At 39.2% G+C, this 242,430-nt stretch overlaps 3 protein-coding genes and 3 non-coding genes across 6 annotated transcripts in view; 4 read left to right on the top strand and 2 right to left on the bottom strand.

Annotated features, from left to right (window-relative positions):
• Positions 1-42,936: 42,936 nt before the first annotated feature.
• On the bottom strand, positions 42,937-43,007 carry trnag-gcc. Its single transcript has one exon. It is a non-coding gene; the product is annotated as a tRNA-Gly (tRNA).
• Positions 43,008-43,143: 136 nt separating this feature from the next.
• trnag-gcc lies at positions 43,144-43,214 on the top strand. Its single transcript has one exon. It is a non-coding gene; the product is annotated as a tRNA-Gly (tRNA).
• A 1,948-nt stretch (positions 43,215-45,162) lies between these two features.
• On the top strand, positions 45,163-45,233 carry trnag-gcc. Its single transcript has one exon. It is a non-coding gene; the product is annotated as a tRNA-Gly (tRNA).
• Positions 45,234-53,116: 7,883 nt separating this feature from the next.
• On the bottom strand, positions 53,117-170,353 carry hydin.S (HYDIN, axonemal central pair apparatus protein S homeolog). The gene is made up of 85 exons (XM_018260632.1): positions 169,962-170,353; positions 160,608-160,764; positions 159,758-159,883; positions 159,211-159,330; positions 156,139-156,273; positions 152,095-152,294; positions 150,104-150,228; positions 149,096-149,297; positions 147,239-147,422; positions 143,323-143,422; positions 141,025-141,143; positions 136,715-136,938; positions 135,599-135,666; positions 134,234-134,466; positions 132,583-132,683; positions 132,220-132,355; positions 129,773-129,937; positions 129,267-129,419; positions 128,367-128,605; positions 126,227-126,467; positions 125,598-125,741; positions 124,693-124,833; positions 123,551-123,864; positions 122,307-122,421; positions 121,984-122,103; positions 120,636-120,845; positions 120,148-120,285; positions 119,638-119,815; positions 119,201-119,325; positions 119,008-119,114; positions 118,010-118,146; positions 117,657-117,784; positions 117,197-117,388; positions 114,490-114,639; positions 113,777-114,016; positions 113,244-113,406; positions 110,644-110,811; positions 109,703-109,870; positions 108,511-108,684; positions 107,574-107,797; positions 107,232-107,369; positions 106,190-106,373; positions 105,654-105,795; positions 104,041-104,197; positions 100,420-101,088; positions 99,011-99,235; positions 98,109-98,323; positions 97,844-98,026; positions 96,486-96,605; positions 95,715-95,874; positions 93,920-94,092; positions 92,981-93,179; positions 91,465-91,564; positions 90,506-90,605; positions 89,499-89,667; positions 86,729-86,970; positions 86,259-86,379; positions 84,326-84,530; positions 83,295-83,530; positions 81,905-82,056; positions 79,767-79,956; positions 79,557-79,671; positions 78,532-78,783; positions 77,277-77,419; positions 76,007-76,225; positions 75,116-75,276; positions 74,930-75,039; positions 74,100-74,310; positions 73,022-73,246; positions 72,771-72,909; positions 72,096-72,261; positions 71,820-71,967; positions 69,730-69,937; positions 68,315-68,536; positions 65,698-65,867; positions 63,939-64,137; positions 63,333-63,491; positions 60,892-61,172; positions 60,422-60,641; positions 58,606-58,815; positions 57,696-57,859; positions 56,049-56,199; positions 55,279-55,509; positions 54,346-54,570; positions 53,117-53,786 (listed from the first exon to the last, which is right to left on the bottom strand). Exons 2-85 carry the CDS (start codon positions 160,740-160,742, stop codon positions 53,298-53,300), a joined length of 15,240 nt encoding a protein of 5,079 aa, XP_018116121.1. The 5' UTR covers positions 160,743-160,764; positions 169,962-170,353; the 3' UTR covers positions 53,117-53,297.
• A 14,729-nt stretch (positions 170,354-185,082) lies between these two features.
• calb2.S (calbindin 2 S homeolog) lies at positions 185,083-208,074 on the top strand. Its single transcript, XM_018260631.2, has 11 exons — positions 185,083-185,254; positions 192,602-192,678; positions 194,992-195,081; positions 195,176-195,256; positions 196,237-196,293; positions 198,866-198,943; positions 200,149-200,204; positions 201,681-201,720; positions 201,830-201,883; positions 205,203-205,274; positions 206,959-208,074. The coding sequence occupies exons 1-11, from the start codon at positions 185,164-185,166 to the stop codon at positions 207,079-207,081; spliced, it is 819 nt and encodes a 272-aa protein (XP_018116120.1). The 5' UTR covers positions 185,083-185,163; the 3' UTR covers positions 207,082-208,074.
• A 17,735-nt stretch (positions 208,075-225,809) lies between these two features.
• Positions 225,810-242,430, top strand: part of got2.S (glutamic-oxaloacetic transaminase 2 S homeolog) — a 19,762-nt gene continuing 3,141 nt past the window's right edge. Inside the window, exons 1-8 of the mRNA XM_018260630.2 lie at positions 225,810-225,962; positions 230,113-230,269; positions 233,303-233,431; positions 234,716-234,775; positions 235,566-235,727; positions 238,361-238,465; positions 239,708-239,858; positions 241,932-242,097. Of these exons, the coding sequence (XP_018116119.1) occupies positions 225,883-225,962; positions 230,113-230,269; positions 233,303-233,431; positions 234,716-234,775; positions 235,566-235,727; positions 238,361-238,465; positions 239,708-239,858; positions 241,932-242,097 (1,010 nt within the window). The 5' untranslated portion in view covers positions 225,810-225,882. The remainder of the gene's footprint in view (positions 225,963-230,112; positions 230,270-233,302; positions 233,432-234,715; positions 234,776-235,565; positions 235,728-238,360; positions 238,466-239,707; positions 239,859-241,931; positions 242,098-242,430) is intronic.

Raw genomic sequence — 242,430 nt, 5'->3', positions numbered from 1 at the left:
GGCGGAGAGGTCTTGGGCAAAAATAGACTGCAAGACCCTCCCATTAGTTATCCTATAACAGTGTCAAACACATGGCTCTTTATTTGTTGTTGAACTACAACTCCTACACCAGTGGCCTGTTGAGGGGGAGCTGTACTTTCAACAACGGAATGTTTGTAGTTTGAACAACAGTTATAAAGTGCTGCCATATTGTTATTCCACATCTGCATTCACCAGTACTGCTACTATAAGCACCATCACACCCTACTGCATCTGCAATCCTACAGCCAAAGATTCTTCCTAGAAGCTATTATCCCCACTGATATTAATCAAACCATCTCATCCTATTATACTTGCAATCCCACAGTCAGAAGTTATTTTAACTGCTTCTCTAAATACCCTGCCATCATGTTATATCACAGGCATAATGCCTCCAGAAAGGTTATTAAGGCTACTGCTTATAAAGGCTCCCTGTTAACCTATACCTGACTGGATTACCCTGCTCTGGCCAGGCCTAGTTTCTAGATAACTATAAATATGAATGTCATGTATATTTCATTGTTCTAGGCATCTCAATGCAAATCCCCTGAGCAAAAAAGTAAATTTCTCAGCTTGTAACCTGCCATTCATTCTGTTGGTTTCCTGTGCTCACTAGCGGGAAGTCTCTCTGTCTGACAGCAGGGGGTTTTCTTGCTTTTGAACAAAGTTAGAGGCCATAATAAGTGGAAAGTTGCATTTGGCAGTTGTAACAATACAGAACTTTCCAGATTTGTACTCCGAGAAAATGCGGGGCCCATTTCCTTTAGTTCCATCACAAAGTTGTGTATATTCAATTGCGGGGCAGTGTGAGACAACTTTTATCAGTTGTACCGCTGCAGTTACTGCATCCAGCAATAAAGCTTGTCTGACTGTGTACTTCCCATACTTCCCTGCACTGCAGGCTACAAAATACCTGTACAGGTACCCATATCATATTATCTGTCTGCTTTCAATGTAACAACAAATTCAGCTAGTAGTTGTTGCACTATTGTGCAACTGTTAGAGAGAAAGTGAACATGTAAATCTGAAAATGTGGCTGTAACAAGGCATCTTTTCCACCTGTTTTCTAACCCTATACCCCAAGGATGGAAAAAGTTTGAATCCAAAAATCCAGCATCTCAGACCTGCCGAGGTTGCATACAAGTCAATGGGAGAAGTTCTAAAGAAATCTTGATCTATGCTGGTTTGTTGCAATAATTGAAGATTTTGTGGTTTTCGGGCAAAAATTAGAAAAAAAAATCAGAATTTTTGGGTGGAAAATCCGAAAAATTTGCAAGATTTGTTTTTTTTGCTGCAAAGAATATTTTCGGGAAAGTATATTAATAAATAAGAAGAAAAAACCTGTGCTTATATGGTCGGAACTGTTTTCAGAAAATATTGAGATACATTCAGACTTTGATAAATGGGCCTCATAGAATCCCTCATAAACCAAACTAAGGTAGCGCCAATCTCAGTCTTGTAGCCTCTACTAACAGTGCATGTTAATTCCACAATCAGGGAAGCATCATGTCTGAAACAATTCAAGGTCCTGCATATGCAATGTTTCAAACCATGCATTTATATTGTGTAGGATTTCATAGTATCATTGTTCAACATAATTCTTAAAGTTGTTGTGTAGTTGCTGTAGCCTGCAGACTGGAGCTTCCTGTTACAGACATCCTGGCTGAAAGCTTGTGCTGAGGGTTAGGGAAGATTAAGGAGTGTGGGTTTAATTATGGAGACCTTTAGCATCGAGGGCCAAGTCAATAAGCTTCTGTGCCATTAGGAGCCAGTGAGGGTTCTTCAGCTGTGTCTCTCATCATCATCATCATCATCATCATCGTTTATTTATATAGCTCACTGCACAATCCTTCGTTCTAGTAACTATGAATGCTGGTGCCGTATTTCTAAGTGTTTGTTCTGAACCTTGTTCTGTTGTAGCAGTTCGACATAATCTTTTCTTGCGGGATCTTCCTTGGGCACCCTTGAGGATTCCGCTTGTTTGAGCCTGTTAGGGAGATTAAGAAGATATGTGACTTGTCTGGAAGACTGGCTTATGTATTGCTTTGGAGTAGATATGCTAAATGAATTTAAGATACAGATCTGTTTTCTATAATAAATAGGGATGCACCGAATCCACTATTTTGAATTCAGCCGAACCCACGAACCCTTTGCGAAAGATTCGACCGAATACCGAAACGAATCCTAATTTGCACACGCAAATTAGAGGTGGGAAGGGGAAAACTTTTTACTTTCTTGTTTTGTGACAAAAAGTCACGCGATTTCCCTCCACGCCCCTAATTTGCATATGCTAATTAGTATCCAGATTCAGTTCGGTCGGGCAGAAGGATTCGACTGAATCCGAATCCTGCTGATAAAGGCCGAATCCTGGCTGAATTCATTGCATCCCTAATAATAAAGTAATTACAGGTTAAACATGTATGTTTTATCATCTACACAAGCAACAAGGTTTCAGTTTGGTGTTTAAGACTCTAGGTACCACAATTCATCTGGGGTATCAGGGTCACCATAAGAAATTTTAGGACCCATATCAAGGGCATATCTACAGAGGAAGAAGGCCCTGCGGCTGCAAGGGGTGCCCAAGCGTATAGGGGTCCCTTGAGGCCCTAATTCATATACAATTTCAATAAATATTGGTAAAACATGTCAACCTCTAGATCTAGACACTTTAGGAGCCTGAAAAATAATTTGCTGTGGGGCCAGTAATATCTAGTTACACCACTGGCCCATATAACAATATGTTCATGCCCATGCCCTATAACCATTATAGCAGGCCCTTTCTAAGTCACACCAGGGCCCAGATATTGTGACTCCACACTCCCGGATATTTACAAAACATTGCTGTCTCAGTCCTAAGATGGGCCAAACATTCCATCAGTCCCATTTGTTCCCCCCACCCTGCCAACAAGGCCCTGTGTAGTTATGTACTTGATACCTGAACCCAAACAGTGCAGTGTTTTGTTGGATGGGCATATTACAAAATGGGATCTCTTACCCAGAAACCTGTTATCTAGAAAGATCTGAATTAGAGAAAGGCTATTTTCCATAAACTCCATTTTAACTGTGCTGAAACATACCATTAGAACATGGCATGACAGTCGATGGAAATTCCAACCAGCCGGATCTCATAGTACTCTCACTCCATTACATAATAACCCGCTTTTTCTTCCTAGCTACGCTACTCCGGCGTTTCACTGGTGGAAAGCAAATAGCATTAATAGAATACAAGATATGTTATTGTCTATAGGAATTAAATCAATTCAGTATTTACGTTTGTAAAATCTTTGCCAAGAACGAAACCTATAGATTCCTTCCTTCAAGTCTAGACATCCAACTCTGTTAGAAACTTGTTCTCAACGGGCTGGGAAACAAAAAGGTACTATTTCCTTACTATATAAATATTTAGTCTCGGCAGATGTTGGAGAGCCCCTCAAATATATGCTAGATTTGGAGATGGATTTGGGGCGTTCTATATCTCATCAAGAATGTACCCTGATCTAGAACTCTATCTCTAAAATATCTCCTAATACTGCCATTAAAGAGTCTACATATAAAGTATTAATGCGTTGGCACCTTACACCAGCCAGGAAACATCGCTTTGATCCCTCCACTCCTAATTCTTGCTTCAGGGGATGTACAGAAGTGGGGGATTATATGCATATATGGTGGAAATGTCCTGTAGCAAAGCTATATGGGGCGGAAGTTTATCACTTACTTGAAAAAGTATTTAATACACATATGGTCCCTGAGGCATCTACAACTCTTTTAGCCCGCCCGTCCAAAGACCTCACGAAACTCCAGAATACCTTAATGGGGCAAATCTTAGCTGCTGCAAGAACCAATTTAGCGAAACCCTGGTTGCAGAATACTATTGATGTTCAAGCTGTAATTGCAAAAATTACCCAGACAATATTATCTGTTGTATTTAACAGCTTTATTAGCAGACAGGGTAGATAAACATATTCAAATCTGGGCCCCATGGAATGTATTTCTACAATCATAAGTGAACAAATACATTGATATATGTCATACTGAACAAAGTAGTACTGATGAGAACCACTTGAAGAATTTTGTACTGAAAATGATGTTTGCATTATTATCTGTCTATGCATATGTTTTTGAAAAATAAAAGAGATTTAAAAAAAACCCTCAATTTTAAGCAAAAAACTTCAAAAAAATTATTTGCATTTTCTCTGTAACAGTAAAACAGTAACTTGTGCTGCATGAATCCATATTGGTATCAATATATTCTTATTGGGTTTATTTAATTTTAACATGATTTTTTTTTAGTAGATATACGGTATGGTGATCCAAATTATAGAAATACCCCTCATCTGGCAAAACACTAATGGGGGAAAATTATATGTTTTGTTAGAGCAAAAAACATTCGCAGAGACCATTGCGAATGTTAGCGACCATGTTTGCTTCCTTTTTGACCAATTACAGAACTCGACTTCTTTGCAAAGTTTGCAACCAAATGGCTATTGCCAACATTCGCAGTGTATGCAATAACATTTGGCAATTGCAAAGTGTATTTTGCGACTAAATATTTAACAAAACTCCAGTAACCTATTGACAGTAACCTTTGCTTAGTGATCTAATATTTTCGCCAGCAAATGATTTTACATTGCGAGCAGCGCCTTCACATTTGCAAAAACACCATTCATTTTCGCTTGCGATTTTTAATTACATTCCCCCTTATGTCCCAAACATTCTGGATAAAGGGTTCCATAACTGTACCAGAATTAAGGAGGATGCAACAAGTTAACACTGACGAAGAGGGGGGGATACTCACTGTTGGGGTGACTGTGAATATATAAAAGCAGAGTAAATTTAATGCACATACAGAAAAAGATACAAGAATTAATGGCCCACTGTCCAATTCAGGAGCCATATGAGTACATGGTCTGGAACACATTGATGGATCCCATAGTTTCAGATGAGGGGCCATTATAAGCCCAGTGCACAAATTTAAAACACAGGTGGGATGAAAACAAAAGAAAGAAAACAAACGAAGAGGCAGAACTTGCTGCTAAGTGCTCTTTATTGCACACAACATGTTTCGGGCCCAAAGCCCTTTATCAAGTGGCTTTGGGCCCGAAACATGTTGTGTGCAATAAAGAGCACTTAGCAGCAAGTTCTGCCTCTTCGTTTGCTTTCTCTCAGCTCTCTTGTTGATTTGCATATATCCTACACCTGGAGCGGGGGTGCCTTGCTGAGATTGAGAGCATAGCTGCCAGTTCCCCAGTCATCCTGTTATATTGTCCAAAAGAAAGAAAACAGCTGATCTTAGGGAGAAAGAAATTTACTACATGTACAAAATGGCAAATGAGAATCTGAAATCATTCACGTGTGTATCTACAGCCGACACTTCTCTTATTTATCATCAACAAATTAACAGCATGGTATAATCAGCTCATGTCTTGCACCCGGGATAGTGCTACAGGCCTGTGTCTAGCACGTGGGCGATGTGAAACGCTGCAATGTGTATAAAACAACATATGGCACGGAGTGAAATGTGTTTCAGATGTTCAGTAGATTCCTTTCTTTTTTGGAAGCAGCATAACAACATCAAAGGAAAGATCAACATCCCTTTCTGAGCACAGCTACAAACACACACAAAATGCTTGGGATGTCACGACATTAAATCTGTCACCTTATGTTTTTATATATATATATATATATATATATATATATATATATATATATATATACACAGTATATCTATTTATCAAAAACATGATGTAGGCAGTGATGTAGGCTCTTCGTGATTTCAAAGATGCATAGAAACAACTTAGCGAAAAAATACTGAAGTCATAATCCAGCCTGTGTGCACAACATGATCCAAACCTAGGTTTCCCAGTTATTTTAATCTTGTATTTCTACAGTAGGGTTCACATTAGACCCTATTTCCAATTTCAGAACCTTGGACCCAGGGCAAAACTCCCCCTGTACAGAGTCCCTATCTGCAGCAATTGGCTCAAGAATGTCCATGTTGTTTGGCTTACCCACCCCACGATTCTGCTGTAGCGGGTTGCCTCTGTATTGTCAGCACGTGCAAAGTTTATTTTCTGTTTTTCATTAAATGCAACAGTCTGGACTTTTGTAGGTAACCCCAAATTTTACACTAGAAACTGAGTAACCTTGCACTTTGTACTTTATAAAGGTAAGCATTTATCAATGGTACCTTGTATGTACAAAGGTGGCAATAAACTAACCAATCCTAATGTTGCTGTTACACCTCTGTGACTGTGAGGTTTGATAAAGTATCTTGCCATTTTTAGCTATGTACCTGGTTACATGGTTAATAATACATTTTTCTGGTACCCAAGTCTATGGGACATGACTCTTGCTGCCTTTTCTATGGTTGATGTTTTGGTGCTTTACATCCTGCTGTGCTTGGAAATGAAACCCTGTTTATCCTTACGCAGCCCCTGTGTGTATTGGGCTCTGACCCTACATAGCCTGCTGCTACTCCTGCTGTGTGTATGTTGCTCTAAATAACTTAGCAAGGCAGTGTAAGCCAACTCTCATCACTTCTGCTCTATTTCCCACCAGCATTGCTGGAGGGAATGGGTAATGAGGACACGTGTATATATACACACTCGTATAAAAAAAGTGTGCACATGCACTCACAGACACAGGAGCATGAGGCTTATTCAGGGGACAGTGCACAAAAACACACCATATTAGCTTCAGCAAGTATTATGCAAGAACAAATGTACACATTAGAATTAGGTTCCTACAATTTATACATCAATATAACATATACTGTACTATCTTATCATAAACCCTGAAGAAGTTTTCTTGCAATAGTTAAACAGCAGTGTAAAAACAGCAGCATTATAGAAAGGGTAGCAATAAAGCAATTAGATGCTGAGGCATAGTGGGTACAGAGAAGCTCTTGCTAGAAGGATGTTCTGCAAGGAAGCATCATTGATTATGGTTGAAGAAAAGTCACAGTGCTTCTATACAGAAGAGAAGAGCAAGGATCAATTGTGGGCCCTGCAGCCATCAGCTGAGGGTAACACAAACCTGCTGCATGAAGTAGAGAGACAAGGTACAGAAATCAGGTTATAAAGCCATGATGCTGATAAGGATCATGAACAAGACCTCAACACATTTCTCTTCATCTAAATTGACTTTCTGAAATTCATTGTAAAGACAGACACCCTGTGCCCTCTTAGTGAACTGGACTTAAAACAGCAATGCAGAAGATGTATCTACTAAGTGTAAGCAGGTACCCACTACTTTTATAGTAACTGTTCCAAAAGAATAATTCATGCAGACAATACTAACGTGTGCAGGTAAGGATACAACTCTTGGATGAGGTGATACGCATGCTGATAGTTCTGTGTAAGAAAACAAAGAGACACTGTGGCCACCGGATTGTGATACCAAGGGGCACATTTACTAAGGGTCGAATATCGAGGGTTAATAAACCCTCGAATTCGACCCTCGAAGTAAAATCCTACGAATTCAAATATCGAATTAGAATTATTTACCGCAAATCCCACGATCAAAGGAAAAATCGTTCGAATTGAACGATTCGAAGGATTTTAATCGATCGAAGGATTTTAATCGATAGCAAAAAAGATTGCAACTCTCCTGGAATAAAGACAAATAGAATGTTACAGAGAATGATCACTGTATACACTGTATGTGTGTGTATATATATATATATATATATATATATATATATATATATATATATATCCAATATAAATCTGCTGTAACACAATTATATATAAATAATAAACAGAAAACAAAGATCTGTATATTCCCTTTTGAAGATGTAATTGCCTATAGGAAGCTACATTATGCATATGTGGGGAATTTTTGCAATGTAGAAATCCTCCACACATAATAATAGAGCCCACACTCTAGTTGGGGGACACAATACTATTTTTTTTTCTTATAAACAAGGCTGAGCTGTGTGTTCTGACATTGCCCTCTACACCTAGCACCAGATTTCTGATCCAGTGCTCAGTGCTTGGTGCAGAGACCACTGCCACTTGTCCACTGTCCTTTCTAGTCAGACACCTGCCGTGCATATACCTACTTCCTAATAGCTTCTTAATAACATGTGACCTACGCTAGGCTAATCATCAGACAATGGTTTGATTCCAAGTGAGAAACTAGGACAAGTAAAGATCACAAAAACCCTTGTGGAAATGTCACTGAACAAGTTTTAAACAAATTGTTGTTGCCACCCGGTGAAGGCTCAGTGAAGTATAACATCCAGGCCTGGATTTGGGGAGAGGCCACCAAGATCCGGGTCTAGGGATGGCAGGATTGGCCACCAAGTCCCGGGCCTAGGGCGGCAGGATTTTAGGGGGTGGCATGCTGCCCAACCACACCCAAATTGGTTCAGAAACACTGGCGATGCGCAGGAGATACAATAGTTTTTAAAATTTCCCGTGTGCCAATCCCCATTGCTCTGGACCCGATGAGGAAAATTTGAGCTGATAAAAGAGAGGGGATGGGGGCAACTAACAACAGCAGGCCTAGGGGCAGATAGATACAGAACTCAGCAATACAGTCCGGCAATTCCAGTTACACAAACCTGGTGCAATAGCGCATTAACCAGCAGTTGAATGTTATTGGTGTGAAGCAATTCAAATGATCTATTTTCTGCACAACCCTGAACCAGTTTGGCGATGATGAAAACACACACACAGATGTGCCCCAAACTGAACCTGAACGCTACAAAGCACCACTACCACTGTCAAGATTTATACTACTAGGCACACAACCAAATCTGCAACAGGGTACAATATTTATTAAAGTCACCAGCAAGGGCAGGCAGGTGGCACTTCTCTACCGAAGGCAGAAAGGCTTTCTATAGGTTTTTGTTTTCTACCAGATAGCTACTGAAGTAATGGAAACACCAGATATTATTAATAACCAAGCACTGATAAAATTACAGCATATACTACTATTACACTATAAAATAAAAGTGTGTAAAAGGATTTCATACAAACATCTCTCCTACTGTGTCTCTTACCACATAGCACTTAAGCTCTGTGTCCTCATTTGTGCTTTGTGTACTGTGTATATTTATTGTCTGACTTATTCTCCTTGTCTGTATTTTTATACATTCTATTTTTATTCATATTGTACTTTTATGTACCAGTGTTTTATGAACCAGCGATGCGGTTCCTTTACAGCACTTTACAAAAAAAGTTATACATACATACATAATGAAGGCCCTACACAATGTAAATGTATACATATCACTCACTCAGGACCCACACTACAATCAGGGTGTGATGTTATGCACATGGGACCCAGACTTTAAAGGAGAAGGAAAGGTTAAAACTAAGTAAGCCTTAACAGAAAGGTCCATCTAAATATACCAGTAAACCCCCAAAGTAATGTTGCTCTGAGTCCCCTGTCAAAAGAAACACTGCATTTCTTACCTTCTATTGTGTACACATGGGCTTCTGTATCAGACTTCCTGCCTTCAGCTTAACCTCATTGCCCTGGGCAAGAGCATGCTCAGTTTGCTCCTCTCCCCCCCGCCCCCTCCCTTCTCTGCTGTAATCTGAGCCCAGAGGAGGGAGAGACTCAGGCAGGAAGTGATGTCACACCATGTTAATACTGCAGCTCCTATCCTAAACAAACAGAGAGTTTCTAGAGCTTTTTACTCAGGTATGGTAAAGCATTCTACAGAATAAATATAGCATTCTAGCTTGCACTATTGCAGCTAATCTATTGGCAATAAAATGCCTCTGTAGCTTTCCTTCTCCTTTAACTGGCAAACCAAAATGCATGAGAGCTGGGATTCCCAACCTTTTCTAGCCATGTAAAGAGAGTTGGAGAGCAATACAAGCATGCAAAACCTTCCTGGAGTGCCAAGTATGGCCTGTGGTTGGCTATTAGTCTCTCCTATGTGGACTGGCAGCATACAAGAGGCTCTATTTGGCAGTACAAATAGTTTTGTATGCAGCTCAAGTTTGCCTTCAAGCCAAGAATTCAAAAATAAGCACCTGCTTTGAGACCACTGGAGACAACATCCAAGGGGTTGGTGATCAACATGGTAATCACGAGCCACTGGTTGGGGAACACTGAACTAGAGCATGCATCAACAGCAGCCAACAATGTACTGTAAATGTGCCAGTGAGAAGTCTTTGGTAGATAAAGGGCATCTTCAGGGTTCTGCAAATGAAGGTAGTGGATCCTGGGCAGATTATATGTTCTAAGGGCAAACAGCAGATCTGTTCCCAGCAACATTATACCTGGCCACCATAAAATTATGAATAAGGAAAGTATCTTTTAATTAATTTTTAATTTTCATAACAATGATGCAAGCAAATGCTAAAGCCTGAATATATTACCCCCTCCCCCAAATTCAGTGTAGTAGTTCAGCCCAAGACAATGATGTTTAAACAGTGTCTATAGTTTGTTTGGATGACACACAAGTCCAGATATAGCTGTTCTTCTTCACCAACAATGAACTCTTTGTAGACTCCTCCGTAGGGTTCAAGTGACTGACCATATCAAGCCAGCCTCTTCAAACTGACCCTTATGCATAAACCAAAGGCACAAAAAGCCAAGGCAATGAGGGAGAGGTCATGTGTTGTCATGGTAACTGGGGGACACACTAAGTGAAAATAGGACACAAGAACCTGGAAGATACGTAATATGCTTGGTACTTTAGGGTTTGCATTGTGTCAGGGATCTGGAGACTGGAATATCTATGACAACCAATGAATGCTGTGGAACTCACAGGAGAATGAGGGTCTGATGAGGGAAGCACTAGAGCTGGGAATCAGATTACAATGAGAAATTACTATAGAACAAAAGCAGAAGGAAAGTGACAGAATCTGAGAGGAAATGCAAAAATATATAAAGAGACAAAAACAGTGAATTGCAGTAGAGAAAATCAGGGAAAATAATCTGTAAAAATACAATTAAAGAAGCAGAGGCATCAAGGAGTACATGGAGTGCATACAAGTACATACAATTCAGGAGGATTCATAACAATGAAGAATATGTGGTGAAAAGGGTGACAGTGGGACAGAGACGGAAGTGGTGTGTTCATCTGTAACTTACTGAATGAAAGTTAATGGGGAACTATTGCGAAAATGAAAATTATTAATGAAATAAGAAACATTGTAAATACAATCAATTAAATATTCTGCATTGTTTCTGAAATAATTTCAGTCAATCAAGGTTATATTCACTATCCCTCTCTCAGCATATGTTTCTCTTCATTCTCTCTTCATGCAGCAGTTGGGTGTCAGATATTCATTGACAGATCCAATATATAACTGATTCCAGTACAAACAAAATCTAACAAAATAACAGCTTTTTGCACAAATTCTGCATGTAGAGAGACAGGATTTCTGGTGATTCTAATAGAGTGAGCTCTAATACATCTTCTAGGTAAAAGGAGCCCCCCTATAAGATATATTAGATCTAACTGTCATGATAATCTGACACCCAACTCCTGCTTGAAGAGAGAATGAAGAGAAACAGATGCTGAGAGAGGAATAGTGAAGATAAACTTGATTATTTTAGAAACTGTATAGAATTTTTTTTGTGTTTAGAAAGTTTTGTATTTCAGTATGGTAAAGCTTGTATTCAATTTTCATTTTTGCGATAGTTCCCAATAAAAGGAGCAGGGACTGGACACCCTACATGCCATGCCAAAGTAACCATAACAAAACCAACACAAGTTTAGATTTAGAAAGCTTTGTGCAGACAAAAGAGAGTATACGTGTGCTGGGGGCAGGTTGGGTAATGTGTACATTTCAGGAAATTCAGGCGATTTATATGCCCTGAACCTTGCTCTCATTTCTTCTATTAAAGCCGTGCAGAGACCCCACCATAATCAGCTGTTACACTGCAGTGTCTGAACTGTGTGTATCCCGCTAATCCAAACAAATCCGTCATACTGCTTAAGGGCTGAGCTGCAACGGAGTCACAATACATCCTGTTGTTTTTTTCTCAAGGGAACAAAAGTGGTTGTTGGAAACAGCATCTTGGACCTTTCATTGTGCAGTAAACCTTTGGGTTCAGTTAGATTTGGCAGCACAAGTAAATATTATTGCAAGCAGCAATGATGGGGGTATCGACCAGCCCAAAAAGCCAAGAATCAGCTGTATTCATTCAAAGCTAGCAACCAGCATCATTTTAACAAATACAATTTAATGGAATTGTTCAGTATAAAAAAAACAGGGTAAATAGATAGGCTGTGCAAAATAAAAAATGTTTCTAATATAGTTAGTTAGCCAAAAACCTAAAAAGGCTGGAGTGACTGGATGCCTAACATAATAGCCAGAATTCAACTTCCTGCTTTGCAGCTCTCTTGGTTTCCACAGACAGTAACCAATCAGTGACTTGAGGGGGGAGGGCCACATGGGTCATATCTGCTGCTTTTGAATTTGAGCTGAATGCTGAGGATCAATTGCAAACTCACTGAACAGATATGTACCATGTGGCCCCCTTAAAGGAGAATTCAACCATTTAAAAAAAAAACCCTACCCCCCACCCCATGTAGACCCCACTTCTCCCCCCCATCATAGCTGCCCCCCGGGGAAATGCCCCTAACTTTATACTTACCCCTCGGCGCAGATTCAGGCAACGGAGTTCCACGCAGCCATCTCCTGGGTCTTCCGTAAGCTGAGTGGGAGACCGGCGAAGTGGCGCATGTGCAGTTGGAGCAATTTGCCAGTTTGCAACAGTGGTTGAATTCTCATTTAAAGTTGCTGACTAGCTCAGAGTTAGAGAGCTGAAAAGCAGGAAGTTGGGTTCAGAATATTATGTTAGACATTTGCTCACTCCAGCCTTTATATAATAACCAGGTATGGGATATATTATCTGGAATGCTTGGGACCTTGGGTTTTCCAAAGTGTTTTATGTAATTAGGATAACCATACCTGAAGTCTACTAATATATATTTAAACGTTAAATAAAGACAAATACAGTATGGGTATGGGATCTGTTATCCAGAATGCTTGGGACCTGGGGTTTTTCCGAATAATGGATCTTTTCATAATAGGCTGGTTCTACTTCCAATAAGGACTAATTATATCTCAGTTTGAATCAAGTACAATGGTACAATTTTATTATTACAGAGAAAAAGGAAATCATTTTTAAAAATTTGGATGATTTGGATAAAATGGATTCTAGGGAAGACAGCCATTCTGTAATTCAGAGCTTTCTGCATAACCAATATGGATGTATGCAGTACTCCCATTTTAATCAAATAATTCAAATTTTTTTAAATAATTTCCACTCTGTAATAATAATAATAAAAAAAACTCATTGGAAGCAAAACCAGCCTATTGGGTTTATTCAATGTTTACATGATTTTGTAATAGAAAGGAATGACGATCCAAATTACAGAAAGATCCTTTATCCAGAAGAACATTCTGGTTAACAGGTCCCATACCTATACTAAGAAAGGAAATTTTTTACAAATTTTAATGATTTGCTTCAAATGAACTCTAGGGGATATGCCCTTCCCATAAGCCCAAACGTTCTCAATCTTGTCTTCCTGGATAAGAGATCTCATACATACATAATGTAATACAGCAGAACCCCGGTTTAGGTGCCCACAGTATTCCCGGATATGAGACCCTTAAAATCACATACATCTTCGGGAATGATACACTGCTAATATTGCATCACTATTAATAATTCTCCCATAATATGACTTTAATAATTTCTAATGGCGTACACATTATAATATTTAGATCTCTGCTAGAAGATGAGATGCAATTACACGTCACACATATATAGAAGCGCCTAGCTGGTTGCCGCAGAGGCATTTTAACACTCCCAGACCATCCAGCATGATATACTGTATAATAATACACAAAGCCAGTAAACTGCAGAAGCACAATGAGCATCTGTGAGGCTGAATTGCATGCAGCTTCCTTAAAAAACACGAACTCCAGTTGCTGCTTCATCTATTGGTTGCTGCCTGCCTGTATTAAAAGTATTAAAGGTAATGGAGTTTATGGTAGTAATTGGTATTTGCGTGCACAAAAACATTTAAAAAGCTACACAGAATTTGCATTTACTTTAAGGCTAAGGCCACACTAGGCGATAGCGCCGCGATTTGACTCGCGGCGACTTTTCCCGCAACTTTTAAGCCGCAATCGCTGGGGAAACTTTTGCGCTGGCGTCTATGGGGAATCGCGAAAAATCGCCAGCGTAAAAACACACGCGGCGATCTTTTCTCTACTGTCGCTCGAAATTGCCTTTCTAGGCGATTTCGAGCGACAATAGAAAAAAGATCGCCGCGTGTGTTTTTACGCTGGCGATTCCCCATAGACGCCAGCGCAAAAGTTTCCCCAGCGATTGCGGCTTAAAAGTCGCGGCGCTATCGCCTAGTATGGCCTTAGCCTAAGACACTGTAAAGTGTTACTTGACTTATAATTATCAAACACATTAATTATAGCCTGATCTACTTTACTCAAATCTAGAGCATAAACTGCACATTGTGGAAAGGAATACAGTAAAGTCTTCTGTTAAATTGGTTAGATTATCACATGGGAATGCAGGTTTTGCATGTGATGTTGATGGAGGCAAGAAGTATGTGCTATATCATATCATGAGCTTTTCAGGCAAATTTCATGACCTACAATCACATATAGGGAAGCAGTTTTATTGAGCACCTTGTGATCATTACAAAATAAAGAAGTTAAACAAAGGAGGACATAAAAATGGTGGAGCTTGTGATGAGGATGTTCTAGTGGGCGGTCTAAGCACTGAAGGCTCAATTCTGAAACCTCCTTGCAGAGCAATTAAAGATAATTCAGTATAGCATGTATGGTCACCTTTAAACTGGAGTCCTTTTCAGCCCATTAGCGACACTATCAGAACTATCAGAAGAGGCAATTTGGGTGCTTTTGAGCCAGCTAAACCCACTATAAGCACCTTTGACCTAATGGGATACAAAGGGATGATAAAAGTGATACCAGGTAACAATAATGCAAAGCTCGGAAGGCTGAACTATAATAAAATGCAACTTAAGGTGGCCATACACGGGCAGATAAAGCTGCCGATATCGGTCGTTTGGACCCATTTGACAGCTTATCTGCCCGTGTATGGGGGCTTCCGACGGGTTTTCCCGATCGATATCTGGCCACGATATCGATCAGGAAGGTTTGATTTTTAACCGACCGACCCGTTGGAGCCCCTTGGCGCATCGTAATTCGATCGTTCGGCCCCCGATATAGCCATGCCGTTAGTGGCATATCGGGGAAAGATCCGCTCTTTTGGCGACATCTTTGAGTCTATGGCCACCTTTAATTACAATACAATAAAACTGGCAGCTCTAAACAATGGGAGGACAGTTTGAGAGTCAGATGATTATATTTTTGTTATGATGTAAGGGGACCCAAACAATAATTTAGACTGCAACAAGGTGCTACAAGAAAACACATATAAACATATACAAGGGATGTTAAGAGAAGGTACAGAAATTGATAAAGCATGAACATAAATCTTGGGGAAAAAGTCAGAAAAAAACTGGCAATATGCCACTGTAGGAAGCAGGTGTCCTCTGGTCTGAGATTGGCCAGTTATAGCCAGGATGCAGGCTGTACAAATAATGAACTATGATACATAACTCAGATTCATCCTCTGCGTCTGGGACATCCCTGCAGCAGAATATGGAGTGTGGGACAATCGTCCACATTTAATGCAATACTCACATATTCTCTGCGGTCTATTGAATTTTAACTGAAAGATTTTATTTGTGGTGTGATGATCTTGCTTAAATCAAATTGACTTTAGAATCCCTTTCTCATTTTAATGCAGTCTTTTGTTTCTGTATTTCATATTCCATGACTGGTCTAGGGAAGTTAAAATGTATATTGATTCCACCCTACTTTTTTGCTTTGCTACCATTTAGACAAGGTATTGCTTAAAGTTAAAGGGGCAGTATACCACTTAGGGCTTGTGCTGAACATACTTTATGCCTGTTCTTTAATCACAAAAACAGTCTCTGTAATTTAAACAGGACATACAGGTAACCTAATGTTTGGGCTTTGCAAGATAGAGATAGACAGATAGACAGACAGACAGACAGACAGACAGATGATAGACCAGTACATGTTTATGACTGTTTGTCTTATAGATAAGAAATCCAAAATATTCTTTAAAGACCCCCCTTTTTCATAAAACAGTACCCCAATTCATTGGCCTCATGGTGAATAAGGGGGTATACTGTATAATGCAGTTTTTGTTAAAAAAAAATGTCCTAAAGTATAATAATGTATACAGTGTTTTTTCTGCTTTATCTTTCCTACACTTGAACAAAGAGGAATTAAATCATGTGACTTTATTACTTACCGGTGTTGCAAAATCAAGCACAATAAAATTTTGTGTCCTGTGTCTGAAAAGCCACACAAGGAAATGGCAGCTGAAATGCCTACTTTAGAATGCAGCTGAGATCATTCCCTTATTATGAACTGCCAGCCATATCCTCACACGGAGTAAAATTACCTCTTCTAATTCCCCTGTTATACTATGAGAATATGGTGAATATGTGCTGCAATGAATAGTCACACGTCAGGAATCCTGGCACAGTGCATAATATTTATGTGTCTAACAGAGAAGGAGCCAATGGTCCTGTTCAAACTATTTGGTTTCTCTCTCATAAATCAGTTATTTATTTACAGTTTCATTTATTTACAGTTGTAGAAAAAGAAATATCATATTGCAGGTGGTTATTTGACAGTGAAAGAAATTGTAATGTCAATGTGCATGAGCTAGCTGGTGTTTACTTCAAATCCTTATTTGTTTGTCAATACCTATAACTCCGTCCTGACCTCGACTAGTGGCTACACAGCCCTTACACATTCCAGCTATTGTATATGGGTAATCATGCAAGGTCACTACCTCCTGAAGCCACTGTAAGCTAAAGCTTCACAACAACATGGTGCAGTCTTGCAGCTGCACTTGGGTGGGTGAGTGACATGGCAGAGAGGTGGGATGAGTTTATAAAATGCCTGGGGAGAACACTGCTTATGTAGAGTTGCAATGATCTCGAAATTGCCACAGCCAAAAACAACATTTATCTGTAAAGGTGGCCATACCCTGGCAGATTTTAGCTGCCTATTTGTGCCCTTCAGATGTGTATTAGGCCCTCTGACAGGCCTACCCAACCAATACAACCAATATCTGGCAGGTTTGATTTTTGTGTTGGATCGAGGTTGATCCAATCATTGGGCCAAGGTCCCAATCAGATCAGTCCTATATTTCTTACTTCAAGGGAGGCATATCAGCATAAAATCCACTTGTTTGGCAACCTCATTAAACAATATGTTCAGTTTTATAGTCATGGATTTAACCTATGGTTTTTGTACTGCTGTAAAATTCATTTTAATGCAGATACTTGCTTCCCCTTGACACAGACAATCAAGATGCATCCTGGTCCTTTTATAACTTATTCTTTTGAAGGAGAGGGAAAGGCTTGGTGCATTTGGGGGTGCCAAATGTTAGACACCCCCAAGTGATTTTATTGACGTACATGAAACCCCGGGCCGGTGCTCCTATCAGCAGGAAACTGCACTGGCCCAGGGTTATTCCAGTGAGCCCCACGGAGTGATCCCACGTTCTGCTGTGGATGCACAGCCACTCGAAGAAAGAGGAAGCTAGAAGAGGATCGTTCAGTGGTGCTCACTGGTATAACCTGGGCCAGTACAGTCTTCTGCTGATAGGAGCACCGGCCCGGGGTTTCAAGTAAGTCAATACAATCACTTGGGGATGCCAAATGTTAGGCACGTGCACAAAGCTTTTCCTTCTCCTTTAAGCCAATCAGTCTCTGTTTTTTAAGCTAACAACTCCTCTGCTCCAGTTCAATTCAGTGTGGGTTGCATTAAAGGGGTGGTTCACCAATTCAAAGTAAATTATCTGACTCTGCCCAGCTTTCAAATTTTCACCAAAAAAACAAATGCTCTGTAAGGCTACAAATGTATAGTTATTGCTACTTTTTATTACTGATCTTTATATTCAGGCCTCTCCTATTCCTGTTGTAATCTCTAATTCAAGCCAGTGCATCGTTGCTAGGGTAATTTGGATCCTAGCAACCAGTTGCAATCTGGAGAGCTGCTGAACTAAACGCTAAATAACTCAAAAACTACAAATAATAAATAATGAAAACCAATTGTAAATTGCCTCAGAATATCAGTCTCTAAAATTAACTCAAAATTGAACAACCCCCTTAATGTTTCATTTACGCCACTTTGTTGTTCACCGCATACACTTTACCATTGGGAGTTCCCATCCATACATTTTGTTTTACATACTGTTCATATACAGATGATATCCCAGGTATATATTTAAACACATAGCTTTTGAAGAGTAAATAAATTCCCTCCTTCAAATGGAAATCAAACAAAGAGATACACAATTCCTCAGAATGTTTCACATCCAATAGCAGTGCTCCATTCATACATGGTAAAAAGCAACTCACTATTTATTGGGCTAGTGGAGGGCTGTTTGGTCCTTTGTGTACTCAAAATTGCCAGGGCCTAGTGGGAATCACACTGGCTGACTGTTTATTTAGCTCTTTATATTTCTCATTCCCCAAGCTTACCTAATGATGAAGGCCCCTCTGGTTTCCAGTAGCTTCCTCTCACTGCTGAATCGTTTTAGCAAGTGAACCATAAAGTGGTGGAAATAAGAATTCATAGTAGGTCCAGACCACGGATCACTGTAAAAAAAAATTGCAATGTTAAACCTACATCTTTTTTTAAATATCTTTTGCTGATTTTGGGTAGAACTCAAACATGCAAAAAATTATGGAGAAAATTCAAAAGCAACAATAAAAAGTCTGTTAGTTGACTACAAGATATGTTTGGCGGGTGCTATTGTAAATTATTATGAAAAACTTCTTTGTGCCTTAAAAGGAAAAAATAGTAAGCTAAGGCTGGTCTGTCAAGTCCTGGAACTGCTTTAAAGGGGATGTTAAAGGAAATCAATATAAATATCAATCAATATAAATATGAATTCATACAAAGTCATTTCTGTACATACAGTATTTTGCTTTATAGAAAGGTGCAGACGAGGAAAGAACATCCACTGATACTGGAGGGAATGATTTTTTAACCATCAGCAAAGGGCAGGTTTGGTCACTGCATGTCAGTTTAAGAGCCAAATGTTACAGATGGGTATCTGTATCTAAATTAAATGGTCATCAAAGCACAACATCAGCATTTTTTCAGAAAAGTTAATTGAAAAAATAAAAACATCAGCTTAATGGCACAATTTATAACTGTAACTTTCATTGATTATTATATAATTATATTATGTAATATAACAGCAGAGAAAAATGAACACCCTAAGTTATGATAGTACAAAGCATAGATCTAAATAATAAGCAGATTTGGAGACTTGGTCTAAGTACTACTTGGTGGGTTACATAAAATCTATTCACCACTTGGTGACTAATCACACAATAGGCTCTACACTAACAGGAGATTTAATGGTGAAGTATGTCCTAGACACTAATCATGCCATAAAAAAAACACAGACAGTGGTAAATGTAGGAAAGCACGGAACCTCATTGCCCTCAATTGTAGAGACAGGGACTCCTCTGGTGTGATCAACGGGCCAAAATAACTTCAAGCCCCTGAGGGCAGAGCAGAGGAGAGATGGGAGGTTGTGTTTTATTATTCCTGCAGAGCTCAGCAATTCAGGCCTAATCAGGCAGTAATATCCACGTAATGCAGAGAATATCAGGCCCCTGCATTGTTATGGCTTAATACACAAACTAGAATTCACTTTGTGTTGGCTCTGCACATTGTCCATTCTCTTATCAAACAGATCCTGTAAGAGCAATGTCACCAAATAAGCAGATCTTTCCCTGATATGACCACCTTGAGGTGGGAGATATCGGGATAAGATTGTGGGTCCTATGGCCCAACAATCAGATCATAATGAAAGTTATGGGCAGTCGAATTGTGGGACCGCCTCATGAACATATGAGGTCTGCAATTCAATTCAATATTAACCTCTGCTTTATAGACATCTGGCTGACTCTCGGCCAGATATCGATCAGAGAAGCCCGCCGGAGGGCCCCATACATGGACCAATGAGCTGCCGACTTGTCTGTCTGCAGCTTTTATCAGCCAGTGTAAGGCCACCTTTAGGCTAGGTGTAAAGGTGCACTGAACAAGGGATACAAGTAGCCATAAAAAAGCTTGCTTAGGGTCAAATATCAGAAAGAGGGTCAAGTCAGTTTTAAAAGAAGTTCACATTGCTCATACACAGTATCTAACCCATTTGGCATGAGCTGGCATGCAATGCAAAGGTAAAGGTCAAATGAAATTAATTAAATTGATAGAAAAGATTAAGCAAAACACATGGCCATATACATAAGCTCACATAGAGACCTAAGGGGCACTTTTTAAATTTAGGGTAAGGAAAGCTTTTTCTGTTATAGTAGAACAAAGCTCACGTTGCTTTTCATGTGTTTCTCATCAAATCAGCCACATAGTGACAACTGTGGCCAACTGGTCTGCCAGTATTGTAGAAATGTACAATATATAGATGACTACTTGCATCATGTGAGAATTATAAGAGATAATATCATTTGCTATTGGATCAAAATTTGATATTGTAAAACAATGTTGCAGGGACGGCACACATGGCCAAACAGTCTGGCAGCTTGGTAGAAATGTATAGAATGTATATGGATGACTACTTGCATCATGTTGGTCAAGTTTAGAAATCCATTTCTAGAGCCGACATATACGCAGACAATTTTCCAAGACAAAGACCCCCTTGCCAGTATGTGCTTCATGAAGAGTGACCACAAGCTCATACACACACACAAACACACATGGAAATCTACTTATAATATCAAATACTACTTATAAGACAACAGTGACATGGAGATTATTACATTCCCCTTGATTATGTCGCACCAGAACTGTGTGCCTGGGCCACTTTGGTAGGGACTGGTACATGAAGCGCTGACATTCCAGTTGGGAGGTCAATACAGTCAGTCACTATGTCTGTCTGTCCAGCAGGAGAAGAGGCTATTTCTGCCAAAATCTCCAAATCTTTTAAGATGACCTGAGTGAAGTAAACAAAATAAAGTGTTATACAGGGACCGTAGATTGTTAGCTCCACTGGAGCAGGGACTAACATGAATCTATCAATATACATTGTATGAAGGAGGCCACAAAGCATCCGCAGTACTGTGCTGCAAAACTGTCACGACCAGCATCCAATACCAGAACAAGTGCCAAGCACCCTGGTCTCGGCTCGGCTTCACCAGTAGTGTGACCACCGTTGGGCTTCGGGAGGAGCCCTCAGCTTACTTGGGTGCCACCTGGACTTAACAAGGGGTACAAGGTGAGATGTTCTGGCTGGCAAAGGGGCATGGCTGTTAGCAAAGTCTTTTGGGCCGAAGGTCACGGTACAAATGGAGCAGGCAAGAGAATCATCAGATAGGCTGGGTCGAGGCAGGCAGATATCAAATATCGTCAGGCAGGCAAGGGTCAAAACCGGGTAATCAAACAGATGGGATCAGGCAAGCGAGTGGTCAAAGTTCAGGCTGGGTCAGGATACAGAGTTCAGAGTAGTCAGGATACAGGCAGGGTCAAACACGGATAATCAAGATAATCAGAATAACAGGATCAGACGCACTAGGCTCAGAAACCACTAGAAACAGAGTTCTATCACGGGCACTGGCTGGGGTCAGAATGGGCCTTAAATACAGTCAGAAAACGTGCGTCAATGCGCGTTTACCTTTACCTGTACCTGTACCTTTAAGAGGCGCGCATGCGCGCCACGCATGCACGCCACGCATGCCCTAGGAAACAAGATTGCGCCTAAGAACCACGCGGCGGGCGTCCCTGCCAATGGCGCAGTGGGCGACCCTGCCGCACAGGTAACTTCATTACAAAAACTTTTATTCCAAAATACAAATGTATTTTGGAATAAAAGTTTTGCAGCATAGTACTGCGGATGCTTTGTGGCCTCCTTCATACAACGTGTATTGATGAATCTTTTGGTCTTTGACCCAATTAAGAAGGTGAGCCCACTTACAAAAAGTTAAGGGAAGCGCTGGGAAAATTGCATAGGATTGATATAATGTGAATCTATGTAAAGCAAGTAGAATATGTCAGGACACAATTTATATAAGTTGTACTTCATGACACTGTGTTCAGTATTTTACTGTCAAACATATCTATATATAGTGAATATAGTACTCACTATTGTAAACTCGCCATGGGCCGAGTGCTTTTATACAGGTCATGGAACTCCGAGGTTACTTCTAATATCCTCATATTTTCAATATTCTCATATTGACAAAAATAACATCACTAAGCTCCATTTATAACTGATGACATCACTAAGAGCTGTTTATAAGGATATAATTTATTCATGGCTTTTGTGTATTACATCACTATAACTGTACAATGATATTGCTTGGGCAGACACAAATTGTTCATTGATAATGGCTCGATTCCAAAAATGTGCATTACATTGTTTGACCTCATACAAGACAGAGCAGAGTGGGAAGATGTTTGTGGGATAAAACAGCTGTAAATCAGCACAAGAGTTTAGGCAGACAGGACACGTGCAAAGCAGACACAATGTTTGTAAGCGATGCTGTATTATGTACAGACTCAAATACGTTGTCACCCGAGCCTGTAACAGTGCTAGTCCTAGTTTCTCAAAAGGCCCAGGCCCCAAGCCTTAAATCAGGAGCATGCATTTACAAACTGGATCTACACACTGCAGGCTGCCAACAGTGGAATATCACCAGCCCATGGAAAAATAGAAATTTTAGTTCCAAAAGGTTAATTCTGGAGCAATAGGCAGGAGATATATTGGCACATCTGTGGACTTCAAAGGAGAACTAAAGCTTAACTAAATATGTAGGACAGAAATGTTTTACATTATGTTTTGGCCTTCTGTACATAAACATCCATGAACAAAACATCCATTAATCAGTCAGTGTCCCAGGGGGCTAAGAACACACACCACATAAAATAACTGCTCACACCACAAACAGCATTTCACCCATTTCACACTCACCTAAGCTGGACACTACACACTTATTGCCTAGATAGAAATCGGGAAGCACTTGACGATCTGGAACAGTAAACCCAAAAATGTATTTTTAACTCTTTTAAAGCCATGACTATAAAATCAAAACAGATACTTTTTTACTGACAGGACACAGCAGGTTTTAGAGAAATTAGCTCAGAAGACATATTTGTAGCATTATACTTCTGTCGCTCCATGAATTATACAGACTGTGTTGTGCGTACAAAAAAAAAAAAAGAAAGCACAAATATTTTTTTCCGTCAAGGATATAATCGTTGTTTTTCCTCAAACACTGCTCTTTTTATGTTTTGCAGAATTATAGGTTGACTGGGAGAATGACCTGCTGGTAGAATCCAGTTCAGATTTAGTGAAAAGCAAAATGAACAGTCAGAAAAACACTTACATGACTGAAAAATAAGCAGACTTCTTCATTGCTCTCCACCTTTTTTTCAACAATAGTGCCCAATTATCCAGTACATTGGTTCACAGGCTGATAATGACTCCATTGATATTTTATTACACAGACATTTCCATTTGGGTCTGCCCTGAGGCCTCCAGCTGGACTGGCCTGATATATTTTTCATAAACTCAGCTATTAACATGGTACTTCTCAGCCAGAGCTGTTCGCCTCCACAAGCCTTGGGCTAAAACGAAAGCTTAACCTTTTCTGTGTGCTTTTTCCATGTGCCATTCTGGATAAGCAAGGGTTAATCAGGCACATGGGCACTTTATAAATACACACAAACACACACATATACATAGGTACTTTATAAGTAAACAAATATTGGTAAACTTAATAACAGAGGTTAGTTGGCAGTTTTTTTCTATAAATAACTATGCTCAAGCTAGCCCCCTGTGCTTTACATTCATACAAAGATATTCAGAGCCTGTACGACACACAGTTTTTGTTGCAAGAAAAAGTTTGACATATTTTTGTTGCCTGTAAAAGGCAGATGGAACAATAGCTGCACATTAGCATGCAAGAAGAAGCATCCTGCACAGTGTATTGCTCTGCAGCATATGCCCGGTCTTTCCTGTCACCATGGAAACAAGACCTGCAATCCCACAGCTTGGGTATGGATATGCTGGCAACTGAGAGGGGGGGGTATGGCTAAACTACAGCAAATTAACACTTTCGATCCTGGAAAAAACAGTTACTGCCCAAGAGTGTTGGCTTTCTGGCAAAAATGTATCTTCATTTTTACCAGGACGATGTTGCCTCCATATAATTAAAGATCCTAATGATTACATTTCGTATTGTACCTGTTGTTTTTATGTAGATAGTGAACCTTGCAGCTAAAATTCCTCTTTAGCTGAACTGGGCGAATTGAATGTAAAAAATCTAATATAGATCATCTGAAAATATTACACCTACAGATTTGTAAGGGGAAAAAAGGTTAAATAAACTTCTCTGGGAAATAGCTATTTAAGTCAGATGCACAGATCTAATGAATTCTACAGGCAACATCCCAAAGGCTGCACAAATGTCCCTACACAGTGTAAGTACAGAAGGATTAAAGTTCTACATCAGGTCTGGTACCCATGGGTTGGGAGTCTGGTAGGCCAATCGCAATGAGTTGTAGATTAAACACCCAAAAAGCAAAACAAAATTCTAGAAATGTTCTAAATATATTAATTACTAGGGATGCAACAAATCCACTATTTTGGATTCGTCCGTAATACCCAGAATTCGTCCGAATACGGATCCTAATTTGCATATGGGGGAATGGGAAAACATTTTGTACTTCCTTGTTTTGTGACAAAAAGTCATGAGATGTCCCTCCCCACCACTAATTTGCATATGCAAATTAGGATTAGAATTTGGGTTCAGCCGGGCAGAAGGATTCAGCCGAATCCTGCTGAAAAAGGCAGAATCCCGAATCGAATCCTGGATTTGGTGCATCCCTATTTACTACACATATGAAACGTATTTATTACATGATTGCAGATTGAGGGAGCTACTCTGCATTGCCACTGCACAGAAACTGTATTAAAAAAAGAAGTGTGTTTGGGCATCCATTATGTTACCCAAAGTGAAAGGGGCCAATACAAAGCTCATAGGGGTTAAATAATGATAGCAAACTGCAGCAGATAGTCGTGTTGCCCTCTGGGGATGATATCAATTGTGTTGTACAAATATAAAGTTACAGTATGTGCATTCCTTCACAGCCTCCACAGGACCTTCAGCTATTTGCTGGTAAGCAATCTTTTGTATGCATTTCACTGGTGGTAATGTCATTTAATCAAATACTGCATGATATTGTTGGTTCTAGTTAAATTAAACTTAAAATTTGTCAGGAGGAGATTTGTAATGTAACGTTGTGTGTATAGTTATATTAATGGGTGTACAGAAGCTGTGGTAATAAAAGCAAAAGTGCATACCCCCCCCCCGCCTGCCATCATAGTTCCACCATATCAGAGACAAGTCATACAGTGCTGCTACTTTGCTGACTATCGTGACCACTGTGCCCTGCTGGCTGCTTGCTCTTTTTACAAAGGTGAATCATTATTACTAGTTAACTGGATATGAATAATAAAACAGTAATAAACATTTTCTGGAATGCAACTTCCCCTAGTTTGAACCCTAGGCATGCTCAGTGTTCCATTTTTGACAGTGTGCAAAAATGATCATTTCTTTACCCTTTTTAAAATGGTGTGCGCAAAGAAGCAGGTGGGTACAAATAAATGCAAACAAATGTAAATCTTCTTGTGTGCACCACAATTTGTTGTGACTCAAAATAATGTGCATGCCGACACGCATAGTTTGAGAACATTGCCTATACCGGTATATTACATAACAGATGATGCTTGATTACATGTGTAGTGATAAGTAATAATAACATCGCACTAGTACATGTAACTAGCCCCAGAATAGAATGTATTCATGACTTCACACACGGGGAGGCACATTTATCCAATCTCTCATTTCTAATTCATGTGATTCACATGAATTCGATTTTACATGAAATTCAAATATTGGACCATTTATGATAAAAATCAAATATCTTAAACTTGGACAAATTTTACTGAGTCGAAAAAAACTCGAATGTCAGGAAGGCTGCAAACAACTCCAAATTGCTCACTGGGCCGCTCCCAATGACTAGTACAGCAATTCGGGAGGTTTTAGGTGGTGAATAGTCAAATTCGAATTATTAAAGGGGCCAGAGTATGATACATTTCAAAAATCTAAAAAAAATGAGAATTTTCTAAAAAATTAGAATTTTTTAAAAAAACTCAAATCGAGTTTGGATAATTCCCTAGTCGTACATTTTCAACCATAAAAAAAATGTTCAAATCAACCCTTGATAAATCTGTCCCTAAGCCAGTGCAAAGATAATCAGCTGAATGCAGAATGAAACTGCGCTGCACTCCACACACATATTCCCATGTGTATTTGTTTATGGACCTGCAGGGCCATATATACTACTATATACTATATATATAATCTGCTAAATTTGTAATACACTGAAAGACAGGAAGAGCAGAAAGGGGCAGAATCTTCAACTCACTGGAACAGGAACAGCAAAGATAATAGGGTCTGACAGGTCTAGTTTGCATTGTGTCTGTCATTTATAGATGGATGAAATGCTACAAGATCAAAATCACAGCCCTACTGTCATCTCTCTCTATTGCCTGATGGTAGCCATAACAGATGTTCACAACTAAATGCTCTCCATTTGGGGCAATCGTTACTAACGTGTGCAATTCGTGATTTTCAGTGACAGCCACTTGTTATACCAGTAGAAGACAAATAATTATTTTCATATGCCTTAAATAGGCAACAAGCCAAGTAACCACTAAACGTGAGACAATTTGGCACAGTAAACTTGTTTCAACACAATAATCAGTTAAAGCGATTAGAAAAACAAAAGATAGGTTTTAAGGATGTCTGCAGTTTCCTGTTGTAAACAGAAAAAACTTTCCCAATATTTACTCAGATGGCTTCACTGGTTCACACTCAGCTGTGTTATTAATTAAACACTCATATTTAAAGACATTATTCCATTGTGATTCATATATTTTAAAGCTACCTTTTTTTGAACTAAGATAATTATGCTGTACATAATAGAGATGGATCTGTTGAAAACTCCCACTACCTACTGTGGGTCACTATTCTTTAATAAGAATGGAAAGCACCAAGGGTCTCCCTGCACAGGCGATTAGCCGACAGAAACGCAATAGTAACTTCTCTTTCATATCCACGCAACTATAGTAAAAGTGATCCACAGTGAGTACAGACTACAAGTAAGCGCCATCAAAACACACCATTTACTACAACTTGCTTGTTGTTAAGACTGCTTATCTATGCTAAGTCTTGCGTGCCTCACGAGGAAACTTCAAGCAACTTAGGAAAACGAAGCGCCGCGTGTGTCATAATGCAGGCGACTCTCATTACAGCCGGCGCAGGAGAAGAGAAAGCAGTTCGGGGAGATTAGTCGCCTCAAAGAAGAGGCAATTAGTCGCCAGGTGCTAAATCTCCCCGAATCACCTGGTGTGGACTAAGCCTAAGGCTTGGTGGGGAAGTCATAACCTGCAAGAAAACTCTGACTATTCAGACAAGCAGTCTGTGATATTGATCTAAATAAAGTGCAGCAACAGAAAAGAACCAGCTAAAACGAGTCTGTGGTCAAGTAGGGCTTATTCCAAGTCCATATGTATAAATTGCAAATAAATAGAATCACCATCTGCCCTGTGGGTTAATGCTTGTGGGGCGCTTCCATATTAATTGTTGTGCCACTTGACATAGGCCTTAAGTTATCCCAAAAATGCTGTACACTAGCTGTGTTAGTGGGACTTATATAAAGAAGGTGTATTGCTTATTGTAGCAACCACAGTAAAAAAGAACTTCTGCTAAAACCAAAGCATGACTTGAATAAATGTATCAGTAAGAGCACTGTTATCAGGGAAATGCTCCACCTTCTGGGGGGCTGGGAAGAATACAGTTCTGTAGATAAGACAAAAAACATAAGCAAGAAAAGAACACAGTTGCAAAAATACCACAGAAATAAAAGTCTGTCCAGAAAATACATTTGTACATTACAATGATAATGAGACTTGTAGTAAATTGCTTTGTAACAAATACTATTCCATACCTCCCAACTGTCCCTTTTTCGGAGGGACAGTCCCTCTTTTGACAGCTCAACCCGCAGTCCCTCATTTGTACTGGAAAGTCCCTCTTTTCTCTGCACTGAACAGCCAGAAAAAGAAACAAACTTTCTCACTTAATTGGCTTTTAGCAGAGAGCCCAGAACAGCTAACAGGTGCAAATAAGATACTTTGTAACAATTTTGAGACACAAAAACACAGTTTAGATAAGGAGAAATATTTTCAAACTTTCATAACCTGCCAAATTTTGTAAAACAAACATGGTAATTAGGGGGTGTGGCCACAGAAAGGGGTGTGGTCAAAAAATTGCTGCGCTAAAAATTGTTGTCCCTCTTTTTACTTCCAAAATGTTGGGAGGTATGCTATTCCATTCATTGTACAGTTAGAAAGAAACAGTAGGTACTAAGCAGAGCCCTTAAATATGTTCAATGAACAATAAATGGAAATAATCTACAGTGTTTAGCCATTTTCCTGTTCCTTTTAGAGCAGGCACTCTTCTGGCTGTTGCACTTTGTTGCTAAGATTAAGCTGCTGCTGCTTTATACACAGTGCTGTATATACAATAATTCCTGTGATTAAGATGGGTGTCCAGCTATAAATGTAGAATATGCAGTGCTGAGGTTTAGATAAGTGGTGGTAGGGGAACAGGCTGTCTGTGTGGTGGAACATCTAGAACAGAGGGTATACAGACATCAATCAGAGGTGTGCACAGGGCATGTAACAGTCAATGAAGATAAAAATACCCCTTACAGATTTAGTAAATAAATTGCATAAACAAATAAAAGGCAAACAAGCAACATAGACCTGCATTCATTTCTAAAGTATGGGAACAGGATGGCATAAAATAACTGGCTACAAGCAAATATGATGATGATATTACAGAAATAATGAGTGGGCTTACCAGACACACAAACACATAACTATATAGCATAGCTTTCAATTTTAGGGCAATGACACACAGAGCTACAAGTAGCACCTATTTGTCGCAGCTACAAAATAGGCAATAGTGATAATTGCCTTTGTTAAGACACTACATGTGTTTTATGAGAGGCTATTCTCAGTATTGTCTATGGCAGGGTATTTTTCTGGCAGTTTGTAGCACACACAGGTATGTTATGGGATCATTTTTCAATAAATACATGAACAAATATAATATTTTTTGTTTCGTTTGTTATTAACTAGCTTTTCTTCATGTACTTGTATGACTTGTTTATCATACAACTATCTTCTATAACTCAATGCTTTTCTTACGATTGTGGCTCCAGTTCTCAGGGCTCCCCTTAGCACAAAACAAGGATCACTAAACAATGGAAATCAGCCATTAAGTCATAATAATAAGTATATCTAGAACATCTAATAAGTGCTAACCCCCAACCTCACTCTATTCCATTCTAAATAATCTGCAGGCTGAGCAAAGACTCTAGGCTCCCATAGAACAGCCAGGCTCACAGTTCAGAATCACTGCTATAAGCAAAGGCATTATCCTACTAGAAGCAATTCCCAGAAGATTTTTGGCCACACTTTTTTTGGCCTCATAACACCCTGACCATGCCCATCACTCTAATCAAGCCCAGGAGACTCCTGGAACAATTAGGACAGTTTACCCCTTTGTAGAAGCACTTGGATTCTGAGCTGTATAGACACCAAATACTGCCAAAACTGTGCTAAGGAAGCTTTACTTCTCATCAGATCAGACTCAGATCAGGTAGTGTCCCACCAGAAAACGTAGGGCTGTGACTTAGGGGATATTTATAACATTGCGACTAACTAGTGCTAATGGAATCACACTGACTATAAAAGCACCACAAATACACCTAAACAGACTGAAAACGCTGAAGCCAATGTCATGTTACATGAGTGCCTATCTACTTATTTCCAGTGATGAGATTCAATTTCTGTCAAAAACAAATGTGTAAGCAAGGTCATTGATTCAATGAAGATGAATTCAGTGATGTATTGGGGGTTTCAATTGCCGTATTTTTTTCAGTGGCGCTCACACAGAAGAAAACACTTCAAATGCCTCTGCCTGTGACACATAGTAGTACCACTCGGGAACACAAAATTCAGTATCACCTTAGGATACTCTGTGTGTCTCTCTTTCATCAACTTAAAAAGCACTGAGAATTTAAGTCCATTTTGATCACTATAGTTCTCCCTCAAAGAAGCACGTCATTCAGTCTCCCCTGTGCCACTGATCCCAAACCAATGATGCCTGATCTTGAGTAACTCTGAATAATTCTTGTTTGATACAGAGCCTTCATTTAAAAGAAAAAGACAGGTGGCTGTATTAAATACCATATAGTAAATACTATATTAGTACTATCCTAACTCAACCTAAGAGTAAAACTATATTATTTGTTTATACTAATTTATCCTTTATTTAAATAGCAATACCATGTTCACGAAGTGCTTTACAGAGATTATAGATGATTTTCATTAGACCCAAAACTGGTGGAGCTTACAAGACCCCATGATATTCTCACACTCTAGTCAATTCCATCAAGAAGTGGTATAAAACAGGAGTACCCAGGGGAAACCCACATACAGAAATCAATAGGTCCTTGCCAGGTCACAACTGCACTTGGAGGCCCAGCACTGCAAGACACTATCCTATTTATGTGCCATCTATGGAAAATACAGTTGTGCCATATTTTTAGATTTGTCACCAATCAAGGTAAAGGATCCCTTAAAGGAAAACTATACCCCCAATTTGAATACTTAAGCAAACAAGACTTCATCAAAATACTTACGTTTACGTCAATATAAATATGGCGATAATACAGACCTTATGTATGTCTTTATTAGTGACTGTGAAATTGCTGGAAGTGGCCACTTACCAATAAAAATGTCCAAGGAAGCAAAATAAAGACAAAAGAGAGCCTCTATTGTCCTAAACATGAGCCTACCCTAAAACAAATGTGGTATGGGCTTCAAATGGTTAAAAAAAGTGTAAATAATATATATTAACAGTTACAACTTTTAAACATAATCCCCATGTCTTTTTTGAATATAGGATATGATGCCACGTACATAGTAATGTTGAGGATGTAACTTCATCTTAATAGTTCGCCAGGTGAACCAGGCAAAGTAAACAAAGTAGATAAAACGTATTGGAAAATTTACACTAATGATCATTCGTCTGGTAAAACTGTGTGCAAGTTCTCTAGTGCTGAGCATTTTCACTAGCAAATTATCTTCATCGCTTTTTAGTAAATTGGCGAATTTGCTGCAAACTGTCATTTTGGTGAATTTGGTGAATTTTCCCAAAAAACACAATTCTCCCTTTAGTAAATGTGTCCCATTGGGTGATATCACAAGTGTTACTACAAAGCCACTGCAATTGGAATGGAAACAGAATGTCACAAAGTGATTAGTACTTATGGCTTGTAGGTGGAGCTTCCTGCCAGTATGCATCATTAAAGAAGTCAAAACTTGACCCAATGTTCTGTAACTAATAAGCTAAAAGCCCAAATCATCTATAGTCAGATATAGTCAGACAGCTTTTTCTCCTTTGGTTACACTACTGTTTTTTGATTTAGGAAAATTTATATTACCGGCCAGTTTTACACTTCTCTCCCTGGAAGGTATTGGCCAATGTTCCTTTATTTCAAGAAATTTGATTTCAGCAATGCTCCATCTTCAAATGTATGGCACTTCATGAAGATGTCGATCTAACACGTGAACTATTCCATTAAGATTAAGGGAGACAGGGCCAGTGTGCATGCTACATAAAGATATAGAATATAATAGAATATGAATAGAAGGAGTGAGAATATGACATGGGATAAATTACTTCGTAAATAGAAGAAAAAAACTTTTGGTACTTGTATAGTGAACTTACTTCACCTATTTTACTTTATTTTAACATTCTTCATTATTTTTTCTATTTCATACCAATAAATTTTCCTAAATCAAAAAGCAGCACATTCTCCTTAACTATACTGTAAAAATATCCTACCTGGGTCTCAGTTAGACATGCGCATTATAGGACAGGCAGATATTGCTGGTCCCCATTTTTTAGGGGTAGATACTTGGCCTAGCATCCAGTGCAATTTTGGAAGGGCCCTCTATATTTGTAAAATGACCAATGCAATGCAGGCTTTATATTAACATGTTAACTGGAACTGAAAATATTCCACTCACAGGCCCCATAAGAATTAAATTCCTCCATTTGTCCTCATAAAGTTCCAAAGGGACTTCTGGGTGTTGGAGTCCTCCCCCTAACAACCTTATGAACTACCTCCCTTAGGGAAGGTGGTGGGCACCGCCATTAGTAATTACTGCTGCTATGGGAGAGAGGAGGTGTATACTCTTCCAAATCTGCTGGACCGCTGTCCTCATTGACTGGTTTGATTTTTATTTCTTAAAGGGAAGCTGACACCAAAAAAACTTCTTTTAAAAAAATGGTTTTTCATTTGAAGTTACCTATATGTCATGCTGACTGTTTTCTCCTTAAAGCTTTCTTTCACTTAATAAACCCAGTTCTGCATCCGACTGTGGCCGACTGTGGCAGCCAGACTCCTGCTTCCTGTCAGAATGTGAGCTCGATGATGTCACAAAGGGGGCGGAGCTTCCTCCTCCTCTCCGCTATATCTCTCTGGCGTCTGTGAACCATGTGTGCTTTAGTAACTGATTTGCTAAGTACTGTAACTTGGTCATCATTTATATAGTTTCTTTATTATTATATAATGAAGTATAAATGCATATTCATTCTCTTTCTCACAGTGTCACACTGTTTCGGTGACTTGCGGCTGCCGCTGCGGAACTGTTATGTCCTCCTCCTCCTGGGGCTTCTCCGATCCAGCCGGCAAGACTGTGGCAGCAGCTGAGGCCAAACACAGGCCCCTGTCCTGGAGTTGGAAGGGCTCTCCTCCTGACGGGCGAGTTTTGGCGCAGAGAAGATGCGCACGGAACTAGCACGTCTCTTAGCGCGCAAATGACGTCACCAAATCCATCCGCCCTCCACCCAGTGCACCGCGTGATGTCCTTGATACATCACGCGGTGCACTGGGTGGAGGGCGGATGGATTTGGTGACGTCATTTGCGCGCTAAGAGACGTGCTAGTTCCGTGCGCATCTTCTCTGCGCCAACACTCGCCCGTCAGGAGGAGAGCCCTTCCGACTCCAGGATAGGGGCCTGTGTTTGGCCTCAGCTGCTGCCACAGTCTTGCCGGCTGGATCGGAGAAGCCCCAGGAGGAGGAGAACATAACAGTTCCGCAGCGGCAGCCGCAAGTCACCGAAACAGTGTGACACTGTGAGAAAGAGAATGAATATGCATTTATACTTCATTATATAATAATAAAGAAACTATATAACTGATGACCAAGTTACAGTACTTAGCAAATCAGTTACTAAAGCACACGTGGTTCACAGACGCCAGAGAGATATAGCGGAGAGGAGGGGGAAGCTCCGCCCCCTTTGTGACATCATCAAGCTCACATTCTGACAGGAAGCAGGAGTCTGGCTGCCACAGTCGGCCACAGTCGGATGCAGAACTGGGTTTATTAAGTGAAAGAAAGCTTTAAGGAGAAAACAGTCAGCATGACATATAGGTAACTTCAAATGAAGAATCATTTTTTTAAAAGAAGTTTTTTTGGTGTCAGCTTCTCTTTAAGGCCCCCATACACGGGCCGATAAAAGCTGAAGACAGGCCGAGTCTGCAGTTTATTGGCCCGTGTGTGGGGCCATCCAACGGGCGTCCCCAATCTATATCTGGCCAAAGTCGGCCAGATCTCAATCGGGCAGGTTAAAAAATCCAGTCGGATCGCGGCCACATCTATCCGTGTATGCCCGTATCGTATCCATTATGATCCGATCATTGGCCCATAGGGCCCACAATCGAATCAGCCTGATATCGCCAACTTCAATGTGGGCATATCGGGGAGCGATCCGCTCGTTTGGCAACATTGCCAAAGGAATGGATCTCTACGTCTGTGGCCACATTTAGTTTCCCTTGTCACTATTACATAACTAATGTGGGTGCTAACCTGCTTTTTTTTTTTTTTTTTTTTTTTTTCTAACTGATCTACAACTTTGTTTCCACCTTATCTGTTGGGTCCTGCCTCATATCAATGGTGATAAAGTAATAGAAACACAAATCAAATTGCTAAAAAAGTATATTTATTAAGGGCAGAGACACATGCTCAGATTCGTTTGCTCACGAGGAAATTTCGGGCGAATTCAGGGAGATTAGTCGCCCCGAAGAAGATGCGAGTTATCGCCGGGCAACTAAATCTCCCAGAATGTGAGCGTGTGTCTCTGCGCTAAAAGAAACATTATTTTATAGTTTAACACCTGGTATATACCAGAAGATTAGCATTGCTAATAGGACCCTGGTCAGTTAATAATGTAAGGTAATGTACTTTGCACATTTTTGATGGTAATGAAGATATATATATATATATATATATATATATATATATATATATATATATATATATATATATATATATCATTCATTTAACTATAGAAATATCAGATACATGATATAGAAGGGTTACTGTGCCTAATTAATCATTTCTTAACCAGAAGAGACAAGAACAGGGCAGCTTTTAATGGGTGCATTATCATGCTAAGCGGGCATTTGTTATGTAAATGCAGGTCTCATGACATGCTGATGTTAGTGGGTAGCTAAACAGTTCAGAAAGGCTTCCAGGACTGGATATGTGAGAAGCATGCATGGACAGGTTTTGTGCTATTCCAGGTGAACTGTGCACTTTGCTCACTAATTTATCAGTAATTGATGGCACTGCTGCATAAAATGTGTCATTCCTCTTCTGAAATCAAAACGGAGGATAAGACTTTGCCTGAAAAAAACAATTGGGTTGCAAACGAGAATTGCTCCAGTGCTGCCACACAAAGAATTAATAATTACAGCTTCATAGTTAGTGCACAAATATTCAGAATTAGGATTTTAAAATGATGTTATTAAATTATATGCATGAATAAGGAACCTAATTAACATGGTACCAAAGCAAAATGCTTTTATGATACTGCTTAATATGCTGTGCGGCAGTTGTCCCTGTGCTCACAATCTGAACAGGGTAAATAACTAATTAACAAGCGTGCCGCAACCTCACATCATGCCAAGAGCAGGCAGCATGGGCTCTATTGTTATGGATTATGTAAGGAAATGCACTTCAAAACAACCCAGTTTCTATAAACGGTTCATTCTAAGGAAGCAGCAAAACCTACTGGATTTGCTAGTGCCTATATGCACTTATATGTAACAATAAGCTGATGATATACTGTTGCACGACATTTAGTACACAGCACCCAGAATAGATAGGAAAGCATGTGAATATTAACACCTATGCAGCTACACCTTAACACGTGTCCTAGCTATGACCTGGTTCCATTGCTGTAGGAGTAAAAGCAGAAGAACAACTTGCACTGATATACTTACAAAAAGCTTGGTGATAGCAGATGCAGTGGGTGCAAGAAGAACTTTTGAACACTGTGTGTCAGTGAAGATAAATTTGTGGCACCTGTGTAGGGTCCCATGCATATAATACATAGCTGTACAGCTCTAGCTGTAATTGTGCACATTACTAGTAAGCAAACCCCAATATTCCTATGTTCCTGTCCCATCGGGTCACCTGTATGCTGGAGTTTGAGTTTAGTATGGGTAGAGTTTTTGGGTTGTGCATTTATACACAGAAAATAACACAAGTTTGTTTTTCCAGTCTTCTACCACTATGTGTACTGTTAGTATGAATGCATTTTGTTCCAAAAGAGTCACCTGCTGGTCAGTTTTTAGCCAAGAAGTAGTCAAGGAAGTTGTCAAAAGAAACAAAGAAGCCTGGTTTTCTTATTAAGTGGCTTGTTACTTTGGACTGGTCTATACAACGAGGGGCCTATTTATCATGCTGGGCAGCATCACCGGTGATGTTGCAAATGTAGTAAACAAGGAAAAGAAAGTTGGGCTGTTTTATCTGGGCACTCGCATGATGACTCTTTACAAATACTTTGCAAATAATTTACAAGGCATGTTCCCAATATTGTCAAGACTGCCCCATAATACTTACCTGCCGCAAAAAATCAACTTATATTGAAACCCATTGAAATAACACACATCATATGTGACTTTGAATCAAAGGATGTCACAGCTTTTATTAAGTTAACATGTTACTATACACACCGATTCATTTATCTAACTAACACTGAACTTACTGATCATCGATGTATTAATTCCCTCCCTTGGCAGATGGCCCAAACAGACCAGAGAGAACGTCACCAGCTCCCACACACCAGCTGAACAAGCTCTTTCACATCACATGCCCTGGACCAATGTCCAGGAAAGCCCCATTACAAAATGAGTTTAAAAAACAATGGAAACATCTCAAATGATCTGTTTTCATGAGCCTCATGCCTACTACCTATGACCCACCCATTATCTGCCACTCCTATCCTTTCGCCTATATCCAGCACCAATTTCCCATGCAGATCAGATTCTTTGTGCGCAGCACAATTTGTTGTGTGCTCTTGGCTCAAAATCAAGCGCACACTTTAGCAGGAACATTGTCTTCAATATTTTGAAAACAAAATTCATTTATTGGGATTCACACAGGCTGAATTTGAGTGCTGGCAATATCTTGTCTCTTTTGTGTGTGCAAATAATGGCTGTTTATCATTTGTAGCTGCTGGTCAACCCTAGAGCTAGTCCAAGAGCTCTAAAAATAGTAGCTGGTCAAGAATGAAGAAGAAGGGTAAGAATGAGAACTCACAATTTCTCTTTGTGTAAAAATTCTGTGTAGCAATTAGGTAATATTATTAAAGGACCAGTAACATCAAAAAAATTTTTATAAAAAAAGTTTGTTAGTATACCACGAAAAAAAACACCAAGACTAATTAAACTTTAAAATCGCGCAGCCTTTATTAAGAAATAACTCACCAAAACTCTGCTTGCACTTCGCTTCAGAAAAGGCGACGCTGCGATGATCCATCATGCTGTGCTCGATTTCTCCTCCCTGGCTATCTCCTATAAGGAAGGCAGGGAGGAGAAATCGAGCACCAGATCGCCTTTTCTGAAAAGGAGCGCAAGCGGAATTTCGGTAAGTTATTTCTTAATAAAGGCTGTGGTGCTTTTTTGCTGTGTACTAACAAATTTTGATGCTATTGGTCCTTTAATATTAGTGATGTGTGGGTCGGGTACCCGACCCTAACCTGGCCTCCCTCCACCAGCGCCCGTCCGAGCCAGGCTTTCGGCTTCCATTTATAGGCCTGCACCGTCAATGACATCACAAAAGGATGGGACAAGCAGTCACTCAGCTATAAAAAAGGAAGCCGGAAGTCAAAAGCCGGCAGTGTAATGCAGTGTAAAGCTGGAAGAAGAGCTTGGGCCGGCCCGCACATCACTAATCAATATGTATTTATAGAGTGCCAACATATTGAGCAGAGCTGAAGTAGTTGAGGTTGGGTAACATGCCACCCCCAAAATTGTGCTGCCCTAGGCCTTAGCCTTTGTGGCCTTCAGTCCAGGCCTGTATATATGTGTGAGTGTGAGAAAGAGATGTATCTTTTTTTCCTCCCTTAATGTGGGTCAGTGGTGCAGGAGGGCTACAAAGAAGGTTTATTTCCCCCAGTTTACTATGTACTATGCTTCTGGCAAAAATACTAATACCACCCAGACTTTCATCAGTGACATCATTGCACACCTCCCTTTAGGGTTTTTTTTTTAATGTAGCATAAGATTTCATCAGAAACACTGCAGGAACAGACCTGCACATGGACAATAAAAAAGGTCACAATGCTGCCATCTGGTGAAATAATGCAACATTTTGAAATGCAGTACCTTGTACTTGTAGTTGTAGATATCAAACATTTTTTATTTTATATAACATTTGAAAAAAGTAAATATTTATAAATTGAATTAATAAATATATTGTTTCCTCATTGATTAAGGTGATCTACCATTTTAGTAGTTTTCTAGATGGCTTTTTTGGATGGGAGATGGATACCAGGCTAAACAACATAGTCCTCAAATATGTTTCTAAAATATCTGAAAAACTTAGAATCACATGCAAATAATGTGATCTATGCTGTCCACTGAAAGTGAATAGTACTTGGAATCTATACATCAGGGAGACGATTATGTGATTGGCCCAACACAGGAGGGCTAACTCCTCAGGACAAGACTATCTACATCTTGAGGAAAAAAAAACACTCCATTGAGGATAACAATTCACACTTCCACTCATGTACATTGAGCAATTAACACCTGTCTTGATGGTAATCATGGTATCACTGTGACTGTATCACAAATTCATATCTCTGTGAGTTTCAGTTGACCCCTATCTGAATAATTTAATGGAGCCATTGTGATGGGATGTTGAAGACTGTTATTTCCTTAATAAGCGGCTCAATTTTAAGTCAACAAAATCAATTAGGACCTCTCCAAACTCACCACCCTTTGGCTGCTCCCCTAGGTATCCCGGGTGCTTAGTCCGCAGCGTCCCCACTGCCAACATATGCTAAACGAACAGGAGGATGGCACTCCGGGTAAAAGCAGGTTTTTATTGCAAGGTTCTGCAGAGATACATGGCCTTACGCGTTTCGGGAACACACTCCCTTAGTCATAGGCTTACAAAATGAATCGTACATGTGCATTATATACAATTAGTCTATGGCGACTCCTGTTGGTCATCATCATTACTACTGCTAAAAACATTGTTTATTTGTTTCAATAAAATTAAAAATGCACTGCTGAAATTAAAAACATAAAAACAATGGATTTTATTTCTTCCCTTAGCAGCCGATGCCTTCTCCTTAGAGTCAGTGAGTGGGCAAATACTATTTCTCTTAGGCAGTCTTCCTGCTTTATCATATAATGCCCTTATGTTCTCCTTGGAGTAACCCCGCCTACGTAGTCTATCGCCCAACGATCTCGATTGTTCCTTAAAGGTGGCATCCTGACTACAGTTCCTTCTATATCTAACGAACTGGCTATAAGGGATGCTCCGTAGGGTATGCTTAGGATGGCAACTACTGGCTTTTAGTATGGTGTTACCTGCTGTCGGTTTCCTAAAAATGTTAGAGTCAATGCTCCCCATTTGGCAACGGATTATAGTGAAGAATATAGTAGGATCTGTGGTATTATTAGGAAACACCTTCCAGTCTTATATAATGACGTCAGGCTAGACACTGAAGCTAACACACATCAGATGTGTCTCAAAAAAGGCCCCCACGTTAGGAAAGATTCTAGCACCCAGCCTAGTGACTAAAGGCATAAGTAATTCTATCGGCACCTGGCTTTCGGTCAAAGGAATTTACAGATGTGGGACAATACACAGGGCCTGATTTTAAATTCAATGCCACGCCGGGCGACTAATCTCCCTGAATCTGCCTGTCTGCCCTGAGCCTAAAAGTATAGAGGGATACCAGGAAGGCATTGTAAAGTATTAAAGGGCTACCATAGAGGACCAGATTTTCAACACAAGGTCTTATATCTGAAAATATTTGCATAGTAATTCTTTTCTAGAAGGCAGTCTGCAGACAGAAGTTGCTGCATTTCACCTTAATCAGTTAAGTACTGTTGCTGAGCTTTTAATGAGATCTTTTTATCAACAAACTGACAGGTTGTTCAACTGATCGTTAAAATAAATTCAATTTCTACTCTCATGAAAATGTGTAATTCTATTTTAGCGCTCCTGCTCATTGAGCCAATATTTTATCATAACATCCATTTGGTACTGATATTGCTCACAGCTGTTTAACATGCTGGAAGGTAAAGACAGGTTTGTTGCTTTTACTCATGTTTTCTGTTATTTGGCAACTATTCAACTAGCTACTCCCATCACCTCTTCACCACCTTATATTCGAATGCATGTGCAGTTTGTGGAACTAAAGACTCTTATTTGCCATACTAATTAAGCTGATCATGCTCAGGAAAAGCAAGCAGTTTGGGAGCTCATGAGCTATCCGTGCAACTGTAAAAAATGGTTTTATTCTGTAATGGTCAATGACATAGATGCTACATTTCTGCCAAAAATTTAAAAAAGTTAGAGAAAGTCAGCAGTGAGTGTACAGTCTACACTTGGAATTTACACTTCCAAATTCCTTTCATGTAGGGATACTGCTTCTGACGGCATTTACAAACAGAGCAACCGGAAAGGGTTTCAAGTTTCTTGAAGGAGCAGTGCACCCCCTTGTTCAACATGAGTTCAAGGAACAGGGCTTGTGCTAGACATACCTTTTTTTGTAAATGATAAAAAGCTCTGGTTTTTACTACTTCTTGAGCTAAATGGGACAAACGACTCCATGTTTCATCCCTGCTACATAGATTATTAATATTTTTATGTATCATTTACCTATATATGTATGACATATATACCGCCAACATATTACCAGTGTCGGACTGGCCCGGCGGGACACCGGGAAAAAACCCGGTGGGCCCCGACCCTCGTGGGCCCCCGCCGGGCCAGACCCCCTCTAATAGTATAAAAAAATTTTAAAAAGTTTTCGGCGATGTGCATCGCATCACCGCTTGCGCATGCGCATCGGCGCTTGCGCATGCGTATCGGCGCTTGCGCGTCGAGAAGTGCGCTCGCACATGCGCGCAGTAGGGGGGCGGGGGCCCTGGACCAGCAGTCCCGGTGGGCCCCGGTCCCCCCAGTCCGACCCTGCATATTACACTTTACAGAGATTAAACAGTAAAACCTCAATGTTACCTCCCCTGGTTTTAAGATTTCTCTTATTTTACACCATTTTTGTGGTCCCACCAACTTATAATGCAAACTGTATTTCCCTGATTTTACATCTTCCATTATTTCCATATTTTTTTTCCTTGTTTCCTGAAAAATGTAGAGTGTAGGGGTTCATGTGCATGTGTATGTGATTGGGCTGGGGCATAAAAAGCTCCCTGCTTTCTCACTAGAGTTTCTGAGTTAAAGGTAAGTGCATTGTTGGTCTTGATTGATTTTAAATGCACTACAAACTTATAATGCTAATGGATAGTGTAGGACTCACGTATAATGAGGGGCCTCGACATTTTTGCCAAAGTCCTAGCTGCTAGGTTCGAGTTGATAGCTAGAGGGGTAGTTCACCCCTATCAGACAGGGTTTATGCCAAATAATGCAATTTACATAAAAAGGAGGCTGTTTAACAACCTTGAGCTTAACCATGAAAACAAGGGAAATAGAATAGTGGTGTCTTTGGAAACCACCAAAGCATTCAGCGTTGTCTCCTGGAATTGGCTATGGGACTCCACTGCTTTGGGTTCAACAAATGCTTTATATCCTGAGTAAACTTTAATCCCCAAACTAGGGTGCTAGTCACCTGCATGCTTTCTAAAGTCATTCAGCTTTTTCCCCTTTCTTCTCTCTTTTCTTTCACTACTGCTGTTAAAGTTTAAAATGCAAAAATAAAATTCAAACTGGGCTGTAGGGTACATGACGGATCACAATCAAGTTCTGTAGAATGTAAAGGTTTAGGGTGACAATCTTTGCTATGGCAGGCAACACATCTTCAGAAGAAGACTTTCCATAGGATAACATGGTGTTTTCCCCAGAAAAAAAGGGTGAAAAAAATTTAGCTGGAGGGGGAGAATAAATAAATGTGCCCCCCACCTCACCCTCTTTTTAAAAAAAGCGTTTACGGAGGGCAATAGGACTGTGCACTTCAGCAAGCACAGCACACAGTCCTACAAGCTTTTGTTTTAAGTTTTCGGTGTGGGGGCAGAGTGGGAACGGAGCAGAACCAGGAGTGGAAAGCAATGTGCCAGGCTAAAACAGCTCCACTGTACATAGAGATCACCATTAGTAAAACCTTGGAGTTATCCGGCTACTAAGTTAGTGATGATGTGTGGGCCAAGAACATAAATCTTCAAGAAGCCACATGAAGAAATCCAAGATGGTGACTACAAATATTAATGCACTCTTAGTATGCAAAGGAAAGATCTGCAGCAGGTCAGTTTATAAGAAAACCTGCAAAATGGTTGTGTTTTGGGTAGGAGGTTCCCGATTCGCCACTCAGGTGGGCAGTCAATGGGTTCGCTGCTTGGGTATCAGGCTAAACTGAAGTTCTTATCCCTCCCAAGCAATATTTTTCACTTTATCTGGTTCACTTTGTCTGAAATGACATCACTGCCTACCCATGAGACATCACTTCAGGTTTTGTGGATCCCCAGGTCGGAGGTGTAAACACTTTGCAGGTAGGATCGGGTAGTGGGTCTGAGTAGGTGGGTGCTGGAAGTGGGTTGAGCTGCGGGTCATCGAGTGTGGGTCAGGTAGTGGGTGTGCTCGATAGGACCATGCAAGACTCTAATGCAAAGCCCACTTACAAATAGGGTTGCGTAATAAAGCACATGATAGAAGACAAGAGGTGTCAGGAAATTTGTTTTAGTGGTTCATGTGCCTGGGGCAAGCTACCCAATGTAAAGCCCCAATTAAACAAACCCATTAGCTCTATTCCTAGTTGCCATAAAAACAGCCCCCTTTCTTCTCAAGTTTGGGGCACAGGACAGCTGCACCCACTTACTGCCCCCTAAATATGTCTCTGAACTGAAGAGACAAGCACAGAATACATTAACATAGGAATGTTAGGCAAAGCAGATGTCAGAAGACATCCAGACCTCTATTAAATCCCAATGTAAAAGAAAAAGGGGTTGAAACTAAGATTGCTCCTTTATGTACAGAGTAGGGTTTATGGTGATATTTTCATCTCACTTAAAATGTATTGTTTATCTACTTTTTCATCCAACCCATTGGTGTTTTTATGTTTTATTTAAGTGTAATAAATGTGCACATTTTAGTTAAAAAATTTTCTTTTTTGCAAAAACAGCTTTGCATTGGCCGGGAATCGAACCCGGGCCTCCCGCGTGGCAGGCGAGAATTCTACCACTGAACCACCAATGCATTTGCATTTTCAATTTAGTGAACATCTGTCTGGATGATGTGCACAGATGTTTTAAACCTAAACTGCCACATCATCAGGAATTTGAATCCAAAGTTATATTTGTCAAGAAAAGTTTTTGTATCATTCTGCAAAGAAGCATTGGTGGTTCAGTGGTAGAATTCTCGCCTGCCACGCGGGAGGCCCAGGTTCGATTCCCGGCCAATGCAAGCCATCTTTTCCTATATTAAAATTAATTTCATTAGTATTCAATTCATTTTTATTTTTAACCATGACATACTTACAGCAGAACACTGTCTAAATATAGGCATCATCATTTATTTACAAGACGAGTTACCTAAACCTCAAAAATGTTAAGTTTTATGTCATAACCTTTAAGATGCAGTTCTAAAAAAGAAAAAAACTCTGAAAATATTGTAAACATATAGTAAGGTATGTAGTAAAGTATTAGTAATAAAGCACTATAGTAAGTAGTATTGTAAGGTATAGAAGAGCATAAGTATGCATGTATTTATTTACACAGAACCGCGCATGTATGCAGTGTTTTTCAAGGAGAAAACACAAATGAGGTATAGTTTTTATAAGTTATACAGTTAGACTACTACTGTACCAGGCCAGGGCCTAAAGGGGGTCCCAGCTTTGCTGCACTTTTCGAAGAGTGAAAAGACCGGAAGTCACAAAAGGAGCCAAATTGAAGTCCTAAAGCCGTGAAAGGGCCCAAATCCACGAGTTCAATTCTTTTTAACTTGTGAAGGGGGGCCCTGGCACCAATGGTTTTTAAAAAACTTTTATGGGGGGGTCCTGGCGTTAAAATTTTTTGTTTTACATATAGGTGGCCCTGAACACCTACGATTTTTAAATGGGGAGCCCTGGCGCCAATGTTTTTTAAAAACCAGTGTTTTTTTTTTAACTTATAGGGGGACCCTATAATATATATAATAGGTCACCAATTATTTGTTTTAATTTGTAGAGGGGCCCTGCCCACCAATTTTTTTTTAAAAAAAACCTTTTATGGGGGCCCCTGGCACCACAGTTTTTTTTAACTTACAAGGGGGCCCTGACCATCAATGGCTTTTTATAACTTGTGTGGGGGGGTTTTTAAAGTTTTTTAGCTCTGATGTCTGTGGGGTCTTTTAACTGTGGTGTGGAGTGGGTGGGATCTTAGTGGGGCTTGGGGACTGGGGTGGGCGGGGCCCCAGAAAATGTTGTTGTACGAGGGCCCTGTGATTTGTAATGAAGGCCCTGCTTGGACATGTTAAGTTCAAGGTGGCTATTTATTTCACTGTCACTTCATTTAATATGGTTATTTTGTATACTGTACTGCACCGCTGTGCTGTTTTTTTATATATATATTTACATTTTATACGATCTTCACTCACTGTCACTTATGTAAATAACATGGTGCAATACATCTGCTCTGCTGCTATATTTAATTTAAACATTTTCTTATAACTTTGGTAATTTTTTTGTACTTAGTTTTAGTATTTAACTAGTATGTTTCATTTTGCACAGTCTAAAAAAGTGGATGAGGATGCATTTCACTGCATGTTGTACTTGTAGAACTATGAATGTGACACTACACTGAAGGTGCACATAGAAAGAGAGGCTAACCATGATAAAATGGAACTGATGATACAAAGCATTTGAAGATGTTTTAAAGTAACTGTTCAGTGTAAAAAGGAAGCTGGGTAAATAGGCTGTGCAAAATAAAAAAAATGACAGTTAACAGTTAGCAAATTGAAAGGTGGAGGCACATGGGACATAACTGGTCAGCCAATTTGCTTTAGAATCTGACCTGTGTTCTGAGGATGAAAGCAAACCAACTGAACAGTTAAAGCTGCTGCAAAACAGGAGTTGGTTTCTGTTATGGGTTCAATGAGTCAATGTCTTTTAAAATTTCTAAATTTTGTTGCATTGGCCAGGAATCGAACCCAAGCCTCCCGCATGGCAGGCAAGAATTCTACAATTGAACCACCAATGCTTTTATAAACAAGCAGTAAAACTTTCTAAAACTAAAACTTTCCCTTCACAAGCTGTACAGCATTGGTTTCAAATTTCTGATACGAACATCTGATGATGTGGCAAAGTAATAGTTTAGATTTGGAACAGCTGTTCACATCATCCAGACAGTTATTCATAGAAAGCACATACAGAAATGCATTGGTGGTTCAGTGGTAGAATTCTCGCCTGCCACGCGGGAGGCCCGGGTTTGATTCCCGGCCAATGCAACTTTCCTTTATGTTACCACTAACATTTTGTTTTCTTTCTAAAGGTGTAAACAAAAGGCGATGGATATCAAGTTGTCCTAATCGTAGAACACTTGAAATTAGAAATTGTGATTATAGCTGGTGTTTGCTGAGGCTGCCAAACCAGCATATCTGTTCCAACTTTGGCCCGTCACACATTGTACCAAATCAGGCTTATCAGATTGTTGACCCAACATACAGCGGGCCCCAGAAAATCCATTGGAAGAAGAATGATTCAATGTTGAAAGATTCAACTTCACCTGAAAAACATCCGTCTGATTTTCAGCCACATATTGATTGGGCAGGCCATCCCAAGGACCCCACACAGGGACCAGTACACTGTCGGCTTCTGGAGAGGCCAAGTCAATAGCTTTTATTGGCCTGTGTACAACCAGTCTAAAGGTAACTACACCCCCAAAGCATAGCAGGTCTCTACTATATCTAGTAGAATGTGCCATTTAATAATCCCAAACAGAAAAACTGTCATTATAAGTACTGTTTATGTTCACACACAAACCAAGGGAACACATACAGTACATGCTAGGTTACATCAGTCAATGGATGGACACAGCTCTATCTTTTACTTCTTCTTCCTGTTATGGTTAGACCTGCAGTATTTCCTGTCAGGTGATCTCTGAGGAAGCGCATACAATGGCTACACTGTACTCCAGATCAATGTCTTAAAATCTCTTAAAAATCATGCATTGGCCCAGGCATCCCACGTGTAGGGTTGCTACCTTTTCTGAAAAAGATTAGCGGCTGGTGGGGGGGAGGGCACAAAAGGGGTCTGTGATGCAAAAGGAGGCGGGGCCACACACCATGCCGCAAAAGGGAGTGAAGCAACATTGCACACAGCGGATTTCGATGTGCGGCGCCCCTAGGCCGCGTGGTCCGACCAGGCGGCCGCATGGTCCGACCAGGCGGCCGCGCGGTCCTAGCGCCCACCTCACCTCCCCTTCCCAGCGTGCCGGCGTTTTTTCGCCGGCGCAGCTGCTGTAATTGAATGGGGACGCACGCGTCCCCATAGTGCGGCTGGTCGGCATGCCGCCCCTATTTTTTTGCCGCCCTAGGCCTTGCCGCAAATCCAGGCCTGATCGCACAATGTCCAGAAGACTGAAAAAAAAGTTCTGAGCGAAATTGGGAGCAGGCCAAGGGCTTTTTTTTAAGGGTATTACAAATAACCGGCAACTACACTGCTTGTAAATTTGTAATACCGCCCCCGGCCTTGGCAGGTGTTTTATCAGCTCAGCTGGTAAAATACAGGCCAGGTGGCAACCCTACCCGCGTGCCAGGTGAGAATTCTACCACTGAACCACCAATGCCACGCATAGCACTATCATAACACTATAATATTTACATATTCAAAAATAATAATCCAAATTAGTAGGTCATTTAGGATGTTAATTCCTAAACGGTGTGGCTGACCATCCCCCCTCCAGGGCACCTGCAGCAATATCTGAGATTACCCAATCTTAATCTAAATAAATATGAAAGGGAACCATGTGAAAGGTGTTGCAGTTCTGCTTTTCCCAGGCTCATGCATTTTTTACTAAAAGGAGTACAGGCCTGGGAAAAAAACAATGATTGAATTAACAAAAGATGCCCAGCAGATTAAACCCCCCTTACATTGCTTTCATATACATCTGAGCTATGCAGTTATTGGACTTGCTGGGGGCCAATGAACTCTTAAAGGGATACTGTTGCGGGAAAACAGGGTTTTAAAAAAAAAAAAATGCATCAGTTAATAGTGCTGCTTCAACAGAATTCTGCACTGAAATCCATTTTTACAAGACCAAACAGACTTTTTTATATTTCATTTTGAAATTTGACATGTGGCTAGACATATTTCCCAGGTGCCCTCAGGTCATGTGACTTGTGCTCTGATAAACTTCAGTCACTCTTTACTGCTGCACTGCAAGTTGGCGTGATAGGCCATCAAGTTCATAGCCCCTAGTTCACTGTTTTTCTGCTGGGTAGAACATAAAGAACTGGAGCTCCCCATCCACCAATGACTAAGGACAGTCCTGCCTCTGTTTCCCAATGCTTAATCATAAATATATAAATATAAATCATAAATATATATATATATATATATGAATCTGAGATTTGAGAAATAGTGACAGCAAGTCCTTGGCAGTCATGTATTACAAAATGTATTTGCCTGGGAATCCTTGGCACAATAAAGCATTGTTATTGGGGCTGTTCTACAGCTCTTTGGGGCTCATTTATAAACTTCACGCAGGGCAGATTGGTTTGCACAGTGAATATATTTGCCCTGCACACAGGGCTGGATTTACATAGTGGGTGCCCCTAGGCTCACTGCCGTTTGTCGCCCCTGTCCCCTCCCCTTTATTCAGGCAAATTTTCAACATCTGGACCGGAGCAATGAAAAATGATTGTATCTCCAGCGCATCGCCAGTGTGTTTGAACAAATGTGGGTGTGGTTGGGCAGCATGCCGCCCCCAAAAAACCTTCCGCCCTAGGCCCGGGCCTAGGTGGCCTTTCCACATATCCAGGCCTGCCTGCACATGGTTATATTAATAAACCTGGATAAGAATGGTCAGTGGTGTAACTAGTTGTTACTGGGCCCAGTAGCAAATTCAATTTAGGGCCCCAAAATATTTATAAGTTGGCCTATTTTACCAAGATATATTAAAATTGCTAATTAATTAGGGTCTCACTGGGCCCCCTACACTCCTGGGCCCCCCTGCAACCGCAGGGTCTGCTTCCTCTATAGTTACGCCCCTGAGAATGGTGTATTTAATGTTTAATTTTTTAGATATTGCAATAATTTATGGATATTGATGCACACACTCTGTGTTTGAATTACGCCATGACTTCGGTGGCAAAGAAAATATTTGCAAAACAGTTTCACAAACTGCAAATGTAAGTTATAGTCAATACTATGTTTGCGCCCAACCAGGGCCCCATACGAAAAAATTTCCTCGGCTGCGCCCAAGACAAGCCCCTCCTACAGGTCCGCCCTCCCCACCCTACAGGTCCACCCCCACCACACACTAAAAAAACAAAACAAAACATTGGTGGTTATGGTTCCCACATGTTAATAAAAAAATATTGGTGGTCAGTGCCCCCCCATTTAAAAAAAAACATTTATGGTCAGGGCCTCCCATTAAAAAATATTGGTTGATAGGACACCACATGGGAAAAAAAAAATTGGTGGCCCTTAAACGTCCATGGAAAAAACTTGCCCCCCCCAGAAGTTTAAAAAAAAGTTGGTGCCCAGGGCCCCACCACACAACAGGGACCACAAAGGGTTACCTTTAGGGCGGCCCTGCCATGTTACACTTACTTCATTAGTGTGGCCCACCTGCTGTCAGTGAGCTGCCAACTACAGAAGGGAGGAGGGGAGCACAGGTGGCTGCATCTTCTTCCAGTGACAGTATATTCTTCCCTTATTGGTCACAGAATTTCAAGTCCTGGTAAAGCTGCATGGTGATTGGATGAGCTGGAGGAGAAGTTCAAACCTCAACTATCCAATCCCTGAGCAGCTCAACCGGGACTTAAACTCTGTGACCAATAAGGGAAAGTAATGGACAGAAGATACCTCCCCTTGTGCTCCCGCCCTGCCTTCCTGAAGTCAGCAGCACTCAGAAGGATGGGGGGCCCGGCTAATCAATAAAGTGCAGTGTGGCAGGGCCCCCCTTACCCTCGGGGCCCCCTACAACTCTCCCCCCTGTCCCCCCCTGATGGCTGCCCTGCGCACAACAACCTCGCACAGTTGCCGCACTCACGCAAACACCCATCTCATTTTTGAAAATGTATGCTCAATGCAAATTTGCAAAAACCAGAAAGACGGCAACAGCAGTGAAATGTTTTAGCATTCAGGAAATGCATATATGCGACGCAGATTTTATAAATGACCCCCACTGTCACCCATGATAACCCAGCAGCACCAGTTTAGCAGCAGCAGCAGACACTCCATGCAGGCCTGGATCTGTGGGAAGTCAATGAAGGGCCGAGTGTAGGGTGTCAAGATTTTAGGGAAGGAATGCTGACAATGTGCTTCATTGATAGGAAGCTGCACTGGGGAATTCTGGCAGATGGGCTGGGGATGTACACATCATTTTTAGCCAATTATTTATTTATATTTTTACCCCTATAAAGTCAATCTGCCCTTTTTTCACTCTTTAGCACTTTTTGGACGAGGTGCAATAACCTCACTGATATATGGGGAGATATGTGACCATTGGGATCCTTATAGAATCAGTTGAAGTGTGCTACACAGTACAAAAACGGCTCTTTGCAGTCCCTTCTCCCCCTTAACCAAGCCCACTGAGGGCAAAATATATTTTGGACCTTTTTTGAAGGTCCACTTCTTTCTCCTGACCACTTATCTGCCTTCAGGCAGCAGGGGGATGAACAAAGGCATACCTCCCAACTGTTCCGTTTTTAGAGGGACATTCTCTCTTTTGACAGTTCAACCCACAGTCCCTCATTTGTACATGAAAAGTCCTGTTTTTCTCTGCACTGAACAGCCAGAAAAAGAAACAATGTTTGTAACTTAATTGGCTTTTGGCAGAGAGCCCAGAACAGCCACCAGGTGCAACTAAGATACTTTGTAACAATTTCAGATAAGCAAATAAGTAATTGTAACAATATAAGATAACAGGTCCTTGGGAGAAGTTAGACTCACAGCTTAAAAGGCAATTCACCTTCATTAGCAAAACTGTAATAACTTGTTGGGAGATATGGCAAATGCTCACTTCCAACTACCAGCTAATTGTGAAAATATATTGGGGGAATTGCTTAAGCTGGCCATAGACGCAAAGATTTGATCATACGAATCTCTGTGTGGAGTGTCCCGACATTTTTCGTGAGATGGTGATCAGTCGTTCAGTTGATCGGACAGGTTAGAAAATTTCTGTCGGCTGCCGATAATATCTCTGTGTGTATTGTCGATCTGACGACATCAGTGGGAGACACCAGCTTTGTCGGACATAACTTTCATACGATTCAGGGGCAGAACATTGGCTGATCTGTTTTTTCCTACTTTATTTGATCTGAATGGTTAGTGACAGGTCGGGAGATGGCACCAAACAATTGTTTGTCCGATATGAAGGTAAATCTACATGTCTATGGCCAACTTTAGATTGACGGGGGTAAAAAACTGGGTAACTCCAGGACATTCAAGGGGATGTTGACAGGTCTGGATGGATACTTCTATAATATATCTGCATGGATATGGTTATTGCAAAATTCTAGGCAGCATTGCTTTACTACCACTAGAGGGAAGCATTAGGCTTCTATCACTTGTCATCAACAAGCTCAAAGTAACATGTGATGGCTGTTTTATGCTTTTCTATATTGTATGTGTCACACACATTATTTCATCATTTCTCTTCTTGTGACTGAAAGACTGAATGCTGGTACTGGTAAGGGATTTCTTTCATGTTTAGTGTAACAAACATATCTTCATTTAAAAAGTCTGTTCAGCACATGCCCTATTCATTCATCTCATGTCCACATTCTGGTAAGTTAGTCATTAGAAAATATTCTTGTTTCTGTCTTTGGGGGGAAAAAAATCAGCATTCAGTATTTTAGACTGTAAGCTCTTTTTGGCAGGACCCGCTTCACCTTTTGTATTAGTTACTGGTCACTATGTATGTAATTCTGTATGTTATTTGTACAAACACATATATTTGACAGCCCTGTGCAATATGTAAGCGCTCTAAAAATACATGTTAATAATAATATTAATAAGATTATTTTATATCAGCATTTTTTGACTTTTTGCAAGTTCAAGCCATCATTGTAGTCAAACATTTTTCAGATCCTTATGGATAACATGGTTACAGTGATATCAAAATACTGATATACAGGTATGAAATCTCCTATCTGGAAACCCATTATCCAGAATGCTCTGAATTACAGAAAGGACTTCTCCCAAGAAAGGTTCCTTAACTGAAAACCCCCAGGTCCATTCCAGATAATAGACCCTATAGCTGTACTAGTACAAATTTAGTACTGTTGCAATTCTACATTTCAAGAATGATCCAAGGCAGCAAACAAGTAATTACACACAAACTTCATATGGCAGGCCCCAATTTCCTTCATGTTGTCCCTAGGCTGCATGGTAAGGAGCTGAGCTTCCCCATTGCTCTTTAGAATGCGACTAGGTAGCACGCAGCCCCTAAATGCTGCCCTACAGCCTGGCCTTTGTGATTTTATCAATAAATTTAGAATTTATGGGAGTTCAGGCGAGTTTTTAAAAACTCACATGAATCCGAAATTTGACCTTAAATGTGCCTCTGTATGTAGCAAATTGGAACAGTTCAGATGCTCCTGGATCACTGAGCTGCCAGACTGAAACACTAGAGACAGGGACATTCAACTTTATACTTAAATTTTGGGAAAACGTTAAGGAATAAAAGATAGAAAGCAACTGAAAAAAGTCTTTGTTTATGGCGAATAATCTGAAAACAACTGAACTGAAAAAAGTGTTTGGATGGTGAATAACCCCATAAATGTACAAGATAGGGAATATCGGGGCGGAATATACAAAACAAAACCTACAAGGAAAGGTGGAAGAATTGCTGCTCTCTGGAGAGCGACAAGAAATAGAAAACTTTCATGGAGAGGGTATAAGTAATTGCAACCCTCCCTAGAGGGGAGAGTATTCTGTATTGCAGTAGATCATACTGCTGAGTACCTGTGTCTCCACAAAGAACTGTTACCTGGAAAAGAAAGGTTAAAAATAAATGAAACTGAAAGAGAAATGTCTGTCTTCCTTCTTAGGGAAACAAAACAACACAGATGAGAAAGGAATACATGGGGGAAATAAGGCTCAGAGAAGGAGAAGTCAATTTTAACTCTTTAGTATCGTTCTAGAAGAAATTATCACCTAGGATCAGGATTTGGTAGGGCAGGTGCCAATGTTTTACTTGCTCTGTGCCAGTTAGCAACTTAATATTATTCAAGTAAAAGTAAAGAAATTCATTAAGGCCCAAGGAAAGGAAAATCACCTTTTCTGTAATCAGGGTCGGACTGGGACACCAGGGGCCCACTTAAAAACCTCAGACCAGGGGCCCAACAAAAGTTTTTAGACCAGGGGCCCACCCTCAGTACTATTTTCTTCCTCTCCTCACTCAACCTCTATTCTCCTAGTCTCTTTTCTTTACATACTATAATCTATTATTCCATCTATTTAGCCACTTTGTTCTCATAGAAATAGGGAATGGCCATGAAATAGGCCAAATGTTTAGCAGCATGAGGGGTCACTGGGAGTTTTCCTGGTATCCTGGTGGGCCAGTCCGAAACTGTAGGGCAGATTTACATAGGGTTCAATATCGAGGGTTAATTAACCCTTGATATTGGACTGCCGAATGTAAATCCTTCGACTTCGAATATCGAAAAATCGTTAGATCGAACGATTAAATCCTTTTAATCGTTCGATTCAAAGGATTTTAATCCATCGATCGAACAATTTTTCTTTGACCTAAAAAATATTAGAAAGCCTATGGGGACCTTCCCCATAGGCTAACATTGCACTTCGGTAGGTTTTAGGTGGCGAAGTAGGGGGTCAAAGTTTTTTTTAAAGAGACAGTACTTCGACTATCGAATGGTCGAATAGTCGAAAAATTTTTAGTTCGAATCGTTTGATTCGAAGTCGTAGTCGAAGATCGAAGTAGCCAATTCGATGGTCGAAGTAGCCAAAAAAATCATTCGAAATTCGAAGTTTTTTTTATTCTATTCCTTCACTCGAGCTAAGTAAATGGGCCCCTGTCTGTAATAACACATTAGAACTTTAATGCCTAATAATATTTACAGAGACCGGAGGACATCCCTCTAATAACATTGTGCATAGTTTAGTATGTATGTGGAAAAAAATCTGACAAATACGAATGTGCCTTTGAACAACATATTGTAATATACAAGAGATTGTCACCAAATTATTCTACATATTCATATACTATGAAGTAATTTACTTTACAGAAAAGCAAACATTAAAATGTAAAGTGAATATTTTTGAGGAGGTAACATGAAAACTGTGCAGAAAGTGCAAATAATAATAGTGTGGGGGCAAAGTCACTTTTCAGATACGACACCCTTTAGGTAATACACCCAGTAAATTCCTTGTGCGATGCCAGTGGCACGAGGACAAGAGATGACAAGTTTTCCAGTCACTGGAACCTTGCTCCCAGGATGGGCCGCATCATATGACACAGAAATATAATGGGTCTTTTTAGGTCGAACAGGCTCGCAGGGCTTCACTGTGAAAGCTGGAGGGTCTGTCTGGAAGGTGAAAGCTGTAGTCTGCTGAAAGACATTCTTGAATGGGATGGTGATGGAGGCGCCAGAGCGGATTTGGATAGGTCCCTGAGGTTTGGGGGATAAGGAAGAGCCAAAGAGTGGAATGGTGTATTCTCCTCCTAGTGGGGAAGAAATGAGCAGAACAGCACGTGACTCCCCTAGCTGTACAGGTTCATAGGTAACCTCAACACTCACTTCTGATCCGCCTTGTGAACCAGGGGCAGCTGTCACTAACTTCTCAACATGGAAATCAGAATTATCAACCTGAATGAAAAAAAACATACAGATGAGATATATCTGCCGTAGGACGTGCAATCACAGAAGTATGTCAGTTACCATTTGATTGATGAACTACATAACCATGGTCAAGCTTTTTCACACACAAGATTTATTAAAAGGGCCTTTCCTATTCCTATTCCAGTCTCTTATTCAAATCAATGCATGGTTGCTAAGGTAATTTAGACACTAGTAACCAGATTGCTGAAACTGGTTACTAGTGTCTAAAACTGCAGAGCTGCTGAATAAAAAAGCTAAATAACTCCAAAACCACAAATAATAAAAAATGAAAACCAATTGCAAATTGCCTCAGAATATAGTTCTCTACATCATACTAAAAGTAAAAAAGAGGTGAACAACCCCTTTAATAAACCGTTTACAAATTATTTTTTCCCTTCCTTTTGGTAAACAAAAGATGGGACAAAATAAATGATTGCATTTAGTCTAAACTTTACAACTGTAATTCTAGGGAGAGATGAAAAAAAAACTGATTAAAGTTAAGGACAATTTTCCTGTAGTAAAATGTGTCATTAACAGCAGCTCTTACCTTACAGGTATACTCAGTCTTCTGGCGGGTATAGTTGGTGAATTTGGCACTTAGAGTCTGGCTAGAGCCAAGGGTTGTGCGGAAGTAAAGGGGTTTCTCAGACAGGGCAGGTGTGGCTTTTAGAAGGAGCTCATATTGAAATAAACCCAAGTCGGAGCTCTGGAGGGTTAAACGACCTGTTGACTCCCCAGATTTCAGTGGCTGGTACTCAAACATCAGACTACCCTTGAGAAGTGAAAAAAAAGAGAGGAGCACTATGTAAGAATGAAAAGATGAACATAAACATGACAAATCTGTAGTTTTGACAATAATATATATCCAGTCTATAAAAGGATAATGCACTGAAATATATAAAATATAAAGTGCATGATAATATTGTACATTTCTGCATTTTAGTCTATTGAAAAGTGACCCAATTTATTAATTTTGTAGTGCTCATACTGTGGTGTCTGTGCAATAGCAATAATGGAAATTAATGAAGTCACATAATATGTATTGGACCTGTATCCAGAATGCCTGGGACCTAGGGTTTTCCAGGTAATGGATCTTTCCTTAATTTGGATCTTCATACCTTAAGCCTACTAAAAAATAATCTAAACATTAAATAAACTTAATAGACTTGTTTTGCTTTCAATAAAGATTAATTATATCTTGGGATGAAGTAAAATATACTGTTTTAGTATTACAGAGAAAAAGGAAATCCTTTTAAAAAAATAATTATTTGGATAAAATGGAAATGACCTTCCCCTAGTTCAAAGCTTTCTGGATAATGGATTTCCTAATAATGGATCTCCCATACCTGTACTGATAATGCTACATATTTAGTAAATGTAATTAAGTGTGTTAGGCAGAATGTTATAGAGAGCAGTAAGTGCACAGGTTTTAAAGACAGTGCTTGTACACAAGGCATGCTTCAGTGACATATCAAGTTACCTCAGACTGTGCAGGTACAGTAAGTTGTGGTGGCAAATTAATCTCTGCCACTTTACAATCAGTCATGAAAGTGACCGGGACAGACAGGGGATTCTCCATCTTCACAGTGGCTACTGTGCTTTGCCGTACAGGTGTCACCATTTCAATAGTGGTAATGATGCCTGGAGGTGTTGCTTTGAAAGTAACAAAGTAGAAGAGGTATTCCTGTGTTGCCTCATTACGGAACGTCACCTGCATCAAATAAAAGAAAAATATAAGTAATTCAATCTTAAAGGAGAATTCAACCTGTAATAAAAAAACCCGAGTCTCACTCATAACTCTGTGCTCAGATTACAGCAGAGAGGGGGGGAAAGGTGAGCAAACTGAGCATGCTCAAGCCCTAGCACTGGAGGTTTATGCTGAAAACAGGAAGTCTGATACAGAAGCCCATGTGTACACAATAGAAGGAAAGAAATACAGTGTTTCAGAGGACTCAGAGAAACATTACTTTGAGGGTTTACTCGTGTATTTATATAGACCTTTCTGATAAAACTTACTTAATTTTAGCCTTTCTTCTACTTTAACATAATGTAGTCATATTAAAGACTTAAATAAGGCATGACACTGGAGCTTGCTGAAGCTTAGCAAAACTTCAAATCCCTGGCATTCTTTAAATTTGTCTAATGAAAGCAATACAGCTGGTAATGTAATGATGGGTGGTTACAACATATTATCTTTCTTCTTTAGCAGATAAAACCAAAAGCAGTGTCACTGGTCCAATATCCCCTCACCTTTATGGAGAAAGTGCCCTCTTTGTAAGAATGAAATGAAAGTTTGTAGTCCCTCTTTGAAGCTGCAGGAACTTCAATATATTCAAGTCCCTTTATAGTGGTAGTGCTGTCCAGGCGATCTGGCTTAACCACCTCAACTATTGCATGAAACCTGAGGCAAAACATGACAGGGGAGGTAAGAAATTGTCATTTTGTAAAACCTGACAGTACAGGAGATACTTAAGATGTTTTTTTAACTGACCAAGCAGTGAAAGATTTGGCACCTTAAAATGCTAAAGCCCCAAATCTGTGCTGCCTTACCATTGGTGACTTAACATCAAAGACAAGACACATCCAAATCTTGTATTTTGGATAGTAGGAGTGTCAAGCCTATGATCCACAAAATGCGGTTAAATACAGCTACCAGCAACCTCAACCAGCCATGGTCACATTTTAATTAGATATTTTTGTTTCCCAGAGACTCACCATTTGTATGAGGAGGCCCGGGTGCTCTGCCCAGAGCCTTCAGCTTGAGGGAGCGGAAATCACCATATTTGTTTGTAGAGAAGGCACTCAAAGGACAATGATCCCGGCAGACTTGTAAAAGGAGGAGTTTGTTGAAGTACAAAAAGCAGTAACAGCCTTACACGTTTCATGTTCTCGCAACACATAGTCATATGCTACAGGTGAATGCTCCTCATAAGGTATTTATACCATTATCCATCAATCAGTCTTGTACACAATACAGCCAATAACAAAGGTGCTTAAGATTTCAATCTAAATAGTTCAAAAAGGTTCATCACAGGAGCCACACCCATGGTAACTATGGGTGTCACAAAGACACACCCAAGGCAGCCATAGCCTATGACTAAGTTTTGTGAGAACAAGGCTGTTACTGCTTTTTGTACTTTTTGTTCGTCTGCCTGGAGGATTGTCCTTTAAGTACCCGCTCTGCAAATAAATAAGGTTATAGTTTAGTCTGGACTAAATGCCAGCAACGGCTGGTTCTCGTTTTACTCAGGTGTGAGAGCTCCAGCATATTTATTATGAGATATGAATAATGTATGTGTTAGCAGAGAGCTGATCTGAACTGCATGTGCAGCTTCTCTGTAAGTGAGGACAGACACACCAACTTCTGTGTGAACAGTAACTTGGCTGCTTTATAAAAATCAGCATAACATGTGTGCAACAGGAACTTTTCATAGAGAACATGCACAGGAAGAGGAAGAAGAAAATCACACAGGGTTACACATTGCTAAGCAACAATAGACCCTCCCTGCATTAAGCAACATGCACTGGAACAATCTCTGTTGTTTTTCAACAGTATGTTGATAAACAAGGACACAATCTACATCTGCATGATTTTGAACATCTTTTTTACCTCTTAAGCACCTGTGCCAAATGACAGGTTAACATTATTAAACAAATATCAGGTAGGGTATTTAGCCTCTTTCAGACATAAACAGACAAGATATGCAGGTACAGATATCACTGAAGAGAGAGATATAGAACAGAAGAAATAAAGTTAGCCTGGTCATTACAAATATTAACAGGTAGTTTCAGGGCGCTCCAACAGTAAAACAAAGACAGACCATAAGCTAAACAATAAACAGGGAGGATGATAGCACCATTGGTTGGTCCTATTACTCAGTTATCCTTTCATTTTACCTTTGTGTCTTATTTAGCCAATTGGCCACGGATAGCAGTTCAGTGTAGGGTGTCTTGCAAGGCACTTCTCGAATTATATTACCAGAAGACTTTGGAGGATCAGCGATGCCATGCAGAAGGTACAATAACCCCGCTCCATCCGGCAAGGGGAAAAATATTGACCCCTAAATGCCACAAAAACACACATGCTAAATAATAAAAAATGTATTGTATAAAGCAGGACATTCAGTCAAGTATCAGAGCCATGTAGTTACCCCACTGACTAGATATAAGAACTCTGAATATTATACAGTGGACTTTGTAGAACTTTTTAAAGGCCATACAATACCAATTTATTCTAGTAATAAATATGCTAGTAAGCAATTGGTAGGGGATCACTGCTCTATAGTATGGTTATCAGATTCCTTGAATATTCAGGGGCATGTCTAATAAATGCATTTGAGTGCATTTTAATTAAATTGCAATCAGTGCATCTTTTCTGGCTGTACTTTCTTGACTATTTGTTAATAGTCACCAAAGCCCTCAAATGACAAGTAACAGTACTAAGCACCAAAAATAACACAAATAATATTTAATACTAATAAACATTAATACAACAGGAAAGTGATCCACATTGATTTAGGTTTATAGGCTCATCTGCACTCAACCAATCTCTCTGGGTGTCCAGACAACTGAACAAGGATCAAGTAGGACTAGTGGATCAGTAAGTATAACTTATCCATCACGCACTCTTAGTATGTCTTACTGTTAAACCACTGTTTATACTATAATTTAGTCTTGAATTACATTCCTTTCATTAGTGACAATACATATTAGAATTATTTCAAATGACACTTCTCGGAAATAGTATACTATTTAACAGGAACTGAGGCATGTTATGTTGAAAAACATTCAAAATCATTTGGGTTACCTGATGTTTTTTTCCCTCACTGGTCATGGTAATAGGTCGATATGTGATCTCGTAGGGCTTGTTCTGCTGAGCTTCCACAGTGATGAAATCCAGTCCTGACCACTGTTCACCATCAATGATAGGATGCAGATTCCAAGCCTGGTTAGTTTTATTGACAAGCAGGATTGTTTGAGTCTGTTTACTCCTCACATGGCACTGGAAGCTTACAACCTGCAGTGCAATACAAATGGAATGTGATATCACTGGAAACCAACTTCCACATCAGAAACAGCCTAACTTTTATGGGCCCACTCATGGGGCATGTAATATAGAAATTAAAGTGAAGATATGGAAGGGGAGATTGTAGAATCATTTTCACTCCTCCTTCTAGACGAGCCTTAATGACAAGTACAAGAAAGGACTAGGAAATAAAACTATAGGAAGCTGCCAAAAACTGGGCCTTGCAATTTCCCAAGCATTATTGTGGAAAAACATAGATAGCATGTGGGAGACCTTTAACGTTTAAGTGTGGGAACCAATTGGAATGTTAGAGGGAGGGAGGGATAAAGCGCCCCCAGAAGTAGATTCAGTTGGGCACGTGGATTTTCATCCAGCTTCACAGTTAGCAGTGCTGTTTGGGTTGTACAATTATAGGGTTATTATTGTACAAGTACTGGATCCGTTATATGGAAACCCATTATCCAGAAATGTCATCTACCAAAGACTCCATTTTATCCTAATAATCCACATTTTTACAAATGATTTCCTTTTTATCTGTAATTATAAAACAAAACTTGATCCAAACTAAGATATCATTAATCCTTATTGGAAGAAAAAGACAACCTATTGGGTTTATTAAATGTTTACACGTTTTTCTAGTAGACATAAGGTATGAAGAGCCGAATTATGGAAAGATCTGTTATCCAGAAAACCCAAGGTCTTGGTCATTCAGGACAACAGGTCCCAAACCTGTACATGGTGTCACTCTTGGTTTCCAAAAACCCAGAACAAGGGCCAAGGTTCCGCTAGGTCTTAATGTGAGAGAACCAGGGCACAGGTTCTGGTCAGGCAAAGAAACCAGAGCCTAAACAGCATGAAGGGGATGAAGCAGTGTGTAGTCAGAGGACAGGCCAAGGTCAAAAACCAAGAGAGCAATGAGGTACCAAATCAGAATTCAAAAACAGGCAACAGGGTCAAGACAGGCAGCAATCATCAAAGTCAGGATCAGGCAGAGGTCAGACAAGAGAATCACTACAGGTAAAGTTTTTCGTACTGTGTTAGCCAGTTGAAAAAGTTATAAGGTAAAACTTTTGATATGAAGCATAACTAAAGTGGTGTAAAGGTGATGCCTTAATTGGCTAACTAAGATGATAATCACAGTAAGCTTTCAGAACATTTCAGTTCCTTCTTCAAGGCTGATTACCAATCAATTGGAAGAAGGAACTGAAATGTTCTGAAAGCTTGCTGTGATCATCTTAGTTAGCCAATAAAGAAAATCAATACAGGCATCACACCCAGGAACTTGTAAAGCAGAACCTATGTTGGGCAGTGAAAATAATAATTAGGATTAAAATAATTGATCTGTTAATTGCTATTGTGCTGAAATCTCACAATCAATAGTTATTTAGTAGCTTTTGCTTGTTTTTAAAGCAGTTTTCCATCTCCTAATAATAATATGAGGGCTTATTAACATAAGGGGGCAAAATGGAAGATGGAAAAAATTTAAAAAGTCCTATGATGTGCTAGGGTATATTTTATTTCAGTTTATCTAATGTGTTTTGGTGTTTTTAGCAAAGATACATGGAATACAGCAAGCACAATTTCAGCTTACAATTACCTCTTTGGTAGAGGGAAGCCCTACACAGGATCCAGAGAGGGTCAACTTTAAGGCTTTGCTCCCTTCAATGAAGCAAGAAAGATTTTCATAGTGAATATCAGCAGCAATCTCACGAGGGTGAAAGACTATTTCAAACGTGACATCAGTGCCAGCAGTTATATAACCGAAGGCTGGTGATATGGAAAAGTCTGGCTGAAACTTCTCACTGTCCCACTTAAACCTGTCAGAACAGAAAAGTGTTGAAAAGAGAGAATTACAAATTCACATGTGGAAAGAATATAATTTCAGTGCCCAAAACACATGATACTGGATTGTATGAAAAAAAAAACTAGCTAATGAGTATTTCACTGCTTATCAGACCATTCAGAACATTTGCAAGCTATAGAAGATACTTAATTTATAGTTGCAGAATCTGTGTAAAGCTATAGCTGATACTGGAAATACAAGTTAACATTTTTACACCAATTTACCTGGCTCCTAGCTCGCCGGTGTTGCTGAGGATTATCCTTCTAGTAGCCTGGCACTGTATAACAACCGCTCCAAATGAGATGTATTCCTGATCCAAGCTCAGTTCTAGACCCTGGCTGCACCCACGCAGGACAAGAAGCGATCGTGTCACTCCATAAGCCTCGAGCATAACTTCTTCTGCAAACTGTGCAATACGTTCCTTTGGGTTGAACTGCAACTCCAATTTACAGATGCCGCCACGTGGGGGGATTGTTATTTCGGAACTAGGTGACAAACTGAGGACCTGCAGGGGAGACACACAGTGATACAAAAACTGCACAGAATGTGGGAATTTAACTTTACACACTTATGCCATGATGTGTGACATCCTTAGAGGCATGTTATGATACATCATATTTTATATAACTAATTAATTAACATTCAGGATCCTTTTTGAAATATTAAGAAATTTAAATTTTTTAAGGCATGTTCCTTCTATTTTAGTGGTGTATAATGAAATGCTTAACAATTAGGGGCTAAATCATTAATAAGGTGTGTCTTCAGTGTAGATTAAACATTAGAGTTTTCTATCAGTCCTGTTATATTTTGATCTGCACAAGTACAAACGACTTGTATAATGCATATGCTCATCCAACGCCATCCTACAAAATCTCCCATTTAGTTCTTAACGTTGATCACATTTTCTTGAATCGATTATTTTTTCCGCCACTGTCCATGGCTTTTTTTAAAAAAAAGTTTTTAAAAAAAACCTGTTTGCAGAAAAAAAATTATTTGAAGAATAAAATAATTGTGGGGAAAAAGCATTCTCAAGAGAGATTAAGATGCCTTGCCTGCATGATGCCATGCCTGAACCCAAGCTATGATGGTAAAAAGAAGTCCCTACTTGTCCCATTTAAAGGGGATCTGTCACTTAAAGAAATAATTCCAATTTTTTTTCTATTGAGTTTGTTAAGCAAAATAAACTTTACTTACACTATATGCATTATTTAAATATATGTTTCTTCACAATCACAACAAGCAGGCAGCAGCCATTTGTGTTATTAAGGGAAGCTTTGTATCACCCCTAAATCTTGTTTAAGTACCAGAAAAGGGGACCTGATGCCCATACCTATGTCCAGGCTGTACAATTAAATGATGAAGAGGGAGGGCAAATGAGAGGAGTGCAGTAGCATCTAGGAAATGTGGAATGGAAAGTTAGGCATAGAGGTGGGCCAGGCAATATATGATTGACAGCTGAGATTTTTAAATATCTTTATAACAGGTGTGGATGTTTTTTTAAAAAAAAAGAATTTGGTCCTGCCAGACCATTCATAAATGGATTTAAAGGAACATTAAAGCTGGCCATAGATGTTGAGATTTTTAAAAGATCAGATCCTCATCGAGAGACCACGATTTTCTCGGAACGATCGTACGATCGTACGAATTGACCATCAACTAAAAAGAACAATTTGCCAGGAAAACAAAGGGGAGCTGCCTGCTTGGCCCTGCAAACATAGATAGATTGCACTGGGACCGACAAAGATTTTTTGACCTGGCTGATCAATTTCCTGACAGATGTCGGCCGAAAAATCCTACGATGTACGATCGTACGAATCCCACTAACAATAATTTCAAAGGATTGGTCGGACTTCCCTAAAATCGGTCGTTCGGCAAAAAGAATCGTCGCGTCTATGGGGAGCTTAACACCAAAAATAAAAGCGGTTTAAAGTAATTCAATTACAATGTACTGTTGGTATGCGATGATAAAAGTTATGTGTAAGCTTTAGAAAGACTACTATAGTTTATGTAATTAGGCTGTTGTGTAGCCATGAGGACAGCCATTTAAGCTGGAAAAGGATAAATGGCACAGGCTACTTAACAGACAACAGGCAAGCTCTGTAATAGAATACAATAGGATTCTACAGAGTGCATCTGGTATCTACTATGAATGGCTGCCCCCATGGCTACACAGCAGCTTGTTTATATAAACTATAGTAGTGTTTCTGAACCAAACACACCAGTTCGACCACAGCAGGGAACGGTACAATATATGTTAATTCGTTTAAAACACTTAAAATTTTTGGTGTTACTGTTCCTTCAGCAATGACTACTCTGGTTTGTCTTGCCGTGTGTTTTGCTTCATATGTATAGATATACTGTATATATGCTGCTTTTGCCTTGACAAGCTGTGGTTCTGCGAGACCAACTAGTGTGCAATTGGACTTAGCAATGCCTATTTTATTTTGTTTTTTGTTTCAAATGCAAAAATAAAAACCATAAAAAAAAAGAATTTGGGTTTCATGTTTAATTTGAAAAGGACTTTTTATAATCGAGATTTTTATGTCTGGGCGACAGGTCCCCTTTTAAATTTGTATATTTGGTATAGAAAATCCTTTAAACTGAGCATATTAAGAGTTTTTTTCAGAAAAATTCTCAATGCTTTATTTTTACTGTTGTGGTTTACCTTTGGATCCTGGAGTGCAGGAATACTTGGACTTAGTATTATTTTGCAAGTAACGGGGCACAGGCTATTATTTACAATTGGGATACTTTTCTTCACAACTTGTCCAATGCTCACAGCTCCACAATTTGTCACCTTATATTTGGGATCAGCAACTTCAACCTGGCCAGAATAAAGAATAAGTATTTGCAAGTGCGAAAATAATAAGAATACATACAGTATTTTAAGCAAAGAAAAGCAATGACAGCTTCTAGCCCTTAAATATCATTTGTACATACATACAGTTTCAGACTTCCTTGGAGTATTCTTACTCATATAAATACATAAAACAGAGCTTTGTATAATGGTGCACATACACAGGTAGATTTCAGCATCCAGCATCTTAATGGCCATATAAGGACCCAATCACCTTACAGACTGGTATCTGTTGAAATATCAGTCCATGCCTCTGATATTTTCATCACTATCTGACCCAGAGACTGAATGCTTGATTCAGCCTGATTTGGTTCATCATTCGGGTCGCTAGTTCAAGCCAAGGTGTTGTATTCAACTGTATATGGGCATGTTTACTTGATGACACAGCTCTGGATTTTGCAGTAGACACTTTACCTTCATCTCAATGCCCTGGCCTTGAAGATTGACTGCCTGCTTGGAATGCCCATTCATCTGAAAGATCACAGTTTCTTGGTATGCGATGGCTGCACGTGGGTAGAAAGTGATAGGGATTTCCATCTGTCCTCCTGGAATCAACACATCTGCATGGAAGTCAACCTCAATATGGGCCGTGTTACTGTACAGACAATCCATGCTGCAAATAATACAGACGTTTGGTCAAGCAAAGTAGAGACTGCATTTGTTTACACCTGTAACACCTCTATTGTCCTCCCCTAAAGCCCTGTACTGTTACACTTTAGACCCAGACTGAAAGTGCCCACATTGTTCACCTTTCACACGTCATACAAACTGCTGGAGGGTCACAGCTTTGTATCACTGTATGTAGCACAGTATGAACTGTCCATCTTAGAGTTCTGATAGGTTTCCTTGTTTCCTGCTCTATTCTGCATTTCCTAAGCTGATTGTGTGTTCCATATTCTGGCTGACCTATGCTCAATGTGTGTGCAATACTCTGCCTTCCCTATGCTTTGTGTGTGTGTGCCAACTCTGCCTGCCCCTGCTAAATGTGTACCATACTCTGCCTACCCTATGATGCCTGTGTGTGCCATACTCTTCTTGCCCTATGCTCCCTGTGTGCCATATTCTGCCTGCCCTATGCTTAAATTGATGTAAACAAGGCTCCAGGGCCTGATGGCATACACCCCCGGGTTCTAAGAGAGCTTAGTTCAGTTTTAGACCAGCCCCTATTTCTGAATAGGGATTATGATCTCAGTTAAAGGAAAACTATACCCCCCAAACAATGTAGGTCTCTATTAAAAGATACTGAGTAAAACAGCTCATGTGTATAACCCTGCTTCATGTAAATGAACCATTATCATAATAATATACTTTTTTAGTAGTATGTGCCATTGGGTAATCATAAATAGAAAATTGCCATTTTAAAAAATAAGGGCCGCCCCCTGAGATCGTAAGATTCACTGTGCACACATACAAACCACATGTAAGGTCACATGAGCCAATTAACAGACAGAGTTCTGCCTTTTGCTTCCTCACTTCTTCCTGTTACAGTTAGTGTTGTAGTATTTCTGGTCAGGTGATCTCTGAGACAGCACAGATAGAGTCACGAAATGGTGGTTCAAGGCAAGAGATGTAAAAGGGCAATATTTATGTAAATATAATACACAAAAGCCATGAATATCTTGTAAATTATATCCTTATAAACGGTGAGTAGTGATGTCATCAGTTATAAACGGTGAGTAGTGATGTAATTTCTGTCACATGACTCACTAAAATTTGTGTATTATAATTAATAAAGTACCCCTAGTTGTAAAATATGAGGATATTATAAGTTACCTCGGAGTTCCATGACCTGTATAAAAACACTCGGCCTTTGGCCTCGTGTTTTTATATGGCCATGAAACTCCTCGGTAACTTATAATATCCTTATATTTTACAACTGGGGGTACTTTATTCACTATATATATTCCAGTTTGGTAAGATTCTCTAATATGTCATTCAATTTGATATAAACTATCTGTTGCTTAAGTATTCATTTTGGGGGTATAGTTTTCCTTTAAGTTAAGTCCACAACATCAACGAACACAATATTTTTACAGAGATGCTTTACAGTTATTTGTTCTTTAATCATTTGTATCTGCCTTTCAGAAATTTAGCCACAAATTATTAGAATACCATTCTTACTGCTTCCTGGCAGCCCCTAAAATGCATAAAACAAAATCCCTTACACACTTACCTAACCTCCCTCTCATCTTTGTTGGTGATGATTAGAGTCTTCCGAATAGGCTGCATCCCAGCATGGTAAATAAAGCAATTCCCAAAGTTATACTGTGTAAAAGAGAAATGGATTCCGGGCCTGACAGCTTTGCCATTAAGAAAACATCTTAATTCTGGTCCATTTTCGATCTGCACAATCAAAGCATACTGTCACTTTATATGATCAGCTCTAAATCACAAAACTGAATACAGGTCACTTGAATCCTTCTGAATCTACACAAATGAAATCTATACACACTTTTGGATGATTTATTTTCAATACTGCTCTTGGTGCTCTTCAAAAAGAAAGCACTGGTCTGGCATACTCTCTAAAGGAGAGCAAAGTGACCATATTCACAGTCTCTCCCAGGCATTGCTATCTTGTAGGCATGCACCAAATCAACTATTTTGGGATTCGGCGTGAATCCTTCATGAAAGATCAATCAGTCAAATCCAGAATCAAATCCAAAACCTAATTTGCTTATGCAAATTAGTGGTAGCAAGGGTTAAAGAGAACCAGTTTAAAAATTTTAACTTCCTTGTTTATGTGACGAAAAGTCACATGAATTTAAGGATTTGGTTGGTCCAGGCACTTGGATTCAACCAAATCTGAATCCTGCTGAAAAAGTCAGAATTACTAACTGAATCCTGGATTCAGTGCATCCTTACTCTCTAGACATTCTGCATGTGCAATTCTAATTTCTCATAAGGGGGAGGCCTGTAAATTGCAAACCCTTGCTGGCAGGGCCCTCATTACTGTGTTTGTTTGCTTGACAGTTATTATGTACCATTATGTACATCGCTATGGAACAAAATGTAATAATAATAGTTCGCTGTAAAATTATGTTTTAGTATGATGTATACAGTCACCTTCTTACACAAACAAGAAGAAAAACCCACGTCTCTATCCAAATATTAAATATTTAACCATTTCTAATAATCCATTATCCAAACTGGTTGTGCCACAGGAGTGCGTGCTCATTTTAGAATTTCCAGTCACCTTCTTAGACAAAATGTTCTTCATTTCTAATTTTTATTTATTTTTTTACTATTTTATTACTATGTTATAAAATGTATTTACACTTTTATGTTGCAGTCTGGTTATTCAGGCATATTTACTGGAGCAACCAGGACGGAATGAGGCAGAACATGAAAACAACAAACAGAAAACTTGCTTTAAATAGGTCTGTCTATAACAGGGCCACCATACTGTTTAGGAGGGCTCAATAATCCTCTTATAATTGTTAAATGTCTTCTGACCATAGAAAATAAAAATAATCAGTCCCAAACCAGTTTTTGGCTGACAGAGATGATTCACAACTTAATTTGGATCCCCAGGCAAAAAAGAAACACTGATCTACAGTGTGCTAAGATTATATTTATGGCAAACTTCCCCTTTAACATCACTTGTCAAGATTAAGCAATGCTATTTAATGAAATTGTGAACTTCTATATTTCTATGTTAGATAAGTTATGCACTAATACAATGACTAGATTCTCTTCTAAGGTATAGGCAGTTTCAAGTTGCTTTCATAATTGACCTTCTGGTTGCAGGCAGTATAGAGCTTGCAAGGTGTGTTTTCTTGATAAATACTTTTGTTTCCCCCAACTGAAGTGCCAGCTCTGTTAGTGCCAGGGTTTCATTGGTTATTTAAAAAAAATCCTCCCAAAGCGTTTTAATAATAGGGCAGCTCTACCACATATGTAATTTATCTGAAAGTTCAGCACAATCCCCAGCCGGAGCTATGCAATCACAGCCTGAACAGAATGTTGGATTTGTCCCTCACTAACCCAATAAACAGGTTGTTTGATTACTGCAAGTCAATGCCACACACTGGCCTTATTGTTTAGGATCTGGCAAGAGATGAGATGGCCAGATCTGCCAACATGTGCAAATCGTAGTTGAAATATATATGCTAAGGGACTGAATATAGTCTTAAGTAAATTATCGAGGAACTAAGTGCAGAGTAACTGACCAGTTTAATATGTGCTAATACAGAGCTTTAAAATGTTGTTATTTCCCTTGATTGTGGAAAAAGACTGAAATACCTAGCAGGGAAAATTGAATTAACCTCATAGACTCTAACCTTACCTATTAAAGAGTCACAGCAATAAACGCTAAACAGCTAGCAAAGGAAACTACCACCCACCAAAAACGGCAAAAGTGGAAAACCGCATACTACAATAACCATTAACACAACAGCAAGGATCAAGTACAACGGATATAAAGTAAAGAACTCCAAAACTGAGAATAATTAAGGAACATTAGCCCCCCTCTCCCCCTCTCTTCTATGACTCTTCTCCTACTTACTCATCTATCCTTCCCTCATAACAAAAAAAATAAAAAGTTGTTATTTGCACAGTAAATTAAAGTTTTGGTAGTTCAGGTAGTATTGATACATTCAGTTTGTTAACTTCAAATCTACCTATATAATGAATTTGCTTGCTTGTTTAGTAAGTGTACAATGCAGTATGTTTGATGTACCACTCATTCACAGATGATTCTAGGATCCTACAACAATGTTTTGACTCAACTGTGTTTAATTACCTTATAAAAAGTGTGTTTAAACATACAAAAAAGATGAATTATAACAGACCTTTATAATCAGCTGTATGTCCTTCAGTGTACATTTCTTGGTGGGATGAAAGACAAGTGAGCAGTGTGCAACCTGCCCAGGTCCCACATAGCCATTGTCTGGATGGATGGTTATACAGTCCTTTACACTCTCATTAGTGGACAGTGCACATGAAAAACTGAATGGAAACCGTCCATTGTTCATAATATTAAACTGAAGAGAAGCGCTGTCATGAACATCCACCTACCACAAATACACCAAGAGACATAAGAGAGGGAACAATAGAAGGACAGATAAAGGCCATTTGTAATACAAAATATTTTTGCATAACTGGAAGCTGGTTATGGGACAGTAGGTATGATGCTGTATAAAAGGTGAAGAAATATTTTATTGATTTAGCCAATGGTTGTCTGACTTGTTTTGGTTTAAGCCCATCTTATTGGATTAACCTCTGGTTAATGCCCCCCTTGACTTTTAACAAGATTGCATATATAAGATAAAACTACTGTGTACGTCACTCATCCTCAGTTTTAAGAATATCTATGACTCCAACCTCCAACTTGCTTCTTCTTTCTTTCTTGTGCATGCGCATTGGTCATGTGCATTGGTCATGTGAGAATCCTTGAAATGTACCAGTACTTTAAAATGCCTGATGTAGCATGCTACTCCAAAGTGACTGTCCAAATACAAACATTCTATTATGCACTACAAGGAAAAATTACTAAGTACAAGATTACCTATATTGCTTTCACCCTCTATATTGCACTTATCCAAAAGAACAACAGCTTTTGGTGCATTTAGTACTTTTACTTCTAGCAGCTGGTCAACTAAGTCTAACCCATGTTTAAGCTAACCTACCAATGCAGAGGATGCTCTACTAAATTTAATAAAAGCTGGGACTCATGGACTATCTGGCAAAAATCCACTAACAAACAGGATATTGCCTGCAAGTAATATATATATATATATATACACACACACACACACACACTAACTGGGAACTACGTTTTATATAACCTTTTTCTAATAGAAGCCCTCCACCCTTATTATTTGCCTTCTTCTTTACTTTCCCTTACTGATATATGTTTGTTCTTGTATATTAAAATCAAAACTATAAACAAAATCAGGCCTTGCCAAGTATTGATGCCATGCCCCTAACCCATCCCTGAATTTCCCAGGTAACCACACCCTGTCTACTAAATCCCAGGCCATTAAATTCATCCAAAGTATCTAAAAGACAGCAAAATATGCAACCCTTTAAACATACTAGTATGTACGTCACACATGTAATTAACATGTATAGCTACACATAATCAATCCACTGTTTCGTATACCCAATTAATGAATTATGGCTATGGGAGGTTTAGTGTTGATCCTGAGAGATGGCACTAAGAAAAAGTACAAGACACAAAATCACTACACTTTATGAATCGTACCTGTCCAAAGTCAATTTCATTGGTTTCCTGAGAAGCCAGAGTGGTTAGTGCACCCGTGTTGTCTTGACACTGAACACATACATCTGTGGTGTGTCCTTCCGCCTTTACATTCAGGCAAAGTGGTTTTGTTTTTGTATGAATGTCACAGATCAGGTTAAAGTTTAATTCCCCTACTTGGGTTGGCTTTATTGAAATACAGATGGGCAACCTAAAAATTACAGAAATCAGACACTAAGAATGACCAAGAATGATCAATAACGACATTCAAGATACATTTAACAATCCCCACCCACAAAAATACAAGAAAACACTTCCCATAAATGTGCGCTTACACAATTTTCTTAAATTGGAGTATCAGTTGCCAAAAACTATTGTACATTTGTTAGCCAACTGCTCATCCGTATTGTATTATTTATTATTTAGATTATTTATTTAGAGCCCTCAGATTTTATTGTTTCTGTATTGTTTTACTCATTTATAAATATGTGAACCCTCCCTATATGGGAGGGGGTGTGTGCAAGTGCACACCTTATTTCTTCCTTTACACAGCACTTGCACCACAGGCTTGCTACTCTGTGCGCCTCCTGCTGCAGCTAACGCAGTTCCAACTCATGAATGGAAATAAGCACATTAATCATAGGCTGTGTACACACTAGAGATATTGGATACAGTGTGATTTTGAGGGTTTGGTCACAGAATGCTTTAAAGGAACAGTTCAGTGTAAAAATAAAAACTGGGTAAATAGATAGGCTGTGCAAAAAGTTTCTAATATAGTTTGTAGCCAGAATTTTAATCTATGAAGGCTGGAGTGACTATATGTCACAGAATCCAACTTCCTGCTTTTCTAACTCTGAGTGAGTCAGCGACTTAAAGGGGGGCACATGGGACTTAACTGTTTAGTGAGTTTGCAATTGATCCTTAGCATTCAGCTCAGATTCAAAAGCAAACAGTTATGACCCATGTGCCCCCCTCAAGTCTCTGCCTGGTAACCAATCAGTGGAAACCAAGAGAGCTGCAAAGCAGGAAGTACTGTTCTTGCTATTATGTTAGACATCCAGTCTCTTTATAAAAGTAGGGAGGGTGTGTGTATGGATGCTGGGTTTTCATTTGGAGGGGTTGAACTTGATGGACTTTGTCTTTTTTCAACCCAATTTAACTATGTAACTATGTAACTATGGATGTCTGGAAGCCTTTTTTTTAATTTTGCACAGCCTATTTACCCAGTTTTTATTTTTAAACTGAATAATTCCTTTAAATCATTTCCATTAACTCTGAATGATAATCATTCACAAGCCTGTAGTAATGTAAAGTACAGGTGCTTAGTGATCGAAAATGCACAGAGCCAAACACTTCTCAGGTGACAAAAAGCACTCCAGGGGAACCTTTAACATAAATGTCACAATTTAGCATTTTGACCAGCAACAAGACCTATGAGGGAATTGAAGTAGTCAAAATGCCCTTCACCACCTGTAATCGCTTTTTAATAATGGGCAGTCCTCATTTGTTACTGACAGGATCAGTATGAACAGTACGAAGGCGGTGACGATTGTTCCTAGGTGATAATCACATATGCTACATAGTTACATAGTTACATAGTTACATAGTTAAATTGGGTTGAAAAAAGACAAAGTCCATCAAGTTCAACCCCTCCAAATGAAAACCCATCATCCATACACACACCCCTCCCTACTTTTAATTAAAATTCTATATACCCATACCTATACTAACTATAGAGTTTGGTATCACAATAGCCTTGGATATTATGATACTAAACTCTATAGTTAGTATAGGTATGGGTATATACATGACCCATGAATGGAAAATTATCTACAATGGAAAGCTGCTACAAAAATGCTATGTGGCCATAACTCTTTATCATATTTACTTTGCAAGGTCTAATTGAAATTTTCATATACATCCCACCCTAGGCTCTGTTAGAAACAACTACTGATGTAAAGTGTATACCAAGAATTCTGGGTATTTTAATTGCTGCAGTTTCCTGATAGGTGCATGTATATTTTTTTAGGTAAACATTTAAGTAAGTTCTAAGCTTTATGGCTTTATATGAGCTTGTATTACTTCTACAATACCTGGATAATGGTGAGATGGTTCCTTCCATAGGTTTTACCAACAAACTTTGGCTAAATCCTTCAGAAAATCTAGAGTTTTCTCGAAAAGTATATGAGAATGGCTTATTTTCATTATTTATTAGGTATACTATCTCCTCTAGTTCATGACCTGTCAAAGGAGAGCATAACCATTGAATATTAAGGCAGTAACATAAGCATATAAATCATATAAAGAGAGCTGTTTTAGTATACATATATCCATATGCAAGTGTGTTTTATATTCCTGGGAATACATACCAACAAAAATGGAATAGAAGTTATGATGTGATCTATCCAAGGACACGGATGGTTCACTGGCCTTACCAACAAGCAAGAAAGGAACAGAAATGTTCTGTTCAGGGATGGTAAATGACCAGAAGGACTCTGTGATATCCAGAACTTGAGAGACATATTCAAATGTAACCTAAAAATATTTCACACACAACATTAGTTTCCTATAAATAATGTAAAGCATATAATGTAAAACATCTCATATAACCGCCTACTGTTATCAGCCTTTAACCTAAACATCCAAAGAAGAAAAGAAACAATTATTTAGTTGTACTGTGGATAACCATGGGGGCTTAAATACAACACAATTTATTAGCCTTTTTAAAATGAAATGTATGCTTTAATCAGCACTAATAAGATCTTGTCACTGAGATCATTTTGTCTCTACATATGCTTGTTCTAAATGTATTCTATATTCCAAAATATATTAATTATTCAAAACTTATGATGATCTTAGTCATCATAGGGATTAAAGCCTTGCTTACTGGAGGCAAGGCATTTGAAATTAAAAATGTTGCCTCCTCCATGTTATGAATAAAGAATGCCCTGTTGAAATAAAATGTATCATTAGCTAGCATACAATTATTTATTGTTTCATCGGTATCTAAGAGGAAAACTATGAAACATTCTTTCCGAACAGACCTCCATTTTCTTTCCTGGCTGAATAATTCCATGTTCATTTAGGCAGTGAAAGGCAGGAGAGGTTTGAAAATCTTGAAGGTCCTCACAGTTCCACAGGATGGAGTAGGGGCTACTGGTGGGATTAAGGATACTGAAGCTCCTATAGAAGGAGAAAGGTAGACATTCTAAATCCCTATGACTTTTGTTCTACTGAAGATTTCTGAAACTATTGTTGAATGAAAGAATGGTATACCCATTCTTGGTATACCCACCTAGTGTTTTTGGTTTTGATGCCTACAGAGGTGAATTCAATGACACGAGTTTTGGGATCTAGAGTGGTTCCAGAAGGGGCTCCATGAGGCCCTTGTAGTTCTGGATTACGTCTTCCTTTGCTGATGTAGTCAGAATCCTCTAGCTGAAAGTGACAAAATGGCAGGATGCTGCGTCCTTTAACAATAAGAACAGGAGCTTGCTGATTCATTCCTAGGTTGGGAATGCTGTAGGCAAAAAAATGGAAATTCTGGTAACACGTCATTCTGTAATGACTAATGATATTTATAATTTAATCTATATGAATGCTTACACCTGCTTCACCTGCTTCACTTTCATACTCAATATATAAAAATAAAATTTAGGGGTATATTTATCAAATTGTAAGATTTCATCCACTTTCTTTTCATTCCTGTTGGTGTATTTAGAAGTGTTATGGGTGAAGAGCAAGTCCGGACTGAGAATTAAAATAGGCCCTGGCATTTCAGGTACACAGAGGCCCAAACAGTCCCCACCAGCCCACTAAATACTGACTTTCTATGGCACCTTATAGCAGCCCCTCTGGCATTTGCCAGAACCCACAGATTGCCAGTCAGGGCCTGGTGAAGAGTCCACCATTTGATAAATAAACTTCTAAAGATCCCATAGGAATGAATAGAAAGTGAGATTATTTGTGATGAGCTCTAATCTTACATTTTGATAAATCTGCCCCTTAGCCTATTATGCACTGCAATGCCCCTCTTCCGTATACTGTGTCTATTGATTGATAACTTAAGCCTAAAACATATGAATTCATTCCTTAAGTCTTTATAATATTTGCCTTATACACTTCTACACATAAAGCACATTTAGGTTTAAAAAATTACTTTAGTGCACTGATATAAAGTCTGGTTTGATTAACACATTTTCAGTATTACAGAAGTGATGTTAGACTTGTTGAATCTCTTATCATTTCTGGCAAATACTATAGGCATTTAAGCATCAGTTTTGGAATATCTAAAACTACAAAACGATATATTATATTAATTATAACAGGATTATAGGTTCTATCCCAGGTACAAAAATATTTGCAAACCTCACCTGCAAGTCAGGCGTGCATCAAATTCTCCAACCTCTAAAGGAGAAAACTTGATAAGAAACTCTTGACTTCCACCAGCTGGGATGGTCCCACTGCTGGGCTGAACTAAGAATGGTGGCATTTCCACACCCATGATCATCAATGAAGACACACTCTCAAGAACACTGGCTGGCCTACTTTGGGCAGAGGAAGACCGTGCACTACTTAGGGGCTCTGTGGGTGGCAGAACACATTTGTTTACACACACAACAATGTCAATATCAATGCATATGTATATCACATAGTATAAATTGCATTGCAAATATGTAAGAAAACACATTCTCATGTCATAAAAAGCTAATTACCCACTGCAAAATTATGGAAAATGATGTTCAACTTAAAAAATCTGATTAAAAGCATATACATACGCTCTGAAAAGGGTCAAAAAAGGATCATGAAATGGTTCACTGGAAACAGAAGAATCCTGTGTATGACACTACTAATATTGATGATTTTTGTGAATCTAAATAAAAATTTACAGTAATAGAATGATATAAAAATATTCCCTTTTAACATATTTCATTCTAAGTGGGTTTATACATTTAGCACCATGATCTAATGTTCTGGTGACCCCTGGTGCTAGAAAGTTGTTTTTTTTTTTTTTTGTTTCTTCTGTGCAAACTTGCTAAATCCATCACTCTTCCTTGAGCTAATGTCACATGTGGCACTTCATAATTATGGCTTATGTCTAATTACTTTCTGACCCTAGATTTGACATGTTTTTTTAAGCAGGCAATATAATAAAATGCATTGCATTTGTTTAAAAAAGACTCTTTTCTCTTTCTCAACTTACCATCTATGCTTGGACATCTAGGAGAGAAGCTGGCAGATTTTTCCTGAATGTTCATAAGAATCTGCCAGGAGAACTGTAGCTGAACAGAGCCAATATTCTTCATCAGGTACCTGCATTATATTTATATGGTTAACTTCCAAACAATCCAGATCTCCAGTTCCATCTTAATTATAAGCTTTTTCTTACTTGTAAACACGTGTCTGATAGAGCAGAGTGTCTTTGAACTGCACTTGATCACAGTCAGCCATAAACTGTGCATGGTCCACTTTGGCAGTAACTAAAAGTTCAAGCTCACGGGAGCCCTCATCAAGCTCAACATGGGCAGGCTCTGGGTCTGTCTCAATTACCTGCAGACAGATGAAAGTATTTCTAATACATAAGTAAACAACAATAGTAATATTTTTTTTATTATCGGGCCAGTAACATTAAAAGTGAAACTGTATTATATACAATACAGTTATTGTCAATTGTTTTATTAATATTATACATTGTCATTTCAAGTTGGCATTATATGTCAGTACAGCAACTGCAAATAGCACACCCTGAAATAAGACTAAAGCTCTATGGCCCCTGTTATTCCCAGCAAGCAGTGTTCTGGGAAGCGAATATTCGTAAGAGTGAGCTTCTCATTAATGTACTGAAGAATCTCACTTCAAAATCTTTGAGTAACCAGGCAGGAACATAACACACAGAACAGGGAGCCTGTATCATCCCTGCATTTAGGACATTGATCAAACATGTTATCTTATATTTTTACTTACAGATACATATTAGGCAATCAATAAGAAAACATTTTGATAATCTGGGGCAGACATTCTAGATCAGCCAGTAGAATTCCCCAGGGGGGAAAAGTGCTCCCCCAATTCCCTATCAACCGTAAAAGGGAAATAGAACAAAATTATAGTATATGGCTAGCACAGATGGAAGTGTTCCTGTACTGTATTTTACCTGTACTGATCCTTGTAAACTAAGGCAAAAGATACCTGAACCTCTGGGACATAGGCAAGCAAACAAAGGACAAGCTTAGGGTTACAATTTGTAAGTAATCTATGTTGTTAAGGTTTAGTATAACATTACCTTTTTTTTGGTAGATTGTTGCCCAACAGGACTTTTGCCAGAATCCACCCATTTCACCGTCCTCATTCGGTCATCCCAGTCTGCCACTTGATCAAGGTGAAGTGGAAATGAAATGCGTGACACTTTGCATTTTATAGGTGTCTTGCTAAGGGTCAGAACAACATCTGATTTCAAGGTCAATGTAACATCCTTGGAACAACCGGTGTGGATGTGTCCAACCTTTACACAATGTTAAAAAAAGCTTTAGGTCCATAAAACAATGTATCAATCACAGTAAAATTTGTTAATATTTCTGTACGTTATCTGACAAGTAATTTTCTTTTAGGATACTTAAAATCTGTTAATTATGAAGCCTTAAACCGCAGCTGTTACCCTAAAATAGTTTCTTCACACACTTGTTATAGAGCCTGGTTGGTTTTCTATAAAAAATTGTCCCCATCAGCGCTAGAACACCTACACTAGAAAGGAGTTGTCTAGCACATAATGTGTTAGTTGCAGCACCCATTCTGCGCATGTGTGTGTCCCAGAAACGTAACCAGAAGTGGGCGGGCCCTGGCGCAGGACGCGCAGCCGGGCCCCCCACCCCCCTCCGTACACCCGGAACTGGCCAGGAATAAGCGGCGCGCGAACATGGGGGGGTCCTGAAGGGGTGCGGGCCCTGGCCCGCTCGAATTCCCTGCTCCCCCGGTAGTTCCGCCACTGGTGTTTCCCAAAATGGCTGCTCGCACCGGGAACTTCCTACCGGTGTCCTAGCACTGGAGGAGGCAATTTTTAAAAAAACTACAGATTCCCCCAACCATAGTATGTGATCTATTAGCCTGAACCTTTGGTGGGGGAAACTATTTTAGATGCCTTAGTCTAAATGTCTGAATGATTAAATGAGTGGGAACAAGTTATCTTTCCATTGAGTTGTGAAAAGCCTTAGCTAATAAAGTATTAAGTAATTTAAAACTAATCACAAGAGTCTTCTTGGTTCTTCCTTTCATACCCTCTGAAAGTAGGCTCAACATGTAAATCGCACAATATAATTTCCTGATACAGGTACCATACATTTTATGTTTAAGCAATTACAGTAATAATCAGCTTTTTTAATATTTAATATGTCAAATGCATATAATCGTTTTACCTTTTGCATTGACACATAATCGTATTTTTGCATTGACACATTATCATATATTTTTGCTAAACATTTGGTTTGCTAATAAAAATAAACTATGAAACAAACACATTGAAAGCAAATAATTATATATTATACCACATTATATCATACCTGAGGAGAGAAATGCAGAGGCCCCTCAGAGGGCCACTGAAACCTCATTGCATCTATCTTACTATGATTGGTCATGGTGAAGGTCACTTGATAAGGCTGAGCAATATGACAGTCTCCAAAAATGATGTGATCAGTACGAGTAGCTGAAAGGTAACACCCAGATAACAAAGATATATCATTTTACATTATTGTAAAAATGAGAAATATACTATGATTTATTTGTCGGAATCCGAATTATACAGTTGTCTGAGTACTTTCAAACAAAAAGGCTTTAGCAAAGGTTGATTATGGTGCCTAATAGGCAGATGGGTCAAAATACATCAGCAATTACATTTCAACAGTTAGAAATCAAAAGCAAAAGTCTGATTGGTTAGCTATAAACATCATCAGTAATGTTTTCACTTTTTACACCGCATTATAAATTGACGCCCTAGGGTGCATGTGCGGAATCTGAATGGAAGGACCAAAAAAAAGGAAGAAAGGGAGGAAGTAAATAATGAAGCAATAGTGAAAAAGAAAGAGATGGAAGAAGAAGCATGAGGTGTACAGAACAAACTAAAAATCAAAAGAGGGTATTCCACGAAGATTAAAATGTTTCCTTACCAGGTTTCTTTTGCTTTGCATGCAAATTAGAAGAGGTTACTTGAACTGGTATTTTTATCCATCTACTTCCCTGGCTCTACATATACTGACCAGAAAACCCAGCACTGATGAACCCCATTAAAGGCGTGGTTAACCTTTATGTTAGCTTTTAGTATGTTATAGAATGGCTAATTCTAAGCAACTTTTCAACTGGCATTCATTTTTCTTTTATAGTTTTTAAATCATTTGCCTTCTTCTGACTGTTTATAGCTTTCAAATGGGGGTCACTGACACCATCTTAAACAAATGATCAGTAAGGCTACACATACTTGTATATACTGTAGTTATTGCTACTTCTGATTACTCTTTCTATTGAGGGCCTCCACTATTCATACTCCAGTCTTTTATTCCTGTTAATGCATAGTTGCTAGGGTAATTCGGACCCTCACAATCGAATTGTCGAAATTGCAAAATTGAGAGCTGCTGAATAAAAATCTATAATAACCATAAATAAAAAATGAAAACCTATGGCAAATTGTCAGAATATCACTCTTTACATCATACTAAAATTTAATTTAAAGGTGAACAATCCATTTAAAGGCAAGACGACTGTACAGCTATAAATACAATAAATTAGTAAAACAAAGAGGGGTTCATTTCAATAATAAATTACCTTCTATAATATCATCTTCAATCAATTCCTCTGGGACTATAACTTCTCCAGGACTATGGATATTATCAAGTGTCAGATCATCCTGATAGCCCTCACCAACCAACTGTACATAGCTCTGTTCATATTGATTGTCGACCACAGAAATGGGTAAAATGGCCTCATAACGTTGAGGACTAATAGGACTGAAGGTTATATCAAACTCTGCTACATCCCCAGGATGCAGGATGAGGGAAGCTGCATGAGGTCTGTGTCCTTAATAATAATAAAAAAAAAGGTAGAATTAACAACAGATAAAATACACTTCTCAGTAGTCTAGTTCTAAAAGTTAAAAAAGATATTGACTAATGAAAAGCATTGACTAAATCCTATATAATAATAATGGGCAAGCTACAGACATAAACTCAGTTTTACCCCTGTAATCACAGTTTATGCCTTTAATTCTCATTTATGCATACAAAACATTTAAAGAATGTGTTTTGTATGAGTGTTTTGGTGTTCTGTCAGTTGCCCCAAGCAACCAAGCTGGCCGTGAGCAACTTTGGTCCCCCCCCACAGCTGTGCGCAACAGCGCGCAACCTAGGACTTACGTGCGTAACCGAGGACGCGCGTGCGTAATTGTGCGTAACCGTGTGCAACCGAGGACGCGCGTGCGTAATTGTGCGTAACCGTGCGCAACCGAGGACGCGCATGCGTAATCGTGCGCAACCGAGGACGCGCGTGCGTGGTCGTGCGCAAAGCACTTCGACTTCACAGAGCGCGCCCACTTTTCAATAAGGTAACACTTGCCGGACTAGGGGTAGGCTGCATATAAGGTAAGTGCCTGGCGCCCCCAAACTTTGCGCCCTAGTCACGTGCCTCTTGTCCCTACCCCTAGTTCCGGCCCTGCTAATAATATGCAGACAGAAGAAAAGCTCTTGGAGCCTCTATTTAGTGGCTAATCTCACACTAGGCTTTTTGATTGCTGTTCTGCTATTCAGAATTAGAAATCATTGTATAAAGAAAAAATGTGGTATTGCTGATATTACCTGTACAGGGTAACTCCAGCTCCCCACCCAAACCCCATGCTGGGTAGATGCAGTGAGTATTGGATTTTGGCTTTAAACTGAAGACACCTGACTCTCCAGGTACATCAATGTATATCTAAGAAGAGAATAATAACATAAAAGTTTTATGTTATAATGTGTCTTATAAATAATAAAGGTTTAATAAAGAATGCAAAGTTTCCATTGTCTCACCCGTGTGGGGATAGACCCATCATTCTTAAGAATAAGAGGAAGTTGCTGGAACTGGCCTGTTAGGAGCCTTTGGAAAAGTAGAAGTGGGTTGCCATGTTTGTTGCGAAGCACAGGCCGTAAAATGGTGATACGTGGTAGATTTCCCTCTCCACTAATATCAAAAGACAAATTCCTGTTCTTAGAGAGCGCGCTAAAAAAAATAAAATTAGAGTATCAGCACACACAGCTATAAAACAAGAACAGTCAATGAACAATTCAAGACTGAGCATTATTCTAGAACGTAGCTTGTAGGGCCATATGGTATGGACTGCAAAGATAAAACATAGTTGGGCAGTCCTTCTATTAATTAATTGCCATAATTTGCATCTGCACCTCTAAGCTGCTTTAACAAAGATTCATGGTAATTACTACTACATAAAATTGGTAATCTTACCATTCTTTAGTAAAACATTGTAAAGGAAACCCTTATGTCCTGAGCAAAAAAAAACATTGAGGGCTTATCTAGAATCTTTAGATTTTATGATGTGAGGCCAGTTTGTCAATGGCACGTATTTTAATTGGTTTGGAACTGCCTAGGGCACAACTTAAGGGGGATGTGGTTGAAAAAATTGCACTGCTGTTACTGCTTCCGTGGGACCAGCAGGACTGGTGATGGAAGCGGGAGTGGCAAAGGACAAAGCAGGGAAGGGGGCAGGGTTTGTATAATGGAAGGAAGAGGCAAAGGGCCCAACGAGGAAGGGAAGTGAGCTTGGGTCTGGCCTTGGTAAGTGGAGTTTTGGAGGCTTATGTATTAAAGGTCAAATTTTAGTGGTTTTAGAGGTTTTTGAATCCACGACTAAACTCTAAAACCCCAATTGTCACTGATAGTGATAAGTGAATCTGTCCTGTATCACCTCGCCGAAAATTTGTGAAAATGGCCAAATGCAGTGAAGTCTATGGGCAACAATTTTTGAAAGCACAATGTTTTTTTATCAGCCATTGGAGTCTATGGGCATCTTTTTCACTGCGAAACCTGGGGGGAAAATTGCTCATCACTAGACATTAAATTAAATAAAAGAACCAAATATAAAAACTGTGAACGAAAAAAAGAGCTGAACAATGCTTTTAAGAGTACAAATACCTTGGAAATTGTTAATTTTTCAGACAATTTCTAGCTAAAAAAAAATGTGATGACCTCTAAAATCTGATTTGATTTAAAGCAGTCCAATAAGATCCCCCGTTGACTTCTAAAGCACCTCGACAGATTTACTTGGCGAAGTTTGGTATTAAAGGTTTTTGTGTTTTTTTCACATAGTAAATTTCAAATTTTTAGAGCTTTTTAGAAATACGGGAAAACTACAAATTTTTTGAGATTTGTGGAAAAAAATCATAACTGCTATGAATATTCAGTAATGATAGCGTGGTATTATGTGCTACTGCATATGACAGGCACACACTCATTGACTTGCACAACAATGATCTTATTGGCTCTTGACAGTGATGTAGGGACCAGATGCATGCAGTAATGCTCAAAGCCATGTTGTCCTTCTTGTAGAATCTTGCCTGCTGTCAAGCTCTGAGGTTACATGGTGGAGTAGGGGGTTGGCAGCCCCTTCTCAAGAGGCAGAAACTATAAAGATGAATGCTTATTCATAAAATTAAAAGGATTTTTGCTACATATATTTGGAAAGTGCTTCTTTTTCAAAGTTCTAATATTAAAGGAACACCTCAAGGTCAGCTAATTAGAAAGCGCATAGGTATGCACATGGAATTAAAAAAACTAGACACCAAACCAGTGCTGCTATTATTTCTGTCTTTGTTTGGCTCTAATTTACAGTGTCCCTTGAATTTCTTGTAAGGAAAGTTAAATCTAGTGATGAGCGAATCTGTACTGTTTTGCTTGCCGAAACATTTGTGAAACTTTTTTTTCTCACTCTAAATGCATTAAAGTCAGTGGGCATTTTTGGTGACGACTTATTTGTCATGGCAACTTTTTGTCTTTGTCAATGGGTGTTTTTTCTTATGGCAACTTTTTTGTTCCTGCGACAATTTCAACTTGTGGACTTTTTTGTCACTGCAAACCTATGCCTGGTGAAAAAATTTGCTCATCCCAATTGATTGTAGTTCTGCTTTTTAAGATAACACTGTCTTCATTTTACCTTCCAGTGCCTTCCAAAGAAGCCTCAAAGATACACTGATATGTCTGCATGCTTTGTGGTGTAAATGTCATAATAGCATAGCAGTGGCTATGGCTTGGGATGTTCATGCGTGGTGGGTTCACTTCGAAGATATCATTAATCCGAGCTGCTGTCTGTAGAAGATGGAATAAACCAGTTCATTTAAATCAGGTTAATTTATATACGTTAGGAGAAAAAAGTAAAATTATTTAATCTACATATGGATACATTCCAAAGCAGAAAACAAATCAGAGGAGATAGATCAATATCATTGATTAAAACACCAATATAATGCAATAAATTGTTCAAATTAGGGTTTACTGTACTTTTAAAGGGACAACACCACATAGCATTTTTCAACATGCGTTGACCATTTAGAGCTTGTGCAGAAAAATCTTTTTTAAATAAAACCATAGGAAAAAAGTATGTCGGTTTTTTTCTATTTCTTGCACTGAACAAGAAAACAAAACCAAATTCACTTTATAACTTCCTGCTACAAAATAAACCACTTCCTGTTTCTTCCCAGTGGAGGAGAAGCTGACGAAAGAAATTTCCAGTGGACATATAGGGGCAGATTTACAAAGCTCGAGTGAAGGATTCGAATTAAAAAAACTTTGAATTTCGAAGTGTTTTTTTTGGCTACTTCGACCATCGAATGGGCTACTTCGACCTTCGACTACTACTTCGACTTCGAATCGAACGATTCGAACTAAAAATCGTTCGACTATTCGACCATTCGACCATTCGATAGTCGAAGTACTGTCTCTTTAAGAAAAACTTCGACCCCCTACTTCGGCAGCTAAAAGCTACCGAAGTCAATGTTAGCCTATGGGGAAGGTCCCCATAGGCTTGCCTGTGATTTTTTGATCGAAGGATATTCGTTCGATCGTTGTATTAAAATCCTTCGAATCGTTCGATTCGAAGGATTTAATCGTTCGATCGAACGAATAATCCTTCGATCGCAGGATTTGCGCTAAATCGTTCGACTTCGATATTCGAAGTCGAACGATTTTAGTTCCTAGTCGAATATCGAGGGTTAATTAACCCTCGATATTCGACCCATAGTAAATCTGCCCCATAATGTATAATAAGAGCTCCTTATCTCAAAGCCTAACAAAGGCTGAAGCTTAGGGACTGTTCATAGAGAGCTAATTATCTCTCTTCATTATTACCATGTTTATAGGAGGCGCTCAGGGAAAAAAACAAAACCATTTTCTAATTGGTGATTTATAATAGCTAAATTATAAACACATGGATTTATATTAAATGAATGTGAAGAATTCATGAGCTGATAACGAAGTTGCATAATCTGGTGCTTATAAATCTGGTAATGTACCAACAGGGGGAGAAACACAGTTTCGTACTACGATACCTTAGAAGAAATGGGCTTCACAGACAACACCACATCACATGGAACCTTGCCAGTATTCTGGATCTTGAAACGAGCAGTAGATGTCTGTCCAACAAGAACATTCCAAAACAAAAAGCGGTTTTCTTCCTGCAAGTAAATGCCACCAGCCTGTAAAGCAGGGAGGTACTGTAGAGTCCTTGCATCCCCCAAAATGCGGTGTTCTTCAAAGATACTGGCAAAGTCATCTGTCATAAAGCCTGAATTGACATAACCATTGAAATATGCATTACTTCACTGCACTCTGAACATGAGTTATATAAAAAAAAGCACACTGTATACATATTTTCTTTTGAAAAATGGATCAGTATTATGCAACATCTGACAGTTTAATAGCATGCATATTTACAGACCAGGCATAAGTATTTGTAGAGAAATGCACCAAATTATTTGAATAGAGGATTTAAAGATTTGGCAGTTGTTTAATTAATATAAAGAAACCCCTTTGTATATGCATAACAGTCAGCACTAGACTTTTTAAGCCAAGGGCTCTTTGAAGATGGACGCTCTGGACAGAAGTATGATTATAAATACTCAAAAAAATATTATACAAAATGTGAAACACAAAAAGAAAATTATGGGGCAGTGTATTATTATAAGTATGAATACTAAAATGCCTGGAGATTTATCATAGATTTCTAAATAATGGGTTTCTGGATAAGGGATTCCATACCTATACCTGGAAGTGATAAGTAACATGCTTAGGCACAGCAAGCAGAACCAGGACCCCAAACGTTTTGCATTTAAAGCAATGAGATTCCCGTCACTTCATACATCTTGTTATAATTGTAACTCTATGTATCATGTAATATCACTGTAGCTATTAGAAGTAATGAGGCATTTTACAGAAAGCTTTCAACTATGTGTTTGCATGTTAAGTAATATTCTGGAGAGATCTGTGAACCTGCCTTACGGAAGAGATAATCCAGTTGTTCAAAAGGAAACATATAAAGCACTCTACTATTTTTTTGTTGTTGGATAGAAATCAGGATTACCAGGGGTGCAAGATTCAGTCACAAGTCGGAATGGTATTCCATTAGAATGATCTTCAGGGTGTCTATCAGAAATATCAATTGCCAGGAACTCTTCACTTTTGCCTAGCTGGTCAGCAAAGCATTCAATATTGACTGTCACATGGCCTCCTGGTTGAACTGTTCCGAAGCCAGGAGATACCGTGAACATGCCCAATGACAAGCGTGCCTAAGGGATAGCAGGGATAGAAAATCATATATCATATACTATCACCACTTTAACACTTACCATTTCACAGTAAAATATTAGAAGCAGCAAATAGCAGGTGTGTGTGTATGTATAACAGTTATACCATACAGCAGACCCCATGTTCCAGTCTCTTTCATGTGGTCACAGGATCAGCTATATGGTAGTCCCCCCTTACCAGTCCCTTTTGCTATGTTAACTTTGCTGCTTGCTGCTATCTATTAAATAGTGATGAGCTAATTTTTTCGGCAGACATGGATTTGCATGGAATTTCTGCATTTCGACAAATTTGCTCGGAAAATGGATGAAGAGGGACTGTATGGGCTGGGCCTCTCAAAGCTTTCAGTTCACACTAGGGAAGTAAAAAATCTAGTATCTGACTTAGGATTCAACTGAATCACAGCACTCTATGTAGGAATCATATTTAAACAAATAATTAGGGGCCCATTCACTAAGTTCGAGTGAAGGAATAGAGGAAAAAAAACTTTGAATTTCGACTAAAAAATCATTCGAATTTTACTAAAAATAGTTCGACTATTCGACCATTCGATAGTCGAAGTACTGTCTCTTTAAGAAAAAACCTCGACCCCCTAGTTCGCCACCTAAAAGCTACTTAAGTCCATGTTAGCCTATGGGGAAGGTCCCCATAGGCTTTCCAAGTTTTTTCTGATCGAAGGATAATCCTTCGATCGATGGATTAAAATCCTTCGAATCATTCGTTTCATAGGATTTAATCGTTCGATTGAACGATTATTCCTTCAATCGTTCGATCGAACAAATTGCGCGATTTTAATTCGCCAGTCGAATATCAAGGGTTAATTAACCCTCGATATTCAACCCTTAATACATCTGCAACTAAGTCTTCTGCCTAACAAATTCCAGATCTATGCTATCATGCAACTTTAAAGCACTGAGCATTATAAATAGATGCATTTTTATTGACAAATTATGGAATGTTATTTTATTTTACTCAAATTTGCTGAATCCAAGTATTTGGTTCATTGCGTCCTTAATTCACACGAAGTAGGACGTGAAGGAATCTATTGTTACATTTTTTATGGAATAATAATATTTCAAAAGATATTATGAACCTTCCCTTTTATATAGGGCACAGGAAAAACAGTATAAACAGTATGAAAACAATAGCTTCAAGTTATCAATTGTTCTTCTTTGCATTCATTGTAAATTGTAATCTATTACAATGTCATGCATATTAAGGGGCTGATTCACTAAGGGTCGAATATCCAGGGTTAATTAACCCTCGATATTCGACTGGGAATTGAAATCCTTCGACTTCGAATATCGAAGGCGAAGGATTTAGGGCAGATAGTACGATCAAAGGATTATTCCTTCGATCGAACGATTAAATCCTTCGAATCGAACGATTCGAAGGATTTAAATCCAACGATCGAAGGAATATCCTTCGATCAAAAAAAGTTAGGCAAGCTTATGGGGACCTTCCCCATAGGCTAACATTGACTTCGGTAGCTTTTAGATGGCTAACTAGGGGGTCGAAGTTTTTTTTAAAGAGACAGTACTTCGACTATCGAATAGTCGAACGATTTTTACTTCGAATCCTTCGATTCGAAGTCGTAGTCGAAGGTCGAAGTAGCCCAAAAAAACCTTCGAAATTCAAAGTTTTTTTACTTTGAATCCTTCACGCGAAGTTAGTGAATCTGCCCCTAAATCTAGCACTATAAAGGAACATGCCTGGCCAGCAAAATTGACTTCCTTCGTCTGTGAATCAGCACGTTTGCTTTTGTTCAGAGCAAGAGATCTGCTGGATCCAGAACCCTCCCGGGATCGAACTCTCTTCGTACTTGGGCCTGGTCTAGAAGGAAGACAGCAACAGGAAAACAAAATGATCAAAAATACTAACTAGACTGGAGACAGTTTACTAGAGCAGTACCTAACAATACGAGACCTTATTTATGTGTTTTTTTAAATGTACTTGAGGTTACACAATATGTGAAACAGAAATAAGCAAATAGTTTATGCATCTGCGTGTTCAAGTAGAAAAAAAACTGTCACCAGTGGTGAAGGCAGTATCGATTCATATGAACAAAAGGTACAGACGTACTGGACATTTTCCTGTCAGCAGAAAAAGCAGTGAAATAATTGTGAATTTAGCAAGTAAACCACTCATTATATAGGCACAGATACTTGTGAGATTTCCTCACCCTCTCTTTAGTGGTTGGATTATCACTTCCCTAATCATCTTGCTGATCATGTAGCGAAATTCCAAACTGCCGCAGTTCTCCAATGTAAAAGAACTTTGCTTGCGAGTTCCTAATACCATAGCACCAAAATTAATATCCGAAGATGGAGAAAGCCGGTACTTTGCAAAAACTGATTGCACAGACAAACGTATCGGAATACTTGCTATTGTCTCACCGCCCTCTCCCAGACTTGGTTCAATAATCTACAAGAATGCAGGAAAGATATTGTTACCCAAAAAGTACAGTAAAATGGCTTCTTTGATATTAACTGCATCATATTAATCTTTACATTCTGCAAAGGAGGAGATCTCTATGTTTCATAACTGACAGAACTATACAATATAAGCAGGGTGGTACTGTAAAACAATCCAGAGTGGTGGGTCAATTAAAAAGCTAAAAACATTTTTTTGTTCATTATGTGACCTAAGTGCTAAAGCAGAAGAACATCTGTATCGCTTATATATTCTAAGGGAAATAAAATAAAACACTGTAATGGATTGAGTGTTTTACACCGTCAACTGTGGAAACAGCATTAAGTAGACAAGGTCTAGACAAGGTATCCCCCAATGAGATACATTTAAATCTATGTGGAGTGCAAGCCCCCGTAAATAAAACACTGTAATGGATTGAGTGTTTTACACCGTCAACTGTGGAAACAGCATTAAGTAGACAAGGTCTTGACAAGGTATCCCCCAATGAGATACATTCAAATCCATGTGGAGTGCAAACCCCCGGGAAGCTGGCATTTACAACTGCAGTCACAAACAAATGAACACACCTATTAGGGGTGGTTCACCTTTAAGTAAATTTGTAGTATATTATAGAATGGCTAATTCTAAGCAATTTTAAAATTGTTTTTAAATGATTTGCCTTCTTCCTCTTTCCAGCTTTCAAATGGGGGTCTAAGACCCCATCTAAAAAATAAATGCTCTATAAGGGTACACATTTAGATAGTTATTGCTACATTTTATTGTTCATCTTTCTATTCAGACATTCTCCTATTGGTATTCCAGTCTCTCATTCAAATCAATGCGTGGTTGCTAGGGTATTTTGGACCCTTGCAACCAGATTGCTGAAACTGCAATCTGGAGAGCTATAAAAAATAAAAAGCTAGATAACTCAAAAAACAAATCATAAAAAAATCAAATCCAGTTCCAAATTGTCTCAGAATAGCACTCTCTAAATCATATTAAAAGTTGATTCAAAGGTGAACAACCCCTTTAAAAGTATGTCTCCATGCCAGTAGTTTAAAAATAAGCACCTTCTTTGTGGCTGCTGGGAACAACATCAAAAGTGACAGTGACCCGAGACCCTTCTGAGCATTTTACTGGAGCACAATCAAGGCCAAAGCGAAACATTGGGGTAATTTATATACATTGCAAATTTTCATGGGAAATAACTGGTAAACTGTATGAATAGATCTGTCACCCATCTATTTTATGCTAAATCCTTCACCTTAAAAGGACATTTTTGGTAAAAAAAATAATAAAAAAAATCACTCTCTGCAGTTGAAGCTTCTAGTTCTTTATGTGTGGTTGTAAATGCAAATGTTGTATTAAATTGTGTCCCATAAATGCACAGATTTCCAGTAGAAAAGAAATTTAAAAGGTTTACCAAGAGTCCCTGAAGCCAGAACAAGTACTGTTGGGATGTAGCACAGGGTAATTATTCAGTTGCAGAAAAAGGAGCAAAAGTTGCCTGAAACTGGGGCATGTCACTGAGTCTTTGTCAGCCATGGGAACAGTTTATTGCTACTTCCAACATAACATTTTAGGCAGGAAGGCTAGAAACCAGCATTTTTGTTGCTTTGCAAACAGCAGAAGATAATATCAAAGTTGCAGGTGGAATCTTTCTATTACCAAGCTCGTGCTCCCCATTCCGTCTGAGAAACTTACCCTGCCTGCTACATAACAGCCTCCCTGGATTCTCTTAAAGACACATATAAATGTGTCTTTAATCTTTCTAAGACATTTAGGGCATGTAATGGACTTCACTAATTTATAGCCCTCAAATCAAGCAACTGGGGGCAGACTGCATGTCTGTGAGCAAGTCTAATTGGTGCTTAAATGCCCTAAGTGGGCAGGCAGATTTTTAAATTTTCAAGTTCAACAGAAAAAAAAAGTTAAAAATCGTGACAAAACTCATTTTCACTGCCAGTTTCTTTTTATTTTCAGGCATTAGCAAATTAGAAAAAAAAAATCAACAGAAAAGTCAGTTGCATTTTGTTGCAGAATAAAGTCAAACACAAATAAAACCTCAGCAGCTTTCACTTGCAGAGTCTTTTTATACAAATTGTCACTTTACTTCCTTTAATAAAGTATTCAAGTTTTTAAAAATATTCTTAAGTATATTGCCCACTTTTTTCTCGACTTTTGGAAAAATGCAAACTCAAAGATTGACAAATATGCCTCTAAGATTATGCAAATGTGTGCAGATTTGTTTCTAAAAGTAATGGGAGTACAGTTTTTATGTTTTATCACGATAATATTTGTTCAAAATGTAATTCGTTTTACTTCCAAGTGTGTAAAGTGCCCTAGTGTTTCAACTATACAGAGGCCCAAACAGCCCCCGCAGGTCCAATAAATAGTGGCTGTCTATGGCAACTTACAGGAACCCCTCATGCATCTGACAGATTCCACAATCCTGAGCCCAGCCCACAGGTTAGTCCCTAATGCATTTTTAGTAAAGGACTGATTACCAGTATATTGGTATTATTATAGATAAACCTCACCTGGCAACGTAAAATAGGTTTATCAGCAATTTGCACCTCCTTCTTGGATTGGAAGAGAATCTGAACCTGAGTGGCCCGGTCACTGGAGCTAAGAGTGCCTTTCTGGGGCAGGATAGTAAAGAATGAGTTGAGATCTGACATTCCAGGTCCCATGACATCCAAGGAGAAACTGCAGATACGGAAATTGTAATATCACATTATGAAGACAATGACAAGAAATAGAATTTTGTTTTTAAATAGAACCAAAACTGATATGAGTGACAAGTTTTATAATTTCATTTCTGTTATATTGAACTGTATTATGTTATATACAATTTCTACAATTTATACTTAAATGTAATTCAGAAAATGGTAATAATAACAAAAAAAAAAAATATTTTTAGCACTATATAAATCTGAATGATGTGCAAGCTAGGTGGCATTCAATGGGATACCGATGTGCTGCAAATCACACTCTGATTTTAGTGTTGGCATAGCAGCATTTAAAGCTGCAGTCTTTTGCGTTCCAACATGCAATAGGCAAAAAAACAGGCCCTCATCGTCTATTTATAACACATAGGGACAGATTTATCATAAGTGTGAATTTAGAACTCACTATAATAAAACTGTGTTCTATTCAATTCCATAGGATTTTTAGAATCATATTTACCAGTGGTGTTCAACATTTGATGAATATGCTTTTAAAAATCGGAATGATTTTGCTTTTATGCTTTTAAAAATAGGAATGAATAGTTTTATTGTGGTGAGTTCTAAATTTAAACTTTGATAAAAATGCCCCTTAGAATGTTGCTGTATAATGAGCCCTGTGTCCTTTTAGGTGGAACTCCTTGTAATTTTGAGAAATTTGGCTATTCTAGTACATAATGCTCTATGCAGTAGTGATGTGGCCCCCACTGGAGCACCTCCAGGAGCATTGCAGTGTGCAGAATCGTCACTTCTCACATGGATGTCTTAATGACACATCTATAACTAATGCTCAAAATCAAATGGGTACTAAATGAGTTTACCTGAAGGAAATCTCATATTTGCCTTTGTTCTTTAATGATAGAGTGTGCTTAGCTTCATCATTCACTTTCACCACCCCAAAATCTAATCCACCATCTCTTCCTGCAGGGACAAGGAATGCAATGTTTATATTAATTTGCATCAGTAAAAGTCATTGTTACCTCTGTTGCTGATGGCATTACCAGTGAAATGTAATAAAAGTCAGTAATGGCAAAAATATTAGCACTCTAAAAATGTAAGCCTCTGCTCAACAAATATTATTTTGCATGGATGTAATACAGCTGGAACTTTGATATAGTGACCACTTTCGACAGTGGAAAAAAGATAACAAATTTTTTTAGTCAGCGCCAGTGTGCAGTGTTTGTAAAAGATTATGCCACCTTCAAACATGTCTTAAAAGAGTGCAATACACAATTAAAATTCACAGTGCAATAACAGTGCAATAAAGACGATTACATTCTGATATAAAAAGTTATGTTTTATTTGTGCACAGTTTTTTCTCTTGGTGACTTCATTACATCTCCCCTACACATCATATCAAAGTACACTGACATTATTTGTCTGGCTTGAAATTACTGTAAATACTGTATATTTTGGGGGTGCTTCATCGCTCAACAGGAAATCTCCTCTCCCGCAGGCAATGAATTGCCCCACAATGACCCTAAACATTAGTTGGAAATGCCATATGTAGCTATAGTAACCTACAGCAACTAACAAGATGTTTTCTTACAAACAGATCAAATAAGTACTACCTGGTAGTTGGTAGTTGAGTATCCAGATCTAAAGTAAATGTTTTGCTTGCCATTACTTAAATCCTGTAACAATTTTAATATTTTCTGGAGTGCATTCACAAATATAGACTCCTCTCTGTATCAAGGTATATATTTTTCATCCTTTTTGTGTTAACAGTATGTGAAATTCATACTTTTCCTTTAATATATATTCAAGCACAAGCCCTTACCCTTTGGAAAGCTAATATCCAGAGCGACATCATAGGATTCTGCCCAAACTTGAATATTTTCCAACTGAACAATACCTAGGATATTTTCAACATCAGAAACCTGAGGAAAACGGAAACATTCTTCAGATTAATATAAAATACCTTGTAGAAACTTACATAAAACTGTACCTTATATATAAGCAAGGCAAACAGCTAAATAATAAAGGCTAGTAAGAAAATAATTCCACCCTTTATGCATTTACAGCTAATGATCTCTTAGGAGCATATTTATCAAAATGTAAAAAAAAACACCCACTTTCTATTCATTCCTGTTGGATTTTAATATGTGTACTCATCAGTGGGCGAAATTTAGAGATCACCATTTGATAAATTCTAAAAATCCCATAGAAAAAAACAGAAAGTTGGTGAATATTTTGGCGAGCTCTAATCTCACATTTTAATATTTCTGACTCCAAGCAGTAGATATATCAAAATCAGATTAGAGTTTACAGCTGAGAAATTCACACACTTTCTATTCATTACTAGGGGATTTTTAGAAATGTATCTTGTAAATACAATTCTAGAAATACCATAGGAATTTATAGAAAGTGGGTGAGATTTTCTGCAGCAAACTCTAATCTCACATTTGCCTCTGGAAATTGCCTCTGGAGGAAACTTCGGGTGACTTAGTGATGTGTTGGTCATAGCACCAGCAATTTCGATTATTTCAAATGGAGAGACATTTTCAGATTTGCCATCAGCAGTCGCTCATAAATAGTCACAGACAACAAATCTCCCTGTCTGCCACTGCCCCAAGTCTTCATTATTTAATCTTTACATTCATGTTGTTATGCTTTCTGCCACAAGACTTGAATCTTCAATATGCCATTGAATGGGGATTTGATAAAGTATTAGATTAACAAATGCGTTGATAGCAAACAGAAGGCAAGAAAAACATTTCCTACTTTAGAAAACAGCACACAAAGCATAGAAAAGAACTTTGTGTTAATACTAATGGGAATGTATAGGTATTACTGATCCTTTATATGAACCACATGTTTGGTTTGACAGACTATATTCTATTTGTATTTGTTAAGTGGAAATGGTAATAGGTAAATATATAATTATTTATATCTCCTAGCTTCAAGGAAAAAGACTTGCCTAAGCTTCCATTCTCTCAAGGTGCCTGACTAAACCTTCTTTATCAAATTCCATACCCATAATGTCTTCAACAGTAGGTGCAAAGCAGCCCCTTAGAAAGTAGATACAGGGAATATAGAAATAGAAAAGTTTTGTATAGAAAAGTTTATTTAATGTATTTGTTTGTATATTGTGCCAAATATTCCACATTACTGTACATACAGTTATCCAACATAGCAAAATGAAAAAGTATTGAGGACCAGACTCCAAGCTGTCATTCTAAGTGATAAAGGTATATATGGCACATTCACCAAGCAGGTGAATACAGGCGAATAAAAATGTGAATGGAAATTCTTGGCACTCTCAAGGATTTCATTCTTGAATACAGAGATAGTACCTCCAGACGAATTAATTTCTTCACGTTAGTGGCCCTGGCTGCCTTAAAATGAAGCTGTAAGGCATACTCAGATCGAGGACCAACTATTCCTTGATCCTGTGAGACTGAGAAATCATCTCCTAGATTTTCCAGGCCAGTCAGACGCCAAGCTGCAGGCAATAGAGTGCTGTTTCTAAGAAAGACTGTTCTGGTGTCCTTCCTGCAGGGAGAAAATATTTTGAGGCAATGAAAACAAAATTATGATAAGTATTTAGTTAACTTGACAGTACCAGAAGGACTTCAGAGTATTCAATAATCAAATTAAAACAACACTACGTATTTTATCCAGCTGGCTAACTGAAGTGGGACATTACAGCACCATCTTTTATGGACACGCCATTTCACTTCCATATAATGTTGCGGAGCCTCAAAATCTAACATGAATTACAACCTTCCAATGCAGGCCCGGACTGGAAATCTGTGGGTTCTGGCATATGCCAGAGGGGCTGATATAAGGTCCCATAGAAAGTCAGTATTTAGTGGGCTGGTGGGGGCTGTTTGGGCCTCTATGTGGGCTGATTGGGCCTCTGTGTACCTGAAATGCCAGGGCTTATTTTAAATCTCAGTCCGGACCTGTTCCAATGTGACTAGATTATTATACAGTATTTTCATACAGGGAACTATATTATTATATTTTCAATACAATATATAAATGTTCCTGCTTTTTAAATGTGGGGCAAAGTTTTATGTTTCTAAATATATATTTGAGTTTTTCTTTCTTAAATGTTTATGTATTATTTAAATTATTTAATAAATTATCCATTGTTCATTCTAAAGCATTTAGAAATGTAGAATTCAGAATTGTAATGAAAATGTCATCACTATTTCCTCTTACTTTTATTGCAGGTGCAAGGAGTTTCAATACACACAATATAATATTGTTTTTCATTCATAGTTTACCGTTGCAGCAGAATTTTGTCAAAATGAATTTGCTTGCGGTCTAATTCAAGTTCTGGACGGACTCCTCTGCAGCAAATATGGAATATGGCAGGCTCAGGATTATCCTTAATGCAGCATACTATGTTATCCTCAAACAAACCTGGAGAAGTAGGGTAAGCCCAAATGGAGAGTTCCTAAGGTGGAACACAGATATGTTTTACAAAGCATCATATATTTTAAAATAAAATCAACTCAAGAGACAGTCACAATTAATCCATGAACTATAATGCAGAATATTATTTATATGGATTTATACATTGTTACAGAATTTTTTTTTATGTAAGTGGATTTTTCCAGTTACAGAAACCAATTTTTCTTTAGTCTGCTGTAGAAAACAAGAACATTTTTTTAAGTGACTGGACCCACAACAAAATCTTTAGGCTGCCTTTTTCTTGTTATACTCTTGAACATTAGGGCCAAGTTTTCTCCAGTAGGAAGAAAGGAATTTTCAGGAACAATACTCTTATCGTTTTAGCCCCAGTGTAACTATACTGTATATAACCTTTTGTTTCCTTAAATAAAATAAATTGCAAGAATACAAAAGTTGTAAGAAAAGTAGTTATCCTAATACTCAGGGGGCATTTTCCCCAGGAAGTTCAAGTATGTGACCCTCACTTGAACTTGTGATCATAAATGAGCTCTAATATTCTACCCTATATTACGGTATATGTGTTTTGGGTAGGATTGCCACCTGGCCGGTATCATACTGGCCTGGCCGGTAAAATGATGGTTGAGCCCAATGTTATTAATAGGGAAAAATATATAGGAAGGCCGGTATTTTTTTCCGGAAAAGGTGGCAACCCTAGTTTTGGGTATGTGTCAGACTATCCAGTCATGTATACTGTCAGTTACCCATTAAAGGAATTTGTGCCCCTTAACTTTTCTGTGCACTTGCCAAAAATGTACTACATTAATTCATCATCCATCATCCGGACATTATGGACATTATAGACATTATAGACAAATAGCAGGGGACCTTTTTACCCATAAAGTGGATCACCGTACCAGAGGCCACCCCTTTAGACTAGAAGAAAAGAACTTTCATTTGAAGCAACGTAGGGGGTTCTTCACAGTCAGGACAGTGAGGTTGTGGAATGCACTGCCGGGTGATGTTGTGATGGCTGATTCAGTTAATGCCTTTAAGAATGGCTTGGATGATTTTTTGGACAGACATAATATCAAAGGCTATTGTGATACTAAACTCTATAGTTAGCATAGGTATGGGTGTATAGAATTTATGTGAAAGTAGGGAGGGGTGTGTGTATGGCTGCTGGGTTTTCATTTGGAAGGGTTGAAGTTGATGGACTTTGTCTTTTTTCAACCCAATTTAACTATGTAACTATGTAACTATCCATCTGTCTTCATAAATAAACTCAGCAGAGCAGGTGCCTCTACCTGCAAAGCTCCAATCATGCTAATACAATCAACACCTAACTTCATGACATCCTTACGGATTATGATAAACATATTATGCTGATTAAAGCAACATTCCAGAGGATATATACCCCAAAAAGATCTTATTTACAAGTTATTTTGAATTGAGAAAGCCAGTTGGATGACTGGTGAAACGTCTTCAAGGAAAAAACACAGCAAGTCCAACCTGTGACAGGATTCCTTTAATGTTTTCACTTTCCTTCTATTAGTTCTCTTTCTTTTTTACTTTGTAATATTGCTTTTGCTAGAGATTGAATGCATCTATACAGGAATCTGTCTGCATCTGCAATAATATATATAACAATGAAACAGATTATTGTACCTGTTGCTGATTTGGCTTCAGGTGCATGGTTGGTGGATCGAGGATGAAGGTTACAGCTTTGACATCATGCTGGAAGCAGAATGTGATCTCTGAGTCTACAGGAGACTTGTTGCAGATAAATAGTTTCTCCATGTTCTCTGGGAACTGACCTGCTTTATACCTGAAGCAGATACATTAATACCATTACAAATAGCCACCATTCAATAATAAGAATATTACATCTATTCTAACTACAGAGTGATCACTACATAGAAAGAAACGTTATACATGTATATAAAATTATATTTTTCTTTTTAGAAACCTATACTCTTGATTTAATACTAACAGCAATAAGTACAAGTAAACTAATGGGATTTTAATTTATCTTAGTGGTCACAGATAAGATTAGTTTGAAGCAGATTTGAGAGGGGGTTTGAGTGATTTTAAAGGGGACCTCCACCTAAAATCTGTGGGGGGAATATATATATATATATATATATATATATATATATATATATATATATCTTTGCAGAATAGCGGCACTCACAGGGTCATATATACAAATTAATGTATATTGTAAAGATGCTTGGAATTAAATGTTTTCTCACAATTAAAAAAAACTTTTTAAAAGACAAGGAAAGACAAGAAAAGCAAGATTCCCCAACTGGCAAACAATTTTTGCACTTCTCTGTGCACATTCACAGCTGAATTAGTTCAGATTTGGTCAAGACTTATTAGGTGTGTAAGTTGATAGATATGTAAGTCAATCTATAATGCTGATCAAATACTTACTTCTCTCTAGTTTTGCCACAAAGAAGTGGCCCAAAATCATAGGTTCCATTGTTCAAAATAAACTTCTTGTGAATAATTTCATCAGGCCTTGCCTCCTTCTTACGGTTTGGAAACACTACCCTGAAAGCAAATAAATGAAGCGCCTTTATGAATATTCTTATGACACAGGGAAAAAAAAGCTTAATAACAAATCACACAGACACAACCTGAGCTTCACTGCAAAATTTTTCTTTTGCAGTTAACTTTAGACCTTCTTTGATCTTCTTGGAGCTGATCATGGGCTGAGCATTTGCCATTTTGGCTATTCTTCTATCCATTTTGTAGTTTTCTGTTTTCTTCCACATATTTCAGGTTTTGGTTGCCATTTGATATTATTTTAGCTGAGCAGTCTATCATTCCTTTATATGTTTTCCCCTCTCCTATCAACTTTTTAATCAAAGTACGCTGTTCTTCTGAACAATGTTGGGAATGACCCATATTATTCAGATTTCAGAGAGAAATGCACTATAACCAGCCTGCACAACATTTGCTGTCTTCCTTAAATAAGGGCAACAATTGACACCTGTTTTTTCACAGAATGAATTACCCCACAAATCGAACTCCACACTGCTATTATTTGGAACAAGCCTCAGTGATTCAGTTACACAGAATCAGTAGCATGCATGTTATAACTCTTAGGTCTGTTAGTTTTCTATTACTCTACGACACCTACTAGTAAATTATTTGCCATGTAAAAAATATAATTTCTACCAAAAACAGTGATTGATCAGGTTAGCGATGTTGGGCTGCTATTATTCTGAAACTGCATGCTAGATTTAGTCACAGCAAAATGAGGTACTTATGACCCTTTAACCAAGGGTTATGTCTCTTTTCTTTCAATTTAAAATGGTTACCTCATGAGAAAACTTGCAACCCATTTTTTTTGCAATGTTTTTTAAATATTACTTTTCCCTTAAACTACTCTCTGTCCTCAACAGAGCAAAATTTGAGAAATGTTGTCAGCCAGAAGGTAAATTAAGCATTCATGTAGCTTATGCGTATGGAACACTGCCCACCATGTATTTCACCCGCACAACAATTTCCCATCTTGTTTAGCACTATATCAGAAATGCATCATTGAAATGACACTTTCAATTACATGTACTGGATCCCTACCATGCCCTGATATTAGGTGGCTAGCTAAGCTGAGCGCTGTGCTAGTTTGAAGGGAAGATGTTGTGTCTCTTTATGGTTCTGCTCCCTGTTCTTCCTGTATTGTGGACCGAGCTGTTCTCTTCTTGCAGTTTACCACAAGCAATGTTACTTGTATTATTGGAATTAACAATTCAATGTATCAGACCAGTTTGTAGCATATTTACCTAGGATCAGTGCAGATACTTGGAAATGCGCAGACTCCCCTGCAGTACAATTGATATCTACGGCGAGTTCCTAAAAGTTCAAAGTTCAGGGTCTGATCAAAGTTACCAATGCTACTGGAGGCAAAGTGAATTTTCAGTGACACTTCTCCACCTGCCGGAACAATCCAGCGGAAAGTGCTTAACCTGAAAAAGATCAAGATAATGAGACTAAGAAAGGTACATACCCTAAAATCTAGATTTACATTAGAAAATCCACTTATTTCACCTTAGTAGTTTTTCTTGCATGGCTTCTCCTATAATACTGGTTTGGTCCACATCTGAGAGAGGAGTTCTGGGAGCAGGAGGTGGTGAATGGCTTTCTTGGCTCTGCTTGCTCTTTTGTACAGAAGCTGAGCGACGCTTGTCTTTCTGGCTCTCGCGTCCAGCATCTGTAGCTTTTTCTTTCTTGGTTCGACTTTTAGTAGGTGTCAACTGCTCCTCCTTGTATCAGACAAAATTGTATAAGGGAAATTGATGCCCATGTATGCTGTAAATGGTGCTTGGTGAGGTCACAAGCTACAATTAGTGCTAAGGGATGTCATTTCTGTCATCACTCACACTTGTGTATTATAAAAACTATTGTACCCCCTGTTCCAAAATACCAGGATATTAGAAATCACCTTGGAGTTCACCTTGGATATATTTTGTGTGTGTGTTTTTTTTCCCTAAGGAAAATCAAGAGGATGTGACCAAAATGTTGGAATTTATTTTGTTTTATTAAAGTCAGTTACTCTAACTGAGCCTGTTGATTACTCAGCAAAAATGTAGCAGTATTTAGGTCCCATTAGTATCTTTCTCAAGACAAGGAACAATTAAAGGGGGGCAGGTGCAGTCAGTAAATTGTAGTAAATGTTTTAAAATCTGTTTTTCTCCACAGGGCTCATTTGGGTGCAAGACCGGCAGGAGTTAAGGACAGAGCTGAGAGATGCAAGTTCTCAGCAAATGATCACTGTGAACACTTGCACTTGTCAACCCCCCCCCAGGGGGATCTTAAATTACACCTCATAGGCCTAATTCATAGGTTAACCCTTTCTTCAATAACTAGCTTAGAATCTTTAATATCTATTTAACTCTGTGCCAAAAATGCAAACTCAGGAAAGACAGAAAGATTGTGGCTCAGTATCTTACCTTAAGCACAGGTACAGGAAACACAGGATCTGCTTCAGGCTCATTTTCTTTCTTTTCGTCAACAAAAACATTGGGATCATCAGGTGAGGTGGCAATAAAGGTGAAATGTCCCAGGGTTTCTTGAACAGAAGGTAAAGTCCTTATTTCTGGGAAGAGTACAACTGAGAACGAACATGGTGGGGGCATTGGAGGACCAGAAGGCCCTAATCCTAGGCCATCAAGAATCTAAAAGTAAAATAAAAAAATAAAAATAAAAAAAACACAGCACATAAACCTATTTCTTTTATCTATCCATATTTTAATTCAGTAGTTTGTTGGATAAAAATGTCTGTACAAAATTAAGCCCAAACAAGTAAAAAACAGTTTTTAGTATATGCGTGTAAATTTCTTTTAGGCCCATTTAAAAATGTAAAAAAAAAAAAAAAATATATATATATATATATATATATATATATATATATATATATATATAATCCTTGATAAAGGCCCCAATGCGGGCCGAAACGTTGGATGCACGATGTGAATAAAAGCACCATTATTTATTGAAACTGGAGTGCTGGTCCATCCTTTAACGATTATACAATACTACTTTGACCAAGCACCCGTGAAAAAATCTAAGTGGTTGGAGTGCAGGTACCTTGGACATATTATATATATATATATATATATATATATATATATATATATATATATATAAGTATTAATATAGTTAAGTATTGTTTTATCACGCCTCATCTCGAAGAGTTCCAGTATGCTCTATATATCCATCATCATCTAACTTGTTTGTAACATCATTCCCTCCTCATCATTCAAATAAGAACAATTTTCTTGAAAGCATATTACTGTAATGGTAAAATCGGGGGGGGGGGGATAACAAGAAATCCATCCTTGAGATTCAGTAGAGTTGGACTAGCCACCAGGATACCAGGAAACCTCCTAGTGGGCCCAGGTGTTAGGGGCCTTGCTATTCTTTACCACTTGGGACTATTTTATGGTCATTCATTATTTCTATATGGGAACAAAAAGGAGAAATAGATGGAAGGATAGATTATAGTATGCAAGCAAAAGAGTTAGGGCAGGATAAGCAGGATGAATTGAAGATTGGGCCTGTGGTCCAAGGTTTTGTGGTGGGACCCTGGCATCAAAATCCAAAACTCAGAGTCAGAACAAGTGAACAGCAATGAATAAATAAATACTAATTTAAAAAATAACTTTAAAATTGAAAATGTTTTATGTTTATCAGATCAGAAAGTTGATTGAAATTAATTACACAAAAACATGTTTTTTAAACTATCTGTTGTCTTTTACATAACGGCAACATTATTCAGTCTTTTTAATTCTAGTATAATATGCCTCTCTTGTATTAGAAAATTTTGCTTTAAGACTTTATCCATCTCCCCATATATTACCTTGTCTACTGTTGGTAACTTGCTACTCTGTAATATCTTCATTCCACTTCGATCCTCAGGGCAAGACACTTGAAAGTTGAAGTAGGGTACCCCCAAATCTAACCTCATCTCCTCTTTAGTTTCCTCACTGTCCACTTTTTGTAAGTTTGATTCAGCATCATCCTCTCTGCTTTTCAGCTTGGTCAGTCTTTCCTTTTCCAATCTCTCTTTCTCCACACGTTCTTTCTCTGCCTTTTCCCTCTCTAACTTTTCGTGGCGGTCACGCTCACGGTCCTTACGATTTCTCTTTCCAGATGGCAGTTGGCGTTCCGGAATAAGCTCTTCCCCTTCATGTTGACTTCCTTCCACTGTAGGAGATACCATGATACCCTGCACACGATCCCAGAGAGTACAGATTTGTAGAATTTCCTTTTGACAAGATTCATAGTTTTTGAACCTCTGAATTAGCTTTTTCTCACTTTCACTCACTACTTCCTTCTCAGAATCATCAGGAACTGAAACTTGTTGTATGATGTCTCCAATACCTCCCTTAAAGTCTTTACTTTTCCTCCTTTTAAATGCTTCATCCAAATCATTAGCCACAGACTCTGGCCGATCCTTTACAGATACTTTTCTTTCTAACCCCGAATCAATTCTCACTTCAGACTTTCCAGCATGTAAATTCATCATCTGAAAGGCAAATGAGGTAAAAACACAATTGTAAACAATACATTTGAAAAAAATATCTCAGAATAAAAAAACACATACAAATTGCTTTTAAAGGGATTCTGTCATGGGAATTTTTTTTTCAAAATGCATCAGTTAATAGTGTTGCTCTAGCAGACTTCTGCACTGAAATCTGTTTCTTAAAAGAGAAAGCTGACATTGGGCTAGACATATTGTCAGTTTCCCAGCTGCCCCCAGTCATGAGACTTGTGCTCTGATAAACTTTAGTCACTCTTTACTGCTGTACTGCAAGTCGGAGTGATATCACCCCCCTCCCTTTTCCCCCCAGCCGCCTAACAACAGAACAATGGGAAGGTAACCAGATAGTAACTCCCTAACACAAGATAACAGCTCCCTGGTAGATATAAGAACAGCACTCAATAGTAAAATCCAGGTCCCACTGCGACTCCTTCAGTTACATTGAGTAGCAGAAACAACAGCCTGTCAGAAAGCAGTTCCATCCTAAAGTGTTACCTCTTTCTGGAAGCACATGACCAGGCAAAATGACCTGAGATGGCTGCCTACACACCAATATTACAAATAAAGATATACACTTGCTGGTTTAGGAATGACATTTTATATTGTAGAGTGAATTATTTGCAGTGTGAACAGTGTAATTTACAAATAAAAATGACATCATAAAAATCATGACAGAATCCCTTTAATATTGCAAAGTAATGCATTTAATAGTGGAACACATGCAGCTTAATTGCACAACATGTTCACTAACCGGAACGTCAACAATATGTTAAGGAGAACTTTTTGATTAACTTTGCCTATTATAACTTGTGTCCTGTTATGTTCTCAATAGTTACTCACATTACTTATTATCTAAGCACATCAGTTTCATTAAGTCCAGTCCCTATGTACAAAAGAACACACATACTTGTTTTCACCAAGCAACAAACCCACACCGTCTGTTTTCTATATTCAATACTCTTCTCCAACCCTCATCACCACATCATCGGTCAACCTGACACACTCCCCTCAGAACAATTTGCCGATTTCTTTAAAGACAAATTAGAGTCCATCTGCAATCAGATTCTTACCTCTACTAACAATAACCAGCTCCACCTTTCTAAGCCCCTTCTGTATGTCCCATTTCCTTCCTTCCTTGTTTCAATGTCTGAAGTTTCCAAGCTTCTCTTGTCCTCCACATGCACAATTTTCTCTCCTGACCCTATGCCTTTTTCTCTGCTGAAACACTGTGATGCTGAGCTTAGTCCAGCACTTATCTTCAATTATTTTCTTGCTTCTGGAACCTTCCCCTCTCCTTTCAAACAGGCCTGTGTAAAGCCTAGTCTTAAAAAGTCTACACTTGACCTGTACTGTCTGTCGAATTACTGTCCTGTCTCACTTCTACCACTTGCCTCTAAACTCCTAGAACACATAGTGTTGTTACTTACTTTCTCTACTGAGACTGCATTGTGCAGAGTTACAAATGATCTTCAGGTTGCCAAAGTCAAAGGTCACTTCTCTATCCTTATCCTCCTTGACCTATCATCTGCATTTGATAAGGTTGACCACTCTTTCCTGATGCAAATTCTGTATTAGCTTGGAATCCGTAACCAGACTGCATCTTGGCTCTCTTCTTACCTCCCTAACTGTTCGTTCACTGCCTCTTATGCTAACGAAACCTCATCTCCAGTTCCACTTAATGTAGGGGTGCCGCAAGTCTCTGGCCTGTTGTTGTTTTCACCATACACTCTGTCTTTGGGAGATCTCATCCACTAATTTGCCTTTAATTATCATCTGTATGCTGATGATATCCAAATATATTTATCCACCCCCTCATTAACAGCTAAAACCAAGGCTTAAATCTCTAACTGCCTCCTAGCAATCTCCAACTGAATGAACTAGCACCACCTCAAACTCAACCTAACAAAAATGGACCTAATCATCCTGGTTTTACTCCCCGATTTACTATCTCTATTGATGGCATGCTCATTAACCCTGTCAACTCAGCTCGCTGTCTGGGGATAATCTTTGACTCCTTTCTCTCTTTCTGGAATCACATTAACACCACTGTCAAAATGTGTCACTTTTTCTTACGCAATATTGACAAAATCCACCCCTTACTTTCACATGCTACGGCCAAGACGCTCATGCATGCTCTCATCCTATCTACAATCTGTATTAAACACTGCTGCCAGAATTCTCCTCCTCGCATCCAAAAGGGTACAAGCCCATAAAACAAATAATAACTCCTCCTCATAACCTTCAAAGCCCTTCGCTCCTCTGCACCTATCTACATCTCACCTTAAACTTAAAGGCTACCCCTTGGAGCAAATGCAAAACACCTGAACTTATCTGGCAGGGTCACCCACTGTAACCTACAGCACTTAATATACCTCCAATTTGTGTCTGTATGTAACCCTCCCATTTAGACTCCTTGACAATAAGCACTTAATATGTATTGTAACTATTCTTTATAATTATATGTATTGCATTTTTATACTTATTTGTACTTATTGTAATGACCCCCTGTTTCTTATACTAATTTATTGTCTCAAAAAGAAGAAGAAAAATTGCCAGTACACAGTTTGTCTTTAAAAATAATTATTACAAAAAAAAATAGGTGTTAGTACCACACTTTAGCCAAAATATGTAATAAACATACAAACATACATACATATAAATGAAATTAAATGAAAGTACTGATGGAACATCTAGTGGGTTGCTGTAAAATGTCTTCTCAGACTTCCTCAGATTGTGGGTTACCCCACGCCCTATGCCAACCGTTAACACATTTCAGCTGTAGGATGGGGTCTATGGAGGTAAGGTGAAGAGACATTTTTGGGGCCTAATGTCCTATAAATACATATAAATTCAAACTGAGCCTGAGTCTCAGCTATTTCAAATAATAATAAAGCATCCATGAATACTGAAATCACAATGATGGATGGTGATGTGTACCTGCTTGCTTCCTATCTGGCTTTTCTTTCCACTTGTGTCCTCCCTGCTTTTTCCTCTTCTGGTCTTTTTCTTCAACTCATCCTCTTCTCGTTGCCTTAATAACTCTTCCTGCAGTTTTCTTTGTTGCTCTTCCCGAGCCAGGCGATCTTCCTGCTCCCTGCATCCCAAAATAATATGCATTACAAGCTGTGCATTTATCACTAGTGGATAGGTCCTGGCACAGTTATTTGCAAATACTTGATCTACTAAAACTAAATCAGTTCAGTATGTCACACAAACAGGTCCCTGTCACCATAAAAATGATCTTGCCACTATGTGCATCTCAAATGTGAGTGAGTTTCTAACCAGTGTGCAGATGTGTTCTATTTTCCTGAACTGTAGAAGCAAAGGTAAATCCACTGGTTGTACTAACCAGGCTGTTCTGTTTTTTCCCTACCTAGGCAATCTTTTCTTAAATCCAAAAAGATACATGGAGAATAAGCCCTTTCTTCATTATTTTTTCCAGCAATTGGCTGTAATGGCTATTAGAGGATTGAATTCACACTTCTGAGTCTGCAGGCCTTTCTTAAATCATTCTTTTGTCACCAGTACTATATTTACTTGGTAGAGTGACCAGGAAAAGGAGGAAAAAAAGGAGGAAAAGGTCACTCTAGCCTTTAATTTTTCCCCAGGGACTGAGATATGCTCCAGGAAGGGAGTTGTTAAACAGATAATCCATTCTCTGTTTAAAGACCTTAGTAGCCAGGCAGCCCCGTTTCTGATGAAGGAGTTGTCTGTCGGGGGGGGAGGCAGGAACATTTGTGTGGAGAGCGCAATTGTGGTCGCACTAATAAAGCAGAATTTCCAGTTTAAAAACCAGAAATTTGGCTCTTAAACATACAAGGAGAGGCTTTTTGCCACCCCTGGAAACCTATCTGGTGCTGCTGCCTGAGTTTTTCAAATTGCCTCATTGGCGGAGCGCCCCTATAGCCAGATTTAGCTTTAGTAGGCTTAGATCCTTAGGCTGTGTTAGCAACTCCCAGAGGAGCTGGGAGTGATGCCTGCGTCCGCACGAAGCAGAAGGTGACTGGGACCGTGAGTTGGTCGAGCTTGTGAGTCTGGCTACGAGAGTAAGGGAAGCCAAAAAGCTGAACTCTAACAGGAAAGAGTCCTGTGAGTACAGAGGTGAGCCAAACTTATACTGTTTTGTTGCGCTAGTCATCCACAAGGGGGTCAGTCTAGTCAAACGTGTGCAGGTAATGCCCAGCGGGCAAGGTTTTTGTTTTATGATTTATGTTTGTTTGCTACAATCTTCACACCTGTGTCTGTTTAAGAGACTGTTTTTGTTTAAAAGTGGCAAAATAAACTGGTGTGTTTCTCTGAAGAAGTTTCTCTGCTCCTTTGTCCTTTGCTGCCTGCCTATCATTTACTAATTACCCCAAAAGTTACTTGTGCAAGCCACCAGTTTGTCACATTACATAGCTAACACATTAGTCACTCCAACACTACTAGCCCATCTAAACAGTTTCTCTGATTTCATTTATTAGGATTCTCCACCAAATAAGCAGCACTGTCACTGCTTCTCCCCTCCACTCTAATTGCTTTTTCAGAACAAAAAATAAGAGAGTACTAACCTTTTCTTTCTCTCCCGTATAGCTATGAGACGCAAACGGTCAATATGTGCACGCTCATCATCAGGCAGGTTATCGTATTCTTCTTCATCCATTTCTTCTATACGAGCTCTGTTTTTGGCCTCTGCACATAGTCTATCACCCTCTGTTAAGACAATAAATTAGAGCAGCACTCTGTTTACTGTCTGTTTACTCTCTGTTTCCTTACTGCAAAAGACTTTCAATCAAAAATGAGTTATAATATAAAATACCTCTGTTTACTTAGAAATGCCTTTATTTGCAGGTAATGCACAGAATATTTTTTTTAACACTAGTGAGCTCCTTATCAAAATGTTCCTTTTTTATAGATACCAATAAGAGATTGAGAAGAATAATATGCATTTAGTACACTTTAATCTACACCTTCTTAAGGACACTTTGGTCATAATATTATTTCATCTTTACCATGATATGTAAAAAAACATTAATTTGGTGAACTACATAACTGAGTGTCCTTTCCTCATGAAACATAACTTAAAGCTTTTGTTCCATTTTATTACCTTCTTTTTGTCTCTGGACTTTCTCACGCTCTTTCATAATGGCATAATCCTGGTGCAAGTTAATTATGTATATGTGCTGGCGGTTGTTCAATGATTTCAGCAGAGAGAGAAGAGCAGAGGGAGCATTGCGAGCAAACAAAGTATCCAAGCCATCAAAGATGACACCCCGGAAACAGTCATTCAGCTGATTCAAGAGGCCACAAAATAAGAAAGTTGAAAAAATACATTATTATTTAGTTGCGCCTTATAAGCAATGATACAAGACAGGGCAATAGGTGTTCTAAACTAAGAAGTAACGCTAATCTCAAGCTATAAAAGAAATATTTTTTAAAAAAGTAATAGGAAAAAGCTGGCAATATTATCATAAGAATTATGTTAGTTAAATGGTCTACTTTATGCTAACATGATCTGGTCATACTGCTTGCCACGTTTTTAACTTGATAAAAAAAATATAAAAGCAATACCCAAATCACCACCCATTACACACTATGGGGCAAATTTATCAAGAATCAAATTTGTGAGTTGTGGGATGTTTTTCTACCTCGGATAAATTTGAATTTCGAATGTTTGGGTATTTATGAAAAAAATACATATGTCAAAAACTGGAATGAAAAATGACAGGGAAAAAAACTCTAATGATCAGGTTTATCTCCCGAAAACTCAAATTGATAGATTTTTCAAATAAAAACCCTCAAATCAACAAAAAACTTGAGCTTTGCCTAGGACAACTTCCATTGACTTCTACATGACCTCGTCAGCTTTTAACTTTTAACTTGTGTGAGTTTAGGTGCAAAAAAAATGAGAATCGTGAAAAAAAATCTAATTCGATTTTTGATTAATCTGCCCCTAAGTGAATTGCCTTCAATTGTGTATTATGTGAATAAAGTAAGGCTGTAGGTTATTTTGGGCATTTTAAGCAGCAGTTCATGCAGACTAGGAGTAATGCTTTTTAATAAAATATGATGCATACAAGCAATCTACTGTATAAATTTCATTATTTAATCCAAGTTAATATCCTGAGGGGAGACAACAGTGTCTGTACCTGCAATCTCTCACTTATGATTTCTTCTAATAAGTCATCTGGAAGGACACAACTCATCAAACCAAGCTCCCCGCCCACACTGGCACTAACACTTAATCGTTTTTGGGTGGGACCAGCTGGAAACGGAGAACTTTCTGTCTGTTGGACATAAAAATATTCTGAGAACATATCCACAAAAGCAATGACTTACTTAGAATGAAACAGCAGGTAAGAAACAGTAATAATATTTTTTGCAAACAGAACCCAAATTATACTTTGTTTTAATCACTACATTTAATTATAAGAAAATATTTTACAGTTTTTGTTTTGAAGATGAACATTATGACAACCTGTTGGTACTACCTGTGATCCTGCAGGTTCAGAAAGATGTTGTTGTTTGGCTCCTTGCATCTGATGACTCTCTGACTTGCCTTTTCCAGCCACTATGCTACCTCTATTGGCTCGGGAAATGACTGAATAAGGACCAGTTTTAGTATCAGTTCCTTGTCCTCCTTCAGCTGTGTGTTTGGCCAAAGCTTCCATACTAAGTCCAGGTTGGCCACTTATGGCTTCTGTGGCCTGTAAACCTATAACAATCAGTGCAGCATTTCACAATATTAATATCTGTTTGCAAAATACAGATATGCATACATTTCTGAGATGTGAAAATAAAGAACTGACAAGGATGACCACTAGATACTCTTAACACTTTAGTTAAGTCAAAGTTAGCTAATGTCAAACAGATTATATCTATCATACTATGCTTAACTCTAGAACTTTTTGTGGACTCCTCCAGCGGCAAAGCAACTGTGGTCTCATATAGAAAATATGTGGCGTATTTCATAAAGTGTATTTCCAAACTTGCGGATCCCATAGAGTTCAATAATATGGCATTTCCCTGGTGTATTAGCATTTTGGTTGAAAAACGAGAATACTGACGTCATGTGGCGGATATTGGCTTGCAGCTGGCCAGTAAGAATTGGTATAGTGAGTATTCCATTATTTTCAGCATCATTTTGTTTGTATTTATGCTTGAATATGCATTTTAAAAAATGCAACGAACCCCCCCCCCCCCCCCGTGTGACATTAACCATAAGTTCAAACCAGCTTTTTAAAAATGCTGGGAAAAATATGGTAAGTAATTAACAGTGTTCTGTGTAGTACAGCATAGGACTAATGTAACAAAAATAAATATATGAAACAGGTACAAAATACAACAAGTTATAGTTAAAAGATGTAAAACTAACAGCAATATTCAATACAGTATAAAATAGTGGATCTTCCATTGGAACAAACTCACCTGTTTCTTCAGATTGCCGTAAGACCATATCAAAGGCAGCCTTGGAACAGAGTTGCCTTGCTCTCATACCAGTGGGGCTATTACCATCAGAAATGGCATCTAGAACCACTGAATCAATGCTTAGACATGGGATATTATAATGCTGAGCCAATGTCACTGCAGTTGAAGACTTTCCTACAGCACACAAAAAAAAATCAAGTTCATGTTTCAAGAATTAGACCATAATGTTTGAACCACCTTAACACATTAATGAAAGTGGTTGTTCAAGTAAACTTGTGGAATGTTATAGAATGTCCTATTTTCAGCAAAATTTCAATTAGCCTTCATTTTTTGTTTTTTATAGGTTTTAAATCATTTATCTTATCTTATTTATCTTCTTTTTGAATCATTTTTTGTCCCTTTTTCCAGCTTTCAAATGGGAGCTACTGACTCCAGCAACCAAGAAACTATTGCCCTATGTGGTTACAATGTTATTGTTAAAGGGGAACACCACAAAAACATAACTTAAGTTTTTGAAAAGTAAACGTAATTTCAAGCAACTTTGCAATATACATAAATTAAAAAATATGCAGACTTTTCATGATTTTTAATGGATTCTGACAGTTCCATAAGCATAACCCCCTGCTCTTCTGCTGATCTTTCTGACTACTTTGCTGAGCTGGCTGACTACTATTACTTTGTATCAACAGCCAGCTGACCTTTGACTGCATCCTCCAAACCCCACAATTCCCTGCACATGTGATTTCAATAAGGAACATAACATCATCAGTGTATAGTCCCTCCTTCCCTGCCAGGATTTCAAATGATGCAGAAAGAGAAGAACCAGCTGGACTGCAGCATATAAAATGGCATTTATTCATTCTTTTCGAAGAAACAGGTAACTGTGATGGGAATATTAGGGGTTTCTGTGTTATGTGGGCCTCTTTATCAAATTTTGGTTCAGAAGCTGGAGTTCCGCTTTTATGTTACTTTTGATTACTTATATTTCTATTCTGGACCTCTCCTATTCATCTTCAAGTCTCTCATTTCTACCACTACCTAGTTGCTAGGGTAAACTGGACCCTAGCATCAGATAGCTAATGAAATTTTGGAAAATAAGTTGGGAAATTGCAGGGTTAAATCCTTTTCTTTCCATTCAAATAAATGACAATAAACTGTCTGCAGAACACTTGCACTTGTGACATATACTTACCAGTGACAGGAGCTCCATGAGCTATAATGGCAATGCCTCTGCGATTACTTGATGCCCGGCCCTCACTGCTGATGTCAATTCCCATATACCTGGCAATTGCTAAGGAAACAGGGTTTTGGTCCAATTCCCCCACTTCCTTGGTGATGTCAGACTTCATCATTTTTTCTCCTGTGAAAAAAATAGAAGTTCTTATTTTCTATGACTGTAACAGTCAGTTTGTAAGAAATGCATAACAAATTTAACATAAGGAACACTGTACTCTAAAAAGGTTTCTTGCACTTAGCAATGGGAAATATGCTAACATACAGTACCTCTGGGTACAGACAATGCTTCAATGCTCAATCAGAAAAGTAAGCTATGTGAAAAAAAACTATTACAAACCTAATTATTATTTCCATCATACAGGTATGGGACCTATTATCCAGAATGCTCGGGATCTGGGGTATTCTGGATAATGGATCATCATACCTCAAGTCTACTAGAAAATCATATAAACATTAAATAAACCCAAATGGGCTGGTTTTGCTTCAAATAAGGATTCATTATATCTTAGTTTGGATCAAGTACAAGGTACTGTTTTATTATTGGCAGTGCACATGGTTTTTGTTCTTGTCTCCAATCCAGTAAAAAATGAGCTCCTGCTTTGAAGCCCCTAGGAGCAACATAAAATGGGTCATGAGCAACATGTTACTCACAAGCCACTGGTTGGGGATCACTGCTCTAAGGGTTCCATTAGCATAATCCCAGGAGTACACAAACACCCATATAACATTTGCAGTCACTCTAAGGCACAGTAGTGTGATCATGTGATCATGATATTTTTCAACAGTTATCTATGCCTTCTAGTTATCAAAAATCTAGAAAACATTGATACAGTAATCATATCAATTCAACATATAGTAAGTAGGAACTGAGAACTTGGGACTTGCTACACTTGTCACCTGAACCTGCTCGCTTCTCTGGCTCTTCAGCTTCTTCTGTGTTTCGTTCAGCCAGGGAGGAATGACTTTCAGCACAACTTGCATTGGAGGGAATATGCTGGGTTCCAAGCAACTCTTGTTTCTCTGACAGTTCAAAGACCTGTTCTTCTTCAGTCTCCTCTACAGCCCCTTGAAATTATGACATTACATTTCATAGAATTGCACTCACTGGCTTTCAAATAAAGACAGATCCACCCCATAAAATGATAAAGAAATATAAGACAACTATTTACATTAATACATACAAACAGAACAGTTTAGGGTACATCTACATTTACTAATATCATTGCATTAAAAATGTCTTTGTGTTCAGATAATTGCACATTTAATGGATAGGTGAAGTGTGCAAACAACAGCCATGTTTTGAACTACAATGTAGCATTTTCCCTAAATTGCAGCATCATTGCATCTGCAAGGGGGTGGTGTGAAGCAATTACAGCTGACATTGCAGTGAAAATTCCACCAATTCTGCATGCTTTTCCACATGAATCAGATTCAGTTTCACTGATGAATTTCATCACTTCTGGCACTTGCCCTCCAAATAAAGCACATACCCCACCCTTTAGAAACAAGTTTTCTGCGTTAATTAACAGTTGCCACTAGGGGGTATGGGAACTACTGCCACCTTGACTCCACAATTCCACTGATCAATGGACACACTTACACAAAATCTGTAACCAGAGGTGAAATGAAGGCAGCAGCTCCAATCACAACTATACAGAAGTAGACAACTTGCAATTGGTTTTAATTTTTTATTTGTGATTTTTTGCGTTCTTTAGCAGCTCTCCAGTTTGCAATTTCAGAAAATGATTGGGTCAAATTTACCTTAGCAACCATTAATTGATTTGAATTAGAGACTGGAATATAAATAGGAGAGGACCTGAAAGGAAAGATGTGCAATACAAAGTAGCAATAAGAATAAATATGTAGCATTACAGAGCTTTTGTTTTTTTTTTAGATGGGGTCATTGTCCCCATTTGAAGCTGGAAAGATTTAGAAGAAGGCAAATAATTAAAAAAATATATAAAAATAATGAGAGCCAATGTAAAAGTTGCTTAGAATTGTTCATTCTATAACATACTAAAAGTTAACCTAAAGGTGAAAGGTGACAATCATTGTACAGCCTGATAGTATGTAAATTACCTCCACAATTTTTGTTGTTGTTCCTGAGCATGTAAATGCTTTCCAGCAACATGGGTGTCTGATTTTCTTTTGTTTTTCTATGCAAAAAGGCAGCACACAGCTGTGTGTGCTTATAAATAAGCACATACTAGGTCCTGCTGGGCTATGGAGTGGGAAGGATAAGAATTGTGTTCCTGCTTGTGCAGACTTGGCAGACTGCTTAGAAATTCTAGTGGCTTGCTGAAGTCCCCCCACTACAACAGCTGTCACCACAGACAGAGAATGCCGATAAGATTCGGAACACCTACTCAGCTTTATTACTCTTAACTTGGTGTTTATTCACTCAATCTGTCTGCATTCCCACCTCTTCAATCTTACAGGAATTTGTCTTTCTCCTCTATTTATCCTACAGGGACACCATTAACAATTTCCTTGCTTTAATTAGCCATTTTGCATTTTAATTTTAATATTACACATGAGATTATCACTGTATCATCCTACTGTGAGTTCTAGGGGTATTTATACATATAAATGCCACTGTGCCATTTACTATGAGTTCTGGGGGTATTATACATGAAATTGCCTTTGTGCCATCCTGCTGTGTGTTCTGAGGGTTCCATAAGTGCATAAAATACATAAAGAATGTGTTAATGAGAAATAGGGAAACAGGAACTGACACTGGTGTGACATGTAAAAAGACAAGGAAAGATGAATTCAGTGGGGGTGCCAGTATGTTTTTTCTTTTTCCAGGTATCTCTGGGTGGACCTAGGCTTGCCTATGTACAGTAAAGGAAAATCTTTGGAACTGACAATACTGGTGCATTTTTTACCTAAAAGGATCACTGACCTGATGAAAAAGGGCTAACAGGGCTACTCCCAGTGAATTTACCTTGTCCTTGTCTTTTACATACTATGATTATCTGTTTAGACGAAGTATCTTTTTTAGATAAAGAAATTAAGAAATATGGATGTGTGAAATCAGGGTTTCTTTTTCTATAATGTAGCTTAAATCAGTATGAGGTAAAGAGAAAGGTATTACCAATTATGGGTTACTTTGGAGTTGCTGGCAAGTGGTACTCCAGCAATGCTAAATTAGTTTGGACCTAAAAGACCTGGTTTAAAATAGCGTAATAGTGTAAAGTATTGTTTATTTCTGCACTGCCCTGACCAATCCCCAGTTTCTGCTCCCAAACTCAGCATCAGTGTAGCGGGGGATATCTTAAACCAGGTGATAGGGTAAAGGATTTTAATGTTTATTAATATAATCTAAAGGAGTGCTCTCAGGTAATGAATTAGATATTTTTACTACATTGGTGGACATCCACTTTAAAATGATATAGATAAAAATAGCAGTTGTGCCAGTCTCAAAACAAGTTTTATAAATGAACAGTGCCTTTGGTAACAAGATCTAAGACACATTACCACCCATGGATGCTCACCTCTCTCCTGATACTCAGTCAAATGGGATTGTACAGTTTCCTCTTGTACTCGTTTTTGTTCATTGTAATACTCAAGAATTTCAGACGGCAATTTTTCTCCAGGAAACCGAGGTGGAAGCAGCAAAGTGTTCTGTGAGTCATAGCCTTTAAGCATCCGAAGAATCTTAATCCAAAAATATTACCATAAAGTTAAAAACAACCCTCCAAATCTTAAAAATACACTGACACGAGTTGCAGGTTATCCACACTACAGAGCAGCATGACATTCAGCTGGATATTTATTAGGGATGCATTTTTTCTTTTTCTTTCACTTTTTCAAACCACACCTGGCCCTAAGCCATCTTGAATCAACCCCCTGTCCAGACCAGCATGCCGCTCTGATTTAAATACCCCAGCTGGCAGTGATGGGGCATGCTGAAGTATAAAAACACTAATGGGCAAAGATATTAGGGAGTTGCCAGTGAATTTGGCCCACCACCTGCCTCTTGGGCAACTGGTCAGCCTGAACCCACCCGAACATTACTTCTACTTACCTTTTCTTCCTCCAAGTATTGCTTGTCCATCTCCAAGCAGTAGAACTCTATGGGAAAGCTGCAAGGATTCTTCACAAGAACTTCAACATCATCCCCAGAGCTGAATGGAAGAATAGGGCCTAGCTCAAGCACAGAAGGGGTGAATTCCAAATGGGGCTCCATTCCCCTCCCCTCCACTAGGATCATCACACGCTGACTACTCTGAGCCACCTGCAGCACCAAGCGCTGGCTATATAGTTTCTGTGAAACAAAAGGAAAGGAATAGGCCGTCTCAAAAACAGGACACAATACATACAGTAGGGGTAAAAGTGAATGAAAATGCAATAAGCAAGATAAACTTTATGTAGTCTTCCTCAATTAATCAATGCAGTTTTGATCTTTCATCGGTTATATATAAAAAAATTTGTTGACTTCGCCCAGTTAAATATAACAATTCTAAGTACTACCAAGTATATTTTTGTGCTTTGTTTTTAATTATACCATTCCTAATATCAGGTTTCAGCTCTACAGAATGTTATTGTGCCAATGAGGCTTTTGGTGTTCGGCTTATGCACCAAAAGCCTCATATTGCCAGTCTAAAACTACTAAAAAAAAGATTATGCAAACAGAAAAAGTTCTCAGAAGATAAATCATTCAAATACATTTATTTTCTGTGTTCAGTTCCTCTTCAAGTGGCTTCTCTTACCCTCTCTATCAAATTATACTTATTTTACCTCTTCCTGGGGAATGAACCGAATTTCTACATTTTTCTTCTGTGAAGGAAGCAGAATTCCAGCTGCAGGCATCAACTCAAAGATAGGTGGCTTGGGTTTTAGGTCCTGGCGCAATTTCTTACGTAGATGAAGAGGTGTGTGTTTGTCTATCTGCAAAAAAGGACAGACGTTTTATACTCTTTCAACATTCCACTGACCCAATAAGTTTTTAATTTCATATATTAAATGCTTAGGACCAAGGCTCTGTTAATTTTTTTTGGTCTGAGTTTTCATGGGAAAAATAAACAAAATTTTCTTGTGTTTTATTAAACCCCAAGTATGCTAAAAGTCCAAATAAAAAAGTATTCCATCTCAAACCTGCTAAGATCACGTAGAAGTCAATAGCAGGTGTCCGGTTTACAATTGGAAGATATTGTGATCTGTACTGGGTTTCATTCAATAATCCGAATAATTTGTGTTTTTTGGGCGATAATCCGAAAAAAATTGGAGTGTTTGAGTGTCAAATCCAAAAAAATTATACAATTCGGATTTTTTAATGATTTTTTCCTGTACCAGATCTTTTCGAGTTAATTTATTGTTAAATACGGTACAAATGTGAATAGGAGTTTGGTCTAAGTGGTTTTAAGAAAATAATGAGAAATTTTGGGATTTTAGTAAATAACCCCCCTAAAGTTGTGGTATAAAATATTGGCACTTTTGCACATTTTAAAAATAACTACCAAATTATGCTAAAATAAATTGATCTATTGCAAAATAGCTTTAAAATTGGCCCAATCAAGTTCTCTGAAGTCTTTATTTCTTTAGTAAGATGACAGAACATTGTTCTTACATTCAGAACTTTACATTTCCTTTCAAATCTGAAAAAAATGATAAATGGCACACTGTTCAGATTCTTCCAGATCCGCCTTCTCCCAACTGTAGTTTTCATATTTCTCCACGGGTGATTTATGGGATTTAGATCTGGACTCATTGCTGGAAATTTTAGAACAATGCAGTGGATTGTTTCTAACCATTCCTCTGTGCTTTTTCAAGAGTACCTTGTGTCACTGTCCTGTTGGACCCCTGACCAGTGAGAGAGACCCAGCTTTCTGGTACTGGGTTTAATATTGAGTTAAAAATGTCTTGGTAATCTCCTGATTTCATGATGTACTGTACAGTCTCAAGGCACCCAGATTCAGGAGCAGAAAAACAACCACATAATATCATCCCCATATTTAATTACTCATAGGAATTAAAATACTCATTATAATGTAACTGAAGCATGATTACAATCACATTGAAATAAGTGCCAGATAAATAATAAAAAACAACCTCATAGCATCCTATGATAGTGTCATATGTTCCCAAAATATTGCCTTCCACTGGTGATCCTAATACAGTAGTGGCTCATTGCTTCCTAGTGCATCAAGGATGCACAAAAGGACAGAAATTATATTATGACTATTAAAAGGTACTAGAATTACCCCAAAAGTGCCCATGAAGTGAAACAGTGTCCCCAATAGGGCAAAATATCTTGGGATAATCTCACATGTCACAATGTTCTCTCTTATATCACGTGTGTTCTTATAAACTGACAACTAAGTGCAGCGCCGATTCTGACTAAGGAGCCGCCTGAGGCAGCTCCTGCAATGCCGCCCCGCTCACCAGCTTACGTGTCGGGAGGGGAGGCAGAAACACTATTGCAGAGAGCGCAATTGCGCTCTCTCGCAATAGTACAGCCGAATTTCCGGTTTAAAAACCGGAAATTCGGCTCTTAAGGGTGCAGGAGCGGCTTTTTGCCGCCCCTGGAATCCTTTCAGGCGCTGCCGCCTGAGGCGAGCTGTTCAGCTCGCCTCATTGGCGGAGCGCCCCTGACAAAGTGAATCGATTAAGTGAAAAAAAGTTGTGGTCCCAGAAAGAAAAATAAGTTAGAGATTCACATGAAGTTCATTATACCCAACTAGTGAAAAATAGTGGAGAGACAGAATTAAAAATAAGACACACGTTTATAAGAAAACACGTGGTATAAGAGAGAACACAGTTTCTCTGACACACACGGTTACATTTTTAACTGGCACACTAAGGGTGTTAATATTGAATTTGAAAAAATACTACATTATATTATCATTCTGGTTTTTTTTTCCCTCATCAATCTGTGATTTTTGAGGCATACAGCAATTTATGCTGGACATTATATTTTAACGGGCGGAGGAGGGCCCAACTAATTGCTGGACTGGGAACCATACCGTCTTCTGGGGACACCAACGTGTAACTAGATTTCCAATTTTATTAGTGACTGCCAGGATCTGCCAGATGATCACACCCTTAGTGCTAAAAGGCCAATGTCCTGTACTCTTCAAAACACAGCCATGTCATTTATTAAAAAGGAATTGTCAAATTGATTGAAAAAATGTGGATAATGAAGTCGACATGTTAGATAAGGCAGCTTTCCTCTTTTGTATTAGACAAATAAAAAAAATTCTTTGCATATACAAATTATGATTCGGATTTGGTTTGGCCGGATAGAAGGATTCGGTGCATCCCTAAAAAAGTACTATTATGATCTAATTTGTTGTGTTATTATGGAAACCAACAAATATTTATACATTGTGTTAATAGATGAAAGACAAATAGTTCACAAACAATAAACAACGATCTCAATTTTTGAGAATAAACATCCAAATAAGGTTAGCGATGTCAAAAAGCATAAAATAAATATATACGGTACCTTGATTTCATTATCCTGGCTCATTACAGTCCATTCACACATCACAGGTAGTGGGTTGTAAAGCTGTATAGACCTGATTTCACATTGCCCACACTGTACAGGACTAAATTCCACCCTGTCACTTGATGTGCACAGAGAAGGCATTGTCACTGTTGCCCTTAGTCGTACAGGAAATTTTGATCCTCCAGATACCTAAATAAATATATATATTTTATACTAATAAACATCTGTAGAATATTTGTATATAAATAATGCTTTTATTATTGGTATGTGGTATTTGGCAATCTACAAATGTGGCAATAAACACAGTCTGTTGCTTTAAGGTTAGGTTCTACATTTGAAGAGACTGACATTCTCATTGATTTTAATTAGGAACACAGTTTATGTCCATCATTTTAGAATTTAGTGTCCATGAAACGTTTTGCTACTATGTTTGTACACAACACAGCGTGTTTTTTACCTGGATAATCATTATAGCCTCCACAGGTCCAAGATTAAGGTTGGCACCTCGAGGATCAAACTTAACTTGAAAAGTCTCTGTTTGACAGCAAGGAAGGTTCTTTACTCGGTCCAACTCTACGCTGAATCCTGTGTAATAAGAGAGGGAATTGCTGGGGCTCAAATTCCATTAAAGACAGATAATAAGATAAGATAATTATATGAATCTACCATAACCATATTCTCAGTTATTCTCAGTAATGAAGCAAATTTATGATAACAAAGCATGGTATCTCTGTACCAAGGCTATGAGTGAACTTTGAGGTGCATTATTGGTAGTGCTAGGTCATGGTTCTCTTGAAGACAACAATTTACCTGAATCGACTAGCCCACGTCGGTCTGCCCGAAAGGAAACCGGAAAGTGACTGGTGTTGGTAATTTTGACAATATGTGTGCGAACATCACCCAGAATGACAAAGCCAAAATCCAAAACATAATCAGGGAGAAGGACCCTGGAAAAAAAATCACACATAAAAACCTTTCTACTTGTGAAATAATTCCATATATATTAGAAAATTGTATAAGACATTAAACAAGAGTATTTGTTGTAGAACACTGTGTAATATGTTAGCACTTTATAAATGTGTTAACGATTATTATTAATAACAATGATAATAATAATAATATTAATAATAATAATATAAGGAAAACTCAGCTTTCGATTTTAAGTTAACTTTAAAAAAATTTCCAGGCCCTCGCTTTTTACTGTCAGCAATCCAATTTTGTTCTACCCCCACCCTGAGGGTTTGCGTTCACGAGGAGAAAGGCAGCAATGGATGGAGCAGCAACAACAACCTCCCAAACCCCTGTGCTGTTGCAGGGTCTGCTGTATAGTAGTGTACCACAGCACTGCCTGTATCCAGCAACCCTGTATTCATAAGATATTCATAAGATGCCATTTATGAGTCCCCTAACTACCCTAACATACAAGGCATTTTGAAATTAAGTACAGTTTTTAAGTACAGTGCTGCATCTGCATTGCTGCACCTTAAACTGCAATCTTTAGTATAATCTCATGGCAAAAGTGTACTGTAAAGGCAGCATGGCCATACAGATCACTGCCACCCGTCATATGCTCACACACACACCCTCCCCACCACTGGTCGCTTAATTACCTTTCTTAATTACCTTTTCAGAAGAGCATGTTTATGTTTTATAAAGTAGCAGTTGAAGACAATAATGTAGAAAGAGAACATGACATGACATTTGCTGTACATATATGAACAGTTCATTCTCTTAAAGAATATATTGTCAATATCCTTTAAGGAATATTTTGTCAATATCCTTTCCCCACACCGTTATAAAGAACTTACTTGAGAAGTTTTTGTTGAACTGTGGGGACACCCTCAGACATTAGCTGCTCTGTTGCATGCTCCTTTATAAATAAGCGTTCCATCTCCATCATTAACAAACTGTCCATCTGTTCAAAGAGAGAGGAAGTGAATTGCCACAACAAATAAATAAATAAAATAAAAAAAGCTTAAATTCAGTCATCTGTGCTCTTACATCAGTAGCAGATGGTTCAAAAGAAGATTCCATATTTGCAGGTGGCACTAAACTGTTTACAATGTGTTTTTTTTCCATCATATTCCCCTCTGCCTCTCTTAAATAGGCTTGCAACTTCTCATTTTCTACACAAAAAAAAAGTAGAACAAGCAAAAAAAAATATTTCAGCAACTGAAAATGGTAGGATAGGCAGAGCTAACATGATACTAAAGCAAGAGACATTCATAAAGGTACAGTCTATAGAGTAAGGGAAAATAACCATCAATATTATATTCGGTAAAGTCAGAGGCTGCAGAGAACAAAGGCTATATTAATAACAGACAGCAGGGGGATATATTGAGATAATAAAACGTTTAAGGAGACTGTAAGATAAGATTCTAAAGGAAGGAAAGTCAACTAAGAAAATTAAATATGGGGGTTCTCAAGTGGAGTTTTACCTTTAATGTTACGAGGAAGATCCAAACAGATTCTAGGGAACACAGCTTCCCCTTGTAGAGTAATGCTTTCAGGTTCAAAATGACCCACTTGTAGCTGAATAACTCTCTGGAAAGATTCTGGAATCCCAGAAAAATAGGATACCTTAAGGACTCCTTCCTCACCAGCAGCAATGTGACCCTGAAACCAGATGACAAGACACCATAAGAGCTACGCTCAAATCTTGTACCTATGGTACTTGGTGAAAGTTTTTCAATTTGAAATGCAATGTGTTAAGGCTAGAACAGCATCGTGCAATTTTTTCCACTACAGAATAAGCCAGAGGTATTGAAACCTTTTAGATTATAATTTCCCTAAAGTCTAATGTACATTGGCCAGACTCAGCCACAGCTACCTCATAACATTTTTCAGGTACAATATAATGTGATTGAAAGACTTCTCCTGCTATTGTTCCAGATGTATGTAAAATACCAAATATTATCATTTAAAATTCTGGCAAAACAGGCACTTACGCTGACTGGCTGTATCAGGGGCTCCCCAGGCCTGGGTACCATGGTTCCCTCACAGTTCTGGTTAAGCACAGTGAAGGGAAAGTCGACCTTCCCAGTGTTCTTGAGTATAACATTTGCCTCAGCAACCTGATCAAACCGCTGTGTAGAAATTAAAAAGATTCAATTATATACAGATGAAAAAAATTCACATGCCAGATGTATTTAACAGAAAAGATCAAGTGGTGGAGTGACATGAATACAGACTTTCCACCGCAGAAGTATGCAAAACAAACTATGTATATTTAATTATAAAGTGGTTAAAATCAATAGCTGTTCTCCAATATGGGTTTACTGCTGCTGTCAAGTTCATTCAAGTTTTTATGGCTTATAAATGCTCTCAAATAAACCAAGAATTAAAATAAATTTCCTTATATTTTTAAGCTTTTTCACTCTTTCAAGAATGTTCCAGAGCAAGACTCAACTTAATATTTTTAAGTTGCATAAGTTACCTGTATTCCGTAGTTGATGTCTTTTGTACTCAGAGTATAACTGACAAGTGAAGCCTCTCCTTCAAGACTAATTTCATAGGTTGGCCCACCAATCACATCACAAAGTGCCTTTGCTTGGGCACTGATGCCAGTATGCCCATAAAAAGTGAAGCATATTATTTGACTGTCTCCAGGCTGCAATGTCCCAAAGAGAGGCATTATATCAAATACCTGGGGGGTGAAACACAGAAAAATGTAATTTAGTTTTAGTAAGTATGAGGTATATCCCCATATAAACCTAATCTCACACCTGACATTGATTATTACTCTTGATTGACATGATTGACATTGATATAGTGGATGGTAGACAGATAGTCCCAGATATCCCTATCTCCAAGAATTCTTTAATTATTATGCATTATTTATGTTTGTTTTTCTGTTGTCAAGATATTTTATAAAACATTGTTATATAGTAGCTAAAAGTGTCTACACATAAAGGAATTATCTGGTATGTCTTGCATTTACACACAACAAGAGCAATGTAGGTCAACCAGTAGGTGGCATGCATAGAGAGGACATACAATACTGCTACAAAAGGCTAAGAAGCTTGCTGTTCTTGTTGCTAAATTATGAAATAAAAATGCCTATAAATGACACACTCACACCATGTCATCCATTTTCATCTAGAACCTGTTGCAATTAAAACAATAAGAATTAACATTTATCTTGAACACTATCTGGGCTTTATTTGCTGGCTTTCAGGTGCCGTTTTGTCATGAAATCTTTTTATTACAAAGGCTTTCAATGATGCATACTGTATGTTCCCACAGAAATAACTCAATAAAAAAGTAGCTACTAAGGTCAAAACTTTCAGCAACAAGAAAAACACAAACACAATATACGCATGAATGGAAAATGGAGATGTAAAATCTGAGATTTCTTTACCTATACATCACATACTATACATGAATATTCCTCTACTGCTTTCCTCAATGTCCCTATGCCATTAGCCTTGAAGAAGAAATAAATCATAACTTCAGGAAAGATCCCTGCAGTAACACAGAGAAAACTTTGATACACTGCTATATCTTATTTAATTTTAACATATTACTCTCTTGAGCACTGAAAACAATAACAACCATTGATATTTTATGGGAAATCAAGTCAACTTTGGGCAGTGCAAACATATCAATAGTAAAAGCTGATGTGCCGTCTCTCAAATGGAGCCAAGCCACAAGAGTCCTGTCTCTTCAAGTGATTGGTATAGTACTGCAGGCACAATCATCCTATATGATAGGTACATAAAAAAATCTAAGAAAAGTTGGAAGTAAATGTGCTTAGGAGCTATAAAGCTTATTATAATGCTTACCTCCTCCACTCCAGTTATTACATGATCCTCCTCTGACATAGTTGCTTTATCTAAGATGGGCAAAACAGGTAAATGATGATCCTGGTTTAACTCATCTTGTTCACTTTCAGACATCAAATCCTGTCCAGAATAGAAAATTATATGACATAGGTACATCAATAATCAAGGGGAGGAGATAGGAGAAACTTTAGCAAAGCAAGAAAGTTCAGATAAGACAGGAATGAAACAATAAAATAAGATATTAACTTGCTAGGACAAGAAAGTAATTTGAGTTTGAGATGAACACAGTAAGGAAAAACACACTGGAAGATAATACTGTTCACCTTTTCATCATAGTTTTCAATAAGATTTTGGAAGTGCAGCTCAGAGTTAGGTATTATCCCATTCTCTTCTATATAGCTTGTCTGACTAGTTTCTTGCTTCTTAAGATAAGCGTCTCTGAGGAACCAAAGAGGAACATACAAGAATAATGGATCATTACTTAGTTTGCCTTATTTTGGATGTAAAAAAGAATGAATGACCCCCGAGTATTTGGCTTTACTCCCCCACTTTGTCAATGTATAATCTTATGTTATAGCTCTAAAAACTCAAATTGAAAAAAAAAAATCACTTACATTTTGCCTAGGACAAGTCCCATTGACCTCTACATGAAATTTTGATACTCACTTTTCAAGTTTTTTGCACTTAATGAATCTCAGAAATTTAAGATTTGGTAAATCTAATTAGAATTTGTGAGTTTTAGCACATAAAACCTTGAATCATGGTAAAGGCTCAAAATAGAATGTTGATGTGCCCCTTAATGTGAATTTATATATGAATTGATTAACTTTGAATTGATTATCCAGTTTGGATTTTGAAATCTGGATTCTAAAAATAAATATTTATTTGTAGATAGGTTTATAAAATGCTTTAATTGTGAATAAATATATCTATTTTGTTAATATGGGGTGTGCTCCAGGTGTTTAGTTCTCTTCACCTATCAATTTGAGTTTTACATTACAGCAGAAGAGTTTTACCTCTGACATATCTACTGAATTTTATACAATACTGTCGAACCAGCATACACAGAATTTTGTTCTCTCTCAGGTTTTTAAAGAATAACATTAATCGTCATCCTTTATTACTTCACTGCACCATTGAGACTCCAAGTGGGCCTTCAAAAATGAATTTATACTGTTTCCACTGCAATCTTCGAACCCTGCTGTATTTTTATTCCATACTGCTGTACTCCCTGTCACCTACTTTACCAGGTTATATACCAGGTTATATAATGAAAAATAATAATATACGGTATTGGCATTTTAACATATACATATATATCTATATATCTATCTATATATATATATATATATATATATATATATATATATAGATATATATAGATATATATATATATACACTCACAATTTGGAATAAAGCATTCCCAGGCCAGCACTTCCCTTAGTAAATCAAGTGATTTTATTTTTCAAACATCACAGTGCTCCAACGTTTCGGTCCCTCTTGGGACCTTTTAGATATATATATATATATATATATATATATATACACACCTGATTCCTTCAATTACCTAATTTGACTGTCCAATTTCTCAGTGAGGTATGACCAGCGATAGTGAACTGGCAGAGGGCTGTTGTTTGTAACAGTAAGCTCTTGGACACTCTCAGTGTCATTTAAAATGCAACCAAAGTGGATCTGTGTTGTGGGGAAGTGTAGGTTTGGAAAGTGAACCTCAGCCTGAATGGATATGTGGTCAGTATGTGGATGCTCAGCATATCGGATTGTCAGAACTTCATCTATTACTCGACTCCTTAGATCATGGATATAAGTTGGGTCAAATCTTACAGTTATTTCCTTCTCTTCTCCAGCTTCCAGAATATGAGGCTGCAAAGAGGTAAAAGCATAACTTAACATACAAAAACAAAAGATACAGGATAGACTCCAGTGCGTGCACACATCAATTAGAGTATAAATTCATTCAATTAGAGTATAAATTCATCCATAAGTTAATTAAATTATTAAATACAAATCAAGTATTGGTATTAAAAAGTTCTTTGTATAAATTATTAAATAGCTAGCAGTTCATGAATTAAAAAGTTTGAAAGTGAAAATAGAGTAGAGGTGGAGCTGTCCGATTCATACAAAGAAGTTTTTAATAACAATACTTGATTTGTATTTAAAAATTTAATTAACTTGTGGATGAATTTATACTCTAATTGATGTGTGCACGCACTGGCACTTTAATGAATGAATTGATATATAATTGGTTATTAATTGGAATATAAGTACTAATTTATTTGAATGAATTTATGGACTGATTGAAATTACTAAAGAGAAATTAACTGAGCATATAATCGTTGCACTTATAATCAGCACTAAGCACTTTACACATTCACTTTTATTATTTATTATAGTAATCGCGACAAATAAAGTAAAACAGATAGTGTGGGGTTACTACTTTCTCTTCTTTTGACTTATTGGTGTATTAGTAATCACACCTCACATACTCTGGTGTAATAAGTGATATAGAAGTTAACTACAAGAACAAATTTTTGTTTTTATTGGCAAATATAAATAGAAAAGTATATTCTTAAGAAAATGGTTTATTTAGATGTAAAAATATTAAGAAACTCTGGCTTAGTATCTAATAGCTATGAAAATATGAATTGCCTAATGAATATGCTATCTCCTATCTTAACCATGTCCGATTACCTTTGTTTCTCTATCTCCAGGGTTATCATTATTGCATAAAGAGAATGGCTCATTCAGCGTCAGAAATATTGTCAGTGGAAGAGAAGAAATGTTTTTCATTCTCAATGATTCATACATAGGAACAAGACAGTCATCTGGTTGCTGGAAAAAAAGAACCATACACAAAACTGTCAAAATATAAATCATGGTAAATAAGGAATACAATTATTCAAATTATAAGAAAGCAAAATAAAAACCCTATTTAATAAACCAAATATAGACAATAATTGAAAGATGCAGGTTGGTGAACTATGATAATCATATGTGTCTGTAGCCATACTGTCTGTATTCATAATTTGAATTTATGGAAATTTAGCAACTAAATTTGTAAAGCTTCTGTACACATTAAAGAAATAAAGTACTTTTTATTTTATGGTAATAATTAGTATTTGGTAAAGCTGTAGGATTACAGTATACCATAGACTGTTTTGTTGCAGGGGATTTGTAGTTCTTCCAAACATTAGTTCCGAAAGCCCTTGTTACACCTATAGAGGGCAATTCTGTGAAATAATTTACAAGAATTTATGATCCCCAGGGTTCTAAATTCTGAGATAACTATACTGCACAATTTATTACTAGGGTAGTATATTATATTTTAAATTGGGGCATCTAGAGGGATTCCCTGCAGTTCAGTCTATAATATGATATATCAAACCTTTCCTTACTGGTGGGATTTTTTCTGATAGAACTTTTCACAAATTGACATAGTTAACAAAACTGGTACCTCTGTCAGTTTAGCGGAATGCGCTCCTCCGCTTTGAGCATTTGAACACCATTCTTATTCAAATTACTGTTTGGTAAGATTTATCAACAAGTAAAAATGACAGAGTAATGTTTGCCATTCACTTTATAATCTAGAGTGTTACCTTCTCGGTGTAGAAGTGAAGGTTCTCAGAAGAGAGGTTTAAAACAGGAGCAATAAATTCACATATTACATCCACCATCATGATTGTTTCCTTTCCTGTCTGATTTCCGATAATGGCCTGACCCACAAGCTTCTCCTTCACTACCTAAGAAATGCAGATATACAATAGGATCTATGTTCATAAAGAATGCTATTTTATATTATCATAATAGAAATGTTAAAAAGAATTAGTCAAAGAAGATCACATGCACAAGCTTGGAGCAAAGAAACTAGTATCACTTTTGACCTTTTTGCATTGTTCGATTAACAATTTATTTGGTTAAGAATCAGTGGCACCAAAGTACAGAGATTTAAAGTTTAGCTTTCAAAGCACTTTCCTCCACTAATTTGAAAGCCCACCTAAGAGGGAAGGTCAAAATGTAACGTTGTTCTGTCTGCAGAGCAGCTCGAAAAATGTATTATTGCAAAGAAAAGGGGTTATATTTTTAAAAGGAGTTTAATTTATAAAATTATAACATTAACATTAGTTCTCAAACAAATGGAGATCTTTATTTATTTGCTAAAAACAAATGGATCTACAAAGTATAATCAACGAGAAAGTTGTTTCTCCCTTTGTTACTTGATTCTTACCAAAGGAAGGTCAGAGAATCCCTCAAGGAGTACATCTACACTTTGACCTGGAGTAAGCTCCATGCGTGATGGACGCAGTTTGAAAACTGGGCTTGTAATCTTGGAGTTAGTGGCCCCTGTTTTTATGTTAGCGGGCTGTGATCGTTTTCGTTGCAGGGAGAATCCGTCTGTCATCCAGTACAGCTGTTGGGTACGACGTCCTCGATTGGTCATAGTAAAGTGGTACTGACAGGGGCCAGCACTAGTAAAAAAAAGAAACATTTTACTAAACATTGACTAGAGAAAGAAACATAAATAGTGGAAGACATGATTTTGATAAAGACATAAAGAATCTGCACAGTGAGAAATATTCTGGTCATATCAAGTATACACTAATATTATATTGACTACTGTTTATATGAGTCAATACATGGATCATTGACCCCACTTATGAAATGGTTTTATTTACCCTTTAACATTTTAGAGTTTTGTATAATGCTTATTTAAACCTTAAAGTGTTGTAGACAGGAAGATACCAACAAAAAAACTTTGTTGAGGAGATACAGTAAATGATCTGTGGGAGGCTCCAGAGAAGTAGCATGGGTCATATCACACACAGATTGCTCTCCATTCCACCTCTTGTATTACTACAGGAGCTCAGATGAAGTTGTGGTGGTGTTATCTTCCACTGAAGTCTATTATACTGTGTAAGATGCTAAACAAAAGGCGCTGACAGTAATGAGACCTGGCACAAAGCATCAGCAGGGGATAAAAACTGATACACTAACACAAGGGCCAAAGAAAGCTCACAGATAAAGCATTTCTCCTTTAACTATCCATCTCTTATTTAGCTCCCCAGCAGCATGAAGGTGCCCCCAGAGGGACAGTGGTTAAAAGGGTTAGTAGCAATTTATAAAGGCATTATGTTGCAAACTGCTGTTGTGCTCTGTATGAAACTTTGATCATACACACAAAGGATCTGGTGTTAGATGTAGCCCTAAACAAAAGAGCAAGAAGAGGAGAGCTGGAAATGAAACCATCTCTTCCTTTATAAAGTAGCAATACCTTGTTCCCCTCCTCTGCAGACTTATTTATTTTCCAATTTTCCACTGACACTCTAGACATTCATAATTCCAGTACACATGAAGTATTCAAATGTTACCACTCTATTTATAGCTGGTTTTGAGGTTTCTCTAATTGAAAACAACTCCCTGTAATTACATTTTCCAGTGGTCTAGACTAATATACCTAATGGGTTGTGCTTTCATCTATCTTCAGTTTATCTGACAAATACAAAGAACTGTAATGCACAGACATGTACAGTCTAAAGACAGCAGCTAAGGGTGACAGGAAGAGGATTGCACTTTTCTGTTGATGTCTATAGAGAATGATAAGAAAGTCCCCCACCACTGATAACATATGAATAAAGAAATAATAGCATGCGTTTACTAGTGCAAATACCTATAGCAATCAATTAATCTTACCTTTCATTTACCCTGAACAAAGCTAAACTCTGATTAGTTGCTGTAGGTTACTATCCAGGTGAAGTATTGTCTAGTTTAGTAAAGCCTGACAGAAAGTAATTGTCCTGCATCCATAAAACACTCTATAAATTGTAAACACTGACACACTTCAAACTAAGCGATCTTGTCAAAATAATCTAACAGCCAGCATCACATGGCAGTCTCTGTGTTTGTTCTCTCACTACTCCATTCATGCTTTGCTGTTTATATATTTACTCCAGCCTATAAAGCTTTGTATCTGCCCATTTACAGCATGCAGACAGAAAAGGACTGTAAGACTGAAAAAAAGTGCATCAGCCATGAGGCAAAGTGAGTTGTGCCCACAGCAGTAGTTACATATGCTCCCATAAAGCACGATTAACTGAAAAAAGCAAAGCTTTAAAATCAAGAAACCCTTGCTGAAGGACTCATTTACTATAATATATAGTATATATAATTAATATACTGTATATAGTATATTTTGTATACAATCGGTATGTTCCATTTATACACCCATTTACTGTACAGTACTGCTGTATATGGTGGTGTTTTATAAATAATAATAATTACAAACTCTAAAGGTTTTAAAGTACATGGACCGGACAACATTGTTTCTTTCCTGAATGTTACAGGCTCTTTGGAACCTGTAACATACCTACCTGAAATGTGCTCCCAGGTTTAAGACCGGAGCAAAGGGTTTATCAGTCACAATGGTAGTCCCAATGCCCTTGGCATGTAAGGGTATGAAGTAGGTGTTACTGTTTTCAATCATCAGCTGGATTCTGTCTTGGAAACTAACAGTGTCATCCAAATGAGCAAAAACTGTTAGTTGTATTTCTCCATGAGGAGGGACCTCACCATGGCTTGGCTCAATGCGCCACAGAGAACGCTTCCGTGTCTGTCAAATGGTAAGAGAAGAAAAAAATGATGAAGTATTTAAAATTGCAAAAAGTTTCTGACAGAAATTTCAGAAAAATTCAAGATAAAAAATAACTAAAAGATAGAAGCTTGGATTTCTTGAATTGAAGCTTCTGTTTCAAATCTAACTTTGGCCAGGGCCCACATATTCCAAATAAATTTGAATAAATGTAAAAGCTTCAGCTCAATAATTATTCAGAGCACAAAATAAGTGATGATAACATAGCTTCCAGTTGAATCAAAGTAATGAAAGAGGTATACAGCATGCAATGTGGTAGGTGGGAAGAAAAGAAAGGCAATTAGCATTTATTAGAATAAGCAAAACATGATTCAGCTGATAGAACTATGCAGAAAGCATAGATATGTGAGTATGAGAGTAAGTCAAAGGTTTGCTATCAAAGGTGCTTGGATAGGGAGGGCAAAAGAAGATAGACAGGTTGAGTTTGGCAGGTAGGACATTTTTTTTTTATTTAGTGAATGTGAGAACAGGGATGGAGATGATAATATTTAAATATGTTGCAGAGCATTTACTTATATGACCAATGCATTAAACATTACTTTTGCAACAAAGCCATTCTAATCTCTGAAACTGCTTCATCCCTAAATAGTGACTCTATTTATATCTATTAATAATTGCTTACCATATGTGCCATGAATCGAGCTGGTATCAATGATTGATTGCTCAGATGAAGGATCCTTGGTATATCAGTCAGAACCTTGATATTCCCAAAGTCCATCTCAGTGGGATATACATGAACAACAGGACCTTCTCCTGTGCACAGAAGCAGCACCTCCTTACAACACAAGCAAAATACAGTGTTAAAATGGTTTTTGACCACAATAGGAAGGAATGTAACTAAAAAGAATGAGGGGTAAAAGAGGGCTTGGAATAGTTATTGTGATTAAGCCTGCTAACATGATCATACAATGATCTACTGTATACATTAACTGGTCAGTTACATTGGGCATTTGATGGATGCAAGATAACAAATCTCCTATGGTGGCATTAAATGAAATCCTGAGCATTCTCCATTTTAAATTACAACTGCATTGCTACCTACAGTATAACATATTTTCAAAACAAAATCCCCTTCTCTCAATTAAGCAAATGTTTCTTCAAGGAAGATTATACATTATAGCTACTAACCAGTGGAGACTCATTGCATCCAAAAAGTGCAATTTTGGCCTTGATTCCCTGGTCCCCAGTCACTTGAGCATTCAAAATGATGGGCACATCCACACTTTTCTGTGGCTCTATGATACCACAGGGTTTGGGACTGTAATACAGCACTGTAGAAGTTGCATCTGGTTCCTAGAGATCAAGTCATTATTAGAACTAAGCAAGGCAAGAAAGATAGTACAATACATGTAACGGCTACAATAACATTTCATTATTGATTGAGGTAGTTGAAATAAAGGAAGAAATAGAAAAGTAAACCAATGATCAGGTTATTTCAACATATTTTCTTTCCAAATTCTTCTTATAGATAAATATTTAATCCATTTTATGGACTTAAGAAATAAATCTAACAGCAATCAGTTTCTGGGTAGCTGCTGGGAGTGGTTATCCTGCAACTGTAAAAAGTCACAAATGAAACCAATTCATGTGCATTTAAAGTAACTACAAAAATGTTTGCGTTGTGTTTGTAAACTATGTTTATTGCCACATATTGTTTACAACAATGTTGGTGATATTCAAGGATAAGTAAACCTTTAAAATAAGTGAATGTAAAATTGATGACAGCGGTATTGTAAGCACTTTTGTAACTTACATTCATTAGTTTTTTAATGCCAAGATATTAACTCTTTAAGTGCCACAGACAGAAGAATCTATGAGCTGTGGATAAAAGGACTTAAGTGGCACAGATCTTCGATCTGCTGCACTTCTGCATTGGGGAGCAGAGGAGTGGCTTGTAAAGCCACTCGCTCCATCCCCGCCGTTCCCCAGAGCGAGTGGAAAGGGTGGCCCCTGGGGCACAATTATCCAGGGGCCCCAAGGCAGCAGCAGGCATGTGAAAACCAATCGTCCAGCTGCTGCGTTCACTTCCTGGACCTCCCTGCACCGACCCCCACCAGATCCTGCAAACACAGAGGTCTCTTCCAGTTCCTGAGATCCCTCCAGCCAGATTTGCACCTCCTACTCCAGTTAGTGTTATGAAATTTTCAGAAATTTCATAAAAATCACTATGTTCAGCATAGTTTTGCAGTTAGTAAATATTTGTTTTTAGGGGGTCAGTATATCTTTTTGTGTCCTTACCCTGCAAAAAATGCAATAAATGTGTTAATTATTCAGTAGCAGAATTGACTTCCCGGAAAATTTGTTTGCGCTAACTTCATTTTGGGGTCTCTATGACGCCAGATACTTTGGAGTAGAAAGACATGGTTACCCATTTTGGATTTGGCTGCATGTGCACTTTGCAAAAAAAAATATATATAGATGTATCAAACTGTTCAGTGGACCCCTGGAATTCAAATTAATGCAATGAGGGAGATAAGATGCTATAAATTGGAAGCTTTGATGCGATTTTCAGGTATTTCATCAAAACTGACAATTTTGGTAAAGTATTGGCGACACAGTAGTTTGGAGGAAAAAGACATGGTTACCTGTTTTGGATTCATTGAATGCGTGCATTGCAAAATATATGGTTTTGAGGGGTCAATTTATCTTTTTGTGTTTTTACCCTTCAAAAAATGCATAAATGTGTTGAACTTTCAGTAGCTGAAGTGACTACCAGGACAATTTTGTGGTCTCCAAACACCAATTTTTGCGAGTAAAATAAAATAGTTTTGTGGTATAAATCCGTATATTGTGAAAAATTGCAAAATTTCAATTAGTTTGGTATTTAGAGCTCTAAATCTTGTCTGTCCCCCCTCCCAAGGAAATGTCCCTAAAATGAGAGAGCACAAAATGTTCAAAAACCATCTGGCGCTGAGTACAAATGAAATGTGAAATCCTGTAGTCAGTTTCCGACTATTCTGACTACCAAGTAGTCAAGGAAGTTGTCAGTGGAAAGGAAAAAAGGCTGCTCTTTAAATTAAAAAAATAAATGAATGCACATTGCAAAAGTTCTTAGAATAGCACTATAATCAATATTACATTCACTTATTTTAAAGATTTACTTATACTTTAAAACCAGAAACATCTTTTTACAAAATAAATATTCAAAATAATTGACCTGTATAAACATTTTATTACTTATACACTGCCTGTTTTCTCTGTACTGCTAATTTGCAAAGCTGTAGAGATTGGCATTATTTATGTTTTTTACATTTGACCTTGTTAATATAAAATTACCTCTTAATATAGGACAACCACAATGAAGACAGGTTGATTCACTTCACAAACAATGATAATATTAATTTCAGTTGCACTTTGGTGAAAAATACAAATTACATTTCTTCCATTGTTGTATTGTGCTTAGTATATATGCTATGCATCAATTTGTACTAACAAATCTGACAATAGGCTGATCTTGTCTAGTGCATCACAGGAATTGCTGGAAAAGTAGTTTTTAGAGCTGTTCCTTCACACTTCTAAAGTCATAGCAATTCATATCCTGCAGAGAAAGACTCCTCCTGGATATGCAATGTTACCTGTGGCTCTAATCCATAGCAAGCAGGAAGGTTACTCAGATTTTTAAGAGTCATTGTCTTCTCATAAGGGTAATGTAGGAAGCAACGACTGAATTTTAGTGTAGAGTCCTCTAGACAAACAGTTGGAACAACGCACCTAAAATATAAAGTTTACACAACTTTTTAATAGTCTATTATTAATAAAGCAAATGGTAAAACTAAACAATACAGGTAATTGTGGCAATAACATTTCTCTTGATATTTCAAAGCAAATGTGCATTCTTTAAATAATTCTAAATTATATTTTGGCACACAAAAATGCATCTAATTCTGTTTATACTGTCAGAACTTCCGAAAAATCAGTTGCATGATTTGTGCAATTACCTGGCAGTAATAGGCAAAGCCAGAACTTCATCTCCGATACCATCCACATCCACCACTAGGGCCATTTCATATCTTTTCACTTGATTGGAACAAATAGTGACCTACAGCCAAAAGAAGGAGGTAACTATCAATAGTCTATCAATGATCAACATATTAAAATTTACAAAGCTATGATAAATCACCCTTTAGTGTTCAGGTTAACGAACTAGAAACCCATAAAGTAACACAAATTCCATTTATTAATAATAATAATAACTTATAAAAATAAGTAATAATAGGCATGCACCAAATCCATAAATTCATGGATTTGGATAAATACTGAACAAAATCGGAATCCTAGGAAAACCTGCATCATCTTTCAGTTTTCCAGTGATTTAGAATCCCATGACATTAGCGAGGTTCACATTCAGTTTGGCCAAGCATACAGAATTAGGGTTAGGAAAGCATAACGGGAACCTTCCAACTGTGTCGGTTGGGGAAGAGAAACTCTAACAAAATTTGCATTTGGCCCAGAATGCTCTATTTAAGCCACTATGGACAAGCTCCCAGAATTCCAAAATATAATTGATCTCTGAAGTGCTTCAGAAAAAAATCTAATGTGGCTTATTTATTGGACATAAATAATTAGTTTTGGCAAATATAAAATATATAAAAAGTTGCTCTTTCAAAGAAATGCTCTCAAATTTTAAATGTGTAAAAGTCATATTATACCAGTGGTGATACAAGAAACAATAAAGATTCCAGTTTAAATGCATATGGCATGCAGTGATGTTTTTGTGTAATGCTAAAACACGAATTATTACTGAACAAGTTCAAAACAATTACAATGTAATACTGACTAATATTATTATATGAATTGTAACGCAAAAAATGTTATGGTTTACACACAAACAAATAAGGGGTCATGTGATTTCATAATAAAATCTTGCACTGGAGTGTACATATGATTGAAAAGCCATTTAATGGGAGTAATAGTCTGAAGAGTCATGTAAATTTGATGGGTAGCTAAAAAGGTGGAAGGCCCCAAGCAAACAGCTGTCTCAACCTATAAGTTTGTGAACTGGAAACTGTGGTCCTGACAGATGCTAATAATTTAAACCTGCATGCCTGTAATGCTATATATGGAAAAAATACAACGCAGGGCAACAAAATTCTGTGTGGTTCACTTGACCTGGATTGCTCCTGTTGCTCATTTGTAATTTATTTTATTGCTGTCATTCTATAATTTCTTTCACTCTTGGGATTTACACAATGGCTTCTGGGGTCACGTACAAGTAGTACAAAACAGTTCTGTCTGCAATTACCTATGCAATTCAATCTGTAATATGATATGAGAATCACTGATAAACAGGTAGCATTATATTCATTCATGCTAGAAACTTTAATAATGTCTTTTTTCCTGTTGCTTGACCTTGCAACCTTAGATACATGATAGACCTTGTTTGTGTGCATTTATTATTTAGAAGGCTCTATTGGATTTTGTACTAGTAAATAAGTCATGCAGCATTCAAACTGATTGAGTATTCTAAAACAATATTAATGTGAAAACAAGTTAGGTGGTCCATAAGAAAAGTTGGGGTTCCTATTTTTTATTCAAATAATTATCTTTATCTTGATGAAGAGGATGGAATTTACCTATGGGTAATTTTACCTGTATATCTAATTGTCCCTGAGATCGAATAGTGCCTCTGGAGGGAATGATAGAGAACTCCTTTGGGCTGGCAAGTTTAACTCTTCTTCTCCATGATGAACTCCTGTCATTCAAAATCTGATTGGAACTTGTGATGCTTGGCTCCCCAGTGCCGTCTCCAGGGATGCGCAACTCAAAGGTCATTGGTACCAACGATGTGTTATTAAGGGAGAAAGTTAAAGTGGACGGAAACCCTAAAATGTAATTTATTAAATGGCATCAGCATTTAATATGCATTAGGGAAATACAAATATCTATTAAAGGGGTGTTTCACCTTTAAGTTAACTTTTAGCATGCTATAGAATGCTCAACTCTAAGCAACTTCAATTGGTCTTCATAATTTTTTTATTATAGTTTTTCAATTATTTGCCTTCTTCTTCTGACTCTTTCAAGCTTTCATATGGGGGGTCACTGACTCCATCTAAAAACAAAATGCTAAATGTATTGTTATTGCTACTTTTTATTACTTATCTTTCTATTCAGACCACTCATATTCTATTCTTATTCCAGTCTCTTATTCAAATCAGTTCATGGTTGCTAAGGTATTTGGGACCCTAGCAACCAGATTGCTGAAACTGGAGAGCTGCTGAATAAAACGCTAACTCAAAAACCACAAGTCATAAAAAATTAAAACAAATTGAAAATTGTCTCAGAATATCTCTACATCAAATTAAAAGTTAATTGAAAGGTGACCAATCCCTTTAAACTATTAAATTTCACAAGACAATGATGCAGAAATCAAGGCCTCTAAGGGGAATTAAACATATGTCTGGTCAAAGTAGATCTATATTTTCTACTGCAAATCATCCCTCCCAAACTTAACAACAACTACAGGAAAAACTAAATCTAAATCCAGAAGGAAATATATTTAACATCATTTGTTAGCTTAAAGATCACTTTAGCATTTCTTTGCTCTAGGCCAGCCCAAGTTTAAATAATGACAAGCAACATTTTTGTACATATTATACTTATTTTTGTGTGTGGGTGTGTATGTGTATGTGATTAAATTACATAGTTACATAGTTACACTGGTTTGTTAAGTTGGGTTGAAATAAAGATCAAAGTCCATCAAGTTCAACCCCTCCAAAAGAAACCCAGCGCACATACACATTGTATGACAAAAAGTATATAATACTATGATATGATAATACATTTTAGTGCTCATTTAGGAACAAAAATGGAAATGGATAGGTTTAAAACGGAGTATACTTAAACACAAAGGTAATTGGCTCCTATAAATGCTTCTTGTGCCAGGCTACAATCTGTATCTGCTGTATCTGCAAAAAAATTTACTTTGCACACTGTATCTCCATATAAACTACTCACCGAATGAAATATCTCCAAACTGAAGGGATGGTACACTAAAGTGAAATGTCGGCCCAATGATACATCCACTGCAGAAAAGACAAGTCCCTCAAAATGTTTGTATTACAAATAAAGTCTAGAAAAGCTGCCAAGTCATCATTTCTAGTATGTGTATGACTGAGTTGTTGGACATGTTTACATGCATAGAAATATTGCTAGAAAATAAGTCACTGAATATACATCCAAAACTGGATAAGCTAACTACATGTTGTTTTATATGTTTGGACATTCATGGTTCTGGGTATTAAATTGCCTGGGAGGCAAAAAACTCATAAACAATCTCTATTGATTCACATGGCAAATAAATATAAAGCAATCAATGTACATCATTAGGTGAACAAGCACAAAAATACTTTATATAAACTGCATAAACACCATATACAGTACAGCTTGGACTCGCTTAAGGAATAGTTTAAACTAAATTGCTTTAGCAGCATTTCCAAGCTCTTACAAGTATCCACAATTTATATCATGTCTCCAATCTTAGAGCATGACTATATTCCGGGAGATTAGTATCTTATACAGCAACAGAAACACATCTAAACATCAGACCAGATCTGGAACAAACAGTCTGAAGTTGCACAGTGGCTACAATATTAGAAACACAAACATACAGTAGCTAGAAGTGTGTACTCAAAAGCTGGGGAGCAGCTATGTGAAGATAACATACGTATATGGAAAAATGTATTCTTCATACATTTATTCTGAGCTTATTCCAGGAGTCTGGTTTTATACTGAGTCTGTAGTTTATAGACTGTTTTGCATTAAGGCCAAAGTTGCTTGCATTTCATTCTTAAATCCAAATTTATACTAGAGTTCACACTACTGAGAATTCTAGTTTATACCAAGATTCTTGTTAATACAGCTTGGATTCCACCAAGAACCATGTTTTATACCATGATTACTATTATAAATAAGAAATATGTGTGTGCACATCCTATGGTCATATATTTATATGAACCATGGTGCAATCAGCAAATAAACTTTACATCTGTTGAACTGTATAAACCTTATTTAGTAATGAAAGAGAACCTAAAGGTACATATAATAGCACACACCTCTGCACAGTTAATGTACCTGATAGTTAGTTTTACTGCCTCACAAGCTCCATCTACACTGAAGTGGAACTCCTCTTTGAACTCTCCGAGAACACTGGAGCACACTGTTATTTGGATGGCTTGGTGTCCTGCAGGCAAGATGATGCCTTCATTGGGACTGAAAGTGAAGCAAGAACCCACAGCAGAGGAGGGAGGTATTAGAGTAAATATTCCATCAACAGCTCCTCGGTTTGTCAGGATAGCCTTGCAAAAATAAAGAAAAAGAGAGTGATAAGCTGCCAAGTAAAACTGTGAATATTAAGAAGATTATGGCTACCAGAGACTATTGGAACATGTTTAATAGTGGTTCAAAAGGAAGGGAAATTAAACATTCAGCAAAAGTTATATCCTTCTGGAAATAAAAACTGCAGCACAGTAATGTTCCCTTTAATTCCTTATCGACTATGTGTGCAAAAAATCTTTTGTGTGCACTTTTTAAACTTTTATGGGTAGTTTTTAAAAAGTGTGCACTCAGGTCAGAATTAATGCAACATTGTATGTTTTCACACAAAATTCTTTGTGCGCACCACAATTCATTGTGTGCGATGGCCTCATAATTTATGTATGTGCCACAAGCGCACATCTTAGAGGGAACATTCCAGTACAGCTCTAAATATTATATTCCAAAATATAATGAATAAATTGCCCAACACAGCCATCAAGCTATACAGATAAGTGGGCTAACCCTTGGACCTAAAACACAATATTATACTTATTCAACCCGGCAGTTGTACCCTAGTCAGGCAAGAGACACCATTTTGGAAACTATAATCCATGGTAAAAATAAATTTTTTTTTTTGTTAAAGTGCACTGTGATCTTTTTCTGCAAGGCTGACATTTATGGTGTTTGACTGAAAATATATTTCAACCTAGGTTATTAGTTGCAATAATAATGTCTACACATGCACTGATAAAATATTATAAATACCTATTTAAAATTATAAACTTACTAAAGCCCCACTGTATATAACAGAATGTCATGATTGTTGACCTTAAATCCTAAAAAAACTAAAGACCACAAGAATCATCTGGATAAAATTAGTCAACCATGATAAAATCTCTTATTTTTACTCTGTAGTAAGTAGTAAGTACAGCCTTGCTGTCATAGTCAAACTGGACAACAGGATACTGGGAAATTTCCCAATGGGCCCCCAATCTTGCTGTGCCCTACTGTCTGCCCTTAAGCTAGCCCAATTCAGGAACTTTACAACTAAATTCCACTGTGAAATGCACAGCCATCTTTCATCTGATGTGGCCTGACTGATACTGCGAGTGTAAGTAGCTGTGTGGTGCAGAGTAGTGAGGTGGAAAGGGAGCATGCAATGCTGCAGCGGATGATGGGCCCTTGACTCAGGTACCCAGTAGGTTTTGGTTACTTCAGTTCAAAACTGTTTGCTGTACTATGTATAAGACACTGCACATCATGCATTTTACCATTTTCACAAATAGATTCTGAATTAAAGCACTTTATATCTTGTTGGCGCTATAAAAATAAATGATGATGATAATTACTTCAGATTTGAAACTGGCTTAAGAATTTTTCACATTTACAAATAGAAAATATGCACGCATACATTTTCTGCAATATATTTTGCCCAGATTGATTTGTGGAGTATTATACTTAGCACCGGGCAGTCGAGGACACAATAGAGTTGCGCAATAAAGGACACATGTGCACAACCGTGTGCAACCGAGGACGCACATTTGACCAGAGTGGCACCCACTTAACATGTCTATTCATATATTCTAAGTCTATACATAACTAAGACCACACAAAGGGGCAAATTCACTAACATGCGAAGTTGCGCCAGGCGCAACTTCGCCGCACTTCGCCAGGTGTAGTTTCGCCACGGCTCCGCAAATTCACTAAAATCCGAAGTTGCGCACAGGGGTAGCGTAAGGTTGCGAAGTTGCGCTAGCGTTGATTCGCTATATAAAGCGAAGTTATGCTAGCGAAGGCTAATTTGCATACGGCGAGAAATTCAAATTTCAATGGAGGAACAACGTATCTGCACTACAAATGGCTAGAAAACCTTCAAATCAGCAAATAAAAGTTTTATTTTGCCCTACACATGTGCTGTCTAGGTAAGTTGCCATGAGTCAGGAAATGTAGGGGGGAGGAAGGGGAGCCCCAAAAAATTTTTGATCTTTTTTAGCCTATCAGCCATCATGTAGAAAACACGCCAGCGTTTTTTTGGGACTTAGAAAAAAAATTGACTTTTTTTTAAACAATCCCTATCAACTCTATTGCGCTTCGCCAGGTTTGAGGTGGCGAAGGAAGTCTAGCGTAAAAGGTAGCGTTCAGTACACTGCGCAAGTTAGTGAATTTGCGTAGTTTCGTCACTAGCGAAGATTCGCCTGGCGTAAGGTTGCGAAGTAACACTAGCGAAACTACGCCAGCGTTCGTTAGTGAATTTGGGCAGTAGCGAAAATGCCAAACGCTAGCGAATTAACGCTAGCGTTCGGCGCTTCGCGGCTTAGTGAATTTGCCCCAAAGTTAGAAGAAACTATTTTCTGTGTCTGAGAACTATGGCCATCAGTCTGTGAACCTCATAAATTTAACCTGATAAATCTAACATGATAAATCTATGCGCATGGAAAATAAAGGTAACATTAGTGAGATATAATTACAGGATAGGTCTAAATATCATCTCTTTTTTTAAAAAAATCTCTGTATTTCATTTTATGCCCAAAAAAGGCTACAATTTTATTAAACTGCAGTATTTAATCTAATGCCCAGCCCAAATGCTCTAGGTGCACTATTTATAAAAAATATATATGCCAGAGTCTGCTGGATTTTACTGCAAATGTTTACACTTGAATTGACTTAAAGTTAATTGAACTGTATATTTAAGTGTGGTGGCATCTCTGCCTGCTCTTTCTAACCTCTTAAATGTAATCATAAAATGTAATCTTAATGCATGCCTCAGTAAAGTAATTCAGAATATATTGGTATTCAGTTAACCCCCACATTTGGGTCCTATTACAAATACTCAGTATAGTCAGTATACTCAATATACTCAATTCAGTATGTGCCATTAAAATGAGATGGTTAGCCAAACTACTACTCTTTCATAACTTTCCCACATATGTTCCCCCATAATCTGATTAGATTTGCAGAAAGAAATATTGACCTTAACTGGAGTCAAAAAAGATAACAATGGAAAAATGGCCACAACCCAATTCATGGCGGTATCACAATCCCAGTTCTTCCCAAAACCTTGCTCTAGTTAAATATCATGTTTCCAAAGTAACAATGGGATCTTGATGAGATTAAGTACATACTGTGTGTGCCCCCTTTAAGAAGTGGTGTAAAAATACCGTGCCGGGCCCCCTCGATTGTTTTTGAGTATGTAAGGAGGAGATTTTATTAACTGTGGAGGAGGAAACCCCATGGTCCCTTTCCCCTGTTCCCCATGCCCCCCCTATAAGAAAGAAGTTCTACATCCACAAAAAAGAGATCCTGCGTTTACAAGGAATAGGAAAACTGCAAAGGTTAATATAATATCCAGACAAGCACATTTACGATCTTTTTAATTAAAATGTAGTTAATAAATCAGTCTTCACATAAGCATTGATTCATGTGCTTTGTGGAAAGAAAATGACTTACTGAAGCATTCTCTTCACTTGGACCTCATCAACTATTTACTATTGCACTATACATACAATTTGCCTCAAGCAGAGCTATTATAGTATCAAACATTTATCCAAACACTGATACACAGGGAAGCAGTGTAGCTTCAGACCTGGGGTTTTCAGGATAACGGATCTTTCTATGATTTGGATCTTCATACCTTAAGTCTACTAGAAAATCATGTAAACATGAAATAAAACCAATATGTTTTACTTCAATAATGATTAATTATAACTTAGTTGGATCGAGTACAAAGTAGTATATTATTACAGAGAAAAAGGAAATCATTTTTTAAAATTTGGATTATTTGGATAAAATGAAGTGGGAAATGGCCTTTCCATAATTTGGAGCTTTCTGGATAATGGGATATACCTGTACCTTCAAGGTCAGGTTTGAAATGTGAGTGGACTGGATAAATAAAAACAAGTCTCATTTTCTGGAATCACTCTTTTGGGACCAACATATACATTGACTGTTTAGAGATGTCTTAGCCACATAAGGCTCCTCCTTACAATTACATGAAAATGCCACAAGCAAAAAACATAACGAGACTTAAGGAAAATTTGTAAATTAAATTAATGTAGATAAACCAAAAAATCACTGTGTGTTTCCTGAACAAAAGAAAAGAGACCAGCATAGTCTGTCTTGAGGGTCACCTCATAGCTGTGGATAGAACCAACAAAGATCTTGCCAATATCCAGCTGATCAAAGTTAAAATGAAGCTTTGGCCCAAGGCCTTCACCTCGTATTCGTAACGGAAGTCTTGTTTCTCTGCCTAAGATACAAAAAAAATAACAATACAAGTTTCAGTTATACATTCTTTATTGGATTGGTCTAAAGCTGCAAGATAACATTTGCAAAGAACTGGAGCCACAATAAAAAAGAAAACAATAATCAGAAATGCATTTTATATTAAATGAAAGGCTTTTTAACATTTACTATTATGAAAATGAGTAAATAAAATGATTTTGTATAAATAGATACCCTGACAGGAAAAAAAAACGCTATAAAAATTAAGAACAGGGGTTATGATGTGATAACTGGTTTTCTATCCAAACAGATATTGACACAAATTGACATTCTAGTAAAACATATATTGAACACAGGGGCAAGTTTATATACACAAGTGTATATTTGCAGGGCCGCCATTAGAAATCACGGGGCCCCGTACAACAAAATTTTTGGGGGCCCCTGGGCCCCGCCCACACTGACGACCAAGCTCCACCCCATATCCCACCCACTCCACATCGCAGTTAAAAGACCACACAGACATCAGCGCTAAAAAAGTAACCCCCCCCCACACAAGTTGTAAAAAGCTATTGATGGTCAGGGCCCCCTTATAAAAAATTGGTGGCAGGGGCCCCCTTATAAGTTAAAAAAACTTGGGGCCCCAACAAAAAAAATGTAAAAAAAAAACTAAAAAAAAACAACAAACATTGGTGGCAGGGGCCCCCTTATAAGTTAAAAACAAATTGGGGCCCCAAAAAAAATTTGAAAAAAAACTAATTTTTTTTTGAAAAAAAAAAACATTGGCGGCAGGGGCCCCCTTATAAGTTAAAAACAAATTGGGATCCCACAAAAAAAATGTAAAAAAACATTTTTTTTGAAAAAAAACTGGTGGCAGGGGCCCCCTTATAAGTTAAAAACAAATTGGGGCCCCAAAAAAAATTTGAAAAAAAAAACATTGGCGGCAGGGGCCCCCTTATAAGTTAGAAACAAATTGGGACCCCAAAAAAATGTAAAAAAAAAATTTTTTTTGAAAAAAATAAAACTGGTGGCAGGGGCCCCCTTACAAGTTAAAAAAAATTGGGGCCGCCAAAAAAAAAAAATTCGTCCTTCGTGACTTCGGGTCTTTTCGGTGCTTCGGGACTTCGGCTTTTTCCGTGACTTCGGGTCTTTTTGGCGCATCGGCTTCGGCTTTTCGGCACTTCCGCATTCGGCAACGCAAGAGGCAAGACGTACGGCTCGGGCGCTCGTAAGGGGGGCCCGGATCTTCAAAAAATGCAGCACTGCCGGGCCCCCCTTCATGCCCGGGCTCGGTACGCTTGTCCCCCCTGTCCCCCCCTGATGGCGGCCCTGTATATTTGACCACGTATATGAAAAGGGAACTATCATATATATCAAAATGCAATTGCCTGTAATTGCAAAAAATAACGCACATGCAAATTACAGGCCTTATTGGTAAATCCTTCACAAGTTGCATTCTTGTTTTACTTCAGTGTGAATAGTGTTACTGTGTTATTGATTATGTAATCAAGTTGTGTGTACAGGCATAACATGCAAAGGAAGGCCTAAAAGTAACATCTCCTCAAAGCATGAATTTTACCTCTTAAGTTGTGTGCTTGAGTGTACACATATTCATTTTGAGGGCAGCACACGGTAAATTGTGGCATTCATAAAGAATTACATGTGGAAACCAGGCCGGGACTGCCCATCTGGCCATTCAGACAAATGGACCGGTGGACCACTCTATTTATAGGCCTGGGGAGCCAAAGCCGCCAAAAAGAACCAAAGCCACCAAGAACAAAGTAGCTCTTACTTAAATGGGGGAACATGGCCACTAATGTTTTTTTTTAACTTGGAGGGGCTGGCCACCAATGTTTTTTTTTTGCTTGGGGGGCTGGCTACCAATTTGTTTTACTTTAATGTTTTAAAGGTGGACCCTTGGCACTAATGTTCTTTTTTTAACTTGTGGGGGGTTGCTCGCCAAAGCCGCACATTAATATGTGGGTTGCTTTGATTTTTTTTGCCAGGGCTGCTTTTTTACTCTCTGTCCAGCCCTGATGGAAACATATCTTTTAATGCTTAGGTACAACCAGGGTTTTGTATAGAAAGTGTGTACAGACACAAATACCTTTGTGAATATTGTTTTAATGTGTGCAATTTTGTACCTTATACTTGTGCTTATATTAGTAATTAATTACTTCTGTAACACTCTTGATATTACACAGTACCTGTTATGTCACAGTAGATAGTCCGTTGGTAGATCTTCGGTGCTTGAGGTTTGAAAAGCACAGTTACTTCTACAGATGAATTTGGCCAGACGTCACCTTCCTGTCAACACATACATTTTCATGGAAATGAAGGTGCTGAATATAAAGTAGCACATATTTCTACATTATAATTAAAAGCAAACATTCATATGAACAATGACCTATCTGTAAAATAAACCATTATGATATTTTTATGGAGATACAACCTTAAGCATGAAAAACACAATATTTGGAGATTACTATACTATTATTACTACTACTATTTGGGGATTGGGGAGTACTACACAAATGTTAAAATACCCCAATAGGAGAGAATTGACTGGAGTAACATGGAAGGATTGGTTTCAAATGCAAAGACTGCAGTTTTCAGTACCCTTTTTATGGACAATGCAGCAGCTTGGAAAACAACCAGGGCAACATCAGTAATCATGTGGCCCCAATTATTAACCCACTGGTCACCTAGGCTGCCAGGGTGGTGGGAGTTGCTAACTAGTGAAAACCCCTCACATACTGAATGGTTGAAAAAAATGCATAATGTATAAAACAGTGAAACAAAATCACCAGCACTCAGTCTGATGCTAGAAACACTCTTGTGCCAGTGCTCAGTCTAACCTGTATTCTGGAGTTGGCCAGCAGATAGAAATAAGCCATTATTTGTATGCAAAAAGCAAAATGATTTCCATAGCACAATTTCAGCCTGTACAAATTATAGGTTCAGCTCCCTAGCCACATAGAGCACATAACTGCCGCTGACATCTAACACACCTTCTAATAAATTTTATGCAATGATGAGAGGAGTCAATATTTTTATTAATATGTCAATGTGTTAAATGACCTTCAGGAAGTGTTAGCATCTGTGATAAAATTCGAACTAAAGAGAATCCCAGTTCCAATAACAACAATAATAATAATTAATATGCCCCTTAACAGTTTACTATTTCCAGAGAATGGTTGCATTTTTATTTTTGTTCTTTATCCATATAGTGCCAACATATTCTGTAGCACTTTCCAGAGATTGTACATCATTGAGTCCCTGCTTCAGTGGAGCTTGCAATCTATACTCCCTATCTCAAACACACACTTAGGGGCACATTTACAAAGCTCGAGTGAAGGATTCGAATTAAAAAAACTTCGAATTTCGAAGTGTTTTTTTGGCTACTTCGACCATCGAATGGGCTACTTCGACCTTCGACTACTACTTCGACTTCGAATCGAACGATTCGAACTAAAAATCGTTCGACTATTCGACCATTCGATAATCGAAGTACTGTCTCTTTAAGAAAAACTTCGACCCCCTACTTCGGCAGCTAAAAGCTACCGAAGTCAATGTTAGCCTATGGGGAAGGTCCCCATAGGCTTGCCTGCGTTTTTTTGATCGAAGGATATTCCTTCGATCGTTGTATTAAAATCCTTCGAATCGTTCGATTCGAAGGATTTAATCGTTCGATCGAAGGAATAATCCTTCGATCGTTCGATCGTAGGATTAGCGCTAAATCGTTCGACTTCGATATTCGAAGTCGAACGATTTTAGTTCCTAGTCGAATATCGAGGGTTAATTAACCCTCTATATTCGACCCTTAGTAAATCTGCCCCATACTGTAACGACGGTCAACTTCATCAAGAACCAATTAACTTGCTTGTATGTTTGTGGTAGGAATTTGGAGAACATGAAGGAAACCCATAAAAGTACAGGGAGAACATACAAACTCTTTGCACATGTAATCAAAATTTATAAAATAGGATCAACCTGCAAAGTGTTTTTTTTTTTTTTTTACAAATGTCCAACAAACAACTCCAAATGTATTTTAGGAGATCCCCCATAGGCTAAAACACCAATTCAGCAGGTTTTATATGGCAAATTCAAATGGGACAGTACATGATAAATTTCAAAATTCGAATTTCGATTTTTTTTTTTTTTTTAAACTCAAATCAAATTTGGACTATTCCCTAGTCGAATCACACTAAAATAAACTCAAAATTCGAATTTAAAAATTACAATTTTCAATTTGACCCTTGATAAATCTGCCCCTTACTGCATAAAATGACTATATAGAAGATTTGTTTCGTACTGAATGTGTGTTTCAATTTTGAATGAATGAATAAAACAGCATTTTTGAAAAGAATGTTAAAAGAATGTTTTCTAGGCTGCTGCTACTGAATTAACTGGTTGAGTGTACTGCTTTATTCTCTATAGAAGGTGTAGAATATAAGACAAATGTGTTTGCTGGGCTGCAGCTGCAGGTACAGTATTATTATGGAATTTTATACGGAGGGAAAATTAATGTGTAATTAGCACAAACATGCGATTACCATCTGCTCTCTGTGCTTCACTTCCGTGGAATAGATGGGAACATAAGACGAGCAAATGATATGGAACTCAATAACACAATGAAGCTAAAAGTTAAGCCCATTTAATGGGGGTTGCTTTGTGTCTGCCAGACAGTGTTAAAAAGCATGTCAAAAGGAACCTGAGTTGCCTTCTTTGTTAGAATACTGTTACAGTAATGTGGAACACAGGAATAATTCCATTGCATTACACAATTTAGAAATAAAGGAGATCATAAAATCCAAGGTCCCAAACATTCTGGAAAATCCCATACCTGCTGTTGCTAAAGATTGAACAACTAAAATGCTATGTTTTCATCACTCCATTGTATCTCCAGCATAATTTCAAAAGAGACCATGTTATAATCACTATTACTACTACTAGTGCAAGTTAAAAGAGAGAAGTAATGGCTCAGTGGCCAATTCAATGGACACAACCCCAGATGGGGCCTGTGTTGTCTTCGTCACTCCATTGTCTCTCAAACATAATCTCAAAAGACACCATATTATAATCATTATTACTACTAGTAGTGCAAGTTAGAAGAGAGAAGTAATGGCTCAGTGGCTAAATCATTGGACCCCAACCCAGGAGGGGGTTGTGTTTGATCAATCTTTTGGGACATTACTTTATTCCCTGCTGGTGTCTTAGACAGTAAGCTGTATAATAAAGGAATGTGGCTGTGTCTAAATAACTGTACACAGTACTACATGTACTACATGTAATCACACAACAAGGTCTTAATGATTTGTAAGAGAGACCTGTCATTCAAATGTATTTGTTTGTCATATATTTTCTACCTGATACAAAAATACTATATGCACATACTGGAAGTTAATTTGTATATAACTAAAGTGCAGGATTTGTGGAAAGTCCACCTAGGCCCGGGCCTAGGGTGTCAGGATTTTAGGGGGTGGCGTGCTGCCCAACCACATCCACATTGGTTCAGAAACACTGGGGATGTGCAGAAAATACAATCATTTTGTGAATTTCCCGTGCCCAATCCACATTGCTCCGGTCCCGATTATGAAAATATGCATGAATAAAGGGGGGGCATGAGCGACGAACGGCAATGGGCCTAGGGGCGTCCGCTATATAAATCCGACCCTGCTAAAGTGCCATAAATCTGAAATATGTTAATTCAGCATTGTAGAATTAAAGATATTCTTTTTGTGTCATGCATAAATGTGTAATTGTTTCTAAACCTTTTTGTCGTAGGAACCAAATTAATTGCAGAATCAAATTTGTTATCACAAAACTGATTTATATCATTTGTAATGTGCCTTGTTTCTATTGCTTATGCTTCACATAATAACATGGATTATGTAGATCCACCCTAGGCAGCATATGGACCTAGTCTTGGTTTTAACCCATAAATTAAGAATTCCTGATTTATGGAAAAGCCATTACCTCGCACTGTGCTCCTTTACATATATATTAACTTTTTCTGCATAATTGTAATGTACATAACACATGCATGTGTCAGTGATTACAAATCATTTACATACTTTCTGCAATATTTTTTCTTGAATTTTAATCCCATATGAAACTTACCACTGGTTCAATGTGAAAGATATCATCTGAAAACAGCATATTGTCACCCTCTACCATCTTGCGGCGGTTTTGAAATGTGCGACTTAGAAGTGAAAGGCGTTCTCGAATTGAATGATCTGCACTGCACTCTTCTAGAAAACGATCTGTTTCTGCCTCTTCCTCTGACTTCAAATCAGAACAGAATCTGGAAATAAACATGGTTTTCTTCATTTTCTACAATAAATCAGCTGTATTTTCTTGTTTTTCTTTTTCCTAAAGGCTATTTTTTAAGTTCATCGAGACCCGAACTGCCCCCATTAGCTCAATAAATAGTGACTGTCTATGGCACTTTATAGTAGTCTCCCTGGCATTAGCCAAGAATCCACAGATTGCCAGTCCAGGCCTAGACAAGTTTGACAGAGCTAAACATAACTCACAGGTCATGTAGTTGTGTATCCCAAAGAATGTTTGACCAACAGGTGAGCGTCAATAAGATGCAGCAAAATAAAAACAACTAAAGAAGTGTGCAATTGTTGCAAGAATTGTACATTTCTGGGTGATAAACATATTAGTGTACCATACCTGTGGCCATTATCAGTAACCTAATAAGAACAATTTGTACAGAGATAGGACCTGTTATCCAGAATGCTAGGGACGTAGGATTGTTTTGCCTATAATAAGTAACTTTATTCATAATAAGTAACTTTATTCATTTTCTCACTGGCATTACTGTTGCCTCAGCAAGTAGAAATAGTTGCTCTATGGCACCAGTGATTATTACCTGCCAAGCATCTCCTATATGTAAAACAAACACAGACACAGTAATAATACACTTGGCCATTGACGCTGCTTTGAAACTGATCTGCTTTGTTGTTACCCTCAGTATGATACGTATGTTCTGAGCTCCCCAATGATCACAGAGAAAGATTATCAAGTGTGCAAAAATGGACCACCACTAGCTATGATGAGATATTAGGAGCATCATAATCTGCATCAGAAATCATATTTATCATCTTTTTTTAATCCAGGGAACCCTTTACTTCGTATATTACCTTTTTTTAAGCCTTAACATTTACTACACTTTTGAATTAATTACTCAAAATTTAAACATGCTTATACTCTAGTGAAAACTATTTTTTTTGAAGCCAAGAACAGTAGGAACATAAAGCATACAAGACCTGTTTCCATGTAAAAATCTAAGTCATCCCAACAAAGAGAAAAAGGACACATAAGGCATGGATGGATTTCACCCTGAATAAAAGTTGTTCTTGTAAAGTGCTTTTTTCAGCACAAGACTGTTCATCTTTGGCTAATGTCATTAAAAATTGAGGGAGTGGAGAATTCTTAACTGTGTCCCTTAGAGGCAAACATTGTTCCAGTTATAAGATTCTTCTTTCTCCTCTCACCTTAACTACTGTGAAAATAAATATATATAACATGTTTTCATACTGTAGTTCAAAAAAAATGTAAAAGCCATTTTATATACTGCCTGTTTCTTGTAAATATTTAGGACCTGTTCTTGCAGTTTGTTTAATGCATTTCTCTTCTACAGTATTTTCTTTACTACTTAGAAAATAGTACATTTTAATTTAAATTTTAAATATTAAACAAGGCAGAAAGAGCATTCAGAATTGCTGCCTCAGATTAACTGGAATAAACAAGGAGGAAGGAAAGCAAAATGTCACCACAGGCAATCTGGGCCAAGTTTTACTTCTCTTGCAGCACATACTCTGGAATATTCAGAGGTAGCTGACCAATGGAAAAATAAACCTCATCGTATTATTTAAAGTGACTAGAATTCACCTTGCATTTGATAGAATGTTTATGGAGATAATGCACTACTTTTTTTTCAAGTAAAGAATGCCTCTATCCTCTTACCTTAGCTTTTGATGTTCCTCCTCCTGCTGACTTGAGAATGTTTTCCACTGGAAGTGAGCTATAATGTCACTGCGATTGCTAATGGTTACTGTCCTCTGACTAGTTAGTGACAAGTATGTTTTCTCTATGATTAGGGAATTTTTGTCCAGACGGACATTGATATCAGTGGCAGCTCCATACAAACTGACATGAACATCTTCTCCTAGAAAAAAAACAATATTCATACACAGACTCCAGCCAATTACTCTTTACCAGCCTTACAATAGGTGTATTGTATACATGTCACATTTTAAGGATTGATATGTTAATCAAATTTGACAGAACATAATTATGATTAACTAAAGGTGAAAAAACACTGAGCTACTGGGAAATATAAATAATCAGGCAATTTACTTTTGTAAATGTAATGTAGAGTCAGATCAGATGGCAATATGAGGTTTATTTGGTTGTCCTTTTTTTTTACACACCATTAAAAATAGGTTCCCTAGGGTACTGCAGGGATGGACCAGTAGCTAATGTACAAATTAATGAAATGTTATTTATCATGACCCTTATTTCATCAAGGTAAATAATAAGAATGCTATACAGCAAGCATTGCCATTCTATTGTTTAGCATTAGTAGTGTTTAGTGCATCCATGACTTAGCACCAGTGATCAGGCTTAAGATGCAGTTCACAATATTATAAGTGCAATTACAGTAAAATGATAATTTTAAATACCCTGATTTCTCTCATGCCATTTCCCTCATTTCTGTGGTCCCACTAATATATAATGCACAACACATTTCCATGATTTTATATTTCCTGGATTTTTTCTTGTCAACTGAAAAATGTAAAATTGGGGTTCTACTGTAGAACACTTGCCTTTAAATGCTGAACAGCATGCAAAAGAAGGGCACAGATTGATGTACTGTATAGCCTGCGCTTAGTACATGCTCTAAATTCTGCAACAAAGATGGAATTCTCCGATAAAAACTATGCATTTTGTATCTTGCTAGCAAGCAATTACCTGTGTCATAATGAATTATCATATCCTGTGCATGGTCACCAACCTCCAGGGGCAAAAACTCGACTATAACTTGCGTACTTTCACCAACTGCCAAAGTCCCAGACAAAGGACTAACAATGAAGGGACTAAAAGAAAAATGGTCAATAAAACATGATGAAAAACATATCCTACTCACTTCATCCAATCCTGTTATTCTAAACACACACAAATGCTTGATTGGCTGGCACCAGGAAGTCCAAGTCTTGTGAAATTCTTGAGAAATGGTTCTCAGGCCAAAAAAATAACAAAAAGGTGGTATAAAGGTAATACCTTTATTGGCTGACTAAGATAATCGTAGCAAACTTTCAGAACATTGTAGTTCCTTTTTCAAACTGGATACATTCAGCCTGAAAAAGGAACTAAAATATTCTGGAAGCTTGCTATGATTACCTTAGTTAGATAATAAAGGTATCACCTTTATACCACCTTTTTACTATTTTTTGCCCTTAAATCCCTTTACCTGGGTTACTAGTTCTCACTGACACTATTTAGGTACTTTAATTACATGTATGCAACCTATTTGTTTACATTTCTCAATTAATTTTAAATTGAATCTGTGCTCAACGTACTTTAACAGCTCCAGCCTAAGGCCGACTGGACCTGTGGGGGCTCCTCCCCAGCGCAGCATGGAGGAAAATTCTCTCAAAGATTAGCCATTCAAGAATATAATAGGGTGTGTGGTGAACGTTAAACCTTCCTACAGTCATAAATGAGAACTGAAAAGTTCTCACTATTTTCTGAAAACTACTCTGACTAAATCTGAAGTTTTCCCTCATTTTTCAATACATTTTTCTGAAAATGTGTTGTGCGGGAAAAAAAATCTATAATATTATGAAAAAAATCTGAATTGTGGGACTTTTTCGGATCTGACACATAAAAACCATGAAATCTTTGGATTATTGAATGAAACCCAGTGCAGATTAGGATATAAACGGTAGGGATGCATCAATCCAGTATTCGGTTCGGGATTCGGCAAAGATTCTGTCTTTTTCAGCAGGATTCGTATTCGGCCAAATCCTTCTGCTGGGCCGAACTGAATCCAAATCCTAAATGCATGTGCAAATTAGTGGCAGGGAGGGAAATCTCATGACTTTTTGACACAAAACAAGGAAGTAAAAAATGTTTTCCTCTTCCCACCCCTAATTTGCATATGCAAACTAGGTTTTTGGATTGGGTTCAGTATTCGGCCGAATCTTTCATGAAGGATTTGGTGGTTCGGCTGAATCCAAAATAGTGGATTTGTGCATCCCTAATAAACGGGACATCTGCCATTGACTTCTACATGAACTCCACAGGTCTGAGTTGAAGTATATAAAGGGGAAAATGATCATAAAAGAAGGAAAAGCACAGTTAAATTGTAAAGCAAGGCTGACGGTACACAAAGGGATTCAACGCCAAGTTAAATGTTTGCTACCATTGGCAATAAATGTTTAAAAAAAGACTTTCAAACAATCACCTCCAAATGCTTTCCCGCTGCCGATAATGGTGGTAAAATATATGTGGTGCTTTGTTTTAAAGTCACCCGAAGCTGCTTCAAGAAAAAACTTTGGGTGACTTGATGGCCCGAGACAGGTCAATCGAGTTTGAGCAATTGGAACACTTTTTTAGAAGGCTGCAGGCTGGACGCTACCCACAGCCCTCCCTGCCCGCAAAGTTATCATGCCCCTTTTCCTTCTCCAGCAGTCTATCATTACTCAATTATATAGTTGTGCCTGCCCCTTCCCAGTGGTGTCAGATATCACTTGCAAGGTTGTTTTTGGTCCAAGTCCAGATTTTTTTTCTTGATCCATTCTGATCACTAGTAATGCAAAATTTATAACTCCACGTTTTTTGTTACAAAATCAACAGCAATTAAATTATTTGTGCTTTTTTTTCTTCAAAGTGTACATAAGTAAACATGCTGACTAAGAAATAACTGTAATCTTTCCTCCTTGTTATCCCCACTACTGTACCATTGAGTGAAGAGCTGAAATCTTGCCTCACGATTTCCAATGTTCCGAACCAAAAGTGTTTTCTGGGAGTTGTACTTGACTGGACAAAGCAGAAAATTTAGTTGGTCTGGAAAGTCCAGCAATGCACGTGCTCCAACAGCGCGAACAGGAACAACAAATTTCTCTCGTTCTGTGACACAAACAAGTTCATGGAAATAGTCCTAAGGAATAATAAAAATATGTAGGTTAGAAAACAGAAATGATGCTTATGATACAATCAGTCCTAAATATTATATTATACATTTAAAGGAATTGTTCAATGTAAAAATGGTAATCCAAGGTAAGGTAAATGAAATTGATAGGCTGTGCAAAATAAAAAAATGCTTTCAATATAGTGCCAAAAATATAATCTATAAAAGCGAGTAAATGGATGTCTAAAATAATAGCTAGAACACTACTTCCTCCTTTGCACTCATAACACTTAAAAGAAAGCCATATGGGAATCTGACCTGCATGCTATCTGCTCACTCCAGACTTTAGAGAGATTTTTTCATTTCACACAGCCATCTATTTTTACACTAAACTGTTTCTTTAAGGGAACACAAACTCCACATAGTATCTAAAAGAAAGATGCGGTAAGTTCTTTTGTTTATTTATTACGGCTGTATACTGATTTTATAGTGGTATCTACCATCCAAGCTCATGGAGCTATGCAATGTTTCTGGCCCAGTGACTCCTTATTTTCTTTAAGGAGTCCTCTTTTTAATTGTGACTGTTCCCCAGCTCAGTTCTGCAGGACTGGGCTATATATTTGAAATTAAATATACATATATATCCTGATGTATATATATTAACTGTGCAAGCTTGTTATTGAGAGATTAATAAAATAACATTGAATGTAAGAAAGACATGTTGCTTATTGTAGAAGAATTTAATAATACAAGGTAACCAACCAAATGTGATTTAGGGCACAAAACAGACTGCAAAGATAAGTACATAGTAGAACCCAATGATATAGAACAGGACATGCACCACTTGCTGAGCTAGTCTATAATAAGCCTGCATACTCTCTGAATTTAGCAAGTTATGGCCACCTCCTTTGGCTTCTCTTGCCAAATAAAGCACAGTTCTACCTATGCCCCTAGAAAGCTGTTTCATGAATACTTGGCCAGAGTGAGCACTAATGTGATATTCTGATTTCCTTTAAAGGAGAAGGAAAGACATGTTATACTTGGGGGTGCCAACAGTTAGGCACTCCCAAGTGATTGTATTTACTTACCTCAAACCTGGGGCCGTGCTCCTATCGGAAGAAAACTGCACTGGCCCGGGGTTATTCCAGCGAGCACCACAGATCGATCATCTTCCTGCTTCTTCTTTCTTCAAATTTCCAAGGGCAGAAGCATGTGCAGTAGAACTAAATAGCCTAACTTTTGGCACCCCAAGTAAAAAATTCCTTTCCTTTTCCTCTAAGGAGTAAGCAACATAACAGCTTCCATGCAAAATACCATACTCCTGAAAGCTTTATCTGACCATACTTGTAAAAATAGTATACAGGTATGGCATCCAGAAAGTTCCTAATTATAGAAGACCATCTTCCACAGAGTCCATTTTCATGAACAACGCTTTTTAAACTGATCACACTGGCACACAGAGAACGAGTCCCCTTCGTTTTTTCACAGAAAGCAATAGGGCAGCAAGCTTATATAATTTATGCATTTTAATGTACGTGTCAAGTATAATATTAGTATATAGTAAGAGTATATTGTAAAAGTGGCTTCCTAGTTCCATCACCTTCTCTGTTTTTCAGTATACACCAACTGCATCACCTTAATGGTTAATAGTTTCTATTCCAGTTTATGACAGTTTATATTCGAGCCTGTGTATGACTGCTTTAGAAACAGAGAAATACAGGAGGGACCTAGAAGCACATGGGAATACCTGTTTTGCTCCCACTTCAGAGTTTTAAGCTGATGCAATGTGAGATCAGTGCTGCCCAATAAAAGCATTACAAACACAATAGGGACTTATTCCCCTAAAACAGGTAAACAGTCTGGGGGCATATACTCGCCTATGTACTTTGTGCCTCAATATATTAATATCAAAATATTGTGTCAGAAAAAGACCCTGGATTCTCACAGCTGGCTGTTTCTACAGGTCTACTATCTTATATGAGACGTATATAATAAACTTCAGTGGAGTCCAACTCCAAAGTTAAAATGCACTGGCTGATAGACAGAGCTACCTGCACCAGATATCTATTTTTATTAAAGGACACCTGGCATTCCAGTTGGGGGAAAAAAAATTTTAAACTACTCCATGTGAGCACTAGGCCCCCCCCCCGCACCAGGAGAGAGCTTCCATGCTTAGTGATGCGCATAATAAGCTCTTCATCCAGCGCACTCATTATGCACATGGGTATGATGTTTTAACGAATGAAAGCAATGGCACTATTCACTATTCTCTGGTGGAAGGAAAGAACTTTGGGGTGACGGGCACACTTTAAGCAAAAATAGGAAATGCCTAGCCCTATACTGTGCACTGTAGCATACACATCTAAAACAAAGGGGTGGTATTTCAGAACACAGCAGCAGAGAATTCAATTAAAATGTTATCATTAAGTTGATGATTTAAAATTCTATAGTAGTAGTAGAAAACTATATTAGTAAAAACTATAGTCATCTTTCTGGAGTAAAAACACAAGTTGTACCAGTGTAGGGCAACAGTCCATTATATTTTATTTACTTTTAAACAATTTCATTTATTTGTTGTTGCTGTTCTGTTACTGTTTAATCCAGGGGTCCCCAACCTTTTATACCTGTGAGCCACATTCTAATGTAAAAATAGTTGGGGAGCAATACAGACATGAAGTAAGTTCCCGGGGGTACCAAATAAGGGTTGTGATTGGATATTTGGTAGCCCCTATGTGGACTGGCAGCATATAGGATGCTCTGTTCAGCAGTACACCTGGTTTTTATGCAACCAAAACTTGCCTCCAAGCCAGGAATTAAAAAATAAGCACCTGCTTTAAGGCCACTGGGAGCAACACCCAAGGGGTTGGTGAGCAACATGTTGCTCACGAGCCATTGGTTGGGGATCACTGCTTTAATCCATACTGGCCCAGTAACAACCCACCCCATGGGTTTGCCAGAATCAGAAATATATCCACATTGGCCTGCTTACTTCTAAGGTGCATAAAGAAACAAAAAGGTTATGGGCACTCAAGGAATCCACAAGGGTGATAAAGTGAAAAAAAAATTCAAATATTTAAGAACACTAAAAATGCAGCAGCAAAGACCAGGCAATGTTTCGCCCCGTTTTGCAATTTCTCAAACCCTGATGAAAAGCAAAAGAAAGCCTGAAGTGTTGCCTGGTCTTTGACCTCAATAAACACATTTTTTTACCTAGCAAAAAAAAAGTGCAGCAGCGCATTTATTAGTATTATATAAATTCTTACCCTTAGCAAGTCTTTCAGCTACTGGAGAACCCACCCCAAAAGGATATCATATATTGGTTTGCCCTCTTAATAACTGAAAGACTTATTCACCTTTTTTAAAAAAAAATTAATGACATTGTGCATATGCTTTTTTTTTTTGTTACATAAGAATATCATAATTAGAAAGGTGTCGTCTATTTTGGACCACTAGATGGAAATCTTCAGCTAAAGGCAATGCCACAACAGAGTTAAGTAATAAGACACCTCACACTCATTTGAATAAATAATGTTTTTTGCACACAATAAGCTATAACTCATACTCTAATGGAAGATAAACAATCTTAAAACCTTAAAACAACAATGAACAAAATGTATATTATTCACATGAAACTAAAGAATCCTCCCTGAATATACTAACCTTCATTAATAAATATATTAATTGTAAAAGAAAAAAGGCTAATCATTTTTATTATGTGTTGAAAACAATATACTCATTCTTACTACATTGTAGTAAGGTATTTATAGTTCTATTTTATTAGACATGAATAAGTTGTGATATTAGAATTCATCTCCTATAACAGCACAGCAAACCATAAGGGACTTCTGGTCATCTAGCAAGAATGTTACATTACCTTGTTCTCCTCAGGAGTGAAAAGAATACGAAATATAGATGGCATGCCTGGAGCAACTTTGTTACACACATCATTGGGACTGATGATCTGAAAGTAGGGTGAATTCTCTTGAATGACTTTCACCAGCCGAGGCACCTAGAAAAACACAGGTGAAACTGAAACTCAAAAAAAAAACTCATAATAAAATACAAGAAGAAAAATTTTAATAAGGCAATTAATATATGACATTATGAAAATATATACTGAACATTACAACAGTAGCTATGGGAAGTAATTGGAAACAGCTTTATTTATGGAAAAATATGTACAGGCATACAAGAAAATGCATAGGCTGGTTTTACTTCCAATAAGGATTAATTACATCTTTATTTGGATCAAGTATAAGATACTGTTTTTATTATTTTATTATTACAGAGAAAAATGTAATAATTTTTAAAAATGGTTGGTTATTTTGATAAAACGGAGTCTATGGGAGATGGCCTTTCTATAATTCAGAGGTTTCCAGATAATGGATCCTATACCTGTATATATAACGTAATTGTTGAGAAATAGTTGCCGGCTTTTTTGGGCTGACCTAATCATTTGACAAACTGGAGATTGCATTTGTAATTATTATTCCCCTCTTTAATAACAGCTTAAAAGAGTCACTATAACATCCACATAAGATCATACTGAAGATTTCACCATAAATTCTAGGGGGCCCGTTTACTAACTATAATTTTTTTCCCACAAACCTAGAGCTCTAAATTTTTTAAATTTATTAAGTGAAACAACCACTTAACCTTTAATACCAAACATTGCAAGTAAAAGTTGTCAAGGTGCTATAGAAGTCAGTGGAAACTGTGCTGATCTTATTGGACTGCTTTTAATCAAACTGGACTTTTAGAGGTTTTCCTATTTTTTTCTCTAGGAATTGTCCAAAAAAACAAATTTTTAGATGTTTTTGAGGTAATCGTATTTTTTAGCACATCGCTCAGCACTTTTTATATTCTGGTCTTTTAATAAATTCAATGACATTTGTGGTTTTAGAATTTGTGACTTTATTCCTGGTTTCCAAAACCTCTAAAACCACTCAAATGTGACCTTTAATAAATAAGTATCAAAATCTAGTTATGCAAGAGCAAGTGTTTAATTTGCCAGCAATATATAAGAGCATAAAAATTTCACACATAGCAATATTTTTACCATTTATTAAAACAATTTCTGAGATTTAGGAAGTTTAGGAACAAACTGACAAATGTATTAAACCCATTACCTACTGTATATCACTTTGTAAGAAAGGATAGAACTGATTCAAATAGTTGAATGAAATTGTATTCTATGAAGTGAATGTGGTCAGTGTTGCTCAGTAGTATCACCTATCCTTGCTGCCCAGTGCATATCCCATGCAGGATGGGAAAAGTTTTACTCTCAAAGCCTGATATTCTGTCTATATTATATCTGCCCTTAATCACAAAAGCAAATAAACAAAACAATTGTTGAGATTAACTTGCCCAACAACTAGTTTCCCAGCTCTACTGATCTGCATTGAAAAGTGCACTTTTCACTTGTGTGCAAGCACACATTGCAGAGCGGAGGTTGGCCCAAAAAAACGCCTGATTTTGTGTTTTCGGGTCACTCCACTCTGTGTGCCTACGCACAAAATAAAATTAATCTGTAAACAAAAAAAATATTGCATTCAGTTGGCCATAACTTTGAAGGTTTGGGTTCAATTCAGCAAAGTCTAAAGTACATTTCTATTCTGAAGTTAGAACATTTAGGTGGAGGCATAGCGTATTACAGGATCGTGTCTTGTATTTTGTACATGGGCATGTGGTGCTATAGTTTCGCCACCAACTTTCTCAGACTTAAGCTCAGTTTAGTGACTACATGCTGCTCTCTTCGTGTCTGACCTATGGTTATATCTTCCCATGAGAACTACTCATATTGTAACCTCTTAATTCTTAACTCCAGTGGAAGTGGAAAGCTAAGTCTGTTCCAGTGGAAAAGTAAATGCATGTATAACTACTAAGGCACCCTTATATGTAATTGGCTAGTATGATGCCCCTTTATTAATAAGTATTCAATGCAGGAATGTAGGTTGGACATCTTCTGTGTAAAATGTTAGAAACAGAGGCTGCAGCTGTATATTGCTGGCTTCCATGCAGAGGTGCTAATCTCATTATGTTCTTGACTTCTCAAGATAATAATGTCATAATAGGATTTGAAGGATCATTCCCTCGCTGGGTTCTTTACAAACAGGCAATTCAGAACAAGATTCCTATTGAATTGTTTGTAAGACATGTGGCCAAAAACAATCTGACAAAACTCCTAATACAAAGGGGCAGATTTATCATAGTGTAAATTTCTCACCAAAGAAAAACTCACTCATTTTCTATTCATCCCTATGGGATTTTTTAAAGCCTATTTATCAAATGGTAAACTCCATGGATAAATACGATTCTAAAAATCCCAAAGTAATAAATAGAACATGGGTGTGTTTTTCTGTGGTGAGCTCACACATTTTGATGTGCCCCAAAGTCTTGAATTTAAGAGATGCTGCAGACTAATCAGTGTGGAAGTCATCATGCAATTTTATTAGTTATTCAGACAGGGGGAGGGTATCTCTAGGTTTCAGTAATGGAAATATAACACAGCCCCCTTTTTACATGAGTTGGGCTAATGTATAAAATGTGCATAAAGAAAACACTGTTTTGTGCCATTTTCAGTATCTTCAGATCTTCTTTTCCTTTGGCAATCTTTGGAGCTTTCCAGCGCATGTGCAGTAGGCACAAATACTAGACTAGCCCCAACTGCGCATGTGCAAAAAACTCTAAGTTGCCACTCACTTCCGCAAGGAAAACTCAATAAATGTGAGTTTTTTGAGTAGCAATTCACAGAATTGGAAGTGAAACTCAATTCTTTCGAGTTTTTTGTTTTAATCTGATTTTTTAGACCTGAAATATTAGTAAATAAGGCAAAATTGTGGATGGGAGTTGAGTTTGTTTCTTGTAAAATATGAGAAAAATCGGCTTTAATAAATAATCCCACTAGTGTTCTGGCCTACTTCAGAAATAAGCAAATGTGCCTCACCTTATCATTGTTCCTTAGAATCAGTGGCACCTCATATGTCTCACAGGCTGTATAGTTTTGGAAGACAATCTCTGAAGGAAAAGGCTGAAAAAGAGCTTGGTCCAAGTCCACTGTGGAAAACTAAAAAGATTTTGAAAATTATAAAAATGTAGTTAGCATACAAGTGTTTATCTGAGCTAATTTCTGTGTAAAACAGCATAAACACTTTTTAAAAAAATTGCACCAGAATGTGAATAGACGCAAGTTTTAGAAGAACCATTATTGACAAAATTAATAAATGATCATCCTTAAAATTATGTTAAATGGGTAGTTTGCCCTTAAATAAACTATTAGTATTTTAGTATTTATACTTTAATATCGTTTTCTTTTTTCATTTTATTTAGCAGCTGAAAATCTCAGCAGCTATCTGGTTGCTAGTTACAATTTACCCTAGAAATAAGACAAGGTTGTTTGAAATATAAGTAGAAATATAAGTAGGAGAGGGCCTGACAATAAATAATAGTAAAAAATACAAAGTAAAAATAAAATTGTGTGTAAACTAAGTCACCTTTTGGTAAGTGGTTTCACTCATGTCAAGCAACTGAATGATCTTTGGAGGGTGCATTTCCCGAGTGTTGGCCAGCCTTTCCTCTGTAGACAGTGACATTTCCTTGAGAAATGCTGAGGGAGTCAGCTGTAATAGGAATAGATCCGTTTATCAGTTTTTGACAACCATTTGCAATACATCTGTTTTCTTGCTAATATGAGCAGTACGTACTTAAGATTAATTAACATTTCATTATTATTATGAATGCAATGATAAAGAGGTATTTACCAGTTAACTTCTGCAACACATCTGTAAAGGGTAAGAGTCCATTTTGCAAAAACATCTGTCTGAATTTTTTTCGTTCTTTATAATTCTAGTTAGTAGCTGCATATCTAACCTTCCCTTATCAAACTCGTCCTTTTTTCATTTGCATATATTAATTATTTAGACATTATCTCTTATTTATATTGTAGCAACATGTTTAGTGAGCATTTTACAGACATCAGTGTTCATTCATATTATTTCTTGCACCAGTGGAGCTTACAACATAAGTCCCTTTCATATTCACACAACTGACACACACACTAGGGCCAGTTTTATCAGGCACTCACTAACCTTCCCATAAGGTTTTGGATTGTGTCCTGTAAGAAAACCTATGCAGGCAAAGGGAGAGGAAACAAACTCCTAACAGATAGTGCCCAAGTTAAAATCAAATGTAGGACACTTGCTCTGTAAGGTAGAAGTGCCTATAAACTCATTTAATAGGCACAGCTGATTTCTGTTAGCACATCACTTGGTTTACATAACTCAGGCTCTAGGCATCTCTAATATATCTAAAGAAAAATGCCTTGAGTTATTTTACAACAATTACCGTTAGGGAAGGTTGTTCATCTCTGATGAGTTTGGGGTTACGTGGAGCCACCACTTTGCTTTGGAATCTGCTGGACATTTTAAAAGGCAACTCCTGAACTGATTTTGGGGTCCCTTGAAGTTTGCTGGTTGGCATGACTGCTTCTTTTGGTAAACATCTGCAATTAAAAAAAAATACTTTAAAACAGGAACACAAAGATGCTTATTTACTAATCCCATAGATGCAATTCAAGGATCACTTGGGCAAAGTTTCACCCATTAGGATTAGGGTCAATCCTCCTATACAATTCTTGGCCCAAAGAATTTTGTGGTGCAGGCTGCATTCTTCTAACACTCAATATATGAACACCCCGTTACCAAGCATTTAGGATCCAACCTGCTAACCCTTTTTGTGACATATACCCTATGACTTCAGGCTACTGCTTGTAAATTGTAAAATACATTTTTAATGCCTATTACAAATTGGTGTGTGCTTAGATATTCTCTTTCACTTCCCTCAGAGTCTCTAGTGTGTAGAAGTCTGATGAAAAATATACTAGCAGTAAGAAAGAGCCTTTCCTCGAGGCAGCACCTCCCCAGGGATGTAGGAATCCCAAGGCAAAACATCTTTTGCAAAACAGATCTTAGAAACAGCTACTGTAGCACAGTTCAAACAAGAACAATTAGTGATTTACTTTATATAAGCATGATATCAATTGAGCATATTCCTTTGCTGCCCAAGAAAGTTTACCTCACACACTTTTTAGGTTTTTCTCTTTCACTCCTCAAATTAAATTGGCATGCTAATTTCTGGTTACTCTTGGTAAGCAGAGATATAATGCTGATAAAAGGAACATTATACAAAATGGTTATGTGATGTCCAGTGATCCAACTTCTGAAAAGTCTTTTTCAGCTGGGATAAATTCTAGAACATATAGACATCAATGTTGCTATTCTATACTAGATGGTTTATTTCTGGCTGGTAAAAACTATGTTTGATGCCAATGTTGTCAATTGGGCAAAAAGATAAAAAATATAGGAAGCCACTATTTTTTTTCTAGAAAAGATCTTAACCCTACCAATATAGAGGACAGTTTAATAATCTGCCTAGTGGGAGCATTATCAATATAGAGAATTTAAGATTAGCAATGAATATTAGAAAGATTATTAAATTAGCAAAAGTATAGAAATCCTAAGATTTACATGTAATTGTAGGTAGGTTAGGGTAAGCATGTATTTTTTCTAGGCAAAATTGTTTAGTTTTAGCAGCCATGAATGGAGCAAAGAAGATGCAAACATATATTGAATAATGTATCCCCTTCTGTCCAGAGCTGAGTGCTTTGATATAGCTCATAGAACTCCGAGGTGACTTCTTATATTTATATATTTTAAAACAGGGGGTTCATTATTTTTTACAATACACACATTTCAGGGAATCATGTCAAAAAATAATATTACTAAGAACCAATTACAGCTCACTAAGCACTGTTTATAAGGATCTAATTTACAGAATGTTCATTTTTTATTGTGGATTGTAATAAACTAATAAATTAAGTTATTTGGGAGACTGGGATATATTCAGAAACCTTGCCAAGCAGTGAGAAAATACTCAGAAAAGACATTAGATATCAGCCATTACAATAAATATACCCCAGTGTCATTATATTCCTGGAAGTTGATGGTTAAGAATGCATCCCACTCCCTCATTTATTCTACGGCCTGGATCATATATATATTCAGATCCAAGATATCTTCTAGACTAAATTCCTATATCAGGTTGATTTTAACATTCCCATCTCATATTATCCATCTCTGTAACACAGATTGTTCTAAACAGAGAAACATTAATCCACTCTTATTTGCAGATTAGACAGAAGCATCCTGAGAGGCAGATTAGTGGAGATTTTAACCGTGACCCCACAGTCAGAATACATAAAAGGAAAAAAAACCCTAATATATGGGTTAGTAAATTGCACACAGTTGGAAAAAGCAGTTTGCTCCTTTGCAACAGGTTACTTTTTTTAAAACATTTTACCTTCAGTTTGATTGCACTTTTATTATCTTTGACACCAAGGAAATTTTCTGTCTTGGGTTCACAAATGACAAATATCTTACCAAAATTAACTGTGAAAAATGCAAAACCAGCAAAAGGTAGATAATGCATGTTTGACATTTTAATAGGCAAATATTGTTTAGCTTATTATTTAAATAAATCCTGCTTTGATAAGTACAGTTAAAGCAATCCACAACATGCGGTAGTAACCAATGCTATAATTATGGATAGAACCGAAACCGAACCGAACCAGTATTAAATGTATGTTTACAAATGCAAGAAGTCTGACTGGTAAAATGGGAGAGCTGGAGCTGCTGGTGATGGAAGGAAAATATGATGTGATTGGTGTGGCCGAAACATGGCTGAATGAGTCGCATGACTGGGCAGTAAATATCAGTGGCTATACTTTGTTTCGGAGGGACAGAGGCAATAGAAAAGGAGGAGGGGTATGTCTGTATGTTAGGCAGGCTTTAAAAGCTCATATAAAGGAGGAGGTTGTGTTAGAAAATGAGGGCCCAGAAGTCGTATGGGTGGAGTTCTTCACCAATTGTAAAGAATCCAGCAAATTAATTGTAGGAGTATGCTATAGACCCCCTAATGTAAGTGAGGAGGAAGAGACAAAGCTCCTAATGCAAATAGAAAAGGCTGCTAGTTTAGGTAAAGTAATGATAATGGGGGATTTTAATTACCCAGATATTGACTGGAGCAACGGTACTGCTAGATCAGTTAATGGAAACAAGTTTATAAACTTATTGCACGACAATTTTTTAGCACAGGTTGTTGAGGAGCCTACCAGAAAAAATGCTATTCTTGATTTAGTGATCTCAAATGACCCAGAACTTATAGCAAATGTGCAAGTCATTGAACCCCTGGGTAATAGTGACCATAATGTTATATCTTTTAATGTCTGGTGCAAAAAACAAAAATATACTGGGGCAACAAAAACCATGAATTTTGCCAAAGCTAATTTTAGTGCCTTGAGGGCTGCCCTACAGAGCATTGATTGGGGCATTAGGTTTTCAGCTAAAAACACAGAACAGAAATGGTTGTCCTTTAAAATGATATTAAATCATTACTGTTCTCAATTTATTCCCTTAAGAACTAAACATAGAAGCTCTAAGAATCATCCTGTGTGGCTTAATACAGAGGTAAAGATGTTAATGGGAAAGAAGAGAAAGGCATTTAAAAACTACAAATCTGTAGGGACAGAAGCTGCATTTAATGAATATAAACACTGTAATAAATGTTGTAAATCAGCAATCCGGAAGGCTAAGAAAAGAAATGAAGAGTTAATTGCAGTGGAGGTGAAAACTAACCCTAAAAAGTTTTTTAAATATATTAATAGTAAAAAGATGCAGGTTGAGAGTGTTGCTCCATTAAATAATGGTACCAGTATGGTTGTAACAGATACAGATAAGGCAAATGTGCTAAATCAGTTCTTTTCTTCAGTGTATACAATAGAGGAGTCTGGGTTCACAGGCTCACTTAATAACTGCACGAATGGTTCAGCTCAATCTAGTCAGTGGCTGACTCAGGATATGATTCAAAAAGCTTTAATACAAATTAATGTAAACAAGGCTCCAGGGCCTGATGGCATACACCCCCGGGTTCTAAGAGAGCTTAGTTCAGTTTTAGACCAGCCCTTATTTCTGATTTTCTCAGATTCACTGTCATCTGGTATGGTGCCTATGGATTGGAGAAAAGCTGATGTTATTCCAATATTTAAAAAGGGATTACGATCTCAGCCTGGCAATTATAGGCCAGTAAACTTGACATCTGTGGTGGGCAAATTATTTGAAGGCTTGTTAAGGGATCACATTCAAAATTTTGTCCTAATGAATGGCATTATGAGCAACAATCAGCATGGCTTTATGAAGGATAGGTCATGTCAGACGAATTTGATTGCATTTTATGATGTGGTAAGTAAGATTCTGGATAGTGGGGGGGCAGTAGAAGTCATTTGCACATGGATAGGAAACTGGCTACAGGATCGGGTACAGAGGGTGGTTGTTAATGGGACATTCTCTACTTGGAGTAAGGTTCTTAGTGGGGTCCCCCAGGGCTCAGTATTGGGTCCACTTTTATTTAACTTGTTCATTAATGACTTAGGGGAGGGTGTTGTAAGTAATGTATCAGTGTTTGCAGATGACACAAAATTATCCAGCCCAATTAATTCCATCCAGGATGTGGCATCCTTGCAACAGGATCTTGACAAACTGGCAATCTGGGCAGCTAAGTGGCAAATGAGATTCAATGTTGATAAATGTAAAGTCATGCACCTGGGATGTAAAAATATCCAAGCCACTTATACCCTTAATGGGACTGCACTAGGCAAATCCATTATGGAAAAGGACCTTGGAGTCCTTGTAGATGATAAACTTGGCTGTAGCAAGCAATGCCAGTCAGCAGCATCAAGGGCAAATAAGGTCTTGAGCTGTATTAAAAGGGGCATAGAGTCACGGGAGGAGGGGGTCATTCTTCCACTGTATAGAGCACTTGTAAGGCCCCATCTAGAATATGCCGTACAGTTTTGGTCTCCATCACTCAAACAGGACATTATTGTATTAGAGAGGGTACAGAGAAGGGCAACTAAGCTGGTAAAAGGTATTGAAAATCTTAGCTATGAGGAAAGACTGGCCAAATTGGGGATGTTCACGCTGGAGAAGAGGCGCTTAAGGGGTGATATGATGACTATGTATAAATATATAAGGGGATCATATAACAATCTCTCTAATGCTTTATTTACCAGTAGGTCTTTCCAGCTGACACGAGGTCACCCATTCCGATTAGAAGAAAAGAGGTTCCGCCTAAATATTCGGAAGGGGTTTTTTACAGTGAGAGCTGTGAAGATGTGGAATTCTCTCCCTGAATCAGTTGTACTGGCTGATGCATTAGATAGCTTTAAGAAGGGGTTGGATGGCTTTTTAGCAAGTAAGGGAATACAGGGTTATGGGAAATAGCTCATAGTCCAAGTTGATCCAGGGACTAGTCCGATTGCCATTTTGGAGTCAGGAAGGAATTTTTCCCCCTCTAAGGCAAATTGGAGAGGCTTCAGATGGGTTTTTTGCCTTCCTCTGGATCAACTGGCAGATAGGTAGTTAATAAAAAAAAAGGTTGAACTCGATGGACATGTGTCTTTTTTCAACCTTACTTACTATGTTACTATGTTACTATGTTACTATGAAATAATAATGCGTAATAGCTGTTGGTATTGCTCCTCCACTGCCCAGCAATAGTTGGGGAGTGTTATGGTCTGTTCAAAGGCTTTTAAATAAAAAGCAGAGTACTATGTGTACTGCTTGTTTGGTTGTAGTCCAGGGGTAAGTGGCCACTGCGGGACGTACACATAGAAATACTACCCTGAATGACTTGCATGCAATGTTTAATGCACAAAAGAAAATATCTGCACTACATTTTCTCTATTAACAATTACTTTCATTCATATTATTTTTACAAAGCATGAACTAGATTTTATTAAAATGGACCTGTCACCCAGACATTAAACATGAAATCCAGTTTCTATTTTTTTATTATTTTTTATAAGGGTTCATAGCTGTTGTAAAAATCTCAGCTGTCTATCAAATATTGTCTGCCCCTCCTCTATGCCCTGGGCAAGGTACCCTGTTCATAGGAAGCTAGGAAGCATCCCCACTGTGAAATACTGCAGATTGTAAATAATATATAATTACTTAGAACCTATGATCTAAGGGACCTCCTTCTCCTGTCACTCATCCCATGTTCCCTTTAATATCTGAAATGGCATAAATATGATTTGTTCATCTCTCAGTCTGTACTGTTAGTGTACTATAATGTGTACAGGGCTGCTTACACAAGTAGCACTATAAAAATATAGGTTAGATAGAACAGTAGGCTTCATGCAAGCATACACAAAGCCATAAAATCCCTCTTAACTGACAAGCAGCAACACTAAATATAAAAAATGTGCAGAAGCAGAAATGTGTCTTTACAAGCTTAAAATGAATTAATGCATATTTTATTACGTAAGTGTGTAAGTGACCTACATGGCCCTAAATCCCATTATTACAAGCAATAGGGATGCACCGAATCCAGGATTCGGATCGGGATTCGGCCAGGATTCAGCTTTTTTCAGCAGGATTCGGATTTGGCCTATGAGCAGGGCCGGAACTAGGGGTAGGCAGAGTAGGCACATGCCTAGGGCGCAAAGGTGGAGGGGCGCCAGGCACGTACTTACTCCTACCCCTAGTCCGGTCCCTTCTCTGCCGACCGCCCATCTGTGCGAGTACGTGAACGTATGCATCGATTCACGCATGTGCAGAAGCGTCTATGCGCTGAAGCGTCTATGCACTGAAGCGTCTTTTCGCGCATGCGCAGAAGCGCGCAACTACCCGACGCAGCAGCCGGGCAGGCTGCCTAGGGCGCCTGCCCAGCTTGGCCCGGCTCTGCCTATGAGAAGGATGTTTTGTATGGGGATTTTGGCTATGAGAAGGAGATTTGATGTGGAGCAGATTCCTTAGCGTTTTCAATTTGGATGTAACATAGTTATATATTATTGTTGGTTTTGGAAAGTGTACACAACATCTTCAACACAATATCTAGTTATCTGTGAATGTAATTGCGCTAGAAAGAAGTATATGTCTGTGCTGGTCAGGAAAAATGCAACCCACACCTAACCCACATTTGAATGTTGCCCTAGTAGCCTCAAAGGAGTTTCTTGTTTTTTTAATTCCAGTCTTGGAGGCCCATTTTGGTTGCATAAAAAAACAGATGTACTACCAAAATAGAGCCTCCTTTATGGTGATAGTCCATGTAGAGGCTACCAAATCACAGCCCTTATTTGGCACCCTCTGGAACTTTTTTTCATGCTTGTGCTGCTCCTGAACTCTTTTTATATTTGAATGTGTCTCACAGGTATAAATACTAGAGACTGACTCTTTTCCAGCTAGATCTACTGTTCCCATAGTGCCATGCATGTTCTGTTATGCATAGACCTGTGAAGAAGCATGCAGTGCGTTGTGGGGATTAGAGTCTTGGCTGGAGGAGAGCTGGCTTCTGCTATACTGTTTTAAAATTCAGAAATGCGAAATACCATTTTTTTGGGTGGAGAGCCCCCCTTTTGATTCCATCAAAAACATAGTATAGAGTTGAGCACAGAGTGAAACATACTGACAGTACCTCCAGCAACATCATACTGTTTGGAACTACCAATGCAGTGTTTCTGTAGACAGTAAAAAGTAAGTCTAAAATCATTTTCCTAAACATTGAGTAAATCTAGGAAACTCAAGTAAAGTAAGACAATCTGTATGTATGTTAAACAATGAATATGCTACCCTAGGCCATATTTCTTAACATTTTGAAAATAGAAAGAGGGAAAAAAACATGTGCCGCGCGGTGAGATTTTTTTTGGCCATGCCCATGCCACATCCCCTAATTACCATGTCCATACAAAATTTGGCAGGTTATGAAAGTTTAAACACATTTCCGTGGTTTTTATGTGTTATTACAGTTTTGCTATTAAGGTGAATTGCCCTTTTAGCTGCAAATCTGTTTCACCAAGAGACCTACTTATCTTAAATTGTTACAAAAGTATCTATGTATCCATTCTGGGCTCTCTGCTAAAAGCCAATTAAGTTAGAAACTTTGTATCTTTTTCTGGCTGTTCAGTGCAGGAGATCAAAGAGAAAGTCAGGACATTTCAGTAACAATCCAGGACTGCGGGTTGACCTGTCAAAATTGGGACTTTCCCGTGAAAAATGGGACAGTTGGGAGGTATGCCCCGGGCTATAGCCTAGGGGCCAATCTAACTTTTTAATGATAGATTTTGCAAACCTCCCTGCTTCTGTCTATTGTTCCTGTGGCAACAGGACCAGCCCCAGGCAATCCCTGACACAAAAGGAAGGAGCTGTCTCTGTAACCTGACCCCCCCCCCTCCATTTTTGCAGGGCAGGGAGCGATTAGATTTATCCTGACCCCCCTCCTCTCTCAAACTTCCAGTGTCTGCTCCTCTGATAGTAAAGTGAGGGGCCAAAGTGACTGTCTCAATCCAATGCATTTGCCGTTCTGCCCCATACACAACAGGTAATAGATCTGTACTTTACATTAAAGGGCATTCCTTGACACAGCTGTAGTGATTGGCTCTTATGGCTGGCTCCTTCTGTCATGAATATTGGTGGTCTAAGTTTATGTCTTGAGAGCAGCAAAGGGCAGTGATCAGGGAAGGGAATTTATTCTCATTCATCACCTTTGTCTCTCCATTTTCCCTCAGCCTGCAGCTAGGGATGCCACCTGGCCGGTATTTTACTGGCCTGGCCAGTAAAAATGATGCTGGATTCCAATGTTATTAATAGGAAAAAACAGCAAGAATAGAGGAAGGCCGGGATTTTTTTCAAGAAAAGGTGGCAACCCTCCCTGCAGCTCCTACCCACATTTTCTCTCAAAGAAGGAACTTTTCAAGGCATCTCTTTTCTGTTTTCATTTGATGGATGGTTTTCCTGGGCCACTGGGTCATCACATACCTCCCAATCCTGTTTTCTGTGGGAAAGTCCTGATTTTGACAGCTCAGCCGATGGTCATGGATTGTTATTAAAATGTCCAGGGTTCTCTTTGATCTGCACTGATGCCAGAAATAGATACAACATTTCTGAATCTTAAATAAGAAGCTTTTTGGCAGAGAGCCCAGAATACTCAGCACCTGCACATAGATACATGAATTTCAGATAAGCAAGTCTCTTGACTGTGAGGCACAGCTCAAGGGTAAGTCCACACTGGGCGTTTTGGGGAGATTTGGTCGCCTGGCAACTAATCGCCTCGTCTTTGCGGCAACCAATGTCCCCAAACGCCTTCCTTCCCTCTGCGCCGGCTAAAATGAAAAAACACCGGCGCTAATCACACGCGGCGCTTCATTTTCCGAAGTTTCCTTCCTCTGCGTTTTTTTTCATTTCAGCGGTGCAGAGTGAGGGAAGGCGTTTGGGGAGATATATCCCATGTGTTGCTCTAAAGCACTTGTTGATACTAGCAACCAATAACCAATTTACAAAGCATAACTTGCTGCTCCTCAGCAGCCCCAAACTACATATCCCCTGACAGCTAATAAACAAGCAGTTCCCTATGACAAATCAATTTCTACCCACTGGCATAGCAGTACTAATAGCCCATATTATTTCATTTGCAAATGTCATTCATATGAATCCTACAATTGATCATACGTCATTATATGAAATGTGTTGCATGTTGTTATCCTATAACAAACCAACAGCAGCTGTAGAGTCAGAGTTTGAAACTCAAGCTATGTTTAGTCAGGATTATTTAACACTGAGGGCTGCTGTATTTGCTTGTTCTACTTACAAGCTTCTGTAGCTGCAGCTCTCTGTCCTCTCAGCTCCCCACTACAGCGGCTCCGTTCTCTCTTAACACATGCTCTGTATAAGCACTGACTGTATGGAAACCATGGTATACAATCATGTGTTGTGCGTACCCTGGTTACCTGAGCAACAGGTCTCCAGACTTTCCAATAAACCTTGCTCCAATTGGTTGCAGAGTTTTCTCCATGGCATTGAATGTAAATAACCAGAGCTGCAAACAATGAGTAAATCTGAAGAACTCAAGTAAAGTTAAACAGGGGCAGATTAATGAATAGGCTATAGCCTAGGGGGCCTATCTAACTTTTTAATGCTGGATCTTGCAAGCTTCCCCGCTTCTGTCTCTTGTTCCTGTGGCAACAGGACCAGCCCCCAGGCAATCCCTGTTTACTGACAGGAAGGAGCAGTCTCTGTAACCTGACCCCCTCCCTCCTTCTCTCTCAAACTTCCAGTGTCTGCTCCTCTGATAGTAAAGTGAGGGGCCAAAGTGACTGTCTCCAATCCACTGCATTATCCTTCAGCACCTTTGTCTCTCTATTTTCCCCGCAGCCTGCAGCTGCTCTTTTTACTCAAATTTTCTCAAAGGGTGGTGGCAGACAGGGAGATCAGTCGCCCAGGGACAAATCTATACTTATGCAGGCGACTAATCTCCCCAAAATGCCTTCCTGCCAGCAACAATACGAATCGCTTCGAATTTCCAAAGTCGCCGGAAGTTTCCTTGTGAGGCTTTCCAGGGAGATTAGTCGCAGCAGAAGCGAAGATTTTTCTCCCTGTCTGCCACCACCCTAAAAGAAGGAACTTTTCAAAGCATCTTTTTATGTGATGGATGGTTTTCCAGAAATTGATAAGATTAACAAGTATAATACCTGGAATTGACACACAGACATCACATACCCTCCAACTATTCTGTTTTCTGTGGGACAGTTGCAATTTTGTCAGCTCATCCCACAGTCACAGATTGTTGTTAAAAAGTCCAGAGTTCTTTTTGATCTCCTGCACTGTTGTCAGAAAAAGATACAAAGTTTCTGAAACTTAAAGGGATACTGTCATGGAAAAACATGTTTTTTCAAAATGCATCAGTTAATAGTGCTGCTCCAGCAGAATTCTGAACTGAAATCCATTTCTCAAAAGAGCAAACAGATTTTTTATTTTCAATTTTGAAATCTGACATGGGGCTAGACATTTTGTCAGTTTCCCAGCTGCCCCAGTCATATGATGTAATGTATCTATGTCATTCAAACTATGACATACCTTTTTTTTATGCAGGACAGTCCCGATTTTGACAGCTCAAACGGCAGTCCCGGATTGTTACTGAAATTCCAAACTTTCTCTTTGATCTCCTGCACCGAATGCCATAAAAATATAAAAGTTTCTAACTTATTTGGCTTTTGACAGAGAGCCCAAAATAATGGCAGGACTTTATGGGCGATTCCCCCGCGATCCGACGTGCTGAGCAAAGTCGCAGGCACCACGTCGGATGTGACGGAAATAAGGTGAATAATTCAATTTCGGATCGCGTCGCAGCGTTTATGCGACGTGACACTACTGTCGGATGCAGGCGCTGCACGCTGCATCAACAATGTGACACGATCCCACACTACCAATACTTACTTTATTTCCGTTGCATCCAACGTGACGCCTGCGATTTTGCGGATCGCGGTAGAATCGGCCATGTAGCGGCAGATTCACTTAGATACATTTGTTACGATTTAAGATAAGCAAAGAAACAATTGTAACTATTTAAGAAAAGCAGGTCTCTTGGGGAAACTGAGACTTGCAACTTAAAGGGCAATTCACCTTCATTAGCAAAACTGTTATAACATAAAACCTGACCCTAAACCAGCAGAAATGTGTTAAAACTTTCAATAACCTGCCAGATTTTGTAAAATGGACATGGTAGTTAGGAGGCGTGTCATAAAATGGGAGTGGTCAAATTGTTCCCCCCTCTTTCTATTTTCAAAATGTTGGGAGGTATGTTATGTGTTCCTACAGTGTTGCATTCTTCCTCTACCTGTAAGTATCATCTGATCCTTTAACTTTGTGCAAATTATGTAACCTTTTGCTCTATTCAACTACAATGAAAAAGTGCAGCAACAAATGTCCAAGGATATAATTTTCAAATGGTTTCAGCTATAAAAATAAACAGACTTGTGGCACCCTTTTTTGCCTTCCAGTGAGTGCCATTTCTTAAAGGGATAGTAATAAATAAGTGTGTAGTAAACAATGTGATTCTTCAGAACTTACTGTATCTGTTATCTACTGTGTATCCTGTGTTTAAATTGCTGCCCTTATGGCTACACAGCAGCTTGATTATATAAACAATAGTAGTGTTTCTGAAGCAAACACAGCAGTTTTACCAGTTCAGGGCAACACTGCATTATACAGCATTTTTATTACTTTAAAACAATTTCATTTTTTGATGTTACTGTTCCTTTAAGGATCTCCCAGTGATTCCTTACAGCAGTGCACAACACCAATGTAAAATTTATACTGCCACTTTGTTGACCAATGTTGGATAAAAAATTGTTAGATGCACGATTAACCTCATGATAATTTGACGGATTTGTCGGATCGCACTAAAATCGGTTGTTATGGAGAGAAAAATCTTAACGTCTGTGGTGAGCGGAACACTGTACAAAAATAGGTTGTATACATCAAACATACAGATTAATTTTAATGTACAACTGATAATTGATACAAAAGATAAAGAGGCACTGTTTGATATAGCTTACAGTCATCAATCTGCGGGATGGGCAGGTCAGGAGTCAACAAGTTCAATTGCTTATTAAAAGCATGAAACCACACTTATATCGTTTATATGCCTTGTTTTAAAGGCAATAATCAGCATGCATTTCTCAGTTCTATTATACTGTGATAAAAATAGAATCAATTTGCTCAGAGGCTTAAATTGGTCATATATGTGCAGATCACAAAATGAGCAGATCGGGACCAAATTTGGCCATCCATGTACTGGACCAAATCAGGGCGATCATTGGCCCTTACGCCAGCGTTTCGATCAGCTTAATTTGACCCAGCACTTGGATGGCCAAATCAGGCTGATCCAATCGCTGGACCAATGATTGGATCATATAGTGGTCCTACCTACAGAGTCCAGTCTACTTACATAGTCCAGTCTGACAACAATGTGCTACTCATCTGCCGGGATTTTTAAACCTACATTACTGATATATGGCCAGATCTCAGTCAGTCAGGCCTGTCAGTAGGTCCCACACACAGGCCAAAAAGCTGCTGACTTGAAAGGCAGTAGATCCACTTCTTTCAGCCGACAAAAATAAAAATACTCCATATGCCCTCAGCCTTAGAATGTGCTGTTCAGTTATTAAAATGAGTTCCAAATGCTCACAAGAGTGTGTTACTAGACCCCCATTATCATATTCATGTATTATTTTCGCTCTAGAATTATTGATTTATTTATTGACTTGAGACAGATTGGAGAAAACCTGATCCCCTTTTATCTTGATGCACAAAACTTTTATTGTATTTCTAAATTGATAATAACAATGATTATCCTAATGACTGATATTGTTATACACTTATGTGGATGGTTTTTTAATTCCATAACACTAAACAAGCTTCTGCTTTCCAAGTTTATTTGTCATTCAGCAAGGTCCACTGCACACTAAGGCATTTCCAACCAATCTGTTCTGGGATTAGTAAACTGTGAAATGTGTTTACTGGCTCAACAATCCTTTTAAAAATAAAAATAATATTTAGTCATAACATGATTATAATTGGTTTCACATTCACCCTTTTTGGGGCTCAGTGTGTAACAGCATTTTCTGATCAAAATATGCAAAGTCAGAGAAGTGGTGAATGCTGATCGAAAAAAACGCCACTATACTGCTTTGCCCCAACAAGGTAAAAATGATTTGTAGTGAGGAATCTTTCTGTTTCATAAATTCAAGGGTGAACTTCAAGATATTTTCAATGCCTGTATTCAGTCTGCTTCCCATGAAAATACCAAGACATAGAAGATATGTTGGGAGCTACCAACACAGCAGAGCTCTGCATTACAGAACTCACTATAAGGGCACATTTATGCTACGGAAGTTGTAAGTGATGAAGTTGGGGAGGGGAGGCCTGGACAAAGAAGCTAAAAGCAAATATTTTCCAGGGAGGGTTTACTGCAACTATAACATAATTCATAAGAACGAATTTGAAACCACGTACCCTGGTGTGATTCATTTACTAAGGCTAGTGCCACATGGGGGCTGAAAATCAGCCCTTACAAGAGAATTAGCCTTCTCTGTTGCCTGCACCCGAAACCATGGTGTCAGCTCAGGTGCAAGCACATGTGGCTGATGTCAGGACAAGAATGCAAACACTTGCAAAAATCAGCCATGTGTGTCTGCAATAAAGCTGACACAGAGGTTCTAGGTACAGATAAGAGAGGAGGCTTATGCCCACGTATGGGATGATTTTTGGCCTGTGTATTTCAGCAGGTTGATTCCAGCCCCTGTGTGGCACTAGCCTAAAGACTGCCAAGTAAAACATTAGCAATTAGTCAAGTACCTAACATACAGTCACCCCCAGTACCCTTCCATTTTCCTTGTTCTTTAATGATGCATAAATAAAGCTTTTCTACATATACCATTGCCTGTTTCATACACACATATATTGCCTTCAAGATGCATATACAGTAGTATGCCAGAAAACTGGAATTGTAGTAATATGTTTCTGCTGAATTCACAACTAACAAGCAAGGAGTTAAAAAAGAAGAGGATTGCTTCTATATAATGTGCTCATTATCTGATTCTCTTCAATGTTTCTGCTTTTATTCTACAGACAAAGAGATCAATAAGAAATAGTTGTCTTTTTTATCCCTCATTCTTCCTTCCAGTTTGGGAAATCGAGAAAATATGAGGCCAGCAGGCAACAAGTCACCTGATTCCTGTGCTTGTCCCCTTTATACCAAGAAAGGCTCAGGCACATGGAGAGACAGCAGAACAAAAGCTTTTAGAAATGACATGAAGCTATTCATAGCTCTTGGCAGTATTTCTCATGGATAAACCAAGGTCTACATTAAATTGGTGGAATAAGTAATGCCAGAAACTGTACAGGATCAAGAGACAATCTATTCTTAATTATATTTAGCTATTCCCTTTTTATTTCTGAGAAAAACAAATTATTGGGCCTTTTACCCCATATTTGAAAGATGTATTTTTATTGTAAAATCTGTTGAAGTACAGCCATGTCTGTGACTTCATGAGATCTGACCTAAATTGACACTTCTGATTATCAATTATCAGATATTCAGTAGATTAGAAAATCCAGATTGAACACACTGCCACCTCCTGCACGATTAGCATAGAGCTACAATATAAATTCATTATTTGCCCAGCATATGGGTGGCCAAATCATTTTAAGATCAGATTGTTTGGTGACCTTTGTGGTTGGGCAGCCATAGCTCAAAACATGGTAGTAACAGTAATAGTTTTACAATTTATGCTATTCAGCTGAATCAACAGGGTCTAGCAAACTATCATTTAAGTCAGTGGAGGGACAATGTTTCTATATACCATTGTTCTAGTGGGTTGTGTCCCCTTTCTGGCCAAATAGCTATTTGAAGTGCATTTCAGGACTGTTCTCAGGGCCGCCATCAGGGGGGCACTGGGGGGACAATTGTCCAGGGCCTGGTGGCTTCTATATGTTATGTTTCTTGGATCAGCTGGGCCTCCCTTGAGCTGCCAAAGTAGGAGCCGAGTTGCGCCAAAGTAAGAGCCGTCGCCGAAAGCCACAGAAAAGAGGCGAGGGAGAAGAAAAGTAAATTCAACTAAACACCAATGGGTTTTTTTTTGTCTTATAGGGGGGCCCTGGCCACTGATTTTTTTCAACTTGGGGGGCCCTGGCCACCAATTTTTTTTAATTTGTGGGGTGCTGGCCACCAAGGTTTTTTTTACTTGTACAGTTCCCTGGCCACTAATATTTTTTTTTTTAAACTTGTAAGAGGGCAACGCCAACAATGGTTTTTATTTACTTGTAAGGGGGCAGAGAAAATGTTGTTGTAAGGTCCCCCACGAATTACTAATTACACAATGAATAAAATAATTAAATCTGTTGTAAAACCGGTTTGGTTGTTCTTAAGTAAAATAAGGTCAATTAATACAAATCACTTTTTAAAAACTATGGTTGAAGAGACTATTTGTCTCATCAGCCATAGGAAAGGGGCATTGGACTGGAAACACTAATGTATTACTCCTAGCACTATGCTCTAAGAGAGAGACAACAGCCAGACAAAGAATTGCATCTGTACCATGTGCTTGGCTGATGTGCAAGACTTATAGAGGCATTTGATAAAGATTAAAGTGATGGTCACTTATCCAGTAATAACTTTGTCATAAAATAACTATAAGAAAAATATAAAGATTGTTCAAAAGTCTTGTATGCTTATTCTATAGACAAGGCAAATCCACTCCAGCTGTATTAATAATTTTCTAAAATAAGGGTTTATACATTTAAAGGCAACTGCTTAGAGTAAGTTACCTACCTCTGTATCAGATCCATGATTTCTTTATAAAACATTTCAAAATAAGCAAAGCATACACACCTTGTTTTCTAACCAATGAAGGCACCGACACACAGCAGTGATCAGCATTCTATAAAGCCACAAGATACAGGAGTATACGGGGCAAATTTAAATATAAAGGGCGAAGTGGCTAACGCTAGCGAAAATTCGCCAGCGTGAAGTCATTTCGTTACTTCGCTGATTTACTAACGGGTGCTGTCGTAAATTCGCTAGCGAAGTGGACCTACTCTAGCACCACTTCGCACCCTTATGCCAGGCGTCTTTGCGCTATGGCAAAAAGACGTAACTACGCTAATTCACTAACTTGTGCCAGACTTGCCTTCACCACCTCAGACCACGCGAAGTGCAAAAGAGTAGATAAGGCTTGCTTTAAAAAAATTTGACGTACCAAAAAACGCTGGCATCATTTACTAAGGGTGATAGGCTGAAAAAGATCGTACATTTTTTTTGGGGGTACCCCCCTACATTTCCTAACATATCGCACCTAAACTATACAGTGGGGACACGTATAGGGCAATATAACAACTCGATTTTTTTTTATGAAGCTTTCCCAGGCTTGTGTAGTGAATGTATTTGCTGCTACATATACATCCATTGTACTTTAACTTGGCGCTGTATGCAAATTAGAGTTAACAGTAGATGGAGGGCACACCAAATTAGTTAAATATTCTAGATCATAGTATAAGAGGTGCAGAAACCATAAGTTACTCCTACATAAGGTAACATATAACTATGCAATTTGTCTATAGGTTCTCACACTCAAAAAACACAATTTAGAAAACAAGAGTGGTATACTTGAAAAATGCTTTACTTTTTATGCAGAAAAATTCTCACAAACAATGCCATAGTGAATTGGTATATATTGTACAATACATAAAATGACAATGCACATCATATGTACCACTCATTAGTTAAACATAGCAAGAAAAAACACAGTAAGAAAGAACACCAACAAGGAGCGGATACACCTACCAAAAGGAATGAGAATGGCCCCAATGTTTCGGCACCAAGGCCTTTGTCAATTTTTTCTGCATAAAAAGTAAAGCTTTTTTCAAGTATACCACTCTTGTTTTCTAAATTGTGTTTTTTGAGTGTGCGAACCTATAGACAAATTGCGTATGCAAATGAGGCATCGCTAGTGTAACTTTGCTTTGCTTGACGAATTAACGCTAGCGCAACTTCGCTTCCTTTCTCCTCCCTGAGCGCAACTTCGGATTTTAATGAATTAGCAGCACTCTGGCGAAACTTCACCTGGCACAGTGTGGCAAAGTCATCTCTAGCGCATTTTCAGCGCTTAGTGAATTTGTCCCTAATTCTCTCTCTGCCACAGAAATGGTTGCACACAAGTTCCACATTCAGGTTAAGCTGCTAAAGAATGAAGGGGGGTGGGAGAAGACATCAGGGCGGGAACTAGGGGTAGGCAGAAGAGGCACGTGCCTAGGGCGCCAAGCTTGAGGGGCCAGGCACCATGCAGCCTACCCCTAGTCCGGCAGTTGTTACCTCAGTGAAAAGTGGGTGCGCTGTCTGAAGTCAAAGTGCTTTGTGCATGAACGCACTCGGCTGAGCGCGGTTGCGCACATGTGTCCTCGGTTGTGCGCGGTTACGCACCCATGTACTTGGTTGTGCACTGCTGTGTCATAATTGTTTTGGCTGCTTTGAAAGGAATCCTTGTTGGTTATTGCATGAGGGGCTGAAAAAAGAAGACACTTATTAGTTTAACTGGGCGCTTGTTAATAAGTAGCCATACAGAAAGTGTATTTGTGTAATTACATGGTTCACTAGCCTTTACTCTTACTGATTGGAGTCCTTGCTCATTTTGAATATTCTCCCACAGTATAGGGCTACTAAATGTCAGGGCGGATTAAAGAAGAGGCTACCCTAGGGTGATTAGGGGTTCTTCTAGCTTCAATGGAAAGATTCATATCACCAGAGCTTGTTTTTTTAATGCTGGCAAGCTTCCATACTTCTGTCTCTTGTCCCTGTGGCAACAGGACCAGCCCCCAGGCAATCCCTGTTTTCTGACACATAAGGAAGGAGCAGTGTCTTCAACCTGACCCCCTTACCACCTCTAATGAGGGGCCAAAGTGACTGCCTCCAATCCACTGCTGCTCTGCCCCATACATAACAGGTAAGGGATGTGTACTTTACATTGTGGGGCATTCCTTGACACAGCTGCAATGACTGACTCCTTCTGTCATGAAAATTGGTGGCCTTAGTTTATGTGTTGGGAGCAGCAAAGGCCAATGATCAGGGAAGGGAAACTTAGGCCACCAATATTCTAATTTGCCTCTCTATTTTTCCTCAGCCTGCAACTCCTACCCACATTTTCTCTGAAAGAAGGAGCTTTTCAAAGCTCCACTTTGCTGTTGTCATATGATGGATGACTTTCGAGAGATTTGTTTAACAAATATGATACATAGAATTACCAGTATGTCATCATCCTGCTATGAGTTCTGGGGTATTATACATGGACTTGCCATTGTGCCATCCTGCTATGAGTTCTGGGGGTATTTATGCATGGAATTGCCACTGTGTCATTGTAATATGAGATCTGGGGTATTTATATATGGAATAGCCACTATGCCATCCTGCTATGAGTTCTGTGGGTATTATACATGGACTTGTCATTCCGTTCATTTGTAGATTTACATTTTAAAGTGCCCCCTTTGACAGCTGTCCATAACCCTTGTCTATCGGATCTCCCCCCCCCCCCCGACCAGCACGTATCTGTTTTTCTTGTATCGGTCAGGGCATGGAAAGATCAAAAAGTGCAGAGTGTCTGGCAGGTGGGAGAAGATCTGGACCAGCAGGGCCCACCGAGTTTTTTCCTGGTGTCCCGCAATCCCAGTCCAACCCTAAGAGGGCCCTCTCTGTTGCCAAAGAGCCTGGCTAGCCTGACCCTGAGAGTAGTACTTACCATGGTGGACTGATGTCAGATGCCGTGTAAACTGAGCAAAAATATTACACCTAGAACACACATTTTACTCCCAAAAAACTGCCTGGTGTATTAAGCCTTGGGGCACACCAGGGGTGGTGTGGGTTTTTTTTTTGTGGGTGCCACATTTGTAAAAATCTTTTAATATAATTCAAGATATAGTTTATTCAATTCTGTTTGTGTGTGTTGTGGCTGTACTTATTATTTTTTCCTTTTTAATCATTCATAAACCTGGTCAAAAGATGAGTTTCTAGATGATATTCTAGTTGAAAAAAAAAGCATGTTGAATTTATGAATAGGGTTATTAGAAGTGTAGCACCCTATATGGAACCACAAGTGCTCTTATAGAGGGTATGGGTTCTGTTTGTAATGACACAAAACTCAAGATCCCCTTATCAGTCTCTTATGAAACCAATGAGGGTTCTAGGACAACTTCTAGGCAAATCGTGTTCCCTGATAACTTTTAAAGGGCCAGTGCCGCAAATCATAAAAAGTAGTACAATTTACATTTTGTATGGTGTAGAGATTTTGCGATTGGTCTTGCAGTTTTTTTTACATGATTTAGCTTTTTCTTCAGCAACTTTCCAGGTTGGAATTTTAGCAGGTATCTGGTTGCTAAGGTCCCGTTTGCCTTTAAGAAAGACTACAATATGAACAGAAGAGGATGTGAATAAAAAATATAAGCAAGATAAACAGTAATAATTAAAGAAGACATATTGTGTAAAAAAAACAAGAATGTGTCATTGCATTATACTCCTCTAAATATAGAAGGAAGCAGAGCTGTCAACTGCCCTGATTTTATCCAGAGTTGCCAGATTTTTGGCTCTGTCCCCCGGTCTCCAGTCATGCTGATGCATTTCCCCACATTTCTCATGATCTCCAATTATTTCTAATGATTTGTCGCAAAAATCCGGTGAGTGCATGCGCAGAACATTTCAGTGCCGTCATTGGAGCGAAGTGCACATTAGCAGCACGATTGCGGCGGCTTCAGGAGAGGTTTTGCACGTGGCACACTGCGTACGTTACACTGTCAGCTCTTTGAATGCTCCTAGAAAAGTTGAGCTAGTCTCCAAAAACCCATCTGTTTCACTTCCTGCTGGCTGCTTTTCAAGGCTGTGCAGGAGAGCCAGTGGCAACAACATTTTGGATTGTGAGATGGCAGCCAATCAGCAGCTAGATGGATGTGATAGAGAACTGCAACCAGTCATTGGCTACTCACATCATAATGTACTTCTGGCAAGTATGCTGGGACACACTCACCACTCATGTGAAAGACAGACAGGGATCAGAGAGGAACTAAGGGGGGGGGCTTCAATACAGGGGTAATCTTTAATTCAGATTGAAACTGGCACCAAATAGTATTCATATTTTATTAACTGTATGTTGTATTTTGCTGTTGTGAATAATAATATTCTGAATAGTAAGTGAGGAGTTCAAGAAAATCTGCTGCAGAAAAATCTCTTGCAATATTATATACTCAGGTTCTTCATAAGGTGGGAGCATTTGTGTAGAAATGCAGCAATGTTACTATACAGTTTTCAAGGGTTACTTGTCATTAAGGGGCAGATTTATAAAAAATTTAATTAGATTTTTTCTACAATTAAAATTTTTTTTGCACCCAAACTCACACATTGCAGTTCTATTTTTGAAAACTCGAATGGCTGGTTTTTATTAAGCAAAAAAATCGGCATCTAAAAGCTAAAAGCTGGCGAAGTCACATAGAAGTCAATGGAAGTTGTCCTAGGTTGTTCAATTTATTTGGTTGGTTTTTATCTGAAAACTCGATCAATTCAAGTTTTTGGGACATAAATCCGATCAATTCAAGTTTTTTTGGGAACGTGCACTCCAGTTGTTTTTCATTCAAGTTACATTCGGATTTTTTCATAAATACACAAACATTTGATATTCGGGTTTATTCAAGGTAGAAAAACCCTCTCACAAATTCGATTCTTGATAAATATGTCCCTAAGTGTAATCATTCTTCATGTAATGATTTTTAAAACATTTTCTAAGAAATGGCTGCTGTTTTTGCATTGTTGCCTGGTTGACTCAGTATACAGTAGAGACTTGTTAGTTGAAACATCTATCTTTGTAATATACTAAGCACCAAGAAGACTTCCTTAGGTAAATATAGGTCTGTACAATGCTTAATTATTCCTTAATTATGATAGTTTTCAGCATTGTTGCTATGTAACTGGGTATCTATGTAATCACAATATAATATCACTGTTATTATCATACTTTGTGGCATTGTTACTTGGCAACTGTGAGAATAAGAGGCGAAACCTGCTGATATAATATTGAGTGCCAGCACAGCCACCATGAATCTGACAATTGTGATGAATCTGTTCTTGCCCACTTGCATCCTTTCCTTCTCATGAACTAATTTACTTTATTTAAGCACAAACACGATATGGGCCAGAGAGCATCAAGGTCGGGCCGGGTTGGCAAGTTCAATAAAATTAAGTTAGGGTTGTAACTGAGGGTCTGAGAACTTATCACCCAAAGGTATGTGAGGTAAATGTCTGTGAAAAGTAAAATTGAGATATGGTGCTACTGTGCTGAGAATCTGCAAGAAGTCAAGATAGTACAGGGGTCCCCAACCTTTTTTACCTGTGAGCAATATTCAGATGTAAAAGGAGTTGGGGAGCAACACAAGCATGCCAAATGTTCCTGGGGTGCCAAATAAGGGTTGTGATTGGCTGGTAGTCTCAATGTGGACTGTCAACCTACAGGAATCTCATTTTGATAGTACACCTCATTTTTATGCACCAAGCTAGTAATTCATAAATAAGCACCTGCTTTGAGGCCACTGGGAGCAACATCCAAGGGGCCAGGGAGCAACAACCAAGGGGTCGGAGAGCAACATATTGCTCATAAGACACTGGTTGGGGATCACTGAGATAGTAGAACATTGGCTAGTTAATGCGGTCCTCGCTCCAACAGCTCCTATTCTGCAGTTGTAATCCGATCATTTGGCCCTGATCACTCAGCTTAGGTGGGCATATTGGGGGAGGTCGCCAAATGAGCAGATTTTATAGTATATGGCCAGTTTTAGATTAAAATATTTCTAAACCCAACCATAATCCTGTACAACTGCCCCCCCCCAGGTCTCTATAAAAGTTGGCAAAAACCATAATTGTGGATGCAAGAGAATTGACCAATGAGGATTCTAGTGATCAAGTTTTATTATAAATGCAAAACAATTCACCAATGAAACTGCTGATTTCAAGCACTGTCTGTCATTTTGTTGTTATCTTACATACAGAGATTATGCAATTTTTTCACAGTATTACACTGGAATCAGACATGGGGATAAAGGACATACTTCAGTTCAGAGCTAAAAATTGTGCTCAATGCTTCCAACTCCAATTGCAGTAACAAAGAACAGATTTACACAGATCAGTTGGGATTCTTTAATGGAGGATTTGTTGCTGTTTTCACTGGCTGTGGAGAGTTACAGGAATGTTTTTGAGAAGTTTTATTGTGTAATATTAATTCATGATTACAGCCCCGATGTTGCAGGACTACAGTTGCCAGCATGGTTGAACCTTCATAATATGTTACATTATTGTTGGATTTGTAGTCTAGCAATATGTCAAGTTTGGCACCCTAAATGCAGAACCAATACTAGGCACCCTGGTCTCGGTTCTTGCTTCTGCCTTTAACAGCCGCCTTTCACCTCGGGAGGAGCCCTCAGCTAATTGGATGCTGCCAGGTCTTAATAAGAGAGGAGCTAAAGGTTCTGGATGAGCAAAGGGGCACGATCGTTTCACCAAAGATACTGGATGGAAGACAACACAGCTTGGAAGACAGGCCAGACAATATAGCGTGAACGGGCAGGCCGGGCCAGCACAAGCAGAGTAGAGAATAGTCAGACAGGCCGGGTGTAGGCAGAGTACAAGGAATGGTCAGACAGGCTAGGATCAGGATTGGAGAGCGTAGAATAGTCAGCAGACAGGCAAGGTCAGGTTGGAGAGTTCAGAATAATCAGGCAGGCAAGGGTCAGGATACAGAGTTCAGAATAGTTAGGCAAGGGTCAAATAACAGGAGATCAAGCAGGATTCACGTAGAAATAAGCACCTAGGAACTACCAATAGAACCTAACAACGGGCAATGAGTTTTCATTCAAAGTCCCTTTAAATACTTTGAATTTCGCGATGACGCCATCACGCCGGCGCATAAACCCTGAAGCGCGCCATAGAGACACTGGCACAGGAGGAGGAAGACAGCATGTGGCGGGCATCCCCCCATGAGACGCGGCGGTGACCCCACCTGCCACTAGACCACCAGGGTGAGTCATTACACAACAAGTAAAGTTTGGTTGATCAGTGCAGTCCAACAGGGTTTAGTGCCCCTTTATGGAAGGAGCCTAGATTCCATGCGTAGATTTTGGTAGGAGGTTCCTCTGCACTGTGGTGCTTGCGGAGGTGTTCAGTGAGAATGGTGAGGCCCAGTTGCCTGTATGTACTCTATGTGGCTATGTAGCCAACTGGCTATGTTTCAATCAAAGAAGCTCTGCTGTGAGTGTAAGCAAATGATGTCAATTGGCTAGGGAAGAAGAGCATCTCCTTATGCTGTTGTGGAAACTGGGGAGGAGTGTACTGCTTCAGAGGTAGAAGTGTGCTGTCCTGGACATCTGTGAAGAGGACACTGAATAATATTGTGATATTTTTTGTCTACAGTGCTGGGAAAAGGGAGAGCAATAGAACCCATTTTGAAGATGCTGGGGCATCATCTTCACTTTTATAATACTGTTCAGGTAAGCAGGTCAGATAGACCCCAAAAGCGCTTAGCCAGGAGAGGACTGGAGCTCCTGGAGGGACTGATCTGCTACCTGATCCACTGACTGAAGACCAGAGGAGAGTAGCTTGATGGGTTCTTCAGTTTGAGGACCTCTGAGTGCACATTACCATAAAATGCTGCTGGGAGGATGGTGATAAAAAGTCTAATTATCCCACTGAGTGTTATTAACATCATTTACATGTGAATAGCTGTCATTCCTGAAGAAAAGAAGACTGCTACCCATTAATAAATAAGAGCTTTTGGGGAGGGAGTCTGAAATTAATTATGTATTCACTTATTACTAATCCAGAGTTTCTGAGGGAACTGTAACTTTACCTGAATTGGAGGGATCCCTGAGACCCTAATTATGTGGTGCAACAGCACAATTGTGTATCAGCTATTACTACAATACACAGGTTTGCTAGCCACTAGCAGGCAAGCACCCTAAGTTTTGAAAATGTAATCTTCCCTTAAAAGCAGAAAGAATGTTCCAAAACATAACACACTGCAATAAATATGACACTTTACGTTATGCTTGGTTAATAACCAAACTTCAGTTTTTTTTATTATTATGTTACAGTTTAGCCAATGGAACTTTACATTGCAATAATTAATTTCCATCTGAAACAGCATATAGTACACATGCCTTTACATTGTACAGGTGTATGTATAGATGAATGGAGCATTCGTGTCTATGTACAGAACATTACTAAGAGAGGTCACTGAATTCAAGTAGAAAAAGCCATAATAAAAGCTTCTGGGCACAGTTTAGCTCCCAGCTGCCATCACTGGGTCACACATGAGTATTGCAAGCTCTTGGGAACATATATAAAGACAGAGCTCACACAGGAGCTGGGATCATTGGAAAGGAACTGAGAGACAAACAGCCCCTTATTACAGAGCTCATTTGGGATTTTTAGCATGGCTCTCAAACAACAGCCTCTCTACCTTCACTTGGCAGAGCTCACCGCTTCCCAATTCCTGGATATATGGAAACATTATGACTCTGACGGTAAGAAAAGAATATTAACCCGTACATCATTTTTACTTTTTCATCCTAAACATGCATTTATGTCAGCTACATCCCCATAACCTTGTACCCAGATTCCATTATCTATCAGTTGAGTACATACTTATAACAACTGTGCACATCAGGAAGCACCACAGCCTCACTAGTCACAACACTCTAATCCAAAACCCCATTCAGCAAGGGTTTTGTTTGGTATCCTAAGCTCCTACTCTGCATCCCACTCCATGGCAGCCAATATGCACAAAAAGTGGCAGCTGTTTCTTCTTGTCCCTTGCACCCCAATACGTTGTCAGTTCAGTGATCTACTACTTTTATTCTCTTGCACTTTAGAGTACATTCTATTTAACAAAAGGTTGGAAGGCAATTCTCTACACGAGTCTATAAAACATTCTCCACAATGTATAAAGTGAATTTGGGTTTGTGAGCTTTTAGATTTTTGTAATGAATTGTGTATTCGCATCTGATAAATCTGCACAAAATGTGCATACAGTAATTACTGCCAAATTGTTATACTGTAATGAATATTAGAGCAACAAGAGGTTGATTATAAATATGCCTATTTACTGTTTTTACTCTGTACTGTATACCATTTAACTATATAAAGGACTGTGTATACATACACACATTGTAGTGCAATTATATGTATTATATCTTAAGCAGTGCTAAAATTATATGATGTGCTGTACAGCATTTAAGTGTAGAGCAGTTTTTAGCCTCAGAGATTTTTCATTACTATTTACCCTATTTATAAGATATTTAACATTCGCATATTTCCTATAAATGTCCTTTAAAGCATATTAGCATAGGTTTTGAATTATTCATATGAACATTTGTGACTATTTATTGAAACAGCTATAAGTGTATGAACGAGGTCATTTCTAGTTAAACTAAATTGTGCTTTAGTAACTTGAAGGCAAAGTGGTAGGTACAAAAACAAGCGCAAACCACCAATTCATTCTTGTTTCAGAATTATGGCATAATAGCGGATACCTAGAAATTATGGGCTCTGCAATTTACAAGCAGTTTAGCAATGCAGGCACAAATTAGCATTTACAGAAAGTTCCTCTGTGTAATGTTGCAGTTCAGACATTTAAAATTGTTACATATACTTGGCTCTAGAACTGACCCCTGGTTTCCAAGAATTCTTAAGAAATGCCAAATACCATTTTTTGAAAGAAACTCTCAGTCCGGGCTTCTACTTTGTAGTGAAACTACTCAGCTACTCAGCTCAGAATATTATTTACTCTATTAACTGTCACAGACATTAAAATTTTTCTTTTTACTTAGCATAAATATATAACAGCTGATTTTTAGCTCAAGGCCTATAGGGAAATGACTTACTGCATGATTGCGAGCTTTGCCGCTCACACAATGTCTTGGTGGACAGGCAACAAAACATTTAGAACTGCCCCTCCATAAACTGTCTGTGCAATTGTGGCTCCCATGATTATCACTTGAAAACACAGTGTGCCATTGTCTTAGAGTATAGGCTCAGGGAAGGGGCACATTGGCAGATTCGGGGAGACTTAGTCACCTGGCAACTAATCGCCTCTTCTGCGGGGCGACAATTTCCCCCGAACTGGCTTCTGCCTCCTATAAAGAGAAAACGCCAGCACCAATGCACTTGCGGCGCTTTGATTTCCGAAGTTGCCTCAGGAGGAAACAAAGATAAAGAAACATTTGTTTACAGCTCCCTAATTATGTCTTATCTGTAACATGTTATTCTTGAATACTAAGAACCAGAATATCTTACATCACCTGCCTCTGCATTGTGTAAGCTTGGTCCCCTTAGCTCAGTACTGCAGAGATACTGAGAGTTGTAGTTGGAATGGCTGCAGGTTGCTCAAATTCAATTTAAATACAGCTTACAATGAATGCACTCATCTAGATTTAGGATAGCCTTTCTTGATTAATTGGACCGCATATTCCTGATCACATAGACGTAGAATGAAATTTGGTAGGGACACAGACACAGTTCACACTCACTGTACACTTTCTATTTTTTTTTGTATCTCAGTACATGCATGATGTTCTCTCACTCTGACACAGCTGTCATCCTCTGTGCTTCTCTCTGCACTTGCTTCTTGTTCTGCTCTTTTTTCCTCCAGCGACCATTGGGTATGATGCTCATGATAGGGCGTAACAAAGTCTGGGCACCCCTGCTTTAAAGGCATTGAATCTGCCATCATAACATAACTCAACAGGGCATTCCACAACGTCACAGCCCTTTCCATAAAGAATTGACAAAGTTTGTTGTAAATATACGTTTTGTAAATGTTGTTTTACCTACCACTAGGCCCCCTTGTCTTACTTCTCAATCTGTATAATGACTGCATTTGATTTTAATATCAGTCCACACAAAGTGTTAAATATAAATTCTCCATATGCCAAAGGTATTAGAGCTTAACTTTGATATCAAATTACTATGTCAAAATATATACATTCACAGAGAATAAAGACAGGAAATAATAATGAATCTACTTTTTAATTTAAAGCACTCTTAAAACCCAGATTTTCCTGGGGAATATAGATTAGCACAGGGGATGCCACTGCATAGTTGTATGGTACCTCATAAAATAATTAGTTGCAGTTATTCCTGCTGTGCAATATAGATTGGTACAGATTTGCCCACAAGTCTAAACAATGTTCCTTCTGGTAAGGTGTTTATTATACTATAGTATGACCCTGAGATAAGATGAAGAAGACTAATTCTGCAATCTATTTAATGAGGAAACACCTGAAAATGTTTAAGGGTCAGTCCACACCAGGCGATTTGGGGAGATTTAGTCGCCTGGCGACTAATCGCATCTTCTTTGGGGCGACTAAACTCCCCGAACCGCTTCCTCTTGTCCTACACCGGCTGTAATGAGAAGTCGTCTGTGTTATGACACAAGAGGAAGCGGTTCGGGGAGTTTAGTCGCCCCAAAGAAGAGGCGATTAGTCGCCAGGCGACTAAATCTCTCAGAATCGCCTGGTGTGGAGTGGACTGACCCTAAATCAACTGGAAGAACTATGAGAAGGCAATGTTTAACATCCATTCTGATATTGGATCAGTTTGTAATCAAACTACAAGGCATGCTATTCTAGGGATTTATTTAATAAATGAGCTGGTCCTGTGATTAGTGGAGAGCAGTTGTCACTGTCACATGCTGCTCAACCCAGCTTTGCCCTCTATATTAATAAAAACTGGTTCATTTACTGAACAGAGGAAGAGCCGAGCAAGAGATTGTATCTTAACCTACCGCTGCCATTATTATTCCAGTCACCAGCATGACTGCTAAAAATGATACTGGACGCCAATGTTATTAGGCAAGAAGGAGAGGAAGACGAATAACATTTTCCCCAAAAAGATGGCATTTGTAGTGATACTCTTTCCATAAACATTATTTCCTTTCTTTTTAATTTTTTGTGTCACTAATAAAAATAAGATCCCAAAAGTATGACACCACAGACCGCGCTCTGTGAAGTCGAAGCGCTTAGCGCAAGACCACACAAGCGCGCCCTCGGTTGCGCACAATTACGCACGCGCGTCCTCGATTACGCACAATTACGCACGTGCGTCCTCGGTTGCGCACGGTTACGCACAATTACGCACAATTACGCACGCGCGTCCTCGGTTGCGCACGGTTACGCACAATTACGCACGTGCGTCATCGGTTGCGCACGGTTACGCACAATTACGCACGCGCGTCCTGGGTTGCGCACGGTTACGCACAGCTGCGGCGGGGACCGAAGTTGCTAATGGCCAGCTGGGTTGCCTGGGGCAACTGACAGCCCTGGCCTGGCACTGACTGACTGGACATGTTTGCGTACTGTGCAAGTCCATTAAAGTGGATGAAGGGGCGATTTGGAGCATCTTGCCACCTACCAAACTGGAATTAAGTGTTCTGGCTCAAGCGTTCTGAATTAACCTGTGTGCCAGTGCCCGTATAGATACATTTTTTTTAACAGTAGTTTAGTTCAGATGTTTGTTTTTTTTACAAGTAGTTTGTTACTTTTATCTTTACCCTTGTTCTAGTAAAAACATTTCTTGTGTGTACAGAACATCTAGAGATTGCTGAATTCTATTCCCTTTTACTTCTGTTTGCTGTACTGTTTACTTGACTTAGTTAGTTATAAAATGCTGCTAAAGCCCTTGGGCAGAACACACTTCACTAGGGACAGTGCTCAGTCTCCGGGGACCTCTGCCTTTTATTCCTTAGGACTTAGCAGTGAAAACAAACGTACAGCACAGCTGTTACACACTGGCACCCCATTTACCTATTACATCATCTTCCTGAATTGCCCCTCCTTATCTCCTTATTCTGTCATGTATCAGACGTTGCTCCTGATTTCATTGCCCTCTAGTGGCTCTTCTGTACCACTACCACCCTTCATTCTTGGAGATCTTTTTTTGGTCCTGTTGATAAAATGGAAAAATAAAAGCATTTACTTCTAAACATCAAAGGCCACAGTTCAGTCAGCTGTATACTGCAGTTTCTATTGCAAAACAACCATTTATCTGCTCTGGTTGTAGGCACATTTGATTTATTTATACCTATCAAGTCAGTCCCTTTTTGTTTTTTCAATGTTGTTCCTAATTGCAGTCAATATAAAAATGTAATTTGCAGAATCCTTTTCGGTGGGACTAGGGCAATGATTGGTGTGTCCTCTTAGGCAAAGAAGTAGTTACTTTATTTATATTAGCTCATTGTATTTACTTGTTTGCCCTATTTTGTGATCAGTGCTGCGCTAGCCATGAAGGCAAGAACACACTGGGGGTCATTTATCAACACTGGGCATAATTGCTTGTGGCCAGTTACCCATGGCAACCAATCAAATTGTTGCATTCATTGTTCTGCCTGCCGATGCCTGAAAAAAAAGCACTGATTGGTTCTTATGAGTTACTTCCCAAAGGCAAATTTGCCCAGTGTTGATAAATGAGCCCAAGTGATACCAAGGTGTTGCTAAAAATACTCCTCGGATAACTATAGCCAAAAACAAATTCTAGTTTCTGAATGTGAAATGTGGTTCTTCTAATCTAGAGGAAATATAGCAACTGCCCAGCCAACAGGAATAGCAATTGAATCACAAATTGTTGTGGGCATGCAATTTTCCTACAGTTGTGCAAAAAAGCCCATTCATTAAAGGTACTTGTGACAGGGCTACAAAATGTGAATCAAGCAGTGTGCCTATTGAGTTCATTTGACCCTGCATACTCTGGGACAGACATCATTTTTATTCTGAGCATCAGAAGTGACAACATCTGCACCCCAAAGATTTTCAGCACCTCTCTGTGTGATTTGTGCTGAACACTGGTGAGGAATTTTCATATATTGGCCACAGTTACATCAGACCCATTTACCAACTATTAATACACTGGAATTATGGGGAAATGATGCACTATGGGTAAATGGGTAATTTCTTTAATCATAAAGCAGAAGCATGCACCCATCTTAAAAATGTTCACATTGCGGAAGAAAAATAAAACATTGACTTAACATGGCCTAATCATCATTATTCTAAATATTTATCAGCTCTTGAACCATGAATAATGTTCTTCCAAATTGTCTTCGGTCAATGATTTTCTGTCTATATCTTATCCTTGTCCTTTCATGCTGCAGCCCTCTAGGGAGCTCATCGAAAGCCCTGCTTTTAAATCCTATAAACAGACACTAGTAGCTTTTCTCAGCTGGGTTCAATAGTTTATATAGAGAGCTGTGTATGTGACACTAAGGAACTCTGAAAAAGATGCATATAATAATTTTCGTTACAAGTAAACTTTTTTCACCTTTTTAGCATGCTGCTGCATGATTGTTCTCTAATATAAAGCAGAGGGGTAAGCAGCTCGCCAAGTTTTGGTTTAGTGCAACATCTCCTCTTATTGTGTGAAGCTGAGGAGCACCTCAGAGCCAAATGCATGAGGTATTAGTCTGGCAAATGGCCGTATGAGACAGTATTGATGTCACTTGTGTCCACAGAACCTGACCCAGTGTAGAGAACTCAGGTGCATCCATGCCTGGATCTCCACCCATCCGGACCCAGCGGTACCCTAGAAGGGTGGCCTGTGTGGATGTAGCCTAGGGGCCCCCCACTTGTCATTAATCCATTTAAAGAGAAAGCACTTTCAAAACTGTAAATGGTCAAGTCAAGAGTACTAAATCTCTTCCTGGCAACTCTGTATTCTGAGAGATATAGATTTCATGATTGTTCTACTAATCTGATCTTTGATTATGTAAAGCTTCTGGTCTCCAAAACCAATTTGCATTCTGTCGTCTTTTTTCAAGCACAACCCAGAGGACAGAGGAAGTTTTATGCAGCCTGTGCTCTACATCTAGTGCTGATCAGTGTTCCCATCCATTCTAAGCCTATAGGTCGCTCCACACTTATAACAAATAGATAATAAACATAATAATGCTTCTTGAAACATAAAAAAGCATTCATGGAGTAACCATTTTATTCTTAAACTGTAAGGTGAATTTTATTTATGTGGAATAATAATGGAATTGTTCCTGACATGTTATGTTGTCACTTTGACAGTGATCAATTGCTCTCTTTAAATCTAGACAGGAAAATATAAATTATGCAGACTCTTTGAGAGGTTAAATAATAATACAGCTTGCTTAAAACCCCCCTCGTTGGGAGTCAAATCAAAATGATTATCCAAATGCCTAGCATGGGAGCATGTCATTAAGGGTGGATTTTGAAAAAAAATGATTGCTTTCCCTTCAGAACTTCTGTCAGATTGAGGTTGAAGAGTTGTCAGTGAGACAAGGAGAGAAAAGGAGGAACACGGAAAGGAAGACATAAAAGAAAAACCACATCAATAAAACAAAGCAGGGTTTTTTTCCTACAGAATCTGACATGAATGTTGATTAATTGGTTGTTAAGTATTTAGCAATGGCCTTGATGGAAACTGACATTAAAGGCATAGTTCACCAAGAAGATATACAGAAGAGGGCTTTATTAGAAAGACAACTATTTTTGCTGCCTAGGTCAATGAAAGCTAGAGAAAGAGGCAGAACAGGAAGACATATAATAAAACATCAAGACCAACTGAATACTTGCTAAGAGTAAGACATTCTATAAATCTATAACAATCTACTAAAAAATCTTCTAAAAAATGCTTGTATTTTGGTGACAATTAAGATACTGGTACAATGATATTGCACCATTATAAGAAGTAATCACTGAAAGGTTCAAGGACCAGAAACAGCCTTTCAGTTGAAATAACTCCCCATTTATGTGACTAAACAATCTAGGAGAACCTAAAGCAGTAGATAGGAGGTGCTACAGTGAATAAATGCTTATTAGATGTATAGTATATGATCTTTCCATTTGTTACCTTAGGAAATGGATACATTGAGGGCAAAGAACTGGAGAACTTTTTCCGAGAACTTGAGGCAGCACGGAGAGGCGCGGGTGTGGTAAGATGATAATATTCCATATAGTCAATCACAGCGCTTATTTGGCACCCCAGGAATATTTTTCATGTTTCTTTTGACATTTTAATTTGACTTACGGGTAAAAAAAAAAAAGTTTGGGGACCCCTGCTCTAACTGAACCTGTTGAGTGTGATACTTTTTGTTTAGTACATTGCGTACATATAGGTTTTCCAGAATACTCTCTATATATATATAGTATAAAGAGAGTATTTTGGAAAACCCCTTTTCAATAATAAGAATAAATACAGGCATTTTAGGGTTGTTTAGAGTTGACCTAAACGTTGTTTAATGGTCCAGTGAACTGAAAGGAAATTAATGGTCTCATCTTATAAAGCACCAAGTTACGCAGTACTTTACACTAATGATAAGACAAACAAGGGTTTTACAATAGATTAACAATGAAGAATTACTGAATGAAACTGTAGGATTAGAGGGTCCTGCTAGCAATTGGATGGTAGTAGTGGTAGTGGCTAGTTATACTTCATTAATGAGCAGTACTGGTTAAAGTAAGCTGTATTATAGTGTTATAAGGGAAGGCTCCACTCAGTAGTGTTAGCAGGGTCAGTACTTTGATTGTATCGAATTGTACCCCCCCCCAAAGCTAAAAGCCCCCCATCCGCTATCCTCCAATGGCTCCCCTCCCTGCGTAGTTTTCTACCAGAAAAAGTGTCCTTGGCAGCAACACTGTCTTATCTATGCAGAGTAGTGCAGCGGAGCTCATTGGCCACATCTTCTTTAGCTTTGATATCTTTGGACTCTTTCTCGTTGGTCATTTTACAGAGCTCTCTGGTGCATTAGTGGCAGTTGCTACTAATACAAACTGGCTCCAACTGCACATGCGCCAAAAGCTCAAGTGTTGGCGGTTACTTCACAAATAAATCTGAAGCTACTGAAGATGGCACCCATGAGCTTTGCTGCATTACTCTGCATAGAAAGGTCAGTGTTGCTGCCAGGGGCACGTTTTCTAGTAGTGAGTTTATTACTCCATGATCATCTTAATTCAATGCTACTGTTCCTGGAAACTTTTATTATGTAGCCAGTGATGGAAATAACGTTTAAACAAATGCTGGAAGCTTTCAGGTAGTTGAAGAACCAATGTGGACAAGCACTAATTTTATGCAGAGATCAATAATCATACAGCCTATAAGGTCTTTTTATTGCTTCATGATTTTATGTGCTTTTTAGACTTACACGATTGGTTTATATTATTTATTGTGATATAATTAATTTTCAAGGTGGCAGTGGGAACACTGGTTATTTTACAGATCTTTAAAGTCTGCCTGTATGTTGTGCTGTTAATTTTTTTCTGGGAAAGTATCATCTAGCTATAGCTTTGTATCCCAATGTCAGAAATATTCAGCTTTCTCTTTGTACTGCCCCCTTTGTTGAGGCGGGGGGGGGGGGTTGTTGAGCAACATCTATTGTCTGGCACATACAATACTGTTTTGGCACCTCTCCCTGAAAGGTTTAATAACACTTAAAAGCTCCAGTCATGCCAATACAATCAACACCTAACTTCCTGACATCCTTGCTGATTATGATAAACAGATTTTGCTGATTAGAGCAACATTCCTGAGGAAATATATTCTCGAAAGATCTTATTTACAAGTTATTCTGAATTGCGAAAGCCAGACTGGTGAAACGTCTTCAAGAAATATAACAGCAAGTCCAGTTGATTTGACTTATTTCCACAGATATACCATGACCTGGATGAATGAGAATCTTCACAAACATTTTTGTATTGAGTTTATTGTCTTAGACCTGTAGATGGTGCTGTTTGTATATAGAAGGAATGTACTGATGTCATCCAATTGAGCCTATGATTATGGGGTCTTTCAGTGAAACACATCAAGCTTTATTTCTCTGCAGCCACTTGTGTTTTTAAAAGATTAATAAACAGTGGTTTTACATTTTGAGAAGGTGTGCTCTACAGTTTTTCTTTTTTCCACCTTTGAATTGTAAAACAGAAGGATATTATGTCACAGATGATTCCATGACCATTTACTAGCATAAGGCGGATATTATACATCACAGAGGATTCCATGACCATGCACAAGACTGAGTTCAGCTTGCAGCTAAAGGCTAAATAGGATTGAATTGTTTTATTTTTGTTATTTCTTGAGCTAAACAGGGCAAAAAGAGAAATGTAAGCTCTTCCATGTTTGGGTCTCTCTTGAGAGGTAGATAATTAGATTATCAATGTATAATGCATTTCAGTGTATAGGCTATACTGCCCCTTATGCATCTAGGTCAGTTACATTGTTGCCTGCTGATTTTTTTCCCCATGATATTTAGGAAGCATCCAGTGTTAACTTTGGAGAAAAAATGAAAGAATTTATGCAGAAATATGATAAGAATGCAGATGGCCGTATTGAAATGGCTGAGGTGAGCACTGCTCTTTATTATGTATGTGGTAGGTTGAAATATGTATTGTTACTAACAATCAAATACTGTATGTATATGTATTTTGTCTTTCCAGCTGGCCCAGATTCTCCCCACTGAAGAGAACTTCCTGCTTTGTTTTAGACAACATGCTGGATCCAGCATTGAATTCATGGAGGTCAGATTTTGAGCAGTTTAATACTGTACAATAGTTTTAGCCTCTCCTGTGATATATTTTCCAAGGGTGGCATGTCAATCAAAAGTTATTGTTTATATTAGATATGGCAAAGGTTCACTTAAAGTTGTCTCATGGGACACAGGTTTTTTTTCACCAGCATTGCAGCTATGCAGCCTGTCATTTATTTTTAATAAACTTGACATTGATAATAAAAAACTTGTTCCATTTAAGTAATTTACAGTGTATCTTACTGGCTGTAAAACAGCAGTCGATAATACAGTATACTCTATGTGCCATAGGCCTAATGTGATGATGTACCTAGAGGATTCAGTAGTAAACTGCTGGGCAATTGTTTGTGGGGATGGCCACAAGCCAAACAAACAATCATACAGTTGGCCATAGTTGAGGGGTTTATCACAGTAAATTCTCAATGACCCCAGGCTAATAATTTGATTTCTGAGCTCAACAGATCTACCTTTTGTTGCTACCTTTTGTGGCATGGAATTCTAGGCAGGGGGGGAGCATAAAGTATAGGGAGCAGGTATGTTACATGAGGGTGTAAGTTTAGGACTGATCGGCTAACTGACAAGCCATTTACTTTAATATCCTGTACTGATTTCTTGATTTGGAAATCCAGAAAGGCAGTTTTCACCTGGACAGCACTTGTGAAAACTTGGTGGAAACCCAAAGCAGGTCACAATTTCTCTACTGCACAAATACTTGTGCAATAACTTTGCTGCTATTTGACAGTCCTACCCCCAGAATTGCTTGTTTAAACCAAAAATCTGCCTGATTTCTATGTATTTGAGGCCACAGAATACCACCAGTAGCTCAACACCCTGTAAAAACCTCACGGGGAGAGTTGTGAGAGCTGCACTTCACTACTTATTTTTACCTCTGGGCTATCAAAAAATGCACTGTAACTTCATGCAAACCATACACTTTGTAGAAATCGGAATTATGTTCTTTTATTGTTTCAGGCCTGGAGAAGGTATGACACTGACAGAAGTGGTTATATCGAAGCCAACGAGTTGAAGGTATGATGTTAGTATTATATTTACTACTAATTAAGATGATATAATAATAAATAAAAGCCATGGACAACCTGTAAAAGTTTGCAGAGTTAATGCATGTCATCAACTTGATTTTGATTCCTCTCAGCCTTAAAAATAATATTTGTCCAGAATTTCATTCTAGCATTTAGACACGTTTCATGTGCATTAGTCACTGGCTGCTCAAAATATTACTGAGCACTTTAAAGCAAAATTAACACCATCAGAAATGATATTACATAATTATATCCTCCTACCCATTCACCTCCCTGCCTCCACACTACAAGTTTCTTCTGGGCTCCTTCTCCCCTCTGACTGAAGAGAAAGTCTCAAAACTTTTGTCTTCCTTTCACCTTACTACCTGCCCACTTGATCCCACTTCTCATTAATACTTCACAATCTCTCGGGTTGCTTTTGACATTATGTATTACCCTGTCCTCCTACAGTCCCTCCATTCTCTTGGCCTGTGTCACACTATGTTGTCCTGGTTTTCATCTTGTATCCAAAGGGTGTGAGGGTCTCCAAAAATAAAGAGGCAAATGTAAAAAGTAGAAAAATTTATTAGGACATGAAGACCTAACGCGTTTCGTGCCTATAGGGGCACTTACTCATAGGCTAGCCTAGCCTATGAGTAAGTGCCCCTATAGGCACGAAACGCGTTAGGTCTTCATGTCCTAATAAATTTTTCTACTTTTTACATTTGCCTCTTTATTTTTGGAGACCCTCACACCCTTTGGATACAGTGTTTTTGGTTTTTGCACCTTGGGACTGAGGTGAACTGTGAGTGTTTTCTCCTTATTATTGTTTCTACTTTATATCTTTGTACCTTTACTTATCTAATATTTATTTGTTGAGTGGTACCATAGATATATTTTTTGCTATGTGGCAGTAGCACAAACCAAAGTATTTTCAGTTTCTGGTTTTCATCTTACCTTACAAATTATTCTTTCAGTGCCTCTTACAGTGGAGCATCATTTTCTCCCCTACCTCTTTACGTTAGGATTCCTCAGGGCTCTGTCCTGGGCCCATTATTTTCTCTCTATACTGACTCCCTCAGCAAACTAATCAACTAATGGGGTTTTTAATAGCATATTTATGCTGATGATACTCAGCTCTGTCTCTCCTCAATACAGACCTCTTAACTTGTGTCTCTTCCTGCCTGTCTGCTATCTCTACTTAGGTGTCCCAATGCTACCTACCTAAATTAAACCCTCTAAGAAAGAACTGGTCCTCTTTCTGCCATCCAGCAATCATAACAAATTCAAATATTGACCTCAATTAACTATTACGCTATTAGCCCGTGTTCCCAGGCCCGGTGCCTTCGGGTTAACCTCTATTCTGCCATGTCCTTCATTCCTCATATCCAGTCACTTATCAAATTATATCACATAAGAAATATTTCCAAAATACAGTCATTTATTACCCAAAATTCTAATTCACTCTCTCTTTCATCATTTCACACCTGGACTGCTGTAATTCCATATTAATTGTCCTTCCCCATAGAGACTGTCACCTCTTCAGTCCATAATAAATACTGCTGCTTGGCCTCAGCAACCTCCTCATACACTCACATTCAAGATATAACAAGGGCTGCGTTGCTTCTCTCTCCCACAGTCTGTCCAATTTTACTTTACTTTAATAATCTTTCTGCATTCAAAATATATATCAAAACACATCTACTGTATTTACAGAAGCCTATCTTTACTTATTATTTAGTTTAGCATTGTGTGCTGCTAAATACAACACCCTATGCTATATCTTTCGCCTTGCTTACTTCTGAGCTTGCCCATTCCTACTCCCTGCATCTCGACCCCTCTCCTTTTAGACTGTAACCTATTTTGGGGAGGGCCCTCTTCACCTACTGACTTGGTTAACTAGCATTAACCACAGGCATATACATTTTCTCTTCAGTGCCTGCTAGCTGTACTTCCCACCAACTTCTCACCATGTTGGCAGCTTTAGGCCCTGTCATTTCAAGTACTCTGATGTCCAATCAGCACCCTACAGGCAAGGCTGTATTTTGGTCCACCCTAGTCACCAGACATCTTTGCAGCAATCCATACAAGAGCAATGATGCTGGCAGAAGTAATGGTACAGCATAGCACTTCTGTGTGTAACATCACGTTTGCCAGCAACCTGCACCAGAGTTTTATTTTATTGCGCAAAAGTTTTATTTACCATATAGGCATCCGAGAGCCACCCCTCTAAAGCTGCTGCTCCAGGCACAGACTCTCAAGTGCCTATATGGTAAATATAATCCTGCCTACAGGCAAAATAAATGGTACAGATCTATGGCATCTTACAGCAACCCCTTTGGCATTTTTACAGAATTCCAGTCTAGGTCTGACTGTCACTCACTAGTCAGACTGCAACCATAGGTGCCTTTTAAGGGAACTTAAGCAATTATATACTGCTACGTATGTGGCCAGCTCAACAAATTTGCATTGTTCTTGGTCTTATGTATCAGCACTCAGCAGCAGCGCTTAGTGCTATAGATAACCCCTGGGAACAGATTTGCAGAACTCACATTTATATTTTTTGTTGTCTTTATTTTCAGGGGTTTCTGTCTGATCTTCTAAAAAAAGCAAACCGACCTTTTGATGAGAAGAAACTTCAAGAATACACACAAACTATTGTAAGTGTACAGCAGTAATTCAGTGAATCTGCAGCCGATAGAAATACTTTATTGTTGTTAACTGCAACTTCAATTGACAAGCTTAGGGCAATTACCTTTTTACCTTCCTATTCTATTACAGGGAAAATATGGTGCTCTACAATACATCATTTGGCAATTAGGTATCACTAAAAATTCTGACGTGTCTTTCTAGCACTTTCTTAAAGGAACAGTACAGTGTAAAAATAAAAACTGTGTACATTGCTAGCCTGTGCGAAATATATAAAAAAAATTTATATAGTTAGTTAGTCAAATGTCATCTATAAAGGCTGGAGTAACTGGATGTCAGCAGCTTTAAGAGAGGTCACATGGGACATAACTGTTCAGTGAGTTTGCAATTGATCATTAGCATTCATCTCAGATTCAAAAGCAACAGATATGACCCATTTGACCCCCCTTAAGTCAGTGATTGGTTACAGACTAGTAACCAATAAAAGAGCTGCAAAGCAGGTAGTAGTGTTCTGGCTACTATGTTAGACATCCAGTCACTCCAGCCTTTATATTTTGCATTTTTGGCTAACTATAATAGAAACATTTCTTTTTATTTATACCTAGTTACGTTACTGTACACAGTCACTATTTATTGGGCTGGTGGGGGGCTGTTTGTGCCTCTGTGCAGTTGAAATGCCAGGGCCTATTTTGATTCCCAGTCCAAAAACTACCCATGTGCTGCTGTTAGGATGCTGGGGTTCTCTTGGCATGTCAAATATTTTATATCCCTCTGCTGCATTAGAGTAAAGCCAGTGATAAAAGGACTGTGAAAATGTTTAGAATGTAAGAGAGAATTTTTATCTGGCTGTGCCATATATATTACCTAGTGGGTGTTGCTTATGATAGCAAAAGAGTTTTAGGGTCTGGCCACACGAGCAGGTCCTCGGAGATTAGTCAAATTAAAATCACCTGGGGGCAGGCACACAGAGCGATTCGTTTTCCAAAGTCGCCCGTAATTGCCTCAAGAGGAAACTTCGGCCGACATTGGAAAACGAATCGCTCCATGTGCCTGACCCAGGCGACTAATCTCCCAGAATCTGTCCGTGTGGCCAGACCCTAACTGTTGCACTACTATTTGGGTCATATTACATGCCTCAACAAATAAGTGATTGTGCTGAATGCTTTGGTTTCCTTATGGCTCACAATCTCACACTATTTATCTCTCTATCCTTAAGCTGCGCATATTTGACTTGAATGGTGATGGGAAACTCTGCCTGTCTGAAATGTCTAGGTAAGAGACACATCCAGGAATTTGTATATACGCAACTGCAAATTAGAAGAGGATTCCCTTGCTGTTTGAACTCTGTTTCTTAAACAAATGGGATTTCTCCTGAATATTCCCTGTAGCCAAGTTATTAATAACCCATTCTGGGTACCATTATTTATGGCACTTGAATGTGGATTTTCAACTCTCTTGTGACTGCTGCAATATAGAGATTCTGGCAAGGCAAACACAAACAACAAAAAGAAACAACAGGATCAAAAAGGTCTTGATCAAATTAATCCTTTCTCTATAGGTCATCTTCCTTGATTTCCATCCCTGATCTTTCGTCAAACCAGCATCGTTTCTCCTCCTAATTTAACCTGCTGTTATCATCCCTCCCAAATCTAATTCCCATGCTCTGGAACTACTGGAACATTTGCATTTATGATCTTAGATAGTGTTCTGAATTAGCTGTTATCATCATGAAGAATAGTATTATTATTCTTTTTTTATATAGCCAGGGCCACTCCTGCCATGAGGCAAGGTGAGATTCGTGCCTCAGGCAGCAGCGAGCGGCCAGCTGCAAGGGGCGGCAAAATGACGCTGAACATTTAAGAGCCAAATTTACGTATTTTAACCCGGAAATTCGGCTCCGCTAGTGCAAAGAGTGCAGTTGCGCTCAATGCACTAGCGATGCTTCCCCCTTTTGACCCGCTCTGATGCTGATGTTTAAGCGCGGAGTGGGAGGGGGGGCGGAATCTTGGCAGCAGCCCCAGAATCGGCATTGTATATAGCACTGGCCAAGGTTGGCACTAAAGGTAGGCAGGAGAGGCAAGTGCCTTGGGTGTGGGGGATGCTAGGCACATACCTTTTCTGCTTACCTAACCCTAATTCTGGCCTTTCTGTACCTCCCAAGGCAGCAGGCTGTGGGAGTGAGGTGGCTATCCTGCTTGATGGTGATAAGCAAAACAGGGGGCATGGGGCTTGTCTCAGGAGCAGAATCTAAAGTTCCAATAAAATTCACAAACACTGTGTTCAGTTTATCAGGAACCAGTTAATGTGCTTGTATTTATTGGAGTGTGGGAGGACACTAAACAACACAGGGAAAACATAGAAAACTGCATGTACCCAAGCTGGAATTGAACCTAAAACCCCAGCACTAAGCACCAAGGTAGCACTGTTAACCGTTGCACAATGGTCTTGCAAATGTTAGCCAGGAAGCATGCTTTCTGAATGAGAGCAATCAGAAATAATCAACTCATCCGGTATGTATTGTAAATGGTCAGCTAATCTGATGCATAAGGTTATTGACTGACCTAGAAATGGCAACATTCCTACTGATCTAGTTGAATTTTAACTTTTTGGTGCTAAAATGGCCTGTCAAATTTCAAAAGAACTGGCCCATTCAAACGTCCAAATACACACTGACCCACTGTTTCTATTATCCATGTCATCCAGATAAGTATAGACAAGCTTCAATTACAACTGTGAATTCTATTACAGATTGTTACCAGTGCAGGAGAACTTCCTTCTGAAATTCCAGGTGTGTGAAATTTATACTACTCAGTTTTTGTGCCACCTCTGTTCCATCTGTTTATGGACTCTCTTTTTTTTTTTTTTTTTTAACATACCGTCTTTATTTTGATTTGCAGGGAATGAAGTTGAGCAGTGATGAATTTAACGCGATATTCACATTTTATGATAAGGTAAAGTTGCTAATAGCTGCAACGATGTAGAGACACACGCAGCTTTCTCACTTAATTTGAGAAAAAAGCTTTCTCATTTAGGACTGTACATTTTGTTAAAAAGAAACATGCATGTATGTTATTAAAGAATAAATATACAAGTATTTATTGCCATCTTTAGTCTTACAAATTGGTGGCAAACAGCGCTGCTGAAGGGAGTCCTTTGCTCAAGGTAAACTTGAATGGCAAATGGTTCCCCCATCATATGTTTTAATTTATGATGAAAAATATCTTGCTTTCTATGTATTTGTTACTGAAACTACCATAACTCTCTCCATGTTCTCTTCTCTTTCATCTCTCTCTTTTTGTTTTCTTGCCCTTTCATCATACTTCCCAACATAGTCTTGTCAATAAACATATAAATCAGTTAAATTTTAAGTTATGTAGCATATGTAAAAAAAATTAAAGATAATGTACTAGTTCAAGTTTTGGACACAGTCGATGATTATGGGTTTCACAGTATTTTCCCAAGGTAAGTTAGAACACAGTTTATGATAGCATCAGAAAAGTGTGGACGCTTGGGAAAAAAACCCGGAATAGACTTTTTATGGGACTTGTTAAAAAGGTGGCATGTATGCTAAAATTATATTGATCCTTAAAAAGGACAGGCAACCGGATCGAGTGGAATCATATCGGCCTATATCATTGCTTAACCATGACTACAAAATATTTACTAAATTGTTGGCTTGCCGATTGCAGAATATCCTACCTGACCTTATAATACCGGAACAACTCGGCTTCACGCGCAATAGGCAATCTGTAAAAGCAATACGCTCCGCTATTGCAGCCGTACTCACTGAGTCCCAGAAGCGAAACTCACAAACACTTCTGCTTAACCTGGATGCCGATAAGGCGTTTGATAGGGTGTTTCATTCACATTTGATTAGATTAGTTAAATTCAGGCATTTTGGACCCCTCTTTATTAAAGCCATTTCGTTGTTATACCGCCCCTCTCAGGCTATTCTTTATGTTAATGGGTGTCTCCCCTCTCCGCTTGCTCTCGCAAGAGGTACCAGACAGGGTTGTCCGCTTTCCCCATTACTATTTAATCTCGCGCTGGATCCCTTCTTGCGGATACTGCTTACTTCCCCAGTACTCCAGGGGGTACACATTGATACACAGCAACTTAAACTGAATGCCTTTACGGATGATATATTGATATTCATGACCAACCCATCAGTGGCGATTCCTCACCTTATATCTAGTATTGAAACCTTTGGGAGGGTAGCGGGATTTCAGGTGAACCTGGCTAAAACAGTAGCTCTGCCCCTCAATCCCCTTCTGAAAAAAACCTGGCAAGGCAATTTTCCGTTTAAGTGGGCCACAGAGGCAATACAATTTCTGGGCGTTTTGATCCCCCCACAAATTCACACACTGTATACCCTAAATATCTCCCCCCTGATTACCAAACTGACCCATGAACTTACTGCATGGTCTAAATTACCAGTGAATTATCTAGGAAAATGTCACTTAATTAAGATGATATGGTTCCCTCGCTTGTTATATTATTTGCAAATGCTCCCACTATTTCTTACCCGTAAAGATCTGACTAGGTTGAACACAGCACTTAGTCACTTTATCTGGGGTGGTAAACATTCTCGGATCAGTAGAAATAAACTCCAGCAGCTCAAGTCCCAAGGTGGGATAAATCTCCCAGATATTCAGACATATAATTTGGCTTGCAATTTACGTTATGCGGCAGACTGGGTTAATAATAGAGAGTTTTGTGCACTGCCTTCTTTAGAACAGGCTTTCCTACCTAATATCTCTCTGGCCTCTCTTCTGCATTTAAGGGAGGGACAAATACCACAGTTAATTAAGGATAATCCACTGATATATACCACAATTAGAGCCTGGCAGGCAGCACGTCATAGATTGTCTATTTCTCCCTATTTGTCCCCTTTCCTGCCTTTTCTAGGCAATCCACAATTTTTGAATATTTCCAATGGACTCCCATTTCAGGTTTGGGCAGTACAGGGGCTCACGCAAATCAGACATTTTATGCGGACTCCATTGATTCCGTATTCATTAGCAGAACTTAGAGACCGATATCCCATGGTGGCCTGGGACTTTTTCTCTTACTTACAAGCTAGACACTATGCACAGGTAGTGAGCCGTGCCATTCCAATCCAGGAAGTCGACAATGCAATTGATAATATATTTCGGTCTGCTACGATACGACCTTCTATCTCTCTGCTGTATAGAACTTTAAAAGCTCCATTGTCAGACAGGGACTTTGAGAGGGGTGTAGGAAAATGGTTACAAAAAATCCCTGACCTTACGCGAGATAAACTATTTACCTTGCATGTCAAATCTCTGTCAGTGCTTAATTCAAGTCATTTCCATGTAATGTTTTTGAATATATTGCATAGAGGGTATTTTTCTCCTGAGTTGCGAAAACGAGTGGGTTGGTCTGAGTCAGATGCCTGTCCAAAGTGCCAGGCCCCGAAAGCGGACATTTATCATTGCCTCTGGTCCTGTCCTCGGATTACACAATTTTGGAGTGAAGTTATTCGATATTGTAAACACTGCATATCAATATAAGTCTCACTCCACTCTGGGCTATCTTTGGCGATACCACAAAAGTTTTAAAGATAGATAAGAAATTAGCGAACATTGTTTCGGCAGTTAGCAGAAAAGCCATATTACACTGTTGGATCTCCAACCTGCCCCCTTCGTTAGACATGATGCTTGTGAAACTTGATTTTGCTTACCGTATGGACTGGCTGGAGGCCACTCTCAATAAGGAGGGTAGGGTGACAACCTTTTTTGCTACTTGGTCCAAATATGTGCACACACTATCCCCTACCAGACAACTAGAAATCTCTTACGTGTTTCGGCTTACCACTTGGTATATGTCTGAGGAGCTAGCGAGGAGGGACCCTTTACGGTCATTGCGACTATAAGGAAACGCTTGGGTTGGCCCTGATAACCTTTTCCCTGACAGGCTGAGGTGAAATGATGGGGAGGGGGTTTGGGGATGGCTCGTATTGTACTTTATTCATTGTTAAGGGCACGGGAGCAAATTCTGTATGTTCTTGTTTGTTGGGGTGGTCGAAAGAATGTGTGCAGACCACCCCCTACCTTGTTGTCCTGCCCTACTTCAGAGGGCATTGGCATGTTTCATTGTGATATTTTGTAATGTTTGTTTGATGCAAATAAAGACATTTATAAAAAAAAAAAAGGTGGCATGTTGGAAACTGTATTACCCTGATAGGGCTCTATTCATGGAAACTGATTTCTGTACTGACAAGATGTGTAATTGTGCTCTATTCCTCAGGATGGAAGTGGCTATATAGATGAAAATGAGTTGGACGCTTTGCTGAAAGATTTCTTTGAAAAAAACAAAAAGGTACGTTTTTATTAAAATAAAAAAACGATTAGCAAAAACAGAGTTAAAAAACGCATTTCGCAATGTAGTATTCTTCCTTAAACTGTTATTGCATTGCGAATTTGAATTGCCCATTGCGAATGTTAATTGCGCCAGTTGGAAGCCCCGCATTGTAGTATTAAAGGTATTGATAAGTGTAAAATGCTATAGGCAGAATCAGTTTTTTTATATTGTCTGCCCTCGTTCTCCTTAATCACAAAGGGATATAGCAAGATTCATCTCTTCAGACTGCAATACGTATAATTCCTTGCATATTCTGTGAACAGACCTATGCAGTAGCATAGTTCATACTAAAGGCAATGGCCTGCAAGAAGGGTGGTGACAAGCAAACTTCCTAATATGATGGAGAAGAAAAAAATCTATATATTCCATTAACCAGACTGCATACATTTCAACTGATTTCTTTGTATACAAAGCCAAGACTAAATACTCTGAAAACCAGTGTTCTTTAGCTGGCGCTAGGGATGCACCGAATCCACTATTTTGGATTCGGCTGAACCCCCGAATCCTTCGTGAAAGATTCAGCTGAACACCCAACCGAAAATCGAACCTAAAAGTCACGCGATTTCCCTCCCGCCCCTAATTTGCATATGCAAATTCGGATTCGGTTTGGCCAGGCAGAAAGATTCGGCCGAATCCTGCTGAAAAAGGCAGAATCCCGAACCGAATCCTGGATTCGGTGCATCCCTAGCTGGCACATAATTGAAATCTGGGCCCAGGAAACATAAAATGTATAAGGCACAGGGTTACTCCTGCCACTTAGCAAGTTGAAAAACTTGCCTCAGTCAGCAGTGCCCCGCAGATTACCAGTTACAATATAATTCTCCTACCGCACACCCTTGGAAATACCCACCCTTCCTGAGGGTGGGTGTTTCCCCCCCGAAATGTTGATGTTTGGTGGCTGAATAAAAGGGGATAATCCCCGACTGCATTAATCGTTGTGTGTGCGGATCCGTTTCATTTACACATTGGCCGCAGATTACCAGGCCATTCCTGAAGGAGCATTAAAAGGTAAGTGCTGAGGGTGGCATTAGGCAACCTTCGGAAAACTAAGGAAAAGTACGCCTAAGGAAAAGTACAATAGAAACCCAAATTTATGTAACTGGATATATTTACATTTTCCCAGATTTGCCACTGTTTTATTGCAGTCTCATACAGGCAAGCAACATTTTCCCCAGAATTTTACTTTTTTACAGAATTTATGCCAGTGGCGTAACTAGATATTACTGGGCGCCACAGCAATTTTTTTTCCAGGCCCCCAAAACTGTTTAGAGGTTGACTGGTTTTACCAGTATTTATTGAAATTGTATATGAATTAGGGCCCCTATACCTCCTGTGCCCCCCTGCAGCTCCAGGGTCTGCTTTCTCTATAGTTACTCCCCTGATTTATGCCTTTTTCTTGGCTCTCCCAGGGAAACAGGTCAGTGTTTTACTTTATTTTACATTTCAAGGGTTTATTTTTTACTTTGTGTCATTTTTCATAGGGCCATGGCACACCAAGAGATTAGTCGCCAGCAATAAATCTCTTCTGCAGGCAACTATTCTCCTGTAAATGTTATCCCACCAGTAATAAAGCACTGCATTTCTGTTACTGTCATTTTGATCTTGCCCTTGTGCAGTCAATGTATTGATGTTCCCATTTTAGGATGTGGGTATCCAGAGCCTAACTGGTTATCGTCAGAGCATCATGTCTCTGTGTGATGGGGGACGTCTGTATCGCAAGGAACTGGAGATTGTACTCTGCAATGACTCTCCCTCCCTTAAGTAGTGTGGGACCTTTCCTCCGTACACAAGCAGCACTGCACTGAGCTCCTGTATCTTGCCCCACCCCACCCTTGAGAAGCCAGAGGAGAGAGTACTGTGCATGAGAGAGAGAGAGAAATGAAGAGACAGTAGATAAAAATACTGATTGTGTGAGGGTAACAATAGAAATGGCAATGACTGTTAACAAAGGGAATGCTGTTTATGATACAGGTTTGTATGAGAAAGAGACCTCAGGGAGTGTGTAGTTAATTGGCAAATGGCAGATTTAGTGTAGAACAGAAAACATCTCTTTGGATAAAAAGAAAACTGACATCTACTAGAGCATCTATGTTTGAGAGAATATGGTACTAGAGTAGAGGAAGCCAGTCAAATGAAGTACAGAGAACCTAGGAAGAAATAATGAATTTCGATATTGCAGGGATATCTGATTTGTGGCGGTCCAGTTAGATCTGTTCTGATTGAGGAGTGCTTGTTTTAGCTATACAGCTGCTAGAAGGCCACACGCCAGCACCCCTGCATGTATCAAATTTACATTACACTGCATGTGAAAAGGTTTCTCAGTACATAGGACTACAGTCCACATCTTGAGCACTACCTTTTATTGCAAATGACGAATCACGAAAGCAACTGTACTGATAGCACACTGACACTGTCAGAAGCCTAGGAGAGAAAAAGTAAAGAAGCATGCACATCCTTCAGCCTCACGAATCAACACTGTGCTCTTTATACAGGTCTTTCTTAGTTGTCTCTGGTAGCTCTCACTGTGGGCTAGTCACCCAGTATGTTCCAATATTAACTGAATTCTCTCTTTCATCTCTCACTCTCTCCTTCTGCTTCTCTAAACTAGATACCTGCTGTCCTGGGTTTAAGATGGGGGGTTTGTCTCCTTTCTCATCAGCTTGTGGTTACCACAGAGTGAGTCCTTTTTTACTTGTCAGTTTTGCTTGTTTAACCTGTTTGCTTTGTACCAAAGAATGAATAAATCTGACTGATCCAGCGTATTGCCTGTGACTCCTTTTTATATTATCTTTTCTAAGAGTTTTCTTGAGGTTTGATGTACAGTACAGTGCTAAGGCATACCAAACTACCCTCACAGTGCACTAATCATAAACTAGATGGTATCCACTGCTGCCACATTTGATCTAGTCAGCAGTCTAATCATCCGTGTAGTGGGCAAAAATGATCGGGTGCCCAGTCAATATCTGATCCGGAAGGCAGGAAAATCTTGGTGGGCAAGAACCACATCGGGCTGCACTCACATTCTGAATAATGCCCTGGCCCAGAGCAATCCCCACAAACGAGAGGGTTTAACTGTGTATGGCTAGCTTGAGTCTAATTATTTGGAGCTCACCTTTAGGGCTTTGTCAAACAGGGTTGTTTCAGCTTATTAAAACACTGAATTTTTAATAGCTGCAAGACATGGCAATGAAGCATCCCTAAAAACATTCACATAAACTAATACTAAAAGGCCTGCCTGAAAAAGCATAAAAACACCTATCACTTGACCTCCTTCAGCATGAGCAAACATCAGTGTTAGTCTGTGGTGGGCTGTTCTGGACCAGTGTCAGACTGGGCCGATGGGACACCGGGAAAAAACCCAGTGGGCCCCTACCGGCCCAGACCTGCTCCCCCATAAAGAAACAAAGCTGTTCATGGCGTTTGCACTGTGTTCGCACATCATGCTGTGTTTGCGCATGCAGGCGTATTTCGCAAGCCAGGGTATCAGACATCAGAAGGGGGCCTCCTGGTATTGCGAGGAGGGCCATTTTTTTGCAGCCCCGGTGGCCTCCAAGAATCCAGTCCGACCCTGGTGACCTCTACATTCGATTCGGCAGAATTGCTCCACCCATGCCCCAAGATGACCTGTCTGCTCTTTGGAGCATGTAGCAAATCACTTGTTTTCCTGCCCCTAGTTCCAGGCCTGTTTGCTACCTGTCTGTTGAACACAAAGACATAGGTTGCATTTTCCTCTGGCTACATTAACGAGTGACAGATCCGTAGGGTTAGGTAAAGAGCCAAAGCTGCATTTTCCTCAGGCTACATTGACCTTTGCTAATCAGCTTCTCGAATCCTTTTTTTAAAGCTTGGTACAGAACACTGTCCTCATTAAGCAATTTCCAAAGGGCAACTTCAGGCTGATGCTAGGCAAACCCCAAAAAGGGTTATGTGTGGGGGGGAAAAAAGATGGGGAACCCCTGGCCTGAAGTAGATACCTGGGTAGCTTAGAAGGACAACCCCTGTAAGAAAAAGGGCAACCAAACTGCAGGTGGATGATGGACTTCTGGCACTTGTCCTTCCCCCAATCTCAAGCATTGAAGCACAACCAACCAGTGTTGCTTTGGCATAGAATTTTTAACAGAGGTGGGAATTGAACCTATAACCTTTTGGGCCAAAGGCATGTGCTCTAGCGACTCTGTTTAGAAAGCCTCCTTTAGGAACGGACCTCTGATTGGTATTGACTTTATTAAGCAGAAGATGGACTTCCAGCACTGCCAGTCAATGCAGAGGCACAAGGGGACAATTGGTTATTACAGTCATCTGGAACTACTCCCCACAGTTCTGATCTCTGTGGCGCAGCAACTAAAGCGCCTGTTTCTGCCTGAGGCGTCCTGAGTTCAAATCCAGGGTGGTTATTTTTCAGACCTTTCAGGGTTCTTTATGTCTGTACAGAACCCTCTATTCAATGCAGGCTCGCTGGTGGCATTTTTTTCAGGCTGCATTCAAGAGCGACTGCTACTTTTGAGTCTGCAAAACCAGCACCCCCACGTGGCTGGTCTATGGTTTCTTAACCCAAAGGGACCAGCTTGCGAGCCCCAGGGGGTACATTTCGGCAGAAGTTACCTTTTCTTCGGGCTACATTAATGAGTAACCGATATTTGCTGTTCGTTAAAGCACCAAAGCTGCCTTCACAAATCAGCTTCTCAAATGCTTGTTTTCAAGCTCTCTATAGAACCCTGTCTTTGTTAAACAATTTACCAAGGTCAACTGTGAACTGATGCAAGGCACGCCCCAAAATGTGCAGTGGGGGGGTTTTACAGGCAACTCCTGTAAGAAAAAGGGCAGCCAAATGGAGTTATTCTCGAGACAGCCCTTCAGCAAAGGAAGCTGCCAACCGCCATGCAGGGGTGCTTCGCTAATGAGGCAAGTTGAGGCTGTCGCCTCAGGCGGCAGCGCCCCACTAGGTACCAGGGGCAGCAAAAATGCTGCTCCTGGTACTTTAAGAGCGAATTTCTGGGGGAGGGGGGGCAGCAGCAACTGCTGCTGCCTCAGGCGGCGGAGGGGCCAGGATCGCCCCTGCCGCCATGCTGCTTTTCAGCAAGGCCCCTCCTTCCATCACAGACAGGTTAGCTTTATCCCCACCTTGCCGGTTCTTCTGTGCCATCTTCTGCAAGCTGTATTCAAGAGCGACCTCCAGTGTCGGACTGGGCTGACGGGACACTGGGAAAAAACACATTGGGCCCCTGCCCTCGTGGGCCCCCACCGGCCCAGACCTGCTCCCCCATAAAGAAACAAAGCTGTTCATGGAGCTTGCACTGTGTTTGCGCATGCGTGCGCATCTCACCGTGTCCACATATTCACGCATGGCGGGCCAGGGTATCAGACATCAGGCGGGGCCCCCAGGAACTGCCAGGAGGGCCCTTTGTTTGCAGCCCCGGTGGGCCCCCAAGGCTGAAGTCAGACCATGTTCTGGACCTTTTAATCCTGTATTTTTGGGTACATAAAAAAGTGGTGCTTAAAGTGCTAGAAGGACCAGTAACATCAAAAAAATATTGAAAAAAACGTGTTAGTATACATTGAGAAAAAAAACATCAAGACAAATTAAACGTTAAAATTGCAAAGCCTTTATTAAGAAATAACTTACAGAAACTCCGCTTCCCCTCCTCTTCAGAAAAGACAACAGGGAGACGATCCATCGTGCGGCACTCGATTTGGCTGAAACGTTGTGTTTTATCTGGGTCAAGAGCCTATGTCTCAATAAAGGCATTTTAAGAAAATACATTCATGGATGGTGCTGTCACCAAGAATACATTCATGGATGGTGCTGTCACCAAGAACACTATATAATTGGATGCAGGGAGTTGTGGAGTTGTTATTAAATACTGATGCACTGACACTATATAACTGGATGCAGGGAGTTGTTAACCAAAAAAATGTGGAGGTTGACTACTTGATTGGTTGCAGGGAGTTGTTACAGAAAAAAAAATTGTGTTGAGGGGTGTTTACATTACACCATTATCATGAGCATTATTATGGCAGTAGTGCCACTTTACATTTATTGTGTTATTGCCAACAAATTTAACCTAAAAAATATTTACATCCTTTTTTAATTAGCTTAGTTTTATTGGTGGACAGTGGTGAGAGAGTGCAGGTATGCCAGTAAGGGCAGCGCAGGCAGAGGCGAACGTGCTCATTCAAGACTGATGTGATCATTTATGAAGACTGATGCTCTTGCTCACTGATGTCAGGATGCGCTCCCTCGTGAAGCTAGCTGAGCAGGGATGAGTGCAGCACTGAGAAGGACCTGAGTGTGACTTGAAGGACCCGAACATGACTGATCGTGCCAAAATGATGTCACCGAACTGCGCCATCCAGGTATGCATTCCGTCTCCTTCTCAGTAGCTGTGGCTCGCTGGGGGAAGATAGAGAAATCCAGTGGCAACTTGAGGAGCCTTTTTAGATCGCAGCACCGGCAGTCTGCATAAAGGGAGGGGTGACATCACATTTAAAGCGATTAAAAATGGGGGCGGGACTTGATCCTTGATGGAGTAGCAGCACGCAGAAAGAGCTCCTGCACGTTAAGGCTCTCTTTAAAAGTATTTTGCCCTGATAAAGTACCCAAACAGAGCAGAGTGAATAATAAGAATTCAGACAACAATGGCAAAAAAACAGCCGATGAAGCTTACCGAGTTCAATGGTAAGAAAACTCCAGACTTGGCCCAGCACTCTGAGGACAGCCAAGATGGCGGCGCTGCGTGCACACAGATGCCAGCATCTGCATCAGAGACAGTAAGTCCAGAACGCACAACACATACAGAGCAAAAAAAAATGCAGCCAACATATCATCACTACCCACGTTTAAAGAAATGTTGGTGGAATTTCAAGCAGGCCTACGCTCAGACTTGGCGGGCACAGTAAAAAAGCTGAAGGCAGAGCTCCGTTCCATAGGGGAACGTACCGATCATTTGGAGGGTAAAATGTCAGAACTTGTGACAGCGCACAATGCAATAGTTGATACAACGCACGCTCTGAAAGATGAGGTGGCCAGTTTGAAATCTAAGCTGGCAGATTTAGAGGATCGAAATAGGCGCATCAACTTGCGCTTCAGAGGCGTATCAGAAGACATTAAGCAGGATGGCCTAGACGAATATATGCAAGGACTTTTTAAGGCTCTATTGCCGCAAATGGAACAATCACTTATGCAGATAGACAGAGTCCATAGGCTGCCCAAATCTAAAAACGCACCAAGAACAGCCCGAGGGACACAATTGCCCGCATACATTTCTTCCAGGCAAAGAAGCAATTACAACAAGCTCATTGCAACGCAAACGCAAAACAGCTTCTAGACCCTTACAAAGAACTTAAAATATTTGCAGACCTCTCCACGCAGACAATACAGTGGAGAAAAGAATTTCAACCGGCTACTACAATGCTGCGTAATCATGGGATTCTATACAGATGGGGATTCCCCACCAAGCTTATCATCCTAAAGGACAATAAAGCATACTTCGCACAGTCACCAGCAGCAATGGCATTTTTGGAATAATGGAATCATTATTCCACATTACGCCTGTCAAGGATTAGGTAGGGGGCGTTGTAGAGTCAGAAGGGAAAGGGCGAGTCCTTGAGGCAGGGGCTGTATGTGCCAAGGGGAAACTTGAAGGGAAGCAGGAACAGGTAGATGAGGGCGAAGAGTCAGACTGGAACAGGACGGATAGGACGATGATCAGGACTGGACAAGACAGGAAGAAGAGGGCGACGACTCAACAGGAAAGGACTGGACGTGGCAGGAGTGGAACGGCTTGGATGGGACAGGACGGTGCGGGCGTAGATCAAACTGGGGGATAGAGTGCAGAGGGAGACAGGACTGGAGCAAGACAGGACTGGAGCAAGAGAGGGAGACTGGAGCAGGATAGCAAGAGAGGGAGACTGGAGCAGGATAGCAAGAGAGGGAGACTGGAGCAGGATAGCAAGAGAGGGAGACTGGAGCAGGATAGCAAGAGAGGGAGACTGGAGCAGGATAGCAAGAGAGGGAGACTGGAGCAGGATAGCAAGAGAGGGAGACTGGAGCAGGATAGCAAGAGAGGACTGGAGCAAGATAGCAAGAGAGGACTGGAGCAAGAGAGGACTGGAGCAAGATAGCAAGAGAGGACTGGAGCAAGATAGCAAGAGAGGACTGGAGCAAGAGAGGGCTGGAGCAAGATAGCAAGAGAGGGAGACTGGAGCAAGATAGCAAGAGAGGACTGGAGCAAGATATCAAGAGAGGGAGACTGGAGCAAGATAGCAAGAGAGGGAGACTGGAGCAGGATAGCAAGAGAGGAGTACAAGGTAGGGTTGGAACAAGGTCGAGGCTGGAAAGGTACAAGATAGGAAAGGTAAGCAGGACAAGACAAGGCAGACTAACAAGGGAGAAGGGGCAAGAGCTAGAAACCTAGTTAGGGGCGATGCCGCAGTACTAGAAAACCATGCAATGCTCTGGCAAGGAGTGGTCTGAGAGCTGCCCTTAAATAGGGAAGAGGCAGCCCTGATTGGTAGATTAAGATAGGCAGCAGCTGAGCTGGGGCTGGAGAGGCCAATCAGGCGGCAGCTGGGCTGGGACTGCAGAGGCCAGGTTACACACAGTGAGCAACTCTACAGGCTGCTCACCTGGCCAAATGGTTAGGGTATCAAGCCAGAAACCCAAAGGTCCCCGGCTCGACTCCCAGCAATACCTGACAGTATCCCCCCCTCACAAGGCGACTCCCAGGCGCCACAGTGACCAACATTTTCGTGCACCTGGGGAACTGGCAATGCTATGGGCAGAACTAACCACATGGGTGCCCAACTAGAAGGTAATGCTATTGTATTAGCCACCCTGGAACTTGGCAGAGCCACCCTGGCGGGTGCCCTGATGCTCGGCAGAGCCACCCTGGCGGGTGCCCTGGGACTCGGAAGAGCCACCCTGGCGGGTGCCCTGGGACTCGGAAGAGCCACCCTGGCGGGTGCCCTGGGACTCGGAAGAGCCACCCTGGCGGGTGCCCTGGGACTCGGAAGAGCCACCCTGGCGGGTGCTCTGGGACTCGGAAGAGCCACCCTGGCGGGTGCTCTGGGACTCGGAAGAGCCACCCTGGCGGGTGCTCTGGGACCTGGAAGAGCCACCCTCACGGGTGCTCTGATACTTGGTAGAACCACCCTCACGGGTGCTCTGATACTAGGTAGAGCCACCCTGGCGGGTGCTCTGGGACCTGGAGGAGCCACCCTCGTGGGTGCTCTGATACTTGGTAGAGCCACCCTCGTGGGTGCTCTGATACTCGGTAGAGCCACCCTGGCGGGTGCTCTGATACTCGGTTGAGCCACCCTGGCGGGTGCTCTGGGACTCAGAAGAGCCACCCTGGCGGGTGCTCTGGGACTCAGAAGAGCCACCCTGGCGGGTGCTCTGGGACTCAGAAGAGCCACCCTGGCGGGTGCTCTGGGACTCAGAAGAGCCACCCTGGCGGGTGCTCTGGGACTCAGAAGAGCCACCCTGGCGGGTGCTCTGGGACTCAGAAGAGCCACCCTGGCGGGTGCCCAGGTGTTTGGCAGAGCCACCCATGCAGGTGCCCTGGGACTTGGCAACAGTATAGGCAACTCCACCCTCGCGGGTGCCCTCCACATGAGTGCCTGGGTTTTGAATGTTATTTTAAGGGTTGGTACAGTCACTGTGTTAAGACACTGCAGAAGCCCCACCTCTGAGGGCACAGGACAAGGCAGAAGCCCCCCATCTCGGGGCACAGGATCAGGCAGAAGCCCCACTACTGGGAGCACAGGAACAGGCAGAAGCCCCACTTCTGGGAGCACAGGATCAGGCAGAAGCCCCACTTCTGGGAGCACAGGATCAGGCAGAAGCCCCACTACTGGGAGCACAGGATCAGGCAGAAGCCCCACTTCTGGGGGCACAGGATCAGGCAGAAGCCCCACTTCTGGGGGCACAGGATCAGGCAGAAGCCCCACTTCTGGGGGCACAGGATCAGGCAGAAGCCCCACTTCTGGGGGCACAGGATCAGGCAGAAGCCCCACTTCTGGGGGCACAGGATCAGGCAGAAGCCCCACTTCTGGGGGCACAGGACAAGGCATGGGTACAGGAGGCAGCTGCTGTTGAGCCGGCACAAGTGCAGGAGGCAGCCAGTGGGGAGCCAGTCGCCGGGGAAGCCTAGCTGAAGCCATGGGCAGCGGAGGCTGCTGGGGAACCGGCTCTGGAGCTGAAGGCAATGGCGGTTGCAGGGAAGGCCCCACTGGAACTGTAGGCAGCCGATGCTGCTGGGTAGGCCCCTTTGGAGCTGTGGCCAGCCGATGCTGCTGGGTAGGCCCCTCTGGAGCTGTGGCCAGCCGATGCTGCTGGGTAGGCCCCTCTGGAGCTGTGGCCAGCCGATGCTGCTGGGTAGGCCCCTCTGGAGCTGTGGCCAGCCGATGCTGCTGGGTAGGCCCCTCTGGAGCTGTGGCCAGCCGATGCTGCTGGGTAGGCCCCTCTGGAGCTGTGGGCAGCCGATGCTGCTGGGTAGGCCCCTCTGGAGCTGTGGGCAGCCGATGCTGCTGGGTAGGCCCCTCTGGAGCTGTGGGCAGCCGATGCTGCTGGGTAGGCCCCTCTGGAGCTGTGGGCAGCCGATGCTGCTGGGTAGGCCCCTCTGGAGCTGTGGGCAGCCGATGCTGCTGGGTAGGCCCCTCTGGAGCTGTGGGCAGCCGATGCTGCTGGGTAGGCCCCTCTGGAGCTGTGGGCAGCCGATGCTGCTGGGTAGGCCCCTCTGGAGCTGTGGGCAGCCGAGGCTGCAGGGGAAGCAGTTGCTGAGGGGTGGCAGGCCCGGGAACCGAAGCAGACTGCAGAGGGATAGCCGGCCCTGGAACTGGAGCAGACTGCGGAGGGATAGCCGGCCCTGGAACTGGAGCAGACTGCGGAGGGATAGCCGGCCCTGGAACTGGAGCAGACTGCGGAGGGATAGCCGGCCCTGGAACTGGAGCAGACTGCGGAGGGATAGCCGGCCCTGGAACAGACTGCGGAGGGATAGCCGGCCCTGGAACAGACTGCGGAGGGATAGCCGGCCCTGGAACTGGAGCAGACTGCGGAGGAATAGCCGGCCCTGGAACTGAGGCAAATTTATCTAGGAATGCCAACAGAAACTGAGCAGTATCGTAGATTATAGGGGATTTACTGCACAGTAAGTTCTCGGCCCAGTAACGAGCTTCGCCTTCTAGCAGGAAGAAAATGATTTCCGAAACTTGCTCGACTGGAGGAGCACTTAGAAAGTGTTTTTTCTCTGAAAGGAGCAGGACTTCCTCTAGAAAGATAGGAATTTTACTTGGGGAGCCATCACAGTATCTGCGGGTCAAAATAGAATATTCAGTCTTTTTGGGAATCCGGTCAGAAGGCACAGGAACAGCCCTTGCAGACTCTTTTGGCCAGAGCATTCTGTCAAGGATTAGGTAGGGGGCGTTGTAGAGTCAGAAGGGAAAGGGCGAGTCCTTGAGGCAGGGGCTGTATGTGCCAAGGGGAAACTTGAAGGGAAGCAGGAACAGGTAGATGAGGGCGAAGAGTCAGACTGGAACAGGACGGATAGGACGATGATCAGGACTGGACAAGACAGGAAGAAGAGGGCGACGACTCAACAGGAAAGGACTGGACGTGGCAGGAGTGGAACGGCTTGGATGGGACAGGACGGTGCGGGCGTAGATCAAACTGGGGGATAGAGTGCAGAGGGAGACAGGAGCGGATAGCAAGACAGGACTGGAGCAAGACAGGACTGGAGCAAGACAGGACTGGAGCAAGACAGGACTGGAGCAAGAGAGGGAGACTGGAGCGGATAGCAAGACAGGACTGGAGCAAGACAGGACTGGAGCAAGAGAGGGAGACTGGAGCAGGATAGCAAGAGAGGGAGACTGGAGCAGGATAGCAAGAGAGGGAGACTGGAGCAGGATAGCAAGAGAGGGAGACTGGAGCAGGATAGCAAGAGAGGGAGACTGGAGCAGGATAGCAAGAGAGGGAGACTGGAGCAGGATAGCAAGAGAGGGAGACTGGAGCAGGATAGCAAGAGAGGGAGACTGGAGCAGGATAGCAAGAGAGGGAGACTGGAGCAGGATAGCAAGAGAGGGAGACTGGAGCAGGATAGCAAGAGAGGGAGACTGGAGCAGGATAGCAAGAGAGGGAGACTGGAGCAGGATAGCAAGAGAGGGAGACTGGAGCAGGATAGCAAGAGAGGGAGACTGGAGCAGGATAGCAAGAGAGGACGACTGGAGCAGGATAGCAAGAGAGGACGACTGGAGCAGGATAGCAAGAGAGGACGACTGGAGCAGGATAGCAAGAGAGGACGACTGGAGCAGGATAGCAAGAGAGGACGACTGGAGCAGGATAGCAAGAGAGGACTGGAGCAAGAGAGGACTGGAGCAAGATAGCAAGAGAGGACTGGAGCAAGATAGCAAGAGAGGACTGGAGCAAGATAGCAAGAGAGGACTGGAGCAAGAGAGGGCTGGAGCAAGATAGCAAGAGAGGGAGACTGGAGCAAGATAGCAAGAGAGGACTGGAGCAAGAGAGGGCTGGAGCAAGATATCAAGAGAGGGAGACTGGAGCAAGATAGCAAGAGAGGGAGACTGGAGCAGGATAGCAAGAGAGGAGTACAAGGTAGGGTTGGAACAAGGTCGAGGCTGGAAAGGTACAAGATAGGAAAGGTAAGCAGGACAAGACAAGGCAGACTAACAAGGGAGAAGGGGCAAGAGCTAGAAACCTAGTTAGGGGCGATGCCGCAGTACTAGAAAACCATGCAATGCTCTGGCAAGGAGTGGTCTGAGAGCTGCCCTTAAATAGGGAAGAGGCAGCCCTGATTGGTAGATTAAGATAGGCAGCAGCTGAGCTGGGGCTGGAGAGGCCAATCAGGCGGCAGCTGGGCTGGGACTGCAGAGGCCAGGTTACACACAGTGAGCAACCCTACAGGCTGCTCACCTGGCCAAATGGTTAGGGTATCGAGCCAGAAACCCAAAGGTCCCCGGCTCGACTCCCAGCAATACCTGACAACGCCACAGCATCCATCACCTCAATCTTCTCCCAAAATTGGCCCGAGCTGGCAAATCTCACCTACAAGATGTCAGTGAGTATAATATCACCAATACACTGACACATTGAGAGCAATTATACCCCAGGACAAAAAGACAGATGAAAAGAACCCCAGTTATGGGCTGTTTACAGTGGGGAACATTTTCACCTTAAAGATCTATTTTGTAGCAACAGCATCATTTGAGAAATGTCACTGAGCAGGAATTGGGTCATTTTGTGGCTCATAGGGTTGACAATATTGAAAGAATGGATTGATTGCTCACGTCCAAGTTTGAAGGCACTCCAGGATTTATAGATTGTATGTATAATAACTTTACTCAAAGGTTACTCAAGGGCACTAATGATCATTGTATGTATAATAACCCTATTCAAAGGCTACTAAAGGGCATTAACAGTCAGGTGGGTCACACCACAGCAGTGGCTACTAGATCAAGATGTATATGTAATGTATGTCACTTAATGTACGGGGTTTAAACACTCCCTACAAAAGATCTAAACTTTGGGATGAAGCTCGAATTCAAAAGCCAGAACTAATCTGGTTGCAAGAAACACATTTTAGAAAGCATGCCCAATATATCTCCACAACACTAAATATCCAGTTATACGGGTGGCGTCTGCAGAAACCAAAACAGCTGGAGTCGCCATTTTAGCCAAATATGATCTTGGTCTAGAGGTAACGGATGAATGGTGTGACCAGGGCCGGCCTTAAGCCTATTGGACCAATTGGGCCCAATAGGGCCCCGCACCTCTGGGGGCCCCGCACCACAGGGCAGCTCATATAATATTTCCCTCAGCAAATGATGCTGCCTGGCCTGCCCCCAACTTTGAGAGTCCAGCCCATCCCCAAATCCATAGGTCCAGCCCACCCCCAACTCTGATAAGCTAGCCTATCCCCCAACTCCATAGGTCTAGCCTGCCCCCAACTCTCATAGGCCCAGCTTTCCTCCAACCTTGATAGGCCCTGCCTGCCCCCAATCCAACCAAGCCTGCTCCCAAGCTGAATCGGCCGAGCCTGCCCCAAACTAATTGGCCCAGTCCACTCTCCTATTTCCTCCCTCTCTCTCTTACCCTGTGTGCCCCTATTATGTGCCCCTATTTCATCCCTCTCTCTCTCTTACCTTGTCTGCCCCTTTCCTTTCTATTTTGTGCCTGTATGCCCTTATTTTCCTAAATACTTGGTGTGTCAGTAGCCAGCAACACTTTGTCTAGGGGCCCCGCCAACATGGTCCCAAATGGGCCCCACATTTGATAGGACCAGCCCTGGGTGTGACCCAAATGGCAGAACCCTAATTGTGATAGGCTGTATTAAAAATGTAACATATACTTTAGTAAATGTACATATTCCAAATGAAGGTCAGATCCCCTTTCTACATAAGGTCTTCGCTAAACTAAGTCAAATGAAAAAAGGTTTACTTGTAATGGGGGGGGGGACTTTAACCTTCCCCCAGACCCAAACTTAGACACTACTAACCAGGCATACCAAACACAAGCATCCAGAGGGTATTATAAAAGAAAATTAGCAAATGCCGCCAAGCTTAGAAAGTTGTTTCATATGGAAGGCCTCTATGATATATGGAGAACCCTATACCCAACAGCCAAAGACTACACATATTACGCCCCAGCATATAAAGAATACTCCAGGATAAACATGTTTCTTACCGATGCAACGGTGCTGCAACAAGTAACAGACATCACAATAAGTCCCATTTCATGGTTGGACCTTGGTCCAGTAGTTATGACCATCGAGGGAGATACACAATCAAATAGAACCTATAGTTGGAAATTAGCACCAATGTTATTAATAGACCCAGACTTCCATAAAATGATCCAGAAAGCCATCCAAGTTTTTTTTAAGGATAATGACACTCCCAACATCACACAGGCCACCAAATGGTGTGAGCATAAAGCCACAATTAGAGGGCTGTTAATTCAACAAAGTAGTCGTATTCAGAAACAAAAGGCCCAAGTAAAAAGGGATCTCTGGGAAAAATTGACTACTCTCACAGCCCTTAACAAAAAAAATCCTACTGGACAAAGGACGAGTGAAATACAAGATCTTAGGAACCAATTGAAAACAATAGAAATGGCTAAATGTGAATTAGCCCTTAGATCCTTAAAATTGGAACATTATTATAAAGGCAGTAGAGCTTCAGACTATTTAGCCAAACAGGTTAAAAAGCAAAGAGCCAAATCCTCAATAGTCAAGCTTACACAACATGGTAAAACTCTTTACAACCCAAAGGATATAGCTAATGCATTTGCTGAATATTAAACCAAACTGTACAATCTTAAAGATGATGGCAATTTACAACAGCCCTCTATAGAAGCTATCACACAATTCTGGCTAACCTAAACCTTCCCAAATGAACAACAAGAACAATTGATTGCACCACTTTCCCTAGTAGAAATACAAGAAGCTATCAAGGCTCTATCCCTACAAAGCACCTGGCCCAGATGGGTTCTCCAAAGTGTACTATAGAGAATTCACAAACCAGTTAGTACCCCACCTTCTCCTTTTATACCAAGAAGCACAGGAAAAGGAAACATTCCAACGAGAGATGCTTACAGCAACTATTTCTACCATCCCAAAACCTGGGAAAGCTCCAGAGCTGGTTCAAAATTATAGGCCAATAGCCCTCTTAAATACAGATGTAAAGATATATGCCAAATTGTTAGCCACACGGCTTCAATGGGTTCTGCCATCCCTAGTGAACCCGGATCAGGTTGGTTTCATCAGACGACAGGCATCAGACACCACCAGACGTATGATGGATCTTATTCAAATAGCACAAAACACTCGCACTCCACTGTTGTTGCTATCCTTAGACACTGAGAAGGCTTTCACTGGGGATTGGTAGAAGAGACAATGAAGCATTTCAATTTAGGATCCCAATTTATAAAAGCAACTCTAGCCTTGTACTCGAACCCAGAAGCACAAGTTAATGCAGCAGGGTTCCTCCCTCATAAATTTGCTCTGACAAACGGCACACGGCAAGGCTGCCCCCACTCTCCGCTCATATTTGACTTAACCATGGAGATTTTAGCTCAAAGAATCAGACAAGAAAACATTATAAAGGGGATAGATGTAGCAGGGAGGGAACATAAAATTGAGCTGTACACAGACGACGTCATCATCATGACAACTAACCCACAAACTGCAGTCCCACATCTCTTGCAAATCGTAATGGATTTTGGTAACATCTCCTATTATAAGACAAACTCAGAGAAAATGCAAGCTTTGCCTATAGGTCTGAATTGTTTAATAGTTTATAATCTTCAACAGCAGTAAAAATTTGATTGGAGAGTAGATTATCTCAACTACCTAGGTATAAAACTAAAAAGTACATGCCCTATATAAACACAATCACGGTACCCTGACAACAACCTTAAGTAGAGAAATATTGCATTACAAGTTGACTTACATATCATGGCTTGGACGAGTAGCTATTGTCAAAATGTTATTGTTACCCAAGATTTTGTATGTGCTCTGAACAATCCCTATACTGCCCCTAGAATTTTTTTTCCTATCAATACAGAGGTTGATAATGGATTTTATCTGGAATGGTTAAAGTAGACGGATCGCAAAGGACACTCTATATAGACCAAGGTTCTCCTGGGGCTTGGGGCTACCAAACACCAGAGAGTACCATAAGGCGATAATAATAGAAGCAGTTCTATACTTAACAATAACTGAACCTGATAAACTTTGGGTAGATATCGAGAAACAGGCCTCATCTCCTGTGGACATTGAAGAGCTTATATGGTCTCCAAAAGTTACAAATCCACATAACAAGAACCTCAAGCTACAAACCATCAAATATTTACTTACAATCTGGAGGAAAACCAGGAAAAACAAGTTGTTTAAATTTAAAATTTCCCCACTACAGCCTATAACCAGTCTGGAAAAAGAAATACAGAACATATCACTGCGAAACTGGAAACAGCAAGGCATTCGAAACATAGGATCATTACTACAAAACAACCATATACAGTCATTCCCCAACTAAACACAGCAATATGCACTGCCTCATGTTGGACCATTATAAATATTTACAAATATGCCATTACCTCTCCACACAGGCAAAGTTTCCTCTGGTACAAAAAACATGGTTGAAAACCGTATGTCTTCAAGATAATCCTGTAAAAGGAATGGTATCCTCTTTATATAAGTTTCTGATGTCAGAACACTCCGGAAATAAAAGTAAACCTATGATCAAGTGGGAAAATAAACTACAATTACAAATGGAAATAACAGATTGGGAAAAAGTTTTTCAAAATGTCAAAAAAGCTACCAGATGTGGAAACCACTTGGAGCAATATGCCAAACTTCTGCTGAACTGATATCTAACCCCGTACCAACTAGCGCATATATACCCAAACACCTCTCAGATGTTTTGGAGGCAGTGCGGAAAAGATGCCACGCTTATCCACACATTTTGGGAATGCTTTTGCTTTGTTACATATATTTCCAACAGACCTTGAGAGCAGAGAGGAGTTCATATTATATCATGTGTTGTTTGCGGTCAGAGATCTAATAGCAAGAATGTGGAGATAAACAACAGCTCCAGCAATAACTCAGGTACTAAAAGAAGAGCAATACAACATGACAATGGAGATGCTAATGGACTGTAATATTAAAAGGAAAAATAGAAACACAGTCTTGTGGAGAGTGTGAAGGCAAACACAAGTATTAGAAATGTGTAGACAAATGCTGTCAGGGTAAGGAGCAAACACCTATACAAGACCAGCTAACTGGAATGGGTCATTTACAGAATAATAATTGAGTAGCATGCAGTAATCAAACATAAATGAAGTGCCTTCGCTTCTTCTTTACTTTTTCTTTATTCCCCTTTCCCTACCCTTCCCATACTAATATCCCTTCCTCCCTTAAACGTGATACCAGGAAAGGTTTAAAGAAATATGTGCAAATCAAGAATATATACTGTTTTGTCCTGTTTATTCTTGTCAAAAACAATAAAGAATATTTGGAACTAAAGCTATTAAAAATAAACTTGACCTGAAAGATATATAAAACAGCACATGTTATGGTATTTTATAGTATGGGAATTAATTTGTATACAGTAAAAAATAATGGTATATGTCCCCTTTAAAGGGGTTGTTCACCTTTCAAACTTCAGATTGTTTACCATAAACAAAGAAATTTTTTAATTTGTTTCCATTTTTTATTTTTTACTGTTGTCCCAAAATTTAAGTTTAAAGTTGAATGTCCCTGTCTCTAGTTTTTCAGTCTGACAGCTCAGTGATCCAGGAGCATCTGAACTGTTACAATTTGCTAAATTTAGTTGATACAATTAGTTGATACATTTCTCAACAGTGTCAGTGTAATATTAGTAACTATTGTATCAATTCAAACACCTGCTGTTTATGAAACTCGGGAATTGTGCTCAGCAGTGACAAAGATAAATGTATCAATTTAGAACAGTTAAAGCTTCGGCGACCCCTCCCCCCAGCTGCTTTAGAAGGTGAAAAATGAAACTTTACACTTCAATATTAGCAAAATGGTCACAAATAGAAAATAGAAAGCAACTGAAAAAAGTTTTATGTCTGGTGAACAATCTGAAACCAACTGAACTGACAAAAAGTGTTTGAAGGTGAACAACCTGAAAAGAGCAGATAATTGACATAAATAATTGGCATGTTTTCTGTCACTTCTTCTGTCAGGTTGATTTGGCTGATTTGGGCCCCCAGCTCTTGTGGGCCCCGCTGGCCCAGTCCTGTTCCCTATGCTGCTCCTCTTGCAGCGAATACAAGGTGCGCATACGCACACTCCCTTGTGCGCTGGCTGGGTGGTGCTGTGCGACTCTGTATGGGAACCCGGTGGAATACAAGGTACGTGCATGCCCCGGGCCCCCCAGTCTGACCCTGGACACAAGGGTCCATGATCTAGCTTTTTTTAAATTATTTGTATTTTCTTTGACATTTATTTTTATCTGCGCTGCTGGGCTTGGGGCTGGAGGGTACCTGTTGGGAGAAGATTAGGCAGCCAGACAAGTCAAGGTGTGTGTGTGGCATGCGTCCAACCATCCGTGAATATATAAAATATAAATGTATAAATGAATGGAATGGCAATTTCATGAATAATTCCCCCAGAACTCATAGCAGGAAGACACAGTGCCAATTCCATTTATAAACACCCAGTGTCGTACTGGCCGACCAGAGTATCAGGAAAAGTCCCGGTGGGCCCAGGTGTCAGTGGGCCCTCATGCTTCCATATTTGGATTATTTCATGGGCATTTCCTATTTCTATGAGAACAAAGAGATTAAATAGCTGGAATAATAGATTATAGTATGTAAAGAAAACAGAATAGACAAATAGAGGTTTAGTTAAAAGAGAAAAAAATAAAAGTGCTGAGAGTGGGCGCATTGCCTAAGTTTTTTTGGTGGGCCCCTGGTGTCCCAGTCCGACACTGTAAACACCTCCAAAACTCATAACAGTGTGGCTCAGTGTCAATTCCATGTATAATAACCCCAGAATTTATAGCAGGGTGGCAACTAGGTTGCCAGGTAAAAATTATGGTTGATCCCAATGTTATTAATAGGGAAAAAAGATAAAAATATATAGGAAGGCCGGTATTTTTTTCCAGAAAAGGTGGCAACCCTAGTGGCAACAGTGCCAATTCCAGGTACAGCAGCATATTTTGGTTGGCATCCCATCCATCACATGATAACAGCAAAGAGGAGCTTTGAAAAGTTCATTCTTTTAGAGAAAATGAGAGTAGAAAAATGAGCTGCCGGCTGAGGGAAAATAGAGAGACAAAGGTGCTGTGAATGAAAATAAATTCCCTTTCCTGAACACTGGCCTTTGCTGCTCCCAAAGTGGGCCGGAACTAGGGGTAGGGTATAAGAGGCACGTGGCTAATGAGCAAAGCTTGGGGGGCTCCAGGCAAGTCCGGCAATTGTTACCTCAGTGAAAAGTGGGTGCGCTGCTCGTGCGTAACCGTGCGCAACCGGGGACGCACGCGCGTCTCCGGTTGCGCGCGATTGCGCAAACGCGCCCCCAGTTGCGCATGGTTACGCACGCGCGTACTTGATTGCGCACTGCTGAGGCTGCGGCCAAAGTGGCCGGCCGGGTTGCCTAGAGCGCTTGGCTGGTCTGGCCCGGCACTGCCCCAACACATCAGAGGAGCAGACACTGACTGGAAGTTTGTAACAGCCTATCGCTCCCTGTCCTGCAGAAAGGTTACAGGTCACAGAGACGGCTCCTTCCTTGTGTGTCATTAATCTGCCCTTAATCGCAAGTAATAAAGCATCATAAAATAACACTTCTCATCAACTGTGTTGTAGCTAGAGATCATTTGTCTACGGTGAAAGCGTGGCAAGTTTCTGTGTTTTCTCCTAACTAGCTAGCACCCCAAGTCTTTCATTTGCTCCAGCGCTTTGTGCTTTCAACTGCAGTTGAAACCTCCGATCGCTGGGTGGCGCTGCAGGCAGGCATACGTGATTGCATGTCAATGTATTCAACTGCATTTAGCTGTCCTGGTGTCAGTCGTGAGCTTCTCTCTAGCTGTGAACATGGCTCTGCTGAAGTCCCGGCTCGTTGTTGGAGTGGCTCGTTGGCAGCCCTGTTTGTCTGTCGTGCAGGGAAGAGCAAGGTAAATGACTCCTGTATTAATGTGGGGGACACAAAATGACTGCTATAGCCTGGTCCCGGTTTCTGGCCTTTGAACAGGGATATCCAATCCCATATAGAGAGCTCCTAGCTGGAGGCTGACGTGAGAGTTTTTAGCTAAAGGTCTGTCATTGCTGACATGTTCGATTTAAAGGTAGAGAGGCTATTTGGGAGGCGTGTGTGCCAGGAGTCTATGGACGGACTAACCCCATAGATGCCAGTGTGGCTGCTGAGCGAGAGCAATACAGAGTGTTAGTGGGAAACCGCAGCACGTTCTCTTTAACTAAACTCGCCAGGGAATCTCCCATCAAACAAAGGACATGTCAAGGTCACATTCAGTGTTACCCCAGGGGTGAGAGATTATGTGCGTGCGGCTAGGAAATTGCTTTACAAGTGCCAAAACACAAAGGTCAGCTTGTGCCTGCTGTTGGCTACTGCTTTCCTGGGCCGCCCAGCATGTGAGGGGTTAACTGCTGCTGCACTTCAACTACTTGCCCCAAGCCATGATCTGTCCCTTTACCCTTCCCATCTGTCCCATACCCGCTCTTTCCATCCATAGGGGCATTGAACTGAGGATCATGTGCCTGACGCACAGCTTTGTACCTTGCAAACCCTGAGCCTGGATTCCTCTGTAATTCAAGGTTTAATCTGCATTGAAGAGCTTTGCAAGGAGCTGCATATTCTGTTATATTAATAGTTCTGATCCTTGATCCAGCTCAGGCTTTCCTTCCGGCTCTAGCAGTAGTAGCTGTCGCCATGTAATCAGTATTCCTCATACAGCATCCAAGCTGAGTATATAGCTGCCATGCTACAAAAAATTACTGTGCACACCACATCGTTAATACAGACACTTAAAGGAGAACTGAAGAAATAGGCTAGACATGTTGTACATTATGTTTTGTGCTTCTGTACCAGCCCAAGGCAGTCACAGCCCTTTAGCAGGGAAGAGCTGTGTTTCCAAAGATGCCCCAGTAACTCCCCATCTTCTTTTCTGCTGATTCACTGCACATGCTCTGTGCTGCTGTCAATTACTGAGCTTAGCGACCAACTCACAATAAACAATACACATAGAATATAAATGTCACAGTGTAAGGCTGATTAGTAAGTCAGCAGTACTTGCAAGGCAGATCAGTTGGTGTGTGTGAGAATGCTGTTCTCTGTATCTAGCAGCCATGCTACATATTTCTTGGTCTACAACTTGGTAAACCATCACCAATACCTACAGACAGGTGGAAATACAGCCAATATAATCTATTTTAAAGGGTATGTAAACACTTCAAAATAATAACAGATTGTGTGGAATGTCACACATTAAAGGGCACTTGGGCAAAAATAGTTTCCCCAACCAAAGGTGTGGACTATTAGCCAGCACTCCAGTTGGGAGTAACATTAGGTTTTTTGTTTTTTTTTTAAATTGCACTCCGCCAGCGCTAGGCTACCCGCAGTGGGAGAGAGCTCCCAGTACGAGCGGTCATGTTGCGGCACATGCATGTGCATAATGAGTGAGTGCTGCAGCTTGCTTATTACTTGTTTGCATGTCATGTCAGAAGTGCATGTGTTTTGATTGACATGGCCGTTTGCACCGGCAACTCCCTTCTGGTGCGAGTGTCCTAGCGCTGGTGGGGGAGGTTTTTTTTTTTTTTTTAAACTACTGTTACCCCCAACGGAGTGCAGGTTCTATTAACCCACACCTTTGGTTGGGAATAATATTTTTGCCCAACAGGTGCCCTTTAAGAAAAATATGAATTACAATACCTAGAGTGCCTGGCCTAGGAGAAACCTGTACCTTTCATTTACAGGTCTGCATACAAAGAGAAGCAGCCTGTGCAGAATGGTTTTTGTGTCAGGACTTAATCCACGTGCCTCATACTATATACTAGACAAATAATGAAAATCTTACCTACATTCAGGTGTGATGTGTTTTGCAGGTGGTCCTTCAGGCCTAAGCTACACAGGAGATTATGTATTTTGATGTAGTTGCATGGGTCAAAATATAATGGGCCTAACATCAGACTTTAACTGATCCAATATAACATTACAGCTATGAAGATCAGATCTTGAAGGGACCTACCAAATTTTGTGCTATTGCATGACAAGATTTTGTGGGTCAGATAAAATCTGATGTGTAGTTTAGCCTTCAGTGGGTCTGGTCAGATTTTGGCAAAATTAGAAATATATATATAGTTTGTGCCACACTTCAGTAGGTATAATTTCCTTCTCTTTTAAATGTGGTAAAGAGCCACTTTCTTTAATCCCATCTTCATGTACTGGTTTGCAAAGTGCTTTTTACCCCAGCATCCAGTTTATAAACAAACAGAAAAACTGCAGCAGTGTATTTGAGCAATATGTATTTGTGCTAAATAAATATATATAGTATTTCTTCTTGCTAGACAATATCTGTTTTTTATGATTAATCTAAGCATTTGAGTGGTGGGGGAACTTATCAGAGGATGGTTTGGTTTCTTTTTATAGATGTAGAATCCTCTACAGTGCAGAGGTCATTAAAGTAGTCTCCTTACTCTTTGGTTTTGCACGTTGTGTGTCAGGGAGTCTGAATACTAAGGAGGTTGCTTAATGTCAGGGACACTGAAGGTGAGCTATAAACAGAAATGGTTCAGTGGTTGAAATAGCCTATTGCTTTTAGCATGTACAGATTCCTGACACTAAACGGGATTTATAATTGGAATTAAAAAGAGAAAAAAAAGTGCTGTGGGATTTACTACAAAAGCAGAAACAGACTGAATTTCTCTTACAGCTTGCAGAAATACCACCTGGTAATAATTGTAAAGCAAAGTTTACTGTTTCTGAACTGCCTACGTAGATTAATTTTTATTGGAAATAAAAGTTTTATAAACACATAAGTGAGCATTTACGACAACCTTTTCTCTGTATGAATAACATGCTACAGATACAAGATATTTAGGGCTGCTTATGCCTCAAGCTACTAATATAGCTCAGTATAAATGTCTATTTGTCATTTATACAATTTCTTTGTGTTAACAATTAACATGTACTCAACATCTGAGTTTGTGATCTACAGAGAGCATGGCAACTCTATAACATGTAAAAATCCGATTTGCGATTTAAGATTAATCCAGACTACTTATTGTAATCAATTGTCATGAGCAGTATGTAGTCCTTGCACAAAGTATGCTCCAACCGTAATCCATTAGTCTAAACCAGGGATTCCCAACCTTTTGAACCTGTGAGCAACATTCAGAAGTATAAAAGGAGTTTGGGAGCAACACAAGCATGAAAAATGTTATTTGGGTGCCAAATAAGTACTGTAATTGCCCATTTGGTAGCCCCTATGTGGATTGTCAAACTACACTGAGACTCTGTTTGGCAGTGTTCCTGGTTTTTATACAACCAAAACGTGCCTCCAAGCCTGGAATTCAAAAATAAGCTCCTGCTTTGAGACCACAGGGAGCAACATCCAAGGGGTTGATGAGCAAAATGTTGCTCACGAGATACTGGTTGGGGATCACTGGTCTAAACTATGTCCGACTACTGTTGAAGTCCTTGCAGGAGAGATCTAATGTATTGTCTGTGCACTGAGACTGAGAGCAATGAAATGTGGTTTTACCAAAGTTATAGGCTTAGGAGTAAGATCTAACACAAGTTGACTATAAAATTACACATTTTCTTCAGCAGCACAGTTGAGCCAGAATTGGAATAGATAATACACAGCGTAGACTAATGATCCATGTATGTAGCTGCTAGAATAGCCTCAGAACATATAGGTCAAGAGGTGGTGTCACCCCAAAGATTTATAGAACGATGGCATGACTAGTGTCTGCAGCACAGGCATTTCCCGCTTGGTAATCTCAATTTCTTCAGTATTCCGCATTTTATCTCCCAGTTTTTGGTTATCTGTCATCTAAGTCCTGTCCACTAAAGAAAGGGTATTAAAGCTGAGAAACGGAGGTTCAACTATTATGGAATATAATTGTATGCTGGGTTATATTTTTCTTATTCATGGTTCTCCAGCTCTTGGTACCAAAATCCACAGGTACTGGGAAGGCTAAACTGATCTCCTTTTGTGTACCTTGTATAGAAAAAAAATGTTTCCAAATTTAGGACCGATTATTACTTTGCAATCTTTTAGCTAATTGGTTTTTCTCTTTCCACAGCTCCTGGTGGTCACATGTTGAGATGGGTCCCCCTGATCCAATTCTGGGTGTGACAGAGGCTTTTAAACGTGACACTAACCCCAAGAAGATGAACTTGGGTGTGGGAGCTTATCGGGATGACAATGGCAAACCTTATGTCCTAAGCAGCGTGCGTAAGGTGAGTCCGTGAACCTCTGCGATTTATTGATCATGGTCGTCATAGGCTTACCACCATTACATTGCATTATGTCTGTATTACAATGAAACTTTACATAGACCTTTGTATAATAACATGCAGTACCAGTCCTGGGGAGTCTTAACATTTTCCATCTTGACTATACCATCTGGAACAAGAAAAAGTTTTGCACCAATAGTACTTGTGGTTTCACATTATGCAACTGCAATCACATCTGCTCACAAGTTGCCTTGCACAGCTTTCCCTTTTGCTGAAGAAAGCACATGAGCCATTGTCAACTACGACCCTTGCTACTATTTAATAGAAGTTAGGATTTCTCATAATTTTCTTGTTGGATTCAGCTAAAACAGGCTTTTGCAGGAAATAAGAAGGAAAACTTATCATGTCACAATAGAACACTGATGTTTCCCTGTCCCACAATCTCCAAATAAAAACATCAAACAGTACTGGTGCAGGTAATTTTAGTCTAAAACTCTAAAGGTGGCCATAGATACACCGATAATATCGTACACAACAAATTTTGTATGATATTTGGTTCGTGTATGGCAGGAGATGAGCGGACTGATATTGGTAGGCTTATCGATCGGCCCAGGTGGAAAATTTTGATTGGCGGCTTTGAAGGCAACGAAACATCAGCCACTGTTAGTGGAGAATTGTCAGATACAGGTAGAATTCTATTGTTTCTACCTGTATATCTGATGATTGAGCTCTACACATGTGTCTTGAAATAAACTATATTTCTTGGAAAGATCTTTTCCAAGAAAGATCGTAATTGTTACATCTATGGCCACCTTAAGGCTATGGGCACACAGGCTGAAGGCTCCAACTGCTCTCAACCTGCATATTTTTGCAGCCTGAGAGAAGCAGATTTGATCCATGCCCCTGCTCCATTGATTTGAATCCAATCCGCCTACGTGTGCACACTCCGAGCCAGGGCGATGCTTCCTTTCTCGTATTGGGGCTGACCGCAGCTTCAGCTTTGCTGTGTTTGTGTGCACACAGGCTGAAATCAATGGAGCAGATACACTTCTCTCAGCCTGCAAAAAATACACTGAAGCTGAACCCTTCAGCCTGTGTGCCCACAGCCTTGAAAGTGCCAAAATTGCCCTTGCATCCATCAGTTGATTTGAATAGAAAACACTTTGCAGCCCAAAAAATTTAGCTTTTCAGCTAGATAACTGCTAGCATCTTTAATAAGTTGGTTAAAGGGGTTGTTCATCTTCCAAACACTTTTTTCTGTTCATTTATTTTCAGTTTAACCATAAATAGACTTTTTTTGATTTTCTTCCATTTCTTATTTTCCCAAACTTGAAGTTTCATGTTCATGTCTCTAGTGTTTCAATCTGGCAGCTCAGAAATCCAGGTGCAGCTTCTGAACTGTTACAATATGCTACATTATTAAATACATTTCATCTGTGGCATATTAGCAACTACTGTATCTATTATACCAGCTGCCTTTGAAACGGATGAATTCTGCTCAGCAGGGCCAAAGATAAGAAATGAACTTGAAAATTTTTGGAAGGTGAACAATCCCTTTTAATATGCTAAAATATTCGTTTTGGTTCTTGTATTTTGATTAGCCAAATCATTAGCTTGTTTATCATTTCACATATTAAAATGAAGTTAGTTTCATAAGAATTGTGTATATTTCTCTAGTACATTATGTAAATACATTATGCCATGCCTGGTATACCTATACACTTTAATGTCATATAACACTGTATAAAACAATCATGTAATTGGATTGGAGCTAGAAAAGGTTATAGTTTACATTCCATCCTTCCTCTGGTTATCTAATTATCTGCCTCACAAGAACCAAACATGGGGTTGCTCTTATTCCCATGTGTCCTGTTGAGCATGTTGATGTCGTATCCATTGAACTCATGTTTACCAAAAGGAGTATGCGTACTTCTGTTTTTTGATTTTAAACGCAAATTATATTATTTAATTTGTTTGTTCATAGACCAAACTATATTTTGCTATAATGTTTGTGTGTGTGTATAACTGATATATTTTTTTAAATTTCTATTTTAGTGTACGTTTTGTAAATTAGCAAAATCTTGCTTTGAATAGTTTATCCATTCATCCAGTTGTCCGTATTTAATGTCTGTATTTGTGCAATGACAAAAATCCAGAATATTACCAAAGTCAATGAACCTTTGATCTATCACGAGTACAGATTATTTACCTAATGTGTGTTCCTGTCCACTATCTGAACTAGCACGAGTGCTCCTCATGTCACCCAGGAGATGGTGTCAGGTGGTGGGATGTATTGGTGGTTAAAGGGTCATTATACCTATTATTTTTTTTAAATCGGTCTTGTCTTCAGTTTAAGCCTTACCTAAGCAGCAATTGTTTCTCAAGAAAGCTGGGTATAAAATGTCTTATCACCTCCATAATCTGTTATAATTGCATTACAAGAATTCAAAGGTATTGAGACATATGAGTGCAGGAGTATAGTTAGCAATATGGTACCTTTTTTTTTTTTTTTTTTTTTTTTTTTTTTTGGCAAGAATTCTCTTTTTTTTTGCTTTTCTCATATAAAAAAGAGATACCAACGTTATGCCAGCATAAGTATTTCCATTCACTATGCACACTTTTGAATATTATGGAGGTCCGTAAAATATCCTCATGAAGTCTGTCCTGAGATTTCAAGGCATCTTCTATTTGGAGAGAGAATATTTATATATATATATATATATATATATATTTATATATCGGCACATGTTCCAATTTCTGATGTTTATTTTCAGTTATTTGTTTCCATTCACAGCATCAGCCCAGTTGCAACTGATTTCACCTAATGCCATTTTTGTGAATTTACCTGAGCTGACTGCCTGATATGTCCGTCACCATTCATTCAGGGAGGTTTTCACTATATTAACATGAGGCAAATTCATAATTAAGTAATAATGCAGTTATCCTATGGTGAAAGTGCTTATAAATAAAAAAAAAAAAAAAAAAAGGAATACTAAATATAGATCGAAGATTAATGTTTTTCCCTCTCCCCTCCAGGCTGAAGCTCAGTTGGCATCCAGAAATCTGGACAAGGAATATCTCCCTATTGGAGGCTTGGCAGAGTTTGCCCGGTCATCAGCTCAGTTGGCACTTGGTGAAAACTGTGAAGCTCTTAAGAGTGGACGGGTAAGAATATCAGAGTTTTGGTGCAATGAATTGACTTCCTCTAGGGTAATATATCTATTTTGTGGCTTAGGTATTCCCAGGGTGAGTAATAGTATACTTTTTAATACTATTCTGAAATACTTAAAGGGATTCTGTCATGATTTTTATTTATTTAAATTTTATTCTTGAACCAACAGATGTATTTTTTAGCTGTAATATTGGTGTGGAGGCAGCCATCTCAGGCATTGTGCCTGATCCTGAGCTTTGAGAAGGAGCCAGCACTTCAGGAAGGAACCGCTTTGAGATGGTTATTGTTTCTTTCCTTCCCATTGTAGTATACCACAACTTGGGTTGTGCTCCCTAGCTCCTAATGGTAGACATGAGAATAGCACCCAAGGAGGAAAAAGCAGTGGTTTTCTACTTTGGTGCTATTCTCAGGGAATTCTAGCACTGCAAACAAATCCTTCCGTAGAGGTGTCAGCTACTATCTGGTTTAGCTGCCCATTGTTCTGTTGATAGGCTGCTGGAGGGTAAGGGATGGGGGTGATATCACTCCAACTTGCAGTAAAGAGTGACTGAAGTTTCTCAGATGACATGACCTCACATGACCCGAGGGCTCCTGGGAAACTAACAATATGTCTAGCCCCATTACAAATTTCAAAATTATATCTAAAAAAATCGTTTGATCCTTTAAAAGAAGATTTCAGTGCAGAATTCTGCTGGAGCACAGCACTATTAACTGGTGTGTTTGGGAATAAAAAACATGTTTTCCCTTGACAGTATCACTTTAATTTCTGGAGACTCACAATATGAAAACATTAATGCTTCAAGCACAACTAAAATTGATGAACTTGAGTCTTTAAATTACTTCTAATAGCTGTTGGGTCACCACTTCTAATCTGAGGACTTCTGCCTTGATAGTTGTAATTGGAAGTTATTTTTGCAGTTGGTAAGCATCTTGCCTTATTGCCTTCCTAGTTTTTTTGCCAAACTGATTTTTTTTTATTTATTTTTTTATTCTGGCCAGGATATTTTTATTACACCTTTTATTTGTGATCTGGAGCAGCTGCTGCTAGCCTCTGCTCTCAGTTCTGTCTGATGTTCGTATTGTGTTGAAACAACCCATTTCCTACAGTACATTGCCATTAAGAAATGTTAGCGTAAAAACATAATTATGATACGTAAGGCAATGTTGTTTGTGATGTTTATCTGCCACTGAGAGATGCTTTCTCGGATGCTAACATTTTTAGGATTGTCTGACCTATTGAATCACAGATCTTTGTTTTCTTTCCTCCCCTATTATAGTTTATTACTGTACAGACCATTTCTGGAACAGGATCACTTCGGGTTGGAGCCAACTTTTTGGTGAGTTTCAGGCTTGACTGGAAGATAGGTCATAGCAATATGTTCTGCTGCTGTGCTTATGGTTATTTGGAGGCAAGTAACAAAATTAAGGCTGGTGGCACACAGGGAGGTTAGCTGGCAAGTGATGAATCTTCTTTACGGGGGGCAAGGTGCCCCTGAAATGCCCACCAGAAAGAATGTGAATCATTGATGGGATGGCATTTGCGTTGCTTCGGTTTTCTGAAGTCGCCCGTAGTTGCACAGCCACTCTGGCTCCGCATCCCCCACTATCCACCCACCTGCTCTCTTAATTAGGAGACCTGTTGCAGAGGGACCCCACACTAGTGGGGTCCGCTTCCGCTATAGTAACACCACTGCTATATAGATTTTAAATTTTGTGCACAATAATGCTATGCTGATATGTACATGTATTATATGCATTGTTAACCCATATGTAACCAAAATATACTAAGATACCCCGTGGGCAATAACCTAAAGCAGCCAGTAAACTCGTGACCAGCAAATGCTTACTTCTGTTTGCTGATCAGACGACTAGCAAACATTGCACCTCTTATTATTTTAGTAGTAACAACTACATTGGTACTTGTATCCTGTAAAAATGCAATGACAAATGTCCTACACTGTGCTTCTAATCACAGGATTTGTTAACCTTTGCAAACTCAGCTTATTTGGAATTTCCTAGATATTTTTTACTCTGTAAAACAATTTTATTTTTTGTGGCATGCATACATACACGCAGAATATTACTTTTAATTCTGTACTAAAATCCTGATCTCTCTCTCTGTGACAGCAAAGATTCTACAAGTACAGCCGTGATGTTTACCTGCCAAAACCATCCTGGGGCAATCATACACCAATATTCCGGGATGCTGGGCTGGAGGTGAAGGGTTACCGGTATTATGATCCCAAGACTTGTGGGTTTGATTTTGCTGGTGCACTGGATGACATCTCTGTAAGAAAACTATATCTCTAATGCGACACCACATTGTGTATTTTTGCCTTTGAAAAAAGTATTTTTCTGAAAATGTAAAATCTGCCAGCTATGTGGGAATCCCTACCAATATTTTTTTTTTTAAGTACTGTATTGAATTCACAGTGTATATATTGCACTTGTATCTGACTTTATTATTTCTTCAATGGATATTCAAAGTAGATAAGATGATACAGCAAGTAGATAAAATATCACATCAGTGCTGAATGCCTGTCCTTAAAACTAGACCTATGAACTTTAGACTGCTGATAGTTTGTACTAAGCCCTTACCCATTTTAGCTTTACCTTAAAGGAACAATAACACCAAAAAATTAAAGTGGTTTAAAGAAATGACAATATAATTTTCTGTTGCCCTCCACTGGGTTGTTTGCTATATAAACACTACTATAGATTATATAAACAAGCAGCAGTGTAGCCATGGGGGCAGCCATTCAAGCAGAATCCAATTGTATACAGGTATGGGACCTGTTATCCAGAATGCTCGGGACCTGTGGTTTTCCGGATAACTGATCTTTCCGTAATTTGGGTCTGTATGCCTTAAGTCTACTAGAAAATAATTTAAACATTAAATAAACCCAATAGGCTGGTTTTGCTTCCAATAAGGATTAATTATATCTTAGTTGGGATCAAGTACAAGGTACTGTTTTATTATTAGTGAAAAAGAAAAAAAAAATTGGATTATTTAGATAATATGGCGTCTATGGGAGACAGCCATTCCATAATTTGGAGCTTTCTGGATAAGGAATTCCATACCTGTACCACAGAACATATCTGTTATCTGCTTTGTATCCTGTGCCTTTTCTCCTCTTTCAGCTCTGAATGGCTACACAGCAGCTTGTTTATATAAACGATAGTAGTGTTTCTGAAGCAAACACACCTGTTGTACCAGTGCAGGACAACAGAACACCATCTTCATTACTTAAGAAAAAAAACACACTTTTTTTGTTGTTGTTACTGTTCCTTTAAATTATCCTTTGTGGGATTGTTTATTGTAGGTTTTTTTTAGGGGGGTTATAAGTATGGGGTTACATTGGCAAACTGGTTTAGGCATGAATAGAAATTCTAGGAACAGGCTGGGCACTTTTTTCTTGGCACTGTTTCTGAAATGACTTGCCATGGGGAGGCAGTGAGATTAAAGCTTAAATGTGCAGCAAGGTGGCATAAAATGATTCTCCTATCATTATTTCTTTTTTTTTTTTTTTTTTTTTTTTGGCAAGCCTCAATCAAAAGGCGTCCAATCAAAGCCTTTGAGTTGCTTGGTAGCAACGTTTTGAATTTATTCCTGGGAATTTGTGATCTTAAGGTTTATAATGCTTAATACATTTAGTAATTGCTATGGGACCTTAAATAATTATAGGAATTATTAGAATTAGAAAACAATTAACTTATTATTCACTTGTTTCAGCAACACTGTAGGGGTGATGGGCCATGGCATGCCAAATATCACTAGAACCCCAGCTGAAACACTAACCATCTTGCCAGTGTAAGAACACCCCCAATATACACATCATTTCCAGTTGCATTCCCATATCTACTGTAATCATATGCATGCTATGACAGACTCCGTTTACTACACGTGCCATGATTTTTTTTTTTCTTTACTATGATGCTTTGTGTTCTGAGCTTACGAGTTTTAATTTTTGAACCCAGAAGCACCTGACTTGTTCCGAATACCCCATGTTTATTAAATTTTCTGCATGATTTCAGAACTTTCTATTTTGGCTAACCTCACTCGCCATTCTGGGTAATGGAGTCCAGTCAGAAATCCTGTAAATTTATGATTAAGGCTTGACAGTAACTCCTACTGACACTAAAATATGTTTACATTTAGCTCTGCTAACATCATCACTTTTGCCTGACTGTACTTCTACCCCTGGAGTCTAAAGATATCAATTCTTTACCTATTTAATTATTTACCCTTTCCCTTTCCTTCCCCTTTACCTTATGCTTTGTACTATGGTTTACTAAGCATCCTGGGTAATGAAGTCCAGTCACGGACCCATCTCTTCCAATATACAAACTCCTGATTAACACTCGATACTGATGCCAACCTACATGTGAATCTCAAATAGCTTCACCTACATAACCACCGAGCCTGAGGCTGCTATTATCTTTATCACAATATCAGACTCTTCCGTTGTGACTTTGGATCTCTTTTCTCACATGACTCTCTTTGATCTATGCTGTTCTTTTAAAACTTTGCTACAATATTCTCCTATTAGGTTATATTCCTTTAGCGTTGATCTTTACTATGTTGTTGCAACATACCATCTCAAGTTTGACTGTACTGCCCATAGCATATCCATTGGTAAAACATGAAGGTATACTTTTTTAGTGCACCACATTATTTCACTACTACAAACTTCATTTTAACTTCTCCACATAAAATGGGCAAATTTTTCTAGCATACTTATTCTTCTGCATTTGCATACATACTAATTGCAGTCTCAAATGGGACTTTGTTTCACAAGGCAAGAGAGTGTGATTCTATTTTTTTAAAGGAATTTTAAAGAAATAATACTACCGGCTATTAACAATCTATGTACTGTGATGTGTATACTCATTTTTTTTTTCTTGCATTTCTCAATGTTCAGAAAATCCCAGAACAGAGTATCATCTTGTTCCATGCCTGTGCTCATAATCCTACTGGTGTAGACCCTAAGCAAGAGCAGTGGAAAGAGCTAGCAGCTTTGATCAAGGTAATACAGTTGTTTGTGTGTGGATCCAAATTACACTGATGGGGCTGCTTTTGTAAGTAATTGTTACTTGAAGTTCCTAAACTTGACTGTTTGCCAGACTGTCCCTTCTTAACATGTCAGTTAGAGTTTCTAATGCTAACAGACTGCTGAAGCTCAAATATGGCAGCCCCCTCAGAGAGGAACATGGGGATCACATGGGTAATGTAAAAGCATTTGTAATTACTTTTATGGCAAAATTATAAATAGAATGCAAAGACAATATTATGATAGATCTGAAAAAAAGGTTTAATTACTGGTGTCGTATTAAGGATCACAATACTGTTCTACCAAAAAAAAAAAAAAAAAGCCAGGTCAGATTGTAAGTAAAATTTACTTGCTCTAAAAGTTATGTAATGACAACTTGTATTTATCCATCGCTCTCCGCTTAATATATGTTAATAATACCTTATTTTTCATTAGATAGGCATTAGTGATGGCCAAATTTGGCCCGTCTTGCTTCGCTGTGAAATTCGTGAAACTGCGAAAAATATGCGAAATGGCACTGGTATCTCGTTTTTGACGCTGGTCTCCTTTTTTGGACATCGGCGTCCGGTTTTCAACACTGGCGCACATTCGCCGGCGAAACCTGCCGCCGACGTCCATTTTGTTTTTGACCCCGGAGAATTTTCGCTGCAGTTTATTCTCCAGTGGCGAATCACGGGAATTCGCAGTGAATTCGCCCATCACTAATAGGCCTTAAACACACAGCCTATAAGGTTCAATGCATCAACCCCAGTCTACAGAGCCACACTCCAAGGACAAGCAATCAATCACTTCAGATGGGGGAAACACTGGCCATGCAAAAATGATTGCAAATTTGCTGAATTAAAGTGCTAAGCATCTTTTGAACCCCTCTAGTGTCTTTTATCAAGCAGTCTGCAATGTACTATTGTGCAAAATATAGGCTGATGTAAATCAAAAGATCTACATGTAATGTATCCTAAGTGTTCATTCACCTAGAAAAAGTTATAAGCACCAGTCCTAATTGAGAAATACCTTGGCTCAGAATTGCAATTTTCATGTGAGTTTGTCCAGTTCTGCACAGTAGGCTGGTGGTGCACTGTGATTCCTTTGAGGGCAAATAATGTACCAACAATGAGCCAATGATGTTTGTTGCTATAAATAAACTGCTATATTGGGGGGGGGGACATGGACATTGTCCCTTTCAGTAAAGTTCAGTTATATTTTATCCCTATGCCTTAGAGTCGACGCCTCTTCCCGTTCTTTGACATGGCTTATCAAGGATTTGCTAGTGGAGACACTGACAAAGATGCCTGGGCTGTCCGCCATTTCATCCAGGAGGGAGTCAATGTAGTACTGTCTCAGTCCTATGCCAAGAACATGGGATTGTATGGTAAGGGCTTATGAAAAAAGTACATTCTATGAGCCAGAGTGTGTTGGATGTGTGAACTTGGCCAGCAGCTTGAAAATCAATTACAGGTATGGGACCTGTTATCCAGAATGCTTGGGACCTGGGGTTTTCTGGATAACAGAGCTTTCAGTAATTAGGATCTTCATACCTTGACTACTAGAAATTCACGTAAACATTAAATAAACCCAATAAACTGGTTTTGCTTCCAGCTTAGCTTGGATCTTGTACAATGTACTGTTTTATTAATACAGAGCAAAAGGAAATCACTTTTAAAAATTTGGTTTATTTGATTATAATGGAGTCTATGGAAGAGGGTCTTTCCATAATTCAGAGCTTTCTGGATAAAATCGATAATGGATCCCATACCTGTATTTTGCTTCAATTGAAGTAGCTGAAGGTACAAAATAAAATATCTAATTATATACTTTTGCACACTGTGGAGGGCAAAATATAAAATGTTAATGGGGCAAGCTGTGTTCTCCTTGAGATTTATTGCCCTGATTGGCTTTGAAGCTGGGAACTCTCATTTTCTGCTTTGTGGTTTAGGGCTACCCCTACTATGGGTACTATGCAGCATCTTTCTACCAAATAAATTAGTGTTACCTGAAGTAGTGGCAGGTAGGAGAGAATAATGAAATTGTCGTCTTATTATAGCTGCAAAATTGCCAGTGCAGTAACCTACATCAACAGAGGCATTTAGGTTGATCTAGTGTAATAATAACACTGTAATGGTAAAATGAGGGTTTTTTTTTTCGTTTTTAGTGTTACAGATATGGAATATTTGGTATTGCTTACCTTAGCACAGTGATCCCCAACCAGTGGCTTGCAAACAACATGTTGCTCCCAGTGGCCTCAAAGCAGGTGCTTATTTTTGAATTCCTGGTTTGGAGACAAATTTTGGTTGCATAAAAAAAAGGTTTACTGCCAAACAAAGCCTCCTGTAGGCTTCCAGTCCACGTCATAGGGGCTACCAAATAGCCAATCACAGCACTTATTTTGCACCACCAGAAAAGTTTTAAATGAGAATTCAACCTGTTGTAAAAAAATCCCTTACCCCCCGGTGAGATGCCCCATACTCTATACTTACCCCTCGGCGCAGATTTGCCCGCATCCATCTTCCGCAATCTCTGTAAGCTGAATGAGAGATCGTCAATTTCCGTGTAATTTCGCGCATGCTCAGTTGTCGCAAACTGGTAAACTGCTCCAGCTGCACATGTGCAGAAATACCGATCTCTCAGTCCGTTTACAGAGATCGCGGAAGATGGACGCGTGGAACTCCGCTGGAAGAATCTGCGCCGAGAGGTGAGTATGGGGCATCTCCCGGGGGGGGGGGTAGTTAGCCTGCGGGGGAGGAGTTAGGGGGGGTCTACCTGGGGTGGGGGGGTTACGGGGTTTTTTTTTTACAAACAGGTTGAATTCTCCTCCCCAACTATTTATCTCTGAGTGTTATCCGAGTTAAAAAAAAAAAAAAAAAAGTTGGGGACTCGTGCCTTAGCAGTAGCATTTTCCATAAGGCAAGCTGGAACCATCTAGTAATTACATGATGCAGTTCTACTAGTCTAAGGTAAGAAACTTGATGGAAACGCCTCAATTGATGCATTTTCTGCTGTTCAAAAGCAGCGGCAATAACCAAAATTATAGTAGAAAGCAGGATAATTGTACATTAACAAGACTATTTCCCAGATTATAGGTTACAATTATAAAAATCTTATACAGTGTTTTTTGCCCTGTATTAATACTCCGTTTTTTAAACCTGGACTGCATATATCCCCCAGCAAAGGGAAGACTGCCTTTTTGTTTTGGTTTATAAAGCTTAATGAGGTTGCATTTGAGCATTCTACAATACATCCCAAAAAAAACAGCTAAAGCTAATGTCACATGGCACATTTTCTATACACACACAGAGGGAAACGGCAAGAACACTTCAGGCATAGAATGACTTGTTACCACCTGACACTACATGTTCTCTGCTTTTCCCCAACAACAATGTGTGACATTAGCCTAAACTATTATCTGTGCCTAAAACATAAGCGTATTGTGGCCCTCATTGATTAGGTGAACGTGTTGGAGCATTCACTGTGGTGTGCAGTGATACGGAGGAGGCAAAGCGAGTGGAGTCCCAGATAAAGATTCTGATCCGCCCCATGTATTCCAACCCTCCACTGAATGGAGCACGCATAGCAGCAGCTATTTTGACCCAGCCTGACCTGCGCAAGGAATGGTAAGAGATTCTATTTATATATGAGTAGGGAAAATATATATTGATTTCATTGTTAATATGTTTAGTGAAAAAAGAAACCAGCATACTGACTTAAAGGGGAAGGAAACCTAGCTGGCGCAAACCCCCCCACCCCCCCCTCCCGTTTGTTGCCCACCGTCCCGCTGGGCAAATGCCCCTAACTTGTTACTTACCCTTCTGCCCAGGTCCAGTCCAGGGAGTTCACTGACGACATCTTCTTCCACGCAATCTTCTTCCTGCTTTGAACGGTGCATGCGCAGTAGGATAATTTCGCCGGTACGATCTACTGCGCATGCGTGTGACTTTTGGCGCATG

This window comes from Xenopus laevis, chromosome 4S (genome assembly GCF_017654675.1).
Source record: "Xenopus laevis strain J_2021 chromosome 4S, Xenopus_laevis_v10.1, whole genome shotgun sequence".
Taxonomy (NCBI): domain Eukaryota; kingdom Metazoa; phylum Chordata; class Amphibia; order Anura; family Pipidae; genus Xenopus; species Xenopus laevis.
This window is presented reverse-complemented; position numbering and strand designations above follow the sequence as displayed.

What these genes read in the sequence shown, in the direction of transcription:
- hydin.S (XM_018260632.1), bottom strand. Translation starts at nt 160,742, where the DNA reads ATGCCAACCAGCAAACTTCAAGGGACCCCAAAATCAGTTCAGGAGTTG. An exon ending in TGAAGCCAAATCAGCAACAG is followed by an intron (nt 94,093 to 95,714) that starts GTACAATAATCT and finishes GTTCCACCTTAG; the next exon opens with GAACTCTCCATTTGGGCTTA. An exon ending in GACTGAATCTTGCACCCCTG is followed by an intron (nt 83,531 to 84,325) that starts GTAATCCTGATT and finishes ATGTCAATTCAG; the next exon opens with GCTTTATGACAGATGACTTT.
- calb2.S (XM_018260631.2), top strand. Translation starts at nt 185,164, where the DNA reads ATGGCTCTCAAACAACAGCCTCTCTACCTTCACTTGGCAGAGCTCACC. An exon ending in GAAACATTATGACTCTGACG is followed by an intron (nt 185,255 to 192,601) that starts GTAAGAAAAGAA and finishes TTGTTACCTTAG; the next exon opens with GAAATGGATACATTGAGGGC. An exon ending in TGCCTGTCTGAAATGTCTAG is followed by an intron (nt 200,205 to 201,680) that starts GTAAGAGACACA and finishes ATTCTATTACAG; the next exon opens with ATTGTTACCAGTGCAGGAGA.